General features: G+C 34.5%; 5 protein-coding genes and 1 long non-coding RNA gene across 9 annotated transcripts; 2 read left to right on the forward strand and 4 right to left on the reverse strand.

Annotated features, from left to right (window-relative positions):
* Positions 1–57,038: 57,038 nt before the first annotated feature.
* Positions 57,039–82,436, reverse strand: LOC127879578 (uncharacterized). Of its 4 annotated transcripts, none has more exons than XM_052426523.1 (4): positions 82,251–82,436; positions 70,267–70,420; positions 70,065–70,125; positions 57,039–59,170 (listed from the first exon to the last, which is right to left on the reverse strand). In XM_052426523.1, exons 2-4 carry the CDS (start codon positions 70,387–70,389, stop codon positions 58,821–58,823), a joined length of 534 nt encoding a protein of 177 aa, XP_052282483.1. In that variant the 5' UTR covers positions 70,390–70,420; positions 82,251–82,436; the 3' UTR covers positions 57,039–58,820. The 4 variants fall into 4 exon arrangements, with proteins under 4 accessions (XP_052282483.1, XP_052282485.1, XP_052282482.1 ...); XM_052426525.1 differs by having other exon boundaries at positions 70,080–70,125; positions 82,236–82,436; XM_052426522.1 differs by having other exon boundaries at positions 82,236–82,436.
* Positions 82,437–94,956: 12,520 nt separating this feature from the next.
* LOC127877746 (uncharacterized) lies at positions 94,957–98,501 on the reverse strand. The gene is made up of 2 exons (XM_052423940.1): positions 98,004–98,501; positions 94,957–97,367 (listed from the first exon to the last, which is right to left on the reverse strand). The coding sequence occupies exons 1-2, from the start codon at positions 98,128–98,130 to the stop codon at positions 95,227–95,229; spliced, it is 2,268 nt and encodes a 755-aa protein (XP_052279900.1). The 5' UTR covers positions 98,131–98,501; the 3' UTR covers positions 94,957–95,226.
* A 19,818-nt stretch (positions 98,502–118,319) lies between these two features.
* On the reverse strand, positions 118,320–212,429 carry LOC127876342 (anoctamin-4-like). The gene is made up of 28 exons (XM_052421447.1): positions 212,099–212,429; positions 184,123–184,218; positions 179,285–179,349; positions 172,563–172,736; positions 171,424–171,522; positions 168,156–168,283; positions 165,433–165,462; positions 157,364–157,488; positions 155,318–155,373; positions 151,696–151,752; positions 151,445–151,509; positions 149,454–149,588; positions 148,034–148,200; positions 147,379–147,461; positions 143,558–143,569; positions 140,762–140,824; positions 140,008–140,082; positions 138,299–138,463; positions 135,985–136,021; positions 134,798–134,909; positions 133,591–133,648; positions 132,592–132,689; positions 129,612–129,745; positions 126,228–126,380; positions 125,472–125,524; positions 124,749–124,939; positions 123,441–123,546; positions 118,320–122,550 (listed from the first exon to the last, which is right to left on the reverse strand). The coding sequence occupies exons 1-28, from the start codon at positions 212,148–212,150 to the stop codon at positions 122,395–122,397; spliced, it is 2,745 nt and encodes a 914-aa protein (XP_052277407.1). The 5' UTR covers positions 212,151–212,429; the 3' UTR covers positions 118,320–122,394.
* Positions 197,799–199,764, forward strand: LOC127876345 (uncharacterized). The gene is made up of 4 exons (XR_008047814.1): positions 197,799–197,985; positions 198,452–198,533; positions 198,994–199,116; positions 199,496–199,764. It is a non-coding gene; the product is annotated as an uncharacterized LOC127876345 (long non-coding RNA).
* Positions 212,430–212,627: 198 nt separating the features above from the next.
* Positions 212,628–222,512, forward strand: LOC127876344 (rab-like protein 3). Its single transcript, XM_052421449.1, has 7 exons — positions 212,628–212,711; positions 213,129–213,220; positions 216,376–216,493; positions 217,926–218,031; positions 220,004–220,148; positions 220,294–220,365; positions 222,407–222,512. Exons 1-7 carry the CDS (start codon positions 212,666–212,668, stop codon positions 222,425–222,427), a joined length of 600 nt encoding a protein of 199 aa, XP_052277409.1. The 5' UTR covers positions 212,628–212,665; the 3' UTR covers positions 222,428–222,512.
* A 14,307-nt stretch (positions 222,513–236,819) lies between these two features.
* Positions 236,820–240,533, reverse strand: LOC127876343 (uncharacterized). The gene is made up of 2 exons (XM_052421448.1): positions 240,161–240,533; positions 236,820–239,663 (listed from the first exon to the last, which is right to left on the reverse strand). Exons 1-2 carry the CDS (start codon positions 240,282–240,284, stop codon positions 238,369–238,371), a joined length of 1,419 nt encoding a protein of 472 aa, XP_052277408.1. The 5' UTR covers positions 240,285–240,533; the 3' UTR covers positions 236,820–238,368.
* Positions 240,534–249,051: the final 8,518 nt, after the last annotated feature.

Below are 249,051 nucleotides of genomic sequence, written 5' to 3' on the forward strand. Positions count from 1 at the left end.
GAAAACACAGATAAAGCGCAGTCGATAATAATGTTATGTATAGTCACCACCAAATGAAACTTGACCTCGTAAATGGTAAATCCTGCGTATTCTATCAGGTCGGAAAAAAGACAGTTTTAGTGCTTTTGATATGAAAACACATCTCTCGCTTTGAACATATGCCTAACCCGGGTTAGGCATTACATTTTATTGCATTATATTGTATTGTATTATATATATATATTGATACAGTTTTCTGATCATTGTTTTTATGGTTCTCATGGTATATTCATGTTCGGCATACAGATATAGATTATTTGGTAGATAAATTACACTAACGCACACACACACGGTATTGGCACCGAGTGATATATTTTTACAACGTACGATATGCACACATATTTCCTTAGAATTATATTTAAAAATTTGCTATTCAGATAAGAAATACAAGACAACTGAAACCAATTATTCTGAAACCTGATTGCAAGGAAGATTTGCTGCAAGAAAACCGTGAATTTAACATCTAATGCTTCTCGTTAAGGAGGTTGGCTTTCCAATTATGGCATATACGTAGATGTTCACTTTCTTATTACTACCGTCATGATTTGCATATAGATTACGTTAACCTCCCATCAATGTTTGTTATTTGTTTATAATTAAAAGTACCATTAATAAATACAATATTGGTTAGATTTGATATTCGATTTCAAATAAATTATAAGCGGTGTAGCTCAAAAAGAGCAGTGTCTACTCAACTATACACGAATCAGCAACAAATTGACATGTCTGTCAGCATCTCTTAGAGTAACAGCTTAACCCGCCTGCATTTTTACATGTCTGGAAAATCAATTGAAGTGGTAAGATATAAACAAAATACCCTATTAAACGATGGTCGAATATCACGCGTCATACGTCACATTTGAAATCGATTATTTTATAACAATTAAGAGACCATTGAAAGAGTGTTTTAAATTGACTGAGCGATCAGTAACCCATTCAAGAGCGTATCGATTCGAAAGATACAGCACCATTTTAATTGTCCGATAACAGTAATTTACATATTTACAAATTAGAGTGTATGTACATGGGTAAGCAATATAATATACAAAATGGGATTCGGTCTATTATGTTACATGACTGCCATTGTTTATGATAATAACACATTTAGAGACAAATACATGTGTAACTGAACTTCATTTACAATTACATTTTTTATATATTATTTAAATATTCGTCAGCGCTGGCGTCATATAAATTATATTATTGCAAAGCTTCATCGTTAAAATAACATTTTTTTAACCATCAAATTCTTTTCTGAACATTTAAATTACCACATAAAATGGTACATTAATATATATTGGACCTCGATTTAGATCCCCAAAAATGTCGTAAAACAAATCTGCAGTTATGTTCCATATCTGTGATGGTCCGAGTGCTTTATCATTTCTGGGCTGGCTTTCATACTTGGCCCATATAACATGTCAGAACTCCTGTTATTTTTAGTTATCTATTCTAGTTGATAAATGCATGTTCATCATTTCGGAATGTGTCGTGACAGTTATATTTTTATATATTGACAAGTTGAATACTTAATGAACACTAATCTGTGCTATTTATATTAATGAATCAAACCGTCTGTGTAAAGGGGTGTTGGAAATGAAAACATTATTTGTGATGTGATTATGTCAGCATCATCTATATAAGTATCACAGTCATCTGGCTTTTGTAACGGAACGATAAAAACAACGGGCTTATAAAAAACAAACTGAATACAAATGTTCCGTATATAAGTAATCATCCATGAAAATAAGTTGCATATTACAAGTGGGACATTGATTTATTTGTCATTGGTAGTAATTGTTAGGTCCACTTTTGAGACCTTATGCAGTTAACTGTCAATTGATATATAACAATCGCCAAACATGGCGAAATTACAAATCACATAATCACACACGATTTATTTATACTTTTAATTTGTTCAGAAGTCCTAGTATTAATTGAGAAGCGTTTCGACGTGATCCAGTATCAATGTACTTAAGGATACTGTTTAAAACTATTAATTTCGAAAAATTGAAGTCGGGCACTTATGACATGGTATATGAAATATACATGTACAAGTTTAACAATTTGGAGGTAATAAAAGCGTTCCGCTCATCTACAATACTGCAAAATGACAAATCATATCAACAATTATTTCCTCGGTAAGATGCATGCGTCTAAGTTTGATGTTTCTTCAATTCAATACATCCATCATTAAATAGTCGATCTACGTGTAAACGCACGTATAATCGGCAGTATCGATCGATGCTAATAATAATCGTTTAATGGCGTAAATCTAAAAGTTACGCCTCAATCACTTACTGAATGATATGTATTTAAAACATGAAAATAAGTAGTAATAACTGTATATTATAATAAAACATAATTCAGGTTAACTTTTGAGTTTATATTCATATTATATAAGACAAATTTAGAATTAGCATAGAGTGTAAATGGATTATTTGTTTGTTTTTTTTACAACAAGAACAACAACAACAACAACACCAATACAACAACATACATCTAGACAAAAAAACGCGATAGTCTATGAGGATAAAACAAGTTCAAAGTTTAAATTAAAATCATAGATGCGAAGTTTTTTTAAAAAGGTTGGGCCATATTGACCATAATTATGTTTGAGGTCATTTATATGAGGATTGTAATAGGAAAAGTTAAATTTGGCTTTTCCAATAAGATTTCAAACTTGGAAAATATGCGACAGAATTGTAAAGTCTGTTTTTATCTGAGCAGCTTTTAAATGTGCGAGCATTAATACCTATAGACTGTTTTTTAATTTCCAATTTGGCATTTTGCCAAAGTGGAAGAAAAGACGGATTAGCAGTTGTATGGCCCATATAATCTTCGACATCTTTGACCTTTAAGTTTCACCTGATTTTTTAGGTAAAGTTTCGACGGTTGTTAAACAAAACACATCGTACGTTGATGGTCCATAAGTGTGGAAAGATATTTTCTATTTGTAAAATGAATAAAACCCCTAAGATCTTGATAAGCACGGTCGCATCCACGCATATACACTAGACGTTTTGAATGCTTAATCAAGCTTTACGCAGGTGGGCGCGACAAAAATCAATGTTTGAGAGTATCTGATTGTTTTCGGAAATAAAAAAAATACAGCTACATGTACATGACATAAGTATAAATGGTTAACATTCTACGGGAAGGGATTATACTGTCTCATTTAATCCAAACATTCAAACCTTCAAGACAAACATGTTTTGTGCAATCGATAAGTAATACATTCTACGTTATCTGCATAGATATTGTATACATTTCAAACTAAAAACAAGTCAAAGAAAAGCCCCAATCCAAACAAGCTTATACAAATCGTTCATTATCAAAATATTGCCTAGAAACATGCAAACGCGTCACTTGAATCGGTCAAATAATGAAATATAAGTACATGCACACAGGCAAGTGTATATTGTGATAGAGTAAATTAACAATATACATGAAGTTCAACCAAAGCGTGCACGAATGTATATAGTCACTTTTCACGAAGTGCCCAGGAACTCAAATATAAACCATTATTTTCATTACAAACAAAATAGCAGTTAGTGAAATTATCAAGATTATCTGATGCCAATAGTCAGTTGATATACATTTATACCTACTCCTTTCGGTTGTTTATCAAACGATTTTCAGTTAATTGATTGCATTTTGCATACATGTGCATATGTTTATCACTAAGCATAACAACTTGCATCCATGTGCATTGGTTTATCCCTAAACACATAACCCTAAGCCAATATTGAATCATATGAGCTTTATACGATAAGTGTAAATGAATTGGTATTTCTTTTCTGGACATTGTTTCATGCATCTTAGCAAATTTCTCAAACAACAGTTAACTCTTTAACATAATTATTATCAGATAATAAACATCACTTAACCACTGCCAAATATGTGAAGAAATATTTAGAAACATCATAATTATTTATTCTAATGAGTGAACACCTGGATAACATGTTTGTTGATAAATGTTTCAAGAAAACATTAGGCATGCTTTTTGTGTAATCATGATTTACCTTTTACTGATTTATGTTGTCGATAGTAGGAACTTCAAACATTTCTGACTATACTTACTTCATAAAAATCTAGCACAAATTATTTGCATCAATTCTAATAAACGTTTTTACGAACTTTGTTAATAGTGATAATATCATTTATAATTATTGCATTAATGACTTGATCATATGTATTAAAATCTTAAAACAAATATAATTACGTACTTATACGCTGTGTAAAGTTATGCCGAGCATTTCTCTATTATGTTTAAGAAGTATGTGGTTTGCTAAATACTAACCATTTGTCAATATGTATTATACATTTCCTTTGAAAGGATCAATCAATGCAGTAATACACAACAAGAACTTTATGTGACACCAATTGATCATAAAAACTATACAAAGTATGATCATAAGCAATACAATAGTTAGGATGTAAGATGTTTGTTTTTTTCAAATTCCCACGTTACTTAATACATATCTAGTAACACGTGTTTCTCGAGCAAATTCGAATGTAAGCAAATATTGTAGTGTTTATTACCGCTTAGCTCTTTGTGGGTTCGTCTACAACTACTAAATCGTCTAGCAATGATAATCAATAAGATTGTCACATAAACAGGGACAGGAATCCTCTTCAGGCTGGAACAAATCTTCCTCGACATCCTCGAGGAAAACGCGGCGGCTCGTCGGCTTCACTCGTCGGGAACACGTCACGAAATGGCACTTATAACTTCTGGGAATACCTCTCCAGAGAAACGTACACGGTCACAGGCTAACATACACAGGCTCCGTGTCACTGGTCCACACTTATCATCCTGGCAATACTTACCTCAATGCAACACATCCATCCACGTCAAAATGAGCGCGTCATAACGCCCGAGCCAATCCAGCTCCCTTCTAATTGGTCGACGGTTCCCAATCAAGCGACACGTGCGTGTTTTGTTGGCTGGTCATCCTGCCTCGTCCGCAGCCAGTGCAAGAAGGGCGCGTCATAACGCGCGAGCCAATCAAGCTCCTCGATGAATGGTAGACCGTTCCCAATCACGCGACACGTGCGTGTTTTGTTGGCAGGTCACCGGAACTAGACTCCTCCATTTATCTCAGTTTGGGTTGACGCGCCTCTCGGAAGGAGTCGTGCCGCCGCAGACGTCCCGTTGCACCTGAGGAAGTACAAACTCAATCTCTTGGCCCAATGCCCCTTTCGTAAGCACGGGGACGCATTCGCCATGCAGTGTACTCTAAGACTGCTGCGCCCAAGCTGTCCCGCCGCACCCGAGGAAGTATAAATCCCTTCTCTCGAACAAATGCCCCTTTCGTAAGGACGGGGCTCCTTCGCCATGCGACGCACTTATTGACCGCAGCGATCTAGCGGATACTGGGACCTTGACATGACTCCCCAAAGTCATGTCTGTTTTTCGGCCGGCATTCGTCCGACCACTCTCTCGGCCTATCGTTTGCAATAGACCACAAGTAATTAAACCGTCGGCCTGTTTTCGTCCGACCAACAGGAATATATTAATATGCATGCATACCTCAACAAAAGTTCATTCTCTTCCATAAAATGTCAGTAACTCCCTTTCAACCATCGCAGAATAATACATAAGAACAGATTTCCATCACCTAGCGACATGTCCTCTCACAACCACCTTTCCTGTATATACCATACCCAACACAAAACAACACGTACAAACAAAAAGAATGCACCCTCAATTCAAAAGGCTCAATATGCGTCTAAACTCAGGTGCCACATAATGCATCTCATCTCATCATTCTCAATATTTTCAAACTTAGGTCTGGTAACTGCTGCCCATTGCTTGTCAAACCAACGAAAGGACAGGGGCACCCATCCGAACATCTACTGACAATCACACCTGCTTCGCAGCCCCCTTGAGCTTACGCTCTCTGCATGAGACGTTGAACTGCAGTTCCACTGTACAACTCAAACCACACTATACCAAAAACCGGCAGCATCCCTTTCTCTGTACATTTTTTATGATGCAGAAAATTAACAAATATGAGAACTCAAACAATTTGACACTGACCATAACACAAAAGAGTGTTCCAACAAGGCGGGACTACATATATCCCATTGAACCCAGCTTATTCAACATATATTTTCTATCAACATAGTTGTTTAACCTATAATTTTATACAAACAATCACACTTCTTTGACATTAAGTGGAGCGAAACACGACTAAACTAACAGAACAACACACACAGCAACTATTAATTGCACCAATCCCCACCCTTTACCAACTTTACCAATTGAGGGGGAAGAACCTCTGGGAGTTAGCCACTGTGGCCGCCAGCAGATCCCTCGTGCTCTGACCTTTATCCCTAGACATATACCTCCGATCCTGACGCTAAAACGTCGCCTCAGCACTTAGCTTTTCTACAGACTCCCGACATTAGATCAGATATTTACCTTATTTCCAGCGCTGGGACCGCTCCAAGCGGCGAGAACTTGAGGTTCGCCACACTCAAAACCAAGCCTGAAAGGTCTTCGAGGTCCATCATCACGACGTTAAAGGCCAAACCTAGCCGTATTTTGCGCCCCTGTCCCCCCAGCGGTCACTTGGGGCGACTCCGTAACTACATGCACTGTTCCGATGGTTTACCAAGGGGACGCCATAACCGGACGACTTCTTCTGGCTGTAACTAGTGGAGACACGGTAACTGGACAACTTCTCCCGGCGGTTTGCAGCGATGACATCATAAACGGACGACTCCTTCTGACTGTTACCAGTGGAGACTCGGTCAGTGAGAACCTTCCGGCGGTTTGCCGTGGTGACGCCAATCGAATACACGTGTCCGGCGGTCGGGATGACTCATCACTTGTGTCCATTTTGGACATTTCGCTGACTGCCTGATCAGCAGCTGTTCTTTTACGGACCAATACGCTGGACATGTCCCAAACCACCACCCTTAAGGAACGATACGTCCCGCATCGCCACCCCAGGTCGATTGCCCCAAATGGAACCATATATGCCTCGCTTCGATCCTTCAAGGTGGAAATTTATCCCTTTGTTCCAAATATGGTAACCATTGCTTCGCTTGTTTCCGGCTCCCATTTTGTAAGCATTGGGGCCAAGACGACGTTCATAGGCATTCTGTTTCCAGTGTTTACGTGGACCGCCGCCACCCGCACCCACTGAACAACTACCCTGGCGTTGGTCGTTGTACCACCGTTCCCTGGGCAGAGGACATGATACTCAGCGTAGCTTCCTTCATCGTCGGACACAAGGATCAATGCCCGAACTTCCAGTAGAGTTCGACGGTCGCTCTACCAGCACCCAGCATCTGCTCGATCACCTGGGTCAGTTTGTCGAACGAGGATACACTGACCCCATCTTGAGTGGATGCCTTTTTCACCTCGTGCATCCACCACGATTCTTCTTGCTCACCCTCTTGGAAATCCATTGGAGCCGCGGCGCAAGCCGCCTGGATATGTTTATATATTTACATCCTGTTCATAGCACTTCTATCAATATGGTTAACTGCATGCTTACATGCTTGCCTACATCCTTATTAAGCAAACCCTGACAAAACTTCGTCACTGCCTGCTCAGCGGCGTATGCATAGGGCAGATCACGAAACGCCACGGTTGCCAGCGTCAGCGCCCGATCGAACTCGCCTACATTTTGATGGGCAACATGAACATATAATCGCGCAGTGGCGGGCCCTTCAAGGTCGGGGATTACTTTGGACCGGTTAGGTACTCGAAACAGGAAGATTGATAGGGTCAGTGTGGGGTTGCGTCGCCTCCATGGGGGTTTCACTGTTTATCGCCTGCACATCGTAACCGTCAACCGCGCTTTGGTGCATACCTGACAAAAGGACCGTGGAAGGGGCATCTGGGGAAACAGAAACAGGACTACATGGCCTAGATAGAAGCTCTCTATTCCCTGGGGCAAACCTAGATACTTGAGCGGGGCGAGAACGGTTTATGCGACAACAGCGACATCAAATGGTTTGGGCATGCCTGTGACCACGACACGGTCTGGCTGTAACAACAGACGCATGGGGGCAAACGACTTTGTAAACTGAGTCAGGAAATCGCTCCATATTCCATATCCTCCCATCGAGTAATGTCTACCTCTAACTTCGAAATCGCCGTCACTAGCTCGGCCTTCATACGGTCCTGAGCTCCGGGGTCCTGTTTGAGGTACTGTGTGCTTAAGCTACACGGATGCTCCAGCTCAGTGTATTCCTCCTAGTTATCACTGGCCGGGGTCTCCCCTACAAACCTCGGATTATCAGAAAAATCTAAACAGGGTTTCTAGGGTCAGGTTACCCGCGCTCTCCCTGAGCATAACAATTGCCCGCGCCGACTTGTGTCCCACGCCGGATATCGCCTTAAGGACCCGGGGTGGATCAAAGTTCACGCGCATTAATTTTGATCCCGCATAACCCCTTGTTTCTACTTTATCAAATTAAAATTTAAAAGTAGTCCGTGAACATTAAATGGAAATATTTCTACTGCTGGAAGACAATTAAAAACAATTGCTCACCAAATTAAACAATTACAAATAAATTGCAGCCACCGTTGTACAAATAAACACATAAATTTAAATTGCAATGCACACAACCCGTTCCATTAAACTTCAATTTCTTTGGACCCTGGTTACATCAGCAATAATAATGCTATAAATAACAATTGACAAATCAAATTTTTCCATGAACTGCTGCACAAAAATTAGCGCCGACTGAGGTGGCCGTCTGTTGAAAACCCCGTTCTAAAAATAGACGAACACTGTGTACAACTTAAAAACAGAACTAACGTTTTTAAACGAACATAAAACTTCCAATCAAATTCGAGGCGATGTTCCAACCTAAATTTGAAGATACCGGTTTATTTTACAAAAAAAGTTATAGAACTAATAAGCTGAACCGTTAAAACACTACTAAACTAATCCCACTTCTTACACCATTGTAGTGTTTATCCCCGGTTAGCTCTTCTTGGGTTTCGTCTTTAGCTACTGCAACTACTAGCAATGATAATAAATAAGATACCCACATGAACATCGACTGGAATCCTCGTCAGGATGGCACCAATCGTCCTCGACGTCCTCGTGGGAAACGTGTCGTCTCGTCGGCTACACTCGTCGGGTACACGTCACGGAATGGCACTTATAACGTCTGGGAATACCGCTCAAGAGAAACGTAAACAATCACAGGCTAACATACACAGGCTCCGGTTCACTGGCCATGCTTATCCTCTTGGCAAAACTTACCTCAGGGCAACACATCCATCCACGTCAAGAATAGCGCGTCATAACGCGCGAGCCAATCCAGCTCCTCGTTAATTTGTCGACTGTTCCCTATCACGTGACACGTTCGTGTTTTGTGGGCTGGTCAGCAGCACTACAATACCTTTTATTTAGAGCATGCGTTGTGGGGGAGTATACCATTTTAGGTTAACAGAGAATATCAATCGTTTTATTTGGAGACAAACATGCCATACTTTTCAGATAATTTAAGTCGATCCAAATATAATATTTTGCAATCATAACTTAAAGTTTCATCATCACAACACATAACAAAGAGTTTTAGCTCCAACAAATTCAACATTCGTTCATACATGTCGTGAAAATGCGTTTTTGCTTTAAGTTCAAGGTTAGTTTACAGCTATTGTGTATTGTTGGAGTATTAATTATATTTAGTTTTATGTTAATTTCAGCGATTGTATTTACTTAAAGAGATTGGCATGACATAAAATGCCATAATCATTTTATAACATAATATTAACAAAGTTCTACGTTATATATAAGTTATACAAAATCTTGAAAGGAAGATAAATAAAACCATATTATTATGACCATAATCTCATACCACTTTATATTTTTAATCACCAACTGCACCAGCAAGACATCTTTTTTCATCATTTAAAGGTCTGGAATTTGAAGCAAGTGATACAGGATAGAATAACGCCGGAGGTATATCAGAATTAAGATTATATTTATTTTAGTATCCGTGCAGCATGCTTGATTGATGTTCTCTTAATTCTTTGTTTCGCTCATATTTTGCGATGAAGGTCACACATATGCACGGAGTTTGTCATTGTTAAAATGCACACGTTCAATATTCAAAGGCGAGTATGCTGATGCAAAAGCTATTAATTTTGTTTTATAGCCCAGGTGTGGGTGCTTGAAAGATGTTTCGATATGAACAAGTAATAATATATTGAAGATAATGTTAACAACTTCTTGATACAATTGCTTTGAAGTAGGGTGGGTTTGGTCGAAAGAGGTATCGTACCTGCATATTGATATAACGTTTTGTTTCAACACGTGTTTAATTATAAGATGTTTCCACTTTTTGTCTGATAATAATCTTAGTGTTTCTTTTTTGAAAATTGAAAGATAGATTTGCGTAAATGAAATGTGCAACATGTTAAATGCGATATATTCAGTATTTTTGAGCGTTTTAAACACTCTTAATGGCTGCATCATATATTTGTTCGGTAATATCAATAGGTCTAACTTCACCAAAAATGCCAAGGTAGCTCTTAATGTTATCTGAGAACTAGGAGTTCTTAATTTAATATTGATACCTGATCCTGTAAAAAACAATTAAATCAATGTAAAATGGATTCGTCGATTTAAGTCCGCTTATATATAACTTCAGGTTTCAACAATAGTATAAACATGATCGCGGTCACGTCAATACCCATCTCGCTAAGAGCCGCCATATTGTTGTTATTTATAAGTTGGTTAACAGTTTAGTATTATATTTGTATTGGTGAATTGTCATGCAAAAGCATATAATTCTTCGGAATTACTTGTCTGTTTAATGTGATATTTGGAATTCGGTATTTTGAATGCATCTCACTTATAACAATCCATACCCGTTGTATATTTTGGAAGACTAAGGGGATGAAAGTCTCACTTCTCTCTTAGATGTATTTAAAATTAGCAGTGTCTACGTTACAAAGGCTACATAATATTCATATTTGTCATTTTTAACGGGCTTTGTAACTAAATATATTGAGGCAGTTATGTATACGTGTATAATACTTTTGCGTGTCCTGGATAATATTTAAGTACAGCATGAAAAAAGATAACAGATGTTGTCATGCAAAACTAATGTAACGGTAAAATAAGGCGTTTTTATGGCAGAGGTCTAAATCACGGATATGTGGACCAATAAAACTTCGTGTTATGTACACTAAGGAGCTTTTTTCATATATGATTCACGTGATATGCATGTTCTCTCCAAATATCGAATAGCTACATACGGTTTATTGTATTCATCGAACGTATTTTGCAATACGATCTTAGTATATACACTACGTCTAGCACGATTTCTGCCATCCACCACTTATCACCGTGATTCAGCCCAGAGTGGACAATTACTATCTCACCACGATACACCGTGGAACACGGTGATTTCACCGTGGCGAATTGCGGTGTCAGTCTCGGCGTTATCGGGAAAATTTATCTCACGGTGGACCACCGCGATCACTGTGAACCACCACGGTCTAGGTGGTTTGCGGTGAAATACATGTGTAACAACCACATCATACACCTGTACGGTATGCAAAATCGAAATGTACATGTTCATTCACATTGCAGATCGTATAATGTGTTGTTTTTTTAAACTTTGTATGTACATGTATTACATGCACTTCATAATAAAATCACCGAATGTTCAACTCTTTTCTCTAGTGTTTGCCCGCTTTACAGAATCATTGACATGTCTTACATCTAGCGTGAGTATAGTTTGCGTTTCATGCTTCAGGTTTTATTTCAATTGTTTCTGCATGAAGTTTCCCTTGTTGTTCTTAATTAAAGAATTGTTTTTTGTTAACCTTTCGAAAACCCTTGCTCGTTTGTGTACATATATATAGCTCGCAAACAATTACATACAAACATGTTACATGTACATGTAACTAGATATCAGACTATTTTTTGTGATTTCCTGTTTCTTTTGTTACATGTATTAGATCGAAAAAAATGTACATGTACATATTCGAGACATCCGCAGTAAGTATTAGTTCCACGATATCTTAATATCATAGTCATGCGAAAAGATCAGTTGTCATGTTGGTGAGTGACTTTTTTACCTGTGCTTTGTTCAATAACAAGTTCATTTTGAAACATACACTGTTTGTAAAATAATGTAAAAAAAGAAATCGTAATATTATGGTAAATATTGATTTACTTACTGTGTAGCAATAATGTTGTGCATTGAGCAAATACAATGTATATCGAATTTATAATAATCGATAAGAAGTGTTGTTAAAAAATCGAGGTGAATTTAACGAGTCATATTTACACATTTAGCTTTTTAGTCCCCTACCGGTTTCACCGGAGGGGAATTATGGTTTTGTCTCCTTCCGTCCGTCACACTTTTCTGGATCCTGCGATAACTTTAAAAGTTTTGAATATTTTTTTTTCATGAAACTTGGAACATGGATAGATGGCAATATGGACATTATGCACGTCATTTCATTGTGTTCCTACGTCAAAAATTGTGGTTGCTTTGGCAACAAATAGATTAGAAATAGTGCTGAAAATGGTGTTTTTTCTGGATCCTACGATAACTTTCAAAGTTCTTAATATTTTTTCATGAAACTTGGAACATGGATAGATGGCAATGTGAACATAATGCACGTCATTTCATTTCGTTCCTACGTCAAAAATTCTGGTTGCTATGGCAACACATAGACTAAAATAGTGCTGATAATGGTGTTTTTTTCTGGATCCTGCGATAACTTTAAAAGTTCTTAATATTTTTTCATGAAACTTGCAACATGGATAGAAGGCAATATGGACATTATGCACGTCATTTCATTTTGTTGCTATGTCAAAAATTGTGGTTGCTATGGCAACAAATAGACTAGAAATAGTGCTGAAAATGGTGTTTTTTTCTGGATCCTGCGATAACTTTAAAAGTTCTTAATATTTTTTCATGAAACTTGCAACATGGATAGAAGGCAATATGGACATTATGCACGTCATTTCATTTTGTTGCTATGTCAAAAATTGTGGTTGCTATGGCAACAAATAGACTAGAAATAGTGCTGAAAATGGTGTTTTATTCTGGATCCTGCGATAACTTTAAAAGTTCTTAATATTTTTTCATGAAACTTGCAACATGGATAGAAGGCAATATGGACATTATGCACGTCATTTCATTTTGTTGCTATGTCAAAAATTGTGGTTGCTATGGCAACAAATAGACTAGAAATAGTGCTGAAAATGGTGTTTTATTCTGGATCCTGCGATAACTTTAAAAGTTCTTAATATTTTTTCATGAAACTTGCAACATAGATAACTGGCAATATGGACATTATGTACGTCATTTTATTTTGTTCCGACGTCAAAAATTGTGGCTGCTATGGCAACAAATAGACTAGAAATAGTGCTGAAAATGGTTTTTTTCTGGATCCTGCGATATCTTTAAAAGTTTCTAATATTTTTTCATGAAACTTGGAACATGGATAGATGGCATTATAGACATTATGCACGTCATTTCATTTTGTTCCTTTGTCAAAAATTGTGGTTGCTATGGAAACAAACAAAACAAATATTCTGAAAATGGTGAAATTTCTGACAATGGTGGAGCCGGTAGGGAACTTTTATTGCTTGGCAATAGTCTTGTTTAAAACTGATTTACTCTTTTATTTCAGATACGACCAAGAATACGGTTTTCGGAAAATAATGAATATAGTAACAACGCTGACGAGTTTTTTTATTATTAATATTATAAACATGCATTTAAATACTGATTATGTTATAAATATGATTTTGTTATACATGTATATGCATGTTTATTTATTGTACATGTGCAGTATTACAATACGAAAAAACGCTTGTTTTCTTACGAAATAATGACGGAGAATGTGATGTTTACATCCATTAACTATATCGAATAAAATGGAAAATTTAAAGTCTACATGAATTTACTATATCGAATATAATGGACAATCTGTTGTTTACATCCATTTACAGATAACAGAACAGATGGTATTTGAACGCATCTTCCCACTTCTGTCGGTATTTTCTAATACAATCAAAACAAATATTCACGCTCTCATCTACTCGATAAGACGGCGATATTTTATATTCGAATCAGTACATGTAACAATATAAACAGGAGGAAGTCACTAAAATAGTCAGAATCAAATTACACGCAACATGTTGATATGTAATTATTGGAAAGCTATACGTACACAAACGAGAAAGCATTTCCGAAATTTTAACAAAAACAAACAATTCTTTAAATAAACAACAAGTACATCTTCACGCAGAAACTGTAGAAACAAAACATAAAGTACATCAAGCTCGATGTACGACATGTCAAATGATTCTGGAACGAGGGTAAACAATAGAAAATAATGACGATTGTTTACAATCAAGTTACAATGTATACAAATGTACATACACATGTAACAAAACATTCTAGAACTTTGCAAAAATTTATGCGGTTTGCAATATCGAAAGATACATGTTCATTCACATTTACCTGTATTTCACCGCGAACCACCGAGGCCGCAGTATTAAGCAGTGTTGAGACATTCGTAAATGAACTTTTTTGATTTGAGAGTTAAAAATATTGGAAGTTAGGGAACAGTACGGCGATCATAACATGTCGTTTGATCGAGAAGAAAATGATAACGCTCTAAGCCTTTTTTCAGAAACAATCGTATATCTGAACATGTATATTGAATGAATTTAAATAAAAATAATGTTTACTGGTTAACATAAATCAAAAGAAAGAAAAATAATCGTCAGTGAATGTCGCTGGTCAAGAAATAAGAAAGTTTCGAACTTTTGACACAACTGTACAATGTATTGGTCCGAAACGCTAATAAAACGGTTCCAGTGAGTGTCACTCGGATTTCCTATCAACATTTATGTGAAACAAACCCCCATTGGTAAACATAAGCTTTCCGTTTAATTAATAAACTACGCTGCTGAACGAAAAATTTCAGATGTAACATCGACATAAAACGTCTGAATTTTCAATTACATCAGGAAATTAATTAACTTTGCGCAGAAAAATCGCTCATTTAAATGTAAATGATTAATAGTTATTGCGGGTGGTATTTAGCCGTTGTTGAGAACGACTTAGTTTGTTTGTTTCATTCATAAGGTAATTGAATGAAGAAAATAAAATAACTCTGGTAAGACTTAAACGACCTTCACCGAACATGGTTTAAAAAACGAAGAAATGATTCCGCTTGAGCCACTCGAGCATTAAGTAAACTATATATAATATAATTATATAATAATATATTATATAATTATATACAATGTACTCCACCCGCATCATGCGCGTTCGAGCATCAATAGTATTAATTGCATTTCTTTAAATGAAATAATGTACTTTCATTAAAAATAATGCCTTTCAAAAATGCATTCCAGTTTATTTTCAGTTGAAATTATCAAATGTACTTATCAAATGAGTTAATTTACATGATTATTATATTATAGATCTTATTGCAATTGCGTTATTAGTGCACAGGAGTTAGCTATTGTTCAAGAATTATAAACTGGCTCCCATATATTTATATTCACCCAAACTCTCAGACACCATATCATAAAGTTGTCTTTAAGCTACAGTCGGTATTTTGAGTTATGAATCAGAATCAGTTTCTGCTATTTTTTGCACGTAGAACATCCGGGGAAGTTTTGCCGAAAAATCAGAACACAAAATAAAAAAGACATCTTCTACATTCACGAGGACCCTTGACTATTATTTAATGTAAACTGATAAGCCCTCAGCATTTTCTTATAATTTTGTCCAAGTGATTCTTATTAAGTACTATCAGTATCATTCCTACAGCACTAGGTAGTGTCGATTGTAATCGTGAAACTGAGGTGTTCAAGCTGACCAATATGCATTCATACTGTCTGTAAAAATGTCAATATTTAAAAGTACTTGTGATGATTATAATACAATGCCGAACTTTCATAAATAATGACGATATTATGAAGTTATTTCCCCTAGTCCACACTGACAGCTTCACTTCAGTTTGAAATAACATGTTGCATTGTCCGTTTCTTTCAAATGTGAACATATTTGTTTTTAAGCAAATCACAGTGTCCGCATTTTAGCAATATGATGCTTGTTTATTATTAAAGTTATATTTACTCAGGCCAATTAGTAATAAATGTACAAAACCGAAATTACCAAACAGTGTTGACTGCACAGGCTATTTTGGTACATTGTTAACAGATGAATTAACAAATGTTGTTGAAATAAAAGTATTATTGTAGTGCAAGTGATTTGCTAATAAATACTGTGTTTGTATACTTGTACATTATTGAAATATTAATTCACGTAACATTGAATCAAGATGATATTGTTCTTTCATGTTAAGTAAGTACAATTAACATTAATAATCACCATCTTTCTATTTTTAACACAGATTCTAATGTTGAAGATCTAACACAAACAACCGTGTGGCAAGAATCAGAATTGTGTACTGGACTAATAATGTGTGCGATAAATGTGTTATATTACTAATGGTTTGTTACTTTGTGATGGCTAGTATGTTAACGTATTTGTTGACAAGTAATTACGGGTTGTACATTCATCGAAACAACATATAAGGTCGTATTATTATAAGCATGAAGATAAATTAGTACTCGAGATAATTGTATGTACTTACTACATTCGAGGTAATTATATATACGTTTTTCATGATGACCTATTTTAATGCTTGTGCCTTTTCATAAATCCGTATGCCTTTTAGTCCTGGATTCGGATCCTTGAGATTCAGAATCGGATCCTAGACTGTGAAGGAATAATGTAAGATATTATAGAACCATGTGACCGTTTTCATGATTGATATATATAAAAGAAACATTTTTGAATGCCGATATATAGAATGGTAACGTACTACTTCTTACATACTACAAATCGGGAAAGGAACTGAATCAAATCTTGGAGAATGAACAGTAAGACACATGCAAGTGGGAAAATATTTCATAAATATAAAAGAGTGTCATAACCAAGTGTTCGATGCAATTCAAGATTATAGTGCAAACAAACGTATTCTGTGATACCTCTATGGCAAACAATATCGGTAATGCTATCTCACAAATATATGAACACATGGAATAGGGGGGATAAATATAAAGAACATATTTAAAAGTATATGCATATACAAGAGAAATACGGGTACCTTTATGACACACATATAGACACGAGCCATATAAAGTTGAATCTTAATATGTCAAGTATTTGAATACGTACAAGACGTTAATCTTTGACAGAGAAGAATCAAGTGTTTCTTTGATGTTCTTTCCTGTACTTCAATTCCAAACTTTCAAAAACAGTTCTCATTTAAACGGTATTCTACTGAAATAACAAAACAATAGTTGGATCCTGGTATAACTCCATCGTGGTTACCTTGAACACATAAATACCAAGATAACAAATATGAGTATAAAACCGTATCAAAACTTTATGATATGATTTTGGTTTCTCACTACCGGTTATGCTTCATACAACGCAAAGCTGTATAATCAAAGTAATGACAGTTCTGGTGTGACGATGCTTTTGAAGAGGATGGATATAAAAGCATCAATTTAAGTTGATCTACATCATCACAATTGTGTATGTGGGTACGAAAAATTAATTTGGTACGAACATTTTGGGAACGAAAAAATTATGCCAAAAACAAAATTTGGTTACGAAAAAAAATAGAGTACGAAAAAAAATGGGTACAAAAAACAAATTGGGTACGAAAAAAAATTGGGTACGAAAAAAATTTGGGAACGAAAAAAAATTGGGTACGAAAAAAAATTGGGTACGAAACATTTTTGGTACGGACAAAAAATTGGGGGTAAGGGGACGTAATACCCCTGGGGAACTTGACCCACAATCGCACATTCTTGGCCCTTTCCGTCAAAAATCGGATAAGTACCTCGAAGGCAATAGTATGAATACACATTTATGGCGTACCATTTGGGTCGAAAGTCAACAAGACCTAGTAGGTAAAAAGAGAAATGTACTTTGACGTACAATATGTACGTCGAAGTACATTTTTTGTACTTCGACGTACACAATTGTAATTCGACGTTCAGTCTTTACTGACCCTTGGGTGTTAGCCAATCAGAAGACGCCTTACATCTGTTGCTTTTAGAGATATTTGACATTGAACATTATTATTATTATTATTTTTACCAAATTATGCGACTATCGACCGCTTACTTATAGATATTGGGCGTATTTATTGAACAGTATTATTATTATTTATAACAAATTATGCGACTATCGACCGCTAACTCATAGATATGGTGCGTATTTATTGACCTGGCGTGGCGGAAATAACCTCTTACTTATGCAAATAATGGTTAACACAAAATACAACCAAACCAGGGAGGTTATGTTACATTTTTTATTCCGTAATCGTTTGGCAACTGTTTGGTTACCTTTTGGAATTTCCTACACAGTAAAGCGCTGGACCGTAATATTCCGCCCCGCATGGTCAATAAATACTCACAATATGCTTGATCATTTTATTTTTAAACAATACAATTGTCAAGCAATATAAGTCCCCTACCGGCTCCACCATTGTCAGAAATTCCACCATTTTCAGATTGTTTAAATTATATATGTGTTGCCATAGCAACCAGAATTTTTGACGTAAGAACAAAATGAAATGTCGTGCATAATGTCCATATTGCCATCTATCCATGTTTTAAGTTTCATGAAAAAATATTAAGAACTTAAAAGTTATCGCAGGATCCAGAAAACAACCATTTAAGCAGTATTTTTAGTCTATTTGTTGCCATAGCAATCAGAATGTTTGACGTAGGAACGAAATGAAACGATGTGCATAATGTCCATATTGAAATCTATCCATGTTCCAAGTTTCATGAAAAAAATAATAAGAACGTTTAAAGTTATCGCAGGATCCAGAAACGTGTGACAGACAGACAGACTGACTGACAGACTGACAGACGGAGCGCAAACCATAAGTCCACCCCGGTGAAACCAGTAGTTGACTCAAAAGGTAACCTTGAATCTTCTTCAAATGGGTATATAAGCTATTTCAATGCATTAAATACTCGTAACTTCTTTGTATTTTTTTTTTCAATTTTTCAATTTTTATTTATTTTGTTCTCAATTAAAAAAAGGATTTTAAACATTTATTATGAATAAATCTGAAGGAAAAGCGACTCATGAGACAATTGTTTTGATCGGCTGTTAAGAAATGTGTACGTCGAAGTACAAACATGTACGTCGAAGTACAAATTGTACTTCGACGTACAAATTTATGCTTCGAAGTGTATTTCATTTTGTACGTCGAAGTACATTTTTTGTACTTTGACATACATATTGTACGTCAAAGTACATTTCTCTTGTCACCAAGTAGGTCTTGTTGACTTTCGACCCAAATGGTACGCCAAACACATTTCGTAAGCGGTTATGCGGCCCTACCTATGCACGTCAAAATGTAAGCAAAATATGTAAACAAAGTGGAAGCCTGTCAGGAATGTTTGAATAAATGAAGAAAATCGTGAATTGATGTAAATTTATTGAAGAAATGTACAGAAAATATGTTAAATAAACAATAGCGATATTTCAGCCACATAATTGTTGATAGTTTGATATGACAAAATGAAAGTGAAAGTAGAACTGTCAAAAATGACAACCTGTCAATGTGTTGTTTTTGCTGGCACGAGAGGGCGATTACACTCAATGTGTTCACATTTTTACCATAGGCTTTGCCAATGACCTTTATAGTATGGGTGGCTTTGTTATTATTTATTGCTATCATGTAACTGCATGATTGTGTATATGTTTACAAAACACAAAGCATAAATAATGATATACACATACTGATTGAGCTTATAGTAATCTGATAACTATAGCCAGGTCAATTAAGTACATAAAATTCAATTTATTGTTCTGATTTCATGAAGGTGTGCGGTCTTTTCTCCCCGTCGGTCATTTAACTCTCTAGTCTTTTCTCCTCCTAATACCCTAGTCTTTTCTCCTCCGAGCATATTTCATACTTGGGAATTGATCTGCTACTTTTAACACCTCTATTGGTATACTTGATTAGTCACTGAGCGTGTTTATGATATTTCAACATTATAATGTTAAATTTATTTAAACAGTCTTTGCATTTATTTGAAATTAAGTATTTTTATGTTGTATCTTTTTTGAACATTAATACTTATTACTTTTCTAGCCAATACTTAAAAATTACTTACAGTTAGGTAACTAAGAATTATATTTCAAAATTAATCCATACGTTAATTTGAATTTAATAGTGTACATTTATTTCAAACATATTCTAAGCTACTTTGTATTTACTAATGCCAAAGTATTTATATACAAAATGTAAAAAATTACTAGATTTTTCAAGTGAATTATTTTTTTAAGTTATACTGCTAAAGATTTGGATCATATAATGAATGATAGCAAATTGAAATTAATTGCTAAAATAAGTGTGTGATTTAAATGTGTCAAAGCCCAAATTTTGAATATTGATTATTAATATTGAATTAAATTTAAATATTCCCAAACTGTAAAATATAAATTTCAAAATGATCATGAAGCAATGAAAGTCAAATCAAATCTAACTTGTTTCATGACATTGGGACTGGGTAGGATATGGACAGGATGTGGAGATGGTCAGGTGTGAATCCCTACGGCATTCGTATGAGAAATTCTCGCTAAATTACATGGGTGGAATGTGGCATCCTTTGGAATGTGTCATCCTTGTTTATTTGAAAGAATGTGCCAATTAACATCTTAGCTCATTTTTAACTGATAATTTAACAGAAACACAACACAATTACTAATTAATATATTTTATTTATTTTTATTTGTAATATCATGGTATACATCAAAAACAATTTTTAGTTTTGTAAACATTTTATGAAAGTTTAAATATTTTTTAAACAGAAACACAACATAGATGGAAATGATTGTATCAAACAACATAATTAAATAATTATCAGTATAAAGTACTGTCATGATTTCAGTATCATTGAAATGATTTCAGTCAAGTTTATCATTCATAAACATTAATTTTGTAAATATTATCAATATAAGTATACTAGATGAAAACATATTTGAAATAATACAGTTTGATATACTGTATAATAATGTAACTACACATCCAAGCAGTCCATCAAATCATTGCAACAGAGCCACCTGGTGTGCCAACGCACCAGCAGACAAGTCAAATGCCTTCTGACTTAGTGCATTTTACTATTTATAACATCTACATTAGTTACAGATACATGTTTACATTTGTATGTATTTGAAAAAATGTATTAGCTTTAATGACATCATCTGACCATGCATGTCCTAGATTTCAAAATCAAGGCCCTGGTCTGACACATTGGTAATATTAACGTTTAACTGTTACCAGTCTTATGAAATTGATTGTTATTGAACTATGTAATGAAACCTAAATCGGGCACTGATTTTTCTTGTTTTAAAACAGTCACAGATCAGTTGTGGCCTCTCGGTAATGACCCATTGTTGCTTACTTGTCACAACCTTAAAACTTTCCACACTTCTATAATAGCAAATCTGGATTAAGGTTATCTTCACTGGTACATTTACACTTGAGCTCTTTTACAAGAGTGCTGGTAAAGTCAAGTCACATATTTCAATCTAGGCCATGCCAAACTCAAAGAGTCAAAGACAAATGAAAGATGCGTTCATTAATTATTGTCCCATTGTTTACTACTGCTGTGAGTATATATAATATAACTGATAACCGTCATTCACATTATCTTAGTATATTAGGTTTAGCAGTCTTTTAGATAACAAAGTTGGCTAGTTTTCAATGTCGCTTCTGGGGATCAAACCCGTAGCATAACCTCCTGCAATCAAAGAAAACACTCTACCACTAGGCTTGTCGGAAGATTATGAAATTGTTCGATCCCTCGTCAGAGCAACCAAACCAAAAATTAAGTCAAATATTGCCGACTCGGTATTATTGAGTCAGTTCATGAGAGATAATGGAAGATGCAACATCTCTCACGCCCCCTAGCATCGCCTTAGGCAGTATTCAATTCTCAACGAGAAAGTGCTGGAGTCATTGATCCCGAGGGACCAGAAAAAACACTTGATTAATGTTCGAAATAAAATCATTTGATTAATGACAATACAATTATTTGAGCCAGGGCACAGGGAAAGGGCAGTCTAATCAGTATCCAATTAAACTAGTTGTTATTGTCAGAAAACCGCCTTTAAGCAAACAGCTTTCAAGCGACTTCAGGCTGATCTGGATCCAAACTGGCCACCATCGCATTAATATCACTTTTACTGTGACTATGTTGATTTGACTTTAAAATGATATCAAAAACTAAAATAGAAAGAAGAAATAATACAAACCAGTAATTTGAGTAAAGACTTTGTAATCAATGTTTTCAGGACAGCTTGGTGATCTGCAAATCCCATGTGATATGTTGATATCGGGTATCATAGTCATTCAATAAGTCGCAAAATGCTCGAATACAATTTACAAAGCAAAATGTGACCTAAATTGATAACTAAAAATACTAGTTTTGCCGTGTCAAGCTGTCAAGATCCAGAAAGTCCTGCATTCACATCGAATATATCCTTCGAATGCAATCCATTGTTGACATAAGCGGAAATTTAGTTAATAAATGACTTATATTTCCTAAATGACAGTTTCAAAATAGCCAAACAAGCCGATGTATGCTGTAAGAAAGTTTTGACACGAGTGTGAACATTCTCTCATGGGCGCGGCCATTGTTGTATGTTGAGCAACGGACGACAACACTGCTGTAGAATGGTATCAATGCTAATCAGCGAGATATGGCGTTTAAAAAAATCAAACTATCTCAATCGGACTGGCTCGGTCTTTTACATAGCTCGCCATTGTGAAGAATGTTTTCATGGTATGATAACTTAGACGAGATGCTGAAGCAGCATCGTCAAAAAGGAGTAATTAATTATTGAATGAAAGCAATATGATTCGCATATCATTACATGCAAGAGACCACATTTATCTTATCGCATGTTGTAAAAGACTCCTCGTGGGGTTTGGTAACCTAGATTATTATAAAACATGTATTTAAAATTAATGCATTCAATAAGCAAAAAAGTTTGAATTAAATAAGTTATTTATTTGTTCATTACGTATTTAAACTAGAGAACGTAAGAAACACAATTTAACACATGTGATGACAACATACTCAGCGATTGTTTTTGCTGTTTGTATCAATGCATGCGCAACAACAACCGTAATGTGTGTAATGTAAACATTATTGTGATAAAATTTAAAAAAATCGCAATTTTTTAACAATAAACGTTAGCGTTTACCAACAACCATACTAAGTGACCAAATAATATTAACACTGAGCAAGATGCTGAAACAGGAGAAACGGCGTTTTGACTTCAATGTAAATTAAAATGTAATTGCACATAAAATGGTTGTTGTTTGTTTGTATAAGCTGTTGAATAGCTTTTTTTGTGCACGAGGTTGCGTAACATTAACGCAATTTGCATACCACATTCCTTAAATAATAAATTTCTTTAAACACACTAATGTAAATGAAACCGTTCTTTTAAATCATTAAAACGACAATGTTGTACTTATCGAAGTTCACAAGGACAATAATAGCCGTGTTGTTTATAGATATGAGAAGACATAAATTCAATGGACACTGTATGGAGTATATTGAGCAAGCTGGCGTCTTGAAGCCAAATGTCAGGAAATTTCGTCAAAACCTGCTTGACAAAATTATATATGAAACAAATTGGGGCTATTTCTAAGAAATAATGCTCAATCTCAATAACTGTTTAAAGCTATTTGTATAATCCCTTATTTTCTAAATCAAAACTTGGCACTGCGCAATTAATGTGATATCTTCAGTTTTAGGCAAAAATAAATCATTTGATACGTATGTCCTACTCAATCATAAATAACTTAAATGCATTTTTGAAAGGCTTTATTTCTTACGTAAGTAAATGATTTGTTCAGTAAAAACGCGTCTATTTGTAAGAAATAAATATACTAAGGTTGATGTTCGAACGTGCATGATGTGAATTGAGTACATTGTCAATCATTTAACGAAGGCTCGAATGGCTCCATTTCAGCGTTTGTACATTATGTTGGGTATAGTCTCACTATAACAATTCATTTTTTCTAATGAAATTCCTCGAAGTGATGTGGAATCTCAGTAATTCTCAACAACGGCTAAATACCACCTGTAATAACTATATTACTATATTTTCAATATTATCAATCATTATCATGCAAATTCCGATTTTTAGCGCGAAGTAAATTGATTTCCTGATGTAATTGAGAATACAGACGTTCTATGTCGATGTTACATCTCAAATGGTTCGTTTAGCAGAGTAGTTTATCAATTTAACAGATAACTTATGTTTGCAAATGGGTTTTTTTTCACATAAATGTTGATGGGATATCCGAGTAACTCTTACTGGAACCGTTTTATTTGCGTTTCGGACCTATCAATTAAAAGAAAAGTAATGCCAAAGGTTCGAAACTTTCATATTTCTTGACCAGCAACACTTACTGACAATCATTTTCCTTTCTCTTGATTTATGTTAACCAGTATTTTTTTAATTTGAACGGATTCAATATACATGTCCAGATATTTACGATTGTATCTGAAAAAAGGCTTAGAGCGTTATCAGTTACTTCTCGATCACACGACATTCAATGAACGCCTTACTGTTCCCAAACTTCCAATGTTTGTAACTCTCAAATCAAAGAAGTTCATTTACGCGTGTCTTAAAATTGGTAAATACCACGTTCAATATTGTTTTGAGCATGTTCGGATATACACACATATAAACCATATTACTTTAATTTGTCTTGAAAAGAAAATAAAGTAAAAGAACACACACTAAATATCTAGTTTGTAAATTACTTATTAATAGTGCCAGATGCCAAAAAATTATTTATCATAAACATCTGATGTTATTAACAATATGCCCTACAATTCTATGTCAATATGTAGACATTGTACATTTGGTCAATATTTCACACGAACAAAATTTACAATTTTGTAATGTGTACAAAGTGTGACATATACAAGACTCTTTAAATAACCGAAATGAAATTTTTGTTAAAGTTAGGCCTATTGATATTACCGAAACAATATAAGATGCAACCAATAAAAGGCTTAAGAGAACTCAAATAAACTGAATATGTCGCATTTAACATGTTGCACATTTCAAATAAGCAATCCTATCTGTCTTTGAATTAAAGAAAATGTATTCTGTTCAATTAAATGAAGATTCACATGAATGCTCACATGTTCATATGATTGAATAACGGATCGGATAAGATCTTTACACGACATATTATTTTATTCTGTTCGGCTGTAGTTATTGTTCCTTCACTGCCCTGTGGCTGTAGTTATTGTTCCTTCACTGCCCTGTGGGCTGTAGTTATTGTTCCTTCACTGCACTGTGGTTGTTCCTTCACTGCCCTGTGGTTGTTCCTTCACTGCCCTGTGGTTGTTCCTTCACTGCCCTGTGGTTGTTCCTTCACTGCCCTGTGGGTGTTCCTTCACTGCCCTGTGGTTGTTCCTTCACTGCCCTGTGGTTGTTCTTCACTGCCCTGTGGTTGTTCCTTCACTGCCATGTGGGCTGTAATGAACACTGTGATGATATGGGCTATGCGTATGGACTGCGTCGAGTCCATTTTGTGGTAATGTTTAAAAGCCGACTCATTAACTAGGCAGATATTAAAGGCAATATGTGTAATGACTTTAAATGATTGGTCCACTGAGGACTCATTCAGAAGACATGCATATAATTATTGCTATAATCGAGCATAGTTGGTATAGAACAAACATTTTGCTATACGCTTGATAAAAAAGGTTTACTGACTAGATCTTCTCCAGTATCAGCACCAGACATCGAATCGAATAAAAACTGTTAACTTGAAAATTAACAAATCGTTTTTAACTGAAATGTGCTGTATTGTTTTTCTTGTATTTTGTCGCAATATGTCCATTAAAAATATTTCTGCAAAGTTAAGCTTTTTAAAACCATGTTAGAAGTAAAGATTTATAGAACGACGTAAATATTAATGTATTATGCTGCCAAGAACTGAATTACAAACGTAAGAATTCCATGACATTTGACTAAAAAACAAATCATGATTCAAATATTTATTATCCTCAATTTTTATCATTATAAACCCGGAATTGTATTCGAAAAAGAAATCTTGTATTTGCTCTAAATCGAGCCGCTTAACGTCGATTTAACATCTTTAATATTTCGTTTAATTGAGTATTTTTTCCAGACAGATATTATGCATATATCTACTCTATGAAAAACTACCGCTTAGGTACATCCCAGTGTTTTAATATCAGACATATCTGTATACCCATAATTATATATATTTTTTTATTTATTCTCATTATAATAAAAGAAGTGATCAAAACAAAACAGAATATGAAGATAAGGTACATTTTTGACAGAACCACCCTTCTTCAAAGCGATTGCATCAAGAAGTTGCTATTATTATATTTTATACTTTATAACTTGATCATATCAAAACGTTTTTATAAGCATTGACATATGGGCTATCTATATTTATAAGGCACATTTGATTTTGTATCATGAAATGCTTAGATTTCATTCATTTTACCACATGCAATTTTGTGATCATCATTCACAAATCAGATATTTCAGACGGTGCATAATTGACAACGATGCAACAAACACATCAACATGTAAACAGAGGCTTACTGGTGAGCTTAGTTTAAGGGTTTTATTGTTGTGCTCTATATGTAATACGCGTTCTGGGAAAGATTGGCCTAATGCATGTGCTTATCCATGATTTGCCTGTTACAGAACGCACAGGATAATCAGGGACTGGCTTTTATATCATTTGTCGTTTACAGGAAGTATATAAAAATCCAGTCTAGGCGGAAAAAGTCGTCTCTTATCAGCCTGTGTAAACTACACGCTTCTCTGGAAGGTATGGAAGCGTATATGGTACACCCTGATGCTGTGATGATGTCATCATTCTATGACGTCAAACATTATGTTGATTTGTCGACTAAGGTCATGTCGACCAAATATTTTTTTCGGGAAAAGCCGGAAACATTACGTCGACACTTTAACTTAATGTCGTTATGGCGAGTAAAATTAAGAGGGAAAAACCTACAAAACTATGACGGCATACCATGTTATTTCACAGTAAGTCGATACAAACTATTTCGGCATGACCATATTATTGGGGTGTACCATATTCTATGACGGCATGATATAAAAAAGGTGTCATGGCGTAAAACATAACTCATCGTGTCGACTAAAACTATGATGGCGAGTCATTTCACAAGAGCATAACGCCAAAAATCATGTTGATTTGTCGACTAAGATCATGTCGACCAAATATGTTTACAGGAAAAGCCGGAAACATTTACGCCGAGACTTAGACTTAGTGTCGTTATGGCGAGTAAAATTAAGTGGGAAAATGTATAAAATTATCTGGACATACCACAGTAAGTCGATATAAATTAATCCTGAATAACCATTATTATGGGTGTACCATAAACGCTTCCGTAGGCATGTCACTTTCCGCACATGCATTAAGACCAGTTTTCCTAGATCGCGGCTCATTTTGATATAGTAATTATACTGGCTGATAGTAATAATACATTATCTCATGATAATCTTTCTCGAGTTTGATTATTTCTAAACGTTAATTATACTATAATATTAAATGATATGTCTATAACATGTTTTGTTCAATTGGATAGGTTTTACAAAAACCGTTGTGTGTGACTGTTTTAAGCTCATAAAGCAAATTATAACATACAACGAATTCAAAGCATAGTTTAAAGGTTCGAAAACAACGGCTAAATTCTAGAAATATATTGAATCCGAGTAAAACAACGAACCATCACGCGTTAAACTGATTTACAGCAAAACAACTCATGATTATAATGATACTCAAATGATCATGAATGATACTATCATTGCAAAACACAGTTAGTAAAACCTTTTAGTAGAATTGATGCAATCATTTTATTTGATTTTATTAAGTTTTTATAATAACACGTGTTTGAAGTTCTTGTTATCGAATAAATAGATCAGTTGGAAAGAAATCAAGTTGCGCGAAAAGCATGCCTAATGATGGTTTGAAACTGTAATAAACAAGCATGTTACCCAGGTGTGTATTTATTAGAAATGAAGAAAAATGGTTGGTCTATATTTCAAATCTTTATTGCAGTGGTTTGGATATGATCAGAAGACATAATTTTATTTATTTTAAAACTGTTGATAGAAAATAGTTGTCAACATACATGGAACATAGTCCAGTTTTCGTGAAAAGGAAATACCACTTCATGAACGACTAACAGGTAAAGTCCCTGCCCCGTAAAAAAAACTCATTGACAATGCGGGGAATCACGTGGTCAGAATTGAGAAAACATGGCCGCCGATGCCTCGCTTAGATGGAAAATTTGAGTGTTTAAACAGGTACATCTTCTGTATTACTTACTTGTTTTTAATCGGATGACGCCTATCATAGGGTCAGCCGGACGCGGTTTCATCGAGTATCAACCGTTTCCCTCTGGTTGGTCTGAGTGTGGAGATTACTAATGGAAAATTTAGCGATTTCCTGAACCGTCACTTGCTGTCGTACACGGACTTACAATAATATATCTGTTGTCAGACTAATTAGCACTGTTTAAGTACCAGTTGTTCATGCGGACGCACTGTAATTGGCAAAAAATGGATACATCGATTGCTAATGGCGTTATTCTCAAGGTAAAGTTGAGTTTCGATTGGTTTTGGCGATTGCTGTTGAACACGCACATGGCTGTTATACACGGACAACTTCTAGAACAACTATTGTTGAGCAAGCACATGTCAAGGAATACCGTTTTCTCCGCCGAATAAGTCTAATACAACGTCGCATTGGCATGTTCTAGTGCATGTAGCGATACATATCTTATGTAAAGGCACCGAACATGTTAATTCGTATACGACATTGGCTATATGGATCATCAAAATTTTATTTCAATAGGAATTTTATTGCTAGCCTTTTGTTATGGCTTGCGAGTATTTGAAAATGTTGCTTTTCCTCCAGACAGTTTTATTTATATTTGTTTTGGATTCCTGTTTTTTTGCTTGAAGAAATCCCTTCATGATATTGTCATTTAAGTGCATGTTAAATTGTTATCAAAGCATTTTTTCATGCTAAAGGGTTAAGTACATATAAAGACAGGATAACATTTTTCCCGATTACTATACAGTTTGTGACCAGACCATAAAGGATTAATATGATTTGGGATTGGGCATGTATTTAAACAACTTGGTAAATGCATTTTATTTCCTACATATTGTGTACTGTGTTTTAAGCTTTCAGAGAACAATTCATCAAGTATTTTTGTAAAAAGTATAGTTTTTCGAGTGAATATACTTAACACATTTGATGATGTAGATTAGTAGGATTTTTCGTCCCAGGTTAGTATTATCAAGAAATGATAGTGTTGAATTTGTCTCTTTTCAGTACTCGTTTTACATGGGCCGGATAGAGGACAAACTGTACATATAACCTCGAAGCGGGCATACAACCCTATAGCTACAGACGACAACTCAGACACATTTCAATTCACAAGGTAACTAGTTTTCAACAACAATCATCAATAAGCTTTGATCCTATAACTTCATTACAGTGGCAATATAAAGTTTAGGCCAGCATGCCCGCAGGTAAGTTTTTATGTAGTACTTTACTAAAAAAGCTATTAAATTAATAATAAGTACTTATAGAATTACGTATAATACGTATCAAATATGTTTTGGGCACGACATTTATAGTCAAAATAGCAAGATGGTTTTATATGGACTTGGAAGCTGCCATAGTTTGGAAAAAACAAGAGTGGGTTACAATTATTTTATCTACAAAACAAATGGTTAAAAAGTAATGTTTGAAATTACCGTTTTAAAACAAGTCTGCCATACAGTCTGAAGCCATTAACTGATCGAGCTGTTATTGTGGTAACAATCAGAAAATTGTATTGGTTTGACTGTTCATATATTTGTCAAGATTTGGCAATATAACACTTTAGCCCCCGCAAGAGGTGTGATTACATACTGAATTAACACAATGGGCTCATTCCGTGTGCATATCCACCCCTCTGGCGGGGGCCAAAGTGGTTATATTTTATTTTGTTTAGACTAAACTTCGATTATTGACGATTTTAACATTGTAAGAATCAGTTTTCAATATTATATCTCTACTATGCAGCATGTATAAAACAAATAAAAACTTCAAAATATCTCTTGCTTTAACAAAGTTGACTCAATGAAACAAATAATATGATCTTTACATAATAGATCTATTACAGTGTTCTTTAATATATGTTCATCAGAGAGGCAGGCAAGATGTGCATCAGCAGATACAGACTCAAGTTGCAACAATATAACAAGAAAGAGTCTCAGACTAAGTATGCATATGTGTATGTATATAACGATTCGTGGAACTAGTTTCATTTATATAAGCTAACAATTCAACTTTAAACTATAAAATGACAAGGTCATATTCTTTAAATTGAAATTATTTACTAACAATGAAACGCACATACTGAACCAATAGAATAATATCATTGTTTAACAATATCCGTAATAACTTAGCTGATGGCTATAAATAATCAAATTCATTCAGAACAATGCTCATCTTTTTTGTAAGTAGTAAATAGAGTTAACCAATAAAAACAAAAATATTTAAAAATACAGGTCGCTGAGCGAGATGCAGATGTTGTACTATGCCAAACAGAACAGCTTGATAGACAAACAAGAAAAGTTCTTCGAAATAACCATAGTACTGACTGATATTCTCATAACACAAATAAAAAAAATGAGTGAGTACAAATGAGGTTATTACCAAAACACTGTTTCAAAAATATTATATAGGCATTGAAATAATATATTTTGTTCACTTGTTGAATGGTTGTTCCAATGCTGGAAAACCCACATAAACCAACAAGGAACCAAACTATCAGTGTATGACTCAGAGATATACAAGCACAAATATAATGAAAACATTTATATTTAAGCTGTTAATTTCCTAAGTAAAGTAATTTGCGACAATGGTATCTCTAACTCTTCTCCCATCCGATACAGCCTGAAACATATCTCCCTTGGCAACCTCTTCGAAAGGTTCCGGATCAACTGCTGGATCCCCACACATCAAGCGAATAACAGCACAGGCAATGATGGTGCGGGTGACATTGGCAGGCGTCATTCTAATCTGTTATAAAAAGAAGTTGGAGGAATAACATTGACAAATAATGTTACATCAAAAGTCATTGTCAAAAATGTTGTCAAATTTGTCCCCAATGTTTGATGCAGAGTAAATGGTAACAACTTCTTTTTGTCCCGAGTGTAACAATTAACTAATATCTTAAGTATTTCTTATGAGCTTTAACAAATACACAAAAACATATTTAAAAATGTTTAAATTGTTTTAGCTGGCATTCAGTAATGTATCAGAACTTCACAGTAATACGAGACAGTTGTGTATAATGCTGTTACATTGACTTGTTCAAGATGTCAAAATGAGTTGCATTTATTCATATTTAGAATATTCAGCATATTTTTCCGTCTATAAGTAAGTTGAATTTAAGAACTGAAGTTTGTCTATGGCATGCAAAAATAATGTTAAGTTATTTATAACTTTTTTTCCAACTCTTAGACTTGATATGCTTAGAAATATATGATGATGTCAATTTCTATTAACCATCTGTGTTGATTAAATACATTTTTTTAATAATACATTTTATCATTAATAATATAAACAATTTCTTTACATACCTCACCACGAAGAACATGAAAGGTTCTCTTCCAAACCCCGAAAGCCCATTCAATACTATTTCTGGTGCCTATGCGAGCAGTATTGTACTATTCCTGAGCTTCTGACTCTGTGAAAACAGTTAAAAATATGTTGATAGTTTTAATACTGAACTATTTTATTGGAAAAGTGTTTGTACTTAGAGAATCAAGTAAAATCTATTTCATAATTATATGTGTTGATTATATGCTTAGCATGCATGAAAATTGTTTTGTGTGTTTCGTTTTGTTTTGCAGTTAATGAAAAAAAAGTGTCATTACAATATTTCCACTAAAAGAAACATTGCAATTTTCAACTAAAATATGTGTTTTGCTGGATACATTAGATATGTATCGCTAAATGTACCAGAACATGCCAATGCGACGTTGTTTTAGACTTAATCGGTGGAGAAAACGGTATTCCTTGACATGTGCGTGCTCAACAACAGTTGTTCTAGAAGTTTTCCGTGTATAACAGCCATGTTCGTGCTCAACAGCAATCGTCAAAACCAATCGAAACTCAACTTTATCTTGAAAATAACGCCATTAGAAATCGATGTATCCATTTTTTGCCAGTTACAATGCGTCCGCATGAACGACTGGTACTTAAACAGTGCTAATTAGTGTGAAAACAGTTATATTATTGTTAGTCCGTGTACAACAGCAATTGACGGTTCAGAAAATCGCAAAATATTCCATGAGTAATCTCCACACTCTGACCAACCAGAGGAAAACGGTTGATACTCGATGAAACCGCGTCCGACTGACCCTATGATAGGCGTCATCCGATTAAAAACAAGTAAGTAATAAGGAAGATGTACCTGTTTGAACACTCGATTTTTTCATCTAAGCGAGGCATCGGCGGCCATGTTTTCTCAATTCCGACCACGTGATTCCCCGCATTGAATTCTTTAATGACAAAATATTTAATTAAAACTTTAATATTAAAACCTTGAACAACAATATTATATATACATATCCAATGAATTTTCCATTTTTCTGCTCGTGCCTTATTTAATTACTAAAAACTACACGAAACTAAATTTATCGTATATGGAAAGCAAATATTGTCTACGTTAATATTTCCTACGTCTTTTTCGACATCTAAGAATGCTTAAGTTCAAACTTGGCTATTTCCTAAAAGATCAGGAGTTTGCATTATCATACGATGAAGTTGATGTAACACATTTCCTGTGTTTATAAATTCCCTTTTGTATGATTTAATAATACATTTGATTGTATCAAAACAAAATGATGTTGGCATTTGAACTCTGCACAAAAATACAAAGGACATACTAGGACTTTTGGGAAAGTATGGTTCGTAAAAGGCAGATACAATAAATAAGCACGCATTATTATTTATTCTAGTGTCCAAACATGATAATATATCAATTAATATGTATAAACATTTTATAATTATCCACGTCGATTGATAGGGACTCGTCAGTCGGTAATCATGAACGCAAAAACGCCTGTAGCACGTATGTCGGAATGACCAACAAAACCTGCTAGAAAATATTTATCGAATGCGTGAAATTGTAATATTTTTTTATTCCAAACTATTATCTACTTTGCAAAAATGTAAATAAATACCGGCGTCTTGCTATACGAAAACAGTATTGTTCTTTAATCAATTAAATTCAAATTGATAGCGTTAATTTCAATACAGTCATGTGTTTTTTCGTCAAGCGATATTACGATTGTGCCGTCATTTGAATCGCGATGCTGGTTAATTTAACTTACATGAAATTAAATCGGTATCAGTTTTCATTTTATCATGTTTGAAATGTATTTGACATGGTCTTACAAGCCCTCACATAGTCAATTCATATTAATGAGTAACATAAAATATCGTGTGATAAATAACTCAACATATGTGCCATTTCCGCTATAGTTAAGACTTTAAAATTAATTCATACATAGATAGTTGTACAGCAATTTTACTATCGGGGCACATTTTTGAAATTCAATTATACATCTCAGGTTGTTAAATGTATTCGTTAATTTACTGTATATTGTATACACTTACGCAACTATTTAAAGACCAAATTCGATACTTATACAAACGTTGTTGAAAATAAGAATAAATGTAGCAAATCTAAAACAGCATTATATTTGTGAACTCAAGTTTAACCAATGACTCCGGAAATTCCTGACGGAAGAGTTCTAAAGAACAATGTTGCTTCTCGAATACGTATTAATGCTATTGCATTCATTAATTAGTTTTGTAATTGCACATTCATACCGTTTTGCGTTTGAATTAAGCTCTTTGCGTAATACGTATTAAAGTGGGTAATTTTAAAATCAAAGTTCATTTCATCTTGTGAAATAATTTAGTAATGTTTTCTCTCGTAATACTTATCTCAGTAAAATTTTCTCTTTTAAGACGTATAAGAGATTCCAGTAGCTCAACCTATCAATGGCCCTTTATTATACCAGTATAATTAAAAATACGTAAAAATATTCTGAATTGAAGCACGCAATTGCAGATCAAAACATTGACAAAGGATTTACTTGTTTTGAACATTAACGACGTCATACCTAGCCTGCAAATACGTATTAACCATAGACGTTTATAACAATATAATGTCATTGTATCATTTATATGCACTAGTATATTAAAGTCCATCCAATAATGGAATAACACATTTTTATAAACATTATGAGAAGAACATTCTTGTTTTAAAATCTGCTGATATTGTTAAGGCGTTGGTCAAGTCATTTTTTACATGTAATATATAAGCTATAAAGGGTCTCTTTTTAATCATTGACCTTATAGTATGTCCCTCTCATTGCAAATTGTTATCGGATTCGTCTATGGTACCACATAGGTCCACGTAGGTGAACACAAGAGGATGTCTGTATGTTTTGTAATGATAATAAGACATGTAATAAGGGTCAACATTTGTTCAAAATTAGTTTTAAGTCATTTTATACGTGAGGGGATACGGTCTATTTTGTATGTTATACACATTATGACATAAATAAAAATGTATTGCAAGTTAATTTTTAATCCTGTAGTACATTGAGAATATATCTCAATAAAGCCGTATGTTTGCGGCCAGTTTTCGACGTTTAACACTGAAATATGACCTACATCTTAAAAATGTTGCGTGTGTACCATGTTGTCTAATATAGGTAACAATTTGTGTTCAGCCAAATTATTTTGAAATCCGTCAATGTATTTAGTAGTTATAGCTAAGAAAAGACAAAATTTGTTATAGATGATAACCATTTAACATTGAAATATGACCTTGACCTAAAATAAGTATCCGCTAAATAATAAAATAATTGTCTTAAAAATTCCCTTTTGTGGTGGGAGCACGGTATACTGTCAGCTCAGGGTTTAATAGGTAACTAGTTGTATTTTATGGTATTGCTAGCACTTTTATTTGAGTTATTTATATAATCAAGTTTGATCAAAATCTTACTATGACAAATCAAATAATATTCACAATATTGGTCATGTATTGTATATTCTTATTTATTTCATACGATGTTGAGTGATCGAACGTGTGCAGTACTTTATCACGACTGGATCATCGGATATCCCAATATATCACGATTTCATATGTCTGACATAAAATGTTTAACTATTTCGAAAGCACGGGTTTATGAGACTCAAAATTCTTTATTAACTGATAGCTAACAGAAGTAGATGATGATATGACTTAACAAATAAGGTGTATCCTGTGTAAAATATTGTATTTCTTTGATGTTTGAACAAACTACCTGGTATTAAAGACGTTTCAAAGTAAAATGTACATGGGTTTAGATCTTGCAAACTTAAGAAAAGGCGAACGTTTGAAAAGTAGTGAAACTTCAATAAAATTATGTGATTGTTATGATCATCTTGTGTGCATTTAAGATGCTTAACATATTACCTCAAACATGATATTTAAGGTTTAAGTGGAGATAAAACCAATTGGTCGATTGCAATAAAGCGTCGGGTAATGGTTCAGTTTCATAAGTTTCTGTAGTTTCATTATTCCTATTTATTCAACTATAAGTTTAATTGCATAGTAAATGCGCTAATTGTTCCAAGTCAATCATATCAGACTACAATCGTATCTTTGTTTGTTAAGTTTTGTTCTTAGTAAAATGGCATGGTATGTAAAGGATCTAATAAGGATCATATCACGCAACTGTTGTTTATTCCCTGAGTACTTTAGGAGAGTACTTAACATTAAGAAGTAGTTTTGGTGTGCATCAAAAACCTACCACTCTAAACAACACAAAATTAAAACGTTGAGTATTATGGTATAATTTACTTATGGCTATATGATCTAAATGTACATTTGAGTACCGTAATCAATAAATATTGATAATTTAACAAATGGTATTCTTAACAACATTTCGTGTGAGGGTACACGGGAACTTTTATAACCAATTCATCACATCAAGTTTTTCATTGTTATCACGTTTGAGGAATTATTATTTAATATTTTTATTAATATTGCATTTTATTAATACTAGAAATGAAATGGAGGTTCTGATTTTGATGAGCGTGTCCTCTATCACCCAGCAGAGATCGTACTCTCATTAGCAAGGCATGAATCCGCCAAAAAATACGGGAACCTCTGAAATGTCGGCATTGCAATGCAAATAAGCCAATGACACTTATGTCATTTTTTAGTTTTAATTGACAACATTGACACATCGATGAAGTAATCGTTTTACACTTTCAAAGACTGTTATGAGAATAATCTTCAGCTGACGTTGAGATATTAGCACTTTGCTGAACACTATACTCAAATATGTATATGCAGATTGAAAATATTTTTAGCAACTCTCACTAAAATGTGGTAAATAAAGTAAATTCAGAATTAACATATCTCAGATTTAAACAAAGGTATCAATTAACGGCCTCAGGCTATCACATCTGTCTTCCGCCCAATAACAACGCTAACATAAAATCCACAAATCATCATGTATTACTATAATTAAAGTATTATTTAGCACAAGCTAATGCCGATTAATTTAAGGTCATACTATTTAATGTCCAAAACTTTGAAAGGTCGAATTAAGATGTTTAATCAGGAATTTTAAACCACTAAATGTGTTGAAATATATCATACATCCTTTTTCCCATACATCATCAGAATGATCTAATGTGACATATCGGTTATAAATAAAAGTCGGGAAATGCTTTAGATTATGGAACATACAATATTTTGTGTATACTTTGATATGAAACGATTGAGAGATGTTTATTTTGAATGCATTGTTAGTCCCTAACACGAATATTACCAAAGCATTACATGTCTAAAATTAAGCAATATGAGCAGAAAAGTAAAAGCATCAAATAACAAGAAAATGTGTTTATTTCTGAAGTTAATACCGTGAAATAAAATTCTGTGTAAAGTCAATTAATTTACATATTTTCACAATAATATATTTATATTCTGAGTCTACTTAAACGAACATATCATATAATGAACCTGAAGGCAAACACATACCCAGTTTATCTCTCTTGTTTAATATCTTTTTCACCGGTATTATGCTTGAAATACTTCTAGACTTTCTTATAATATAAGAATAAGCATTTCTGAGTTGCTAAATACTATTAGATTGAATATACGTGTGTATCTTTAAACATATTCTAAAGTAGCTAAAGCTTTTGCAAAAAATACCTTGAACATTAAAGTCTTGATAAATGCTGCGAACCAACTGATTGAAACATGTAATCTTAAATCAATTTGCGAAAGTTGTCATGAATAGACATTTTTATTTTTAATCCGATACTTGAAAGTAATTACACAACTATAAAACGCAAAAGCAATCTTCGTTTATCAACAATGCAGTATGCTACTTATATTTTAGTAAATGAAACCATCCTTCCTTTTAAAAAAGGGGGAACATGTGTTACTGCCTTTATAACATTAATATACGAGCTTTACAGATCGAAATTAAATGTTTAAACACAGTACAATACTGTTCTTACCTGTTGCATGAAGTCGTACGTTATAATTTATATAATACGTTCTCATTTGCTGGTTTTAACCTTGCGATGAAATCCACAAACTATTGTTTTAGCCACTCTAATGTCATTTGACAATTGTCAAGTCACGCAAATGCTAAACACATTTCATTAAGAAGAATGATCAATAAAAGATCACCTTCATGCGAACGCGTTTTCCATATACATTAATGAACAATTTCGAATTTGAAGAGCTAAACAAAAATGAATAAAACATGAATGAAGGGGTTTCTGGTCATAACATAAGCGCACACTGCATGAACTACAAAGCAAGCCTTTACGATTAAAAGCATCCGTGATAAGTATTTAATTTCTGTGTTGTAACATAGTCGTTATATAAATGGTAACTTTTTACTTAAAAAATACATACATAGATTGATGTATAAATTCATTTATTCAGCCAAATATACTTTACAGTGAATTATCTACTGGTTCAAATCAACTGACATCACATGTGCAATAGCATCTGTGGATTTTCTTTTCTCATTGTGTAAAGAAAATAATAGTCATGTTGATTTCTAAAAGAATTTTAAAAGGGAAGTTAACTTGTCAACGTAGGTAGTGTCTGTGTCGTAGTCGTCCTATTCGTCACTCTATAAACACACGCCAATATATTTAACCATAATGCTGTGCTGGCATTATCATCGCAAAACAGTGTACTAAAACTACTTAAACTAGGTGCAAGCAACTATTCATTTGAATGCCCTACAAATATGTCATTGTGTTCCCGAGCTGTAGTATAAAGTCAATTTATAATGGTGGTTGGCACGGTAGAATAATGTAGTACTGATGGAAGATTATTTATGATGCCAGATCGCATTTGATTATTTGTCCTTAAAATGCCATAAAAAGACAATACCTGCGTTGTGTTACCGGGTTATATTGTCACCGGAAAGGGAGACTAACCATCATAAAATAATGATGTGTAGCGTTATTCGTGACGGCGACACAATGGATACAATTCACAATAAAGTCTTTTGTAACGTTGTAACATATGTATTTCTGTCTATATGGTACTGTTATAGTGATAATGCGATGTTATTGAGATTAAAACCAATTTTCAATTAACACAATTTCAAAGTATATCATTTATGAAGTCTGCGGAAAGTCTAAATGTCTATCTTTGAAGTATAGCCGAATCTGTCTTATACAAAATTTGACTCTCTTTGTATACTTAATTGTTGCCTTTAGATAGGGTATCCACGACAAACATGTTAATCATGGAAATGACCTACAATATCATTACATTTTGTTATGAAATGGGTCGACTTTTGTTTGCTTTTTTGCTTGATTTGATGTTCTATATTATACCTAGTACTTTGTTCGCTTTTATGTATGCTATTTGAGATTCTGATAATGGGGTTTAATTTCATTATGCAAAACTTTCATACATCTGAGGTCTGTTATACAACAATGTTATGGTTCGTCGCAGATGTCGACTCATTTTAATAAATGTGTTACGTTACATGTGTAACATAGTTAAGCGTTGGGATGAAAATGTATACACAAGTCCGATGAAGTGTTTATTTAGATTTTATCAGGCTAATTAACAAGTCCTCAAAATATTTTAATAAATAAGATACATTCAGTAACTTTCGAGATCGTAAACTATTGAAGTCCAATAATTATAAATTTGGCGGGTGGCCAGACCCTGACGGGCCTCCCCCGCGATTCACAATTAAAATGAATCCGATGTATATGTTTGCCGAATCTCTGTAATACAAACTTTGACTCTCTTTTTATACTAAATGGTTGCCATTGGATCGGGTATCTACGACAAACATGTTGACCATGGAAATGACCTACACTATCGTAACATTTTGTTATGAAATGGGTCGACTTTTGTTTGGTTTTTCGCTTTATTTGATTTTCTTTATTAGATCTAGTACTATAACCGCTGTTACGTATGATCGTTGAGATAACTTTATTGGAGTTTAATTTCATTATGCAAAACTTTCTTTCATTTGAAGTCTGTTATACAACAATGTTTGAGTTTCAATTTCGTTATCCAAAACTGTCTTTACATTTGAAGTTTGTTATACAACAATGTTAACATTTGAACTATTCGTTGCAGATGTCGACCCATTTTAATCCATGTATAACGTTACACATAAAATAATGATTATAAGCAGTATCGAGTTTTTCATATGAACTTTTAACCCTTGTAAAGAATGCATTCACACATGATATTGTATCAAATACTTAGCATACTTGTCATATATTTCTCTAGTTTTTTAGCAGTCGGAAAAAAATTACACTTGAAAGTGTAATTCGATGCATTATTGCACAATCGTATTAAAATAGAAGTCAGTCTGTTCTTGTTTTTAGATAATTGTATTAATTTTTATCGGAAGGATTGAGTTACCTAGCTGTGGAATATGTCAATTTAGATTTCAATGATCTATGGCTGCCATGGTAAAGTCTTCTAAAGTGTTAACGAACACTTATTCATGAATAGGTACTAATTGTTTCATGTCGGTCTATGAAATATATACAACTGTCATAACATCAAGTATTCACATTTGCAAGGCACTATATGCAATCATATTTTATAAAAGCATATTATTATATCGCTAATATTAATCTGAGCGCGTGTTAAATTGCATAGGTATTAGTCGAAGTGCAATTCCGAGTTATACATGACACTACTTATTGTACCAATATCACAACGTAGGAATCGATAAACAAAAGCATTGTTGAGTGAACACAAATATAATGAAACGTTCTGAAAAAAGCTATATTATGAGTGATACGATTTCAGGGTAACGTTGTTGCGCCATAATTACTAACGATTGCTTGCCAAATAAGTTTATTGGTGATGCTATGATATCGCTAAGCAAAAATATGAAATGTATGCGGATATTGCTTAACCAGTCATTTTAGGCAATGCGTCGTTAAGGAAATATGGGCTTAAATAATTAGCTTTAAACAGCTATAGACATTGAGAATTACATCGGAGAAATATCCACAGTTCTTTGCATATGTAATTGTGTCCAGCAGGTGTTTAGGAAAATTCCTGACATTTCGCTGAACGATTCCAGCTATCACTGCATGAGCTTGTTCACTTTACTCAATACATTGTCCATTGACGTTATGTCTTCTCTGATCTATAGACAGAACGGCTATTATTCTAAATGTCAACTTCGATAAGTGCAACATTGTCTTTGTAATGAGTGAAAAGAGCGGTTTTATTGTATAATTGTGTTTAAAGAAATTCAGTATTAAATTGATGTGTTATGCAAATGGGGTCAACGTTACACAACCACATGAACAATAAAAGCTATTCAACAGCTTAACCACAGAAGCAATAAAAATATGTATGTGCAATTTAATTTTAACTCAAAGTCACAACGTTGTTATTCTTCTTTACATGAGTTTATAGTACATGTCCCAAGTGTTAAAGTGTTAGATGTAATACGTTACATGATCCAAATAAGTGGCAAATATAGTCCGAAGAAAAATGAAAATCCAATACCATATCTTTACTAAAATCGTCTGTAATGCAAATGGCACTTCACACGAGCTGTGATATCTTCAGTTTAGATAAAACTAAAATCATTTGATACGTATGTCCTTCTCAGCCAAAAATAACTTTGCATTTTTGAAAGTCATTAGTTATTTATTATTGTTTATTTTTTGTTTCATGAAAACCCATTCATTTGTAATAAATGCATATAATATTGTTAATATTCGAACGCGCATGGTGCGAATGGAGTAGATCATTTTCTGAATGCTCGAGTGGCTCCAGTGGCATAAATTCTGCGTTTTATAAATCATGTTGGGTAAAGGGTGTTTAAGTCTTACCATAGTAAAACTATTTTTCTTCCTTCAATTACCTTATGAAATTCCTCGATGAAACGACGAATCGAAGTAATTTTTAACAAGGGCTAAAAACTACCTGTAATAACTATTTTCAATATTATCAATCATAATCATTTAAATAGGCTATTTTGCAACACGAAGTTAATTAATTTCGTGATGTTACTGAGAAAACAGACGTTCTATGCCGATGTTACGTCTCAAATGTTTCGTTTAGCAGAGTAGTTTATCTATTAAACAGACAGGTTATGTGTGCAAATGGGGGGGTTAGTTTCACATGAATGTTGATAGGAAATCCGAGTAACTCTATCTGGAACCATTCTATTTGCGTGTCGGACCTATAAATTGAACAGTTGTGTCAAAAGTTCGAAACTTTCTTATTTTTTGACGAGCGACACTTACCGACAATCCTTTCTTTTCATTTAACCATTCAATGTTTGTTTTTAATTTGAATGGGTTCAATATACATGCCCAGATATATATGATTGTTTCTGAAAACGGCCTAGATCGTTATCATTTACTTCCCGATCACACGACATGTAATGACCACCTTACTGCTCCCTAACTTCCAATGTTTGGAACTCTCAAATCAAACAAGTTCATTTACGCATATCTTAACACTCGTAAATACCACGTGCAATATTGTTTTGAGCATGTTCGAATATACAAAAATATAAACAATATTACTAAGATTTGTCTTGAAAACTTAAGTAAAAGAACACACGCTAAATATCTAGTTCGTAAATTACTTACTTATAGTGCCAGATGCCAACAAATTATATAATATAAACATCTTAGGTAATGACCAATATGCCCAACAATTCTATTTCAATGTGTAGACATTGTAAATTTGGTCAATATTGCACATGAAAATAATTACATTTTTTAATTTGTATAACGTGACCCACAAACAAGAATCTTTAAATAACAGAAATCAACGGGGTTTTTGTAAGGAAAGAAAAGCGAATCAAAAGTGCGTACTTGCGAGTATTTCATGTGAATCACATATGAAAAAGAAATAGTGAACATAACACAATGTTTAATTAGTGTACATGTCCTTGATATAGACCTCTATCATAAAACGCCGTTTATATACCGTTACATTAGTTTGCACGACAGCACGTGTCACATTTTTTCATGCTGTACTTCTACATTTACCAGGAAACGCAGGAAACCACTAAAACATAACTGCCTCTATATATTTTGTTACAAAACCAGTTGAACAAACTCAAAAATGAATATTATGTAGCCTTTGTAACGTACACACTTTTTATTTTAAATACTACTTAGAAGGAGAGGGTCGCCGTGGTGTAATGGATATGGTGTCCGCCTAGCGACCGGGGGGTCACGGGTTCGATCCCCACCGTTGGAGCGTTCTTTAGATCTCCCCGAAAGACACCAAGTACTGGTTCTAGGCCCAGGAAACGGACTCGAGAGCGTTTATTTAAGCCTTAGGCTTTCGATGCAATCGAGCTAAAATAAATAGGTTTAAACTGAGGAGAGGGAACATTCATCCCTTTAATCAACTAGAATATACAACAGGAATGCATAGTTATAAATTAGATGCATTCAAAATACAAAATTCCAAACATCACATGGAACAGTTAAGTTATTCCTAAGAATTATATGCTTTTGCGTGACAATGCACTAAGACCAATATAATACAAAACTGTTGAACAATTTTTCACTTACAACAACATCGCGGCTTTCAGCGAGATAAAAAGCGACGTTACGGTGATCATTTTATAATGTTGTTGAAACCTTGAAGTTGTTGATAACAGCGGAATTTGAATCGACGAATCCATGTTACATTTTTTAAATGGATATTCACAAAATTATGTATCAATAATAAATTAAGAACTCCTGGTTCTCAGATAACATTTGGAGCTACCTTGCACATTTTGGTGAAGTTAGACCAATTGATATTACCGAAACAATATATGATGCAGTTAATAAAATACTTTAAAATGCTTAAATATACTGAATATATCGCATTAAGATGTTGCACATTTCAAATACGCAAATCTATTTAAAAATATTTAAAAAAACACTTACTCTTATAGATTTTTGTCAGACGAAAAGTGGAAGAATTTTTATAATTAAACACGTGTTTAAACAAAACGTTATATCAATATGCAAGTATGATACTTCTTTCGACCAAACTCACCCTACTTCAAAGCAATTGCATCAAGAAGTTGTTAACATTATCTTAAATATATTATTTCTTGATCATATCGAACAGTCTTTCAAGCACTCACACCTGGGCTATTAAATAGAATTTATAGTTTTTTCATCAGCAAAACTGGCCTGTAAATATTGTTACGTGTGAATTTTAACAATGATTAACTCCGTTCAGATGTGTGACTTTCAAGACAAAATATGATCAAATCAATGTATTAAGAGAACAACAATCAAGCATGCTGCACACATACTAACACAAATAAAATCTAAATTCTGATATACGTCCGAGATTGTTTAATCCAGTAATAACTCACTTGCTTTAAATTCCAGACCTTTAAATGATGAAAAAAAATGTATTGCTGGTGCAGTTGGTGATTTAATATAAAGTTGTAGGAGACAAAAGGTCGTAATAATGTGTTTTTATTTATCTTCATTTCAAGATCGTATTTTACTTATATATAACGTATAACATCGTTTATATTATATAACATTTTATATTATAAAATGATAATGGCATTTTATTTCATTTCAATCTCTCTAAGGAAATCTAATGGCTAGAACTAACAATAAACGTTATATAACTAATATTTGTATAAATAACATGTTAATACTCCAACAATTCACAATAGCTGTAAACTAGCCTTGAACTTTAAGCAAAAACGCATTTTCACAACATGTATAAACGAGTGTTGGCTTTGTTAGAGCTAAAACCGTTTTTATTTGTTGTGATGAGGTAAATTTAAAATTGCAAATTCTTATATTTGGATCGACTTAAATTATCTGAAAAGTATGGCATGTCTGTCTCTAAATAAAACGATTGATATTCTCGGTTAACCTAAAATGGTATGGCCCACACAATGCATGATCTACACAATTGTAGTGCTGGTGACTAGCCAACAAAACACACACATGTCACGTGATAGGGAACCGTCGACCAATCAGCGAGGAGCTGGATTGGCTCGCGCGTTATGACGCGCTCTTCTTGACGAGGATGGATGGGTTGCCCTCAAGTATTGCAACGAGGATAAGTGTGGATCAGTGACCCGGGGCCTGTGTATGTTAGCCTGTGACTGTGTGCGTTTATCTGGAGAGGTATACCCAGAAGTTATAATTGCCATTCCGTGACTGTACCCGACGAGTGTTGCCGACGAGCCGACGCGTTTGCCACAAGGATCTCGAGGACGATTGGGGCCATATGACGAGGATTCCTGTCGATGTTTATGGGAGTATCTTATTTAGTATCATTGCTAGTAGTTTCAGTAGCTAAAGACGAAACCCACGAAGAGATAACTGGGGATAATCACTACAGTATTTACAAGCATTCGAATTTGTTCGAGAAGCACGCTTTACCCGATATGTATAAAGTAACGTGGGACTTTGAAAAAAAAAATGCTTACATCCTTACTGTTGTATTGCGCATGATCATACTTTGTATAGTTTTGGCATCAGTCAGTGTCACAGAAAAGTCGTTTAGTGAATATTGCATTGATCCTTTCAAACAAAAGGTATAATACATATTGCCGAATAGTTTGTATTAAGCAATTCAAATACTTTAAACAAAAATAAAGGATAACTGCTCGGCATAAATTTACACAACGTATGAAACGTTTTTGTTTATTAAAAAAATTGACGTATGTAAATATATATGATCACATTGATAATTCAATAATTATAAACGATATTATCACTTTTAAAAAAATTAGTAAAAACGTTTATTAGAATTGATGCAAATCAATTGTGCTAGATTATTATGTAAGTATAGTCAGAAATGTTTGAAGTTCCTGTTATCGAAATCATAAATCATGATAACGAAAAGCATGCCTAATGTTTTCTTGAAACATTAATCAACAAACATGTTATCCAGGTGTTCCCTCATTAGAACAAATAATTATGATGCTTCTAAATATGTCTTTACATGTATTGCAGTGGTGAAGTGATGCTTATAATCTGACAATTATATGTGTAAAGAGTTAACTGTTGTTCAAGAAATGTTGCTTAAATGCATGAAAGAATGTTCTGGTTGCACATAAAGGTAATACCATTGCATTTACACTTATCGTATAAAAGCCCATATTATTCAATATTGGCTTAGGTTTTACAGTTTAGGTATACACCAATGCATATGGATGCACGTTGTTATGCAAAATGCAATCAATTGACTGAAAATCGATGGATAAACAACCGAAACCGAAAGGAGTATGTATAAATATATATCTTCTAATAGCGGTTATCGTTAATCGATAAACGATCGTAATTGGAGTGTGGTCTGTCCTGTTCTGTTTTGCTCTGTAAAAAAGTAGGGATATTGACCGGAGTTAGTATAACACGGCCTTATGTAAAATAGTAGAGATAATTTGATCGGGATGATGTTGGGTTAACACCACCTTGCTACTTCCTCTTTTCGGATCAGGCGTAAATTGAAAGGTTCGTAAAAAAATTTCTTTAACAATTTTGCAAAAATAATTTAATTCGTACAACATCATTGTTTAATAAGTTCAGAGTTTAAGCATAATGACTTAAGGAGTGCTGTCGGTGATGTATTTAATTGGATGACATTTATTTGAGCTCGGTTTTATTGATTAAAAAGGTTGTTATATAACCTGTCAATAATACCCGCAAGGGGAGTTAGACAGTATAAATAGATAGATAGATATTTGTTGTGGGTGCCATCGTCATATTCTCGTATTATGTTATTGGTATGAGCAGTGTTATAGGAAAAAATGATTATGCACCAGCAAGTTGCAGTGTTAAATGGGATTTTCATTTATTTATTTATTTTATTGTTCATGTTTCTGCACGATTACGTCCAAGTCACATAGCCAAAGGCAAAGGCAAAAAGTAAGCGGGCCACGGATTCCATGATGGAACTCGCAGAAACAATATCAAAGCGTAGGCGATAGGGGAAATCGGTCACTGAAAGTGGGTCATCTGGTGAAGTTACAGGTCCTGGGACATCAAAGGAAGAGGCAGTCCCTGGTACAACAACGCATGCGACAGTGTCAGCCCCTGGGTCTTGTATTGAGTTGATCCCTGATGCAACAGCTCCAAAAGTGCCAGTTAGCGTGGAGGCTTACCCGGGTATTGAACAGGTTTTGTCTTTTGATTTTGACACTAACCCCATACCAATTGCACGTGTGCACAACCAGTTGGGTTTATATGTATCACCTGCCATTAAAGTCACTATAACGCTTAAAATCAACGAAAATTTCGTCAAGTATTTCGTAAAATAAAGTAAACACCTTAACAATCAGTGGTCCTTATAGCAATAGCCAAATTTTCAACGCTAGATGTGGTATGATTACTTAGATTTTTGTAGATACAAAATGCTCGTTTTTATTTATTTGTGGCCACAATTAATTCCGGGTGTGTAGAAATACCGAAATCCCCGTAATTACCGGAATCCCCCGAAATCCCCAGAAATCACACAAATAAATAAAAACGAGCATTTTGTATCTACAAAAATCTAAGTAATCATACCACATCTAGCGTTGAAATTTTGGCTATTGCTTTAAGGAACACTGATTGTTAAGGTGTTAACTTTATTTTACGAAATACTTAACGAAATTTTCGTTGATTTTAAGCGTTATAGTGACTTTAAACATAAGATTATTTCAGGACTGTACATATGGCTTCACTATTATAGTCTCAACCAGGGGAACAGGTGCATGGTTTGAACCGCAGTCAATCTGGGCAGTTGGTTATCAAACCACTTCAGCCTTCAAAATCAATTAATACAATTGAAGCGTGCTCAGACGCATTTCTAGTATATGCTGGTATCTTTTTTACAGCACATTCTCACAGGACGCAGGAGTATCTCAAGTACATGAGTACAATTAGGACTGCCGCATGTAGGTCTGGGTTGGAAAGCCTATGACCAGCAGTTTCGCTTGCGCCTTGCGGTTGATCCTACTGGTACCCGCTTTGATCAAATTGATTATGAGCTATGGTTGCTATATGTGGGACCTTCTATGCATGGGGAAAGTGCAGAAAGAGTCATGATAAGAAAATGTTATGACTTTAATTACAGCAGGTGTTCTAGGGATCCTTGTCAGTATAGGCATAGTTGTCTTAGTTGTAGTGGTAATCATCCTTATAATATGTGCCGGTCTGCTTTCAGCGGAGTGCAGGTTCAGGAAAATAGAGGATTCTTGCCAGGCAGGGCCCCTGCTTCCTAGGGCCCGCGTTTGGCTGGGTTAAGACCAGGTTTCAGACCAAGACACCCTAACGCCAACATGCGAAAATATTGATTTAAGTCTGGAAAAATCACCGTTAAATACTGATTTGCTTATTTCATATTTGAACATTTATACAAAAATACAAGATGCTGAAATACTTAAAGTTGGATTTTTGAAAGGCTTTCGTCTTGGGTTTAACAGGCCAAGAGTTTCAACAGATGCATGTTTACGTTAAAATATTTTAAAGCAAAAAATAAACAGTGAAGTGGCGGCTGGTAGATTTGCGGGTCCGTTTAAGTATTCTCCAATAGAAAATTTAAATAATTCGCCTGTTGACCTCGTTCCAAAATCGGATGGATCATGGCGGCTTATTACACATTGGCTTTGTCCAAATGGAGGTAGTGTTAATGATGGCATAAGTGATGATTTTAGTAGTGTTAATTATACATCATTTGATACAGTGGAAGATAAGATTTTTAAGCTTGGTTTTAACACCGAAATGACCAAACGTGACATATAACCAGCATTTCGGCTGTTACCTATTTGTCCAGACGACTTCTGTTTGTTAGGCTGTAAGGATAATGATTGTAACATTTACATAGATAATTTTTTGTCTATGTGTTGCAGAGTACCTTGTGCTCTGTTTGAAAAGTTTGCTACATTCTTGCAGTGGTTAGTTACTTTTTTTGCAAAGAGGGATTCATTTGATCATTATTTAGATTACTTTAATTTTTCGGGGGCTGACAATACGGGGCATTGTAATGATCTGGTTGGTACATTCACACAGGTTTGTAGCTTGCTAGGGGTTCCTATTGCTGAGGAGAAATCAGTTTGTCCTTATAAGAGGTTAATATTTTTAGGATTAGAGCTGGATTAGGTTAACATGATCATTCGGATCCCGTTGCTTAAGGTCAAGCAGTTGCGGGTAGCAATAATGCAGGTACTTCAGAAAAGGAAGTTTACATTACAGGAATTTCAGTCGCTGGTTGGAAAATTGTCATTTTTCTGTCGGGGCATAAGGTTAGGGAGGACATTCCTGCATAGGTGCTATGATGCGATGGTCAGTGCAAAACATCCACATCATAGATTACGTATGACAGAGGCGATTAAGCTTGATTTAGATAGTTGGTTATTTTTTATAGAAAAATTGAATGGTGTAACGCATTTCCATCTGGACTCATGGTTAGACAGTAGCGTTATACAATTATTCTCAGACAGTGCATGTTCCCTTGATCTTGGATGTGGCTGTTTTTTCAATGGAGAATGGTAATTTTTCCCTGGCCTAAACAATGGGGTTCGGTTATGAAAAATATCACACTTTTAGAAATGATCCCTGTGATTCTTAGCCTATGCCTATGGGCTGGAAAGTTGCAGCATAGGAAAGTTTTACTCCGCATAGAATATGAAGTTTTGGTTATGGTTATCAATAAGCAAACATCAAAGGCAAAAAGGCTTATGCAGCAAGTGAGGGCATTTGCGATGTTAGTTCAGGAATTTGGTATCGTAGTGAAGTCTTTGCATATTTCTACTCATGTTAATTCTATAGCCGATTCTATTTCTCGCAAGCTATGGGATAGGTTCCGGAAGTTATGTCCAGATGCACACCAGGATCCATGCCAGATACCAGCACGTTTTCAATCTCTGATACCCAGTCTGAGTCTGAGCGATTGTTAAAGGCGGCATTTGCAGATAATACAACGGAAGCTTACAACAATGGTTTCAAACAATTTGAAAATTTCAGAAAGCAATATAATTTTCAGTTGATTTGGCCCCGAACTTTTGAGCATATTGTAATGTTTATTTCTTGGTTATCATTGAGGGGTTTGTCCCACTCCACAGCTTGTTTGTACGTGAAAGTGGTCAGTTTTCAATGTAAAATAAGGGGCGTTTCAGATGTTTCTAGGTATTACGTCATTGAGAAGGCTTTGGAAGGTTTAAAGAGATCTGCGGTAGGAAGGGGGTCTAGATTCCCAATAACCAAGCATATATTGAAACAGATAGTGTCAGTTTTGCCTAAAGTATGAAATAATATGTATGAGTGTCACTTGTTCGCTGCGGCATATAGCCTTGCTTTCTTCGGCTTTCTAAGAGTTACATCCAAAAATTCTCCTTCAAAGGTTATTTCACAGTCAGTTGTTTTGGTTACTGAGAAAGATGGCATAATCCAACTTGCTATAAGATTTTCTAAAGTAGATCAATATGGTTCAGAGACAATTTTAAAGATAAACAAATCCACTTCAACAGAAATATGTGCGGTAAACAACATTTCGGGGTTCCTGAAAAGACGCCCATCTTTCAGTGGGCCATTCTTCTGTCATTTAGATGGAACTCCCTTAACGAGAAACCAATTTTTAGCCATTCTTAAAAAAAGCTTTTGGCTGCTTGCAGCTGAATTATGGCAAGTTTACATCGCATTCCTTTAGAATAGGGGCAGCAACTTCTGTGGCAATGGCAGGTTGTGATGTCGAAACTATAAAGAAAGCTGGTAGATGGCGTTCAGAGGCGTATCGGGTTCATCTTAAGTTTGATTCCGTTCATACATTACCACGCTTGTCATACAAATTTTCAAGCTGCAGCTTGTCGTTACCTGTTTTGTTATAGTAAGGGCATTGTTGTAACTAGAAAAAAGTATTTTTAGGTCCAATCAAAGTGTGGATTCTTGGTTCATCCATAGTCAATCAAGCTTTAGTAGCAGCGAGACAGATGCCAGAAGGTGTAAACCTGGGTCTAACAGAAGCAGACATAATATGGCAGGGATATGATGGTTTGTAACTGTTTGAGGTTGTCAGCCAATTAAAGACATTGAAGAAAGTTGCCGAGACGCCAGATTTGATCATATTACACTGCGGTGGTAATGACTTGGATCGTCTTGTTTAAAAAAACATTCGTTATCTTATAGATGTCATTATTAACTTCATAAATGATGCTTTTAGTTTCAAGTGTAAAATTGTGTGGTCTTAAATTTTGCCACGCAGTTCGTGGCGTTATTCAGATGATCTTGTCGCTATGAACTCTTGTAGGAGAATAATAAACAGTTACGCAGCAAACAAAATTATGCACATGAATGAGAGTTTCTATATAAAGTATGATAAATTAAGGGAAGTAACTCCAGAATTATTCGCTGCAGACGGAGTACACCTATCCTCCCTTGGGAAGTATGCCTTTGTTGAACAGATAGCAGGTGCATTACATGCGTTCAAGAAAGGGGCCTCAAAATGTTATGATTAAATCACCGGACAGTTAAATGATTCTCATACTCATCCGGCAAATCAGTTTAGGTTCGCGGTCACCAAAAGATCATTAGCAATTCTAGTTCTTTTGGCGGTGAACGCATCGACTTTTGCAAACTCGTTGCGCTCTATTGCGGACAGCGACCTCACAACATAACTTTTTTATACTTAAGTTGGTTTTCTAATAGTTTAATTTGGCATTGATGCCTGCTCCCCAGGGTCAGCCTAAATTTTGGTCTGATTTAGACAATTAAATTTCAGTTGCCGTATATTTGAAGTGAGCCTTTTGTGATAGTTTTATATTTGAAGTTAGCATCAGTTGGGCATATACTTTTGAAGTTAGCATTTGTGGCATTAACTGAAATTCATTTGCCGTTAATTTGAAGTTAGCCTTTTGTGACAGTTTTAAATTTGAATGTAGCCTCAGTTGGGTAAAAATTTGAAGTTAGCCCCAGTTGGGCAAAAATTTGAAGTTAGCCTCAGTTGGCCTTTGTGGCTTTAACTGTTTGCTGAAAGGTTGTCTTCAAGACACAATTTGCTCGGCGGCCTGTTGAATCGAAGTTGTGTTCAACACGATGAGTACGGGCACCATGGCCACAAGTCCAAACCGGGGAACAAAACAGTCTAGTCGAACTTAAATGTAAAATATTCAGTGAATAAAAGTGTTTGCAAGGGTATAATGTGCTTTTTAGGTCGATTGGATGTCGATCAACGAAACTGCATTGGTGAAATCCGGTTATATAAAATAGTAAAATTTGGGTTAGAAATAAGCATGCAAGATTTCTTTTTTGGTCTTACAGGATTTCACCGGTTAGTCGTTGACCGGCAATCGGTTGTCCTCCAATCTCCCAATAACTAATGGCTTCAGCTAAACTTGATAATTTCACTAACAGCTATTTTGTTTGTAATGAAAATAATTGTTTATATGTTTGTTCCTAAGCACTTCGTGAAAATTGACTATGTACTTTCGTGCACGCTTTGGGTGAACTGCATGTGACTTGTTGATCTACTCAATCACAATATACACTCTTCAGTGTGCATGTACATATACGTCATTATTTGACCGATTCCGTTGACACGTGTGCATGTTTCTAGGCTAGATTTGATAATGAACGATTCATATTAAGCATGTTTGGAATGGGCCTTTTCTTTGATAAATTTTAGTGTGAAATGTATATAATAACTATGCAGACAACGTAGAATGTATTACTTATCAATTTCACAACAACATGTTTGTCTTGAAGGTTTGAATGTTTGCATTACACGAGGCAGTATAATCCTTCCCTTAGTGTGATAACTATTCATACTAATGCCATGTAGCTGATATTTTCCTTTTATCCGGAAAAATACTTTCAAACATTTTAGGGTGCATTGATTTGTATCGGGCCCACCTGTGTAAAGCTTGATAAAGCATTCGAATCATTCGAAACGTCTAGTGTATAAGCGTGTATGCGACCGTGCTTGTCCGGATGTAGGGTTGTTATTCATGGTACCAATCTAAAATATCTTTTCACACTTATGCACCATCAAACGACGATGTGTTTTGTGTAACGCCCGTTGCATCTTTACCTAAAAAATCACGTGAAACTTAAAGGTCAAAGATGTCAAAGATCATACTGTTACCTTAACTTTTGGGTCGTTTACTTCCACTTCTGCAAGAAACCAAATTGGAAATGAAACCATTTTACATCGTAGAACTTTCCCTTCACGAGAACGACTAATTTTAAATAAATAATATCTGTCTTTGTTTGTATTAACCATTACATTTTTTCATGGACTTCATAACCATGTGCTAATACAATTAATATCATGATATATTATGTATCTTAATATTTCATTTCCAACTCATCTATACCAAGACTGTTGGATTCATTATTATCAATAGTACGCATACGTGTGGCTTAAGTATTCAACTTGTCAATATATTCAAAATAACTGTCACGACACTTTTCGATAGGGTGAAAATGTATAAATCAACTAGAATAGATAACATAAGATAAAAGGAGTTCTGACATGGCATATGGGCTAAGTATAATAGCCAGCAAAGTCATGGTAGACCACTCGGACCTTAACAGATATCGAACATGACTGCAGATGACGACTATATTATATATCCAAATCGAGGTCCAATATTCATTGATGTACTATTTTATCTAATAATATAAATGTTCAGAAAAGATTTGATGGTTCATTACACGTAATGTAAACCACGAAGCTTTGCAATATTATGATTGATATGACGCCAGCGCTGACAAATATTTCAATAATATATTTAAAAATATGTAATTGTAAATGAAGTTCAGTTACACATTTATTTGAAAATAACTGTGTTCTTATCACAAACAAAGGCAGTCATTTAAAAGAAAAGACCAAATTGCATTTTGAATGTTATATTATGTAACCAATGTACACAAACACTTATATGGAAACATATAAATTACTGTTCCCGGACAATATAAATGGTGATGTGTCTTTGAAATCGATACGCTCTTGCATGCATTACTGATTTCTCAGTAACTTTTTAACACTTCAATGGTCTCATAATTGTAATAAAAAATAGTTATTGATTTAAAAATGTGACATCTGACGCGTGATATTTGAACCTTATTCAATAGGGTATTTCGTTTATATCTTACCTTTCAATAATTTGCTAGACATGTAAAATCGAAGGCTGATTTAGCTATAACTCTAACAGGTGCAAACGGACGTCTCAATTTGTTGCTGGTTCATGTATAGTTGAGTAGGCACTGCTTTTTACGAGCTGCATTCGCGTATATTTTATTATGAAATCGAATATTAAATCCAACTAATATTGTATGTATTAATGGTACTTATAATTATAAATAAATAACAAATATTAAGACCAAGATCTGATGGGAAGTTGACGAAGTCTATATGCAAAGCATTACAGTAGTAATAAGTAAGTGAACATCTACGTCGGTGCCATAATTGAAAAGCCAACATCTTTAACGAGAAGCATTAGATGTTAAATTTATGGTTTTCTTGCAGCAAATCTTCATTGAAAACGCGTTCAGAATAATTGGGTTTAGTTGCCTTGTATTTTTAATCTGAATAGCAAATTTTTAAATATGATACCAAGGGAATATAAGTGCATAATATTATAGTACGTTGTTAAAATAAATCACTCGTTGCCAATACCATCTGCGTGTGCGTCAGTGTCATAGATCTACCAAAGGAACAATTATGTATTCCGAAAATAGATATACCATGGGAACCATGAAAGCAATGTTCAGATAAATGTATCAATATATATAGTGGCATATTGGTTTAAAACCAATCTTTGATAGATCGAACACGATTCATTCACTTCTTAATGCAAAAGACGTAACGGTCCAGCAGACATCAAACAGCAAGCATCTGACGAAGAAACAACGGATAATTCAACGTACGTATTTTAAGGAATGCGGCGTCATTTACTTTTATTAACAATACACGAACAAAACGCGTCAAGAACCATAGCTTGAAAGTGACGTCATCAAATAAAACTTTGTTAATAATCGGTTGTTAAGGATATTACAACAATTGTTTCTCGTAATGTGTACACATTGCTATGTATGATTGTTTTACAAATTACGAAGGTCAATAAGTACATCATCGCGCACAACGTTTTAACACAAAACTTACAGAAACAAAATGTGAATGTACTCAATCGGAACAATATATCAGCCAGTCATTAGATGAAGGGACATATGTAACCGTGTTTTGTCCTGTGTCTGAATCTTCTCTTTCTTTTGAAGTTTATTGAAAAATAACCCACAGTCAGTTATCACTAACCCAAAGGAGCAAGAACCAGAAAAGGTATTCCACCTTTACAGCGGATCATTAAAATCGTGTTATTTTATGATTTTTGAAAGCTATTTCTAAGGAATCATTTCGGTTTTATAAAGTGCTCATACTTGAAGAACAGGAGATGGCTCTGTCTTTGAAATAATTAAAAACGTCCATACAAGTGCTAAATAAATTTCACTGTTTACTGCAATAATTGCACAGAGGTTTTACTTTGTTCTTGAAATTAGGTCTTTGTTTTATTGCCAAAACCCCATGCTCCAAACTATCCAAATAAACGACAAACACAACTAAAAAGGTGTATACATTTGTCAGAATACGCAAGTCTCTGAATCAAAATCAAAATAAGCTGAAACGGCAAATGGGCATAACCGCTTCATTTGAACAGAACATTGGGCGGAAAACATGTGACTTGGTGATGTAAAAGGAGATATGGCGAAGCAATTATCTGACCTGAATGTTGTTAATGAAGCTATCATTTAATTATATTATCCGATTTACATTAGCCATTTTTTACTAAGGATTGATTTCGTGGTGTGCTTTAATCGTTACCATGACTACATATATTCAATTGATTTAAATACTACATTTGCAAGTGCAATTCGGTGTTGCAAAACTGATTGTAAAATGGTCATGCATAAACGAAAACTGAAAAAGAATTAAGACGTTGTGCGTATATTTAGTGATTTAATAATTCTGACCAGTGTTTAATTTGTATTTTGCCTTCATGTGTGTATTACATTTATGGTTTTTTTTTAAAACTTGATTGAACATTTGTCGGTCGAAAACACAATCATTATGATGCAAAAACAAACTTCGTTGAAAATTAGAAATATATGTAAAAGGATATGTTTAGTTTTTAGCAATCACAAGGAGAATCCTTGTAAACAAAAATATGCTAATGTTATTTCATTCATTAATTGGTTTTTAATTGCACATTCATGCAGTCTTGGGTCTGTAGTTTCCTTAATTATGTAATCAAGTGGGAAGTTTTGAAAACAAAGTTCTATTCATTCATCGGAATGTAATGAAATGTTTTTGGTCGTTATACTTATTTAAGAAATATGTTCACTGTCGCACTGTAAGACTGTTAATAGGTGCTATACCTTTTTATTGCTTTAAAGTAAACCATAACCATGAATAAATGTTTACGCGACTCATAATTGAAGTACCTTATACAAGATGAAAGCATAAAAACAAAGAAGATATCTTGTTCACATTACACCATGATTTGAATGCAATACATATCAACATATCTAGTTACTTTAACACACGACATTTATATTCTCACGCATTTTTGTGTTAATATTTTCATTAGAGGACGCGTAATACCGTTTTTATTTATGTATTGCTAGTTGAAAATGCAACACGTGTATCCATTCTTGCAAATTGCCAGCTTCCTTACATTTGTATTCCAACCCTATTAGCTATTGGTAAAATTCACTATGCAACCTTCTTTTTTAGCTTACAATTATGCACACACATATTCGCCGACTGTATAATTATTTAATGTGTTGATTATTTTACCAATTAGAACTTCAAATAATTGTTTCAAGAGTATGTAGTTATCTCCCTTTGACCATACTGAAAGTTGATACAGTCTTAAACAACATGTGACATGTTCTCTCTTTTTTTAATGTAAATACATTTTGTTAAAGGTCATCAGAGTGTAAGTACTCTTATTAAATATTGATTCATATTAAAGTTATATTTATTTAAAGGGTATGTTACAATCGTATTATCCGTTTACCTTTTTAATGCATGCATACACACATTTATATGAAATACTGGTCCGTCAAAAATATGTTAACAAGACATATGTCTTCGCTATGTTTTACAAGTAAATTACGAATAATTTATTTCATGTTTGTTTGTTTTAGTGTCTGGATAACCGTTTGTATTACTTTTGTGGTCAATTGCTTTTAAACCTTAAAAACACTTGCAAACAAGTTATACCAAATACAGATTATTTAAAGAAACAAACGATAAGGTCAGCAATGATTTTTAATCATGAAGCAACAACAATACCTTCAAAACCTTGTCAAAATCCCATATTAGTGTGTATTAGTATTCGCAATACAGTTATAAAAAATTCTTTTCGAATAATGTAACGCTCGGCTGGATGTATTGTAAGCGATTAAATTACATGTTATTATGAATGGTATAACATCAATTACCTTGCAGAGGTAAATTTTAATTTGCTTTCGTAGTTTTATACCAAGTTAAAATGCCGACATAATGCAAATATAATGATACATAGTTACCATTCATGTTGAACTCAAAAGACTTAAATATGGCAGAATTGGTTCACTGAAATTCAAATATGAAATAAACTAAAAATTGTTACCTTTATTAATGTCGAATAATTCTTAGTTCTTTATTAATTTGTCAAAACAAGGCTCACCCAAATTCATATTTACCAAAGACACTTCTAGGACAGGAACTCATTGCTGGTTCTATATGAAATAAACCACAAATGATCAGTGAGGTACCATGTTAGATTCTCAACTGTATGTTCATACAATTCAGGTAGTAATATATACCAAAATTGACACATACACATTGGGTGACGGATGGCAATATTATTGACTTAAACACGAGTTTAATTGCCTGAAACGGGGTGGTTTTAGGTGTATTTGACGTCGGCTTACATCACTTGTGCATTTAGAAAGCGAGTATGAATTATCATTAACAACATCTGTATGTCATGAAACGCCAATTTAAAAGCTATTTGTAAGGTAACACACCGGGCATCCTAATTACATGTTGACAACCTTAACCAATATGGTATTTTGAACTAGATGAAAACACGAAAAAGATCATGTTTTTTCTTAGGTGTTTTGTGACAGGGCATTACATGCTTATTATATTAACAGCGAATTGTATCTTAACGAATTTTGGTATTTAAATTGCTTGAGTATGATTCATTTATTATTTTGAATCTCTTCTTATGTATTCTTTAATTGCCATTTTGCAAAAGTGTGCATTAATCCCTTTTTTAACCATTATACACAAAGGACTGTCATTTATCGGAACTAGTATGCTTAATTTTAATTATTACCATGTACACATATTACAATCTTACGACCATTTAACAGTGGATAAATAGTGGTATGTGTTGTTAAATGAAATGCATGACTAAAACACGTTATCTGAAAGCTGTATGCATTAGGTAATGTGTATGTATTAAGCAAAAGTAGAAACCACAAATCGATGGGAAACACAATCAATACGTTTCTTTAAACTAGCTTTTCATCTTGATGTACACATGCTCGTTTCGTTGACAGTGTTCGAAAAGTGCACATGATAGTAGAATTGAATTATCATCAAGATTGTGAGTAACGAAACAACAAAAGCAATTTGAATTATGCCTTCATGGGTAAATATTCTACAAAACGACATAATTAAGACGTTAAATGAACGAATAGAGGCTTATTCTAAAGAAAAACAGAATATATATTGCATTTGCTTACAAAATCTAGTATTGGAATTTTAGTGTTTTTTATAACAATTTTGTTTCATAGGTTCCAACATAAGATTCAACAGATAATATAATTTAGATAAATAATCATTATATGAATATGAAAGACAATATATTACAGCAATGGAGAATACTTGTTTAAAGTTTGCATTACCAAAACTTTATGCATGAAAACCTATTATTATAATAAACATTAATTTCTTTAAAAATTAATTTCTTTTATTTGAAGTAGCGAATACATGTCTACAGTAAATAAAAGGTTTAAATCTCGTATAAATCATAAGATACAAGCAGACGACAATAAACCATGCGTGAAATCGATTTCAGTAGTGACTGTCTGACGTCACTAATACGGTATATATGCTTGTGCTCCACCTATCTCGTTCTTTTTGCGAAATAGCTTTGAATGAGAAACTTGTGTTTACACATCCATAACACGTAAATCTACCATGTCTGGTAGAGGTCGTAGCGTGCGAAGACGGGTTGGGCAAGCCGTAGCGAAACAGACGGAGAGAGGGGCGGGGAATGCGGGCGGCAGTTGATCCGGCCCCGGTGAAGGAACAAAGGTCCAGATGGCGTAGAAGGAATGCGGCGGAAACGGCGCCGGTTCCAGAGGCGGCATCAGCTCCTGTTTCTGGACCACAGCCAGAGGTGGCACCCGCAGCAGCGCCACCTGCAAAACGTAAACGCACAGACGATAACGCCGCAAATGGTGAGGTTGTTGATTTCTGTGATATTTGTCGCACAGCCGATGTAGTCACAACGTGGGTAAGCACGAGGCACAAGCGTGTAATGCAAACAAAATCTTTTTTAAGTCAAGTAAGTCAAGTCTGTCTAAAATGGATAATATTCAAAGAATTTATATATTGCATAGACAAACTAATGATGATACATCAATTTACGTGTCAGCGTCGCTTACACAGCGACATGTATTTGTTGTGGCGAATATGTTAAAGGGATCTTTTAACGGTTTGGTAAATTGACAAAATTGAAAAAGGTTGTTTCAGATTCGCAAATTTTCGTATTAGTTATGATATTTTTGAGGTAACAGTATTACTGAACATTTACCATAGTCCAATATAGCCATTATATGTATTTTTTGACGATTTGAAAACCTAAAAATTATAAAGCGTTGCAACACGAAACGATTGAATAATTTAGAGAGTTCTGTTGTTAAAACTTACGAAACTACGAAGATTGCTTATATAAGGTATAAAATACTAACACTGTGTACACCCGGCGGAATAGCCGAGTGGGCTAATGCGTGTTTACTTCAGACTAACTCCAGGACTCCGGGGATCACTGGTTCGAGCCCTGGTACCGGCTACTTTTTTTTCTTTTTTTAAATTTTATTCTTGATTTTTTACTGGAGCTTTTAAGATCCAATGTTTACATTTATCAATATAAAACATTTAATGACAAACTTCAAAATATGCCAAAATCTGTGAAAAGGCCACTTTAATCTTGCATTATTGCTTAAAACCGCCCGAGTCGATATTACTCACAACAATTCAGTTATTTCAACTGACCAGAATTGATCAGTATTCGTCAGACACATTCTAAAGCTTAACTCTTCGATTATAACCAGTCCTATTTACTACCGATTATTTTTTATTTCTTACTCGGGATCTTTTGAATATATTAGGATATCTTGATGTTTATTTCGTGTGTTAATGTTATTCGTGAAATGTTATTTCCATTTCCTCGTTAAGCATTTATTATTACATAATATATATATATAGTATATATATATATTCCTTGCCTGATGGTTTGAGGATAATAATTCAAAACCAACGATCTTGCCAAGGCAGTTCAATTTTATTTGTGTAAAGCGAGACAGAAAATACGGTGTGCGTGAAGCTTAGATACTGATAATAGGGGTGTGATTTCGATCGTGATAGGTCGGCTATCTCCAGACTTTACGTAAGACAGTTTTCTACAAAAGTGCTAACTGGTATTAATCGGTTTCTCTTTTTTTTCTAAGTTCATAGGTATATTGTTCTGGTGAATCAGTGACCAATTAACTGGTAACAATAGATTTTTATAATTCCTCGGTGCTGAATAAGTGACCTACGATCAGTTAGCGTACTGTTTTTCCACCCTGATTTATATTATTGGAACTGGGGATATGTGTTTTTGTTGAACCGAATTCTCATATAATTATAGGTCTTTAACCTCAACCGAAATATGTGATTTGTTTCGTTTATAAGAATTTGCTTGCGAAGTATTTTTCTTGCTGTAGGTAAAGACAGGTGTTAAAACATGTACTTATTTCTTTTGTTCTTGGTAACCATTTGCTATTCTAATATGATTATTAAATATGATAAGTATATCTAATATAAAATAAAATGAAAATTATATTTAATAAAAATAAAATTAACAATTAATGTAAATATATTAATCCATGAAGTCAGTGTTTTGTTTTAAATGGATTACACCATACTGATTTTCGCAAAAAATGTGCCAAACATGCCAAAAGCATTAACAAATATGAAACCTAATCATGTACATAGCACAGGTGGTTAGCGTGTTGCTATGATATTAATTAGTGAAAACATCATTTTGAATGATAAATAATCATATTATAACAAATAATTAACTTTTCTGAAAAAAAATTACTATCAAATATATATATAACAAGGTATGCAACTCAAAATCACCCCAAAACGGGGTGCATCGCTTTGAACAGCCATATATTCATCAATTGTGCAGCGATTTTCACGATCTCGGTCTTATTCAACGCAGAAATGAATTTCCTTTCTGGAAATGTATATGTCTTGCAATAGTTTTACAAATGCTGTGTCAACTTTTAAGAAATAACACGATACGCAACTCGCATGACCCAGTTGACAATGATCATGCAGTCTTTAAGACTGAAATATTCACGGAGTAAAGGGCATCTTCCCTACAAAGTTCATGTACCTCGATACCATGATTCAATAAAACGTATGAAAAAACATTATTACCGTTCTTGTCGTTACGTTATGCATCACGACTATCTTTCCAGCGCCGTTTGAAACCTTTGTTTACATACATTTCAACTAACTGACATTTCAAACACACGAGTGATTTCATTGGTCCAATGCGGAGGTGTATCTTTACAACTGGAGATTTCATTCATAAAGACTATATTGTCAACTGGGTCATGCGAGTTGTGTATCGTGTTATTTCTTAAAAGTTGACCCAGCATTTGTAAAAATATTGCAAGACATATACTTTTCCAGAAAGGAAATTCATTTCTGCGTTCAATAAGACCGAGATCGTGAAAATCGCTGCAAAATTGATGAAGTAATTGCTGTTCAAAACGATGCACCCCGTTTTCGGATGATTTCGAGTTGGATACCTTGTTATATATATATTTGATAGTGCTTTTTTTTCATAAAATTTAATTTTTCGTTATAATATGATTATTTATCATTCAAAATGATGTTTTCACTAATTAATATCATAGCCACACGCTAACCACCTGTGGTACATAGCGGAATCCTCCAGACTATTATTAACCTGTGACCTATGCACGCTTTGGGTAACATGAGCGCCGGTTTCGCATGATGTCCGCTTCCTCGCATTTCAAAACAAAGAAAAACTACTTATTAGCACAATCAGTGTGGTTGTGTTTGGATCTGGATCGATTGAAGTTAATACTTTGTACGTTTAAAGATATGTTTTAAGTTTTTTCCTGTACACTAGCAAGTTATCAACATTTATAATATATACGATATCGGTACGAAACAAACGTGGCTGCGTGTGTGAAAAATGCATTACAACTGGATTACACGACACACTATACACGTGCAAGTGAATGACATGCATAAATAAAGAGTGAGCTGCGCCCATGATGCGGTCGATGGTAAAGTTAACATGGGGCGGGTTATACGAGTTTTGCAAATGCGGTCATAAAGCAGACGGAGTGTATTTACGAATTAAATCGGCACTATGGGACAACATAATGTAAACATGATTTAAACGAAATGTGAAGGTGTAAGACAGCGTGTGTTTAGGCTGTTAATGACATTATTATTCATCATTTAGGCAAATGGCGTTGTAAACAATGATGCAATGGTCACGTGGTTAGAGCGTTTTCGGGGACTGGGCCCGTTTGCGAACACGGCAGCAACTCCAATGCCGGCTTATCTATGGAATCAGAGGGGGTAATCACGTGACAAACAAGATGGCGACGTCCATTTTGAGGCATGTATTTTTCGTCGTTTTACACCCTGTATTACTTGTATTATTATTTTTTATTCCGTTCACTTTCCAGCCATATTATGAAGAAAGTTACTGGATTTTATTTCATAGTAATATTCGCTCTATATCTCGACTTTACTCGGTGCAAAATTTCTTAGCGTAATGACCTAATTGGGGCTCCACTAAGAAAATTTGCGGGGAGTAAAGTCGAGATATAAAGGGAATTTAGATACGAAATATACGCTAATCACCTTTTACTGATATGGCTGGAAAGTGATAATTATTTACAAAATAAACAGAAGTAATAAAGGGTATAAAACGTCGAAAGATAACCGTCTCGGTATGGACTTCGCCATCTTGACTATCACATGATTACTCCCTCTGGGGATGTATGGAATGTATTTAATATAGAGTTAAATAATTGGTACTCGCAGGCATTTCTAAAAACACGCAATTAGCATATAACGGCGATATGTTTATTTAATAAATTTAGGGAGTTGTATAGGTAAGCGGTAGTATGGCCAGCTCACAGGGTTGTCATTTTATCATAGGATTAACGTATGGTACTGCATTTCGAACATTTTTTTGTAAGCAAAATGCTCCAGGGCGGTCAAGCAAAGGCCTGTCGTGGATAAAGGAGCCCCATATATCGATTTTTATGTTGTATTCGATTCTGCCTATGGTCGCTCAAGATAAGCTTGAATCTGTATTGGTCAGGAATATCTCTACGTTGGAATTTAGTATCGTTTATTCAGAATCAGCGAATTAGAATTTATTAAATATATTAAAAGGGCATTTCCGGCGAGCATATTCGTATGGGAAAACACCCGGTTTTTCAGAAATGATGGCGTTCACTTATCTGACGTCGGACTCGAAATATATATATTTAGATTCGTTGCGCGAGTGTTTATTAAAATTAGTTTTAAACATGTCATAGAATTTGGGGGAAAATAAATAAATTTATTTTGTGGCGGAAATTCTATGTCTTCTGGAGGTGATCGGAACCATTAACATTATAAATAGGTAACTATATATTGATGTACATACGACCGGTGGAGTTAAACATGACATTTTGTTGTCACCTATCACGTAGTGCTCGTATGTGTGAGGATGACAGGAATGCTTCCAAAATTATTTTCGGAATAGTATGGATGTTCTAGTACTCGCTCGATGGCACGGCCTGCTTAGGCGTACCTGCAATAGCTCATTTTGGCTTGAAAACTTACGGTACGGCGTATCGAGGATTTATTTGACCGGTGACGGATGGCCCTAGCGATTTTGCATGTATGTTATGTTGCATGGTACAGCGTACCGAGAATTTATTTGGCCGGTTGCGGATGGCCTTAGCGATTGCGCATGTATGTTATGTTGCACGGTACGGCGTACCGAGAATTTATTTGGCCGGTTGCGGATGGCCTTAGCGATTGCGCATGTGTGTTATGTTGTACGGTACGGCGTACCGAGAATTTATTTGGCCGGTTGCGGATGGCCTTAGCGATTGAGCATGTATAATATCTATCTGAACCAGCAAGGTGTTCGTTGAGATATGAATTGCATACATTTGCGAAATAGCATAAAATGGTGTGGATTGTCTGTTGGCGATTATTGCATAAACGAGAAGCTAAATCAATAGTGCAACTGGGGTTGGGGCTATCTTTTGGGCTGTACTTCTGTACGCCTCCTCGACATGACTCAGTTATAGTGCTAGTCTATAGCTGAGGTTTATTAACTCTAGTGCTAGTCTGGTGTAAATTATATTCCGCCATTTGGTCATTTAATTCCATTTATATTTTTGTATTGTTCCTCTCATATGTTGTTCAAATATGATATAAAATTTGTTTACGTAAGGTATCACATTAAAACATAATAATGAATATGAAATGACAAAGCTGGCTTTTCTTGTAATAATTCATCAGCCTCGCGTAGAACAAATGGATGTCGCCAACAGATCAGGGATCAATTTGATAAGTTGTCTACTGTAACCGAACGTGCATGACATAGACAAATGGTAAAGGACGGTTACACTTTGTAATCCGAATAACTCTAACCGGATGAATGTATCGAATCTTGGTTAACGAATGGGGTACTGAGCTGCTTTCTGAAATAGTAATGAATTGGAACATTCACTTGATATTGAACAAAAATCATGATTGTTTTCAAAACAAAACTACTATGTAGGTGATGTCAACGCTATTAACTTAATTCCTTATTCAGAATGCCAATATTCCTTATTAAGTATGCCAATATTTGCAATACCGATTGTTAGATTTTTAGCTCATCTATTTTTTGAGAAAAAAAATGAGCTATTGTCATCACCTTGGCGTCGGCGTCGGTGTCGGCGTCGGTGTCGGCGTCGGTGTCGGCGTCCGTTTAAGTTTTGCGTTTAGGTACACTTTTCTCATAAAGTATCGATGCTATTGCATTCAAACTTGGTACACTTACTTACTATCATAAGGGGACTGGGCAGGCAAAGTAAGATAATTCTGGCTTGCATTTTGACAGAATTATGTGCCCTTTTTATACTAAAAAAATTGAAAATTTTGGTTAAGTTTTGTGTTTAGGTCCATTTTATTCTTTAAGTATCAAAGCTATTGCTTTCATACTTGCAACACTTACTAACTATCATAAGGGGACTGTGCAGGCAAAGTTATGTAACTCTGACTGGCATTTTTACAGAATTATGTGCCCTTTTTATACTTAGAAAATTGAAAATTTGGTTAAGTTTTGTGTTGAGGTCCACTTTTTTCCTAAAGTATCAAAGCCATTGCTTTTATACTTGCAACACTTACTAACTATCGTAAGGGGACTGTGCAGGCAAAGTTATGTAACTCTGACTGGCATTTTGACGGAATCATGTGCCCTTTTTATACACAGAAAATTGAAAATTTGGTTAAGTTTTGTGTTAAGGTCCACTTTTTCCAAAAGTATCAAAGCCATTGCTTTCATACTTGCAACACTTACTAACTATCGTAAGGAGACTGTGCAGGCAAAGTTATGTAACTCTGACTGGCATTTTGACAGAATTATGTGCCCTTTTTATACATAGAAAATTGAAAATTGGGTTAAGTTTTGTGTTTAGGTCCACTTTTTTCCTAAAGTATCAAAGCCATTGCTTTCATACTTGCAACACTTACTAACTATCGTAAGGGGACAGTGCAGACAAAGTTATGTAACTCTGACTGGCATTTTGACGGTATTATGGTCCCTTTATACTTGAAAATTTGGTTAAGTTTTGTGTTTTGGACAAGTTGCATCTTCTTGACACTAAGGTCAATCTCAACTATGCATGGCCACATTACCAACCTTGGGGCGCCCCGGCAACATAGGCCACGCCCACCCGAAATTGCCTTTTACTATAATTTCTTCATTACTACACCGATTCACTTCAAATTGATACTGAACCTTTCTTATGACAATACGGTCAATCTCAGCTATGCATGGCCCCATTACAAACCCTAGGGCATCCCCCACATAGGCCACGCCCACCCAAAATTGCCTTTTACTATAATTTCTTCCTTTCTCCACCGATTCATTTCAAATTGATACTAAACCTCTCTTATGACAATACGGTCAATCTCAGCTATGCATGGCCCCATTTACAACCCTGGGGCGCCCCGCCCACATAGGCCACGCCCACCCAAAATTGCCTTTTACTATAATTTCTTCATTTCTACACCGATTTACTTAAAATTGATACTGAACATCTCTAATGATGATAAGGTCAATCTCAACTGTGTATGGCCCCTTTACAAAACCCTGGGGTGCCCCGCCCATAATAGGCCACACCCACCAAAAATTGTATTTTACTATAATTTCTTCATTTCTACGCCGATTTACTTCACATTGATACTGAACATCTCTTATGACAACACGGTCAATCTCAACTATGCATGGACCCATTACCAACCATGTGGCGCCCCTGGTTCAAACATGCGGCGTGCGGATACGCGTCGGCCTCTGGCTCGCCATTTCTAGTTTATGATTAGATTCGATTGATACTTTGACAAAACAACTCTTACCTGACATACCACAATTGACTCCGTCCAAACCATCCCCCACGCCCCCCCCCGAATACCCCCTCAATCCCCCCTCAATCCCCCCTCAATCCCCCAATTATTTTTTTTTAATTAAAGATCATTAATAAATGACCACCACACCCTCAAACTATAACGCCCCACCCCCACCCCAAAAAAATTAATGTTTATGCCCCCGGTAGGGTAGCATATAGCAGTTGAACTGTCCGTCAGTATGTCAGTCAGTCTGTCTGTCAGTCCGAAAAAAACTTTAACATTGGCCATAACTTTTTCACTTTTTAAGATAGCAACTTGATATTTGGCATGCGTGTGTATCTCATGGAGCTGCACATTTTGAGTGGTGAAAGGTCAAGATCAACCTTCAATGTCAAATGTCAAATTTATGGTGTCTGTCCGTCCGAAAACTTTAACATTGGCCATAACTTTTTCAATATTGAAGATAGCAACTTGATATTTGGCATGCATGTGTATCCCATGGAGCTAAACATTTTGAGTGGTGAAAGGTGAAGGTGAAGGTCATCCTACAAGATCAAATGTCAAATATATGGCGTCTGTCCGTCCGAAAACTTTAACATTGGCCATAACTTTTTAAATATTGAAGATAGCAACTTGATATTTGGCATGCATGTGTATCTCATGAAGCTGCACATTTTGAGTGGTGAGAGTTCAAGTTCAAGGTTATCCTTCAAGGTCATCCTTCAAGGTAAACATTTTTTTAATTCAAAGCGGCGTTCTCATGAAGCTGCACATTTTGAGTGGTAGAAGTTCAAGGTCATCCTTCAAGGTCAAGGTCATCCTTCAAGGTCAAAGGTAAAAAACAAATAAAAAAATATCAAAGCGGCATTTTAATGAAGCTGCACATTTTGAGTGGTGGAAGTTCAAGGTCAAGGTCATTCTTCAAGGTCAAGGTCATCCTTCAAGGTCAAAGGTAAAAAAAATCAAAGCGGCGTTATCATGAAGCTGCACATTTCGAGTGGTGTAGATTCAAGGTCAAGGTCATCCTTCAAGGTCAAGGTCATCCTTCAAGGTCAAAGGTCTAACAGAATATAAAAAAATAAAAGCGGCGTTATCATGAAGCTGCACATTTTGAGTGGTGGAAGTTCAAGGTCAAGGTCATCCTTCAAGGTGAAAAAAATAATAAAAAAATTCAAAGCGGAGTTCTCATGAAGCTGCACATTTTGAGTGGTGGAAGTTCAAGGTCAAGGTCATTCTTCAATGTCAAGATCATCCTTCAAGGTCAAAGGTCAAAAAAAATTAATTTCAAAGCGGCGTTATCATGAAGCTGCACATTTTCAGTGGTGGAAATTCAAGGTAATCCTTCAAGGTCAAGGTCATCCTTAAAGGTCAAAGGTCATAAAAATAATAATTCAAAGCGGCCTTCTCATAAAGCTGCACATTTTGAGTGATCGAAGTTCAAGGTCAAGGTCATCCTTCAAGGTCAAATGTAAAAAAATAAATAAATAATAATTTCAAAGCGGCCCAATAGGGGGCATTGTGTTTCTGATAAACACATCTCTTGTTTTTTTCAAACATGGTTAAAAAACACAAATATTTATTTGTATTATTTTATTTTTGAAATACCGTCCAACCATCCCATCCAAGAATCGCCCCCCCAATTTTTTTTTGCTTTATTTTTGCATTTTTGGAAGATAGTGTAATAAATGACCACACCCCCACACTATACACCCCTCTTCACTCCAACCCTCCATCCGTTGGGATTGAAATTGAGATAGGTCCCTACACCTTTAAAAAGAAAAATAGATGAGCGGTCTGCACCCGCGAGGCGGTGCTCTTGTTTTACTTACAATTTTAAAGTTCAAAGTTACATCATTCATGGTGAATATATACATTATTAAATTTGTTCTTATATGCTTCATGACAATTCCAACATGCTTGTTGTCTATTCGTTTATACTTTATGATTGTTGCAATATGTCAGGTGACTGTTTAATGTTTGTGTGTTCATTATTCCTGATTCATAATTAAATAACAAATAATTTCACTGTCGTCAATGTGTGCTTTTAAATTTTAACAAACGTGATGACACTGTAATCTGAAACCAGTCATAATTTCTTCATTTAAGCGTCATTAACAACGGCAGTTAGCAACAGGCAGTAAGCAGAATGCAACTAAGCCGTGTGCAAGTTAGCAAATTCCCAGTGCCACTGGGAACACAATAAATTGACTGCAAGTAATTTTTTTTGATGTTGAAAAGTTGCAGTTGCAACACCAGAAAATATACATGTACTTTAGACAGGACATAACGGGACTCATGTGTTGGAAGTGTGGCACATCCAAATAATTTCAGAAAAAGAAATCTACCTATGTATATTGTATATCGACCTCATAATTATGAAGAAGCACACCTGTGGGTGTAACTTTCAGATTTCTCTAGTCTCTTTACCAGACTATATTTAAAATTGATACAAACATATACTATTAAAATATATCATTGAACATAATGTTCAATCAATTTGGAAATCAATAAATGTAATAATGTGCATATATATATATATATATATATATATATATATATATATATATATATATATATATATATATATATATATATATATATAATTTTTTTTCCTCTCGCGACGTGCCTAGTGTTCCAAGCAGTAGCTTATCAGCGCGGGCTTGTTTTCGAAAACAGGAAAATCGGGCGCTTGTACAGCGCTAGTCAGACAAGGTACCACTTGGCATAGGCAAGAAGCTTGGCCGCCGAAGCGGCTCGCAGTGGTGCCGGCCGCATACACACCCAGACAGTGGGAAGAAACCACAGGCCTGCCCTCGGCGGTGCGATCGGGGCTAGAATTATTCAGTCCCGAGACGTTCAGTCGGACATGCCTTCAATGCGAAGAGCCTTGACGTGTCCTCCAGCTCGGCACGGTCTTTCAACCGAAGCCGGGCGGCATCCAGTCGAAAGAAAGATAGTGTTCGCGCAGTGGTTGCGGAGAATCGGCCGCATTCGATTGGCTAATGAGACAGATTAAAACCAGGGCTAGACAGCTACGCAGAGAAACGGAATAAAGTTAAGTGAAATACGCCTAATTTTTCTTTATAAGAATTGATGCTATTTCAGTAAGTATTGAGTTATTTTCGGGGACATGGACTGCAAGAAAAAAAGAGATTTTTTTTCAATATTAAAAAGTAGGAGAATCAACTATTTGGTCATGTTTATTGTAGCGCGAATGATTTCCACGTCAGTCACTATGCAAAACATGATTGAATGCTATATATTTAATAAAATATATGGATATATATAATATTGGATGCTAATAGTTAACAAAACTTAATTATTATGAGGAATTTTAACAGCTTTATAAAACATCAATAGTTTATATACTAATGGCGCACATACCGAGGTGAAAAACTCCCGTTGGCGTGAAACATACCGGGGGTAGATCCTGTAAGTAAATACCTTACATCAAAGTTTATTGTCTCATAATAATATTTCTAGTAATCCCGTAAAATTGACTGTTTTGACAAATACTGACACAAAAATATAAGATTGTAAGTGTCTGTTTATTGAAAACAAATGAACTTACCTGTTTCGGTAACGGTGGTTTACCAACGTGACTGTGGCAAACGAACCGGTCTACTTTGCATTTTGCATCTTTTCCGCTCTTACTCGAATTGCTCTCCTCTCGACTTTTCTTTTTGGTTTTCATTTTTATATTGTTTTTTCATCTGTATCAAACACTGAATAAACAATGAAAAAGTAAATAGTTTTGTAATTATAGTAATTAAGAAAGTAGATTTTGTCAAATGTTATGTGTGAAATTTTTTAATAACTATTGTTGCTATTTTTGAGTGATGTATTTTTATCCCCACGCTTTTCGGAGAAAAAGTGGGGATAATATGGTTATCTCCGCCGTCTGTCCGACCGTCCTGACCACTATCTCCCCTACACTATTAGCACTTGAACCTTGAAACTTACACACACTGTAGCTATGAGCATATGTGCGACAGTGCACTATTTGGAATTTTGATCTGACCCCTGAGTCAAAATTTATGGGGCTTTTGGTTGGGCCCCAGATATTTTCATGCAACCGCGATTCGGAAAAGGCTCATAACTACTGTGTACCTTCAGATATTGCTTTCATATTTGGTACACATGTTTTTCTGGACAACACCTTTCCATGCGCATGACATTTTGGAACTAGGGGCCGCATTCAGGTTTCGAAATCTGAGACCGCGATTCAAAAAAAGCTCATAACGTCTGTTTCCCTTCAGATATTGCTTGCATATTTGGTACGCATGTGTATCTGGACAAGACAATACATTTTAGAAACCACGGCGCACATGCCGTGATCGCCCAAATGGGGTGAAAAAACGTTGAATAAATGAGGTACAGTGCATTGTTTAAAAAGCCGTTGAAATGGCAAGCTCCGTTGATGTTGAACCTACATTTCCACGCGCAGGGCGAAAGCAGGACCGCCCTAATGCACCGGTTGCTACCGCATTTGACTACTGGAGGGTAAATATATCAACCATTTGCGGACCATTTATTTGCAGAACTCCAACAACGGCTTTTACAAGGAAATGAAAGATATGCCATGCAGTACCTATTACCAGATCGTGTCCAAGACCTCAATAATCAACGAACAAATGAAATCTTCTCGGCAGCACAGGCGGACCTTGAGGTTAACATGGAAACATTTCATAGAGGATAGACAAAATCCGCTATGAACATACACAGATTCCATCTACACCTTCTCTGGAAACCAAGCTGCTCGTTCTAACGGAAGACTTGTATCCGAATATTGCAAGGTGCTTCCACCTGTTGCTTGCGATGCCAGTAGCAACTGCCTTAGCAGAACGTTCGTTCAGTACCATGAGACGCCTTAAAACCTACTTGAGGTCAACTATGACTACTGAACACATGTCTGGACTTGGTCTCATGAACGTTCACATGGATAGGGAACTTAATGCAGCTAGAGTTGTTGAAATATTTGCACAAAAGAGGAAAAGGCGTTTGGCACTTATCTTTCATGACAATTGAACTGGTAGATTTATACACAAGCAAAGCTAAATGACAATGACATACGATGTCTACCATTTGATAAATTAAACCACAAAGTCAAATCAGAAATAAAATTTGAACATACTATTATCATTATAAGTATTTTTACGTCTCATGACTTCTTGGTCTGTCACAACACGTGAAAGCACTTTTCAGATAAAATACAGGATGTAATGTTAAGTGCCCAATATCCCCTCAAATACACCTCAGCGCCTACCATTTAAGTTATGATTTTTAAAGCTTCTCGGGGAGGCCCCCCCCCCCGAACTCCCACCAGCGGTTGTCCTTAAATTCCAGAGAATTTTAATAAAAATATTATGTTTCGTCGCAGAAATGACGTCACACGACGTACTAAGTTATATATTTCGTAATATAAAATAGGGTTTTCCTATTTTCGGTGCGCGTAGGACACATGTGGACACATGGTTTGGGGGCATTTAAGACATTCCATGCGTTGGCAAATAAAATCCATCCACGAATACAGCTCGAGCTCCGCTACTCCACAGAGCAGCTCAAATTCCTAGACACTATGACGACAATTCGATCAGGAAGGCTTGTTTCAGACGTATACACCAAACTAACAGATAGGCACCTCTACCAGCACAAGGACTCGTCTCATACCAAGTCTACAAAGAAGGCCATCCCGTACGGCTTAGGTGTGAGGCAAAAACGAATATGTTCGGAATAGACGGTCTACAAAAATCACAGAGAGGAGGTCAAAGAGCAACTACTGAAGCGAGGATACAATGGCCGATTCGTCGAGACAGAACTAAAGAAAGTTGATAGCAAAAGCGAGAAGATCTGCTGCGTACGAAGGTGCCTTCAAAAACTTCTTTCAGGGTACCGCTCGTTATCACTTTCTCCAGAGCGCAACCAGATGTCTGCCATATCCTCCGGAAACACCTACCAACACTCCACACTTCCGATCAAATGAAAAACGTATTTCCTGAACCCCCGTTAGCAGCATTCAGAAGAGACTGCAACCTGGAAGACATTTTGGTACATTCAAACACAACCGAATGTTTTTCCGGGTCCCAAACAGGAGCGGACCTTGTGGGGGCACATAGATGCGTAATCAGTCCATGATGGTGGCCCAAAAGTTCAGTGATACACCGGCAAAACCTACAATGTGCGGAACGAGGTCACCTGCAAATTCATCAATGTAGTCTACGCTGTGCACTGCGAACGCTGAAAGAACGTCGTATACGTAGGGGAAACGGGAGATACCCTGTACCAACGACATCTCCTTATCCTGTCACGAATACGAACTCGACTCATGGGACTAGAAAAATTAAATGGGTGAGTACCGGAAGACCATTGACCAACTTTGAAAGCGCAAACTGAGGACTTTTAAAACATATGGACTGAACACAAAAGACTGATAAAATTGGCGCGCAATGTCACGTGTTACAATATAACGTCACTTCCGCTTAACATGATATGCGTCACAAATAAATGCCTCTGAAGAAGACCGACAGGTCGAAAGCTACGGTAAATTTAATCAAAGTTTTATTTTTTATAAACGGCTAAAAGCTACTTTGTAATATGCAATAACGTGAAACGGAATATATTGAATTTAAATGACTGAAGAAAGTAACTGGAAAGATTTGTCAAAATGAGAGCCATAGGCAGTTCGTGCATGATTGTATAAATTCAGAACTAATTCCTACGGGATTCGACATAAAATGGAAAATGGATCTTGAAACCAAAAGGTATGAGGACGCCAATGTATCAGACATTTTACACAAAGCATCGCTTTCTCTGATGTTCGAAAGTGTCGCCGTCTGTGACCGTGTTCTAAAACTGAAAATGAACTATGTAAGAAAGCTTTCATCACTTACCAGTAAACCGGCATCAAACGATTGCGTTCAACATACATTAGATGCTTCATGCACACACATATTAGCTTCTTGTCGATGTCGTAGATAATTCCGCATTTTTCCAAAAGAGATGGAGCCTATGCTTAGGAGATGGCGCTAATGATAGGAGGTATTGCCAATGCAGGGTGAATCAATTAACAGTCGTACCGCAATGACATTATCATATGACGTACATTTGATAAATAATGTTATTTCTTAGTATATTTAATTTATTTGTCAACGTTCATACGAAGGCCCAAATCTTTACGGAACATAAACACATTCTATAATAAATAAGATGCAGTCTATTAAAATATATAAGTGATCCAATCAATTAAGACGTCACAGACATGAATAAAACATAGTTTACTGTAAATTATATGTTTGCTATCTCTTATGCCATAGATCCCCTTTGTATATAACCTAACAACAGTATAACAGGTAATATATAGTACTGTAAATCACCATGAGTTTAACATGTCACATTATAAATCACTCATAAGGTATATATCATCAGCTATTTAGTAATAGTATAAAAGCATCTCTCAACTGTTAAAACAGAATATGACAATAATTGTACATGTAAATGTTTTTTGTCTTTATTCTGAATACTTTTTTCCAACTCTTTATCTGAAATTGTATAATTATTACTATATGATTTTCAATGATATAATTAACTGAGATATCTTATCCCTACAAATCATCTATGATTTCGTTTTCGCATAGGTGATTGCCATTGGGATTGTGCATTAATGCACAACATATTTAGATCTAACACTGTTATTAATAATGTTCATGCAAATATTTGAATCCTTGGCTATATTATTATTTTTTCTCTTCTTTTTAATATGATTTCAATTTTACTTCATGTAAATGAAATAACATTACCAATACTAAGATAAATATTCCTCAAGGATCATCTATTTGAAAAATAGGTGATCCATCTTGGGGTTAAACTAATACTGAATGAACACGCATAACCTTTTCAACACAACTTTCATGCCTTTATATGTATTCCTGAATAATCATAACAACAAATCTGGAAATAAGAATATTTTATACAAGTGTAATTGCACTTGCTAAATAATATTGACTTAGAGTGTGGCTAAGGGAGGCTATTATAAATTTGTAATACAAAATCCATATAATCTTTTATTATAACAGACCAAATGTGATTCTTGATAAATTTGTGACATAAAATCCAGATAAAGTTAATATGTTTTCTATAATATTACAGAAATATCATCTGTTTATTTATTAGTTATAAGACCCACTGTATAATAAATATCTAATAACTTTGTTTACATTGAATCAAAAGTGTCACTGTTGTGGATGCTCTGAACCTTGATATTTAAACTATTTCATAATTAGAGGATCAGTATTGTACATAGGCACTACTATCTTTATCAGTCTATAGACTTATAGTTTCTTGATAAACATACTATTTAAGAAAGTAAAAGGTACTTTGATATTAACCTTTTAGACTAACCAAAAAATAGCAAACTGACTATATGAGATTTAAAGGCCATAAATGCATATCATAATTTAAGTCAGAACTAGTATTAAAATGGGAAAAAAATATACGCGGTTTCTTTCTCTATCTTGACATTATTTTATGTTCCTTATACGCGGTTTCTTTCTCTATCTTGACATTTTTTTAATATAGACGGGTAAAATTTATATTGTACTGTTGTTATATAAATGTTGTGTTTCTTTCTCTATCTTGATATTATTTTATGTTCCTTATACGCGGTTTCTTTCTCTATCTTGACATTATTTTATGTTCCTTATACGCGGAGTACCATGCTAATTTAAAACGTATTGTTTATAAACATGAGTATTATGCATAAGCACATAGGCTAACCGCTTATGTTTTGTTCACATGTTTTGTTTTATAGTCGCACTGTATGTGTGTTTTTTTGTATGTTTGTATGATTTCAGAATGTATTGTCTATTTATGTTGTGTATGTGTAGATGTCTTTCCAGTAGAATCTGTGTGCGAACTTCAGCATGTTTGTATTGCCTATTTATTTGTTTTGACAGAGATAAAACGTATTGTGTATTTACTGCAATTGTGTATTGTGTATTGACTGTGGTAATTGATAATGGCTGTTGCTGTCTATGGTATGTTAACAAAAATGTCATCCTTTGTATTGAGAATGGATAATTTAAAGATTGTTTCATACAACTGTCGTGGTCTAAATGATGTTTCAAAAAGAGCTGATGTTTTTAAATATCTAAAAAGTCTAAATGCCCATATATATTGTTTACAGGATTGCCATTTCACTTCTTCAATGGAAAAACAAATTTACTCAAATTGGGATGGTGAATGCTATTTTAGTTTTGGCACTTCTAATTCAAGAGGAGTTTGCATTTTATTTAATAAATGTTTGACAAATCTAAATGTTAAAGTGCACAATCAAGAACAAGATATAAAGGGAAATTTATTAATTCTAGACTTTACAATAGATAACCATAGATTTACTCTGTGCACTCTTTATGGACCAAATACTGATACTCCTTTGTTTTATAGTCAACTTTTTAATATAATAGAGACCATAGGTAATGAGTCTTATATTTTATGTGGAGATTTTAATCTAGTACTTGACGTGAATATTGATTATGCCAACTATAAAACTTTGAATAATAATAAGAAGTCAAGGGAATTGTTATCTTCTGTAATCAATGATAAAAATCTAATAGACACTTTTAGAGTTATAAACGGGGATACAAAATGTTTCACTTGGCGAAAGCCTAACACTGTCCAACAAGCTAGATTGGACTTTTTTTTAACAACTAATGATTTTAGTCAGTATATTAGGAAATCTGATATACATGCTAGCTACAAATCAGATCACTCCCCTATCACTCTGGAATTTAATTTTAGCAAAATAGAACATGGAAAAGGCCTGTGGAAATTTAATAATTCATTACTTTATGACCTAGAATATATTCAATGTATAAAACAAAAAATTGAAGAAATTAAGCAACAATATGTCTTACCTGTGTATAACATTCAATATCTTAACACTATAGAAAATGATTTAATACAGTTTACTATAAATGATCAACTGTTTTTAGAAACTTTATTAATGGAAATCAGAGGTAAAACCATATCATATTCGAGCTTCAAATCCAAAAAGAGAAAAGAAAGAGAATATTATATTTTAAAAGCAATTGAGGACATTGAAAAACAGTTAACAAATGAAAACATTGAAGAGCTCAATCTTTTGCAACAAGAACTCATAGGCATTCGAAACTTGAAAATGAAAGGCGCTTTCATTAGAGCTAAGGCGAAGTGGATTGATGAAGGCGAAAAACCCTCAAAATATTTTTGTAATTTGGAAGCACAATATGCATCTAATAAAAACATTCCTTTCATTGAAAACGATGAAGGTCAGCGGCTATTTGATAATCCTGGTATTTTAAAAGAAGCTGCCCAATTTTACAAAACATTGTATACAAAGTCTGTCTTTAATGACTCTTATAATGTACATGATGACCTTAAAGGAATAAACACAATTAAATTAAACACTGAACAATCTCAATCATTAGAAGGCCTTCTTACACTTAAGGAAATATTAATTACTTTAAAAAATATGAAGCATGACAAAAGCCCAGGATCAGATGGTTTTACAGCAGAATTTTTTAAAGTTTTTTGGAAAGATTTAGGCCACTTTATAGTGAGAAGCCTCAACTATGTTTTTACCTCTGGAACCATGTCAATTACTCAAAAACAAGGTATAATCACATGTATACCTAAAGATAATAAACCCAGACATTTTTTGAAAAACCTAAGGCCATTAACACTTTTAAATGTAATTTACAAGCTTGCATCTGGGACTATTGCTAACAGATTAAAAACTATCCTTGATACTCTTATTTCTAAAGATCAGACAGGATTTATTAAAGGCAGATATATTGGTGAGAATACCAGACTTTTATATGACATTATGCAATATACAGAAGATAACAATATCCCTGGACTCTTGATGACCATCGACTTTGAAAAGGCGTTCGATACCCTTGAATTTGATTTTATAGAAAAAACATTAGATTATTTTAATTTTGGTACAACATTGAAAAAATGGATTTCACTTTTCCTACATAATACCTTGACGGCAATTCAAATCAATGGGTTTTTGTCAGAATTTATAACAATTCAAAGAGGTTGCAGACAAGGAGATCCAATAAGTTCCTATATCTTCATTCTGTGTGCTGAAATTTTGGCAATTAAAATAAGAAATTGTAATGAAATTAAAGGAATAGTGATAGAAAATATTGAATATAAAATTTCTCAGTTTGCTGATGATACATCTCTCTTTCTGGATGGCACAGATGTTTCCCTTAATGCTACCCTCGATCTTTTAAATAACTTTGCCTTATGTTCTGGATTGAAAATCAATTATGACAAAACAAACCTTATATGGATTGGCTCCAAAAAGTTTAGCATACAATCAATAAAAACTAAATATAAACTAGTCTGGGGCACAACAAACTTTAAAGTTTTAGGAATATTATTTGATGTTGATTTAAAGAAAATAATAGAAATAAACTTCACGAGTAAACTGGAAAAGCTGCACAATATCATAAATTTTTGGAAAAGAAGAAATTTAACACCCCTAGGAAAGATAACAGTTGTTAAATCACTACTACTTCCCCTTTTTACACACCTGTTTGTAGCTCTTCCTAGCCCAGGAGAAAAAGTTTTAAAACAAATAAATAGCCTTTTTTCCAATTTTATATGGGATGGACCAGCAAAAATCAAACAAACTATTGCTATTAAATCATATGATGATGGAGGAGTTGCCATGACTGATATATATGCTTTTGAAAAAACTATGAAAATGACATGGTTAAGGAAAATTGTATCAAGTAATGGAAAATGTTTCCAACTTGTATATTCTATGTTTGATGTGAAGAAAATGTTTAATTTAGGAAAAAAATACATAGAAAAAATTATGATAAGTTTAAAAAATTGTTTTTGGAGAGATGTCCTTACATGTTACATTGAGTATATTAATAAACAAAATGTCAGTAAGTGTGAAGATATCCTAGATATGCCGTTATTTTATAACCACAATTTTAAGATAGGTGGGAATATTATATATAACAAAAAAATGTATGATAGGGGAATTAGATATGTAAGAGATATAATGTGCACTTCTGGAGAATTTTTAAAACAATCTGTATTAGAAACTCTCATTGGCGTTAAAGTTAACTTTCTTTTTTATGAAGGTTTAATTAGAACTGTGAATACATTTATCAGGCTATCAGGACTTCCATCTATTAAAAAGCCAAATATACAATGTGCATTTATATCATTTTACTTGAATAACATTGTATTTGGATATAATCAAAACAAACTTGTCTATAAATGTTTTAGCTATAATACAGATATACCCACTTGCCATTTAAAATGGAATACACTTTTTAATAACGTTGAATGGACAAAAGTGCATGCACTTGTTTTTATTATATCTAAAGACACTTACACTCAGTGGTTCCAGACAAGAATTGTTCACAGAATCCTAGGAACCAAATCTTTGTTATTTAAAATGAACATTGTTCATGACAATTTATGTTCTTTCTGTAAAGAAAATGAAGAAACCCTATTACATATATTCTGGGACTGCATTTTCACAAAGAGAATTGTTAATTATGTTGTAGATTTTTTAAGATCCCATAATGTGCAAAAATGTACTGATATTTCATGTCAAACAATGTTATTTGGTTGTACAAGTATTAACATGACTGATATTAATATTCTTATTCTTGAAATTAAAAAGTATATATTTGTATGCCAGAGAAAGGGTCTATTACCTTCAATAAGGGGGCTGAATAATTATCTTTGCGTAGCATGGGAGATTCAATCTAATACTAAATGTAAAGAAAAGAAACTACTTAACTGGTCAATTGTAAAACTTTTTGTAGATCAATAGAACAGTGTTATTGTAAATTGTGTTGTTTACTTAAAATATTTAATACCATGGTCGTTTGATTAATGTTTTTAATTGTCTGAAGTCAAAACGTTTGATTAAAGCTTATGTTTTTCTGAAGTCCAAACAATTGTCTTTTTTGTTTCATAACATCGCATGTATGTGTCTGTGTATGTGTGAACTGTAGGATTGTGTCTATATAATGGAATGCATGGATTTTATTTACCTCTATTATATTATTCATTTGAATTGTTAAACAACTATATTATATACTAACAGAATAACATGAAAACTAATGATACACTTTGTAATGTATGGAGGTGAATAAAGTTTATTATCCCCCGCCATAGGCGGAGGGATGTTGTTTAAAAAAAAAAAAAAAAAAAAAAAAAAAAAAAAAAATCTCTTATGCCATGAGAATATACAACTTATTTTATGTGTAATATATTCTTTATATATTATGTTTTACAAATTGTTAAAATATAAAATAAATGAATGAATGAATGAGTTCGATATACACCAAAAATTTGTAATACTCAATAAAACCAATAACTTTATGTTCTATATTATCACAATCATTCATCGACAGCAATATTTATATACAGCATGATGATTCACGAAATAAATATAAAATAATACTTCTTATTGAAACGAAGATATGTGTCCCTTAATCCAAATGCTTAATATACTAAAAGATCAAGTTCGACGAATCTTAATTAAGCTGATATATGTTGTTTTTCCCACAATCAAATAAAAAAATGAAGATAGCTCGGTACTTTTCGTTTCACTTTTTTTGTATAATACATTTTAAATTAATTTTCTTATAAAGACGAGCGTTAAAATCCATAAAGACATTATTATAAAACTACTTTTTTATAATTAAAAACGCACGCGACTCAAATATGCTGAAGTAGTCAACTTACAAGCAAAAATTTAAGTCCTGCAAACATTATTGCTACCATAACATAACATATTTTACTTTCACGCCATCTCCTAATCTGAGCGCTGCCTCCTTGGCATTGGCTCCATCTCTTTTTGAAAAATGCAAATTTATCTATTAGATCTGACCAAGTTTTATGATGATTGAGCAATAAATGATTAGTTTAGTGGAAATATCTAAGTTTATTAACATGTAAACTGTCAATAAAGCTTATATGTTAAATTTCAAGGCGTAAACAGCCTTAAATTTAACAAAATTCTAAGTAGAGTTGATATGGGGAATAAATGCTGTACGCTTGAATGATATCATATAGGCCATTCCTGAGAAACTAGCATACCGAAAACCTAACTATGTCTATTTTGAATATATGCAAATTTTTAAGTATAACAAGGCAATTAATTTTGACAAATTTCAAACTAGTTTCCAAACTTAGCCCATGTGGTAATTTCAATTAAGGGCATAAATGTGTGAAATTGTAATTAAAACATAAAAGCCGATACTGGAACACTGGCTGACCAAACAAATAAACCTGCTCTTATAGTGTATATGCAAATGCCCATGTTTAAAATGGTCATTTTTTTATAAAATATCACACAAGTTAACAAGCTGTTTTACATTGATATTACTTATTTAAAGTGTGTGTGTGTGAGTGTGAAACTCCTCAGGCCATTCATGAGAAACTAGTTTACCGAAAAACTATAACCTAAATATAAAGAGCATATGGTAACTCCTACGTTTAAGATGGCCCCTAATTTTTGCAAATTCAAAACTCGAGTCAGCCAACTTGGCTAATGGGGTCATTTTAATATTGAAAAACTATATTTTCTACTTAAAATGAAATCCATCGAGCCAAATGGTTAACCTATAAAGGACGCCGACGCAAATCGCGATAGCTTATCATTTCTTCGACAGGTCGAGCTTGTTTTGTATTGTTTTGTTTTGTATTGACTCACAAAACTGTGCTGCACACAAAATGTAAATACATATGTATATAACTGCTTATTTTTGAACATTTTAAATGTAAATTGTGTAAATGATATGACACAATTTGTCGTATAATGCTTAATTAGACGAGTTCAAGAATGTTGTTAAGTTGCGAGTTTTTTGCCAGCGAACTAAAGACCTTGTCACACTGTTATTTTGAGCTATAAGTGATGAAATTGCATGGTGTCGTTTTGAAATTGTAAACATGTCTATGTAACAGTGATTTCTTTTATCTCGCAAAATATCTCGCCGCTACATGGCTACTTTTTGGGGGTACATTTATGTCGAAGGGATCTTAAACACTCTCAAATTTACCGAAGAGATTCGATGAAAGTTATCATTCAAAGACATACAATGAGTTTTGTGTGTGTTTAGGAGACTTACAAAACTCTCTGATAACATTTTGTCATTAACTCGTGAACATGTCGTCTAAATCGTACAGATTCTTACATTCTCGATTTGCGAAAAGGTATCGTATGCTGATCGAACTGATTAGTTTACAGGTGTGTTTTAATGCCATGGTAATTCTGAAGAGAACTCGAACAAATATCGTGTTAATCAAATACGGAACGAGAAGACGATGAGTTCGGATGTTTTCATCACATTCTTAGAAACGCCAAATAACATCTATTTTTCAAACAATATTTTTTATTAACGTTACATCCTTTGACTTTGCCTTATTGAAATGATATTCATAGCCCAGATGAGACGCCTTTATTTTGCAGACAACACGAAATAACACTTAGAAGTAAAATAATACAACGCTTACCTGTATATGACTTACTTAGCACACAACTGCGTAGTTCAACTACAAATGGTATGGTTATTTGTTTATATTTGTCTGGTTTTAAGATATCATTCTTAATCATCACTTTCACGATACAAACATGTCATTTGTCCATGATTTAAGTTCCATGCATAACGGTGGAATAACAAACGGGCAAACAGTGTTGATCACCGAGTAACGTAAATTACCTGTTCTGGAAGATAACCTTATGTGGGATCCCAGAATAAAGTTATACCCAAGATTAACTATACCAGTATCCATCACCTTTCCAACTTGGATTGAAAGGTTTCGAAGATTAGAGCTCGAAAAAGTACAAACATGCAATTTTATGTTAAAAAATAAACTGCATATATATGGTAAAGCAAACGTATACGTGCAAATGCAAATACTTATTGTACAAATAGATGCTTGTGTTGGGCTTATTTCTGTATGGGTATTATGGGATTCCAAAATGACGCTTGCGGCGACTATGAAGCTCGCTTAAATATCAAGGTCACATTTAAGAAATTAGTCATATTTTAAGAATTGATATATTCTTACATGATATATATATTCGATGATTTATACAAAGGCAAGACTTTTATAATCGTTAATAAACTCCCCAATAAGCAAGGAATAGAGAAGTCTTGATTCGGAGAAAAAATAAAAAGATAATGATAGGATAAGTTTTCAAATTAAAGTTGTTTATTAGCAATTCAACATTTTATGTTTCTGATTTTGGGTATGCAATTACTTGAAATTACTACCTGATTACCAATCAAACCATTATTTTTACTCAATGAAACAGATCTAACATTATAACATCCAGTTGTAACAAATTTCTGTCAAACATAGAAAAGTATATCTAAAATAATATAAATGCCATGGATAAACATTCGCGCTATCATTTTAATAAATATTTACAATTTTACAGTTATAAATATAAACGAAATTTCATGCAAATATCGAAAATAGTTTTCAACCAATCAAACAAGTTGAAGTGAGTTACCCCTCATGCAGACCATATACTATGCTAATTTTAAGTATAAATATATGTAGCGTGTTTTTTAGCAATTACAACCCCTCACACAACTCCTTTATTTGCCGTGATGCTCTGGTCTGTTTATGCTCGATGTATTCCTGGCTATTAGTTACAGTGTCCTCCAGAAAGTATATATAGTTAACCATAAGACCAAATGAGATACTCAAGCCTCGAGGACTATTATCCGCAGCCCAGTTAAGACGCCATAGAACCGCCCCGTTTTGTAAATGGAAGTTTGCTGCAAACAACAAGAAAAGTTAAACATAAAGCACACTCACCTCGTATGATCAATTGTGGCCTAACTGCCCTATATGACAAACTTTTTAGGAACGGTATTAAAACGTTTCTCTATAACTTACTTCGTTTTGTCCATTCCCAAATACATCAATAATATCGATGGTTTAAAGTGTAAAGCTGTCTTACATTTTATTGCGTGTTTTTATAAAAACGCCCATTATATGATCTCAGGTTTATTAATATCAAATTATTTACTCAAAGGTAGGGAACATGATGTTGTTGTTACTGTTGTCAAAATGTTGATAAAACATGGTGAATTCGAATAAATATACACACGAATATACTGGAACTAAGCAAAATGTCACAATGAAACACTTTTGAAACTCTTTGCTCATGGATAGCAAATAAAGGATGTTATATTGTTCCTTACAAAAAGACCAGATGTATATCCACTAATAAATTTAGCATACTTACCCACTGAATTCAAAGCATAACCTCTGCGCTTCTCCCTGTACAAGTATCGAGCACACAACCTCATGAGTATAGGTTTCAACACCGTTACGATGTCTTGATCACGTGACCATGTGATGGTCACGTGACCATGTGACATTTATCACGTTATCTTTCAAGCGTTCCAGTGCCGTTAATGCGTCTGGATTAGTTTTATGTACTGAACATAAAGCGCTAACATCGTTTTTTAGTGATCAGACACTGCTCCTCTTTTAAACTGCCATCTTCTATAATTGGAAAATATAATTGTCATTGAAGTATAGACTTATTCTATTCAATAGTGCTTTACAATTCCGAGACATTTAATATATACCAACAGGAAAATAAGCAAGTAAAATATTTACCATTACAAGGATTGCAACATGCCTTGGGTGAAAAATCATAGATGTGAGTATGGTATTTTTTAAAGTATTTTCACTTTATGGATAGAGAGGCTATACGTTTTTAAATAGTCATCAGGCATTGCATAAACCAATAAAAGACATCTACTGAGTGCTACACATTGTCCGTTGATATCCCCTGTCAACCAGTCCCGGAAGCCCGGGATGGGCGAGATGCTGGAGAAATGGGTTATCTGGGGCCACTCTTTCTGGAGCTCCACAGCAGCCCGCTTGATCAAATAATTTCCTAAGTCGACCCCTTGCAGACCTGGAACAGACAAGTTTAAAATTATAAGCATACACTAACTGATGAGGGTGTTTGTTTGCAATACATGCACGATTGCATATTAATAAATTTTCATTATGTTACTCAACAAAACAATTGTAAATTGACGTCAAAAACTGGGAAAAATTGACGTCAAAATACACATGTTTTGATGAGTAATATAATGAAAATGTAGCCAATTTGTAAAAACAAACTGCGAAAACGCCGATACTTGTTCTGTTTTAATATATACAAATTTTTAAGAAAATTGGTCAGGTTTAGAACATAAGTCGTTTTGTGTTCAGCTCACCGAATGGAACAATGCTTTATTGTCTAAAGACCTGTCCATCAATCTCCATTTCATTAGTAATGTTTTATTAAATGTGAGTTAAAAATAGATTTTTGCGCATGAACACTTTATCTGAAAGGCATTATGTAATGTGTATGTTTTTAGCCAAAGTAGAAACCACAGATCGATGGGAAACACAATTAAAATGAATAAGTTCCTTTAAAGTCCCCGGTCATAGTAACATGTATATATATATATGGGTAGAATCGTACGAAAACGTGTTTTTATTGAGGATATCACTGAAAATACGGTTGAAATCGGTTGAAAACAAACAATATAGCGATTTATTTTTTGCAGTCGAGTACGGTAAAGTTCAAAAACGACCTAATTAACATTCATTATTCGACACGTGAATTTATTTAAATTTTACAAACAAAAGTGCGGATACGGGCGAATTAAGCAGAGAAAAGGTAAGAACAAATGCAAATACATCTGTTGCAGACGGTAACTGACATGCAATGCTACGTTTTTGCTAAATCTATGTATTTATCTTTCATACGCTAATAACGTTTAGCGAAAGCTGAATATAAATATAATGTGCATAACTCGCGACGCTGCAATGGTTTTTGCCGATTGCATGTATTTATTATCATTTATATATTATTGTATCGATTCAAAACCGATTTTGACCAGCATTTCGATATCAGCCTCGATCAAAAATTAATTTATGTAAAGTTTATTTCTCTCTATACGATTGATATGCAAACAACGATATATTACGCAAGCTGGGGCTTTGAAACAGCTTTTCATCTTAATGTGCACATGCTCATTTCGTTTAGAGTGTAAGAAAAGTGCATATGGTCGTAGTTTTGAATTATAATCAACATTGTGTGTAACAAAACACCAACAATAATTTTAAGTATGCCAACATGATTAAAATACTGAACTTAACGACATAATTAAGACGTTAATGTACAAATACAGGGTTATTCTAAAGAAGAACGGAATACATATTACATTTGCGTGTAGAATCAAGTATTGGAATTATGTAGTTTTATAACAATTAATTTTCATATGAACTCTCTAAGCACACGTTTACGAGGTAGTTGCGGCCTTCGTTCAGTTGTGGAAATAGTTTTTATTGTTTTTATTTAACATTACCTACAGAGGATTCAACAGACAATATAACTTTAGATAAATAGTCAGTATATATATATGAACGAATTTTTTTACAGCAATCGATAATAATTTTGCGACAAAACTTGTTCGACGAAACCTATTATAATAATAATAAATTTAAACTAATCTCAAATTCACTTTAAATTGAATGAAAATCTTTGTTGTTTTAAGAACAATCCTATTATAAAGGTTATGTAAACGCTAATAAATTAAACTCGAATTCAGAATGCTGATATTCCTAATTAAGAATGACAATATTTGCAAAACCGATTGTAAGAGTTTGTTACTGACGATTAGTTCATTGATCGACTTTAGCTATGGAGGTCATTTGAAATGTATCGTTAAGATTTGATGATAACAATTGAAAGGGAGACCTTAAATCGGAGCAATCACATACTATTAAGAATTCACTTAAAATAATTTATTGTAAAAAAGCGACGTATCAGTAATGGGCATTGAAGATATTCAGTGCATAAGCGTCATATTAACGTGTCATCATGTAACTAAATATTGCCGCAATACACAGTTCAAGTATAAGGAATGGATATCACTGTATTGATACCGATTCATACAAAGCTCGTCTAATTAAACCATAATCGCCTGTTTACATTGATTTTTCTACATTAATGCGGTATCTAATAAAAAGTGACCTTTTAAGTTAATGCAAATTTCCGAAATGTCATGCGATTGGCCACGAGAATTCAAACAGGGAGTTCAATCATGACTTATCTTATATGGATTGTTTTAATGGTGATTGTGATCTCCATTCCAAAGGTTTGGTCCTTCGTGAGGACTGACGTAAATATTACTGGATACACTAAATGGAACGGACCAGGTAAATTGATATAGCAATGATCTATAACAACGTGTTTCTAAAAGTGGATGGATAACTAATATATTTGATTATGTACGCAATTAAACGTATCACAATTATATATCGGTACAGTCCAACAGTGGTTGTGGTTTTGTTTTCACGCCGCCGTTGTTGCTTCTTAGCCCCATCCGTATGTACTGCGTCATCCAGGAGATTCTATAGATTGAGTCAGTGAGGTTGCTTATTAAACAAATGTGGTTAAGAGAAGGGTGGATCGGGTTTGCGAACGAGGTTTTCAGCTAGCTGCACTTGCTCTGGGTACATGAAATGTAACAAATCCCAGTTATAGTTGTACGTATACCTGTCGTATAATAATGTTTCGTAACACATAAACTTACTTTGTATGGCGCTTGTTTCCTTTGCACAGTAAACTGACAAATGGTTTTGTATTAAGTGCCATCCGTCTCTGTGCTTGTAATATATATCCATGAGCTCGGGGCCTTCTGTACTTGAGATCAACGACTCTTGTTTCAGTGGAGGAGTGTGGTTCGCTGACGTCCGATAAAAGCATTATAAACTTTCCAAGGTTAAAGTCGAGCCTGTTGGCAGTGTTGTCGGATGCGTTCTCTTTGCAATAGCGGATGGGTTGTGGTCAGTTTTTATGTTAAGTCTTTTGATGAAGTCGGCTGGTTATTGTATGAGGTCCCCTTGTAGTTATCACAAGCTATGCATTTTCCTTCGTACGTTTCCAGCATCTTTATATGTTTGATATCGTTAATGTTGTCATGTATGGATATTCAATTTTCATATGACATATTTTCTGATTAAGTATTGCACCATATTTGGAGTTAAGGTAATGTGCGTAATATTGAAAGGATTCTTCGTCCCATTAGGGGTGTGTCTTGTCTCAAATTCTAATTCAGAGCTGCTTGGCGATAACGTATGACCATAAGTCTAATTTGGACTATACAATGTCGATGCCCCTGTAAAAAGCTTTTTTGCTCTCATGTATTTGACTTTGCTTTCACAAGTATTACTTAATATCTTAGAAGAGAATCAGTTTCTTTAGGTTAATGATCTGCGGTGCTGCGTGCTGTTCATAAACTGAGGATGATTTTACAACTGCACAGGTAGCAGCCATCAGCAAACTTATCCGCGCGGTTTATTACAAGGGCTTCAGAAAGGATCTTTGTGTTACAGATGGGCTTAAGTATCGGATTGGTCAACTCGCCTTCATAGTTATTTACAGTTTGTGGGAATATACATTACCCTTCACTTACTATAGTCTTTTCTAATTGCAGGTGCGATGCGTGGCTACCTGTACTGCAACGACATCTGTTTACAACCCAACCCAGATTTTGAATATGATGAGTGTTGTACATGCCACTCCATGACATGTTGGGACATTGCTGCAGAGGACCCGTCGATTAAATGCGGTGTTACGCTGTCAAATTGTGACATAGAATATAAAAAAAAAACACAAAATGTAGTGAATTGCAATTACATTAGCGCCACTGTATTATATCGATTGCAAAATAAAATATGAAAGGCTATTATTTCTGCCTGAAAATATATCTGCACACTCAAACAAATTAATACATATAGATATGTCGGACAACGGTTTGAGTAAAATTGATGCTATAACTTGCATGTATAATTTGGATTATTTAAATATGAGAAATGACAGAATCAAGCACATCTCCAACACAACGTTTACCGACATGAGCTACCTGCGTATTTTGGATCTCCATGGCAACCCCATTTTAACATTCGAGCCAAAAACACTAAGTATAAAACATGGAAATATTTTAAAGGTTGACCTTTCATATATTAAATTTGAAAGTATACATTAAGGCGATCTGCATCGAATCGGAACCTACTGTGTAATAGATTTCACGAATAGCGCAATCACTTTTGTATCCAATGAAAACTTTGTCTTTAACAAAAGCACCGTTTACGGGCCAGGCAAAATGGTTTTTAATAATGCATTAGGACTGTCACTTATCAATTACACAGCAGCGGGCGTATCCGATTATAAATATTTAGAACAAATATTTCATGGTCATGTTCATAACCAACACTTAAGTTATAACTGTGATTGTTCATTTATTCCCCTTTTGAAACATGCCAAGGATTTTTTTATTTTTAGTCGAAATCTAAAACATAGTAAGATTTTTTTGTCAGGAACCTGCCAATCTTAAGGGCACACTATTGCTAGAATTAGTAGAAAGTGGAGACTTTAGCCAATTGACATGAAACCTTGAAGAATGTTCACTGCCATCAGATTCAAACTGCGTTACTGAAAGTTGTCAAGGCCGCCCTGTTTGCACATGTACTGATAACCAGTTACTGGAAACCGTTGTTGTGAATTGTTCAAATCTTAAAGAAATGCCGCCGTTTGTACCATACGGATATTGGGCGAACGCAAATATTGAGCTCAACGTGGAAAACGGGAGCATGACATTAGCAAAACCCACAAACTACCTAAGCAGGATAACTAAGCTGTCGTTTGTAAATACACCGGTCGTCGAAATACACGCTTCCTTTCTTGGCGGGTTGAACTCAGATATTGAAATGCAATTTTCCTCACTAGAGATAACAGAATTGCCGATCGAATTTTATTTCCTGGATCCGAACAAACTGAACTTCGGAAAGAAATGTAATAGTGAAAACCTTTTGGTCGGTGAATGGATTCGCAGCAGAGGGCGGGAAAAACTATTGTCTCGTAAAACGGGAAAAGTTGTGTATGACGCATTTCATGTCACTGCCGACATTTTAAACTGTAGTAATGAAAACGCTTTGATGTCAACGAAGTGGGCGATAATTGCAACAGGGATTATTTTATGTATAACGTCCTTAATCGTTATGGTTAGTTTATATTACCGATATGAGATTTTTATATTAAATCGCTCATTCAGTAAGAATAGGACGAACAATGGACACAAGTTTAATTTCGATGTATTTCTGTCGTATTCCTCGAATAGTTCGTATGTGAGCACACTGATAGAACACGAAGTTCGACCTATGTTAAATCAATCAAATTATGAAGTGTTTTCAACGTTCTTCAATATTTCGTTTGGTGTTTACTTGGAATCGTCGATTCTGAAGGCAATTAGCGTGAGTAGAACTTTCGTATTTTTTGTCTGCGATAACTTTCACACAGACGAACGTTATGTCATCGAATTCAATGGTATTTGGGCCTGCTTCAAGTGCTATCCTGGAAGGCAGATCATTATAGTCAATATGAACTCATACGAGTCAAACCTTATGCATGATCGAAGACTACAACCCTTTGACCTCAATTTCACAGAACGTAACAGCAAACTTACACAACGACTGCGGTCTCGTATTGGTAAACCATCTTGCAAAGCAACAAACTCTGAGTGCTCAGTTTTTAATCATGATGACGTCGATAAAAAAATTACACGGAGAGCTGATATTGTTGTCGGAGAATTTTCCGACATGGGCTTTAATTTACCAGGCATATCCACTAAATAAAATAATCAGTGCAGCTCTTATGCCTCTTGCTGATTTTGAATGTACCAAACCAGTTGACAGTATATATAATCGCACAGATACACGTACTGTATAAATTGCGTTCATAATTAATTTGTATTCCCCTACTTCGTAATTATATTAATGAAAGTCATTAAAATAGAAAAGCTTTACATCATATTCTGTGATTCAATGCGCAAACTGATTTATGTCTAATATCCACAAATAAAGCTTAAACCCTTTTGTGTGCGATTGTATAATCGAATTCATTGTACCCACGGATACGCTTTAATCGTTCTGTTAAGTATTTGCATTTGAGGTTGAATGAAAATCGTTCCTTCGCTAGCGCTTGTACTTTGTTGTCATTTTATTTTTAACAAAAAGCCACTATTGTTAATAAATGTATAAGATTTATTAAGAAAACAACGACACATTAAAAGTGTACTAAGATATTAGTTTTTAACATCTAGACACGTGTTAAGCCTAATATTGTTAAATACATATTTATATATGGCAAATCGCACGAGATAAACGTTGTTGAAAGAAATTCGATGTTGTCAACTAAAGATAAACGAGCATCAGTGAGTCTCGTTTATGTTAAAATGGTGAATAGCAAACTCATACCAATACCTTGCATTAAACATTGAAGTCGCCGGCTCCAGCTGTATTCAGGTCTATGAAGTGTCATGCTGTAAAGGTCATTGGTCACTTCCCTTAAATAAACGACATGTGTGTTTTTACATTTATTAATTCTCTGATACTTTGTTCTAAATTATCATTATCCCTATGTATTATATGCTAAATTATTCACATAATATAAGCAAGAAACCCACATACTGAGAAATGATTGGATCCAATGGACATGTTTAAGACAAAACCGATAGGGATTCACATTAGGATGCTGCATGTCAGATATAAAATCCGCTCGCTCTTGCAGTTTCAGATGTGTTGTAGTGGTGCTAATTTTGACCCAGGGTCATGATTTGAACACAACTTTGTGGAAAACCACATTCTGCCAATTATTAACCATCTTTCAATGTGTTTATATAAGTCAATTAACTTTATGTGAAACCTTGGAAAATCTGCCATTTCGATCTGTGGAGTACGATTTGAACAAACACGGAAGAGGATCACTAGATTATGTTCAGCATTTAATTTTGATATGATACCCTGGTGGTTTTAAAAATGAAGATGTTTGGAGCTTTCCTTTAAAAATCTATTTTGAGCCCCTGTGGCCTATTATTCAACGTTCCTGAACGATTGTTACAACTTTCAACGAGGGTCACCTTTTGATCATTTATGTGTAAGTTTTATTAAAATTTGTGCCCAGAAGAAACATTACGCACTAACGGTCACAAGAGTTTTTTAGCAGTTCTCAATTAGCACAGTGTACTCAGGGAAGCTCCAAACACGAAAAGAATCCATAGGTAAACCACTTTCTATTACTGATCATTCGCGATTCTAGTTATTAATTGTTTGCCTTTTACAGTTTAATGTAAAAATGAATTCATTTCATATCTAAAATACATATATTTAATCAAATCAAGTCAAGGACAATACAAAACTTACACTTTATAACAAACAACGGCAGTTTTTTAAAGCAATTTGAACACGATCGAGAATTATGTTACAATTTAGCATTGTTTTTACTTTTTAATTTAGAATAATAAAGGCAAATAATGAACAAGTCTTCAAAGCTTCCAAACATTTTTTGTACATTTTAGTTCAGTGCAGCTAACACTAAAACTACACTTGCTCTATATTACTCTCTTGTAATTCCAAATATTTTATATAATATTGGGGAATTTACATGATTAGAGAAGTAGATACCGTAATTTCTATAAGTTTTCGGACACTTGTGAATAAAGTTTTCGGACACTTGCGAATAATAATGTATTTTCCTGTCCGAAAATTTAGATACGAAAAATATTCAAATATTACAGTAGTCCGAAAATTTAGACACACAAATTAAGGTGTACGAAAATTATAATTATATTGAAATTAAAGCAATAAATCATTGTACAATTATTGTATTTCGATATATTATTTTCCGCTTTGAAATTAATACAATTTCACAGTTTTAATAACTTTTGCCTCAAATGGTAGAACCAAAAAGTAAAAATATAAAACATCCTTCTCAATGTAACATTGCATGAAACCGATATTATAATGTCTATTTATGAATTGTTTATTCTAATCTAGTTGTTAATACATTTGTACAGTACGTTTGAACACGTCTCATCGCAATGTATGTGTATTAACATGTATGTTATTGTATAGTATTGATGTACTTTGACTAAAATTAGATAATTTGTATGAAAATGATCAAAGACATTTTGCCGATGTTCCAATACGAAAACTTGTAACTTGAAACTCTTGTTGCATGCTTGATGACGTACAATTATTTGTTGTATTCTGAAACATTTTGGTTATATTATGCATGTACTGAATAAATCACGGCATTATCAGAAATAGTATCCTGTCTTATTAAATACCTTATTATAATTAGAAACATAAGAACGTTGATTTTATGTCATATATGGATTTGAAATGGTCAAACATGAGATGTGTGCTGATATCGTTTTTCTACGTCCTGTTGTGCATAATACCGCTTGATATCTAGCACACGATCGATTTCACGCGCCGTCTGTAACCGCACACATCATTTGCAATGTAAAATAGCTGTCGCGTTTTGTACGCTTGCAGTTTGCTTTTTTGGATTAATTGTCAACATTTATGATGATACATATCTGTATTTTTCATGACTTGAATAACACAATACTTACTTTGATGGATGCAATACATAAACTCTTCATCCGGTTTTCTTCATAAATATTAATATACCGTTAAGAATAAAAACTGTATATTCATATGTTGACACATACGGCAACGCCATTTTGACTTATTCGTCAAATAACAATAATAAACATTTACACACATTTAAAGGGGCCTTTTCACAGATTTTGGCATTTTTTAATTCATTCATTAAATGCTTTATATTGATAAATGTAAACATTGGATCGTAAAGGCTTCAGTAAAAAATCAAGAATAAAATTAAAAAAAGGAAAAGAACATTGCCCTGAGCAGGTTTCGAACCAGTGACCCCTGGAGTCCTGCCAGAGTCCTAAAGTAAAAATGCTTTAGCCTACTGAGCTATTCCGCCGAGTACACAAACTAGACGTATTTTATACCTTATATAAGCAATCTTCGTAGTTTCACAAAATTTAACGACAAAAACGGAACTCTCCAAATTATTCAATCGTTTCGCGTTGCAACGCTTTTTAATTGTTAAGTTTTAAAATCGTCAAAAGATGCATATAATGGCTATATTAGACCATGGTAAATGTTCAGTATTACTGTTTCCTCACAAATATCATAACTAAAGCGAAAATTTGCGAATCTGAAACAACTTTTTTCAATTTTGTCAATTTACCAAAGCGTGAAAAGATCCCTTTAATGACTCAAAGAAATTGTGCTTAATTATGCTGTGGTTACGCGTGTAGGATATTTGATATATAGTTTGCAATACGGACATATTTTGAATTTGGTACACCACCGGACCCAATGGAACTCCGGCTTTGTCCATACGGGCCCATGTCACAACGACACCATGTGATAACGTATAATTTTCAAAATATATCAAGAATAAGAAGGCAGAGACATGGAAACATAACACTCATTTATACCATGTGATACAATTTGCAGAGCGGATGGAAACCAACAGAAAGAGTGCATCTTTGTATGACCCAATAAGAGAGACCCTATTTGTCAGTCATGTCTTGCAAAAAACCAGAATGTGGAGATGTGTCTGTAATTAATTTCGTCAAGTATCCATAAATAAAATTTATCGTAAACATTTACACGTTACTGTATTTTGTCGTTTGAGTTTTTGGTTCGGGCTATTAAATCAGAAGACAATGCTAATTGTCTTCCTATACAACTGTGTACAAACAAATGTATTGATAATTCACAGGCATACACGTAAACCCAAGATTATTGAAAAAGGAATATAGTTTTCCATGCGTGAGGCATACACAAAGATACACAGAGAACGGTTAGAATAAGCTTGGTCCAATTAATATAAAAGCTTGAATACATACGAATAATTATTGTGTCTAGCAAACAACTATATTGAATATGTGAATGAAAAGTATTTCTAAAATGTGAGGCTATTATAGAAGCGTGTTTCATTAACGTGACATACTAGTTGCTTATATTCGTTTTGTTGTTTCCCTGCGACTTTAAAATCAGCTAAAAATGTGTCCAGCAGAATGTTAACTAACGAAAGTATGATTCTCTTATCACATCATAGATGTGAGAAAATATTTCGTAATTAGCTATTGTAGGTGGCGATATGAAAAAGTGCGAATGTGTCGTTGTAGGCATAAAATCATAATACAAAGACATTTAAAGTGTGCATTATTGCTTTTAATTTCGGCTTTTAATGACTCCGCATTTTTCTAACTTGGTGTATTATTTAAAAGGGTCAGTTTAAGAGGGGAAAAAAGACAAATAAATTCCACAATTTTAATGCTTTTTGTAGTTTGTGTTTTTAGATCTGAAAACTTAAAATGAATATAAACTAAACGAGATATACACTTAATGTATGAACAATTCACTTCTATTGAATCATTTAAACTGTTTTAATTTAAATAAGCGTCTCCAATATTAAATTTATAATCATATAATATATTGTATTTATTGGAGCAGTTAATTTCCAGTCTGGCTCATCACTAGGGCTGTCTAAAGGTCGCAGTATTTTTCGCCGTGAATCAGGTATCCCTTAAGCAAACGCTACACGCTCTTCATCTTCTTGTGCAGACGCAATAGGCGCACATAATCTCGCCTTCAGCTCTTCGATTAATTGCGTGTTTGTGTTCTTGAAATTTAGATCCTGTTTAAGTCGAAGGAACGCACGGATACGTCTATCTGATATTTCAGAACTGTCGGCAGAGTTGAAGTTAACAATTATGACAGGTCGGTGTGATATGTGTTCAAAATGTTTCCATATTGTGTCAAACTCAAGACAGGTTTTCTCGTCGGTTAAATAATCCTCACATAAAATTATGAGGAAATTTTTGCACTTACTAACTGCCTGTGTAAGCTGGAAATCGAAATCCTCCTCATTGTATTCTATGTCATGAAAAGAATCGAAAACAGAATAGCCTTCTGTTATAAGCATTGGTCGCAGAAAACGCTCCATATATGTAAAAACATACGGATTAGCTGAGTAGAATGAAATAAATACGTCTGTTGTGTATGGGTAGTGTTCTTGTTTACACGGTAAATACTTCCTTTTCAAAATAAGCATTTCGTTCCTAAACATACACCAAAAGAGCGCACCCACAGAGGTAAAAACAAGTGTAACTGTTACCAGTCCAACAATAGCCCAAAGTTGGCTATCATAATGCCATGTGCAGTCCAAGACTATATGATCTACATCATATGCATCAATTACTCCATGAGTAGTTCTACAAAGCAATTGTTCGCGTTTTCCTTTGGCTCGAATCCAGGTTCCTATCCATAGATTGTCACAGGTGCAGGTTACGGGGTTCTTTCCAAACTGAATTTGATATGGATTCATTTTAAGAAATCCTTCTGAAAGGAGTGTTATTTGTTGGCTGTCAATACTGAGTTGCATATCGTTAGGCATGGCTTGCAACGCTGTCTTTGTAATATCTGAAAGCGGAACATCTAACATGCGTAATGCTACCGTCCTGTCAAGGTATGGTCGGCTATCAATATGTGTTATGGTTGATCCATTTATGTTTAGTTCAATATTCTGGTTATTCCAATGACCAACCGGTAAATTACCAGGCATCTCATCTAGATTACTGCAATTCACAATCACTCTCCCGTGAAACTGGTCATCAGAACAGGTACATTCAGCACGTTGAGAACAGTTTCCAGACGGGTAGTTCTTGTCAGGGGCAAAAGGGCAGTTAGGTAGCTCACAAGAAAGTTCGCTGTAGTCTTCATTTATAATAATCTCATATAAAGACCTGTTTCTGACTCTTAATGGCTCATTACACACAAGTTGATAATCAGTAAGATTAAAAAAGTTTACAATCCAGAACTTTAATTCCATGATGTACGGTACTAAGGCGCAATCACACGAAAATGGAGAATTCTTGAAGAATATAGCCCCTAAAAGTATTTTTCCCGTTTTCTTAATATCAGTTATGCCAGCATCGGTATAGTTCAATAATGAATAACCGTAAGTATTATATACAAAAGTGTCCCCTGGTCCATATGTCTCGTTTTCATCAAACTTAAAATGCGCGTCGTTCGTTATTGATTTAATGTTCATATTCGATATATTCAAGGCGCAGAAAAATCCAGGCCGATGAAGGTTGGTTATGTCCAAGGTTTCGAAGTGATTATATGATACATCAACAAAAAGAATATTTCCGTGTCTGATGTTCAAAGTATTGGCATCAAGATTAGCCAAATTGTTTCCATCCAGACGGAGTACCCTCAAATAATTCATTTCGTGTAGAGTTGTGTTCTTGATGTGAATTATGTGATTAAACCCGAGGTTTAGCGTGTCCAAATTTGTCAAACATTTAATTGCGTCCACTTCTGATAATTTGTTGTGTGATAAATCTACATCAATTAGACCATTTGTAAAGTTGCACAGGTTTTCGGGTAGATATCTGAGCTTACATAGAACGCATCTTAACCCGTATATCACTGAATAATTTGAAGATTTTGGAATGCTATCGCTGTGTGTTGCAACCGTACTTATAGGATTTTTGAATTCCAAAATCAGGTGACCGTATCTTACTCCACAGTTTATGTTCGGATCTTCCATTTCCAAATCCCAACACGGTCTCGCTTTGCAGCCGCAGCATTCGTCCAGGTTTTCAAATCCATGTTGATTTTGACAGACATTTGGACAGTAAAGGTAGTCGTGTATGTGGCCTGTAAACATTTATAAATGCAATGTTTTATACAAACAAATTATTTCAAACAAACATGTTTGTACAGATTAATGGAATTCTCTTGTCTAATTTGCTCTGCGAGTAAAGTATATGTCGTTCAAATGAGATATCAATCTATATTATATATCATGACAGTAAACTCCGTTTTTGTTAAATTATTTTGTAACGACTACTCAAAACGCTTACATTGTTGCCGTATAGCATTGTTTTATATGTGAATCAAGTTGCTGTTGTTGTTTTCTCATTTTACATGTAATATAGTAACGATAAATACATACATTATAGAGAACTGTTATAGTTGATTACTTGGCAATGATAAACTGTTCTGAAATGACTGTATGACGGCGAATTTCTTTGTAATGCCTTTAGTTGTGTTACAATAGAGCAAACAATAACATTTCGGAGTTATATCAGATTTTGTTCTATACCAACCATTACAAAAATGAGCAACACTTATAAATAAACAGTTATCAAAAAATCTCCATAGAATGCAAAATGAAAAACACAAGAAATCTACGAAATACACAGTCAATTTAAACCATATGAATGAATAAAGTCTAAGTGTACATTTAATACATTATTTTTAAACGATGCTGCAAGGAGATGTTGGACTCACCTTGTCCTGTCCACTTGAAATAACCAGGGATGTTATAAGTCGTCGTCACCATGGAATTACACATATCCGCCAGGATTGCTATCATCGCTATACAAACGGTACCTTTAATGGCATAACTCGTATCCATGACTTTCCAAAAAATGTTTTGATCAAATGCAAATTCTTTGTCAAGTCTTTGAGTCGATTTATTTTGTAATGTTTATCTTTGAATCACAATGTAAATACTGATAGTGCGATATACATTTTAATGTTTATTCAATAAAAACGTTAGTAAATAGAACGAGATTTGCTACTGTATTCTGATAATTCAGCAATTCGTTCGGAACTTTACACTTAAAGTTTGTCTTAAACGCTTATATCAGAGTTATAAATATACGTAAAACACATATATCATGTTTGAAATCCGACAGATTATAAAACGAAATCCAACTGTATTTGGTTACGTTAGGCTATTTATTATCAGTTGTCTACAGTGTTTAAGTTTGACAACGTGTCATGGCATATATATACAAATTATGACTAAGAAATAAATAGCAAGATATTATGGCGAATTAGGAATACATGAGGCTTATGACTAAACCAATGTTTACCGTACAGATAAGAATGATACTTGACTTAAAGCGCGTAAGTGTAATCAGGATTTGCAAAAAATCTGTGTGAACTCAAACACGTTTACTATAGGACAGATAACATGAGGCATCTTGTCATATTCGGAACAATTTTACGCAAACTTCCTAGTTTAAACATGTCTGAGGCATTTTAAGTGGAGAATTTTCTTATGATAACAATTTTGACACATCGATCCGGAAGAGAATATGCAATATTTTTTATTATTATTTAGATAAGAATGTTTGCGTTAATGGAAGATGATCTCTTAAAATGATTGATTATAGCACTAGTATTATTTTATATTGATAATTATTATCCCAGATCAAAAAAGTCTTAATATCATCATACATGCATACTATCAGAGATTGTTGACTTTGTTAACAATCATTAGTTGTCCGGCAAAACTTACTCATCGGTTCTAAACAAAATAACGCATACAAATAACAAATAATTCGCGATTGGCTTGTCAGACATTGGACAAATCATATCACACACGGTTGATTTTCTATGACAATGCAATATAATACGTTTTGAACTTTTTAATAAGTCATCTATTGGTAAAGGATTCTCTTACATATATGAACTAAGATACAATACGTTTCTTGTAATGACCGGCAGTCAGCATTTGGTGTCCAAAAAAAATAAACGAATTAAACGAATGAATGAACTTTTTAAAGAAGTCCGATATTCGCAAATTCGAATACGTGTGTTAAAGGGCGATCTACGGACATTTTCGATACAAAAACATGTTGCCATTAATAACTTAGAAATTGTTTGTTTTACACGGAAGCTAAATATTGATTAACCCCAGGTATGACAGTAACATGTACCTTTTTATGGACTGTGAAGTTGTTCATACTGGTTTTATGTAGCTATATATTATATCAATTGACACATGTATACACCATAACTTGAACCCAGATGTTAGCCATTCATATTATGGAATGTCTTATCTTTGTGGTACATTCAAGTATTTTGCATTGTCTGCCAGCTTACCTATTTATTTCACCTTGTATTTTTTTGCAGCCGTTTGTTTTATTGAATTCTGGGAAACCCTTTCCTGAAAATCACTTTAAGAGTCCCAATTCGATGTTGAAGCCAGATGTATCACATCCTAATAAATCCATTTGTTATACTTTGTAATTTTCATAATAAGGCGCCATTTGATCTTTTGTTTATCCCGTTTGGTAAATGACGTCGTGTATAGATCAATATGTTGGTCATAATTTTTGGCCATTATTTTTGGTTAGTCACGTGATCGGCCAATTTTGGTAACTTGCGCTTAGCATCATGGTCTTTAATGACGTTAATCTTGGTCATTGAGCAATTATGGTCACCGTAAGATTTACAACAGTAAGTCAAAATAGGAGTCAGTCGAGTTTAAGTCTAGATCAAGAATATACGCATTTTTGTTCATAAAAAATAATATATTTTTTAAAGAAAATATATCTAAGTCATGTATCACATCGATTTCATAGCAATTATCCAGTTTTATAATCAAGGTATACGTTAAGTAACACTTATTTCGGACGATTGCATCACACTGTCATTGTATTATTTACAGTAATTGTGAACGAACACGGAACTGCCCTGCTGTGCGTCACATGCGAATTATGTATAAATACTACCACGGTTTAAATACCTTACATTGTTTTTTTCTAATAAGTTTTCAGTTCACCGCGTGATGAAAAATTAATTGGTCACTTGCCTTTAATAAAGGACCAACTAATTGTATATAATAAGAATTCACTACTGCTCCAGCAGCTGAAGTTTCACTTCTTTATATTAAACCAGAGGTGCGTTATAATATTCCCTGTGAAATTGTAAAAAATGAGTTCTAAAATACCGTAATTTTTACAATTATTAGTTTATAATAATTAAGATATCACGACTGGTATATAACATCACTTGAAAAAGTTGTTAAGTTTTCATATTTTCAGTGCATTGGGTAATAACATTTTACTGGGTATGTGTACCAGGTAACTACCAGTTAACTATAAATAAATCAAGTATATTGATCATCATCGTCACGTGGTAAATCCAGGAATGCAAAGTGTACATGCGTAGTGAATTGTATATATTTTATATATAAAATGATCAATCTACTTGCGTTATTTATAGTGTGTAAATCGTTATGTCACCTATCTTCGCGATGCACTTTCGCTTTCACATCGCGAAATTGAATTACCGAATATACTGAAAATATGAACTTTTTTCAAGTAATGTAATATACCATTCGTGATATTTTAATCAATATAAACTAATAATTGTAATAAAATACGGTATTTTATAACTTTTTATTTTCGTCAATCTGGTTGACGGTCCCTTTATTAGGATGAAGCGTCAAAAGGGAAACTAAACTTAATGTCGAAGTTTTACTCTATAGACTAATGTTTGAAAGCTAATATGATTATTGGTGCTACCTCATTTACGGGCAAAAGCTTTTTAATTGTTTTGGATAACCATGTATTTTTAATAAATATATGAACATGATTGTGTTCAAAATATTATAATTGTTGTAATAATTAAGTAATGCATCCAAAAAATCAATCTTAAAACGAGCTCCATGTTCTTAGCTTAAAGATCTAGCATCTTATTTTTTGTTGTTTTCTAGCCACATGAATTTAAAACTGGTTCGGTGGCTGTGGTATAGTGGATGGGGTGTCTGCTAACTGGCTTAGTCACTGGGAGGTCTCTGTATTGATCCCTTAAGTGGGAGCATTCTTTAGATAAGCCTAAAGACATACTATGGCGTACCATTTGGGTTGAAAGTCAAGAAGACCTACAATGGAAAAAGAGAAATGTACGTCGATGTACAATTTTTGTACGTCGACATACAAATATAAAATGCACTTCGAAGTATATATTTGTACGTCTAAGTACAATTTGTACTTCGACATACATGTTTGTACTTCGACGTACACATTTTCTGAACAGCCAATCAAAACACTCCTCTCTTGAGCCGCCTTATCTTCAGATTTATTCATAATAAATTTTTAAAATCTCTTTTTTAATTGAGGACAAAATGGATAAAAAATATCAGAATGGCAAAAAAACACATACAAGTTTCAAGTATTTATTGAATTGAAATAGATTATATACTAATTTGAAGAAGATTCAATTGTTACCTTTTTAAAAGTCAGAGGTTAAATTCAGGTTAATAAATACGCACAATATCTATTGGCTAGCGGTCGATAGTCGCATTATTTGGTATAAATTATAATAATAATAATAAAGTTTAATAAATACGCACAATTTCTATGAGTCCCATAATTCTGTATAAATAATAATACTAATAATAATAATAATAATAATAATGATAATAATAATAATGTTCAATGTCAAATATCTCTAAAAGCAACAGATGTAAGGTGTCTTATGATTGGCTAACACTCAAGGGTCGGTGAAAATTGTACGTCGAAGTACGTTTCTCGTTCTACATAGTAGGTCTTGTAGACTTTCGACGTCATGGTACGTCATATAGACACTAAGTCTGGTCCTACCCAGAAAACAGTTTGTTTCATCAAATGCTTCAATTCAACTTGACAGCTTGCTAAAGCAGTACAAGGATTTAACATAATTAAAATCATTTGATGTGTCAAATCAATTTTGATTGACAAATTTTACAGGATTTTTTTTAATCCAATAAGTTTTAGACTGTCAAATAACACACACTACGTATTGAAAGCCATACCTGGAGCTTTCTTCTGTATACCACTGACTTCATCAAAAAAATGATTTCTACTGTTGGGAAACGTTAACACCGCTAATTGTCTTCGTATTTATTATCAATGTATAATTATGTGTAACAGCTATGTCAGCATAACAACATACTTGTTTCACAATTAAAATATTTAATAAATACAGGTATCTTGCAGGTTTCTAATCGCAAACTATTGTTGGATAGTTTAAATTTTGTCGCCACTAAAAAACAGCCATTTTGTAGCAATTCTTAAATCACAGTCTAAACTGCATACACTTAGCTCTATTGTTACAATTCGATTGCAAATATTAAAATGCATCATGTTATATCATCCATATTTTTTTTATTTAAACATTCAAATAACAAATAACACAGTACATATAAAAAGGTATATGGTATGGTGTGGGGATACAAAACACTTCATATCATTTATTTGCACATAAAATAATAGTTACAAAATAAGTTATACTAAAACACTGTCATCAACCTACAGTGCAAGAATATTAACGTATATGAAATTACAAAGTGGTGGTATTTTATTGCCTTTTACAAAATTAACAATGCTGGTTTTGTACTAGCCATTAAACATTTATCATGGATTAACAAGTAACAACCAATGCATTTATTACACAACACATGCAATAGAAAGGAAATCATATTAATTGCATTATGTATTTTCTTAACAAGCTTTTTGCTACTGTTCAGAATTACACTATCTTACTAAAAATGATCACAACAGGTACTTAGTGCTTTTACATACTTGTGGTAAGTTTTGTATTACTAGTTTGACAGACAATTGTCAAAATACAGACTAAATTTGCATGGGAACTTATAGTTCGGGATATCGGTAAAGTGCGAGCAGACGAGGTGGAAATACGTTATAAATTAAAGCTAAAAGACTAAAAAGTTAGATCGGAATATCTTTAAATTTTGTGAATAAATGTGTTTCTGATGGATAACATCGACAACTTACCAGAATATTGCTCATGATCACACGTAAAACTTCTTTCTGAGAGCGAATGGAAAATGCGTCACGAATTCTGACAAATAAACAATAGGGTGTCGTTATTGAAATACCGCGAGAATACTGGAAGAATAGAGATGCAAACTATAATAATTAAAACAAATATATTTTTAACAAGCGTTTGTGATTTGTCAGGATACTAATAACAATAAGATATCGAAAAGATCAAAGCAAATAAATTCGACAGAAATCTGAGATTCGGCAATATATTTAAGACCGGTAATGTTCACGTAAATTGTGTTTGGTAAAGACTGTCACTATATGTAGTGAACCAGTCTTCGACTTATGCCCACTGAAGATGAGTATTCAGGGGAGATAATTGAGTAATGACTTAATTCTGGAACGGTTGCGAAGAAAAACAAATAATGCGAGAATATTTAGAGCGATCCGCTACACAATTATGATGTCATTGATATAATTTTGAAGTATTTACATGTGATTTAGCATATGTCAAAGTGTTTTTGATATGTTCAAGATCATAAATAGCATCGCGAAAATATATGAATATATGAAGATGAGACGCATCCCTATGTTGTATTCTTATGTAATGTCTAAATTTTCATATGTATGGACGGTCAACGCCCTCTTCGCGGGCTTTTGCACGTACTATTAAGTAAAATTAACGCAACCCAAATCAAAGGACATGATTTTAATGTAATGAGTAATACAACGGTGTTTGTTTTGTACATTATAAAAATATGACTAAATTAAATTAATGTAGAGGAAAATGCGCAACTATATTTTTCAATTCAACAATATGGAAACGTTATCACGTAAGAATCCCGGCCGTTAATCACGCACGCCACCTTTTTTGCGATGCATAAATAAATGAGCCAATGCATTTTCCGAGGTGGCGTTCAGGCCCGGATGTTTTGAAATTTCATGGACAATTTTACAGGGTGATTAGGTTTTATTAGTTGTTTTTTTTAAAACATAATTCGCATTTTTTTTAATCGGGCAATGTAGTGCGATTCAGCGAAGATTAATTCGTCCAAAAATACAGACACGTAAATTCTCAACCCATTTAAAAACGCGAGAACCTTTATAAGTTGAGGCATGGTGGAGTTTAAAAAAGCATTTCGATGAGTTTTTCCTGTTTTGCGAGAAAATGTCCATCCAATTAAATAGCTAACGACATCAAACAACATACATTAGATGCTGCATGCACAGAAATATTTGCTTCTTGTCGACGTAGTAGATAATTTTGAATTTTTCCAAAAGAGATGGAGCCAATGCTTAGGAGGTGGCGCTAATGATAGGAGGTGGCGCCAATGCAGGATGTATCAATTAACAGTCGTATCGCAATGAATTATCACATGACGTAGATTTGATAGATAATGCTATTTGTTTAATTAAATTTATTTTTCAACATACATACAAACGAAGGCCCAAATCTTTACAGAACATAAGCACAATCTATAATAAATAAGATGAAGTTTTTTAAATATATAAGTGTTCAACTCGATAAAGAAGTCACCAACATGAATAAAACCTAGTGTACGATGTATACCAAAAATGTGTCATACTCAATCCAACCAATCATTTAATGTTCAACATTATCAAAACAATTCATCGACATCAATAGTTGTATTCAGTATGATTATTCACGAAATAAGTATAAGATAATGCTTCTTCTTGAAACTATGATTTGTGGCCGTTAATCAAAATGCTTAATTTACTAAAAGGCCAAGGTCAACGAATCTTAATTAGGCTCATTTATATTGGTTTTCCCACTATCAAATAAAAAAAATGAAGATAGCTCGATCTTTTTCCGTTAACATTTTTGTATGATACATGTTAAATGGTGTTATCTTACAAAGACGAACGTTTGAATCCATCAATACATTATTTGAAAAATACTTTTTCTAATTAAAAACGCACGCGTCTCAAATGTGGTGAAGTAGTCAACTTAAAAAAAAAAATATAAGTCCTTTAAACATGATAGAAATCATAACATAAAATATTTTACTTTAAAATAGCTATAGATGTCAATTGGCGCCACCTCCTAATCTGAGCGCCACCTTCTTGGCATTGGCTCCATCTCCTTTTGAAAAATGCAAATGTATCTATAAGATCTGATAGAAGCCGATATTTTTTGCACGCATTAACTTGTTCAGGTTAAAAGCAATCGATTTATGTAATGAGCGATTTAACTGGCAGGTAATTTACTTGTCACACAGGCAAAAGACATCGATTTACTTTTACGAATTCTACCATGCCACAACTTATAAAGTTCCTCACGTTTTCAAATGGGTTGTGATTGTATGTTTCTGTACATTTTTAGATGAATTTATAATCGTTGAATCGAACTACATTGGCCGATTTTTTAAAATATTGCGAAATGTGTTGAAAAACATATTAAACCTAATCACCCTGTAAAATAATCCGTTCAATTTCAAAACATCCAGGCCTGAGCGCCACCTCGGAAGTTGCATTGGCTCATTTATTAATGCATCTCAAAAAGAGGTGGCGCGCTTGATTAACGGCCCTGTAAATAAAGCAAATGCCATGTAATTCAGATTTAGGTGCTTTATCGTTTAACTACAAGTAACGTCCATCATCGTTAATTAATTACGTTGGTACGTACTAAAAAAAATAACAATATAACAATGTAATTGTTTGGCAACGAAATTGTGAACTGGATGGTACGTCAGATTGTTAAAGAAGCGGGTAATTGTCATTAGATTTGCGGAAGTGAATTGAACAAGTCCGTTGTCTGACATGCGCGTACATGTTTTTAATTTGAGAATGAGGGCCCTTTGCTTTAATATAGGATGTAAATTGTACTCTCTAAACATTCAGGGAAGATTTATGTTACACCGCCATTTTCTTCGCAAGAGATTGGCGAGATGTAAGCATGGGAAGAAGAAGAAAATAGTTTGAATGCAGACGGAATCGGTGAAAAAAGAAGGACTGGTTCGAAATTACTTGTTTCGGCAAGAAATTGATGAAGAAGCAGATTATGAAAGGATTCAGGATAGGCGTGAGAGTATACACTTTGCTTCGAAAAATAATGAGATTTCAAATAAGTAGAAAAATGATAATTGAGGTTTTGGGACGCAGACAATACTTTGCACATAAACTAAATGTAACATGATAGAAGATTCGCCGTCACAAACAGAGAAAAAAGAGACAACGAAGTAGACGCAATTTTAAATTAAGTATGTCGTCCAACCTTTCGAGTGTGTTATCACATCTGACGCTTTGAGTTTAACAATTTGATGTTGCACATGTAACGGCCTGGCTTCACTCGAAGAAGCTACGGCAATAAAGGCAGACGCCAAAAGCACGCATTTGGACGAGGCTCAGTGTTTATCTAAAAACCAAATTTATTACGCTGTTAAATAACATATAAAAAGTTAAACTACCACCAACGTACTTATCTGCGAGCGCAACAAAGCGCATCTTCAGCAGTCTACATTGGCCAAAAATTGATTAAAGTAACTGCTTTAAATGACATGGTCGTAATGCATCCCACACAATCGGAAAGGCTCTCCCCTTGATCATGCCACGTGTGATAATATGCGAACACGCGAAGCAGTCGAAAAAACAATTGACTTCAGCAAAAGCTTTCCTTCATGACAACCAATGGAACCGCTATACATCATGTTCTTCAGGTAATTCCATAGCATTTCTTTCAGAAAAGATTGCGAGCGGCGCCAACTCAATTTCATCATTGATGAAAATGAGACCTTGGCTTAAGATGGTGAAGATGCTAAAGACCCTAACGTCGTTATCTCCATTACTGATTGGGCGATAGAAAACCGTGGCGGTTATCTGGCGTCTTTTGCGATGTACATGTTTGTACTATAAAGTACTTTTTCACTTTTTGAAAAGTTTTAACATACTCGTATTGTTTAACTTACTATTCCGAATATAAATTATTCATATTATGTAAAAACATTAAAAAAAATAATAATAATAATGTCAATAATTACTTAGTTACTTACTTTGCTAATTAATACTATTTTTTCAGTAATATTTAACATAATGCGATTCCCGGCAGGAACTTAATAAATTGGCAGCCGTTTATTTGAGAACAGTATAAGGCAGTGAATAGGATAAGGTAGCAAACACAATAATACCATTAACTAAATATTTCGGCTTTCATTTATAAGTCCTATTCTCTTTTTTTAAACAAACTATATATATTGTATCATAAATAAGAATTTATTTGGGGGGGGGGGGGGCAAATATATAAATGTGTATATTCGCAGGTAGCACCAGTACTTGAAGTACTCCACAAACGAGCCCTGCGTTGTATCCTATAGGGAAGTTGTATCATATAGGGACGTTTAATCATATAGGGAATCGATCGGCGCTGCACATACGAGCGCCTGCATTTTAAAGGACCCTGGGTAGCGCTCTAATAGTTGTGCTTCCGGGGTTGTGCTACTCGCCCAGCTCACCGCCGTCGCACAATGTACAGCAAAACAGTCCTCATTAAAAAAAATCAATATAAAAAAATGACATCAAAAAGTCACGCATATGGTTTTATTTGCAAGAAACCTAGACCTAATTTTATAGTTGTACCTCCTGCTACAAGAAAGGAAACATTCGTTAAATTTAGTATTCTTATAAAAGCGCAAGGTAGGTGATGACTTGGTCATTTCAACCATGATGGTACTGCTTTTGAAGAAATTGTGCTTTCTCAGCTTTCACAATTTTCAATCATTTTTAAAACATATCATATTGTATTAAACTCCTCATTGCAGTTCCAGAGTACTGCATATGTTCATCAAATAATAGAATGTCTTTTGATGATTTGAAACGTTAAATTATGAAGACATGTCGAAGCTTACCGGTATTTGTTTGTCTAACTTTGAAAAATTGAGTTATACGGAAACGAGAAATTTCATAATAACTATTATATTATATTGGATGGTGATGCAAATACCTATTCGCGTGTTCTATTGCAACTGGACATTGCTCTTTCAGTTTTGCCAGATATTACGGGGCAACTGATCATTGTGTAAAACTTTCAAAACAAAGAGCATAAGTCAAAGTTCCTGCATTTGTTTGGCCATCACACACTCTCTGTTTGAATTAATCTACTCAAAGGCATTATGACAGGTGATATCATAAAATTTCGTTTTAATCACAACAAGACAAATTTCAATTTTATACGGGTTTTGACATTTCTGAAGTATATTAATATAAGTACCCGGTAAATCCGATTACCCAGTGACGCTCGATTGGTCATTGTCGGCTCGGGTACTACCGTACTTACTTGTACCCCGGGTACGCCTAAGTATACTTACATGTACCCCGAGTACGGTAAATATGGTTTTGGGTAGGTTTAATAAATATGCGTGTATATTAAAATGTAGATCCTGTAATACATTTATAGATACAAATCAACATCCCGAAAATGTCCAAGAATTACTACTATGCGTTTCTTTATAATGAACATGAGGACTAAAGCACAGGTACTTGCATCAATAATCCCCTTGCCCACCCACCCATATAATCTTTATTTAGAAAAAAGTATGCAACATAGCTTCTGAAGAAAATAGTATTGGGTCCGGATGTTCGTATGTCCGTCAAAGTCACAAGAAAGTTTTAATTATTTTTCTTGACACAGTAGCAAATTAACATGCTTATTATTCTTCATTAACTTCATACATGTTTCCGAGATCACTATCATAAGAAACACTCCAAGGCCTTTGATATATATCAAACCTGCCATTTAGCAGAAGTATGCCCCTTATTGTATTTTTTGTACTAAGACATTGAAGTTGAGGTTTTCGGCCAACAACAGGTACCTTGCCAGGAATTGCATTTTGGGCCAGTGGGGTCATTGTTTCTTAAATTGGAAAAATAGTTTCTGCACAATAACTTTACTTTAGATGGAGATATTGTGGTTTAATAAGTGGGATTGCATTTTTGACTGGTTTGGTCAAGGTTTTTGTTACCAAAACTTTAAAAACGGTTTCTATTTTGAATTGGGTTAAATTTTGTGCTAAGGTATCTTATATATATATGCAGACCATGCTTTCAAAGTCAATTTAATTCAACTAATTCATTAGAACAGAGTTGAAAATTTACTTTCGTTGCATGGTCTCATTTCTTGTTTTTATTTATTTGCCATGAAGGACTGATGTTTCATATTTTATTACCCATTCTTGTTAAATAATGATTGATTGTCTGAAGGCCGTCATTGACTGTTGTTTGTATTTTATTCCGTGATATAATTAGTTATATTATTAAACCTTATGATTGTTTACAAAAGGGGTCTGCAAGAATGGGATAGTCAGGGCCTCCCCTGCCTGTCCCAATCTTCAACCCTTTTTTTAAAAAAGATCTTAATATATCATGATAATAATTTCCGGTAATTTTTTTCCATGTTCTCTTATTATTCATAACATTTAAAAATAGTATATTGCCAATCAAACAAATTCTGAAATAATAACACATGTGCATGCAATAAATGTCCAACCTTTTACTCTCTGGATTTTGTATGATAATTTTTATATCTTGTTGAGCGACATTTACAAATACAAGCGTAAAATACATTTCAACTTTTATTTTTTGTGAGATGTATTGTTGTCATGGGTATATAAGAAAGAATACAATGATAGGGAAATAATTTGAATGTGAATGACCTGCAGGGACATGGTAATATTAATAAATTAACATGTTACAGTAGTAGTTGAGCTATATATCTTCATGAAATGCACAATGACCTTAAGCAGTTTGTTTACAATAATCTGTACAGTCATGGAGAATGTAGACTTTAACAAACATATATAATCCTGTTAATAAAGATCGCTGTCTATTTTGATTTACCATATCTAATAGCTGTCACTTTGTAAGTACATGATCTTTTCTTGACACTGCATACAGTTAAGATGATAAAAATAATCACACAAAAAATATAATAAAAAAGAACTTGACAACGAGAGTGCTCCGAATGTTAGATTTCATACGATTTATATATATATCACATTAATTAAAATTCATTGTGATCTTACTTGATTTGTATGGCAACCAATGCGCTACTTTTGATGTTTGACTTTTGGCACACAAAGATTGATCATGATGTAGCTGGATTCTTGAACATAATAAACAATGAACTAAAGTGATTTGTTTATAAGTACGTGCAGCAATTTGCAAAACTTCTCTTTTTTGTTCAGAAAGTAGACTGCGTATTTTTATTCATGGAATTCTATAGATAAAGCCACTGCAATATTAAAGCATCGACTATTTCATAGTTTAAATAGATCTTGAGCAGCAGGCTAGGCACGAAGTTGTTCTCTAAGAAAGAATCACACTGTAAGATACGTTAACATTTGTAGTGGTATACAATGTCAAAATATCGTTCCAGTATGAATTACGTGGGATGATTTGACATTCAAAATGCATTATGTACAATATACACTATTTTTTGGTCACCTGTCACGAAGTGACATGGTGAGCTTATGTGACCGTGTTATGTCCGGCAAACGTCATGTGTGTGTCCGTCCGTCAACAATTTGTTTGTGTAGACAGTAGAGGTCACAGTTTTCATCCAATCTTTATGACGTTTGGTCAGACTGTTTATCTTGATGTTTATCTTTATCTTTATCTGGGTTGGTATTGTATTTGGGTCATCTGGGGTCAAAAACTAGGTCACAAGGTCAAATAATAGAAAAACCTTGTGAAGACAATAGAGGTTACAGTTTTCATCCGATCTTTATGAAATTTGGTAAGCATGTTTATCTTGATGAAATCTGGGTTGGGATTTATTTGGGTCATCTGGGGTCAAAAACTAAGTCACTAGATCAAATACAGTCCACTCTCGTTATCTCGACATCGGATATCTCGATATTCTCGATATGTAGAAGTAAGCTCAATGTCCCATTTTTTTTCCTTCTTTATCTATATAAATAAACATCGCTTATCTCGATTTTCGTTATGTCGAATAATTCGATATGTCGATATAAAATTTTGTCCCGAGTCCCGATTTAACATGTATTTACCGTGGTTTATCTCGAAGTGCAAATAACTTTTCCAGTGTCGGCAAAAGGTGAGAAACTTTTTCTTTGATACTTCACCGTCCCGCTTCGCCCGGCTGCGCCCGATACTGTGCGGTAGGAAATTGATCCATTAATTGCACCAATGATCACACGTTTGTAATGTCGTTAGCCATTAACCCTTGATTAAGGCCTGTCACTTTAAGTGTCACTTTAACATCAATTAACTGCAATTAATACACAGCCTGCCGAAAGACCGAAAGACTAATTGTTTTTACAAACAACATTCCAAAATGCATTTAGTTATATTTTTGCGTATATACACCGTCGTTTACTCGACAGTTTAGAAAAATTATAACTCAATGTGTTCATGCAATTCTGTAATACTTAAAACGTCATTTTAAGCATTTTAATAGCAAAATTAATCGTGCCTCGTAAAACGTGTATATATCAGGAAGAGAGTATTATGCCACACGTGACGGCTTTACTTAGATCAATTAGCAGGTATTAAGATGTTAAAAACAAGGTAAATTTTAGTCTCATTTTTTCTTTGAAAACGCCTAATCGGATATCTCGAACTCTCGTTATCTCGATATTTTTTCTTGTTCCCGCCGACTTCGAGATAACGAGAGTGGACTGTAATAGAAAAACCTTGTATAGACAATAGAGATCTCAGTTTTCATCCAATCTCAATGAAATTTAGTCAGAATGTTTATCTTCACGAAATCTGGGTTGCGATTGTATTTGGGTCATCTGGGGTCAAAACTAAGTCACTAGGTCAAATAATAGGAAAACCTTGTGTAGATAATAGAGGTTACAGTTTTCATCCAATCTTTATGAAATTTGGTCAGAATGTTTATCTTTATGAACTGTGGGTTGGGATTGTATTTGGGTCATCTGGGGTAAAAAACTAGGTCACTAGGTCAAATAAAAGAAAAACCTTGTGTAGACAATAGAGGTCATAGTTTTCATCTGATCTTTATGAAATATGGTCAGAATGTTTATCTTGATAATATCTGATTTTGGATCGTATTTGGTCATCTAGGGTCAAAAATTAGGTCACCGAGCCAATTCTTGTAAAACCTTGTGTTGATGAAAGAGGTCACAGTTTTCATCACGTCTTAATAAAAATTTGTCAGAATTTATTAGTTAATGAAATCTGGCTTGGGATTGTATATGGGTCTGATAGAATTTAAGTTGATGTAGCAAAGTTAGTCAGGTGAGCGATTGAGGGCCTTCTTGGCCCTCTTGTTTATGCTTAAATTAGCAAGCAACTTAAAAAGAGTTTTGTTGCCACTAAGCTTAAATGTAATATACTTTAACAATTTCACGTTTTTTTTGCATTTATTTCAGCAAGTTGTTTTGTTTAGACTTTTAAAACGCTTTTACTACTAAAGAAAGGCAAGTCAGTCATGCTTTGTTTTCGTTCTCTAAACCGCTTTTTTCAATGCATGGTATACCTATGTAAGGTTCCTAGTATCAAAATATAAACCATTCTCTGCACACATGAACTGAAAATTATTTCCTCATAAATGAGATACTATAAGATTGATGCAATGACAGCGATGATTTGGAAGAATATGTTCGTCTTAAAAGTACACCATACATGACTGGGAGCTATCCTTTATCCCGTTTATTTTATATATATTTATTATAACTTTTAAGATAAATTATTTCTTAAAATGCATAGCCATACGGAAAAACTTATCATGGTTATTGTAAAATGTCATTCCTTCACTCAAATGAATAATATATCTTTGAATATTTGTTAATTCTGTAGTTTAAACATTAAATGATATCATATATAAGGTATCTTACAGAGTATATTATATATACGATTTTGTAGTGACTGACATGTTTTGTTGATAGCACACACAGTGTACCCATATCCAATTTTTCTTAATTCAAAGTCTAAAGTGTCAATGGGCTTCATCAAAATTTCACTAACTACATGCTGGTTTTTAACTAGTTTTAAAAGTGAAAATGTCCCTTTAATTGACAATGGACGTAAAATGATCCGTAAGACAAAATTGTGTCTTTGTGTCGTATGAACGAATCTGCACTAAAACTAAATTTAGATTCACATATTAATGCACGATATACATTCTGGCGAATTCGACTGTTGATATCCCAATGCATTATTTTTCTCTTTCCGGGATATTGTTTCAGTATGTTCATGCTGCATTAACAAATATAAGTATGTATGAAGTGAAAACACCAAAAATAAACAACGGTTGCGGTAGACACCTATATGCATAGCACATACTGTTAGATGCGTCTAATGTGACTTTAAAGAAACAACTATTGTTCACTGTACTAGATGGGTGAACTTATACATTTGGATACATTTGATTCTAATATTGCTTATTTTATCGTGGATGGCCTTGAATATTTACTTATAATTCTTATAACAACAATATTTCATTTCCTTCCAGCACAGTTAGGTGGTCGTCAGTGGAGGTGTCACGGTGACCAAACGTTTGTTAAAGCATGTGGAGAATAACATTATTGGAATAACGACATTTTACCATATCCAACAACAGAAAATAAATGGAAATTAGCATTTGTTTTCGGTGCTGGTCCTCAGTTATGGAATGGTGCAAGGTAGAATGAGAAAATAATATTTGTCAATTATCTCATCCACATAAGGGATGGAAAGTCCCTCAACTGAGTCCAACATGTTGTTGAAATGTTGAGCTACATTCTGTCTTTTTTGCAGGATTCATGAGGCGCCAGTCTTTCGGGGGGGGGGCAGTTTATCGACAAATGTAACCGAACTGTCGGTAGACGGTCCCAGTTGCGCCTAGCAGCAGGAACGAGCGGTATACACCCTCATGTCAGGAGGTGAAGAGTTCTCTTTTGTAGGGTGAGTTCCTTCTGCATGTGTCTATTCTGCTTCTCTAGCCAGGGCGTCCGTGGGTTAAATGTCTCCTCATTTTTCCTTGGTGTGGATGACTCGGATGGGAGGACCGGTTCCTCTATTGGCGTCTCAGTGTATGCCGGAAGTTCTTCCATGTTTGGAAACGGAACATGGAGTCTTCCTACTGTGTGGAACATGGCCAGCTTAGTTGGGCTGTAAGCTTCTACCCCAAGAATTTAACTCCGTATTTTTTTTTGGTCGGGGTGTCTGGTGTTTTCCCCTCAAATGTTGCAACTGCGTCCGCCAGTTTCCAACCGGCCTCCCAGTCTTTTTAAGATGATGAGCATGCGACGTTGCCTGCCACACCCTAATTGCTCCCGTACCCGCTATTTCTGTCTGGCTGGTGCATTTTGTTGGTTTGATTGCCCTTATTCATTCCATCCGAAATGGCCTCACGTCTTCGCCCAACATGTCGTTTAATATAGTATGGCCGACACATTATTGATTTTACTAAATCAAGACGCGGATAGTCTGTCCCCAAATGTAGTTTTTATTCTTTGTTTGATGGAAGAGCAGCAGGGCAGAACCAGCAAAGTTGCTGTAACATCGGGAATACTATGCAAAGAATATCAAATGTGATCTTTTTTTCATTATGTTCGTTGTGTATTAATTACGGGACCAATTCGTTTATATTGGTTATAAATACAGGCCATCTGCTTGTACCGTTGGAGGTCGTCTTTCAAGGCTGGCAAGTAGCAGACTGCGCTTCTTGTCGAGCACATACTGAGAAAAAGCATCGCAAGTGGTGTAAAAGCGTCCTGGTCGGAGTTGAACTTCGAGTTCAAAACATTATATTACCTCGAGCTAACGAGCTACGTGTCCAGTAGGGTTCTGCAAATTTGTTATCCACATGACTGGAGCATTTTCAGTCCTCAGCATTACCTTGTGACCCAGGATGAACGGTCACCAGTGTTTGACTGCAGTTACTACCGCTAACAATTCTTCCCGCACGGTGCAGTATTTCATCGCATGTGTGTTCATGTCTTACTCATTTATGTAATGACCGTTTCATTATCCCCGTGAATTTGTGATAATACTCCTCCCACACATGTTTGTGATGCATCTGTGTCCAAGATGTACGACTGACCAGTTATAGGATAAGCAAGGACAGCAGCTGAGGTTAGTTAATCTTTCAAAGTTTCAAATGCACATTGGCATAAATTGGTCCATTCCAATTTATGGTTCTTTTCACGTCTAGATAGTGGTTTGCAAATCTCGCTAAATCCTTCAATGAAACGTTTATAGTATAATGCCAGCCGTACAAAACTGCGGAATTGATTCACTGTCATATGTACGGGCCACTCTTGAACGGCTTTTACTTTTTCTGGGTCTGCTACAAATCCGTTTGCTGTTACTACATGGACCATGAACGGAAAGAAGGTCTGCAAAAATATGCACTTTCATTTCATTTAATTTGGCTGTCTTTAATCGCTGGAACACCTGTTCTAGCCTTGTTAGTTTAAGCCTAACATTATTACTTAGCAAAGACTAAGTAATCATTCAATAAGAATTAATTATTAGAGTTACAATATTATTGCATCGGCTATTTAAGCATAACACTTTTCATTTGACAACTTCCAAGTAAAACCCCCCAGATAAGATAACAATTAGAAATTATTAGATATTTAAGTAATAGCTAGAGTATTCTCACAATTAACTTGTTAAAGTAGAGCATACATGTTTTTGTTGTTATCGCTTTGTTATTTGTTGAATAAAGTAAAACGTCAATTTAAATGATAAACGTTAATAATTATCGTTTTTTTATTAACATATTTAAATGTCAAAATGGTCTATAATTCTCATCTCCGTGACTTTCTCCGTGAAACTTGCGTTCATTTCCCCAATAGTGCCGGAGCATGGTGCTATCAAATCTTCTATTTCCAACAAAGACCAGTTTGTTTTTCGGGCGGCAATCTTGTCTATAAAAATCTTACGAATTTCTAAGTTTGCATACGTGTTTATGAAAAATCCGCTTGAATTTGCGTAATAACGCTCACAGTCTTAACAAATGGTGATTGATGAAATTACGCCACAAGCATTGATTTTAAGGTAAAATGTAGATAAGATCGATGACACTATTTGAGCTTTAAAGGCAGTCATAAACCCAATCACACAATATAATTCCTTGACTTTTCATTGTATGTGCTTGCATCCATTACTATAAAGCTGTCTCTTCAAACTGCGGTGTCGAACGCTAACCATTGTCACCAAAAACATTATAAACGAAGTAGAATGAGTGGTCAAAGCGATTTAATGTTTTGCTATTGAAATAATCAATGATTCATAAAAACACAGTCAGAAATATGTTATGGGTTTGAGTGCTCTATATGTACTAATATATTTATATATATATTAGTGTTAACAAATTAACGTCATAATCATCTCCAAAGATTTAATCCTATGCGACAAAGAAATAATAGAATAACATTTAAAATTTGAAATATAAGAAAGTAACACTTCTAAAAGATGCGTAGATTCAAAACAAAAAAACCTGGCTAGCATATAATATAAGCCGTTCTCTTCGAAACCGGACTAAACGAACGGACGACACTTTCCACCTAGACTGGATCTTCATTCAGAAGAGCCTTTCTTTAAAAGAGAAATTCAAAAAACTCGTGCATACCGTGCACGAACAAACCCGAGTACAAATATAACAAACGACCCGTTCGTACAATATGTGCCATTTGAGTTCACAGGTGCCAGGTTAATGTTGTCAAGGTACAGCTTGTGTTTATGTTGTGTACAACAGTTTAACGCGGACACCTGCTTCTTGTGATAATAACACTTACCTTCAACAAGGGCGAATGGAATTTGATTTGTTAATGTGTTTGTTACCGTAATAATCGTATACGTGTTTTGAGATGTAATGTGTCTGAGATATCTTACTTCCACGCTTTTTGCTTGTTGTAACTTGTGGCGGCGATAATCGGTATATGATTGGTTGATCTAATGATATAACAATGCTTTTTGATATATCTGTGGTTGATTAGTTAGTTTCATTCACAGCTGGCGAGTGGTCGATTGGATAATAATTCCATAACAACGATAAAGAGCTAAGTTTATTTGTCAATTCAACATTGCACAAACAATAAATGGCTATTAGCTATACACAGACTATATTATTACCTCAGGTGTTATACTGGCACAAAAGTCTCAAGGCATTTACACAACAATACAGTCAAGTCGCGATTAGCGAACAATTCCACAAAAGCGGAATAAACTAATTAAAAACAGATAAAATGATAAATATTAAAATAAATAAAGTTATTTTCTTTGGTATAAAATAACTAATAAATTATGTAATTGTTTACACATAATTTGAATCTTGATAAACTTGTGTTCTTATAATATATATACGTTTATATATAATATCAATAAAATATACATAAATGGGCAATCCATGAAGTTTTGCCAAACAATACAAGAATTTAGGATGTAGTATATTAAAACATTAGGCTATGAAGTTATGGTGTGTTGCGGCAGTTTATTTAATCGAGGATATATTTATAGCAACACCGATGATGCTATTATCACAACTCAATATTTTTGTTATCAGTATCATCAGAAATGACCGAATAGGTTCATAACACAAGTGTCAGTGGTTCGATCCCAGGCGGGGTTAACTTTTTTTATACTTTTTTTTCTTTCTTTAATTTCATTCTTGTTTTATACTGGAGCTCTTTAGTCCTGTTGTTTACATTAATCAATTTAAAGCATTCAAACACAAACTTCAAAACATGCCGAAATCTGTTAACATGTAAGTTATTAATGATTAAGGTCGAGTTTGATACTGTATGGTTTCGCAGAATTCTATTTGGTAGAATTTTTTAAAAATCATTTATGTGGTTAAAATAGTAAAATAATGATGTTTTCTTGAGTGACATATAAATCTAAAAAAAAAAATTCTTAAAATCTAACTTGTGTACTTCATTGTATTGGTAGCGTGTGGTTTAATTAAATGGTATATGATGTTTCTTAGCTTAAATAATATCTACATGTTGCCGATTTCATAGGTTATTTATTATTTTTATGCAATAAGAGATTTTTCAGTTTTATTGAAAAAGTACATGGTATATAATGGTGAATAAAATCAAAACAAGGCCGGTGACCCTATGTTTTTATTTCATTTTTCATATAGTATTTGTATATATATCTTAAATATAAATTTTTGACAAAATCTATTTGATGGTAAAAAAATCAGCAAAACTGCAGCAACACCCCTTAAAGTATGGGTTAGGCTAAGCATTTCTGTATGTACAAATTAGAGATGATAAACAAAAAGTGCAGCAAAAAGGTCTACATGAAAAGAGAAGCAACACAACTTGGTTCGACTAACCATAATTATAACTAGTATTAATTACACACAATAGAAATGTGTCAATCAGGGAAGCAAATTGTCAACAGAAACAACACAATATAATAATTTTAACTAAATAGCAAAACAATGGTATCGTCATAAATATGAAAATACTATAACTGAAAAAGAATGATGGTTCAATCTTCTATTAATGGTTTGCTTGTTGGGTAAGCTTTCAATGAATACTATGTTTGCAGATCTAAGGCCATTTGATATAATAGATACATAACAACAGTTTTTAAAATAAATGGTCAGAACTCAAACGTTTTTGAAAAAAAATGTTTGAGCAGCATTATGAACCATGTGCTTGTCTGAATGCTATCATATATACATGTTTTATACAAAAACAAACAACATTTTATATTAAGACATTTTCTAAAAGGCCTCTTATTTACACCTAACCCTGAGTACTAATGCGTACTGATTACAATTGTATTAATGCCGGATTTATTCCAATTACATAAAATATGTTAAGCTTGAAATTTTGTATTGTATTTCCCTACATTTTAGCTCTATAGTTGGTTTTTAAAATAAGTAGCAAATATACAAATTAACAGGAAAATATCAGTATTATAAACCGATAAAACTATGGGCATGCAGTTTGTCTTGAACAAAATATTTGAATGACTTTGATAATTCTAAAATATATACATGCCATGAAATAACAGTTTCTATTTTCAAATCAATAATCAATTGGAAAGAAAGTCATTCTGACAATAATTTAACAGTTGCATGCTCTGTGTATATAAAATACACAATAATGATAATAATAATCGCATTTAATTAAAAACATTCAGAAAAGTAGCAGATAAGCGGCTTCTTGTTCAAAATGACATACATGTACAACACTTGTTTTGGGTAAAATTGTTCAGAATGAACATTTTATAGAAAGAAAAGCAACCAATCAGTACATTCAGATAAATAAAAAAATTTAACAAAAAAATCAAATTTTGTCATTTAATGTAACACAAATGTGTATAAATTCAATAAATAATGTATATCAAAGAAAAATACATAAACATAGCAATACTAAAACAAAACTATATTAACATTTTCCTGAACAAAGAACAGAAGATTAAAAAAGAACAACCAATATTAAAAACAAGATGAACAACAAATAAATTATAGCAATCACAACGAATTTTCATACAGCCCTAAACAAATGAAGCAAAACTCTGTAAACTGCTTTGCATGGGTGAAACTTTCATGTGAAATGTTAATTAATATATAAAAAAACGTTTATAATTAAATGAATTAACATAAAGTAAGATGGAAAATAAGATGGAAGTCATAACCATTACATGTATAAAAATTTCTAAAACATAAACATAAACATATATGCATATTAATTATTCAAATTCCAATATTTTACAACAACATAGACAATGATGAAATATGTGTACCCAGTATTTAATGAGGTCGTATGCTAACTTTGTTTTTCATGAGACACAAAACTAAGTCCGCATATATGAGCCACGTTCTGGAAAACTGAGCTTAACCCTTTGCATGCTGGGAAATTTGTCGTCTGCTAAAATGTCGTCTGCTGAATTTCTATAATAAGCATTTTCTTCGATTTTTTTCAAAGAATACTATCAGAATAGCAAACAGTTTGGATCCTGATGAGACGCCACGTTGTGGTGTCTCATCTGGATCCAAACTGTTTGCAAAGGCCTTCAAAATTCAGTTCCCGCACTGAAAGGGTTAATGCATGTGCCATTCCAGTTTAGCCTCTGCAATATACACTGGCTAATCAGTCAGGATAGTTTCTGTCTAGACTGGATTTTTGTTACAAATAGACTTTTTTTAACCAAAAAAGCGGACAGTGTCGTCCCTGATAAGCATGTAAAGAAATCACAGGCTAATCTAGGACATAATTTTAGGCACATGAATTAAAACTGGTATACCCAGAATGAGGCTCATATATACTCAGTGAGGGCAGATTGTAAAACTTAGGCAAACTTAAAACATCAAACTGTGAAAAATGAGTTATGCATGCTTAAAAAGAAAAACGTTAATTCCATTAAAAAATGCAGACTCTTATTTATAATTAATGCATAAAATTGCGTAGAGGATCATTGTCAACAGTAAGCTGCACTTTATTTGCTTCAGAATGAACCAGTAAAATCTTAATCATATGCTTTTGTCAGTTTATCGTAAACATTTAATGTTCGATATAATCACATTCAAAACATTCCACTTTTAAAATGTAAAAAAACACTTCACAACTGGATTCCATACAAATCACTTTGATAATAGAATAAAGAAGTGGACTGTACTTTAGCAAACATTCCAACCACAAGTTAAGCTACTAAACAGTTTGTCTAAAATACAAAATTTGATCAAATACAGTTTTGTTCATATTTTAATTATGCAATCCAGTTGGTGGATGTTCTTTTAACTTCCTTCAATTCTCAACATGACGAGCATATTGTAAAATCTTGATAAGAATGCTTTTTTAAAGAGTAAGTTAAGAGTAAGTTTTAAAAATGAATGACTGTCAGAGGGGATAATCAAGTGACAATCAAGATGGCAACATCCATACTGAAACATATATTTTTAGCTGTTTTATACACTTTAATACTTTTGTTAATTTACTTATGATATATTTGTTAATGACACACAATTTCCAGCCATACATGTATTAGTAAGAAAGTGACTAGCTTTTATTTGTTATTTAGATTGGCTTTCCATCATGACTTTACTCGCTACAAATTTTCTTAGCTTGAGCTGCAATTTTGTGATCCTTCTGGAGTGACATTATCGCTGGAGAGTGAGCAGCATTTAAAAAAAAGCCTTCATCATGTGATTATCCCCTCTGGGCTCTTTTAGATCTGGGTACAAACTCTGATAAGATGTGAATTGCGCAACACCAATGTACCATTTTAACCACGTTTAAAGACATATCCCTGAAACTTAAAAAAACAATAAAATTTATATTGAAAATGCTAAAAAGCTACACAACAAACGTAACTTTAGCTACCAATTTAACAACACTTTAACCATGTCAAAAGACACAACCCTTAAACTCTAAAGACAAACAATATAATTTAGATTGAATATGCTAATAAAAAACAATGAAACAAATGTGAATTTAGCTACAAACTTAACAACAGTTAAACCATGTCAAGACACAATCCTGAAACTAAGACAATGTAATTTTAATTACATATGCCATAAAACAAGTAAAAACTGAAAATAAAAATACATGAACATATTCTTTTAAAATATGCTTATTAAGAACATCATATTTAATAATGGATAACAACTATAAACAATAATAGAAATAAGGTCGTGATGGGTAGAATTATTGCAAAACGAACTTTAATTCAAGTGAACAATTTAATAAAACAAAGAATTATTTCCATGTGAAAATGTCATTCAAATTCTTGGACAGAAAGAAACGCTGTGGATTTCTTACTAGAATAATATTTGTTTAACATAACCAGAACAGTCTCAGTGTTTATTTTGTATAATGTTTAACAAATTGTTTTTGTACTCAGATATGAGTGGATCTTTATGAAGACCAGCTTAATGCATGTGCATAAGGTGTCTGTATTTAGACTCTGCAGTTAACCTCTACTTGACTTAAATATTTACTATTAAACCTCTTCAGTACGTTTTTATTTTAGTATGTTCACTTGATTTGTTCATGTTAATTTTGCGTTGTGTATACATACTCTATTTCTTTCTGTATACATACTTTATTCACTTAAATATCTCTGTTTATTCACTCATAAATACATATTTACTTTCCAGCCTTCACTATATTTTTTCGACTATGGATCTGGTACATTTCTCTACATGACTTATTGTCTTTCCTCAATTATTCCGCCTTGGGCCTGGTTTGTTCTTTGAGTTCCTCTGCGTGGAACAGTGCCTGCTTGCTAAGGTACTTCTCTCTTAACATCTGCATCTTAACATTGTAAGGCATGTCTGGGACCAGGTACATCACAAGCCACGTCAGGAACACTATCAGGTTCTATGATGGAGGATATACAGCATCAGTAAGTGCAGATAACTAATAGGGGTCTCACTTATAACTTCAAATAATAGCCAAAGAACAATATTAAAAGTGTGTTAATCCTTTACCCTGTAGATAAATATTTTGACACATTTGTAGACCTTTAGAAAGTTACATTCAATTAAAAACCTTTCTTACTAAGTTTTAAAGGCTTCATTTCCAACCTTTAGTAACTGATGAGCAGCAAACAGCATAAACCCTGAACAGACTGCAAGTTACTCGCAGGCTGTTCTGGTTTTATGCTGTTTGCACATAGCCATTTTCACTTTGCCTCTGAGTGGGAAAGGATTAATAGGTCAGCTCTCAACAGTTATCATAAGCTGATCTCAGCTGCAATGTCTACAATATGTTAACACGCTGATGCATCTGGTAGTAGCTGCAAAGGGATTTTAATTCCTACTTTCAAATTCAGCAATCATATAATCAGTAAATCCTAAACATTTGAAAAATAACTTTCCCAGCCAATCTGTTTTTTGAACATTCAAGCATTCAGCAACATGATAATTCAAAATTAATGTTTCGACCAACAAACAAGGCAGTTCATAGTTATGAAAAGTATCATAAGTGAGACAACTAAGTGGGGGGGGGGGGGGGTAATCATTTAACCATTTGCATGCTGGGAAATTTGTCGTCTGCTTAAATGTCATCTGCTGAATTTCTAAAATTAGCATTTTCTTCGATTTTTTTCAAAGAATACTATCAGAATAGCAAACAGTTTGCAAAGGCCTTCAAAATTCGGTTCCCGCACTGAAAGGGTTATTATGCAACTGGTTAATTCCTTTATGAGAAAGGTAAACACAAGTTCAGTTAGGGCTTCATGTTTTCATATATGATCCAAACTGTCTCACCTCAAACACGACAATAAACGCAAGCTGAGCAGCCAGTACGTGCCAGAAGGCCATCTTGTAGGTGTAGGGCACTGGGGCAGAGGGGGGCTCATTGTAGCCACGGTACCTGCACATGTATTATAGTATGGCAAAGTGTTTTCATAAGATAATGCAATGTATTCAAAACAGATTGCATTGATTTTTAAAGTATGTGTTATGGATTCTTAAATATTTGTAATGTTTCTAAAGTATTTGCAATGGTTTCTAAAGAATTTGCAGTTTATTTCTCTGTCAAGTAGATCTATTGTAAAATGATTTGTAAATGTGTACAATTTTGGTTTTCTCTGTTGCTATATTAATGCATGAACTGTGCCGCTGTTTTACACACAGTAACTTGTTGGTTCCAGTGCAGCCAAGAGCATTTAATACTGATATTGAAAACAACATTCATTCAAACACATATATCCCTATATAGTAAAAAGTACACTTGCTTTAATGATACTATTCTGTCACTTTGAAACTATTTAAGGGATTGCTCTGTTCATTTACTTATCAACAAAATGACTTTATTTTGTAAAGCATGACCAAAGATACAGCTTGCAAAGATCATATTTATACTTGTGACATATAAACATAAATTATGTGTTCCAACAGTTTTTATCCCCATGCTTTTCAGAGAAAAAGTGGGGATATTGTGGTTATCTCTGTCTTCCGTCCCTCCTGGCCACTATCTCCTCTTACACTATAAGCACTAGAACCTTGAAACTTACACACATGGTAGCTATGAACATATGTGCGACCCAGCACTATTAGGAATTTTGATCTAATCCCTGCGTCAAAAGTTATAGGGGTTGAGGTGGGGCCATTAACTTCTTTATTTCTACACCGATTTACTTCCAATTGATACTGACTATCTCTTACGACAATACGGTCAATCTCAACTATGCATGGCCCCATTACCAACCCTGGGGCACCCCAGCCCACCCAAAATTGCCTTTTACTATAACTTTTTCATTTCTACACCGATTCAATTCTTCAAATTGATACTGAACATCTTTTATGACAATACCGTCAATCTCAACTATGCATTGCCCCATTTCCATCCATGGGGCGCCCCCTGGGTCAAACATGCGGCATGTGGATACCCAACTTTTCTAGTATTTTCTTTCTTTTAAGTAAACATGTGCACAAGCTCACCCACTGAAAGAACCCCAGATCATCAGTTTCTTTACATGTATGAGGTAAGAATGTTCAACTTTATAAAGACCTAACATATTAAAACCTTAATCTATTTACATGTATGAATTGTTCTACATCAAATCCACTTACATGCATGTAGTAACATTCCCAAACTCTTTGAATTTCGGGTCTTCAGGCATCGAGTCCTTTTGGAAGTCTGCAATGTCGAAAACTGACATTCGAAAGGTCTCATAGTAGCCCGTCATCGTCTGGTCCGAGCTGTAGACATACTTGTACACCATACGTGGGATGAACTCTGATGTGAAGGCAATGATTGCTGCCTGAAATGCGGAAATAATAATCGTACATGTTTATTAAACTTCAAGCTTAAAATCATGTTTTGGCAAAATCAAAACAACTTGACCAGTTCTTTAAAAAAAATACCACTAGTTAAATATGCTGACTCAGTAAAATAATATCCATGTTTTGCAACTAAACACGCACTTATCATAAAATATAAATTTAAAATGACGATTGATAAAGATTTTAAGTCATCTTAAAACTAATGCATTTGTAAATGTATCTCAATACAGCTTGTCAAGACGTCTGTTTATTCAAATTTCAGTAAATTTAAATTAAAACCAGAAATGCTGGCAGCTTTTTCCCTGCAAGGATATTTTTGCTTTAAAAACAACAACACTTTCAATATTACCACAGGCTAATCAGGGGCAACATTTTCTGCTTTTATGGTATTTTAAAGGAAGTCTCTTCTATGCAAAAATCTAGTTTAAGTGGAAAGTGACATCATGACATAACCTGCCATTAAGCACCATTACCCAGAGCAAAGCTTATATACTATTGAGCCATACTCACGTTGGAGACAACAGCAAGGGCTGAGATTCCTTGCAAAATGCCAAACCAGATTCCTGCAATGACAGTTTATCAGTCTATTTTAACATATGACATAATTTTAGGAAAGGTTAATACACTTATGAAATGTGAAAAAAGAATATACAGGTTGAACAATTATATTGTAGATTAAAATAAGGAGGATATTTGTTTGCTTTTTGGTTAATATGAAGTTGTAAATTCTCATAAAAGATAGACATTATTTTCAGCACGGAGTGTATATTAATCTAGAATCCGTGTTTTCAGAAACTATTCATAAATCAAAATTAAAAAGATGTGTTTGTGAAACACTATGTCCCCATATACTTGACCTTGGACCTTGAAGGATGTCCTTGACCTTGACCTTTGACCACTCAAAAAGTGCAGCTCCATGAGATACACATGCATGCCAAATATCAAGTTGCTATCTTCAATATTGCAAAAGTGTACATTAAATAAGCGAGTTTGACCCATATATTTGACCTTGAAGGATAACCTTGACCTTAAACCATTCAAAATGTGGAGCTCCATGAGATACACATGCATGCCAAATTGCATGCCAGTTGCTATCTTCGATATTGCAAAAGTTATGGCAATTGTTAAAGTTGGCGCGAACAAACAAAGCAAAAAAACAAACAGACAGGGCAAAACAATATCTCCCCCACTATGGTGGTGGGGGATATAAAAATACATAATTTTACAATAAAGCTGACTCAGTTGACAGCTATCCCATGTTCATACCAATATCCTGTGACCGAAGGGCCAGGGGACGCTTCCACTGTGTTACAAACTTGTACGCGTCCAGGCGTATCTCAATGATGTTGTTGAGTAGGGCAAAGAATGGGGCCAGAGGGAAGGCTGCCACAAATATGGTCACAAACCCGTACTGGATCACTAGAAGAAACAAATAAGCATGGTTATAAATGAGCTGGGCTCAGGTAAACCGGGCATATGCATAAAGTATAATCCCAGATAAGCCCGTGCAGTTTTATTTTTAAAAGATTTACTGGCAATGTCTAAAGAAACATGCATATAAATTTGGTTATAAAGGGGAGCTCATCACAATAGTGACAAATGATGTCACTTCATGCCTGCTATATGACTTATACTCATGTCATGTTCTTATACACTTGAAAAACTGGTGTTACTGATGCAATTTTTAGCATATGTAAATAGAAGTTGTCCAGACACAATATCATATAACATAAGCATACTTTATACGTAAAATGCTTGTTTGAAGTTTAGTAGAACTTTGTCAGACATCCAAGGTGACTCCCCTCAAATAAGTGAAGAGGGTATAAAAAAATATTCTCACAGAATGTGTATTTCCATATAATATTGTTGACTCCTATGCTCTTGGGCATTATATCAATGTTTTTGCAGATAAACAACTAATTATAAAACTAATTTTTATAAATACAAAATGGTAACAAGAGTTCCGCGGTCGGAGATGACCGCATTGAAGCCGGATTTTTGATTTAAATGACAGGAAAGTACCTTTCGTGTTTTTGTCAATGCAATACTTAAATTACTGAAATATTGTTCAAAGGTCAAAATGAAATGTAAGTACTTTTCAAGGCATGAGCAAACCTTGTGTTATGTTTTGAATGCATGCATATACATGAACAACAATAACATTTAAGGTCACAAATATGAACTTGAATTGACATTTAACATTTTTACCTACCAAAGTTATAAGAACTTTAACATTTTTACATTCAAGGTCACAGTGACCTTGACCTTAGAATGAATGACCTTGAAATGACCAGTGGTCATCTAAGTGTGCTTGCAAACCTTCATGTCAAGTTTGAAGACTCTATGTCCAAGCATACCAAAGTTATAACAATTTTAACATTTTAACATTTAAGGTCAAAGTGACCTTGACCTTCAAATGAATGACATTGAAATGACCAGTGGTCATCTTCTAGTACTGGCCAATCTTTATTTCAAGTTTGAAGACTCTAGGTACAAGCATACCAAAGTTATAACATGAAATAAGAACTTTAACATTTTTACATTCAAGGTCACAGTGACCTTGACCTTCAAATGAATGACCTTGAAATGTCCAGTGGTTACTTACTAGTTCTGGCCAACCTTCATGTCAAGTTTCAAGACTCTAGGTCCAAGCATACCAAAGTTATAACAACTTTAACATTTTTACATTCAAGGTCACAGTGACCTTGACCTTCAAATGAATGACCTTGAAATGTCCAGTGGTTACTTACTAGTTCTGGCCAACCTTCATGTCAAGTTTCAAGACTCTAGGTCCAAGCATACCAAAGTTATAACAACTTTAACATTTTTATATTGAAGGTCACAGTGACCTTCACCTTCAAATGAATGACCTTGAAATGACCAGTGGTCATCTGTTAATCCTGGCCAACCTTCATGTCAAGTTTGAAGACTCTAGGTCCAAGCATACCAAAGTTATACCATGAAATAAGAACTTTAACATTTTTACATTCAAGGTCACAGTGACCTTGACCTTCAAATGAATGACCTTGAAATGACCAGTGGTTACTAACTAGTTATGGCCAACCTTCATGTCAAGTTTCAAGACTCTAGGTCCAAGCATACCAAAGTTATAACAACTTTAACATTTTTTATATTGAAGGTCACAGTGACCTTGACCTTCAAATGAATGACCTTGAAATGACCAGTGGTCATCTGTTAATCCTGGCCAACCTTCATGTCAAGTTTGAAGACTCTAGGTCCAAGCATACCAAAGTTATACCATGAAATAAGAACTTTAACATTTTCGAGCACGCCGCCACCCCGCCCGCCCGCCCGCCCGACAACATCAATCTATAAGCCGAGATTTTTTCGAAAAAAATCCGGCTAAAAACAGTTGTATCTGTCTGTAGAATGGTATTTTATATTTTCAAGTCAACAACATGCAGCAATCAATAGTTTATAGATCACAACTGGTCCTATACAAATAAAGCTGATGTGGTGTCGGCTGTAATAAAGGTTTTGTCACCCTAATTTACTGGTAGCTTAGTTTTTGGTGTTTAATGACCAATAAGCCAAATTTCAAGGGATTTTAATTTTGAAAACACTACAGGTGAGGAAAGTACCCGACCCCTTGCAGTGTTACACCAAATGACCCTTGTAGTGTTTCACCACAACTTTTCACTTTCAAATACACTTATGAAAAATTATAATAAAGAAATAATATTTTTCTATCATGGTTTGTTGTCGAATAACCCACAGTTAGGAGTATAAATACGAAGGAATTATATCACCAGTGCGAAGCACGAGTGATTTGATAACACGCATCTATACTCCTTACTGTGGGTTATTCGACAACAAACCATCATAGAAAAATATTATTTCGATTCTAACACGATTCTGATTGATTTGATTCAAGCTTTTGAACATGAACTATATTTTTAAATACTCTGCCCTTCTTAGTGCAAAGTTCAATATTTATTGACGTCATTGAATTGTACAAACATATGACGTACTTTTCATTCATAAATATTTTGCAAATGACGTCACTTTCATTGAAAACAAAAAGCTTAGAAACTTAATGACGTCATGTTTATGGATGCTACTGAAAAGCTGACATGCTTTAAATGTTTTCTTATTTACGTTTCCTAACAAATAACATTCTTTGTAGGCGTGGTTATGCCACTTATTACCAAATATACATTTAGTTGTTTTATTACATTTATATACATGCTACATTTATTACATTTTTCTAAGAGCGGGTTTTAGCATGTTTATTTTACTGCAATATGTTCGTTATTTATTCGGAACTATTTTCGAAACATTAAGCTCCGCCCATACATTACTGCAGAATAACCCACACTTGATTTCCTTCTTTGTCTATAGAAAACAAGTCGCATGCCGTGTTAGAATTGCAAATTGACATTGTAAGTGAGGCAAATAGCTGAAAGGAGAAATGTGAGCTGCACTCTGGGTAACAGGGCTTCGTGCATGTGCCTAAAGTATTGTCTAGGATTAGCCTGTGCAGTCAACACAGGCTAATACTCACTGATGACACTTTCCACTTTTATGGAATATTTCATTTAAAGGTAGTCTCTTTGAAATAAAAATCCAGTCTAGGCAGAAAGTGTTATCCCTGATTAGCTCATATTTTAAAAAAGACTCAATACTCACCCATCTCAAGGTACTCATCAAACAGGCCCAGTTTGGGCTGGTCAGCCAGGTTGTAGTCCTGCTCCCAGTGTGTGTAGACCTTGTTGTCCTTGTCATCTAGAACCTTGCGGGACTTGCACCACACCATCACCTTCCTACAGCAGGCAGAATATAGGTGGTCATAATCCTTATACATGTGTGTAAAGTGTCTTCCCTGATAAGCCTGTGCAGTCTGCACAGGCTAATCAGGGAAGACAATTTCTACTTGCATGTTATTTTTCCTTTAAAGGTTGACTCTGCTATGCAAAAATGCAATAACGGTCTACCTGTTTGCATAACAATTTATCAGTTGTTCCATGGACTTTGAACCCAAAACTTTGGAACAAGCAAGCGCTATACTTTTTTTTCTCCATTTTTTTATATAATTGAGACAAGGACAAAGCATGAGAACATGTTTGTTTTTAATTTCTGCCAATGCATTCAGCTTATAAGCTGCTTCCATTTTGTTTTCCAAATAACAGGCAGTCTATAACGCGACAAACGAAGGCTGAAGTGTAATTAAAAGAAAACAAGATGTATTTCTGAAACACTATATTCCCCCCCTCATATATTTGACCTTTGACCTTGAAGGATGACCTTGCAATTGACCATTCAAAATGTGCAGCTCCATGAGATACACATGCAGGCCAAATATCAAGTTGCTATCTTCAATATTGCAAAAGTTATGGCCAGTATATTAAATGAGCGATTTGACCCATACATTTGACCTTTGACCTTTCAACACTCAAAATGCTCAGAAGTGACATTACATGAGCAATTTTGACCCATATATTTGACCTTGAAGGATGACCTTGACCTTTCACCACTCAAAATGTGCAGCTCCATGAGATACACATGCATGCCAAATATCAAGTTGCTAACTTCAATATTGCAAAAGTATTCATAAAATAAGTGATTTGGGCCACATATATTTGACCTCTGACCTTGAAGAATGACCTTGACCTTTCACCACTCAAAATGTGCAGCTCCATGAGATACACATGCATGCCAAATATCAAGTTGCTATCTTCAATATTGCAAAAGTACTCATAAAACGAGCGATTTTGGCCACATATATTTGACCTCTGACCTTGAAGGATGACCTTAACCTTGACCTTTCACCACTCAAAATGTGCAGCTCCATGAGATACACATGCATGCCATCTATCAAGTTGCTATCTTGAATATTGAAATACTGCAAAAGTGTACATTAAATTAGCGATTTTGACCCATATATTTGACCTTTGACCTTGAAGGATGACCTTGACCTTGAGCCACTCAAAATGTGCAGCTCCATGAGATACATATGCATGCCAAATATCAAGTTGCTATCTTCAATATTGCAAAAGTTATTGCAAATGTTAAAGTTGGCGCAAACAGACCAACAGACAGACCAACCAACCAACAGGCAGGGCAAAAACAATATGTCCCCCACTACTATAGTGGGGGACATAAAAAGGGCCATAATTGTTACAAAATGCTTGATACAGTTGTCTGCTCTTGTTTATAGGCTGGGGTCATGTTGGTAAAGAAGTATGCAAAATATAAAAGCAATATGTCAAGGGACATAGGAAAAATTTGGGGTGGTACACAAACTTTAACATTCCAACGCTCACGGGAACGCCGACGCCAGGGTGAGTTGGATAGCTCCACTATATATATTTCATATATAATAGTCGATCTGATACAATAATGAAATTTTATAAATACATTCAGCAATAAATATGGACAAAAGCAAACAAAGCAAATATTATACATATATTTCTCAATATAAGATGTAATATCAAGCAAACAAAGCACATATATATACACATGTATTTCTTATTATAAGCTTTAGTAGACTTCCATTTTAGCACCCGAAAGACAAAAAAAATAAATAAATCCCTACCTACCGACGTTTATTCCCCCCAAGGAGACCAGAAACGGACCTATTTTTTTGGCCTTAATACAGTATGCTTAAGTTAAGTCCTGTAAAAAAGTAAACAGTGGCAAAAAAAAATGCACTTGATAACATAAATTTGTTACACAGCATCTTACTGACTCTTCAATGCTCTTACCAAATATAAATTCACTGACCCTGTATAACACTGTACAATGTCAGTAAGAAGATATGCATCTAGAAGTGCAGTCTACACAAGAAGAAGCAGGATAGTATGCTATTTCGTATTTTGTATGATGTGTGAATTAAGTATCTTCTATCTACAAGCAAATGCAGATTATAACCTGCTGAATGGCTTTTAATTCTTTTGATTAAGAAAGTCTCTTTAAAACTTCACGGATGAAGCGATAAATCCTCCCTGATCATCTAATGCAATATGTTTTTCCAAAGATAGATGTCCTATGATTTCAATTAAACACATATTACAACTTTAACACAAACATGTGACTTATACACCTGCATCACTTTCACAGCTATTTTCAAAATCACATAACTAATGAATTATAATTGGGCTGTTGAAGTGTCTTGCATGTCTTCACTTCACAATAAAATAATTCAAGTTTTAATTTAATCGCTCAAGATAAGTGGAAGAAGTTCGCTTCACACATTTATTACATTTTGTGGGGACAGATTGACCACAAAAACAAAAAGACTGACCAACAGACAACTTTTATGGGTTATTTTAATTAAATGAAAAAGCATTCAAAATGAAAATCAAGTTTACAGGGAAAGTGTGAGCACAGGCTACTCTGAGACGACACTCTATGCACATGCATTAACCCTTTGCATGCTGAGAAATTTGTCGTCTGCTGAATTTCTAAAATTAGCATTTTCTTCGATTTTTTTCAAAGAATACTATCAGAATAGCAAACAGTTTGGATCCTGATGAAACGCCACGTTCTGTGGCGTCTCATCTGGATCCAAACTGTTTGCAAAGGCCTTTAAAATTCGGTTCCCGCACTGAAAGGGTTAACCCCCGATATCTCAGAGCAATGCCTAATACTTAATGAGAAGATCACTTACGGCAGAACTACTTCTTTGAAGTTTGCAAAGGCCTGTTTGCCCACCATGATGATACCCAGCTGAATACAGAGCTCTATGAGACAGCCAGCCGGGTCACACTGTGGGGAAAGAGAATGGGTAAGAATTTGGTGAGCTTATTAACACAATTTTTTTAACGAGTTTTATAAATCATGGAATGAATAAGCCAGATTTTTTTATACATGCTTTTAATTAGCAAAGAAAATTAGTATTGACTTAAACACCATGATACAGCTGTAAAGCTCTTAGAATAGCATAACGTCATTTGATTTTGTAAGGTCATTTAAGTAAAATAACGTAACATGATGGGTCAGTAAACAAAAAGCCACAAAAAATACACTTAAAACTACATTATACAAGTTTAACATTAAAATATTTGTTATGGTTATATAAATTAGAAAGCAAATTGTAGCATGTGATGATATATCTTAACACAACAGATAAAAACATATTTATAGTCTATTGAGGTAGAGCAGGTAAACGTCTGATACGCATCCTTATTTTGACAATAATCTATGACCCTCACTCTCAAAACCAGGCTGAATGCATGCGTGTAAAGAGTCATGAATTATTGGCCTGTGAAGTCTAAACAGGCTTATGAGGAATGGCACTTTTCTTAGGGAAAATCCAGTTTAGGTGGGATGAATTGGCACTGATTATCCTGAGCAGATTGCACAGGCTAATCTGGAATGACACTTCACGCATATGCATTAACCCTTTGCATGCTGGGAAATTTGTCTTCTGCTAAAATGTCGTCTGCTTAATTTCTAAAATTAGCATTTTCTTTTATTTGTTTTCAAAGAATACTATCAGAATAGCAAACAGTTTGGATCCAGATGAGACGCCACGTTCTGTGGCGTCTCATCTGGATCCAAACTGTTTGCAAAGGCCTTCAACATTCGGTTCCCGCACTGAGAGGATTAAGCCTGTTTTACAAGAGCAAGGCTACAATCTAACAAGTAAATACTATATATATCAAACCTCCTCCTGTCTGTAACCAAAGAAGTTACGGTTATAGTTGCCTGGTCTGCCAACAAACCTGAAACACGATACATATTATATGAGCCACGTTGTAAGAAAACAGTCCATAAAAAATATCAAAACAGTTTAGCTCAATTAACAGTTCTCATAGACCCAGTCTTCCTACAAATTAACTTTGTAAAAAAACATTTATACACACCAACATCTATTATTCTAAGCATTGGCTTTAATGAATACATATAAACACATTTATCGGGGGGTTAATATATTTTTTAAGAGTTTTATCATAAGGTCCGAGCAGTTATATGCAGCTGAAATTGGGAAGACATTCTACATAAGGATAGTGCTGTAATGTTTACATTTTTGCAATTGATAAATTAAATTGACATTATTACTTAAAAAGATACCAGCATAAATTACTTCACATTAATTGCTCAAAATAACAATATTATTAAAAAGACATAAACAAAACACACAACAACAAGGGACAAAATTGTCACAAAACCAGGTTTTCATTGTGAAAAAAAAATCTGATAAAGGGAGAAAACTCAAACTGAACTTTTGAAATGACCAAAAAAAATTAACCCCCTTTGTAAGTTTTTTTTTTTTTTTAAATCTATTTTTAGTCGTGGCGACCTTGACATTGGAGATATTGACGTGATTCTTTCGTGGGACACACCGTCCCATGATGGTGAACAAATGTGCCAAATGATTTTAAAATCTCACAATGAATGACATAGTTATGGCCAGGACAAGCTCATTTATGGCCATTTTTGACCTTTGAACTCAAAGTGTGACCTTGACCTTGGAGATATCGACGTAATTATTTCGCGCGACACACTGTCCAATGATGGTGAACAAATGTGCCAAATGATTTTAAAATCTGACGATGAACGACATAGTTATGGCTCGGACAAGCTCATTTATGGCCATTTTTGACCTTTGAACTCAAAGTGTGACCTTGACCTTGGAGATATCGACGTAATTATTTCGCACGACACACCGTCCAATGATGGTGAACAAATGTGCCAAATGATTTTAAAATCTGACAATGAACGACATAGTTATGGCCCGGACAAGCTTATTCCGCCAGCCCGCCAGCTAGCCAGCCAGCCCGCCAGCCAGCCAGCCAGCCAGCCCGCCCGCATTCGCCAATCTAATAACCAGTTTTTTCCTTCGGAAAACCTGGTTAAAAATTATTCCTTACTTGCCCTTGAAGAAAGCAATATACACGATGGAAGAGTAGTAGTTGACAAATTGGAAGAGATACATTTTGAAGGTGAAGGCATCCTCCCACTCAGTCTCTGTGCGGTGTTGTTCTAAAAGTTAAGAAAATTTCAAAATTAGTTGATTCTGTACATGTAGTTTGGGTTTCATTAGAAACCTTTAAATCCCCACTGCTAAACAACGATGAACATAAGAATGTGACTGCTTCTAGCCAATGATGTGCTTTGTAAATGTTTTGGTTAATTGAAAGCAATTAGCAAAGAAATTTAGCCAATAATCTTTGAAAGATCAACAGGCAGGAACAAATGACATTGACATAAAACAAAAGGATGAAAAGGCAATCACTTAATGAAAAATCATTAGCCCAGCACGATTTATGACAATGTGCACATTTCACACCTATAGGGATGATGCATATAAGGTTTCATTAATCATTCGTGTTTGAGATCTTGTGCTGAAAACTATTAAAATTAAATGGGCATGCAGTAACTCACGGAAAACTAAATGTAGGGGAACAATATAACAACATGTACATTTTTATTCTTTAGAGATGCTGTATATCAAGTTTTACATAATTCTGATTAAAAGGGCAGAATATCATCGAGTAGGATTGCACCAATTATCAGGGATCATAATTTCAGACCAATGCAAACTTGATTCCATCCTACATCTGAAGTAGCAACTATATGAACCTCTCTAGTTAGAAGCATAATAAAATGACTTTGTTCAGCAATTATTCAGATGGATAAACAAAATATATTAATAATCACTTACAAAATATCAAAAGCATAACATTACAATAAGCAAGACTGGTAAAATTGGTTTCAATAAAGCATGCTTTTAAACGACCAGACTTATTGACAAACATTTAATTGTGAGATCATACAATAAACGAAAACATGCAAAGGATTCTTTGAGCTTACATAGGTCATTATGCTTTAAACATATGAACACCATGTACAATCATTGAATACTTTCCAGTAATATAAGTCGGTTAATAATGATCTGCAATTGTTCAGTATTTTATTATTTTGCAAACATAAATCAGTGGATTTCACATACAAAATGTGATCTGAATATTTCACTCAAGTGCAACATATGTTAAGATTCCTCTTAAGAACATTCTAGACATAAGCCTCAGTCATACAGTGCAAACATTAGACATACCTAGTTCAGTGAGACCCTCGGCAATTTTTTGATAAACCTGAAATAAAAAAGTGTGCACATGACTAATAAATCCTTCGATTATTTGTGACACAGTTTATATCTAGAATGTCCCACAGAAAGAGGGATACCTACACAGTGGGCACCCAAACGTTGCTGCAACGTTGTATTTAGGTTGCAGTCAAACATTGCAGTTTGGTCATACCAATGGTGTATATGAAAGTTTTCCCGACGTTTTTTCCAAACATTGCTGCAATGTTTTTTCCAAACATTGCTGCAACGTTGTATTTTGGTCGCATTAAAACGCAGTAAAAAAACATGCCCCGCGCGGGAATCAAACCCACCATCTCCCGATCGCTAGACGGACACCTAATCCACTACACCATAGTGACTGTTGAGAGTTTTAGTCAACAATGTTGACTAATTATTTTTGGTTGAAACTTTTAAACTAGATTCTACCATTTTATTGAATAACACAACTTTAGCAATATATTTTATCCGGCGATTTTGAGATAAAATTCATCTTTAGCATCTTTAAGTTTCAGCAACTGATTTGTAAAATTTAAAAAATCGAATTTCTAAAATTTACAAGAAATCATATTTTCATTGATGCTATGCATGAACTGTATTATTATAAAGTACGATTCCTACTCAGGGAGCGTTTAATTATCCCCTCTTTAGACACCAAGTACTCGACAGTGTGCATATCTGCCGATAATACTCAAAATCGCGGTTGGCAGTAAATAGTTTTTATATTTATATTATTTATAAAAAAAAGAATTAAAAAATACTACGTTTGAATGCAACCTAAATACAACGTTGCAGCAACGTTTGGAAAAAACGTCGGGAAAACTTTCATATACACCATTGTGACAACCAAACTGCAACGTTTGAATGCAACCTAAATACAACGTTGCAGCAATGTTTGGAAAAAACGTCGGGAAAACTTTCATATACACCATTGTGACAACCAAACTGCAACGTTTGAATGCAACCTAAATACAACGTTGCAGCAACGTTTGGAAAAAACGTCGGGAAAACATTCATATACACCATTCTGACAACCAAACTGCAACTTTTGAATGCAACCTAAATACAACTTTGCAACAACGTTTGGGTGCCCACTGGGAAGAGCGCACAATTACCTAGAAGCAATGTTGTTGCAACATACATCTTAAACGTTCGACCGACGTTTCGCGTGCAACGTTGCAGAAACGTTTGGAAGTGGTTACTAATGTAGAGATCAGAATGCAACGTTTCTGAAACGTCCTTTCAACATTATAATGAAACATCTGGGTAATGTTTTGTATGCAATGTTGTGGCAAAGTTCGGTGATAGTTGCCGACGTTGCGACCTTAATATTACATTGCAGCAACGTTCGTAAAACGTTTGATGCCCACTGGGTACCTCTCCCTGCGATGCTGTATGCAATTGGAAAGTTAGATGAGGAGCTATCCTTCCCAATATAAAGTCACACAAGGTTTCATGGTCTCAGTAGTGGAAAGGGTTGCTGCTGACTTTGGATGCCTAGGCAGGTCTGTAGCGAAGCTGGCCCCGTATAGCATAAGACCCATTATCACATTAGGTGATTAAAATCCTTAGTGCTGGTTAATGCAATGAACAGTGACCTTTTTAAATGTCATTTTCAGGATTATTTAATGACACTTAGATGCTTCTCAATAAGTTAAGTTGCAAAAAACAAATACAGCTCCCCCTCCTTTTATAGAAATTCTTGGGTTAAAAGTGTTATTTTCTTTTAAATCAGTACATCAGAGCTTTAGAATTCAGAACTAAGGTATTCAAAATATAAAAAGAACACAAGGCACTTAAAATATACCATAGATATAAGAATTAATGTAACCATAATATTCACCGTTTTGTTAATTTGCAATAATGATAATTACAAATAAGCAATACTTATTTTTACTACGAAATCAAAACCTAAAGTTTCAAGCAATTAAACATTTTATGTCTAGTGTTGTCCAACTAACAAGCTATGACCAACTGACAGCCTGACAGTTGTTATTAAAATACCCATTAGCCCTTTCTTGCCCAGAAGCAAAGTGAAAATGGCTATATGGCAATATACCAGCATAAAACCAGAACAGCATGTGAGTACCGGTACCTTAACTAAAAGTCTATTCAGGTTTTATACTGTTTGCTTTTTATCAGTACTTAACGGATGGAAATAAAGCCTTTAAATCTTTAGTCTAGCAAAAAAGGTCTTAATTTTAAATTTATTTTCTAAAGGACTAAACAAGTGTGTATCTGAATGTTAAAGGGCTAAGACCTTACATAAAACAAAATAGTAACCTACAAAGTTTAAGAACACGATGATGATAAGATTAATGCAGGCTGAAGTGACGGAGGCTATGAGTCCAGCACGTCCTTTCACCATGTCCTGGTCAATTGCTGACAAGACTGCCGCTATCACAATCCGGTAGATGATAACGCCAAGTATAGCGATAATCACCAGCGCAAACTGCAAAGAACAAAACCTATTAACCCTTTGCATGCTGGGAAATTTGTCGTCTGCTAAAATGTCGTCTGCAGAATTTCTTAAATTAGCATTTTCTTCGATTTTTTTCCAAAGAATACTATAAGAACAGCAAACAGTTTGGATCCTGATGAGACGCCACATTCTGTGGCGTCTCATCTGGATCCAAACTGTTTGCAAAGGCCTTCAAAATTCGGTTCCCGCACTGAAATAAAGTGTAATCCCAGATAAGCTTGTGTTAAACGTAACTCCAGTGTACTGGACTGCACAGGCTAATCTGGGAAGACACTTTACGCACATGCAAAAAGCCCAGTTTTCCCAGAACAAGACTAATACATAAGATTATTGAAGTTTGTTTAATATTATTACCTGACAGAAACATTGTCTTAGTTAACTGGACATGTTTGACAGGCTGAATCAAAATACCACAATTGCAAAAAAATAAATCTTAAGTGAAAAGCCGAAATGCATTGACACTGTTTATTTAAAAACAGTAAGGGAAAAAAAATAGCCTTTTGTTAAACTTAAGTTTTACATTTGTGTTCATATTTTTTTTAAGTTTTCATGACAAATTTTTTATTTGATGGTTTTGTTCTAATTTTCATTGCTATGAATACAATTACTGAGCCCTGTATTAAGGGATACATAAAACATACATAACTTAGCATAATTTACAATAAATATGACTTTGAACACAGTAATTTACAAGCAAATTGCAAGTCTTGTTTGTTAATATGCTAAGGATTTTTACTGGCTCCAAAAGAGCAACATTTAATGCAGTAATATTGTTTTCATATATAATTAACTGAAGATATATTACAGTTGAAAATTCAAATAGCTAAATCTCATATAAAGAAAAAGGGTATTGATTTGTTGTGTCTACAACACTTTCCAAGTTAACCAGAATACAGAACACTTTCAAATTTAATCAGAATACAGATTTCTTTGTTAAGCAAATTTAACTTCATTGAAAGCTTATTTAGAGAATACAATCAAATACAGACAATATGATTGCAATTTTTATGCCCCCGGTAGGGTGGCATATAGCATTTGAACTGTCCATCAGTCTGTTAGTCAGTCCGTCCGAAAACTTTAACATTGGCAATAACTTTTGCTATATTGAAGATAGCAACTCGATATTTGGCATGCATGTGTATCTCAAGTAGCTGCACATTTTGAGTGGTGAAAGGTCAAAGTCATCCTTCAAGGTCAAAAGTCAAAGAATTAAATCCAAGGGAAGTGATAAGCTTAAATTAAAAGGGAGATAATTTCTAAACCTGCCAAATGATATATTTAAATTTTATTTCAAAGCTGCACAATAGGGGGCATTGTGTTTCTGACAAACACATCTCTTGTTTTTTATGCATTTTGAAAAAAATTATCAAAAAACTAAATATGGAATACTTCAAAAAGCTTAAGATAAGCCAAAATAATAATGGGCCGTGGGATTAGTGGAACCACAAAACTTGTTTCGTATGCCTCAGTTGTTTGCTGATATTGTGTCATAGAACACTGATACGTATACTTACAAAGAACAGCAACACAACAATGGTTGTTGAGTAGCGGAAACATTTGCTCCAGTTCGGCACATAAGGCTCTAATTTCTGGAACACAAGCCATACAATCATGTTGATTTGTATTTGATATCAAGACATATGCATACGCAGTTTTTTTTAAGAAACTCAAAACTGATCGCACCAAATACCTCCTCACCTGAGCTGCATAGATATAGTAGGGATTTAGCTAAGGCCAAATGGCATTTTGGTTCCCCTTCCATTTAAATGACCCACCATTTAAAAATATGTATACCCCCCCCCCCCTTCACATTTATTTGCACAATCCCTTACAGAATATATGACACACTTTCTTGTCCCCATTTTATTTGTAAACGTTCTGGTAAATACAGAATGCACAATGTGCTTTTATTTGCAACAGACGATTTTACAGAGAAACATACAGTATACTTTTTTACTTGAAACTAACATATTTTTTTGTTGTTAAAAAACATACTCAAGCCATTGATGCTGAATGGATGACTAAATAAAAGTAACTAAGGTGAAACAGCACAATCAAGTCACAAACTATTTACAAAACTTTACTGTACGACAATTTACCACATTGAGAGAGATCATCCTGTCCCTTTTCAGGAAGTCTGGCTTTTTTTATAGTTAAGCCATATACGTTAAATAGTTTACTCTTTAGCTCTTCTTTGAAGCTGAATCAAATTTGAACTGAATCAGGCAGAAGTTGAAATGATGCATATACATGTAATTTTATACACACCTTATTTATGGGGTTTTCTCGCTTTCTCATGACAGCATTTTCAAATTCTGGTCTGACTGTTTCCTGAATAGATCAGTGAAAACAATAAGTAAATGGAACATCATAAGACTTATATCTGAAGTTGTTTTTATTTAAGTTTGCAATAGTACATGTCAACATTACAACAAAATCCTCAAAATACTATTATATACTATATGGGCTGCATCATGCAAAAATGGGTCTTATGCCATATGCACATTTTGGTCAGGTGCTACTCCATGCTCTAAAAATTCAAGCAAGATTTCGTTCTTCTATTCCTGGACAGGGTAGCTCATGACCAGACTGCAGAGTGCACATGGTCTTAGACCCATTTTTGGCATGGCATGGCACAATTATATATTATATATAATAATATAATGCAATGCAACAAGATTGCTTAGAATACAATACTGTTAAGAGGCTTTTAATTATTAAGGTACATTGCTATTTATGGTACTTTTAAATGCATGCAGATTTTTAAACAACACAATCAAATCAAAATGTTCAATATATTGATGCCCAAAGTATTACAATAATGATCGAGACTGCGAACAGTGCGAGACTGTTCATATATACTCACTTAACAATCAAAGATGTTGCAAACATTATTATAATTCTATTCAATAATTCCAGTTAAACTGTTAATTATCACCTTTTTTATATTAGAAATTATTTCGAAAGTAGCTCACAGAATAAACAAGGGACAAAATTGTCACAAAACCAGGTTTTCATTGTGAAAAAAAATCTGATAAAGGGAGAAAACTCAAACTGAACTTTTGAAATGAACAAACAAAATTAACCCCCTTTGTAAGTTTGTTTTTAAAAAAAATCTATTTTTAGTCGTGGCGACCTTGACATTGGAGATATTGACATGATTCTTTCATGCGACACACCGTCCCATGATGGTGAACAAATGTGCCAAATGATTTTAAAATCTCACAATGAATGACATAGTTATGGCCAGGACAAGCTCATTTATGGCCATTTTTGACCTTTGAACTCAAAGTGTGACCTTGACCTTGGAGATATCGACGTAATTATTTCGCGCGACACACCTTCCAATGATGGTGAACAAATGTGCCAAATGATTTTAAAATCTGACAATGAACGACATAGTTATGGCCCGGACAAGCTTGTTCCGCCCGCCCGCCAGCCAGCCAGCCAGCCCGCCCGCATTCGCCAATCTAATAACCAGTTTTTTCCTTCGGAAAACCTGGTTAAAAAAATCATAGTTTTATTGGATCCAGCGAAAGCACAAGGCCCTGATTTCTTAACTTTGTTCAAGATTAAACCAGTTAAAGGTCTTCATAGAAAACCATTTATTTACCTTATAATTCGTCAGTATAAGTGTTATAAACACCTTATGGAGGCATGGAAATAGATCCCTTATACTGTTTTGTTTTTACAATGAAAATTTGTGTGAACTTTTAACTAGCACAATATCAGTTTCAATTTCTAGCTCAGTTAATACTTGTTTAAGATATGTATGTATAAAAAAAGAATAGACAAAACATTTAATTTTATGTTTTAAGTTTTAAATAGTATTAACTGTTTTACTAACACAATCATGCCAATGAATAAAAACATAATTAGTTCTAGTCTACTATGTAACACTAATAATGAACTTAACTGGTACATCTTACAACACATTTGATATACTTTCTTACAAAAAGAACACTAAATGTGGCTAGAAAAGGGGGCAGTGTCATCCACTTGATTTCAACAAGAATTGTCAAACAAAAAAGCTGCAGAAGTATTAAGTTTCAGAAGTATATAAGACGCAATTTATTTATAACAAGCTTCTCCATGGAGAAAGTCACATCAAATTAAATATTTTAATATGTAAGGACAAATAAACATCAATAAAGAAATTCTGAGAACAAGAATAACCTGGGGACACTGTTTCAGTAACCTGACTTGTGATTACCACATTGATTCCTGTTGAGAATCTCCAACTGCTTTATTTATCGTAATTTGATATATTAATAGGGTGTTCTAAAATAAGCCTTGTTCTGGGAACTAGACTGCATGAGCAAAGAGTGTTGTCCCAGATCAGCCTGTGCAGACCACACAGGGTTATCAGTGATAATACTTGCTGCATACACTGGATTTTCATTTAGAGGAGACTTCTTTTAAACAAAAAATCCATAAAAGCGGAAAGTGATGTCCCTGATAAGCCTGTGCAGTCTACACAGGCTCATCTGTGACAACACTTTATGCACATGCAGTTTGCCCAGTTTTGCCATAAAAACAAGGATCAAGTGGACTCCAGGGTTATACCAGAATTTAGGTGTATTCAGAATTCCCCAAGCTTGTTTACACACAAAGAAATTCATAAATATTTTGACTTACATTACCGATTAGGCTAAGACGTCAGTTATTGTGTTAACCTTAATCTTCAATTTAATTGAAGAACAATTAAGGCCTTTAATTGAGTTATGATTTACCACTCCCGGTGTGTAAGATGCATTAAATAGCAATATGATGAACAAACAATAATACTAATATTATGTTAACATTATTTAACAAAACTTTGAACAATAAGTGACTATCAAAATTAAAACAATAACAACATGTAATTAAAGGTCGTGCTCTCTAATGTTGATATATCTAGTTAGAAACTTAAATGTTCAGGAAGTTACTTACTTAGAAAACAGAAACACAAAGTTAAGACCAATTATTTTCTCCAATTTTTCTTCAATTTCTAGATTTTATACAACCATAATAAATGCAGAAGTGAGAGCAGGACCTTTAAGATAATAACAATGTTACAATTACTGTATTAGCGATCTGGAATCAAAATATTCGTTATGCAACAATCAATAAAAAGTGTGACAAATGTGCATACATGTTCATCATCACAGGCAGAAGTTGATTATACATGCATGACACATAGCATATTTTCCATACTTATTATATCAATTTTAACCCTTATCCCTATGTGCCCATATTTTCTAGCAAGCAGCCTTGGTTAATTTGTGTCTTTACTTATTATGAAGAACCATAGTTTGTATTACATAACAGTGACCTTGACATTGCCTGCATTCACATGCAATCCCAAGTCTGGTCTTAATGGAAGAAATCAATGTTAAAATGTATGAACTTTCTTAACAACATCTCAATTTGTTATTGATTTTTGACCAGATATTGTTTTCTATATTAAGTATAAATGACCCTGACCTTGATCCCATGCTACCCAAATGCAATCACAGACAAAGTTTTAATACAATACAATGTTTGGTGTTTTCTACAAATTGTTCATTATAACTCATTCTTAAGTTAAAAAAAACAAACCTTTTTTATTTTATTTTAATTCAATTTATTCTCAAGTATAATGTAAATCTATTTTCTATATTTATTAAATTCCTTCTCAAGGTATAAACCAAACCTATTTACTATATTAATTCAATTTATTCTCAAGTTATTTAGCCAACCCTATATATTTTTCATATATTGACTCAATTCATTCTCAAGTTATAAAGCCAAACCAATTTTCTATATTAATTCAATTAATTCCCAAGTTATGAAGTCCATGCAGCCTATTTTTCTATTTCAGCAACAATGACCTTGACCTTAATGTCACCCATTTTATATGCAATCCCAAGGGAGGTCATGGTACATGGAACAAGGCATCAATAAATATAAAGTACTTCATAATCTTTACTAGATCTCAGGAGAAAGAAAAGAACCCTCATAATTTTGAAAAATTCAAAAAAGAGATACAGGGCTTTTTTTCCTGATTTTTTGAAGCAGCCTTTGGCCCCCTCTTTTTGTGAAAAAAATGAGTCGCAAACTATTCAAAATTATGAAAAAATGAGTCACAAACTTCTGAAAATTGTGAAGAAACAAGTAGTGAACATTGTGAAATTCAGTTGGTTAAGAATTCTTATAGTAAAAGCATGTTTATCCTTGCATCATATTAAATTGTCTTTAAGATCACATTTTCATTGTCACTTTCTTTCAACAAATAACCACTTACAGTTAGATCAACAATATTCTGACTGGTAAAATCTATCTTAATCCATAGAAAAGCCTAACCCTTGTCAATATCTTGTTGTCTGGCTTATGTAAAATATTAAATCAAACTGTAATTTTGAATTGTGAAATGGCCATTTTTGACAGTTTTTAAAGCCCCCAAAATCCGGTTTTCACAGTATAAAATGGCCGTATTTGTTAAGTATTGTTGCCTTGCTAGATTTGTGAAATGCCCATGTCAAAATTGTGAAATAGCCGTCCATGGTCATTCTCTAAGCAGGAAAAAACAACCTGTACCAAACAAAACCCATGATCAAGTTCACATCCATTTGTGTAATAAATGCTTTATATCTGAATACAATTACTGATGCTATTTCTGAACAAAGCTGATTGGCAAAAAATATATGTCTTTCATAAAAAAAAGGACACCATGGGATGTCATATTTATTTTGCTCATTATCAGACTATACTTCCATTTAATGGGAACAAACATATCTAAAGATGATTGGTTAGGATTGAGTGAAAAAATAAGAGGGTTGAAATGGCTAATGTTTACATTTTTGTATTAAAATTAACTGCAAAATGCCTCATGCAATGTGGCTGGTTATCAAACTTTGTCTCAATTTTATGTCAACACATATTTGTAGAAAGTAAAATTAAGATTTAATTTAATAAAATAGATCTGTATAAGAGAGTAAGAAAAAAAAAGGCAAAGTCGTATTATTTTTTTTAATAAACAAAGAGCAATATCATTCTGAAATGCATGGTGCAAAATATGTTATGGATTGGCACACACATCTATAAGAATCTGTCACCGTAATGGAACCAGAAAACTGTTTGTATCCCTTACAGACATGCCTGTTAAGAAAACAAGAAAATCACATGATCATACATGCAACTGTTGGCCCCGTAAAACAAAGGAAAAGAATGCAGAAATTAATAAGAATTTCAAAAAGCTTAAAACTTCCCAAGATTAAAATCAATAGGACAGCTAAACACACCATCATAGAACTTCAATATTCAAATGTGTAAGCAATACATCCCCAAAAATAGAAATGACAAGTAACACTGACATCAATAGTTATGTATACATTTTTTTAAACAAGTTTTCAATATTTCAACTTTTTAAATCTTACAAATAAGAGCCTTTATTTGTGATCTTTAGCTGCCTTTAAAATGACTTAAAATTGGTAAAAACAAGATTATTTCTCCTGATAACGAGCCTCGCTCTGGAAAAACTGGGCTTAGTGCATGTGCGTTAAGTGTTGTCCCATATTAGCCTGTGCAGTCTGCTTTGGCTAATCAGGGATGACACTTTTTGCCTTCACTGGATATTTGCTAAGAAGACACTTCCTTCAAACAAAAAATAACATAGAAGCTGAAACTGCTGTCCCTGATGAGTCTATGCAGACTGCACAGGCTGATCTGGGATAACACCATCTACACAAGAACTACAGTCTGTATACACAGAGCGAGACTCAAATGTTAATGGAGTTCATCTATAATGTCATACAGCAGCAACATGGTAAGTATGGAAAACACCATGATTAGTATAGAAAACATTGCATGCAGCTACTTACTGCAGACTAAAGTGTCAGGTAAGCAGTAGAAAGAAACAGAAAAACACGATCAAATATCAGAAATGAAATACAGTAATTGGTATAAATGGAAAGATGGACTAGACTCGTATCAAGCATTGAATGTCTGAAAGGTTTCATATGCGATGTGCTCTAGGAAATCTAAAGCTCAATGCATGTTTGTTAAGTGTCGTCCCAGATAAGCATGAGAAGTCAGCACAAGTTACTTTGTGACGAAACTTTCTTCCTAGATTTTCATTTACAAAATACTTCCTTTAAAAAATAAATAAATCCAAACAAGCGGAAATTATCGTCTCATATATGTCTATGTAGACTGCACAGGCTTATCTGGGATGACACTTTACCCACATGCAGTAAGCTCAGTTTTCCCAGAACACGACTTCAATGATCTATATTACCAATTCCAGTGGTCTATACTAATCTATAAGTTATGACATTAATATAAATATTCTCTAAAGCACTAGCACTTAACATACTGATTATATATAGATCATGTTGGAACATAAAACTACACTTTATTGAAACAAATTCCAATAAAAATTATCTTACTTTACAGATTTGAGGCAAACAGTATACATTAATGACTTGTATATAAATACATAATTGAATTCTCAGAAATTAAACAAACATATTTAATGATCATGAACCCACAGCTTTAAACATTTTCTGAAATGTAATGTTTATAATACTGGTATGATAATATCTAAAAAAAAGTATGCAACAAAAGCAGTAATAAAAAGAACATCATGAGCCACGTTCTGGGAAACAAGGGCTTAAAGCATATGCACAAAGTTTTATCCCTAATTATACTGTGTCTATTGCACAAGCTAATCAGGGACTAAATTTTCTGTTTAGGCTGTATTTTCATTAAGAGACTTCATTTAAAGGAAAATGCCACACAAGCAGAAAGTGTTGTCCCTGATCAGCTTGTATAGACTGCACAGGCTAATTTGGTACACCACTTTACCACATGCATTAAGCCCAGTTTTCCAAGAACATGACTCGTCAACAAAGGTTTGTTTTTACCTCCTCGTCTTCAAAATCAGCGATATCCCAGTCATACTCTAGCTCTGCCTGCTTTCGCTTCCAAAACTCGTGGAAAAAGGATGCTGTAATGGATGAAATGCATCTTGTTTTTTTATGAAAACAAAAATAATAAATACTCTATGTTGGTATTGAAATTCTTTCATGCATAATTAATTTGACTAAATACATGGGCTCATCTTATAAAACAGTGTACCTAAAACATGTAGGACATAAGCACTATGGATCGCCTTGATCTATGAAAACTCTGACGTGAAATTTCTTGGTTTTAAGTATTGTCTTTATACTAAAGCCTAAGAATGAGTTGGCCAATACAAGGGGCAGGTATAAAGAGTCACTAAAATTTAATGATCAACTACACCATTATCAAGAGACATTCAATGATCAACTCCACCATATTGAGTCAGTATTTTAGAAAACTCTTGTGTGCATAAATGCAAAGTTTTTATTAACATGTAGATTATGGTATTATGTTCCCTCATTTACAAACTGACTATTTATTAACACTGATGCAGGATTTACATGGTTCTTTTTGGTAGTAGAGTTCTGCTAACACTCTGCATTTTTTTTATTTTTCTGTTCTACACAATATTTTTGGCTACCAGAATTTTGAGTTTAAGAAAAAAGAAAACTGTACCCCATAAAGCCATGACACAAGCAAACGCCACAGTTGCAGGATTATCAAAGAGGTATGTGGCCCTGGAGAAGCCACAGCTCTCCTTGAGTCGCCAGTACGAGCAGCGGTTGTCACACAGTGGACACATCGTGATGTTACCCGCTATCTGCACTGAGCACAGGTCATTCCTGTAAGTGGACATAATAGGACATAAATGAGCAGCGGTTGTCACACAGTGGGCACATCGTGATGTTACCCGCAATCTGCACTGAGCACAGGTCATTCCTGTTAGTGGAGATAATAGGACATAAATGAGCAGCGGTTGTCACACAGTGGACACATAGTGATGTTACCCGCTATCTGCACTGAGCACAGGTCATTCCTGTAAGTGAACATAATAGGACATAAATGAGCAGCGGTTGTCACACAGTGGACACATTGTGATGTTACCCGCAATCTGCCCTGAGCACAGGTCATTCCTGTAAGTGGACATAATAGGACATACATGAGCAGCGGTTGTCACACAGTGGAGACATCGTGATGTTACCCGCTATCTGCACTGAGCACAGGTCATTCCTGTAAGTGGACATAATAGGACATAAATGAGCAGCAGTTGTCACACAGTGGACACATCGTGATGTTACCCGCAATCTGCCCTGAGCACAGGTCATTCCTGTTACTGGACATAACATATGGACACAAATGAGCACTGCTGTGGGAAAACTGGTTTGAATGCATGTGCATAAAGTGTTGTCCCATACCAGCCAGTGCAGTCTGCACAGGATAATCAGGGACTACTACTAGCCAGTGCAGTCTGCACAGGATAATCAGGATCTACTACTAGCCAGTGCAGTATGCACAGGATAATCAGGATCTACTACTAGCCAGTGCAGTCTGCACAGGATAATCAGGGACTACACTTTCTGCATAGACTGGATTTTCATTTGGAAGAGACTACCTTTAAACCAAACAAATACACAAACAATGGAAAATGACATCTCTGATGAACATTTGCTGATAGCACAGGCTAATCTAGGGAAACACTTAATGCACATGCATTAAGCCCTATTTTCCTAATGCAAAGCTCAAATGTAATATTTGAAATAGTGTTGACTCCATTCTTACTATGGTTGAATGCTTAGGTATATGAATCAAGACACATTCAAAACAATGTTTAACATAAATGGTACAATTTGGTGTCTTGAAGTTATATGTATAAGAATTAAACCAAAGTAAATAGCGTCTCAAAAACAACAACATTTAAAGTATGATCTGAGTCATTGAAACTAGTTAGATGATGGTACATGAGCAGCTATTTAAGTATTTACAAACCTAAATGCATTTCATGTTTATGGTGAACTAAGCTTTTTTTATGTACACAGTTCTACAAAAACATGCCAGTAAATTGTCTTCAAGTTAAAGAAAAAACATGAGAGCTTACGTGACTTGGTCATCTCCCATGGTAACAAGGCCATATATGAAAGCAATGAGACCTGCAATGGCAGCAGGCACCAACATGGTAGTGTAGTACCCCAGCCAGGTGAAGTATAAACCTATCTTCTCTCCAAAGTACTTCCTGAAATATCAAAGACTTCATCTCGATACGAGGCTTGCTCTGGGAGATCTGGGCTTAATGCACGTGCCACAAAGTGTCATGTCAGACTAGTGACACACATGTCCACAAAGTGTCATGTCAGACTAGTGACACACATGTCCACAAAGTGTCATGTCAGACTAGTGACTCACATGTCCACAAAGTGTCATGTCAGACTAGTGACACACATGTCCACAAAGTGTCATGTCAGACTAGTGACACACATGTCCACAAAGTGTCATGTCAGACTAGTGACACACATGTCCACAAAGTGTCATGTCAGACTAGTGACACACATGTCCACAAAGTGTCATGTCAGACTAGTGACACACATGTCCACAAAGTGTCATGTCAGACTAGTGACACACATGTCCACAAAGTGTCATGTCAGACTAGCTGCACACATGTCCACAAAGTGTCATGTCAGACTAGCTGCACACATGTCCACAAAGTGTCATGTCAGACTAGTGACCCACATGTCCACAAAGTGTCATGTCAGACTAGCTGCACACATGTCCACAAAGTGTCATGTCAGACTAGCTGCACACATGTCCACAAAGTGTCATGTCAGACTAGTGACACACAAGTCCACAAAGTGTCATGTCAGACTAGCAGCACACATGTCCACACAGTGTCATGTCAGACTAGCTGCACACATGTCCACAGAGTGTCATGTCAGACTAGTGACACACATGTCCACAAAGTGTCATGTCAGACTAGTGACCCACATGTCCACAAAGTGTCATGTCAGACTAGTGACACACATGTCCACAAAGTGTCATGTCAGACTAGTGACACACATGTCCACAAAGTGTCATTTCAGCCTAGTGACACACATGTCCACAAAGTGTCATGTCAGACTAGGGACACACATGTCCACAAAGTGTCATGTCAGACTAGCTGCACACATGTCCACAAAGATTTATCCAGGATGACAGTTTTAGCTTTTATTATATTTTTTATATAAATGAAGTCTCTTCTTAGCAAACATCCAGTTAGGGGGGAAAGTGTTGTCATTTATTAACCTGTGTAGAATAATATGAGACAATACTTTACAAACATGCATTTAACCCCCATTGAGACGCATTATCAAGAGCGTTGATCTTCTTGTTTCCACTGAATAAAAGTCAATATTAATGGAACTTCATATCACAAATTAAGGCTTAAAAAGGACAAAACTTGCGCTTTCATTGCATTCATCATTTAAGGGAAGTCTATTATTAGTGAAATTCAATGTAGACAGAAAGTGTCGTCCCTGCTTAGCCTGTGCAGACTGCACATGTAAGAGGCTAGTCTGGGATGACACTTTTTGCACAGACATTAACCCCCTTTTCCCAGATTGAGGCTCACATTATTCTTAAGTTTTTCATCATTGGTATTATTTGTCGGAAGTTAAGATGTGGAAACAGGTTGAACTGGGGTCATCCAGCTAATAATCAATGATTGAGAACGAAACTATTGGAAACTAAGTTTTCATTATTCACTTAGTTATTCCAAAATGAATAACTTAAAACTCAGCAGCAGCCCTTTAACCCCAATTTTTCTATAAGAACTAATACAGTTTTGTAAGGTTTACTGACTTAAGTTGCAGCATGCTTAACAGCATAATAGTCTTATTCTTTCATTTGACCTTGTGCCTCAGTTTTTGACATCACAAGGTATCATCAGAACAAATAAACTGTTTAGTTTTGTAAAGATTGGACAACACATGTGCCAGTGGCCTTCAGAATCTGAATGTTAATAAGGTAAATTTTGATGACGCAGAATGCACAAAAAAGGCATCACAAAGGCCCACTGAGTTAAAAACATTTACTTTCTAATGAAAACAATAACATTACCTGATTTTGTCCAATGGCTGAAATTTGTACCATCTACCTGGCTTTGCCCACAGTTCATATAGGAGCTATAAGAGCAATAAAAAACAGTTTTATATTTTCTTTTGAAAACGAACAGACAATTTCAAGTTATGTTTTTAGCCCATGCTTGTGACTTGATAAAAACACAAGTGCTTTTTAGTTACCAGTTGTAGCATATGGTTTCAACAACACTTCCATCATTTACATAAACATATTAGTTCAAATGTATTTACATGTCTTTCATTTTCCTTTCCCCTTGTCAGCAGTGAGTGCTCACTGGTGTATTTACCCTGGAAAATAAACTAAAATGTGCAACTGAACAACAAAGAAATATAAACAGCTACAATGATGCAAAACAAGGTGTTTATACAACAGTAATGCTAACTTTACTTTAAAAAAAATATCAGCTGGGCTCTGGAATCAAAGGACTTGATGCATGTGCCTTGAATGTCGTCAGGCTTATCAGGAAAAACACATTCAGATAAACCTCAAGTTTAATTAACAAACATTTCTTTAAACAAATATCCATAACAGCAAAAGTGCCATTCCTGATAAGCCTTTGCATACCACACAAGTAAATCAAGGACAACACTTAACGAAGATGCATTAAGCCCTGCTTTCCCAGAGAGTAGATGCATTAAGCCCTGCTTTCCCAGCGAGTAGATGCATTAAGCCCTGCTTTCCCAGAGAGTAGATGCATTAAGCCCTGCTTTCCCAGAGAGTAGATGCATTAAGCCCTGCTTTCCTAGAGTGAAGATGCATTAAGCCCTGCTTTCCCAGAGTGTAGATGCATTAAGCCCTGCTTTCCCAGAGTGTAGATGCATTAAGCCCTGCTTTCCCAGAGTGTAGATGCATTAAGCCCTGCTTTCCCAGAGAGTAGATGCATTAAGCCCTGCTTTCCCAGAGTGTAGATGCATTAAGCCCTGCTTTCCCAGAGTGAAGATGCATTAAGCCCTGCTTTCCCAGAGTGTAGATGCATTAAGCCCTGCTTTCCCAGAGTGTAGATGCATTTAGCCCTGCTTTCCCAGAGTGTAGATGCATTAAGCTCTGCTTTCCCAGAGTGTAGATGCATTAAGCTCTTCTTTGCCAGAGAGTAGATGCATTAAGCCCTGCTTTCCCAGAGAGTAGATGCATTAAGCCCTGCTTTCCCATAGAGTAGATGCATTATGCCCTGCTTTCCCAGAGAGTAGATGCATTATGCCCTGCTTTCTCAGAGTTTAGATCCATTAAGCTCTGCTTTCCCAGAGTTTAGATCCATTAAGCCCTGCTTTCCCAGAGTGTAGATGCACTAAGCCCTGCTTTCCCATAGTGTAGATGCATTAAGCCCTGCTTTCCCAGAGTGTAGATGCATTAAGCCCTGCTTTCCCAGAGAGTAGATGCATTAAGTCCTGCTTTCCCAGAGAGTAGATGCATTAAGCCCTGCTTTCCCAGAGTTTAGATCCATTAAGACCTGCTTTCCCAGAGTTTAGATGCATTAAGCTCTGCTTTCCCAAGGTGTAGATGCATTTAGCCCTGCTTTCCCAGAGTGAAGATGCATTAAGCCCTGCTTTCCCAGAGTGTAGATGCATTAAGTCCTGCTTTCCCAGAGTGTAGATGCATTAAGCCCTGCTTTCCCAGAGCGAATATGCATTAAGCTCTGCTTTCCCAGGGTGTAGATGCATTAAGCCCTGCTTTTCCAGAGTGAAGATGCATTAAGCCCTGCTTTCCCAGAGTGTAGTTGCATTAAGCTCTGCTTTCCCAGAGTGAAGATGCATTAAGCCCTGCTGTCCCAGAGTGAAGATCCATTAAGCCCTGCTTTCCCAGAGTGTAGATGCATTAAGCCCTGCTTTCCCAGAGCGAATATGCATTAAGCTCTGCTTTCCCTGAGTGTAGATGCATTTAGCCCTGCTTTCCCAGAGTGAAGATGCATTCAGCCCTGCTTTCCCAGAGTGTAGATTCATTAAGCCCTGCTTTCCCAGAGTGTAGATCCATTAAGCCCTGCTTTCCCAGAGTTTAGATCCATTAAGCCCTGCTTTCCCAGAGTTTAGATGCATAAAGCTCTGCTGTCCCAGAGTGAAGATCCATTAAGCTCTGCTTTTCCAGAGTGAAGATCCATTAAGTTCTGCTTTCCCAGAGTGAAGATCCATTAAGCTCTGCTTTCCCAGAGTGTAGATCCATTAAGCTCTGCTTTCCCAGAGTGAAGATCCATTAATCTCTGCTTTCCCAGAGTGAAGATCCATTAAGCTCTGCTTTCCCAGAGTGAAGATCCATTTAGCTCTGCTTTCCCAGAGTGAAGATCCATTAAGCTCTGCTTTCCAAGAGTGTAGATCCATTAAGCCATGCTTTCCCAGAGTGTAGATTCATTAAGCCCTGCTTTCCCAGAGTGTAGATCCATTAAGCCCTGCTTTCCCAGAGTTAAGATCCATTAAGACCTGCTTTCCCAGAGTTTAGATGCATTAAGCTCTGCTGTCCCAGAGTGAAGATCCATGAAGTTCTGCTTTCCCAGAGTGAATATCCATTAAGCTCTGCTTTCCCAGAGTGTAGATCCATTAAGCTCTGCTTTCCCAGAGTTTAGATCCATTAAGCCCTGCTTTCCCAGAGTTTAGATGCATTAAGCTCTGCTGTCCCAGAGTGAAGATCCATTAAGCTCTGCTTTGCTAGAGTGAAGATCCATTAAGCTCTGCTTTCCCAGAGTGAAGATGCATTAAGCTCTACTTTCCAAGAGTGAAGATCCATTAAGCTCTGCTTTCCCAGAGTGTAGATGCATTAAGCCCTGCTTTCCCAGAGTGTAGATTCATTAAGCCCTGCTTTCCCAGAGTGTAGATGCATTAAGCCCTGCTTTCCCAGAGTGTAGATTCATTAAGCCCTGCTTTCCCAGAGAGTAGATACATTAAGCCCTGCTTTCCCAGAGTGAAGATCCATTAAGCTCTGCTTTCCCAAAGCGAATATGCATTAAGCCCTGCTTTCCCAGAGTGTAGATGCATTAAGCCCTGCTTTCCCAGAGTGAAGATGCATTAAGCTCTGCTTTCCCAGAGTTCAGATGCATTAAGCCCTGCTTTCCCAGAGTGTGGATCACATGATTGCACTACAGTGTCTCAAGTTTGGTGACCTGACACGGAGACTGTTGACAGAGAGTGGACACTGCTTACTTAACCCTTTGCCCACTAAGAAGCCAAGTGAAAGTGGTTTTTGCAACAAGCGTAAAACCAGAACAGCCTGCGAGTAAGTCGCAGTCTGTTCAGGTTGTATGCTGTTTGCTGCTTATCAGTAACTAAGGTTTGGAAATTAAGCCTTTAAAACTTGAATCCAGTAAGAAAGGTATTTAATTTTATATAATTTTCTAAGGGACTATAAAAGTGTCAAAATACGTATCTAAATGTTAAAGGGTTAAAAAGGCCAATAGGATAAATGAAGTACACTATCTCTGCAGATTCTCAATGACTTTGGACTAAAACCTTCAAACTTTGATGTCATGTAATGCCTTGCAAAATTTCTAACATAAATTTTGAAATTTAGCTTTCCGCTAGACACAAAGAACTTGCATGTGACAGACTGAATTGACAAATTCATAATTTATTGCAAATTATTCTTGAATTGCAAGATTGATTTTGTTAGTGTTAGAAGTTACAAAATCTTCATGGTTAAGAGATATTTCGCTATGACAAAGACAATTAAAAGTCTATCAAAGACGTCATTGGCTTTAAGTTCACTTTCATGACATACAACATATGTGAATGTATGTAAAAAATGCCACTCTTTCAAGCCGTGTTCTTTGAAATTAAAGTTTGAATGGAGACATTTTTATTATCTCAGGAAATCTCTCAGTAACAAAAGTATTGCATCTTTTAATATTGAACATGCATGAAATGTGCTTACATCATGAAGAGGATACGCTGCACTAAATGTTCCGTTGGCAAGCAGCTTCTTGATTCCTGTGAATAAAAGAAGTCATTTCTAAAGAAGTGGGATCAATAACACTTAAGTGTCATTAATAAGGTTTAACAGAAGCCTCATAAAATATAAATCAAAGCAAAAAGTAATAACTAGAAATTAATTACTTATGACTGACATTTATTATGGAAGTATTTTATTGATGGAACAACTATCTTAAATTGTTTTTCACAACTTCAGGAACATGCACATTCAATAACTTGCTATGACATTGCTTTTTCCAACCAATTCAAACACATGTTATATATTACAATAATGCTGAACAACATGAGTTAGATTTTGCTTAAATCATCCAACAAATCAATACAATCATACATTTTTAACTATCCAAACTCTTCAAACTTTATATGACACTTATATTAATTTAAACACACATGATAGCATTTACTTGCTTTTCCTCAAGCAAAAATCTTTTTCAATAAGCCACTTTACTGTCCTTGGTGCATCATGCATATAGCATTTAACTTCAAATTATGTAAGTTCTCATATATTCAATAACATTAAATTCCACGGGAAAAGCATTGGTTGCTGTAACATTTTCCCATCTTTTCAATATATAAAGTCAATTAGACTCCTTACAATTTTCCTTTGATCTCTAATTTAGCAAACTCTAGGTCATATGACACCTGGTTTAGCATCTAGATAAATCAACATTCATGAAGAAAGGTGAATAGTGGAACAGAGGAGGAATATTGGAATTCATGCACAAGTCAAATGTCAGATGTAAATAGCCCCCAAAATGAGCTAATTTTGAAAAAACAATAGATAAATTCGTCAAAAACACAATGCCCCCTACTGCACCGCTTTGAAATATATATATATTCTTTTTACCTTTGACCTTGAAGGATGACCTTGACCTTGAACTTCTACCACTCAAAATGTGCAGCTTCATGAGATACACATGCATGCCAAATATCAAGTTGCTATCTTCAATATTGCAAAAGTTATGGCCAACGTTAAAGTTTTTGTTTCGGACGGACGGACAGACTGACATACTGACTGACTGAATGACTGACAGACAGTTCAACTGCTATATGCCACCTTACCGGGAGCATAAAAACTAACCTGAGTGTAAAAAAAGCTTACCAATTTAAAATACTAAACGAAAATCTACAACATTAGGGTGAGGTTAAAGATCACAAAAGGTAAAAGATGCAGCACCAGTTAGTAGAAACATTCAAATACATTGTTAAATCCAAGGAATGTATTTGTCACACACTTGCAATTAAACTATTTCCTGGTTAGCATAGACTTTTCATTTACTATTGGACATTTGCCAAAAATTATGACATGTCTAAAGATTGTCAAACTATTTCTGTTTATCATTCCACAGGGCAGAACTGGGGGAGATACATGTCAAAAAAGTACTGCACACAACCCTGTCATTTTCCCTCAACATCTTTCCCTACACAATATGAACTAAACAATTTAATCGAAACTTTACCATTGGTTGACGACATGGGTCAGCCTTGTTTGTACTGTGGGTTTGCATTGTGGACATTAAAAAAACAATCTCTATGAAACCGGGGATTAATGCATGTGCGTAAAGTGGCGTCCCATATAAGCCTGTGCAAACTGCAAGAGCTAATCAGGTACAAAACTTTCCGCCAAGACTGGATTTTCTTTTAGACAAAACGTCATTTAAACCAAAAATTCCATAAAAGCAGCAAGTGTCATTCATTTTTTGTAATATCGGAGCTTCACTAAGTGATGAGGGGTCTTATGCATGTGTGTGACCTATCGTTGCAGATTAGCCTGTGCAATCAACAAAGGCTTATCAGGGTTGACATTTCTTTGCTTTAATGGAATTTATCATTATATATAAAGGAAGTTGAAACTTTAAACAAAATGCAGTAGATTCAGAAAATGTTGACGCAAAACAGCCTGTGAAGACTGCACAGGCTAATCGAAGACAAAGCTTTCCCCCCATGCATTTAGCCCCATTTTATCAGAGCACAGCTCAATTCTTACCAAATCGTCTTTTTCCCGAGTTATCCTGATCTTCATCCTCATAATACGCTCGAGACAAGATGGCGTACACGATACGGCTACGCTGAGCGTTTGAGAAGAATTTTTCTTTGTCGTGAATGACAAACCTGTGAAGATAATAAATAGTTTAGTTTTGAAAGAGGCAAATAAAATTCAAAGAAAGACATATGCATGTAAATGGACACTAAATATAATTAAGTGATGAGGAAATGTGAAAATAAAATATTTCTATATGAAATGTTGCTGTAATATATTGGCTTCTTTAGATATGTTGAATTTAAACGTAAACAGGTAAGTAATTGATTCATCTTGAAAACCGTTGAATATTTACAAATGCTGTGTACACATAGAATGAAATGCATGCTGCTTACAATTATTGCAACTGATATCTTGTGGCAAAATAATACTGTACATAGACTGAAAAGTTGCATGTATTGCACATGCATGTACAGAGGCTAGATTCAGGTAAGATCTCACAGAATTTACAAATATATTATAATGTTGTACCAAGCTTTGTGGTAAAAGCAAATATAATGACAAATTAAGGAAAATCTACATCTTCCTTGAATTAAAGTTTGGTTCAATAAATTTTAGCTCTTTTTTATGGAAAAAAGACAAAAAATTATGCCATCCTCCAACATCTGTGAGTTTGAACAGTGTAGAAAAACTACAGATGATATTGATATTTCTTATAAAATAACAAAAGGAACTTTTGGACAATTTCATTTTTGAAATTCAAGAGAATTCCTACAGAATCAATAGGTTTCTCACACAATGCACTTTTTACAAAGGCATTGCTTTACATGACTTTTTTTAAATGTACAGTACTTCCCAAAACAATACTCTTCTTAAATAAGGTGAAATATGAAAACAAAATTTGAAAACATAGAAATCAAAATAAAATATAAATAATAATAATAAATAATATTAATACACATGTCTGAAGTTAACGATTGTTGAAATATACCCTACTTATCACTGCTTCAGATTGCTTAATGATGCTTGGTCACGTAAAAAAACAAGAGGGACATGATGGCCCTGTATCGCTCCACTGTTTTTTTATGCAAAAAAAAACGTTCAATGCGCATGGGTTGAAATGTACTCAAGCATGTGACTTTCTCTTTCTATCCCTCGTCCCACTGGGCGCTTTAAGTTGGAAGGGTGAGCATTTTTATATATGGAAAAAAGTTACTACCATGTTAACTAAACAGACTAAAAAGCCCGGGAATTGTTGCACAGGTCCTTTGCTTATAACGTAGGTACATTTATCTCTCCAAAAGATATTGTTGTTCTTTCTATTTCACATATTTTTAGATGCTGAAGATTAAATCTACGCATTTGATTTGAAACAGATTCACAAGACCCATATGAATCAAAATGCCTTAACCCTTTACCAAACGACACATTTTGGACTTTCCCAATTTAAAAGAGGTTGCAGACGACAATTAAATTGTAATGGAATCTGAAGGAAATGATCAGGTAGGGTAGAAATAATTGTGATAAAAGGAGAAATTGCTCATCTTGAGCATTTCTCCTTTTATCACAATTATTTATAAAGTCGTCAGCTACAAACCTGTAAAATCATGTTAGTGTTTAGTAAAGGGTTAATAATCTCTGGTTCCTTCTTAAGAGCCGTTCACACATTTATAACAAAAACAATAGTAGCATCTTTCTTTGTAAAGAATCATCTCAAAATATAACAATGGCTGTTTGTAAAACATGCATGCCACCCATATGGGTTAACAGTTGTAGTGGCAGCCATTGTGTGAATACGTTATTTGGCACTGTGAACTTGACCTTTGACCTATTGACCTACAAATCAATAGGGGTCATATGCAAGTTATTATCAATGTACCTATGAAGTTTAATGATCCTAGGCATATAAGCTTTCTTGAGTTATCATCCAAAAACCATTTTACTGTGTAAAGTCACCGTGACCTTGACCTTTGACCTAGTGACCTGAACGTCAATAGGGGTCATCTGCGAGTCATGATCAATGAACCTATTAAGTTTCATGATCCTAGGCATAAGCCTTCTTGAGTTATCATCCGGAAACCATTTTTCTAAGTTGAGTCACCGTGACCTTGACCTGAAAATCAATAGGGGTCATCTTCGAGTCATGATCAATGTACCTATGAAGTTTCATGATCCTAGGCATAAGCATTCTTGAGTTATCATCCAGAAACCATTTTACTATTTTGGGTCACCGTGACCTTGACCTTTGACCTAGTGACCTAACAAGAGGGCCATGATGGCCCTGAATCGCTCACCTGACTCATTAAGATCAGATGAAAACTATGACCTCTATTGTCTACACAATGTTTTTCTATGATTTGACCTAGTGACCTAGTTCCTGACTCTAGATGACCCAAATACAATCCCAATCCAGATTTCATCAAGATAAACATTCTGACCACAGTTCATAAATATTGGATGAAAACTGTGACCTCTATTGTCAACACAAGGTTTTTCTATTTATTTGACCTAGATTTTTACCCCAGATGACCCAAATACAATCCCACCCAGATTTCATCAAGAATTCTGACCAAATTTCATAAAGCTTGGATGAAAACTGTGATCTCTAATGTCTACACAAGGTTTTTCTATTATTTGACCTAGTGACCTAGTTTTTGACTCCAGATGACCCAAATAAAATCCCAACCCAGATTTCATCAAGATAAACATTCTGACCAAATTTCATAAAGATTGGATGAAAACTGTGACCTCTATTGTCTACAGAAGGTTGTTCTATTATTTGACCTAGTGACCTTGTTTTTGACCCCAGATGACCCAAATACAATCCCAAACCGGATTTCATCAAGATAAACATTTTGACCAAATTTCATCAAGATTGGATGCAAACTGTGACCTCTACTGTCTACACAAACAAATTGTTGACGGACGGACGCACGGACACACGCAGGCACGCACAACGGACGCCGGACATCACACGATCACATAAGCTCACCGTGTCACTTCATGACAGGTGACCTAAAAATATGTGTCTGAGATAAACATGAACAGTTGTGGTTAAAATCCCATAGAAACAAGGGCTGTTTGTAAAACATGCATGCCCCCCTATATGGGCTATAAGTTGTAGTAGCAGCCATTGTGTGAATACGTTTTTTGTCACTGTAAATGGTGGTGGTGGTGGTGCTGGTGGTGATGGTGGTGGTGTAGTAGTAGTAGTAGTAGTAGTAGTAGTAGTAGTAGTAGTAGTAGTAGTAGTAGTAGTAGTAGTAGTAGTAGTAGTAGTAATAGTAGTTGTAGTAGTAGTAGAAGTAGTAGTAGTAGTAGTAGTAGTAGTAGTAGAAGTAGTAGTAGTAGTAGTAGTAGAAGTTGTAGTAGTAGTAGTAGTAGTAGTTGAAGTAGTAGTAGTAGTAGTAGTAGTAGTAGTGGTAGAAGTAGTAGTAGTAGTAGTGGTAAAAGTAGTAGTAGTAGTGGCAGTAGTAGTACAAGTAGTAATGGTGGTGATGGTGGTGGTGGTGGTGGAGGTTGGGGGTGGTGGTGGTGGTGGTGGTAGTAGTAGTAGTACTAGAAGTAGTAGTACTAGTAGTAGTAGTAGAAGTAGTAGTAGTAGTAGTAGTAGTAGTAGAAGTAGTAGTAGTAGTAGTAGTAGTAGTAGTAGTAGTAGTAGTAGTAGTAGTAGTAGTAGTAGTAGTAGTGGTAGTAGTAGTAGAAGTAGTAGTAGTAGTAGTAGTAGTAGAAGTAGTAGTACTAGTAGTAGTAGTAGTAGTAGTAGTAGTAGTAGTAGTAGTAGTAGCAGTAGCAGTAGCAGAAGCAGTAGCAGCATTACAAGACCAATACTTAAGAATGATCAAATGGGAAAAGGTAACCTAGCACTGGCAGTAAATATGGGGCTCATTTACAGGTCAGATTTGGAATCTCTGCTGTAAAATGAGATTTTGAATGAATTAAAGGGAGGCAAATCTGTAATAAAAAGAACATGCATAAACCGTAGTTGTTTCCCTTGTTTGAACCATGCTAAATCCTTACAAGTTTGGAAAGAATTGGATGAAAAATTTGGACTTTATTGCATAAACACCATTTTCTCAATTCAAGGGGAGGTAATTCTGTACTTCATGGACCAATAATGCTCATTTTTTGTAGGGTTCGTGTCCTTTTAGTGGTAAAAGTAGTAGTAGTAGTGGCAGTAGTAGTAGAAGTAGTAATGGTGGTGGTGGTGGTGGTGGTGGTGGTGGTGGTGGAGGTTGGGGGTGGTGGTGGTGGTGGTGGTGGTAGTAGTAGTAGTACTAGTAGTAGTAGTACTACTAGTAGTAGTACTAGTAGTAGTAGTAGAAGTAGTAGTAGTAGTAGTAGTAGTAGTAGTAGTAGTAGTAGTAGTAGTAGTAGTAGTAGTAGTAGTAGTAGTGGTAGCAGTAGCAGAAGTAGTAGTAGTAGTAGTAGTAGTAGAAGTAGTAGTAGTAGTAGTAGTAGTAGTAGAAGTAGTAGTAGTAGTAGTAGTAGTAGTAGTAGTAGTAGCAGTAGCAGTAGCAGAAGCAGTAGCAGCATTACAAGACCAATACTTAAGAATGATCAAATGGGAAAAGGTAACCTAGCACTGGCAGTAAATATGGGGCTCATTTACAGGTCAGATTTGGAATCTCTGCTGTAAAATGAGATTTTGAATGAATTAAAGGGAGGCAAATCTGTAATAAAAAGAACATGCATAAACCGTAGTTGTTTCCCTTGTTTGAACCATGCTAAATCCTTACAAGTTTGGAAAGAATTGGATGAAAAATTTGGACTTTATTGCATAAACACCATTTTCTCAATTCAAGGGGAGGTAATTCTGTACTTCATGGACCAATAATGCTCATTTTTTGTAGGGTTCGTGTCCTCATTAATATAAAGACACTGTGCAAATTTGGAAAGGATCGGACAAAAAATGTGGAAGATTTTTGAAAGTTTTCACAAAATAGGCAAAAACGAATAAACATGCAAAGTTCAACGAGCTCCTGCGGCCATGTTTTTTGACGAATCAAATTTCTTTGAACAACTTTTTTAGGGGAGCCTTCAAAGGTCATCCCTGTGAAATTTTTTGAAAATCTGATGAGCGGTTTCTGACAAGAAGATTTTTTAAGGTTTTTACCATATATAGTCATGGCGGCCATCTTGGTTATGTGATCAAATTTTTTTTAACAATTCTTTTGTCCCATGACCTAGGGATGCTCCACATGAAATTTAGTTGAAATTGGCTCAATGGTTTAGTAGAAGAAGATGTTTACAAATTGTTTACAGACAGACAGAAAGACAGACGGACGGACGGACGCCGGACGGTGAGTGATCACAATAGCTCGACCCGAGCTATCGCTCAGGTGAGCTAAAAATCAATAGGGGTCATCTGCGAGTCATGATCAATGTACCTATGAAGTTTCATGATCCTAGGTATCAGCGTTCTTGAGTTATCATCCGGAAACCATTTAACTATTTCGGGTCACCATGACCTTGACCTTTGACCTAGTGACCTGAAAATCAATAGGAATCATCTGCGAGTCATGATCAATGTACCTATGAAGTTTCATGATCCTAGGCATAAGCCTTCTTAAGTTATCATCTGGAAACCGTTTTACTATTTCGGGTCACCGTGACCTTGACCTTTGACCTAGTGACCTGAAAATCAATAGGGGGGTCATCTGTGAGTCATGAACAAATTTGGTAGAGGACTATTAGATATCACTACATACCAAATTAAGTAGCCCTAGGCTCTATAATTATGAACAAGAAGATTTTTAAAGTTTGCACAAAATAGGCCTTATTTAAGCATATGTTCATTTTTGTGACCCCCGGGGTTAGGGTCAAATTTGTCCCCAGGGGCATAATTTGAACAAACTAAGTAGAGACCTATTAGATGTCACTACATACTGAATTTGGTAGAAATAGGCCCCATAGTTATGGACAAGAAGATTTTGAAAGTTTGCACAAAATGGGCCCAATTTAAGCATATGTTCAATTTTGTGACCCCTGGGGAATGGTCAAATTTGATCCCAGGGGCTTAATTTGAACAAACTTGGTAGAGGAATATTAGATGTCATTACATACCAAATTTGGTAGCCCTATGCCATACGGTTATGGATAAGAAGATTTTTAAAGTTTGCACAAAACAGGCCTTATATAAGCAAATTTTTTATTTTTTGACCCCCCGGGGCAGGGTAAAATTTGACCCTAGGGGCATAATTTGAAGAAACTTGGTCGAGGACTATAAGATTTCACTACATACTAAATTTGGTAGCCCTAGGCCCAACAATTATAAACAAGAAGATTTTTATATTTTTCACAAATTTAAATAGGCCTTATATAAGCAAATTTTCAATTTTTTGACCCCCCCCCCCCCAGGGCAGGGTCAAATTTGACTCCAGGGGCATAATTTGAAGAAACTTGGTAGAGGACTATAAGATGTCACTACATACCAAATTTGGTAGCCCTAGGCCCTATGGTTATGGACAAGAAGATTTTTAAAGTTTTCACAAAATAGGCCTTATATAAGCAAATTTTCTTTTTTTTGACCCCCCGGGGCAGGGTCAAATTTGACTCTAGGGGCATAATTTGAAGAAACTTGGTTGAGGACAAAAAGAAGTCACTACATACCAAATTTGGTAGCATTAGGCCCAATGGTTATGGACAAGATGATTTCTAAAGTTTTCACAAAATAGGACTTATATAAGCAAATTTTCAAATTTTTGACCCCCCCCCCTGGGCAGGGTCAAATTTGACCCCAGGAGCATAATTTGAACAAATTTGGAAGAGGTTCACCCCAGGAACATTCCTGAGAAATTTCATCAGAATTAGACCAGTAGTTTAGGAGAAGAAGATGTTTAAAGAAAAAGTTAACGCACGGACGCACGCAGGCATGCACGACGGACACAGGACCATGACATAAGCCCCGCTGGCCTCTGGCCAGTGGAGCTAAAAACTCAGTTAAAAATCATGATGACTCAAAACAGCTCTTGAGTGCACTGCATGCAGCTATGAAATGAAGTTATAACAATGACTGCATGCATGAAAATGTACAATCTGGTCCCTTCAAGTTTCACGTGAACTTCTAAGTACTATAACACTGAATGTGAAAACTTTCAAACAAGTGTTAGTTTTTTGGATATCAGGATGTATATAAAACACATGCATACATGACTATTAAATAAACAATTAAACAGTATCAAACATGTTAGTTGTTAGTATAGAATTTTGAAACAACAATCTAAGAGCTAGTCTATTTAGATCAAGTATATATATACTATGTCATCAATTTTAAACTGATAACATCATCTAAATGTTGAGGTCAGTTCATACAAAACACTGACTTGTTGCTCCTTTCTATGTTTAGTATTGTGTTTTGTATGTAACTTACTATAGAAATAAGAAATCATAAAATATAAGTATTGAAATGAATGTTAATAGACCGTTATTATCTCTAAATCCCAACCATGAACACATGTGGAACAAGGGGTCTAACTTTGGTATAAAAAAAGTCTGAAAAATATAACAGATCAGAGCTCCAGATAGGGAATATATTGAACAAATACTTTTTACCATAAAATAAATACACTTAAGCGCATTTTAAGTGAATATTTTTTCAGGTGCATCCCTACAGTTTTGTAAAATAAAATAAAAAGTACAGTGAACAAACACACACTCTTTAAGAGTATAAAATGTACAGTGAATACTGTGCATTAAATTGAAATGACTGGGTCCAGTATTAAATTGTGATTCATAAAGTTAACCCTTTCCCACTTAGAAGCAAAGTGGACATGACTATGTGCAAACCGCATAAAACCAGAACAGCCTGCGAGCAACTTGCAGTCTGTTCTGGTTTTATGCTGTTTGCTGCTGATCAGTATCTAAGGGTTGGAAATGAAGCCTTAAAAAAATAAATTGAATTTAGTAAGAAATGTCTTTAATTAAATATAACTTTCTTAGGGACTGCAAATGCTTCAAAATATGTATCTAAGTGATGATTTTAGGGCTTAAGGGTCCTTTATCTGTGACAATAGCACTGCTACAAGTAACTCTTTAAGTCATTCCTATCTGAAGCTCATTGACTTCAACTTTACCAATCATGCCGATTTGGTGAACCAAAAAACCTGCAGTCGAAGTAGAACATTAACGTGTTATAAAATGGTGACACCATGTGACAATTAGAAGAAACAAACTTCCTTTCAAACCACCAGAATGTACTGATGAATAAATAAGTAAGTATACTTTTATTTATAAGTTTCATTCATAGAAAATTTTGTCATAGAACAGAAAATCAAACAGTTGATGTCAAACTCTGATCATTGGACACCTATGAGGTGTTTTTCAAATTGTTTGCACAGTCTACTCTAACTATTTTCATCACAATCGTCTTTGGTAACTTTGAATCGTTGACTATTTACCTTAATTACTTAAGAGAGAAATTTCTTTTTGTATCAAAATGTTTTAGTGATTTTTTTCTAATTTTTTCACGCAGGCATAGCATAAATTTACATTAATTTACATGGCAAATTCTCAGTGTCAATCCAAAGTACATGTACACTATTGTTGGAGGAATTGGCAATCAAAAACTTATCCAAAAAGCAAATTAAACACAGCAGAATTTTTCACTCCGGCAAAACACGCCAACACAAATCACACCCACAAACCGTTTGAGGGAAGAAAACCCCGAATGAATGAGGCCCCATTTCCAATAACTGGAGCCCTATAACAAACGTTTCAGATGAAACTATTTCTATTGGTGTATAATTGCTGTATTCAGGCATGGGATACAGAAGTTTGACTTTCAACCCTTACCAAGTGGTTATCCTTTGAACAATATTAGGCAACTTCTGAAACATTATTTCTACATTTTGTGCAGGAAGGACTGTTCAAAGAACAATGCAACAGGAGTGCTTTCCTATGAACAATTTACGACGATACAGAAGTCAAAGTCAGAATTTTCGCACAAGTGCAATTGTACTGTCAGAGAATCAGCAAGTGAAAATTTGCAATGAACTTAGATAGTTACTCATTTTGACATTTGACAATCCTGAGTTAAATATAACTTCTTTGGATAAATACAACATGCATTATACAAGACACTGAAATATATACTGCAATCCATCCCCCATTCAAAGCATAAGTTCACACAATCTTAGTATACAAGGATACATCAGATGTATATACCAGCATTCATCCCTGGTCTTGGATCATACCCTTTACACATGCCTTTAAATTGACTGCACTAGCTTGCCTAAAAATAGCAATAACACTATTACCAAAATAAAATGAGCCATGTCATGCAAAAAAGGGTCTTATGCCATATGCCGCCAGAATAAAGATCCAGATGAGCCTGAGAAGTCGCACAGGCTGGTAAGAAGATGCCCTGTCCTCAAATGAGACCACTAAGACATGTGTTACTCTTAAGCAGACAGAGTACATTCTGGCTTGTGCATAAAATGCACAGGCTGGTCTGGCTTAATTATCCTTGCAGCATAGGACCCATTTCCACATTACAGAGCTCAAATTATGTCAAGAAGGGTTTTTCTTTTGTAATTAAAAGTAAAAGTACATTATTAATTTAGCAAAGGGCTATAACACACTAAATGATTTTTTTATAAATTCAAATGTATAATCAATAGTTTTTGAACAATAATACAATTAAAAGGATTTATTCTGAATCTTTCAGTACCACTATAAATTCAAAAGCGAACTAAACTATTTAAATAACTATTAGGCAAACTCATTCAATGTTAAATTGAACAAGAAACAGCATTCCAAAAGGTTCAAAGTTAAACTGAATTTGTAAGTAAGTAGCAAAATGCATCAACCAATCAAAAAGCTTCTTACTGTCCACTGTTTCAGCCAATCACAGGAGACGTAACATCACAAATTAAATTGAAGATGAAATAAACAAGAAACAAAACAAAGGTGAGCAATGATTTTTAAACATCATATAATTCATGAAGGCTGCAAAAAGAAATAAAACAATTGGGTATGCATAGTGGAATAAAACGGTTCTATAGTGCAATATATAATGAGCATTATCCTTCGACGTCCTTATGATGGTGAAAACACCTCGTTGAAGAATATTTGCACATTTTAGACTCTAAAATGCAGTCTGGTGAAAGTTATCAATGTTTTCCAACTGCTAGCAGAACAGTTGTGAATTTTCTCAACAATTATTCAATTAAACTTAACTAATATTTGAATCCGTATGCAACTAGGCAGGTAATTAGCAAATGCTAAGAGCATGAGGTTAATCTATTTGGATTGAAACATAACAGAACGAAATTTAAATCAATATTGTGGTGAGTGTTTTCAAATTAAATATCACTTAACTAATTTTTTTATTAAAACACAACACTTCATAAGCATGAACTGGGGCGGCAAAATGTCATATTGGCTACTTGTAAGTAATAATAAATTAATTTGTTCAACTCTGATTCAATTTTATAGCAATAACATTTTTCACTTGCCAGTGAATGATCGATGAGACACACTAAAAAATACAGTCAATAAATTTCACCATCCCTGAATTCAATTGAGTAGGTTTCTGGGCTTAACTCATGTGCGTAAAGTATGGTCCCAGATAAAGCTGTGCATTCCGCTTATCAGGGCCAACACTTGTATTATTTTTTTTTGTTTTAACATATAATCTCATCAAAACAAAAATCCAGTCTAGGTTTAAAATCTTGTCCCTGAATAGCCTGTGTGAACTGCACAGGCCAATCTGGGATGACACTTTACACACATGCTTTACGTCCTGTTCCACACTACAAGGCTCAATGACCCAGTGACTGCTATGGTGCACACTTACTGGTCCATGCGGCTCCTGTTGAAAGGGGCTGTGAAATAGTTGTCATCTTCCTCTATCAGTTCCTTATCGAGGTCAAAAGGGGTCGGGCAGCATTGGAAGATACTTGTTTGGGTTGGCATGTCATTGGGCTGGAACATGATTGTTGCAATGTTTCCAAGATGTTTCTGTCTTTTTTACCAAAGTAAATTTATTTTCCTGGGATATGTTGTTTTTTCTATTAAATCCACTTACTATTTACATAGATGTTACCAAAGTAAATTTATTTTCATTGGATATGTATTTCTCTATTAAATCCGCTTACTGTTTACATAAATGTTAAGCAGTCACATTGGAAATTGGCCTATGTTTTCAACAAAATTAGGGAATTTTATCACCAAACATTGTGAACCTTTTCTCTTAAAACAGTGTTTATAACAATACAATATATAAACCACGTTCTGTGGTGCGTTATAACTCAAAGAAAAACAGCGTAAAAAGATAACATTTGGTGCGCTATGACTCTTCAAAAAAATCCCCCAGTCATTAAAAAAAATATTTTTTTTTGTTTATTTGTTTTAAAACTTTCCCGCACAGATAGTAAAATCCCGACTCGAACGATTGCCCAATACATCCGTTTCAACCCGACTCTATTACTGTATACTTACTACTTTTAAGTTTCTATTTATTACCCGACAATCCCGTTTATTCCGTTTTTATCAATCACTTTCTGGTAAATATTTACGATAAAAGCTCTCAATTATTTCTTTAACACAAACCTTGCCATTTTTGAAGTGACTATTTATAGATTTGATGAAATATTGCCTCTGAATATGCGTCAATCCCCTGACCTGTTTTGTGCTTGTTAAAACGCTCAATACACGCACGCTTTTGTATGCAAATGACGCGACGTTGTACATGCTGCATAATTTTCGCGCTCTTTTTAATTGAGAAAAAGATTCGACACAAAATAAATTTTCACTGCTAATTTGAAGCAAAAATATTTAATGTTGCGGTAACATTTACATTCGGAAGTGTGTTTCGGATTAAAAACGCGTTAACATCGACTTACAGGAATGTGTTTCGGATTACAAATTTAATTATTCCCATTTGAGATTTCAACAAATATTAACCATTGCATTATAAATTCAACGATAATTTGTTTAAACACTTTACGAGTCGAATAAATGTTGTGACGGAATTATGCATGAAATTCACGTTGTCCACGAGGATCACAGCCGGTTGCCATGATCAGTCTTCTTACTATCGATTATTGGACGAAACATTTACAAGTGTGCGTAATTAATTCAACGAAAATTTGTTAAAGCGCATTACGTGTCGAATAAATGTCAGAAAAACGAGGTGAATCAGTTTTATAAATGGACATGATGAAATATACATGTACTGGAATTAAATTGTATCACATAATTGTAACCGGGAGTCATTTGCACAACTAACTCGCTATAATAATTAATTGTTTACCACTTGCAATTAATTTCTCGTATTAATTATGAGTCATAGGTAACACTTGTTTACAGTAAAAAGGTGTGATGATGATGCCCGAAACTGTCTTTTATGTACTGTACTGTACTAATTACCGGTTTTATATTACGTAAATGGTACAACTTCTTGCTAATCAAGCTGCGATAAACTCTTACTTCATGCCCGACGTCAATCAAAAATAATGGTCAATAGTTAACCCCGCCCTCATAAGCATTCGCGTAACCGATTGGACAATGAACTTCACAATTTGACGACTGGAAAGTTACCAGATACATCCTTGTCAGCATTTAAATGACTGTGTAATGTGGCTAGAATAATCGATACGCGCGTCATGCTATTCTCTTATCAGTGGATTATCCATTACCCCATGTGGTGTTTATGGCGATTACTTGTGAAAGTAGGTACCGAGTGCTCTTTTAAAACAAAAACATGGAATATTGATACACTGATAGAGAAACCTTGATTTTTTTTTTGGACAATCTCCACTTTCTTTTGCTAAAAAATACACTGATCGAAAAATTTCAAGCTCCCCGGGGACTCTGATTTCGAAATTCAAGCGCCCCGGCAAGGGGCGCTTAAATGGCCTGTGGAAAACCCTGTATTAATGTCTATTTTTTGTATTCCTTGTTTTACAGGAAAACCATTACATTTTTAAGCATTTTGTTCTGAGATTCCAAAATTTATAAACATCAAACAACTAAAACACGTATGAACATTTTATTGGGAGTGAGTTGCACCATTTTCCTTCACCAAATCGCCCCAAGGGTGCAAATAGGTACCATGTGACATTGACATAAGAGGGCACATTGTACCTTTTTGCACCAATGGTGCAAATTATCATACATTAAACACAAATGAATAAGCAGAACTGTTAAGATATCTTTTTTTTCTATGCTTATTATTGGTTCTACTAACGGAAAAGAATAGATATTACCTTAATAAAACCTACACAGTAACAAAACTGAGTAAGAGTAAAAAGGTTCAAACTTAAATTAGGGCAGGCCTAATAAAAACTCATCAGGCCTCATACCTTGGACAACATATAGTTGATGCAGATAGGTTCAAATAAAATAAGAGCGTGCCTAATTAAACCGGTGGCAGCTCGAACCTTTGACAATATATAGTTTAAGAGAAAAGGTTCACAATGAACTAAGGGCAGGCTTTGGCAAACTGCTTTGGGGAACAGGCAGTTAAGAGAATAGGTTTGGACACAAACAAGTTACGTTTGTAGAACATGTATAGGCATAACCCTCACTCCTCTTTTTCAATTTCAGTTATTTCAATCTCTTACACACAGAAATCAGCCAGCAATAATGTCAACACATGGGTAATACCACTGGCTGGAGCAGAGCTTTTATAAACACTAGGTGGAAATCATACTGGAATGTATTTACTGTAGGAAGAATCAAAATGTATCAATAATAGCGGAGCTAGGAGAACACAGAGTGTCCCATCTTAAGATGATGTTTTATTGTAATTGAAAGTCTACTTAAGAGAGGTTTTTAATGGGTATAAACTGTACTTTAACTGACTATTATTTATGACATGTTTAAAGCTCATTCAATCCCATACAACCTTTGATCATTTACTTTAAAATAAATTGGTATCTACCATGTCTGCCAAGTAACCTAACACTTTTGATGATGTACCAATAACAATAGATATGTCTAAGCTTTCGCAAGATATTGTGCGTAAAATAACATGTCAATGGACTTACAGACACGTGCAAAGCAATATACCCCCCGCATTATTTAGGGGAGGGCATGATAGGGTTGGGTTCAATACAAACCGCTAAGGGCATCTTCATGTTCATTAGCTCCGCCCCCTTGGCCAGAACCTCCCAGGGGGCGTGGCACTTTATAAAGGCCACCTTCCCACTCTTAGAGTCCTATAACACGAACGTTGCAATTATAACATATAGTATATAAAGTTGACAAAAAAGTATACAACTCATTTTAAAGCTTTAAATACTAATTATTTTTTTTTAAGTAACACTAGAAAATTAACTAAATTCTTATGATTGGTCAATAATTGAAGACTTAAATAAATTATTGTACGACGAATAAACATATAGCCAAAATATTGAGGATATAGTGTATTTGTTGGTTTACGTAGATTATCAATTTCAATTCAGAAGTGATAAAAAGAATCAAATGTTACAACAATGGCGAAGCCATGAACACAATATTTCATTTCTATCATCACAACCTTAATAAAATTGACAATCTACCAAAAGGAATATATTTTCTTTTTATTTAATGCTTTTCCAATGTTTGTCCACATGTAAAAATAAAAGATTAAACAATAATAGCATTATGAAATCATAATATTGACATCATTTCACAACAAATCAGTTAAAATTATAGACAATATTTGATATCATGGTCATAGTTCACTGGCTGAAACAGTGAATTAACACTTTTAATACACTGACAATTTCCTATAAACCATAAGAGAGTTACTATATATTAAATAAATGTTGCAGTTGCATGATAAAATAGATAGGAGAGTTCCTTGAAAGCTAGATCTATTATGCTCACTTGGGAAATATATGTTAAAAAAAATATGTATGCTACTTTATATGCAATTAACATTTACATTTTCCAATACTCTGATTCCAAGGAAAAGAATTATTGACTACATTTGATGACAAACATTTCAGAATCCATACAGATCTAGTAAATCATGTACATTGTTTTAAAATGCACAATATTTGCATAGTGTTAAAGTTTAGGTCTCAATAGCTTTAGTGAATAACTTATGAGATTCTTTATTTTTGAGAATCAGACATGAAAAATGTCTAATTAAGACATTTTATCCTAAAAATTTCTGTTATATTTTTAAATGTTAGAAGTTATTCACAATTGCGGGAAACAAATTTCAATATTTCCTTAATTTATTCCCTATTGTTGTTTGAAAGTACATCACCTCTGGTTTCTCATGTTCCAAGTGCAATCCTTCTTTCTTAATCATGTCTAGAAAGTATGCCCGCTTTTTAACTCGGTTTTCCTGTTCCGCTGTGGTTCCCATTTCATAGGCCAAGACAAAGTCGATTCGTCGAGCGCCATCTTTGAAGAACATCGTGAACTCTTCATTCCGACTCTGGCAACACAAAGCACAGCTGGTTTCACATTTTAAGTACACAGAGGTTGAGTAAAAATAGAAATATGTCCCAAGGACACAGATACTTTTTGAGTTAGATGCAATACCACTTACACAATTTTTTTTAAATACATGCCACAACATTTGCAGTGTATAAAACATCCAATCCAAAACAGAGGTGAACACATGTACGCTGATTGATATGCTCGCAAAGTTTCTGCCCCTTTGCAACAATACTATTTTAGTTATGGACACTGTTATAGTGGGACAGATGGTGTAACTGTTTAAAGAAAAAATATGTGACTTTAAAAGAATGAAGACAGTCATTTTCAGTAACAATGAAACCTTTGATAAATTTGATCCCATGGATCATTTAAATGAAACTTGTTATAAGTAGATTTTGTGATAATTTGCATCCTAATGTCTTGTGTCTTATATTTCTTGTATAAAAATGTTTTAATAATATACATGACAAATACACCAGTATTTATATTCAAGTGGCATAAAACAAGAAATCAATATGCAACATATAGTAAATATATTTAAATATATGCAACATTTCTAACTTTTTCGACAAATTACAAACCTAAATGAAACAGTCGGATTTGTTTAGATGTAATAGTATGTGTCAAATAAACCATTATTTAATTTCATATTTTTTCTAAATATTTTCCATGTCAGAAAATACTGGAAAAGTCAATATCACAGGTAAATTTCATGCATTTTGAAGTGAAGTGGTAATGCAGTTAAACAACTGAATAGGGTCCAGAGGTATGGATTACTTTATGTCATTTTGACAAGCCGAAAGAATTTGGCAAATACTTAATCAATAATGTCAGAAATAAGGACATGTAAATATAAACCATGAACACATCTTCCTGCTTAATAACATCAAAATGAATAGTTCAACATTCCATCTTGTTCAAGAAAATCCCTTTCTTAAAAATAACGAAGAAATGAAGAACTAGTTCATGATTATGATGACCATTTTGAAGATGATGATTATGATGGTAATGATGATAATCAATTTGATGATGATGATCATTTTAATGATGATGATGACTGTTTTGATGATGATGACGGTAATGATGATAATCATTTTGATGATGATAATCATTTTGATGATGATTACCATTTTGATGATGATAATCATTTTGATGATGATAATAATTTTGATGATGATTACCATTTTGATGCTGATGACCAATTTGATGATGATGATGATGCTAATGATGCTCATTATGATGAAGTCGATACTCAGGATCAGGGTCAAGGTGGTGATTATGGTAATGGTGACAATTATTATATTTTTAACAATAATGATGTTGATGAGGAGGTTTTAGTTTTATCCCATCATAAAACCCACAATTAACAAGATCAACTCCATTTAATAAATTTTTATGTATTCAACAACGCTGATACAGTAAACACAAGCCATAATTGATTTTTTTAAATCATGTCATTAAATGTTTTAGTCTTCTTTTCAGCCATTCCTTTTTGTTACTTTTTTAATTAACACATAAGAATGCAAAACTGATGGAATAAGAATAAAATTAGATAAGTATAAGATTATTTGTTGGGAAATGCTGGGGCTTTTTAAGATATTGCTTAAACGCTAAACCTGTCTTCAGCACTAATCTTATACTCTATGACTAGATTTAGTCTAATATTGTGTGTGTTTTTTCGTGTCCATTATCAACAATGCGTCCATATATTGTAAAAAGTGTATGTAATTAAAAACTAAAAATAAAATTATAACAAGGGCTGTTTGTAAAACATGCATGCCCCCATATGGGCTGTCAGTTGTAGTGGCAGCCATTGTGTGAATATGTTTTTTGTCACTGTGACCTTGACCTTGTGACCTGAAAATCAATGGGGGTCATCTGCCAGTCATTATCAATGTACCTATGAAGTTTCATGATCCTAGGCCTAATTATTCTTGAGTTATCATCAGGAAACCATTTTACTGTTGCGAGTCACTGTCACCTTGACCCTTGACCTAGTGACCTGAAAATTGATAGGGGTTATATGCCAGTCATGATCAATGAACCTATGAATTTTTAATGATCCTAGGTGTAAGCATTCTTGAGTTATCATCCGGAAACCATTTTACTGGTTCGAGTAACAGTGACCTTGAACTTTGACCTAGTGACCTGAAAATTGATAGGGGTCATCTGCGAGTCATGATCAATGAACCTATGAAGTTTCATGATCCTAAGCATAAGCGTTCTTGAGTTATCATCCAGAAACCATTTTACTGTTTCGGGACACCGTGACCTTGACCTTTGACCTAGTGACCTGAAAATCAATAAGAGTCATCTGCGAGTAGTGATCAATGTACCTATGAAGTTTCATTATCCTAGGCATAAGCGTTCTTGAGTTATCATCCGGAAACCATTTTACTATTTCGGGTCACCGTGACCTTGACCTTTGACCTAGTGACCTGAAAATCAATAGGGGTTATCTGCGAGTCATGATCAATGTACCTATGAAGTTTCATGATCCTAGGCATAAGCGCTCTTGAGTTATCATCCGGAAACCATTTTACTATTTCGGGTCACCGTGACCATGACCTTTGACCTAGTGACCTCAAAATCAATAGGGGTCATTTGCAAGTCATGATCAATGTACCTATGAAGTTTCAAACGTAGGCCTAAGCCATCTTGAGCTATCATCCGGAAACCATCTGGTGGACGGACAAACATACGGACGGACGGACAGACATGAGCAAAACAATATACCCCCTCTTCTTTGAAGGGGGGAATAACAATATACAAAGTGGTTATGTACCTTACATACTTATGATAATCAAAGAATACCCAGGTATTTGGAATTTAGCTTGTCAAAGACTTCTAGTAACTTGGTGGATTAGAACATTCATAATATAATATGTTTTCAATTACCAATATTTTTAGTACATTATGATAGATACTCATATTGGCGCATCCAAAGACCAATAATCATGCTTTACAAAAAAATTGAGTATGCACGATTGATAGTGAAATAATGGTAAATTTTTCATTCGGTATTTTCATAGGAACAATTTTCACTATTACAGAATAATAGTGTTAAATGTATATGCAACCAACCACAATACAACCACAATACAACATCCCATTTAGTTATGCAAAACCTACCCCTGACCTTGTGCGAACTCTGACCCCATTCGTAGGGTCATTGGGGTCAACTAGTGTAGCCTCACTTTCAAACTGCAAATATGGGGAAATCATACAAATGTACAATGAGAACACAGGCAATAATTGCTGTTTGAGTAAGGGGGTGGGGGTGGGGGGGGGCTAAGATGAACGTATAACAGAGGTCTATATAGCAGCAGTGACACCAGGTTATTAAAAAAAAATCCAAATTAACAGACAGCAAATGATGAATATATTAAGAACATTTTTATTATAGGAGAAGGGTATGAAAATTGTGTTTCATTTTGGAATGCTTAGTTCTTTCACATCTTTTAATCTGTACAATATACCGTAATTACTCTATGTTTTCGGACACTTAAATTAAAAAAAAAAAAATTCGTGTCCGAAAACTTAGATACGAAAAATATAAACAAAATACAGGTGTCCAAAAACTTAGAGTCGAAAATGGAAGTGTCCGAAAATAGCGTCAATTGTATAAACGACTACCGGTAATAGCACGCGCTTGTAAAATACCAAGCCGTATAGAATAAATTACAGTTATACATGTTTGCACTGCATTTTAAATAATTGTATATGCTTAATTTATTTGACAGAAAGTTACTTCAAGGTTGTACTTTGACCAACAAGTTCAAAAATGAGCATGTGATGTACCGATACACGCTTGTATGAACCTGTAATTAACGCAATAAAAAAAGCAAACTATGAATTCTTTGTTTGTTCATTTCCGATAGTTGTTGTGTAACACCTTCCATTGTTTGTAAAACTTGTAATAGGGTGCATCCATATTTGAAACATTTAGTATTTGTCACAGTTATTTTACTGAGAAGGGGTAGTACCATTGCAATAGATAATTGAACTGTTAATTGGCACTAACCCTGGTAATTGTCATAACGCTTATGCTATCGGGCGAAACCATTGTTTAATACCGGTTTACAAGGTTATTTACCCAATAACGCAAATGTTATTAACCCAATAACGCAAATGTAATGGTCCATTGCCCTCAGGCATGCACCCGCAATGTTTTATGATGTTAATCTGGTTGTAAAACCCCATGATCGAAGTGTGATTAGATATCGAAAACAGGTTCGAAATTTGGTAAAATAGCGCTGTAAAATATACTGTCCGAAAACTTCGAGACATAAATAACGGACGAAAACTCGTGTGTCCGAAAATAAAGAATCACGAAAAATAATTATTTTTGCTAAAAAAGGGGGTGTCCGAAAACTTAGTGTCCGAAAACATAGAGTAATTACGGTAGTTATACTGTACCGGATGAATATATAAATTTCACAAGACCTATATATTATTGTACAGGGGCATGATTTCAGTTTGACACAGTTATCAATGTAGAAAAGTACCAATAAGATATACTTGTGTAGTCATGATTGTGATTAGACATGTTTTGTTTTGTTCTGGATATTTGCAGATTATTGGATTTCACTATTTATGAATACGATCACAACACATGAATGTGGTACCAGTAATTTGCCGCCTGCACCATGAACTCTTTTGGCATTTCACTACAAGCAACACTGGAATGCTAATAACCCATACATAATTTGTGAACAATATACAATATATGTCAACCAGAAAATTAGATATGCTTTCTGCATTATAAATTAATAATTGTCCTGGATTATGGAGGTAAGTGGATCCTTTTATCTGCAGAGAAAAAGAAAGCATTGCTTTTGGGAATTTTGCTTTCCCATAAATGTATCTAATTGTCTCTATGAAATAAGATCCAAAGTAAAATTGTTGCAAGAGAGTTAACAAGAGACGTGTTCGTCAGAAACACAATGCCCCCTATTGCGCCGTTGTGAAAAAAAAAGAGTTGACATTTGATCTTGAAAGATGACCTTGACCCTCAACTTCCACCACTCAAAATGTGCAGCTTCATGAGATGAACGCCGCTTTGAAATATTTTTTTGACCTTTGACCTTGAAGGATGACCATGACCTTGAACTTCCACCACTCAAAATGTGCAGCTTCATGAGATGAACATGCATGCCAAATATCAAGTTGCTATCTTGAATATTGAAAAAGTTATGGCCAATGTTGAAGTTTTTTTCGGGCGGACGGACAGACTGACTGACATACTGACTGACGGACAGTTCAACTGCTATATGCCACCCTACCGGCGGCATAAAATGTTGGTAAGCCATTGTGTTTGTTGGGAGAGCAGTCAAGTACATGTAGAGTAAGTAACAACATTTAAGGCTGAGTGAGTCTCTTAGGCATGTGACATACATTGAGTGAATCTCTTAGCCATGTGACATACAGTGAGTGAGTCTCTTAGCCATGTGACATACAGTGTGTGAGTCTCTTAGCCATGTGACATACAGTGAGTGAGTCTCTTAGCCATGTGACATACAGTGAGTGAGTCTCTTAGCCATGTGACATACAGTGAGTGAGTCTCTTAGCCATGTGACATACAGAGAGTGAGTCTCTTAGCCATGTGACATACAGTGAGTGAGTCTCTTAGCCATGTGACATACAGTGAGTGAGTCTCTTAGCCATGTGACATACAGTGAGTGAGTCTCTTAGCCATGTGACATACAGAGAGTGAGTCTCTTAGCCCTGTGACATACAGTGAGTGAGTCTCTTAAGCATGTGACATACAGTGAGTGAGTCTCTTAGCCCTGTGACATACAGTGAGTGAGTCTCTTAGCCATGTGACATACAGTGAGTGAGTCTCTTAGCCATGTGACATACAGAGAGTGAGTCTCTTAGCCATGTGACATACAGTGAGTGAGTCTCTTAGCCATGTGACATACAGTGAGTGAGTATCTTAGCCATGTGACATACAGTGAGTGAGTCTCTTAGCCATGTGACATACAGTGAGTGAGTCTCTTAAGCATGTGACATACAGTGAGTGAGTCTCTTAGCCATGTGACATACAGTGAGTGAGTCTCTTAGCCATGTGACATACAGTGAGTGAGTCTCTTAGCCATGTGACATACAGTGAGTGAGTCTCTTAGCCATGTGACATACAGTGAGTGAGTCTCTTAGCCATGTGACATACATAATTTATAAAGCTGAACCACGCTCTGGGAAAACTGGGCTTAACGCATGTGAGTACAGTATTGTTCCAGATAAGTTAATACATGTGAGTAAAGTATTATCCCAGATTAGCTTTGCAGTCTACATCGGCTAATCAGGGACAACACTGTCTTCCTAAACTGGATTTTCACTAGGAAGAGTCTTCCTTTATACAAAATATTCCATTAAAGTGGCATTTTATCCCAGATAAGCCTGTGCTGACTGCACAGGCTAATCTGGAACGACACTTTACACATGTCATTCATCAAGCCCCTTATTCCCACAGCGAGGCTTTAAGGTTAATTCCAAGGGGTAAACTGGACAGACTACAATCAGTCTCAGAATCATTGTTACCGTTTGAGGTCCGCCAGGGACTTTCTCTGTGACCACTTCTGTCGGCTCATTGTCATGTGGGTGACCTGCAAAATACCCAGAGAATTTCTATTATGATTTACAATGTATATTCCTGAAATGCTATGATAACAGTTTTATGTACTTAAAATCTGTGTAAAAATTATGAAATACTTTTTTAATAATCCTTGTTATCATCAACATAAATCTCTAGGGTTTTTGCAAAATTATTCATTTGTTTATAGATCCAGCAAAGATGATAACTATTTGTACAGTGATTATGTTGACATTTAAAACAAGGCAATCAGCTGAAAGGAGGAGCAATCAAACCCATGCTGATGGGTGTAGTGTTTTTCCCAGGCCATTTTAGCGTGGCGAAAAGCCACGCCGCCCTCCCGGATCGCCACGCTGCCCTTTTCAAAGACAAATTTCGCCACGCGCCTTTTTTTTCAAAGGCAAATTACGCCACGCGCCCTTATCGATAACATCTTTATTGCCTTACGATCTAACTTGATCCGCAAAATCAGCTTCCTTGATTGTCTGTGACGCTCCGACTGTGCTTGATTTACTCGTTTTCGTCTTTAAGATAATTAGATCTAATTATTGAAATAATTACTGAGACGTATACCAATTTAACAAAATGCGAATCGCGTATACGATTCAACGTTGCTATGGGCACCTGTCGCTTACATCATTTGACATTTTATCAACATGGCGGACTATACAGAATTAAATTGTGACTCGGAAAAAATGGCAAATAACGTCGTAAACGATCGAATTAACGATGGAGATTATACATTAAGAAGGAATTAATGAAATGTCTGTGATAATTATCGATGCATAAAAATGTTTTAGATTGCAACAACATTATTTATTTATTTGTAATCTACTCGGCGGATGTATGTCACGGAAACGAGTGTTTGCATATTGTTAGCGATCAATTTACCCGCAATGTTATTTTAAACATCTGTCGAGATTATTGTTAGAAAATGGGATAAGACAAACATGGTTTCATTTATATGTTACTGGATCTGTGTATAGTCAGATTCATTTGCTTTATTATGTTTGTCGTGCTGTACAGTTTATTGAAACAGCATGGAACTTAAATGTACATTGCAAGGTAAATATATTAATATAAATCATAGTAAGTTAAATACAATTATTACCATTAAATGTGATTGTTTATATGTTATTTTTTCCACAACTGCTTCTGATGCAATTTCATGTTTTCCCGTAATTCAGGTATTCAGGGAACGTTTTTGCCCTTTTTTGCCTAAACTGCGCGCTAAAATGCCCTTTTTGAAAGTAATGCGCCATGCCCCTTTGCCCTCCTGGGAAAAACACTAGGGTGCCTATTAGGCCAGTGGAGGTTATTGAGACACTTGTGATTTATCTGCTATATATAACAAAACTACATCTTTCTTTATCGAATCGTTTTACAAAAGTTGCTTGCTGTTTATTTGTATCATTAATTGTTGAAATAAATTTGCTTAATCTATATGTAATTGGGTAAAAAGTCTTTGTTATGGTTGGAAAACTGAATGTGAGAAAAATGTGTACATATACCTAGATTTGTATAGTTCCCTATACATGTATATTCGGCAACTTCAGTGTTTGATTGACTTTTTCAATTGAGTGCAACGACTTTCCACACAAGTGTGACTTTAAATTGAACATTTTATGCCTTTACAACACAATTAAGTTAAAATAATTAATATAGCAGGTATTAAATTCACTAGTAATAGGCCAATTCTAGGAAAGCACACAAATAATAAATTTCACGTGTTTTAACCACAAAATATATACGTAATAGAACTTTCTATAAAAAAAAGAAGAAATAACTCCAGTTTTGACAGAAATATGGCATTATTTTTTTTTAACAAGGGATAGACTGAAACTTTGGGAATGGATGAAACTATAGGAAACAAGGATAGTCTGAATGCACATGAAGTTTAAATTGATATAATTTGCTCTTTGTGTATTTACTTTCATAAGGCAAGGCTCACAAGGTAGCCGCACAAAATGTAGTATCTGCTTAACATGTCTTCAGATTTAAAATTCATCCATTTAAAATGCAACCATTCTATTTGTAAACTACGCCTACATCAGAAACGATTTATACAGCTAATCGTCTGTGAAACATTACACACCCCATAAGTATACAGAAACTGAATAGAGTGGTTTATGAGCCATGTCCCATATGGGTGTAACAAGTTTATTTGGGCTTCAATGAGTTACAAATTTATATTAAACACATCTTTTTAGATAACTTCTGACTTGTGCAATTCCATTTATTATAGGGCTATTTTATTGATACACTATTTATATTGGAGGTCTCTAGCTGTTCTTTCTTTTAAGAAAAAACACAACTTGCAAAGGTTTAAATCATGAAACACACTTACATGTAATTAATTAAATAGACCCAGTTAAATTAGCATGATAAAATATTTCATGAAAACATATTTTAAGGCAGCATCAAATCTACATTTATTCATTCAATCAGATAATACTGTCTACTGAATGTTATAAGTCATGTTACTGACATTTTTATGCATTTTTAGTTTTTCCTATTTTTGTGTTTATTTGGATGACATACATCAACTGTTAAAATATTAAGAAAACCTTTTTGGTAAAAATAATGTTTTTTTAACCAAATTTTCCAAATTGGCAAAAGCGAACAAATGTTGTTTTCTGAATGTAATAAGCAGACTGTAACATGTTGTAAACTTTTCAAGAGAAGCAAAAATCTGTTTTATTAAAATAATAATTATTTTTCAGTATTCAAAGTTTCTTATATGTATTATAATAAAATTTGAAAAACAAAACACAACTCCAAATTGAGATGTCTTTTTAAAACCATTCAAAATTAAGAAAGAAGCAGTTACCATTATTTTAACACTGAAATATTTTGAATGCAAAAAGGAAGGTAGTATTTCGGAAAATATGCTCTCCTGAAAAATTTACAAAATGTCAGTTACACAAGTTATTACATTCAGTAGACATAATAAATAAATAATAAGGCTAACACATTTCAGCAAAAGCAGGTTTTATAATGGCATATAAGCGTGGACTGCATAGGCTTAATCTCTGAGAAGACACTTTACTTTATGCCCCAAGACACTTTACAGATTTATTAAGCCCAGTTTTAGCAGAACGTAGGTCTTATTGTTGCATAAATTGAAACAACTTGAATGTGTTATATAACAGCTCTAAAATGATATTATAAATTTGGCCACAGACAATTTTTTATTAATATAAATCTGATCACACAACAACAACAAAATAGCATATACAGTATCTCTGGACTACTGGTTTTCAGTTGAAACTCAGAAATGCTAATATAATTGAGTACATAAAATAATAAGTATACAACTTATTTATTTACCAAAATTCCTTTAATGGTTAAACCTTTCCATTATTTACAAAACTGAACAACCTTTGTACTGAGAAATATTAATGTTTGCCATACACATAAGCTTAAAAGTACATCATAAACAGTATTGAGTGGAGGGTTACCGGTATTACAAAGGATAAACATGAAAAAGAGATAAGCTATCTAAAAACTTTAGGCACCATGTCATGCAATAGTTATTTTAAATGCAGATAACATCATCTCGTTTATCAATGATATAGTTACTTACATTTAGAAATCCCTTGTTTGAACATTTAAATGTGTATAATCTTCTTAAAATGTCTACCATATTATTTCAATCTTAAGCACTTCATGTATATTCCTGGCTGTACTTATGCCCTCAAGTGTGACTGCAAAAAACATGCATTAGCAAGAAAAGTGCTAAATGTCAATTGTTATTGTTTGTTAACATACAAAATGGTACTTAAATCAACAAAAAGTAGCAATTTAGTACAAGTGACATACTACAGAAAAATGTGCTCACTTATAACTGTTAATTAACTTCAAAAATCCTTCAAATTACACTGCGTTTTAAGCGATTTTTTTTTTGTCCAATTGGGAAAAGTACCCGTACCGGTCCAATTGGGAAAAGTTGAGTCGTGAAAGCCTGAAAATTGGGAAAAATCAAGTCATGAAACCCTCAAATTGGGAAATTGGTGTATTTGATTTTATGCTCCCAAATACTTTCAAATTGATAACCAAGTGTTTTCAAGCTGTCAATATTATATTTACCTAGGTTCAAACCATAGAGCTGCATAGGGAAACTAACAAAATGTTACATTTTCCACACAATTTTTTTTTTTTTTTTTTTTTTTTTTTTTAACCTTAAATTGGGAATTTTTTGGACAGCAATTGGGAAATTTGTAGTTTTTTCGTAATTGGGAAAGTGCCGTTTACCGGTACTTTATAAAGAAGGAAAAAAATCGCTGCGTTTGGTTCAAATAAGTATGCAGGGATGTGATTGAGGTGAAGTCCGAAGGGAGGAAATATCTGTTTACTTATTTTGAACAATCAGACACCCACAACCGGGTGGCAAACCTCTTACAACAGACAGAGAATTAAATACTTAATTGGGTTGATTTGTGATGATCTTCATTGTGTGTTCAAGTGAACAATGCTGTAAATCTTTCATTTTCTTTCATCCTAGGATATCTGCTATTCCTCCGAAAAATAACAGCCTTGGTAAGCGTTATTCAAAAAAGTTACAAACTTAGAGGGACGTAGACATTTCTGCCCCCTTCTTTAAATCCTACTATGGTACAGACGTTTACTAATGCTGAAATCTAGTTTTAAGTAATATGACCTTTTTGTTTCATCATTTTTTGGTTAAATGACTGACATCAAAATCAATAATAATTCTGAGGATGTTCACATCTTGGCGCCAAACACAAAACATTATCAAGCACTTACATTGACCTCTGGGTCTTACCGTGCATTTCAAAGCCGATGGGCGGAGCTTTGGCTGTGGTTCCTGCAGGCATGGATGGGTAAAGATTGCCTGCAGGTGGAGCAGGGGCGACAGAGGCTGAAAATAGAAATTGGCGTGAAACAATTGATCGAAACACAGGTGGTTAGCGTAAGGCTATGATAATAATAAGTAACAACATCATTTTGAATGAAAAATAATCAAATTATGAAAAAAAATCAACTTCTCTGAAATAAAAATTCACTATCAAATATATATACCTGGTATAACAAGGTATTCAACTCAAAATGACCCGAAATCTGAGTGCATCGCTTTGAACAGCCATAACTTTATCAATTTTGCAGAGATTTCCATGAACTCTTATTCAACGCAGAAATGAATTTCCTTTCTAGAAATGTACATATCTTGCAATATATGTTTACAAATGCTGGGTCAAATTTTAAGAAATAACATGATACACAACTTGCATGACCTACTCGTCATAAATATACAGCCAGTAACTCAGGCGCGCTCAGATTCTTGGTTTAAATATAAGCAAGCTTCTTCTTTCATCTACATGTATTTAAGCCTCGTTCTAGGGAAATGGGGCTTAATGCATGTGTATAAAGTGTCATCCCTGATATAACAGTGCAGTCTGCAAAGGCTAATCAATCAAGGACATCACTAAATTCAGCCTTGATTTGAGTTTTGTTTATTAGTCTATAGTTGATTTTTGAAAGGCCGCACAGGCTTATCTGGGATGAGGCTTAACCCTTTACCACTTGGATACATATTTTGACACATTTTTTGTCCCTTAGAAAGTGACATTTATTTTAAGACCTTTCTTTCTAGATTCAAGTTTTTTGTGCTTCGTTTCCAACCGTTAGATACTGATGAGCAGCAAACAGTATAAAACCTGAACAGATGGTGAGTAATTTACTCGCAGGCTTTTCAGGTTTTATTCTGTTTGCACATAGCCATTTTCACTTTGCTTCTAAGTGGGAAAGGGTTAACGCACATACATTTCCCTGAGTGAGGCTCATAATATGAATTGTCTTTCTCAAATTAATGACAGAAAAAATGACATAATCTCATATAAAAACAGACATGAAAAAGACTAAATCTGAAAACTTTCGTGTGTAACAATTAAACATCATTAAGATTCAAGCAAACTACACCAAACAGGTAGAAAATTGACTTTCAACTATTTTATTCAAAATGATGTTTATGCTTGATTTGCACAGATTATGACTTGTGTTCTCAATATATACGAAAGAAACAATATTCAATATGATGAGAGAATCTGAATGAAATTGTGTTTTTAATATTGTGATTTATTTGAAATCATCTATCAACATAACATGTAGCAATACATATATGCATGTACTGCAACATATCTTTATAAGAATATAGTACATACAACTAAATATTAAACACAAGGCACAAAATAATTATGGGTCAGGAACAAACATAATGTAACATATAATTTCATAACAAATTTTATTCAAAATTGTATGTACCTCTATTCATTTGACAAACTAAGAATCTGACCCTCTTTTCTGAGTAACTAAGGATTTCACATCAGTTGTACATGTATATCCCAGTTTCACATCATGATTTCATAGCAAAACTAAACAAACCACCATCACACATTAAAATTCCACAATTGCTAGCAAGTTGTTATCAAAAAAGCATGCATTGAGGCAAGTTGGGATTTTATTTATCAATGAAGGCCGCAGAAAAGAAAGATAAAAGAAGCAACTTTTATACCCGAATTACCAAATTACCCTATGAGGAGTATTACCTATCTAATAAATAAAAGGTTTTTGCAGTAACATCTGAAAACCAGTTTACAACACCCCCCAAGCTTAAAAGGCGCTCTAAATGTTAGATAAATCAGTGCATTAAGCAAAGCTTTCAATAAAATGACATTGCAAAATATGAACATGATGCATGTGCATGTCAGACTTCCCTAAAACATTGGCTTTGACAGACAAGACCAATACATTTTGAGTTGGCCAATATTTATCAACAAAGAATCAATTTTGAATAGTAAATTATTTTGTGTAACTGAATAAAACAAACTTATATCAGTGGGAATCAATACAGATATATGCTGGATTTTTTAATGTTCTAACTATGTTTTTCATCTTTGTGTTATAAATATATAAAAAAAACATGTAACGGTTTGATGTTACCTGCGCTTGTTAAGGTACTTTCATTGGAACAGTGTTTATAACATGTTGAATTTTTAAAATGCTAAATTGGGTCATGAAACGTCCATGCAACACAAAAGCCAATCATGGTAGGTCAGTGCTCGAGCTAGGCCTAAATGGAAGGGCACCTCCGCCCTGCCCTTCCAAAGCCCTGCCCTGCCCCTTCCAAGGCCCCGCCCTGCCCTTTTTTATAAATTAAAAAAAAAAAAAATTCTTAATAAGAGCTTGTCACAGTTGCCAAATCCCCACCGAAATGTGTTTGCTTATGCCAACATTATTTTGTTTTAGAGAGTAAAATAATATTTGTAAAACATGGCACCTGTGTCTTCTATTTATATGTCAAGGATCAATTAGTTATATAGTGTTTGAGTTATGCTGTATAAAATAAAATATATGGAAATGAAAAAAAGGGAGGTAATTAAAAAAGAAGACTATAATTAGTTACTGTTCTTGGTCACTATATTTTTCCTTAAACTCATCTTTTAATTTTACAGAGAATACTCAAGTGTTTAAATTTAAACATTATTGTAAAATAAGATAAAGGGAGATATTAAAAATTGAAAACCTAAAATATTTACTTTGAAATTACATTAAATATAATTTGAAATTATAAATAAATAAAATATTAATTAAAAAAATAAATAAATAAATAAAGGGAGATTATTAAAAAAATACGGCCCATAGAGGTATGGTTCATGTTTACTGCACTTCACCCAGTTGATATCTGTTTATATTTCTAGTTTCAAGTAAATCCCTGCAGTAGATTTAGAGCTTAATGCTCTGGAAAAAAATTTACTTTGAAATTAAATATTAAAGGGAGATAATTAAATAAACTAAGGTAGATAGAGTTATGTTTCTTAGGCACTGCGCTTCTCCTACTTGCCATCAGTTAATATTACAAGTTTCAAGTATATCCCTTCAGTTAAGATTTAGAGTTGTGTTCCGGATAAAAATAACTTTGAAACATGCAAGGGCTGTTTGTAGAACATGCATGCCCCCCATATGGGCTGTCAGTTGTAGTGGCAGCCAATGTGTGAATACGTTTTTTTTTTCACTGTGACCTTGACCTTTGACCTAGTGACCTGAAAATCAATAGGGGTCATCTGCCAGTCATGATCAATGTACCCATGAAGTTTCATGATCCTAGGCGTAAGCTTTCTTGAGTTATCATCCGGAAACCATTTATTGTGTCAAGTCACCGTGACCTTGACCTTTGACCGAGTGACCTGAAAATCAATAGAGGTAATCTGCGAGTCATGATCAATGTACCTATGAAGTTTCATGATCCTAGGTGTAAGTGTTCTTGAGTTATTAACCGGAAACCATTTTACTGGTTCGAATCACTGTGACCTTGACCTTAGACGTAGTGACCTGAAAATCTATAGGGGTCATCTGCGAGTCATGATCAATGTACCTATGAAGTTTCATGATCCTAGGCATAAGGGTTCTTGAGTTATCATCTGGAAACCATTTTTCTGTGTCAAGTCACCGTGACCTTGACCTTTGACCTAGTGACCTGAAAATCAATAGGGGTCATCTGCAAGTCATGATCAATGTACCTATCAAGTTTAATGATCCTAGGCGTAAGCGTTCTTGAATTATCATCCGAAAACCATTTTACTGGTTCTAGTCACCGTGACCTTGACCTTTATCCTAGTGACCTGAAAATCTATAGGGATCATCTGCGAGTCCTAATCAATGTACCTATATAGTTTCATGATCCTAGGCATAAGCGTTCTTGAGTTATGATCTGGAAACCATTCGGTGCAAAACAATATACCCCCTCTTCTTCGAAAGGGGGCATAATTATATAAACAGAGATAATTCAAAAACTACAGCCAATACTTTATGGTTCATGTTCACTGCACTTCTCCTAGTTGCCATCTGTTTATATTTCTCGTTTAAGGTAAATCTCTTCCATAAATTTAGAGTTATGCTCCGGACAAAAATTTACTTTGAAATTAAACAAGGGCTCTTTGTAAAACATGCATGCCCCCATATGGGCTGTCCATTGTACTGGTAGCCATTGTGTGAATACGACTTTTGTCACTGTGACCTTGACTTTTGACCTATAGTGACCTGAAAATCAATAGGGGTCATCTGCAAGTCACGATCAATGTACCTATGAAGTGTCATGATCCTAGGCAAAAGCTTTCTTGAGTTATCATCCGAAAATCATTTTAATATTTCGGGTCACCGTGACCTTGACCTTTGACCTTGTGACCTCAAAATCAATAGGGGTCATCTGCGAGTCATGATCAATCTACCTATGAAGTTTCATGATCCTAGGCATATGCGTTCTTGAGTTATCATCCGGAAACCATTTTACTATTTCGGGTCACCGTGACCTTGACCTTTGACCTAGTGACCTGAAAACCAATAGGGGTCATCTGCGAGTCATGATCAATCTACCTATAAAGTTTCATGATCCTAGGCATATGCGTTCTTGAGTTATCATCCGGAAACCATTTTACTATTTTGGGTCACCGTGACCTTGTCCTTTGACTTTGTGACCTCAAAATCAATAGGAGTCATCTGCGAGTCATGATCAATCTACCCATTAAGTTTCATGATCCTAGGCGTATGCGTTCTTGAGTTATCATCTGAAAACCATTTTACTATTTTGGGTCACCGTGACCTTGACCTTTGACCTAGTGACCTCAAAATCAATAGGGGTCATCTGCAAGTCATGATCAATGTACCTATGAAGTTTCATGATCCTAGGCCCAAGTGTTCTTGAGTTATCGTCTGACAACCACCTGGTGGACGGACCGACCGACCGACATGAGCAAAGCAATCCCCTCTTCTTCGAAGGGGGGCATAATAAAGGGAGATAATTCAAAAACTAAGGTAGATAGAGTTATGGTTCTAAGTCACTGCACTTCTCCTACTTGCCATCTGTTTATATTTTAAGTTTCAAGTAAATGCCTTCAGTAGATTTAGAGTTATGCTCCGGACAAAAATTTACTTTGAAATTAGATAAAGGGAGATAATTCAAAAACTAAGGTAGATAGAGTTATGGTTCTTGGTCACTGCATTTCTCCTAGTTGCCATCTGTTTAAATTCTAAGTTTAAAGTAAATCCATTGAATAGGTTTGAGTTATGCTCTCAACAAAAAAACTTAGAAATTAAATAAAGGGAGATAATTAAAAAACTAAGGTAGATGGAGTTATGGTTCTTAGTCGCTGCACTTTTCCTACTTCCCATCTGTTAATATTTGAAGTGAATCCCTTCTGTAGATTTAGAGTAAGGCGGGCTCCGGACAAAAAATTTCTTTGAAATTATATAAAGGGAGATCATTCAAAAACTAAGGTAGAGTTATGGTTCTTGGTCACTGTACTTCTCCTACTTGCTATCTGTTTGTATTCTAAGTTTAAAGAAAATCCATTGAATAGATTTGAAATTGAGACATTGAATCGTCTGGCCAAGTTTCATGAAGATCGGAAAATAAATGTGGCCTCTAGAGTATTAACTAAGGGTGTCACGATTACTGATTTTTCTTAACATTTAAACGAAATGAAATAAACGAAACGTTACCGTTTAAACGGTATCCCTATGTCCGTTTAAAAAGCATAAGTACCATCTCATTTCAAAACTGAAAATAGTAATTTCCGGAAGTAATATTCAGCGCATATCCCATTCGCGCAATGACGTCATATTAAAACCATAAAATATTATAAAACAGACATGATCCGTATCACCATATGTGTATTCGTCATTCTATAAAAACAAGGGCTGTTTGTAAAATATGCATGCCCCCCATATGGGCTCTCCGTTGTAGTGACAGCCATTGTGTGAATATGTTTTTTGTCACTGTGACCTTGACCTTTGACCTAGTGACCTGAAAATCAATAGGGGTCATCTGCCAGTCATGATCAATGTACCTATTAATTTCATGATCCTAGCAATAAGTGTTCTTCAGTTATCATCCGGAAACCATTTTACTATTTCGGGTCACCCTGATCTTGACCTTTGACCTAGTGACCTCAAAATCGATAGGGGTCATCTGCGAGTCATGATCAATGTACCTATGAAGTTTCATGATCCTATGCATAAGCGTTCTTGAGTTATCATCCGGAAACCATTTTACTATTTCGGGTCACCATGACCTTGACCTAGTGACCTCAAAATCAATAGGGGTCATCTGCAAGTCATGATCAATGTACCTATGAAGTTTCATGATCGTAGCCAATATCGTTTTTGAGTTATCATCTGGAAACCATTTTACTATTTCAGGTCACCATAACCTTGACCTTTGATATAGTGACCTGAAAATCAATAGGGGTTAACTGCGAGTCATGATCAATCTACCTATCAAGTTTCATGATCCTAGGCATAAGAGTTCTTGAGTTATCATCCGGAAACCATTTTACTATTACGGGTCACTGTGACCTTGACCTTTGACCTAGTGACCTGAAAATCAATAGGGGTCATCTGCGAGTCATGATCAATGTACCTATGAAGTTTCATTATCCTAGGCATAAGGGTTCTTGAGTTATCATCCGGAAACTATTTTACTATTTCGGGTCACTGTGACCTTGACCTTTGACCTAGTGACCTGAAAATCAATATGGGTCATCTGCCAGCCATTATCAATCTACCTACGAAGTTTCATGATCCTAGGCATAAGCGTTCTTGAGTTATCATCCGGAAACCATTTTACTATTTCGGGTCACTGTGACCTTGACCTTTGACCTAGTGACCTGAAAATCAATAGGGGTCATCTGCGAGTCATGATCAATCTACCTATCAAGTTTCATGATCCTAGGCCTAAGCGTTCTTGAGTTATCATCCGGAAACCATTTGACTATTTCGGGTCACTGTGACCTTGACCTTTGACCTAGTGACCTCAAAATCAATAGGAGTCATCTGCGAGTCATGATCAATGTACCTATGAAGTTTCATGATCCTAGGCCCAAGCGTTCTTGAATTATCATCCGGAAACCACCTGGTGGACGGACCGACCGACCGACAGACCGACCGACATGTGCAAAGCAATATACCCCCTCTTCTTTGAAGGGGGGCATAATAATTTAAAGAACGTGGAAAAATAATGTAAAATCGATGAAAAATACTGTTTCCGAAAACGACACGTATTTTGCACATGAAATACAATGTGCATATCGTCTGACCGCAGAAAATGAAAAACCAGTTAAGTAGCAAACACATAATCAATATATAATTTGGTTAAAATATTGCTTTTCAACATTCTACTGCAGTATTTTACTTTGCTGATCAATCAATTAAAATATTTAAAGATGGCGGCATATGCACTGTTTCATTGCCAAGTTGTAAGATTTTTGGAAAGTAGCGAAGATTTTCCATAAGTTTCCATTCATTTTTGTGCCATCCGCTAACCAATCAGAAATAAATTACTGCCGAATTCGGTAGCCTGGATTTACCGCAAGTCCCCGTATTTCGCAGTTCTTTATCGATATACTTCGTACGGCAAGTCGGCTACGTTATTTGCACCCCAATTTTTATTATATTGATATTGACTGTCGTTTAAACGTTTACTGTTTTGGTAAACGTTTTTCATCAAAACATGAAACGCGACCGTTTAAACGTGACACCATTAGTGTTAACAAGGTTTTACTATATAGCCATATAAGGAAAAATGCCCCGCCCCCTGGCGGTCATGTTTTTCAACCAACCGGCATCATTTTTGAACTTGTCCAAGATATTATTGGGATGAATCTTCTGACCGAGTTTCATGAAGATTGGACGATTAATGTGGCCTCTAGAGTGTTAACAAGATTTTACTATAGCCAATAGCCATATAAGAACAAATGCCCTGCCCTTGGCAGCCATGTTTTTCAAGCAAACTTAACCATTTTCGAACTCAACCAAGATATCATTGAGACCAATCTTCTGACCAAATTTCATGAAGATTGGACAATAAATGAGGCCTCTATAGTGTTCAAACAAGGTTTTACTATAGCCATATAAGGAAACATGCCCCGAAAAGCAAGAATGCCATGTTTGAGTAAACTTGCAAATAATTGTAGAAATGAATTTGGACTGATTGTGCATTTGGTGCAACTTGTCTGTTATAAAGCATCAAAATTGTTGGTACCCTTTGGAGACAATCACAAAACTTAAAAAGATGTCATCTATTGTACATAAATTCACTCTCTACTTGTTCAAATAAACTTATCTGGAAATTTGCTTTTCAGTTTACTAGTATCAAAGACATATATTAAATCAACATGCCAAGTGTCCACTAAAACAATTTTCAGTGCCCACTCACGGTGGAGCGGCCAAATCTCAAATTTATAAAAACCTTTTAGAAATGCAGGTCTTAAAATAAATGTTATTGCAAGCTCTGTCAAACTTGCAATTTATGCTAAAGAAAGCCCGCCAATAATATTTATAACCAGAAATGTTGCATGTGTTGAGTTTTCAGCTGATATGTTTCATATTGCAAACCTCAAGGAATGAAAATTCTAAGTGATCTATGTCAAATTTGAGAATTTCCACAAATATAATATGTGGAGATTTCACAGTTTGTATATTGAACAGTCCAATCCATAAACTATATTTACAATTTATACATAAATGTCAAATAATATCTGTTTAAATATACCAGGTTTTATATTTTATGTTTAAATTTAAATTTATAATGTTATATAAAATGCAAAATCCAAAACCTTGCTGTTCAGAAGTTTTTACCACTAAACGATATGTTACACATGTTATGTTTTAAAGCCTTGACACTTGTGATTATAGTGTCGAAGATCTGAGAAGTTTTCCTTTTAAAATTTGTGACTGAATTGATTTGAACACCTTTGAAAGATGGTCACCCAAGGATTATTAACAGGAAAAATTTTCATACCTGTCAAAGGGTTAAGGAGAAGTTGTAAAAAGGAAAATTTGACGCATCTATCACACTTATGCAGGATAGACAATACCATTATCATAAAAGCTCACCATCAGCACTGTGCTCAGGTGAGCTATATATATAATTAGAGATTATTACATTTATGATTTACCGTAAATGTTCAGTCTTGTATAAGATAGCCCAGGAATATTGCCAACACTTTTTATCTTTAGAATATCTCTTATGTAGGTATGCAAGATCTGTGCAAACATGAAAAATACATTTACATACAGTTATACATTATAATAAGTTCTATTTACTATATTTACACCTATTTAATCATGAAAACATACATTACCTCTACACCTCTTATAAAGTTCCAGTGAACACTTATTGTGTAATTAATGAGACAATAGTTGAACGTTTATCAATTTTTATCCAACACACAATTTAAAACCATACAAATTAGGAATATTGTGAACATACGCCCAGACTACAGAGAGATATTTCTGGTATTATGTTCTCAGTTGACCCAAACAGTGTTATCAGTGAGTAACTAATGGTTGGCAAACAAACTTCTGACAAGCAGAAACAGATGACAAATAAAACACAACATTTTTTTTTAATCTCATGCATATGAAAATGCACAATTAAAGGCAACAACTTTGAATAGTGCATGCATGACTTAAAAAAAACATTCCAACAAAAATGTCTATCAGTATATGCTCTTCAAGTGACCATGCAGATAACAGAAATTATAGGCAGAATTTTTTATAATATTGGCCAGACCCATCTGAAAAAGCTGATTAACCCATTTATGCCTAGCGTCTAGAAAAAAGGCCTTGGCAAACAGCGTAGACCCAGATGAGACGCCGCATGATGCGGCGTCTCATTTGGGTCTATGCTGTTTTCTTTAAAGAATTTTTGTAAGAAATATTTTTAATATAGAAATAAATATTACTAGACATCCCTAATTTTGGAAATAAATTGATCCAATTTAGAAGAATGGGAGAGTCCATTAGGCATAAATGGGTTAAGACACTAAATAGCATTATTAGACATGGACTTGGCAAGAAATTTTTGTATAAACACTATTTAATGTTTACACTTTTGGGACACTTCTGCGAAGATTTGTTCTAGAAATTGGAACGGTTCTGGAACTGTTCTAGAACATCAAGAACAGTTCTAGAATGTTCCATATTCGCATTCTAGAACTTATGTTCTGGAATTGTTCCAGAACTGTTTTCTAGAATAATTCCAGACATTTGTGGAACAAGGCTTAGTTCTGAAACTGTTCCAATAATATACAAGAACATTTTTAGAACATTTCTAGAACAAAATAAGTTCAAGAAATTTCTAAAAATGTTCTAAACTGTAGTTCTAGAACACATTTAGAACTCTTTAAGAACCAGTAAGTTCTACAAACATTCTAGTGGGGAATAAGAACACATATAGAACAGGTCTAGAACCAAAGTCTACAATTGTCCTACAATTGTTCTACATATTTAACATAAACTAGTTCAGACAATGATAATTTGACTTCTTTCAAATTATATTTCAAAACAATTTTCACATTGAAACTTTGCTTGCTGTGGTGTCTGCAAGATATTGCTGTCATATCATGAGAGATATATATATATCATACACAAACAGAGGACTAATGTTAAGGAGGAGTGTTTGTTGATAGGTCTGGGATACTTTGTATTATTTCTAATCTTAAAACATTATGTGGGTACTCACTAGAAACAACGTTACGAGGCACTCCTAATGAGTATCCAAACATAAGCTTTTATGGAGAACTGGAGAAAATTATCCCTGAAATACCAAAAAGTACTTCTCCTTTAAGTTCTTACAAAATCTTCTGCTACACACATACATACATGTATACATGTATATAACTGACTATAATTTGTCACCAAATTACACATTATTTAATTTTTTTTTTACTGTATCTGTTCGGAATTCTGCATACTTAGTGTCTTCTGAATTTGCATGTAATTTTGTGTCAATTAAAACACTAGGACTTCACAGAGTTCCTCAACATTCACCATCACAATAATCTCAGAGAACTAAACTGGAATTAGGTGACTAACTACAGGAGCTTCTGGTAACTGTAATGGGTGGATTTCATCCATCTTTTTCATAACATTATTCAGATATTTGTGTAGTTTTTCTACATTAAATCTGTCTCCAATAGTGTGTAGAACGTGGCACTGGAAGTGTTTCATCATCAAAATACAGTTTCTTCACACGCTTCAGTGGACCTGGAAAAAAGACATATGAATGTATATTTTGAAACAAATATAAACTCTTTAACTCATTAACAGGTTTATAATTACAGAAACTTAATTCACAAGCAAATGATTGTGGTTTACAAAAATCAACATGTTCAAACAAAATTAAATTCTGTACAGTATCAGGTTGTTTTGCTCCCAAGTAGTTTCCTTTCCCCTAGTTGTTTTGCCTCCCAAGTAGTTACCACGGCCATTCTACCTCATGTGTGAGCCACACTACCAAGTGTGTAACTACTTCTGGAAGGCAACATAATTCGGAAAAAATAACACTTGTTTTTTTCGTTTTATGTAAACCAAGTGTTTTCTTCTGTAATGATGTTTTAGAAATATGCTTTTCTTAAGTTAAAATTTCAGTAATTAACCTTATTCAGTCAGGCATTCCAGAATACATGGGTGTAAAGGTGACCAATGTCATTTTACTCTTGCATGTTTTTAATGTTAATTTCACAAATTTTTAGATTATTTAATGTTTTGCCAAGTCTCGTCTTCTTGTAGTCATTGATAGATTAAAGTCTCATAATAAACTATTCCCGGGCCTCAAGAAGTTATTTTAGTGAGCATCACAGGTCTATAATCCCAGCCTGAAGTTGCGTGCAATGAGACTTTCAATGTAAACATTGAGCATTGTTAAATACTGAAATCACTTGCCTAACTTGCAGTGTAATCTTCAAAAAAATAAGCATTGGTGTTAATGTGGATCAAAAAAATGATAACCAGTTATAAAACAGAAAAAAAATGCGTCCATTTGCCTTATACTCGCCCTTCAGCAAATGGACCATTTATGAATTGTAATAACAGCTGTATTAAGAATAGTGTTCGACCCACAATACACGTTGACTTACTTAACCCGTGTTTCGAAGGTACAGTTAAGTCCGGTAATCTTGCGCGTCCGGTAATCTTGCGCACTTCGCATTTGCGAATCTCGCAGACGACGAATGGTTTTCTTTAGTGATGAAAGATGGAATTTCACATTTTTAAGAATTAACGGATTTAAAAGTTACGTATCCCAGTGTGACCCAAATTCGACGATGTAACTGTTACATGAAGCAATATTTAGCAAATAATGAAAGAAATAATGAAATGTTTAATAGCACAAAATAATAATTTTAAACTCGGCTGTATTACTTTGAAATGATTCCAAGACAATAATCATCCATTTAATCAATACAAATAGAACATCGTCGAATTTAGGTGTCGTCGAATTTGGGTTGCGGTAGGATATTCCATGCAAAATTAAATTCGATCATTACATTTAAACACCGGTTGCGTCATCCCTATACATGGTAAACACTGGCCTTCTTACGAAAACTTCAAAATGAATCACAAATTCCCTGCAGTCTTTAGCGTTTTCATACTTTAAATTAAGAATTCATAAATCCAATGTGTAATTAAGCATTCCATTGCACAATATCCGATCAGTTATGGTATTTTTTGCCATGAAAATATATCGCATCAGACGACATAGTCATCATTTCCCGCCATTCTGTCAAACCAATTTGGTATGATCTCCGCATGCGCAATGGCCTAGTTTTGATATTTTCTGTACACTATGGAAGCATGATCGTGGCATCAAACCTGTTATGCTTTTTTTTTCACGCATACCGGTACTTTTTTATTACATTGTTGTAATTGTCCACTATTATTAGTGATTATATATTTTTTGATTTGTAGTGAACAAAAACTGCACTAGAAATCCACATTTCATTTCAATGGTTTTGCAAACTGATTTTTAAATTATTTTTCTGGAATGTTTTTTGTCAATAATTGGACACCATATGTCTACAATTTTGCCTAAACGAGGTCATTATACAAAGTGCGCAAGATTACCGGACACTGTGATAGTTTGAAAATGAGGTGAGTCATGTTTGTTTTGAAATCAAATCGGACAGTTCTTCACTGAATTAATAAGATATTTTTGTGTTAATAAGCACATGAACTTATAATTTTCATAATAAATTTAGATATTATGTTGCCAATTTATAAAAGAACATGTTTTTAAAACAATTGACCCTTAACTGCGCAAGATTACCAGACAGCATCGTAAGAACTCTCTGTCTGGTTGATTATTCTTTATCACATATCAAGCACTGGTACTTACCATTTTCCGATACATGAAGATGGTTTTCCTTTCGATGTGTCGTTTAACTTAACATGAAGATATGAATTTAGTAAGGAGGGATTAATTTTAAGTTGGAAAATTAAATTCCAAAGCTTATTTCAGCACCGCATCATACGGGTCTCTGAAAATCTACCCAGCCTAACCCCAAATGTAAGAGATAATTTCATTGGCCAAAATTCACAAAACAGAGCTGACTGGTTTTTATTTTATTTACGTAGATTGTCAGCGGAGCAGCATTCACGAAAAACAGTCGGGTGCATATAAGCGCGCTTTTTTTAAATGGCAGACGTTATTTTCTTGTTCAATCGCGTATGAGCTTTATCGAACCACAAAATGTAGTCGCACCCAAAATAGATGTTGCTCACTACCAGGAGGGAGATCTCATCAAAGCCACTTACCAAAAACAAACATACGATGCGGTGATCAGTGAAATCCATCGTAAGTAAATTCGTTTGATAGCCAAACTTTTTGGTACCAATCTAAAAGGTTCTTGAATGGGGCGAACACTTTTTTATGACTGAAAGCGTTAAGCCCGCCTCGTCACTAATGTTAATAAATTCCTGTCGGAGAATACCGCAAAATGATATTTCAGTTCGCTCAACGCGGACCTATTTGACGAGGCGGTGTCTCGGTTAACAATGTCCCCTAAAAATGTCCATATTTCAATCGCCGTAGAGCAAGTATATTTCACTTATTGTTTATAACACTGTGTATTGATAAAAAACACAAAGTATTGAAATAAATCAATATTAAAGTTAAGGGGTCTTTTTGATCATTGTTAAACAATTTGTTGTAAATAGTACAGGTTCGGGCAATCATATTTTCGGATAACGAAAAATAATCTTGTAAATAAATATATTGTCATAATAATAATATTAAAATTTGTATATACTGTTGATTACAGATGACGAGGTTTCTCTTAAAGCAAGCAAAGCGACCGCCTTAGCATGCTTTCGAGGCAACTTAAGATAGGAAAAAAACTCAAGGTAGGTATTATTTTCAAGGCATGTTCACAGTTCAGTGACAGACAGGCAGTCCAAAATTACAGGCTTTAATATTTATGAATGTGAGTTGGACACTTAAATGAGACTCAAGAAATTCAATTTGCCTCCATTGAATAAGTGTTATTATAAGTATTTTTTTTATCAGTTGGTCAACACTGCCTATAGATATATGATTTTTTCCCTGTTATAAATGAAACATGAACACATTGTTCACAGTTATCCAATTTCATACTCACTCACTAGCCAGGGGTGAGTGAATTTATTTGAAAAAAAAATCTGATGAACAAACATTCGATAACATTAGCTAATTGTTTGTATGAGTAACTACTCAGTCTAGCCAGAATTTCCAAATGTGAAATTTGATGGACTAAAACAAAGTATTCATGATCGCATGACACAATGCTCAAGTTTGGTTTTCAACACATTTCATGAATGATTTTAGAGTTCAGTGATCAAACACCAACAGAGCCTCGTGATAAGTTGCCTGTAAAGAGGAGCATGAACCCATCAGATGCCTCCGAAGATATTGACCTGACTAACAATGCTGCAAAGCAAAATCTCAGTAGTATGTTGGTTGTCTAATACTTTTTATTTTAATCCCTTAGAAATATATAAAATCCAGTACTTAATGCGTTCAAATCATAAAAACCTGCAACAGTGTCTTGAATATATTGCGTCCGTATTTCAGTTGGTGCTGAATGTCAAATTGTGTTATCCATCACCAGTTTACTTACAAGGTTTGCTGTATTGAAGCATTCTCAATTTGAAAATACTAATGTGATCAAATGTGTAATTATTTGTTTGAATACTATGATAATAAGTACACTCAATATTGACTAAATAAAAAGACGTTATGTCTATATTTGTAATACTGTCCAGCTGGATCATTTAAACTTCTTGTTTAGTTTAAGATGTGACTACATTTGTTATCTAAATGATTTCAGAGCAAAGTGCTCAAACACCTACAGAGCCTCGTGACAAGTTGCTTGTACACAGAAGAGCCTGATCCCATCAGATGCCTCCGAAGAGATTGAAAAGAACTGTTTACGGACATTTTCAGAACTGTTTTAGAACATTTGTTCCAGACTTATTTGAAGCAACCCTTCGAAACTGTTCTAAACATTTCTAGAATTGTACTGGAACACACCGGCTAGAACTGTTCTGTAATCATACTGAAAATGTTCTAGAATTATTCTGGAACAGTTGTTGAACGTTAAATAAGAAAAAATTTCTAGAACAATTCTATAACAGTTCTGGAAATTTATTCAAGAAAAATTCTGGAATAGTTCTAGAACGATAGTTCACGAATTGTTCTAGAACAGTTGTTGAACGTTAAATGAGAAAAATTTCTAGAACAATTATATAACAGTTCTGGAAATTTATTCAAGAAAAATTCTGGAATAGTTCTAGAACGCTAGTTCAAGAATTGTTCTAGAACAAACCTTCAGAACTGTTTCAGAACAAATTGTTCTAGAAATTATTCTCATTTAACGTTCAATAACTGTTCTAAATCGTTCTAGAGCATTTTAAGGATGATTCCAGAACACTTCTAGTCATTAGTTCCAGTACAATTCTAGAAATGTTATAGAACAGTTCTAAAAATCTTCGCAGGGGAATGTGCGGTTCATCTGATTCACAGCTTATATGAAGTGGAGATTTATTCGAATATATATCTTTTACATTCCCAGAGAATACACTCATAAAGCAGGAACTTAAGATAGGTCTCTAGAGTGGAGAAACTTTGATGTATGTATTTGTTAACTGCAATAGGGCAGAATAAGACTCAAGGGTGCTGTTTTCACCAATACATGTAGATGCTAAGACTTAAGTCTTAAAATAAAGGATATTCTTCTAGGTGTGTTGTTCAAATGGTACAAAACAAAACAATATGACTCTGATTATACAATTTTTCATTTAGAACAATTTATTATTTAAGACAATTGTAGACTGAATATATTCTAACGCTGAACCTATTTTATATTCTATATTCTCAAATCTAAGAATGGATTTGTGAATATGGACTCAGCAATAACAAGTTGATGATGCAATTCAGATGGAGGTTGTAGTGGGTAACTGTCATTTGGAGATAATTAAGCAAGAGGATCATGGACTTTATGGTGGAGAGGGGATGAGTTGAGGGGGCATGGGCCTTATAATGGGTAGGCTGTCAAGGTCGATGAAGGGGAATATGGGGTTATTAGCAGCTAACCATTAGTTAATGGAAGACAATTGGAAGTAAAGAGGCTAATATAAACAAGAAATATCTTTAAAAAAGATATTACGGCGTTGATAGTTCAATGAATGAGATCAAGGATAGCGAATGTCTTTTTCTGTGCAGTTCTTAGCTGCATCACACGCAGTACGGGATGTTACACAGAGTTTTCGCGGCTTATTTTACATTATTACATATTGCTGGTCATAAACCTATAAATACAAAACAGAAAACCAAACGAAGAATGGAAGTGAAATTAAAACATATGAGTCAACCGGCCACACACGAAGTATCCGTATTTATAGGCGCGTTCTTCGAACAAATCTGTTATAGTGGTTTGTCGGGCATTGCTATTTGATTTGATTATTAACAGTATCGAGAATCATCGCGCTCATGCTTAATACATTAGTCAATATGGTGGAATAATTATTATTAAATTAATCAAAAATAATATGCATCATTGTATTGTTGAAAACACATTAAGAATCTATTATTGACATACTATAATTATATTGCTGAATATCTTCATTTAACATATTTCTGGTCTAAAGAAAATTCCAGGTCACCTAGTTCACGGATAGCGTCTTTATTATATAACGATTATTTTACTGGCCGCGAACTCCGGTGATGACCTGTATATAAACTCTGATATTCACACACTGGCCGCGAATTGACCAGATACCTCGCGGGTTGAAATGTAATGCATTAGAGTGAGGCCTCGCTTCCACTGCTCTGTATACTTTTACATCATCATTTAACATGTTGACAGGAATATGGAAGTAAGTACTAAATATCATATTATGAGAACATAGCCTTTAAGTATAAACGCTTTTGCGCTGACAATCCGCTTAAAATTAAAGGTGCACGCACAAACTGTATTGATGTCGAGAATTGAGTGTAAAACTGTTCTATCTATTAAGCCTTTTCATTAGAGATAAAATTGTTTCATGCAGTAAAACAGTGTTAAGAGACGCTGATGTTTCCAATGTTCTGGTGGTATACTCAAATCAGCCAATGGAATAAATGAAGTGTATTGATTCGTACCTAGCCGCGGGAAATTTTATTTGAATTTTATTGGACACTTACAAAGGTCAGGTAAGGTGAAAAGCTGGCTTAATGTAACAGCTACGCCGAAAAAGAGGGGATAGCCATATGTTAAGTGTGGGGGGTTGTTGATTAGTGTGAGGTATTCTGCCTTCTACATGTATATCAGATCCTGAAAGTGACAAATACCCTTCTTAGATGGCCATAGAAACTATTTCATCAACTGAATCCTACAAATGTTTAACGCATTCAGCAGACTCAGAGATTCTAAGTTGCAATGTTGTCACAGTACAGTGCACTTCCCTGTGAGAAAGCTAAGGACCACTTACATGTTGAAAACATGATGACAGGATGGACATTTTATATTTAAACAAGAGCTGTCTCCATTGGATTATATATATGCCCCAGATACACGCTTTGTCAAAAGTTATGAGCATTTTTCGAAACCTAAACGCATTTTTCAAAACCTAAACGCAAACCCTTGGTTTAATGTCAAGGTCAAAGGGGTCAAAATTTGTGTGCGTATGGAAAGGCCTTATCCATATACACATGCATACCAAATATGAATATTACATCTCAAGCTGCATAGAAGTTATGAGCATTTTTTTAAACTTAAATGCAAAGTGTTACGGACAGAGGGACAGATGGACGGACGGACAGTGACTGTGTGATCACTATATACCCTCATTCGAGGGCATAAACAAATGATATACGAGTGTAAAAAGCAGCAGTAAACATACGGTTATGATAGAGAGCAGGGATTTCAATCCATTTAGAACAACAGTCAATAGGTGTCATTTTAATGACCCTGCTTCTGAACATTTCAGGGTTCAAATGAGATTTTTAATGGTGAAATACTGGTTCATGAATATTTTGTTTCTTGTTTTGTCAATTTCTCTATATATGTTGTTCTGAATAAATTTCATTAATAAAATATTAATGCTAGAAACATCATCATATAATTTGCTGGGTTAAAGCAGTGAAACTAATGCATAAATAGCATGAATGTGCTTCATTAGAATAATCCTTTAAAGGCATCTGATGTATTCTTGCAAATTAGAGCTGCAACGATTCCATCCGATTCATCGAAAATCGATTCGATTTCAATACCAAACCTACCAAATTCGATTCAATTCTTTAACATATATACATATAAATACATAGATACGTAAAGCGCGCTGTATTCTGCCTATTGCTACAGAAAGGTGTAGGCTTTATCTTTACCTGTAATTACGACGCGCGCGATTGGTTGCTTATTACTTTAGTCATCCAATCAATAAGCCCGTTATGGTCTACTTTCGGAAAAAGCGTCAAAATGGCTGAACAAGTTGTTGCCGACAAATTGAAATTATCAGATGCGCCTAAGAAGCTAAAATCAAAAGTGTGGCAGTATTTTGGGTTTCGGGATGGTAACCCTACCGATAAAGCAAAGTGTAAACTGTGCTTCACGGATGTGGCGTACGCTAAGTCCGGCTCAACCACTAATCTAATGCAATATGTCAACGCAAACATAACGTTGATTTAGCAAGACCAAGACTAAGAGGTCGCACAAGTGCAACTACTCAAGTCGCCAGCCAGAAAAGTAGTTATCTTTCTGTTGGAGTTTTGTTAAGTTTATTAGAGAATGTGATTTGTCCTACAGGTAACCGGTGATGCTGTCATCCTCGGCGAAATGTTGTTCATGATTTCATGAACACTTCAAGCCAATCAAGAACTGTTCATGAACGGTTCTGAAAAAGTTCCTGAGCTTGGTTCATGAACTTTTGGACATGAACTGTTCTTAAGACATGTTCATGAACTGTTTATGAATTATTGTTGAACATTTCAAAGTTCATGAACAGTTCTTCATCTAACCATAAATACTTAGTGATGAACATTTCATGCACAAGTATTTCTAATGACTTTTCTGAGACAGACTTTAAGGATCCATCATGAATAATTCATGAATTCCTTTGTGCTAGATGTTTCATACATATTTTTGAAAGTAATATTGAAATGTTTAGCATACAAATCTTGTAGATTTGTGAAACCTGTGAAGTTAGTATGAATATGCATAGTACTTTCACCACTGTAAGTTAGAGTTCTTGACCTGTTCTAGAGAATTTTAAGAACATTTGTACAAGAACTGTTCAAGAACTGCCTTCAGGAACACTTCAATAACTTTTTAAGGACCTTTCCTGTTCTTGAATTATTCTTAAACTATTCTTGAACACTTTAAGAACTTTTTTGAACAACATGTTTCCTTCTGATGTTCTTAAACAGGTCTCACAATGTTTTTGAATGTATGATGGACTTTTTATGAATCCAATATGTTCTTAAAAGGATCTGTCATTGTTCTTGGAAGACTTAAAAGACAAGTTTAAGAACGTTTTAAGGACATCTTATTTCAAGAACAGTTTAAGATGATATCAAGAACTCAATGCACATTGCATTGCTGTTTTTACAAAGAAAGAATATTGTGTGCACAGGAAGTTGAAACGGAAGGCACATGGTTTATGTTATATTTGAAAATGTAAGTCTTTAATAAATTACCGGCTGAACTGATCAGCCATTGGTTCCATTTCAAGTTCTTTGGCACTGTAAGTGTAACCATTTCAGGGAAACCATTGATTAGTAAATGATTCTTGAACTGAAAATGAGACTATTCATAATCTTTTCAATACATGAATTATTCATGAATATATAGTGCAAAGTTGTATTATGAAATTTAAAGAGTATTATCAAACCACCTGTATCTCAGTTATTAGTGTTATATTTAAATTATTGTTATATGTTGCTATCAATATGTTAAGTGCTAATACAAGACTTGTTTCTTCTTACCCTGACCTGTTTGTTGAGCTTTAGTAACACTTATGATAACCTTTGCATAAATTGACAAATTCTTGTTCATGAATAGTTCATGAACACTTCATGCCACCTCAGTTCATGAACTCTTGAAGAACTATGGTTCATGAACTATTCACTTACAGTTCGTGAACAGAAAATGAGCCATTGAAAAATAGAAGGAAAATGTTCATGAACTGTTCGTGAACAGCAAAACCCTGAAGAATTTTTCAAGAATTGTGTTGTTCATGAACTGTTCAAGAACACTTCATGCCATTGATGTTCATGAATAGTTCATGAACATTTCATGCCATATTGGTTCAAGAATAGTTCATGAACACTTCATGCCACACAGGTTCAAGAATAGTTCAAGAACACTTCATGCCATAAGGGTTCAAGAATAGTTCATGAACACTTCATGCCATTAGGTTTCAAGAATATTTCATGAACACTTCATGCCATTAGTGTTCATGAACAGTTCATGAACTAAAATTTCAAGAACTTTTCACAGACGTGGCTCATTTTCTGTTCACGAACTATTCGTGAACAATTCATGAACTCAGTTCACGAACAGTTCATGAACTGTTCACGAATTATTCGTGAACTGCAGAACAACATTTCGCAGGGGATGGCACAATGGTAGACATGCTTATAGCGGTTTTGGGTAAAAGTATAATAGTGATAATACTACCATTTAACTGATTCCAGATACGTTCTTATGATTATTTTTTTTTATTATTGTGTAATCAACACAATCTTTTAGTCAGAAGTTTTTATATTAAAATTGAGTCCTAATTTGCTATTATTTTTTATGTGTTTTATTGAAATATCATTTGAACAGAAATGTTAATTTTGGGGCATAAGAGTGAATATATGATAAAACTAGGTTTGAAGATGAATCGAATCGAAAAAATCGGTATCAGAGTGTCTGAAATCGAAATCGAATCGAGCTGTTGGTGAATCTTTGCAGCTCTACTGCAAATATGGCATTTATTTTACTGGTTTGTCTGATTTCCCTGCTCAGTCCCAAAGGCATTAACTAATGTCTTCACCAATTACCATCACATTAGTTCAAAGGCTTGTTTCAAACCATGAATATTATGAATATCACATGCATAATGAGGTGAGACAAAAAATACCAGATGATGTGGCACTATGGCAACAATTCCCTGAATTACGGTAAGATGCGAAAAACGTCTTTGTGTTGCATTTAAGGAACAGTTTTCAATACAAAAATGTTCACAATACCTCAGAAGATGTTATAATCTTAACATACAATGTCTCTGAACACACAAGTTAATGAAACTTTAGCAGTGCTTTTTTCAGCTTTTTGGAAAGATAGCCCACGGCTTTGAAATTTGGAATTTTATCGGCATTTTCAAGACATTGGGAATATAAATTGGGATTAAAAACTACATGAATGAGTTCAGCATCTTTGATCACAAACACCACAAACACCATCATGATCAACAGTTTTCCACATAATAAGCTCACACAAATACTTCAGTCACATCAGGCACCATTTTATTAGGAGGCGCTTCATCTTCTTCTGGAGAACTACTGCTTCCAACATGTTAAATATCAGTCAGCACTTTAATTGCTTTCGGAAATCCATGATGACGATGCAAAAGAGTCACTTGTTAGTAAATTACTTTTATTAACATTGGAAGGAGTTTCAATGGGTAGACTTGGACTTCTTGACGATATTTGTTTATTTAATGACGCTTGCTTAAAAAAATAAACAGTTTTTGTTGTTGCCAGGTTTTTGCTTAGGAATCTTTTTATGCCCCCGAAGGAGGGCATATAGTGATCGGACTGTCTGTCCGTCCGTTTGTCCGTCACACTTTGCGTTTAGGTTTCAAAAATGCTCATAACTTCTATGTTGCTTCAGAAATCAATTTCATATTTGGCATCCATGTGTATATGGACAAGGCCTTTCCATACGCACACAAATTTTGACCCCTGTGACCTTGACCTTGATATTAGGGTGCGGGTTTAGGTTTTGAAATCTGCGTTTAGGTTTCGAAAAAAAAGCTCACGAACTTCTATCAAGCATTTAAAGGGGGCATAAGTCATCCTATGGTGACAGCTCTTGTTCAGGTAATATTTCGAAATGCGAGACATCTTTGTTTTCAGTTCAGCCGAATCACAAAATGCTGGAATTTCACCACAAATATAATATTAGCACGGTGCACAACACAGAGAATATCCTGCACACGAATAATGCCGACATTATCCAAATCAAGGTATAGTCTAAAACCCGTACGAGACCGGATTGGACTACGCTTTGTTAAAAAGCAAAACAGCCGATGTCATTTAATTAAATGTCATTTTTAGCGTTTAGCGTTTAATTCCCAATTGGGAATTTTTTAGCAAATTTTGGGAAAAAGTATACTTTTTGTGATTAGGAAAATTTGCCCAAATTTCGGCTATAAAATCGAGCCAAAAAAGCCCTGTTTAGCCACTTTAATTTTAATTATTATTGTAAAAGTTTGTGGTATGAAACAGTAATTTTATGTAAATTTATCATCATGATCAAGAAAGACACAACTGGTATAGGGATTGTTGACAAAATGCAGTGCAATAACATGTATTATAGAGTAATAAAACACACATGGCATGCTTTCAAGGTTGAAAAGCTTTGAATGGAAATTGGTTCATAAAATAGTCTAGCTTTAAATTTATATGCAAGTCCATTACACTGTGACATTCATGTACATGTATGTTTTCATAATTGTAATTACTATTAAGTGAAATGCTTCGACATTTTGTATTTGTACAGTAGAAGTTAACAATTAAAATAACCATTATCAACCCTTTCTCACTAAGAAGCAAAGTGAAAATATGCAAACAGCATAAAACCATAACAGCCTGCGAGTAACTCACAGTTTGTTCAGTTTTTATGCTGTTTGCTGCTCATCAGTATCTAAGGTTTGGAGATGATGCCTTAAAAAGTTTAATCTAGTAGAAAAGGTCTTAATAAAATACAACTTTCTTAGAGACTACAAATGCGCGTAAAGATGTATCTACATTTAAGTGGTAAAGTGTTTAAATACTAAATACCAGTACATGTACATCTATAAAATGAATCTACATACCTGAATTAGACCACATTTCTATGGAATTATTATTAGTTGGATATTTCACAAAAGTCAATTAAGTTTTCCACACATTTTTGTTATTATACTATACTACTTCACTTCAGAACACACCATAATAAAACAGTCATGATTTAATATTACTGTTGAAGTATTCAAAATGTAAATATCAACAATAGGTACTGATTACTTCATCATAATGATAATCATTCAGTTGCAACAATGGTGTTATCAGTTGTCAAATTTAAACATTGAATAATTACATGCCAAAAAAGATTTTATCAAAAGCAGGTAAGGACATTGTTTAAATGATTAATGACTTAATTAGTTGTCAAAAAATGGATATGCAATCTGCATGATACAGGTTTTGATAGGAAATGAAATTTTACATTCAAAATTGTTTATATCATCTATATTTAATATAATATTGGTAAAACACATGTAAATAAAAAATATGTTATTGCACTGACAGTTTATTGACTGAAAAATCTCTTCCACAATAACTGTTACAATATTGCCAAATAACACAAACCAATAATCAAATAAATAATGCATCACACTGATTCTCTAAGACAGTCCATATTTAGGATATACTTCGTTTCCATATTTATTTTGAAAATAAAATAACACAATGACCCTCAGCGAAACACATAGTTTGGTTGTGTAATCCTTGTTTGTCTACACACAATTTGTATCACTATCAAAACCAGGTCATTCAGCATTTTTCAAGTTAGTTACAGACTGATGTCAAGACGACGGCCAATAAAGTAGCCATAGTGATAATATTAAAGCAGTTACCTGAGAATGATCAATACAACCAAGCAGGCAACCTTGCAACCATGCTAGTATTAGATATAATGTGACAGCTTGATGGGTAAAAAAAAGAAGAGAACTGCGCAAGTTATCAGATTGTGCAATTCTTACACAATTAAAACATCATGCATTGCAAGTATCTTAAGAAAAATAAGATTTCACAGGAATGCAAGTCAATAAACAACTATTGTTCAGTGTGTTATTTAATTCAAAGTTGGGGACTGTAGAAGGACCCATTCCCAATGAAAAAACAAAAACAAATGGGACCTAAACACTCTTAATGGAATGTCCCCCCACCCCACCCCCAAAGTGTTTTTTTATTAATTTAAATCTCAAAATTAAGTTAATCTCCCATCCACAGGCACTCAGGGTTAGTTGCTACCCTCCCTCCCCCCACACTGCAACCCCCCCCCCCCACACTGCAATCCCCTCCCCCCACACTGCTTACCCCCTCCCCCTGCTTCAACCCCCTCCAAAAACCCTCAAAATTGTCCATTGTTATACACAATTACTCAACCCATCACTGTAATTTACTAAGCTTAAGAATATATATTTATAAGTAAAAATAAAACAACTTTTTTTTTGTTCGGCTATTGTATATAACAAATTGACAATATTTAGGTTTTGGGAGGGGTTGCAGCTGGTACCTGGATGGGGAAACAGCTGGTGGGGGTAGCAGTGGTGGGGGAAAGCAACTTATGATGAGTGCCTGAGATCCCATCAAGCTCTGTAAGTTTAATCTTAGTAAATGTAATACTTAAAGCATTTATTAAAGGCAAAAAAACAACAACAGTTATTTCCCAACTTAAGTAAAAAGGACACGATTTTTCCTAATCCAAAGGGACCTGGCCTCATTCCCAAACTGGAAAAAGAACTGTACCAGTTGTTTGTATTCACTGTGACATTTAAAGTCATGCAGTTTCACTTCTAAAACATTCGCATTTATAATCAATGATTGAGTCATGGCAAATTGTTTTAGACAAAAATAACTTTCTTGCAAATAATCAGGGTTGATCAGAGAAAAATATCAGGGTTGCATTTGAAGCTTTTGATACTGATCAGTTAGAAATACTGCTGATATTCAACTGTTGGGTTTAAACTCTTAAAATTTACAAAATGTTTCAATGAACACCATGACTGTGTAGGATTGTTCGCTAACATTTTACAACTGTCCAGCTCAGAAGATTAGTGAAAATGGCACTAAGTTGCAACCAGGTGTTTGCTGCCCATTTGTAAGTTTGGGTTGGAAATGAAGCCATATCAAAACTTGAAACTAATAAATAGATATTTTTTCTAAAGGACTACAAATGTGTCAAAATGTGTATCTGAGTGGTTAAGCGTAGAACATGGTTGCATGACTACATTTGTTCTTTCAGCACTTCCTGCTAACAGGGCAGTTTTAAGATTTCAAATAAAATCTTAAGGGATCTAGTGAAAATGTTCTAGTGTTTGACTACTGGGCACACACAGCCACATACACATAGTAATGTATATCCTTGATGAAGCATGTACAACAAAAGATATATGTCATGTATATAATGTATTCATTGACAAAAGCCATACAGCCATGTGATGGAATCCACTATAAGTGTCAATGCATATAACTTGTACCCACGATGAAACATGCATAACAATTAATACTGGAACAGCTAGGTGAAAGGTTTACAAACTACAGTGTACTAGTAAACTTACAAACTGCTGCTGGCAACGGTCTGTATGTAAGTTGTGTAACATGTTTGGAACGTCCTATAGTATTTTTCATGAAAAAGAAAAATAATTTGTTTACACCAATGCAGTACAAAAGTAAATCATGTCATCAGGTATGTGGTAACATATAAAGTAGGGTAACTCGCCGTTGAGTCGGACAGGTTAATGGTATTAGCCTACGTTGACAAGCTTTAGTGATCAATTTAGCCTGGACTCAGCTCGTGCAGGCTTTTAGTACCGGTATCATATCTTATGAATCTATTTTTGTTTTCCAATAATTATTTGGTTCCCAGCTTATGTTCATTGAAAAAAAGCTGATTTAAAATACCTATTGTCGCAGGCTATTGAATTCGCCCATGAGTAGGGCACATTCCCCTTAACACGGACACATATTTGTATTTTTAGCATTTATTCATTTTGGTTATCCATTCCCTATATTTAATATAATGCCAAATTCACAGTTACATTCCTGTAACACTGTATTATGTGAATTGGGAATAAGACATCAAACTGGGAATGGACATCATTTTGGTGATTTTCTCAAACAAAACTATTCATTTCATGATCTACATATATTTTTGTAATATATTATCTATAATTTAAGCTAAATAAGAAATTTTTAATGACTTTTTCATTAACAGTGATTGAATTTTTATCATTTAAAGTGTATTTTTAAACCGTGTCCATGCGCGGCATGGACACAGTTTCATTTCATGAGGATTTTTTTTTAATTAATAAAAAATCCAGTTTTTAAGTTAAAATCAATTTAAATGATGCTATTATATATGCAAGTATATGTTTTAATTATAATTTGTAAAACTAGATAAATACAACAGATAAAACTGCATATTATGCCGTTTTGGTAAAACACAATTTATTCCCAAATTGATGTCTTATTCCCAATTCACATTATACAGTGTTTTGTGTTGAATTTATAAATTTATTATTTTGTAAACACTTTAAGTGCCTATCCAAACTCCAACACCGGAGCAGTAGCACTGGCCGCAGTCAGGCGGTTAAAAAGAAAAGTACAAAAATAAAAAGATAAAACAAATTACATGATATGATTCTTGTTGTTTGTGAGCTAAGAGATTCTTTATAAATTGAGTCATGATAATTTTATCGGAATGAATTTACGGTTTATCCGTATTCCACTGCCAGTAGGTAAACACATATTGTTCGCCGCAAGGGCAAATTTCGTTCTTCTTAAGGGCTAATTGAGTTGTAACACATTTTTTACTGTAAAATCTATATAACAGAGCAAACCACAGACATAACCTTCCATTATTACAGGATAAGGTAATGTTTTCAATATCAAGTCATTTGCAAATGCGGTGAAATAAATCTGACCAAAATGCAGATGGAAATTAGATGATCGATAATTCACAATTTTGAACTTACAGTCACCAAAAGTTATTAATACTGTACCGAATCCAAATTCATCATGAGATAATATATTTGATAACATTTTACTTAGAAATTTAAATTATTTTGAGTATGAAAGGTGGTTTTCATTAAAAAGTCACATATCATGCGAAACAATACTGATCTTTGCAAACTACGAAGATAAAAATGTCTGACTCAAAAGAAAAAATCGACTCTTAAGGGCGAGTAACCATACATTAAAAGTACCGAGAGTAAGTAGTACCCGAGACCAATCGAGCCTTAGTTAATAAGACATTCCACAACATATTCAACTTGTGGGAACAAGTTTGTAAGTCATTCCTGCGAATGACTCCAATAAGTATGTTGTGCAAACGAGTTAGGCAAAAAGGAGTATATGTCACCACTACGCTACCGTAACTTAAATTTTGCAAATACATAAATAAGAGTGAAAGCATTTATGTTACCTGCATTGCCATTGTCATTTACAAGATCAAATCCTATTGTTTGATGATCCATAGTTTACAACATCAACTGCCAAACACTTCACAGCCGTCAGCGCATGCCATAAAACGAAAACTTAAATGTCTCTAGTCTATGTTTACAAAATGCAGTCACTCACGCACAACATCAGTGACCCCACCCAAATACATAAAATGAAACATTCAAACAATCGATGCCGAGTTAAATAACTGACTGAAAAACAATATGATTTTTAATATTCCACAATACTTGATTACTTGATACAATAATATTATAAGACTACTGTCTGACAACGTTTCTTCTAAACGAAACCAGTTTTGTTACGCTTGAGTTGGTAAAGTAAATAAGGTAAACTATGTTTGGCGAAGTTAGCCGTTTGCTGGTATTATTTGTTTTAATAAGGTACCAAGGTACCAGTCTAATCGGAATAACACCGAACAACTACAATTACAGTACGATGCTTTTGATTGGTTCAAAATGCGCTTCAGTGATCCGAAGAGGTCAAATGCTTGTCTGTGCAAGGGCAAATCGTCTGGTTAGAAACAGATGACATGGCGAATGTTGACAAAGTCAAAATTCTTGTTGTTGGTGACTCTGGTATGCCAATTTTCACGATTCATGCATGCTTGATTGTTATATGCCCACGCTTAAACGGTTGTCATCCAAATTATGTTTGTTTTTAGAGAAATACATATTAGTTTTCATAGATATATATTTCGGATGAACAGTAATTCGGATATATGAAAATTAAAATCATCATAAATTACAATAAAGACGAATTCAGCTAAAATGTATTATTTGCAATTGCAGTGACATTTTAAATGCAAGGAATTTAAGCATGGAATTGTTAAAGCAGCCTTAGTCTACTTGTTTGCAAGTCAACTTTCCAAGTGACTTAGTCCATAACATTGTTTTTTGCTTTTCACCTTTTAGTCTTATTCAGTCATGGTTTCTTGAGAATATCCAACTATGTAATGTCTTATTTAGTGAAATATGTTTTGTGTTTTGTTCTAGGTGTAGGTAAAACATCCCTGGTACATCGTATTTGTCACAATGAACCTACAAACAATCCAGGCTGGACCATTGGCTGTTCAGTGGACGTAAAGGTATTTCCAATTTAATGTGCCATACATGTTAAAATCAGCCTCACTCTAAAAAAACAGGGGCTCAGTGCATGTGTGTACACTGTACAGTGTAGTCCCAGATAAGTATGTGCAGTTCTCTCTGAGGCTAGTCCGGGACAACATTAACAGCTATTATTATTTTTTTCATTGAAGTAAGTATCTTCTTTGCAAAAATCAAGTTTAGGCGGAATGTTTTGTCCCTGATTATTCTGTGCCAACACACTCGCATTAAGCTTTTTCCTAGATCAGTTATCTATAAAATGATATCAACTTGACTTGAAAACAGTTCAGTAGACCACTTACAATTTGCTTAAGATTTGTGTAGATATTAGTTTGATCTTTTTAATATTAATCTGACCTTATATTTACTAAAATTATGATATTAACATAGAGCACTGGTCTGCTAAAATATATGACGTGTTGGCTGATAAACTTTTCTTATGTTGCTTGAGAAAGCTCAGACAAATATTTTTGTATGGATTTGGTCAGCCTGATCCGATGTGTTTAATTACAAAGACTGAGCTTGGCATAAATGTGTACATTTTAAAGTCAGAATAGACCAGAAATGGCCTTATGACTATAAAATATTTTGTTCTTGTGGTATTGAAACAAAGAAAATAGATATTTTGAATTTAAAACACAATTTATGTTACTTTTTGATGAGTGTGAATAAAGCAATTTTGAGATGCAATGATAGTGAAATTATGTTAAAATTCATCCTGGTATAACATGCAAATTACTTCCTGTAAAATGCTTGAAATGCCAGCAAACCTTACCCAAGTTTTAGATGTTATGTCAATATTTAGGTAATCTTCTTTTTATTCATTTTCTTCTCTTTATTAATTACTTCTATATAAAGTTAAGAGGGACATACTGGAATCAGCTCATTTGTTTCTGACATTCTGTCAATCCGTCTGTTTACTGTAGACACAAATTTGTCCTGAAAAGTTCTTCACTGTTCAAAGTGCAATATTCACATTTTCTTGGACTGTTCATAATCATATGAAGTTTTGCATGTGCAATTTGTATAGTGCAAAGTTATAAAATACAGCTCAACTCAGAATTTCTGTTACTTCATTATTGTTATTATAGAATTAAATAGCAAAAATATAAGTGATGCCAACTAAAAGCTAAATAAATATTCAAATATTCAATAAACTAAGTATTGGAATATTTTTTTTTTTTTTATAATTTCAAATATTCTTTGCAATCCATTACATATCAACATCTCTGATACAACAATATCCAGGTCTGTCATATTTTGTATGAAACATTTTATATTTGCAATTAAATTATTTTCATCTATTCATGACCCTTGGGTCAAAACAGGCCACACCCAGGCATCAAATAGATAACATTTGTTTGTTTTTTTCCATGCTCACAGGCAAAAGTGGCAAGGTCCCTCAAATTTGGAATTTTATGACAAAGGGAAAATTTTATTTTGAGACAAGAATCATAACCTTTTTTTCAACTTTGTTTCAAAAAGTGAATGTAATATTTTTATCCAAATGCTATATTATATTATGCCTAAAATTGGTTTTATTAAAATAGCTGGCATTGCCTCTGACTTACTCAATTTGTCCAAATCTTTTGTTTTTAAATTAAGTTTACATTTATAAGGTAATGTCAAGGAATATGACTTTATGTCACTGGAAAAGGGCTTAATATTGCTCTCAAATTAGCCGGCAATTATCACTGGACTTTATATTACAAAATGACGTAACACAAATTCTCCTATGAAAATGAAAGGCTTAAAGGTTTCCTATTTGGTGTGTAAAATTGTATTTTGGTTCTCTACAAAAAAAAAAAAAATACTGTGTCTGATGTCATAACTTGTCAGCCAAATCCCCTAGGGTCCAATTTTTCGCTGTGTAACAACTTGTTACAGATAACCATATATTACTTTAAGTGGAGTCTGGGGGTGTTCAATACTACTGTGACAAGGGATAGTTATTGTTATTATTATTATTACTATTATTATGATTGTATTATTGTTGTCCTCTATCGGTTAAACTGGAGGGGACTAATGGTTTGCGCTCTGTGTGTCAGTCTGTCCGTCACACTTTTCTGGATCCTGGTAGGGGACTTATATTGCTTGGCAATAGTCTTGTTATTATTAATTTTATTATGCTCCCCCAAAATTTATTTTTGCGGGAGCATATAGTCGCCGCTTCGTCTGTCCGTGTGTGTGTCCGTCCATGCACAATTTTTGTCCAGGCTATTTTTCAGCAACTAATGACCGGAATTCAATTAAGCTTTATGGGAAGCTTCACTTCCAAGAGGAGATGTGCATATTATCAGCGGGTTCTGGTCGGATGATTTTTTTCACAGAGTTATGGCCCTTTGAAATTTTCTATAAAAAAATTATTGTCCCCCCAACTACTGTGCTGTCAAGACATTTCCTTTTATCTGAATATATAGTGCAATATTGTGACAAAAAAAACTTTGGGGGAGCATCACCCGTCTCCGACGGTTTCTTGTTATTATTATTAATATTTTTATCCCCCGCCAGAGGCGGAGGGATATTGTTTTGGCGTTGTCCGTCCGACCGTCCGTCCGCCCGGCACTTTTGTGTCCGGAGCCATATCTTGGAAGTTCTTTGGTGGATTTCATTTAAACTTGGTATGAGTATATGTATGCATAAGAGGATGATGCACGCCAAATGGCATTGTACACCATCTGTTAAAAACAGACTTATGGCCCTTTGTATCTTGGAAAAATGCTTTTTAATAAATTGTGAAGGCTTAAGAACCTTCCTTTGTCTTAGTTTTGTGTTATTGTCCTCCGTCCGTCCATCTATCATTATGTTCATCCGTCCATTTTGCACCCATCCTCAAACAAAGCATATGTTGCGGGGGATACCTTGGGCCTTTCATGCCCTCTTGTTATTACTATTATTATCAGTATTATTATTAACATAATGATTATTACTTTTTTCTCAAAACTTTCTATCATTAGAGTAAAAAAGTTATATAAGTGAAATTAATTTTATCTTTTATTTGTGTAAATACTTGTTAGTTTTGAAACTCTTAAAACAATTAATTTTGTTTTTGTCCAACATAAGGTAATAGAAAATGTTTTTTGAAATACATATACAGATACAAACATGGTATTTTGTGATGAATAACTCATTTCAGCTTCACGAGTATAAGGCAGGGACAGCTGCAGAGAAGACATTCTTCATAGAGCTGTGGGATATAGGGGGATGTACCAGTCACCAGGACTGTCGATCTATGTTCTACACCAATGTGCACGGTATGTGACACCAGGTTTATATAGGGGGATGTACCAGTCACCAGGACTGTCGATCTATGTTCTACACCAATGTACATGGTATGCGATACCAGGTTTATATAGGGGGATGTACCAGTCACCAGGACTTTCGATCTATGTTCTACACCAATGTGCACGGTATGCGACACCAGGTTTATATAGGGGGATGTACCAGTCACCAGGACTGTCGATCTTTGTTCTACATCAATGTGCATGCTATGTGATACCAGGTTTATATAGGGGGATGTACCAGTCACCAGGACTTTCAATCTATGTTCTACACCAATGTGCACGGTATATGACACCAGGTTTATATTTTACATTTGAGCCTTGCTGTGAAACAATTAGGTTTAATACATGTGCGTAAAATGTCGTCCAAGATTAGCAATGCCTAAACAGGATTTTTGCTAAGGGGAGACATCATTTAAACACAAAATACTATAAACACGGTGAGGGTTGTCCCTGATGAGCCTCTGGTGACAGCACATATGCATTAAGCTCCATTTACCAAGGCTCATTTCTAAATGGTCCTTACATGACAACCTAATGCTGCTATGGGGATGTAATGTACATTTTCTTGTGAAAGCAGTTTAAGGTTATTGTGTTCTGATAAATGTTACATTTAGTTCATCATATTTTTATATAGATTTTAGCTGAATTGGTCAATTTTTTGCAATTATATCAGATATAATTTTGGGACAATTTATGAATAGTATTCAAGTTTAATGATTGTAAACGATTAAATATTATGGCTGCCAGGGTGCAGTTTTCCTTATATGGCAATAGTGAGCACTTTAGAAGTCATTTTTTTGCTAAAAAGTAAATAAACTTTATCAAAACATGTATTCAAATTATATTAGGGCACTGGGCAGTGTTTGAAAAAAGTTCTGCTTGTTAAAAAGCATATCAAACATGGGACGGGGCAGTTTTCCTAATATAGCTACACTGAAGCCATTGAACACTTCAGGAATCAAATTTTGGGCGCAATCATAATAAAGCTTGTTAAGAATATTTGTTCTGGTGATGTCTGAGGTCTGGGTCTAGTTCTTTTAATGTTGGTAACGTTGAAAAAGTGGCAGCAGTTTATAGTTTCTTCAGTGAAACTTAACCAGCTTAGAACAGTTAAGTTCCTATGGGTCTCAGATGAGCGCAATTGTTACAAATATGCTACCAGGGGGGGGGGTTTCCTATGGGTCTCAGATGAGCGCAATTGTTACAAATATGCTACCGGGGGGGGGGGGTATTCTAGTATTCTTGTGTTAAGATTGGAGTAACATTAATTTTTTTGTAGTATTTTAATTGATTACAAAATCAAGTTTATGAAAGCAGATAACCATACAAATTCTTTGTTAACTACTATATGCTCAGATAATTTACAAGATGATTAGTATTTTTAATGGTATTTTCCTTGCAGGTATAATATTAGTTCATGATCTGACTAATAGGAAGTCACAGCAAAACCTCCAATGCTGGTTGGGTGAAGTTTTGAGAAAAGAAAACAAAATATCTGGTGGAAATGGGTAAAATTTCTTTCAAAATATTTGTTGCTCTTCTTGCACCACGTGGTCATGGTAAGCTTTTGTGATCGTCTTTTGTCTGTCATTCGTCATCTGTTGTGACTTGTGATCAGTTTAGAGGACACATTTCTTGAAATTTGATTTCAAGTCCCATTGATGTCTAGGCCTAGCTTTTAACCAGGTCATTTTGGTTAAAAAACCCAGGTCACTAGAACAAAATAAATAAAAAGCTAGTGGAAACTCTAGAGGCCTTATGTATTGCATAATCTTCATGAAACTTAGTGAGAACATTAACTTTGTCCCAATTATATTTTGGAATGATTTCAGAACCTAAGTTCCTGTGGGCTCAAAATCTAGATCACTAGGTCAAAGAATGGCCACCATAAGGTGGTGCAGTTTTCCTCATATCCTTTGCACACCTGTAACGTATTAGAACGTACACGTTTTTTCTCTCCTCCAAACCGGCGCGATTTTGACAGTGACGGACTTCAACGTTATAGAACGCATACATTTTTTTTTATTCCAAAACCTGACCCCTATTAAGCGTAGGAACCCTGACACTTTTTTTCTTAAAAAATACCAGTATCAATGTTTTTAAATGAACTGAAACTTAATCAAAGACAATAAAATAAAATAAGACTGTGACATTCGAATGTTCAATATACAGTCTGTTGACTATCGAATTTCAATATACAGTCTGTTGACTATAAACTTGTCAAACATAGTTTCGACCATTTATGGTTAATAATTGAGAGTTAAAATCAATAAATATTTAAATGCTCAAAATTCATTTTAAAAAAGCAAATGAATGGTATTTTGAAAACAATGATTTTCTGTCATGTTTGTGGTATAAACTTAAGAAAGTTCTGCATTTCGAATGTTTATATGACAACGTTTTGGCAAAAAAGATCAACTCATACAACAGATCATGTGTAATATTGTTTATTGATCTGTATTGAGTTTTCAAAAAATACGTTTTTATACGTTACAGAGGTTTATTTGCTATTGACAAAGTTCGGAAAAAATACATTACAGTTCTTCTTAGTATTCGCATGCACCTCATTTTTCAGTTGTATAAAAACATAAAAATACGATAGAAACCGCTATGGGGCATCCCTTTCTAAAACAAATTACCGGTATAACGTATTTAAGCAGATAATTGTTTGACGATCAACAACTGTGACGGGTAAAAACGTATTTTAGGCCCAATTTTCGTTGTGAACAGTAAAATGTATTTTAAAAAACGCGAAAATCCGTTACAGTATTTAAAATTGTGGAAAACGTGCATGTTTAACAACATTGTAGGTGTTACCTTTAAAAAAAGCCCTGGTTCTGAGAAGAGAAAAATGGTATACGTTTCAATACGCTACAGCTTTTCGCTGTAAAAATCGAACAGATGCCTAAAGGATATGGCATTTGAAAAACCATATCAATGCTCTTGAAGTCACATTTTTGACCAACTCATAGTGAAATTTGCTCAGAACATTTACAAACTTGATACCTGGGCTGAGTTTGAAATTGATAGTGGTTTAAAAAAAAGCTATTGAGACAGATATCCTTAATAGTCTATTGTGAAACTTTGTGAACATGACCTGCTCAGAACAGTGAAGTTCCTGGAATTGTCAGGTGAGCGCCTTAAGGCCTAAGCTCTCATGTTTAACACTTTTATGGAAGTTTTCAAGTAGTTTTGTTGTTAGCTGTTGAAATGTCACAAAACAAAATTTTGAGTAGAGGTTACAAGCATGATGTTTTCATAGCAACGTGAAATTAAGACCCCTGACGGTCTTTCATACACCATTCAATTTAAGAAAGGTATCAACAATAATAAAATATGTTAATTTAAAAACGAATGGAAGACCAATCACAGCCTTTCATACAACAATCAAGTTTAGAAAGTATTCTAAGATGATAAAATAGGTCCAAAAAAGGATCTTTTGGCCCTTAAGAATTGTATAGGAACAGTTTATGTTATCAGTTTTGACCTTGACTCGGAGCAGTTTGTTGGGAACCAGCTACCTCTACTTGTGATTGGAACCAAGGCCGACCAGACAGAAACCATACGTGACAAAAATCGCCAGTCTTCAGTTGCAGAGGAATTCGGGGCAGATCAGTTTGACTTGGTATTGTTTGTGTATATAACATTTAAGAATGATTCTGAAAATACTGAGATGTCTGATGAATTAAAAAACTTTTTTTTCGGATTTTAGTCTTGTATTTCACACCTGTTTCCCCTTTTAAAATTCAAATGTGGTAACACTATTTCAGGACAATTACAGTGTCAAGTACCTGGCGCCAGGCTCAACAAATGCTGTAAAACTCTCCAGATTTTTTGACAAAGTAAGTAGAAGTTATTATAATTGACCATATTCTGTATACATGTTATACATTTATGATATTGTTACTTATTGTAGTTATAAACCAAATATTGTGTATGCCCCCCTTCCAAGAAGAGGGATTATATTGTTTTGCACATGTCGGTCGGTCCGTCCGCCGGTCCGTCCACCGAATGGTTTCCAGATGATTACTCAAGAATGCTTACGCCTAGGATCATGAAACTTAATAGGTACATTTATAATGACTCCCAGATGACCCCTATTGATTTTCAGGTCACTAGGTCAAAGGTCAAGGTCACGGTGACTCGACACAGAAAAATGGTTTCCGGATGATAACTCAAGAACGCTTACGCCTAGGATCATGAAACTTCATAGGTACATTGTTCATGACTCGCAGATGACCCCTATTGATTTTCAGGTCACTAGGTCAAAGGTCAAGGTCATGGTGACTCGAACCAGTAAAATGGTTTCTGGATGAAAACTCAAGAACGCTTACGCCTAGGATCATGAAACTTCATAGGTACATTGATCATGACAGGCAGATGACCCCTATTGATTTTCAGGTCACTAGATCAAAGGTCAAGGTCACAGTAACAAAAAACGTATTCACACAATGGCTGCCACTACAACTGACAGCCCATGTTTCATTCATTGTATATGTGTGTCCAAAAACTTTAACCTTGGTTAAAATTTTATAACTTTTGCAATATTTAAGATAGCAACTTCATATTTAGCATGCATGTGTATCTCACTGAGCTGCACATTATGAGTGGTGAAAAGTCAAGGTCAATGATTCAGGTCACTAGGTCAAAGGTCAAGGTCAGAGTGACAAAAAACATATTCACACAATGGCTTCCACTACAACTGACAGCCCATATGGGGGGCATGCATGTTTTACAAACAGCCCTTGTTCCTTTTTGCTTTCAATGATCCTTTCAATTTTTTACCCTGGTTTTTAACAAAGTTTAAAATCCTGGTTATTAGATAGTGGTATGGAATTAGGTAATGGTGTCGGCAGCTGGCTTCCAGTCAATAACTTTAGTTTTGCATTGATCAATCTTGATGAAACTGTGCATAAAGCAGGCTTGACTGAATAAATATCTTGAGTATTATGTGGAAAGTGTCTTATCCGGTTAAGGTACGTGAGATTGAAAGATGGCATACTTTCAATAACTTCAGTTATGATAGAGATATGTGGGTGTTTTGTTATGCATTGATATCCTACATGCAGACCTAGCCTTCGACTGCATTTGGGTGTCAGTCAGGGCAAGTCTTGGTGCGACTTTAACAAAAATAGTAAAATGATCTTTATTAAATGACTTGAGTTTAGATGGAGGTTGCTTATGTGCTGACCTTGCATGGGAGTTCATTAGTGGTCAATCAAGTTAAAAAGCAAGGTCACTGTTATGAAAAGTGCTCTATAGCTTGAGTTTGTATGCAGTCATTGTTCAAAAATTGTGTATACTAGTAGCTTACAGGAAACCCCATTTTAGACCAGCTGGAGGTCAAGGGCATATTAATATAAAATAGAAAAAAATGTTTTCTTCTAAATAAAATTAAGTTTGAATGGAGGTATTGTGCTTCGGTTTGTAGGAAGTTTATATGCAGACTTAGCTGAGAATTTGATTCAATTAATATCTTACTCTTGAATACCTTGCTTAGTGGTGTTACAATGTTTCAATTTATGATTCATTCTTAGATTAAATGATGTTCTGGTATATGTATAAATGTACTTACATTTGTAGACAGTTATTTGCAGTGAAATGATATTTTTTCATTTTCTCATTTGAATGAACAAAATTATTTAACAATATTGGCATAACTACAGGTAATGCCAGAATACTTGATATAATATATTGAATGTGTTATTATATGTTGCTATGGTTACGTTAACTTCTTTTTTTTCAAAAAGATCATACCATTACCATCCATTCCAGAATAATTTAATCAAGAACGTTTTTTTTTTCTTAAATGCATCTCTAGTTCAACACACAATTTGTACAGAGCCGAACATAAAAATGGCATAAGTATTTTTTGTATTTTAGGTTATAGAAAGAAGATACTAATCTAGAGAGGTATGTAGCCTCATTGTAGACAGGGCTTTTTTTCCTTCTGTGAGAATGGCCGTTTTTCACAAATTAAGGAAATCTGAACAGTTTGCGACTCATTTTTTCACAAAATGGGGGGGGGGGGCAAGGCTGCTTCACAAAGACAGGGAAAATAAAGCCCTTGTAGATGAGTCATTATTACATGATACTCTAACATCTTTCAATTAGACAGAGAACTCAAGTTTCTATCTAAACTACCCATTCACTCAACACACATAGGTTAATTGTTTAGTGACAGCTTACTGTAATACATAGTTCTCTTTTATTTCCAAATGTCAAACAATTGTTAAATTTTCAAATATAAAAAGTAGCATTTTTGTTGTGAATCCGCAAATAAACATCTCTTTGTCATTCTCTTGTTGAACCATTCAGAGTATAAATAAGCGTTAATTATTAGTTAAATTGCAAACATATTCAAGTATGCATCAATTTTTGTATGTCTTCCAGTCTAAACAGGGGGACATATCTTTTTTGCCCAGTCTGTTGGTTTGTTTGCATCAAACTTTAACATTGGCCATAACTTTTGCAATATTAAAGATAGCAACTTGATATTAAGCATGCATGTGTATTTCATGGAGCTGCACATTTTGAATGGTGAAAGGTAAAGGTCATCCTTCAAGTTCAAAGGTCAAATATATGGGGGGGGACATAGTTTTTCACAAACATATCTTGTTTTAAATTCATCACAAGGTATTCATATTAATTTATGTAACATAAACAATGGGTTCACTGTTTTACATTCTGAGCCTGATGTTTCAAAAAGACCCACTTCCACTCATCTCTTTCTCTCTAAATGTAACGCTCCACACACTTGATCCTTAGTACGGTAAGTTTTACGCTATGTTGAAATGAAATCTTTAACAAATGAAGCTCAAAAGCTGACATTGCAATAGAAATGACATGAATTATTAACAGAGCATTTGATCCTTATGAAATATTGAATAGCTTGACAATATTTAAAAAAAAAACACAGCCAACCCACATTTTTTATCTTTTTGTTTAAGACTGATATATGAATGAAGACAATTGCCAAATAGTTTTACATTGATGGCATGACCTGTATAGAAATGTGTGTACAAATGACTATAGTTGTGGCTAAATCTAAAAAAATATACTATTTTCTCGTTTGAATTTAAGGCTTTTTCTTGAAATTGCAGTAAATTTCTTGTAATGTGATGTATTTGAGTAACTATTGACACACAGAAATTGATGCAGTGATATCGAACACAGATGAATAATTGGCACGCAAAACACTCTTCAGATTCAGATTTGAAATGTCTTAAAAAACAGTTTAATAAGCAGTTCTTTATGTTGCATGACTTCTAACAAAACTGGCAAATGTGCACTTTCAATGTTCAGGTGGCAAACGTTGTGAATGTTTTCATTCTTTTAAGTATTTGTCCCAAACAGATAATTGATGATGGACTCAAAGCTCTGTTAAACATGTTTTCTTTTAAAGGTCTTGCACTGAAGGAAGCTTTTTGGTTAGATTTGCTTTCTTTTTCTCCCTTCCTACATTGTATGCTAATTTCCTTCCGAAACTATTTTATAAAGTCATCAAAGAAACCTGGTTCATGTCCATGCACATAATTTTCTGATGCTTTTCTTTTAGTTGTCTGTTGAGGATTGTTTGGGTTTCAGGATGAACGAACATCATGTCCAATGCACTTCTTTTTGTCTGAAATTTGTTCTATTTTAGCCCATCAGGTTTAAAAGTGTTTTACTCATTCCTGTCTTCATTTCCATTGGGAAAACAAGAATCTTGCTTTTTTCTTACCATATTATGTTTTAATAGTGTATCCACTTTTTATGTCCCCCACTATAGTAGTGGGGGACATATTGTTTTTGCCCTGTCTGTTGGTTGGTTGGTTGGTTGGTCTGTCTGTCTGTCTGTCTGTTTGCGCCAACTTTAACATTTGCAATAACTTTTGCAATATTGAAGATAGCAACTTGATATTTGGCATGCATAAGTATCTCATGGAGCTGCACATTTTGAGTGGTGAAAGCTCAAGGTAAAGGTCATCCTTCAAGGTCAAAGGTCAAATATATGGGTCAAAATCGCTAATTTAATGTACACTTTTGCAGTATTTCAATATTCAAGATAGCAACTTGATATTTGACATGCATGTGTATCTTATGGAGCTGCACATTTTGAGTGGTGAAAGGTCAAGGTCAAGGTCATCCTTCAAGGTCAGAGGTCAAATATATGTGGCCAAAATCGCTCATTTTATGAGTACTTTTGCAATATTGAAGATAGCAACTTGATATTTGGCATGCATGTGTATCTCATGGAGCTGCACATTTTGAGTGATGAAAGGTCAAGGTCAAGGTCATCCTTCAAGGTCAAATATATGGGTCAAAATTGCTCATGTAATGTCACTTCTGCAATATTGAAGCTAGCAATTTTATATTTGAAATGCATGTGTATCTCATGGAGCTGCACATTTTGAGTGGTGAAGGGTCAAGGTCAAGGTCATCCTACAAGGTCAAACGTCATATAGGGGGACATTGTGTTTCACAAACGCATCTTGTTTGGGACTGTAGCTAGATCCAAATATATTCTATTAATTTAACAATGTATGAACAATTTAACATAATTTTTAAAATGTCACCTGCCTGTTAACAATGTGTCAATTTATATAGACCTTTATATACACCTTATTGAAAATATCTCATGTCAACAGTCCAACAAGAACTATTAACAGCTGTTCAATAAGTTTCCAGATATCTGGAGATTATTTGTTTTTGTATTTATAGAAACTGATAAGCCTCCCTAAATATATTAATATTTAATATACATACCCAGTTTGTTATGACAGGGTTGGCCATCTGCACAATGAAATGTCATTAGATAAAAAAATTCTGAAAGTATTGCACATCATAATCAATTAATGATTCGCATTCCTTTTTGAATGACGTACAATGATGTTTCTTGAATTATATTAAATTGGTCAATTTCTTGTTCCCATGCTATGCTTTCTATCAACCCATCCGTTTACATAGCACTTTGTTTTAATGTAGCATACATCAGTTTCTGTCAGTTTATCAATTTATGGCTGTATACTTGTGAAGATCTTAAAATATTAATATTTTGTGTCCACAACTTTCACATATCCACTCATTTTAGGAAATTCTTGTGTAAGAATATTTTTATATTCATTGTTTAGAAAAAATTAGATTTTGTAAGATCTTTCATGCATAAGAAATTGCAAGTACTTCATTGCATATTATCATGAAGTTAATAAGTATTTTATTTATTCTGATATGGTAGCTCAAATGTTAATGTTATACATTGTTAATGTTTCTTGCAGAGTCAAGCTCCTACACTGCAAAGTCACTCCTCACCTCAGCTTGGACGACGAGTAAAAAATGCTCATGTTGACTGATGACAATTTGTTGTACAGAAATACTGTGATTATTTCCAATATTCCATAAAAACACTCCTTTTTAATTGAACTAGATTTTGAAACCCTGCTTTCTTGTGAGTAATTGGTATTGTGCTTTTTAGCCACACTATGTTATTGTTGTTGTGCCAAGAGCCAAACTGTTTTGTGTAATATATACTATAATTTGAGGTAGCTGATGTGTTGACAGATTTTAATTTATTTTAAAGTATATCATTAAAATGTCTTAACTTAAAAGATTTTTGTTTAGGCAATACACGGTTTCAGTATAATGACCAGTATATAGAAGGGGAACAGAAAAAAGATGCTCCAACTGGAATCGATCCTGTGTCCTCTGGATCAAAAGTAACATTCTTTAATCACTTGGCCATTCCGGCTTTTACAAATTAAACTGGAATGAAGATGTGCATGTGCAATGTTTATAGGCCTTCATTAAAAAGGTACTTCTCATTTTAAATGAAGAACTTTGTTAACTTTATAGATGTAAAAACAGATTTTATTAGAAAAAAATGTAACTGTCTGAAACTACATCATCCAGGTGTATAATATTTGGTTAGTATAATTGTATATTGACCCTCTATCTAGTTTTATCAAATCATGACCCTAGAGTCATTACTGACAATATCAAGTGGGTCAAATTATTGATATAGACTTTAATTGTAAAATAACTTCTTATTCTTTTTCTCTGAAACCACAAGGCTTAAAGGTTAAAAATTTGGTATGTAATATTGAAATGTCAATACTGGCCACACCCATTTTTAGCTCGACTTTTCGAAGAAAAATGAGAGCTATTCTACTCGCCCCGGCGTCAGCGTTGCTGTTGGTAAAAGTTTTTTAAAAAGTCAAATAACTTTAACACTATCAAAGATAATTAAGTCAAACTTGGAATACTTCTTTATGGCAACAAGACAATTGTGTAGGTCAGGTGCATAACTCTGTCAGCATTATTTTTAGCTCACCTGAGCACAATGTGCTCATGCTGAGCTTTTGTGATCGCCTTTTGTCCGTCGTGCGTTGTGCGGCGTCAACATTTGACTTGTTAACTCTCTAGAAGCCACATTTATTGTCCAATCTTCATGAAATTTGGTCAGAAGATTGGTCTCAATGATATCTTGGATGAGTTCGAAAATGGTTACGTTTGCTTGAAAAACATGGCTGCCAAGGGACGGGGCATTTTTCCTTATATGGCTATATATTGCTATAGTAAAATGTTGTTAACACTCTAGAGGCCACATTTATTGTCTGATCTTCATGAATCTTGGTCAGAAGATTTATCCCAATAATATCTTGGACGAGTTCGAAAATGATGCCGGTTGGTTGAAAAACATGGCCGCCAGGGGGCAAGGCATTTTTCCTTATATGGCTATAGTAAAACCTTGTTAACACCCTAGAGGCCACATTTATTTTGCAATCTTCATGAAACTTGCTCAGAAGATTTGTCCCAATGATATCTGGGATTAGTTAAAAAATGGTAACCTTTGCTTGAAAAACATAGCAAGGGGCGGGGCAGTTTTCCTTATATGGCTATATATGGCTATAGTAAAATCTTGTTAACACTCTAGAGGCCACATTTATTGTCCAATCTTCATGAAACTTAGTCAGAAGATTCATCCCAATGATGTCTTGGACGAGTTCGAAAATGATGCCGGTTGGTTTAAAAACATGGCCACCAGGGGGCGGGGCATTTTTCCTTATATGGCTTTATAGAGTAAAACCTTGTTAACACTCTAGAGGCGACATTTATTGTCCAATCTTGATGAAATGTAGTCAGAAGATTTGTCTTAATGATATCTTGGATAAGTGCGAAAATGGTTACGTTTGCTTGAAAAACATGGCCGCCAAGGGGCGGGGCATTATTCCTTATATGGCTATATAAGGCTATAGTAAAATGTTGTTAACACTCTAGAGGGCACATTTATAGTCCGATCTTCATGAAACTCGGTTAGAAGATTCATCCCAATAATATCTTGGAGGAGTTCAAAAATGATGCCGGTTGGTTGAAAAACATGGCAACCACAGGGGCAGGGTTATTTTCCTGATATGGCTATAGTAAAACCTTGTTAACACTCTAGAGGTCACATTTATTTTCCAATCATCATGAAACTTGGTCAGAAGATTTGTTCTAATAATATCTTGGATTAGTTCGAAAATGGTTTTGGTTGCTTTAAAAACATGGCCACCAGGGGCGGGGCATTTTCCTTATATGGCTATATATGGCTATAGTAAATCCTTGTTAACACTCTAAAGACCACATTTATTGTCCAATCTTCAGGAAACTTAGTCAGAAGATTGGTCTCAATGATATCTTAGATGAGTTCAAAAATAATTATGTTTGCTTGAAAAAAATGGCTTCCAAGGGGCGGGGCTTTTTTCCTGATATGGCTATAGTAAAATCTTGTTAACACTCTAGAGGCCACATTTACTGTCCGATCTTCATGAAACTTGGTCAGAAGATTCATCCCAATAATATCTTGAAAGAGTTAAAAAATGATGCCGGTTGGTTGAAAAACATGGCTGCCAGGGGGTGGGGCATTTTCCTTATATGGCTATTGTAAAACATGTTAACACTCTAGAGGCCACATTTATTTTCCGATCTTCATGAAACTTGGTCAGAAGATTTGTCCCAATAATCTCTTGTTATCTCAGGTGAGCGACCTTTGGCCTTTCATTCCCTCTTGTTAGAGATATGCCCCTTTTTATACTCCCGATTTTAAAAACGGGACGTATTATAGGGGCGGCGTCTACTGCAGTTTCCGCTCTCGGATTCAAATAGTTTTCATCTGATCTTCACCAAATTTGGTCAGAAGTTATGTCTAGATGATATGTAGGTCAAGTTCAAATATGGGTTATGCTGGGTCAAAAACTAGGTCACGAGGTTACTTAGTGCATTTCAAGCATTTAGCATGGTGCCCGCTCTCTAATTGAAGTAGTTTTCATCTGATTTTCATCTAATTTGGTCTGAAGTTGTGTTAAGATAATATGTAGGTCAAGTTTGAATATGGGTCATGCCGGGTCAAAAAGGAGGTCACAAGGTCACATAGTATATTTCAAGCATTTAGCATGGTGTCCGCTCTCTAATTGAAGTAGTTTTCATCTGATCTTCACCAAATTTAGTCAGATGTTACATCTAATTGATATCTAGGTCAAGTTCAAATATGGGTCATGCCGGGTCAATAACTAGGTGTCGAGGTTACATATTGCATTTCAAGCATTGAGCATGGTGTCCAAAACCTTCGATCGGGCGTATCTTTAACAGTTTGGCACTCTTGTTATACTTTGAAAATTGAATTGAAAATTTGATTAAGTTTTTTGTTTAGGTCCACTTAATTCCTCAAGTATCAAAGCTATTGCTTTCATACTTGCAACACTTACCACTTACTTACTATCATTAGGTGACTGTGCAGGCAAACTTATGTAACTCTGACTGGCATTTTGACAGAATTATGGCCCCTTTTTACTTAGAAAATTGAAAATTTGGTTAAGTTTTGTGTTTTGGTCCATTTTACTCCTAAAGTATCATAGCTATTGCTTTCAGACTTGGAACACTCGCTACTATCATAAGGGGACTGTACAGGACAAGTTGCATTACTCTGGTTGGCAGTTTGACGGAATTATGGCCCTTTTTTGATTTAGTAACTTTGAATATTTTGTTAAATTTTGTGTTTAGATGCACTTTACTTCTAAAGTATCAAGGCTATTGCTTTCAAACTCCAAAAACTTCAAATACTTTCTTACTATCATGAGGGTACTGTAACTGGCAATTTGAATTTGACCTTGACCTTTGCATGACCTTGAATCTCAAGGTCAAATAAATAAATTTGGCTTCCATTGCCATAACTTCTTTATTTAGGATCAGATTTGATTCATACTTTGACAAAACAACACTTACCTGACATACCACAATGCACTCCACCCAAACCATCCCCCCACGCCTCACCCCAAACCTCCCCCACGCAAAAAAAAAATAAATTAACTTTTCTTCTTTTTTAAATATCATCTAATAAATGACCAAACCCCCACATTATTCCCCCTCTCCCGCCCCTACCCCCACATTTATTTTATTTTTGTAAGACCGTCCAACCATCCCACCCAAGCAATTGCTATCAAACGTGAAATATAATCTTATTAGTTTGTTTTATGTCTTTACAAATGTTCAATAGATTGTGGAAAATATACCTGAACTCAGAATCGTCTATAATGTACCACTTCTTAAAAACATAAGCGATCAATATGTTTCAATTATGGTCCTCTTCCAGTTAGGATATGACTATATTACCTTGACCTTATTGAATAAGAACATTTTCCCCAGGATGGCTTACATAATACTGTCAAGCACTGGAAAAGTCGAGCGCGCTGTCTTCTGACAGCTCTTGTTTAATTGTTATATCTTGTTACATAGTACTTCTTGAGACTTCAGGGACATTTGTCAATACTGTGACAAGTTTTACTTAAAATGTGTTACAAAAAACTAAGCCTTTTCACAAAGAGATAAATGATTGTCTTATAGCTTTTTGCCTATCATCATGTGTATGAAATGTATGTTTGCAAAACCATGGTGGTTATTGTTATTATTATGTAGTGCAATACAAGTATATTTTCATGGTGTAAAATGCAAAATTGAGTTGTATGATTATAATTGCATGATGCATATATGAATAAATTGTTTGCAATTGTGAATATATATCTTGTTCCATGGAGCTGACTGCATTCTTTCTAAATGTTATTTGTACACGTACATACAACAATGGTACATATGGTACAAATAGAGAATCTCATCCAAATGATTTGTCATTATCACCCACCTCCTCTGAAAAGCGGGGGGATATAGAATTGACGTTGGCAGTCTGTCGGTCTCTCCGTCCATCCATCTGTCACACAATTTTTAGGGGTTGTATCTCAGAAACTATATATGATATTAACATGAAACTTCATCATTATCCCCCACCAAAGGCGGAGGGATGTATAATTGGCGTTGTCCGTTAGTCAGTCCGTCTGTCTGTCACACATTTTGTAAGGGCTATATCTCAGAAACTATTTAAGATATCAACATGAAGCTTCATGGGTGTGTAGATATCATGGATGAAAACTGCACTACTCAATAATAATAACCCTCTCTTTCTTAAATAAGAGTAATTGCCCTTTGGATTTTGTATGATGTTACTTTGCAGGCTATCTCAGATACCATACGCGATTTCAACATTAAACTTCATGGGTGTATTGATATCAATTAGTAGAAGCTGCATGCTAAATGTGTGTATAGACATCAATGAGGAGAAATGCATTGAACAAGAACCATAACCCTACGTTTTCTTAAATAAGAGTGATTGCCCTTTGTTTTTGTTTTTATGAAGTAACTTTTCAGGGCTATATTTCAGATAAGCTACACAATATCAACATGAAGCATCATGGGTGTGTAGATATCATGGATGAAAACTGCACTACTCAATAATAATAACCCTCTCTTTCTTAAATAAGAGTAATTGCCCTTTGGATTTTGTATGATGTTACTTTGCAGGCTATCTCAGATACCATACGCGATTTCAACATTAAACTTCATGGGTGTATTGATATCAATGAGTAGAAGCTGCATGCTAAATGTGTGTATAGACATCAATGAGGAGAAATGCATTGAACAAGAACCATAACCCTACGTTTTCTTAAATAAGAGTGATTGCCCTTTGTTTTTGTTTTTATGAAGTAACTTTTCAGGGCTATATTTCAGATAGGCTACACAATATCAACATGAAGCATCATGAGTGTGTAATCAATGAGGAGAATTGTAATTCATACAAACAATTACTTTAAAGTTGATTTTACCGTTGATCAAGGGATTTGCATCCATCCACAAACAAAATGTATTTTGCGGGGAAATTAATTCAATGAATTTGCTGGTTTTAAATAAGTTAATGTCTTAATATTCTAGCTTTCAGCTCACCTAAGCAAACAATTATCATGGTTAGCTGAATGAATTTTGTTCATCGACATCAATTGGCTTGCGAACACTTAAGAGACCGCCTTTTGTGCCCAATCTTCATGAAACTTGGTCAGTATATTTGCCCTAATGATATATCGGCTGAGTTGGTAAAAAAACACTGATCACTAAGACAAATGATAGGCAAAGATTCTGCACACTCTAAAGGCACCATTTATTGCCTAATCTTCGAGAAACTGGTAAGAACATTAGTCCAAAAGATACATTTGGACAAACTTGAAACTGTTTTCATCTGCCGTAGCACGTTGTAAAGTTAGTGTGTGACAAAGTCATCAACATTTACGTTCGGCATAAAAGATAACACTGGCTGGCATTTGTAATGTTTAAATTTATAAAACTAATAGCTTCAAACTGTTTCAATTGCTTTTTGTGGAAAAAGTTTATAACGATTGTGCTCAAAATACATTTTGTAAGTTTGTTATATTTACTCTCAACAATTAGAGTTCAGTTTTAAATTATTGACTTATTATTATAACATGCAGCCAGGTTAACATTCTTTGCAAGGCTACATGAATACATGTATGACTGAAAGCTATCCTCATGCAAATTGTATAAGTAAGGATCGTGTTACGTTTATATCTCATTCAAGTTGTCTTACAAGCTTCGCAAAGTTACGTGTTGTGGTACTTTTTTTATATTTCTCCTTTTTCTATTTAAACTAGGTTTTCAACGAAGTGTTTCTATGTGCACGAAATCTGCAATAAATATTGTCTGTCAATTGAGGAGTTAAGCGTGACAAGGTCACAATCGAGTTTCAATATTCGCATCATGAATTAATGATTTGTTCTGTGTTTGAACTACATATATCAGAATCCTAGCAGCTTAAATAATAAGTAATTGAAGTTATTATGATACACGCATTGTAGTGTTTACATTTTTAGTTGTTCGCGTAGCAAACAGCTAATGTTACTCAAAATTTCAAGTCGGTTCGGCTTATCTATGGAAAGCCTACTTCCTGCCACACATGCCGTATCCGCGCGAGAAAGAGTTGTATAATTTATGCAAAAGGTTTGAGTTCTCCAACTATATTAATTCACAAATGGAAACATTATATGAATATCGTGTTAAATGTAATAGTTTCGAACGGAGCTTATATAGAAAAGAATCAATAAACAATGATTGTATTATACGTGTCGCGGAAGAGATTGTTTATGAATGGTTAAGATTGATTATGAATGATTAAAATAGTTCACTTTCTGCTGCGTGTTCATGGCGTAGTATTTTTGCTCAGCTCATTCATAACCTTAGGCTATTAATAGATGCGGCTGCCGATAAACAATAAGAGTCCAATTAAACGGGTGAAAACAACGCAATATTATAAGGTTACGCTTGTTAATCTGAGGCTATTAATAGATTCGGGAAAATAACGCAATATTATAAGGTTACGCTTGTTTATATTCTCAATTTATAAAACGTTGAACATGAGTTCAACAATAACTTCAGGGATACGATAGACAACAACAAAAATGCTTCATAAGCATTTAACTTATACGAATGTAACAAACGATCAAATATAACACGAATGATCTGTTTCGTAACCTTGTTCATGCTGCTACAGCGGGGATTTCTGGGAAACGTTCTTTTGTTCTCAACAGATAGCGGCGATCTTTTGTATTTACAGGTGCTAACAACGCAATAGTAGAAGGTTAAGCTTGTTTATATTCACAGTTCTCAATTTATAAAACGTTGAACATGAGTTCACCAATTACTACAGGTATACTATAGACAACATCAAAAATGCTTTATAATCGCTAAAACCGAAAACGACTAAATAACAAGAAATATCTTTTTAGAATGTAGTCGGCGTAACCGCTGACTTTGAAATAAAGTTTGCAATTTTCTTTTCAATAAATAAATAAAATGAAAACAAAAGTTTAACTATTGTGTTTTTTTATACTTGTCAGTTGCATATTCACCGCATGAAATGTGTGGTGTCAGTGTCAAGCCACACATTAGTGTTAGTAGATAAAAAATATACTACCGAAGTGCACACCATATGTGTCTTCACATGCCTTATTATAAGTATATTTCTTCACTATCGAAATATAGCGTATGTTAATATTTTATTTAAACGCAGTTTTCTTTCGACATATTTAAATCACACTTTCATAACCGCGTCATGCGAAAATGGGTCTTATGCGTTTCGGCCAGCGTTTCTTAAACCCAACATGTGCATTTGCTCAGTCAGGGCGCATATGGAATAAGACCCACTTTCGCATGACGAGGGTCATTAAATATCTCATTACGAATTGTTAATGGCACATTTTAGCACAATGCTTGTCGATACAAAATTGAATTCAAAATAACAAACATGTAAATAAGGACAGCCTTTCCATGATTTCAGGAACGATTTCCAGACGTGCTGACCGAGAACGGCAAACATTGTGGTTGGATAATTAAACGATTTTCCTCTTATCGTGACACTATACTATTTTGGTAATGATTGTTTTCTCATTTTGAAAGCATAACTGAAATTCTGCGAGATAGATTTTAACATTTTAACGCGTAATGTAACTGGGCTACAATTTGTGTCGTTTGAACATTCAGAGAGTAGTCCGGGATTCCTTACACTTAACAGTGCTACATCCTTTGCGCTGAGCACAGACACAGTGATGTAGCCAAAGTTCAGAGGTTTTATCTCGAATCAGCCTATGAAATATTCGAAAATATTCATGCGTGACTGCTGGCGTTATGTTAAAGTCATTAAGATGAAAAGCTGAGTAAAACAGCTACGCCGAAAAAGCGCATTAGTGCTCTATACCTATGTTTATGTAAGAGTTGTTGACACCGTGTGAACTGCTTGGGTTTCAATTAATGCATAAACAACACAGTACGGGTCAAGAGGGCTGTCTTGATGACTACCTAATTCGTGAGTAAAATGTATTACTCTTAGATTTATTTATTTTTTATTTTCATCAATGATCTTCTTGTATATTTTTGAATTTGTATGATGTCAAAAATAAAAAAAAACTGTAAAGTGAAATTATATTCTTAGCGAGATAGGTATTCGATATTCAAACAATATTCATTTAATATGATGGTGATTGCAAATTGTCTTTATATTCAGTTCTCACTACCATTTTCATCATACTTTCTATGCTTTCAGAAAGTCCAAAAAGGCCATGTTTTTATTTTGTCGAAGTTATCTCTATGAAATAAATAGGATGATAAAATGTGCACACAAAGCCCGACCCGTGCGTTATGACACACTCTTCATAAATGTGAATGGCGTGTGTTCATTTTAAACTTGCGATTAATTTTGAAAAATGAATTGCGTCTTAAATTATGCAATACCAAATAACTTCAGTGCCTTCAGCGCTTTGATTAAGACAGCCATCAGTAATGATTTAACATAATTAACTGCACCAAATAAATATAATCATTGGTTTATTGGAAACTTCCTTGTGGTAAAATGTAACTGATCATTTGTGATAATAACTAAAGCTTTGAGTTGTCAGTTATCTCTTGTTTGTCTACTTAGTAGACTTCAACACTGGGGCTGAATTTCGAATTATTGTTTCAAAGACCAGCTATTTATTAAGTTTGTTTTCTTGTCGGGTTTGTTTACTCCCGGTTCTTTCATTCTGTTTGTAATGTTTGACAAGGTGTGCAACATGTATCAAGCTGTTTAATATTAAGGCGTGTGTACTGAACCGACCAAACAAAGTTTAATACTAAGGCTGATTTATGCTGGGTCGTATCGTATTGTTTTCCTAGCGTGGCTATGACTATGCGAAATCTGTACACACATCGTTCGTAATACAGTCTGACATCGTCTTGCTCAAGAAACAAACATAACTGAATTTAATGCATATTAGATAAGTGTCATTATTTATAAATAAATTGGTTCATTATTTGTAAATAAATTGGTTAATCTTTTATAATTATTTTTATTATTATTTACTGTTAGTTTGGATTCACGAACGTCGATATATATATAGGATCTGGCACGAGTTGTCATATCATACCATACTTTATTAAACGAGTTCAGGAATTTCAGTCATTTCAGCAAAATAACAACATGCGATTGGTCAATAAACGTAAACTAAGCCAATGAAAACGCTTAAAAATGTTGTATTACACATGTGTAAAAACAAATGTTATGTTTATATTACATGGGAAACAGGGTATGGCATGTGTTAAATATATAGACGTCCTCAATCCAATTTGATATAAAACACAACAACAAAACATGTCTAAGAAATGAAGCACCCACTCGGTGACATAAACAAATATAAATGAGTACCATTCATTAACCTTACATTATAAAGATTCAATCTGTTTATGTATATAAGTAAAATAATGACCTCAGCTTTTCGAATGGGAAACAGGAAACAATTGTTTTCGTATAAATGGCTTCGTTAATTACCATATATTCTATGACATCAGCTATACTGTACAATAGGTCCATGACATAATCCAAAAGGTATTATTTTTCCATAGCTAAACTTTAACATACCAATTTAAAAGTTTTAAAATATCAACGCCTTTTGTGTCATTCGAGCTGTCTGATTATAAACCAAGTCTTTGTCATTGTAAACAATACGTACGCAAATGTTTAGCAATGTGTGTAAATAACCCAAAGTATTTTATAATAACCGAGACAAAATCGTGATTTATTACATCAACGTAATTCTGTTCAAGCTCATGTCGACAAGAAAGACAGCAGTCACATTTAACTTACAGAACGGCATTAAACAATACTATATACTGAAACATAGCGAAAACTTAATTTACATTTAATTCCGGTAATTGCAAAACCTTGACCTGCAAGTCATGAAAAATAGAAAGTACAAAATAAGGACGAACACATGTTTATACTTAAATGCATGTTAAGGACATAATTATCCTATGTTGAACAAAATACTTAAGTGCAGTTTTGATATGTTTACGAACCCCCCCCCCCCCCCACCCCCCACCCAACCTCTCACACATACATGTATATTTCATGTGTATTAAATGTATCGGCCATTAATAGTTTCAAATGTTTTATCGATGGCAACGACACACGAGAAATCAAATAGTTTATCAAGTTTTCTATTCTCATTCCAAGTCGATTAATTTTCATTGCATGTCTTAATTTGAAGTCACTTTAATCGTTTTAAAATTATATTTAACTGTAAGCCTGAACACATGTAATTGTTAATAACTCTAACTGCAATATACCATGCTGGACATATATAACGGCTGTATCATAATTTGGCGGAATACAAGCGTATGTTTTATGATTAATTACGATCTAAGTGTAATGTTATTCTAGCATCTATCTAGTGATTTGCATTGACCGTTCAAATGCGATGACCCCAGCCAGTTTCATTAATATAAAAAGAGTGTTTTATGGTTAATTTAGCGTGTATCGTATATTCTTTACTATGTAATACTATCTGACCTAGACAGGAATTACTCTCCTGATATTTTTTTAGAAGTCATAAGTATTACTCTTAAGATAAGAGAAATTTGTAAAACATTTTATTAGTACGTATAATTATGATGCTAAATCATGTTTAAATACAAAATTATTGGAGGAAAAACACACATCTTAATGTACGATGCAAGTTTAAAGTGTTAAGCATGACACTAATGTACCTGAAATAAAAATCTTGAGCGTAGACAATATTTGCATGCTCACCATCGCAGTCAGAATTCAATTATAAGCCGCATTTTTTCCGTTCCTTGCCCCCACCCGCACCCCCTATGTTATTACATTAGATAGCTTGCATTTTTACGAATGCGTCCTTTTTTTAATAATATGTGGGACTTCTTGCCTTTCGAGACATTTAATAGTATTTATTTATGCAAAACGTCACTTGAAGAATATAAGTGGATTTCATATGTTAAGCGCTAACAATTTATCATGAGCAAAATATACATTAATTTCAGATCACGTGAACATCAAATGTACATAAAATTATATGCAATATAAACAAACAAGGATGGTCACCTAGAATCATTGGTTATTCCAGCAAAACTGCACATACAATTGCATATAAGTTGACATTTTTCTGAAGTCAAGTGTTACACAAATAAAACGATATGTAAATGGGTTGACGGTACATGAGTGTTTTTTGTGTAAATGTTAAATACAATACATATAAATCATTTCACTTTGCAACCTTTACCGAAAGTCTTTGCACACAATTCATATACAAATGTGCTCTAGACAAACATCCATCATTCATCCTTATTATTAACGCATATATGACCGTATGTATACATGTTTAACTTGATTTTTACCGTTACATAGACCGCAGGAAGTGCTTTTACAGTGATACTGTTCACTGAGTATGTTTTCTTAAAATAGCACAACAACACCGGCATCATTATATATGTTCCTGACACAAATACATATATTACTATAAACGATGGTTGACTTTGTAATAACATATATTTTTAAATAATAATTAACTTCATGATTTGACATTGAAATAGCTGTACAGTACTACTACTAAACCACACTTAGTCACATGCATTTCTTATTATCTTATTGCAGCACATATGTCTGGCTATTCAGTTGACGAATCACTAAAAGAACAGCCATTGGCCACTGAACTTCCAACGTACACATGTTTTGCGTTCTTTATTTCAAAAAATTGTCTACGGTCCTCCGCTTTGTTGCAGATTCTAGTATTTATTACGCGCTGAGGAATTGTACTTGCGGGTGAAGGTTTTCCTAAGTGCATAGCAGACATAAGATGTAACGACGCGTTCCTTATCTTAACAGCATGGTCCACATTATGGGATGAATTTCGTTTCTCTGTTCCTTTCTCTCGTCTTTTGCTTAAAGTCGGAAAGTTCACATATACATTGTTTGAAGACTGTCCAAAATCATCATCTGAAAACTCGCTACTGGCGTAGCAGTCATTGCTTCCAGTGGAATGTGAACTTATTGAAGAAATACTGGATTCCGAAATTATTGACATGGGTCTTATGTCTGGAATGTCTGAATCTAGTTTTCCAGCTTGAATTTGGTTTTCTTGGTTTGCTGACATCGCCAATCGCTCAGTCGTCGTCGTTATTTCGTTCAAACAAGTCTGTGTTGAGACAGATGTGTCAGATGTTTGGTTTGAACTATGAGTCAGATTACATGGCCCTGTCGTGAAACGCTTGACACATGAAACAGGGTGAAATCCTGATGAGCATAATTTACGACATTGGCAGACTAGTAGATCTGGGGAATAATTATACAGTTTGGAAATGTCATCATATATAGCTTCGTAATCCTTCTTTACCTTACCAGGACTTTTTTCAATTAGGTTTGAGAAAACAACCTTAAAGACACAATGCACTTCATGTTGACTCTCTGAGCATTTGCATTCCTCAAAGACATTATTCCAAAGTGTTTCTTGAGCCCCAACCTTGAGACCGGTATCGATAACCTTGATATAAAGTTCGTCCGATAAAATTTCTGCACTTTTCAATTCGTCCGCCACTGCTCTAACGCACGTGACCAACACAATCCGACAGCGCAGACATCTATATCTGCTTTTATTGCGTTCTTCATCACGGAATTCTTCATAGGTATTTTGTATCATCTTTTGAACATCTTCGTCCAAATTACTGCTTACCCATCTTGTCATTGTCACGAAATCTTTCTTCACAAGAACAATTAATAGCTTCCTTAAATTGTTGTTTTTTCTTTGACATCTGCTTTGAATAAAGGAAATCTCCTCATCGCTTAGTCCGTCAGGTAGTGGTATACGCTTGTGTGGTTTGGTTCTGTCCACTATGTCAGGCAAGTTCCACTGTATTGCTTTCGACAAGCATTCTCTTCTAAATGCTTCGTGCTTTTCAATTTGAGCTTCAAATAAAAAAACAAAAATTAATTTTAGTTTATTTTCGTGTTGTATGACTATATTGACAAAGTGTATGATTGATACGCTTTAACAATTTAATTACTAGAATAATAATAAAATAAATTTCACTTCCATATATGTGTCTACAGTATATTTTTCTGACGTTTAATGTATTAAATAAACAATAGAACATTTTCCTTTAATCAAAACCACTTAATTGTTGAACTAAGTTTAAACATAACAACTGAAAATACGGATTTAAAGTAAATCTCTTTCTTTGAAATATTAAATAAACAATGCATGTACTAATTTATATTGTCCGTAATGAACTATTTTTTTAGTGATATAACGATGCATTTTTTCCTATATTTATGTCCATCATTTTTACATACTACAACTGTATAGGCAGTTCGTCAGTTGCCTTAAATTAACAACTCGCTAGTTTCATAAGCCCTATATTTTATACATAGTCTAATATTATAGTAAAATAAAAACACCGCACCTTTCAGCAATGGATCCGATACGCTAGTCCTTGGTTGCCTAATATATTTTTCCGAAGGTTTTACACTGAACGAATTCGCTTTCGTTACAGTAAGTCTTGTCTTTTTCACCTCTGTGTTTTCCATTTGGCTGCTAGAGCTGTTTTGTTAAATCTGTTTACATCTAATGTCACTTATTTCTTTTTTTCCCTCAGACGTTGCCTTTTTCCATAATAATTAAGTGCAATTAAACTTAAAAATTGCATAAAATTATTAACAATCAGATGCACACTTGTATTCCGCTTTGATTCGGCATACCGTTACGGTACATAAATCGAGTTGTTTTTCTCCGTAACGTTTAGCGCGGTTTAATAAATTAAATACAAAATATCACGTCATGGGTGTCATCTATTTGGGATTCCTCATAAATTATTCTTAAATATTATTTCTTTCCAATACTTTGCGCGGTATTTACTTTACTATCTCCAGTTCTGTTATAGTTTGACTTCAAGGTTATTAAAACACTGTTTTTTAAATGATTTTAAATAAACAAGTCTTGTCAACGCCCCAGAAGTTTGTATTAAACTCAGATATTGCCATGCAATTGATAATTATTGTCTTATAATCCAATATGTTTGACCTTACTCTATCACCTCCGTCAGTACTAATCGGTTTAATTATAGCACAAAATACTGACAGATCTTGCTTAAACATTAACGATGCGTGTTTAAAAATAGTGACTTAAACTTTTTACGTTTGACGTGATGAACGGTTTTGTTTGTTTTTGTTTCGATACTGTTTATAAGAGTACAGTTTATAATTAACTATTATATATAAATATACTGTTTTATCTGAACAACTATTCATGCTAAGTTTAAGTTTTCACATTATTTAAACACTGTATTGATTGCAACATGGAGTCGGGTAAACTTGTAGCGATTACTATTTGGAAATAACTTGGCGTATAATGATATCATGTCCATTTCTTCTAAAAAATCTTGGTTATTTAAAGCTCTCTTTAACATTGTTAACATTCCAATATGATGAAGTCATTCGCCATGTCTGAACTCCTTTGCATTCTTTCTCATTATCTTTGCAGTGACAAACATGTGGCCACGAGTGTTCATTATTTGTTTAAGGAATAAAAACTACCAAAGATTTTCGACAAATGCTTGTGCTGAAGGAAAGGGAGAACGTTGTTTTTGAAGAGCCACGTCCGTTATAGATAAAATAAAATGTAACCTTCCGTGTGTACGTGCCTTAGTATGTCCGAGCAAAGTAAATATATTACAATCCAATGTACTGAAACTTGAAGTCATGGAATACTAAATAACAAGTATGGTACTATGCAAACTTAAAAAAAAATGTGTGAATGTCTACACGCTTTAAAACTGTTAAGATAATTTAAAACCTAAAATACATCTCTAGCATAAAGTAAGTCACTATAAAGCCGTTTAGCCCTTCCCCGCCGTAGGATTATTCTAGTCGTTGACATTGGGGATTTGAAATATTGTGATCATGAATGTTCCAGTGATGTACGTGCTTACGTTCGTTTGTCATTGTTTTGCTGTTTTTGTTTGTGTGCGTGTTGGTATGCGTGTGTGCGTGTGTGCTTGTGCGTCGGCGCAGGCGCGTGTGTGTGTTTGCGTGCGAATGTGCGCAAGTGCGAATGTGCGTGCTTGAATTCGAAAATGCGTGTATGCATGTATTTATGTTTGTGTTCTGGGGAAGGGGTACACATGTGTTAGGATTGTAAACATGTTTGATGAGATGCATCAAAGAAATTATTCCTTAGCACTTTTATATAGTAATTAACTCCAATAATACATTAAAGGGGCCTTTTCACAGATTTTGGCATTTTTTTAACTTATTCATTAAATGCTTTATATTGATAAATGTAAACATTGGATCGTAAAAGCTCCAGTAAAAAATCAAGAATAAAATTAAAAAACGGAAAAGAACATTGCCCGGAGCAGGTTTCGAACCAGTGACCCCTGGAGTCCTGCCAGAGTCCTGAAGTAAAAACGCTTTAACCTACTGAGCTATTCCGCCGGGTACACATGCTAAACATATTTTATACCTTATATAAGCAATCTTCGTAGTTTCACAAAATTTAACGACAAAAACAGAACTCTCCAAATTATTCAATCGTTTCGCGTTGCAACGCTTTATAATTTTTAGGTTTTAAAATCGTCAAAAGATGCATATAATGGCTATATTAGAGCATGGTAAATGTTCAGTATTACTGTTTCCTCACAAATATCATAACCAAAACGAAAATTTGCGAATCTGAAACAACTTTTTTCAATTTTGTCAATTTACCAAAGCGTGAAAAGATCCCTTTAATATTTTACATTTTTATGATGATGACAAATAAAATGTTATTCTTGTATTGTATTGTGAGTACATAAAAAACTGTACAACTGATAGATGCATTTTTAATGAGGTGAATAAGTATTTGACATGCTTAACGACAAAGGAAAATAACTTATAACATAAAAACTAGAACTAAACAACGAACATGTTTTTATGTAAACATAATGTACCTGTTATTTTTTCCTGAAATACGTATAATACCAACACGTGTATAAAAGTATAAGACGTAAACATTTATAATTATGCAACCCTTTAAGATTAAAAATTACGTTCATTTATTCCTAAGCATGTCTGTAAATGGTCCACATCTACGTTGTTTTTCTCCGCCTTTTCGATTCAATGCCCGTCCATATTACGTTCCCAGTCAACACCTTCTTGACTGGTTAATTTTTTTTCTCCTACTTTTCGAATCAATGCCCGTCCATATTACGTTCCCAGTCAAAACCTTCTTGACTGGTTAAATTGTTTTTCTCCTACTTTTCGAATCAATACCCGTCCATAATACGTTCCCAGTCAACACCTTCTTGACTGGCGCATATGAAACGTGGGTTAAGATTGATTTTTAGTCTAAACTTGTCCATGCTATATATAGAACACTTAAATATTTGGTTTGTGAATGTAATGTTATTACTGTAAAAATAATGACGTTACCTCAAATATTATAAATGAATAAAAAGTTTCACTCTCACACAGACAACGTTAAAGTTTACCCAACAAACAAAATAACACAAACGACAATTATAAACAAGTACTACGCCATGGTTATAATTGCTGTTAACATGAATACTCAACAATTTGAAATGAAATAAAGTTACAAAGTAGTTTTTGTAGATTGATCTCTGTTATGCACAAGAACGTTGACGCCGTCCTAGATCGCAAGGAAGACTATCGGTCTTTGCTTATCATAGTCCTTGCAGTATTTTTTTTAAATACTATTACCGACACATCTATTCTTTACTTGATAAGAAGTAATTGTCCATAAGAGAATTGAGAGTAGCATCATTATAGTAGAAAAAGATTACATTTAATGTGCATGACATATAATTATCATGTTTTCGCATTAATACATGGGTTCACGGGCTCGATCCCCACTGTCGGGAGCGTTCTTTAGATCTCAACCAAATTCACCAAGTACTGGGTCTACCTAAGAAACGGTATTGATTCCGTTTCATTAAGACTTCAGCTTTGGATGCAATCGAGTGAAAATACAGAGGCTTAAAATCACAAACTAACCTATATGCTATGAAATTTCAAGCTGTTGTAGTTTGTACATGTATCTTTCTACAGGAGAAGAATTTAAATAAGCGTTGTTAAGGCTTGGCTTATAATGCAGTTTGATTTATGCAGTATATTTTAACATAGAATCGCATTTAACATCTCCAACCCCCACCCCGAACCCGATGTTGTTGCGTCAGGTAGCTTGTACTTTAACGACTATTTCCATTATAATATTTTGAACACTAAATACAAAAATGGCACGGTTAAGATATTCATGTTAATGTGTGTTGTAAACAATAAAAGCAAAGCATTAAAAACAAAAGCACATTCAATGAAATTCATGCAAAACGTCCCTTGATATAAATGGATTGCATCCTTTTTGAGCACTTTTAATTGATCGTAAGCAAAATGTTAAATAACCTAGGATTCATGAGAATATGAAATGTACATTAAATTATATTTCTAAGAACCGGCTTCATTATATATCTTACAGAAACACATACATACATTATGCACCATCGACTTTTCCCTCTATTGTAAACCAACGATGTTTGCCAATGAAATTACCGATCAATTTAATTACCATTTATATGATATTTTGGCTTGAAATAGTTGTACGCTATTAGAACTAAACCACCTATAGTTATCATTTCTTTAAAATCTCTTTATGCTCCACATATATCCGGCTATCAATTGATTAGTCACTATAATGGACATGGACCACTTAACTGCCAACGTACACGCTTTTAGCGATATTTATTTCCAAAAATTGTCTGCGGTCTTCAGCTTTGGTTAGTATTCTTGTTTTTGATACGCGCTGATGAATCGTATTCGCGGATGAAGGTTTTTGTAAGGTCATTGCGGGCATTAGACGAAACGAAGCGTTCCTTATCTCGTAAGCATGGTCCGCATTATGTGTTGACGTCATGTGTCTGTCTGTTATTTTCATTCGTCTTCTGTTTGAAGTCGACGTTCCAAAATCCTTATCAAACATATCAACGCTAACGTGGTAGAAACTGCTTCCAGTCGACATTGAACTTTCTGAGGAAATACTTGATTCCGACTGAGGTTGACATTGGTGTTAAATCTGAAATGTCTGAATCATGTTTTATAGCAGGTGTTTGATTTCCTAGTTTTTCTGACACCACCAATGGCTCAGGTACCGTTTTTTCTTTCCACAAAGTATGTGGAGAGCCAGACGCGTGCAATGTTCGGTTTGAACTGTGAGACAGATTACTTGTCGTGTAAAGCTTGACACATAATACAGGGTGAAATGCTGATTAGCATTGTTTATGGCATTGGCATAATAGTAGGTCTTTGGAATCGGAATTAATCTTTGAAATGTCATCATATATAGCTTCGTAATCTCTCTTTACTTTACCCGTACTTTTGTCAATTCAGTTATAGAAAACAGCCAAGAAGGCACAATGCACTCTTTTTTGACTCCGTGAGCATGCGCATTCTTCAAAGACATTATTCCAAACTATTTCTCGAGCCCCTACCTTGAGATTGGTATCTATGACCTTTAAATATAGTTCAACCGATACAATTTCTGCACTTTTCAATGCGTCTGCTACATGGCTAACGCATGTGACTAGGGTAATTTTACAGTATAGACACCTTAATTTGGTTGTATTGGGTTCTTCATCACGGAATTCATCATAGGTGTTTTGTATCATCTGTTGAATACCTTCGTCCAAATTACTTCTTACCCATCTAGTCAGTGTCACGGAATCTTTCTTTACAAGAACCATTAATAGCTTCCTTAAATTGTTGTTTTTCCTTATACTTCTGCATTGAATAAAGGCAATTTCCTCATCGCTCAGTCCTTCAGGTAGTGGTACACGCTTGTGTGGTTTAGTTCTGTCCACTATGTCAGGCAAGTAACACTGAATTGCTTTCGACAAGCATTCTCTTCTGAGCGCTTCGTGCTGTTCAATTTGAGCTTAAAATAAAAACGACTTGAAGTTTATTTTTGTGTTTTATGACTTTTTGCATTTTGTTATTGACTGAACGCTCTTACTGTTTAATTACTAGAACATTTTCGTTGACTTAAACATCAGAGGGGATAATTTCGTGATAGTCAGGATGGCTACGTTCATGCCGAGGAAGGTTTGTTTTGCCATTTAATACACTTTATTACGTGTATTGATTTTTTTTAATGCCGCTCACAATCCAGCCATATAAGCAAGAAATTTACTAACGTTTATTTCGTATTAAAGGGGCATTTTCACGTTTGGGTAATTGACAAAAATAATTGAAAAAAGTTGTTTCAGATTCGCAAATTTTCGTTTTAGTAATAATATTCGTGAGAAAACAGTAATACTGAACATTTACCATGCTTTAAAATAGCCATTATATGCATCTTTTGACGATTTAAAAACCCGAAAATTATAAAACGTTACAACGCGAAACGAATTAATATTTGGGATAGTTCTGTTGTTGTCGTGATATTTTGTGAAACTACGAGGATTGGTTATATTAAGTATAAAATACACCTATCATTGTGTCCGGAAGGATGGCCGAGTGGTCTTATTTTGAGACTTTTTAATCCAAGACTCCAGGGGTCAGTGGTTCGAGCCCTTTACCTTTTTCTTTTTTAAAATTTATTCTTGATTTTTTACTGGAGCTTTTTATATCCAATGTTAACATTTATCAATATAAATTATTTAATCACAAACTTTAAAACATGCCAAAATCTGTGAAAAGGCCCCTTTAAATATTCGCTCTATATCTCGACTTTACTCGTTGGGAAATTTCTGTGCGGGATTACCTAATTACAGCACCACTAAGAAAATTGTGAGTTGAAAGTTGTAAAGTCGAGCTATAAACCGAATGCTAACACGAAATAAACATAAGTCACATTTTTAATGATATGGCTGGAAAGTAAGCGTCATTTAAAAATTAGACAAAATTAATAAAAGGGGTATAAAACGGTGGAAAATAATTGTCTTGGCATGGGCGTCGCAATCACTCCTATCATGCGATTATCCTCTCTGAATATTTGCTTATATTTAAAGACAACATGTAGAATGTACGATATTCATTTCATTTCCATCGCTTTTTCGGGGATTCAATAATTGTGAAGTTTGTCTGCTGACGTTTAATATATTTAAAAAAAAAACAACAACAAGTGAAGCTGTCCATTGTGTCAAAATCACTAAATTAATTCAATTAATTGATATCAATTAAAATAAAACTTCAAAGTATTACGATGCGTTTATTCCGATATTTTGAGATATCATTCTTAAACAATATTACTACATCTGCAATAAGTCATATGCTTTAAGTAGCAGACTACCGGACCCACATTCCTCTCCGGATAGTATTTGTTGAGTTTTATCATTTCTATTTTTATATATTGTCTGAATGTTATATAGAAATGTAAAAAGACACATTTCAGCAATGGATCCGACACGCTGGTCATTTGTGGCCTGCCGTACTTTATCGTAGGCTGAACACTGAAGGAATGCGCTTTCGTTACTCTTGTCTTGTTCACCTCTGTATTATCCATTTGGCTGCTAGAAAAGTCTTGAAAAGTCTGTCTACATCGAAAGTCACTTGTCTTTTTTTATCGCATAAATTGACTCCCCCCCCTTAATATTTCTGTCCCGTTTAAGTTGAATATCAGATCATATCGTTGACAATAAGATGTACACGTGTATGTCACTTCGATATGCGAGCTACCGTTTAAATTTCGAGATGGTTTAAATACTGCACGGTTAAGCACGGTTTGCAATCTTTAAATTCAATAACAAAGATTATGTCATGGGTATCATGCAATTGGGATTCCAATATTAATTCTTTTGTTAACGGTATTCGCTTCCGATAATTGTGGCATAATGACCTATCTCAATTCAAGATAACCAAATTGTATAAATTGTTTGAATATTTCTTGAATAGCCATAGTTTAAAATTGTACGGCTATTCGATGCATTGTGTTGTTACCAAGTCTCGTAAATGTTTCATAAGTTTGTTTTTAACTAGGATTTTGCAATACAACTGTTTATTATGCCCCCCTTCGAAGAAGAAGGGGTATATTGTTTTGCACATGTCGGTCGGTCTGTCGGTCGGTCCGTCGGTCGGTCGGTCCGTTCACCAGATGGTTTCCGGATGATAACTAAGGAACGCTTAGGCCTAGGATCATGAAACTTCATAGATGAAATGATCATGACTGCCAAATGACCCCTATTGATTTTCAGGTCACGGGGTCAAAGGTCAAGGTAACAGTGACTTGAAATAGTAAAATGGTTTCCGGAGAACTCAAGAATGATTAAGCCTATGATCATGAAACTTCATAGGTACATTGATCATGGCTGGAAGAAGACCCCTATTAATTTTCAGGTCACTAGGTCAAAGGTCAAGGTCACAGTGACTCATAAAATAAAAAAAAGTTTTCCGAATGATAACTCAAGAATGCTTAGGCCTAGGATCATGAAACTTCATAGAAACATTGATCATGACTGGCAGATGACCTCTATTGATTTTCAGGTCACTAGATAAAAGGTCAAGGTCACAGTGACTTCAAATAGTAAAATGGTTTCCTGATGATAACTCAAGGATGCTTACGCCTAGGATCATGAAACTTCATAGGTACATTGTTCATGACTGGCAGATGACCCTTATTGATTTTTAGGTCACTAGGTCGAAGGCCAATGTCACAGTGACAAAAAAAGTATTCACACAAAGGCTGCCACTACAACTGACAGCCCATATGGGGGGATGCATGTTTTACAAACAGCATTTGTTTCATTTTTTGTAATCTAAGCTGATTGGCCATTAATGTCGATTAAATGAATGACATTAATTGCATACACTAATAACACAACTGCTAAAAAACTATTTTTATACTAAGCGATGCCTTTTTAAAAAATAACAAATTTATATCATAATCATTATTTGTTTTATTTAATAACCTATAATGTCTCAGTTTAAAGTTTTGACCTTGTAAGAAGACTTAATTGATTATAACATGCATTCGGATAAACCTGTATTGCGAAAAACATTGTGAATCATCATATCGTATTTCTTTTATTACCTGTTGGTTATTTTTAGCTCTTTTGATACACAGTTAACATTCCAATGTGTTGAAGTCATTCGCATGTATGAAATTTAGTGCATTCCTTCTTGTTCTATTTTACATTTACATACACGTGTTAAATATTTGTTATAGGAAATGCAATACATGGAACTTTGATGACGTGTTTGTGTTAAATGATAGGGGTTTGGACGCATTCTCTGTTGTTTTTTAAGCGACACATCTGCCAGGATGTCCGTATGCAAACGTCCATATGTCCGTGCATTTGTACGCCTGAGCTTA

The sequence above is a fragment of the Dreissena polymorpha genome, chromosome 4, assembly GCF_020536995.1.
Source record: "Dreissena polymorpha isolate Duluth1 chromosome 4, UMN_Dpol_1.0, whole genome shotgun sequence".
Taxonomy (NCBI): Eukaryota; Metazoa; Mollusca; class Bivalvia; order Myida; family Dreissenidae; genus Dreissena; species Dreissena polymorpha.

Bases quoted from the DNA above. Each gene is read 5' to 3' on its own strand.
- LOC127879578 (XM_052426523.1), bottom strand. From the start codon at position 70,389: ATGAAAACCAAAAAGAAAAGTCGAGAGGAGAGCAATTCGAGTAAGAGC. The intron at 70,126-70,266 runs GTAAGTTCATTT...ATTTACTTACAG, and splicing joins AACCACCGTTACCGAAACAG to GATCTACCCCCGGTATGTTT. The intron at 59,171-70,064 runs GTATATAAACTA...TACGTTTTGCAG, and splicing joins CCTCGGTATGTGCGCCATTA to GTGGCGCTGCTGCGGGTGCC.
- LOC127876344 (XM_052421449.1), top strand. From the start codon at position 212,666: ATGGCGAATGTTGACAAAGTCAAAATTCTTGTTGTTGGTGACTCTG. The intron at 213,221-216,375 runs GTATTTCCAATT...AACTCATTTCAG, and splicing joins GCTGTTCAGTGGACGTAAAG to CTTCACGAGTATAAGGCAGG. The intron at 216,494-217,925 runs GTATGTGACACC...TTTTCCTTGCAG, and splicing joins GTTCTACACCAATGTGCACG to GTATAATATTAGTTCATGAT.
- LOC127877746 (XM_052423940.1), bottom strand. From the start codon at position 98,130: ATGGATACGAGTTATGCCATTAAAGGTACCGTTTGTATAGCGATGATA. The intron at 97,368-98,003 runs GTGAGTCCAACA...AAATGTTTACAG, and splicing joins TTTCAAGTGGACAGGACAAG to GCCACATACACGACTACCTT.
- LOC127876343 (XM_052421448.1), bottom strand. From the start codon at position 240,284: ATGGAAAACACAGAGGTGAAAAAGACAAGACTTACTGTAACGAAAGCG. The intron at 239,664-240,160 runs GTGCGGTGTTTT...TTTTATTTGAAG, and splicing joins ATCGGATCCATTGCTGAAAG to CTCAAATTGAAAAGCACGAA.
- LOC127876342 (XM_052421447.1), bottom strand. From the start codon at position 212,150: ATGGATCATCAAACAATAGGATTTGATCTTGTAAATGACAATGGCAAT. The intron at 148,201-149,453 runs GTAAGCTCTCAT...GTCCACTTACAG, and splicing joins ATGGGAGATGACCAAGTCAC to GAATGACCTGTGCTCAGTGC. The intron at 140,083-140,761 runs GTGTGTATAAAA...CTTGTGTTCCAG, and splicing joins GAGAAAACCCCATAAATAAG to AAATTAGAGCCTTATGTGCC.